The 259,519-nt window shown below is 38.3% G+C and overlaps 5 protein-coding genes across 11 annotated transcripts; 2 read left to right on the top strand and 3 right to left on the bottom strand.

Moving 5' to 3' along the window:
* Positions 1-29,882: 29,882 nt before the first annotated feature.
* Positions 29,883-93,319, top strand: R3HDM1 (R3H domain containing 1). Of its 4 annotated transcripts, XM_070947664.1 has the most exons (26): positions 29,883-29,970; positions 31,757-31,967; positions 43,204-43,245; positions 43,733-43,822; positions 51,649-51,760; positions 52,708-52,786; positions 55,984-56,043; positions 56,125-56,265; positions 60,151-60,259; positions 60,343-60,438; positions 61,302-61,339; positions 61,445-61,495; positions 61,615-61,841; positions 65,267-65,521; positions 66,214-66,368; positions 66,759-66,860; positions 67,872-68,153; positions 70,336-70,459; positions 76,825-76,979; positions 77,279-77,427; positions 82,569-82,672; positions 85,413-85,582; positions 86,292-86,442; positions 87,463-87,542; positions 90,480-90,564; positions 91,919-93,319. In XM_070947664.1, the coding sequence occupies exons 2-26, from the start codon at positions 31,797-31,799 to the stop codon at positions 92,287-92,289; spliced, it is 3,399 nt and encodes a 1,132-aa protein (XP_070803765.1). In that variant the 5' UTR covers positions 29,883-29,970; positions 31,757-31,796; the 3' UTR covers positions 92,290-93,319. The 4 variants fall into 4 exon arrangements, with proteins under 4 accessions (XP_070803765.1, XP_070803988.1, XP_070803928.1 ...); XM_070947887.1 differs by lacking the exon at positions 65,267-65,521; XM_070947827.1 differs by lacking the exon at positions 66,759-66,860 and having other exon boundaries at positions 67,920-68,153.
* A 7,426-nt stretch (positions 93,320-100,745) lies between these two features.
* Positions 100,746-123,074, top strand: UBXN4 (UBX domain protein 4). 3 transcript variants are annotated; one of them, XM_070946692.1, is made up of 13 exons: positions 100,746-100,999; positions 105,797-105,899; positions 107,274-107,302; positions 108,586-108,704; positions 110,428-110,566; positions 110,978-111,062; positions 111,560-111,614; positions 115,303-115,467; positions 115,765-115,892; positions 116,360-116,462; positions 117,613-117,744; positions 117,913-118,115; positions 122,515-123,074. In XM_070946692.1, the coding sequence occupies exons 1-13, from the start codon at positions 100,918-100,920 to the stop codon at positions 122,651-122,653; spliced, it is 1,482 nt and encodes a 493-aa protein (XP_070802793.1). In that variant the 5' UTR covers positions 100,746-100,917; the 3' UTR covers positions 122,654-123,074. The 3 variants fall into 3 exon arrangements, with proteins under 3 accessions (XP_070802793.1, XP_070802712.1, XP_070802876.1); XM_070946611.1 differs by having other exon boundaries at positions 110,975-111,062; XM_070946775.1 differs by lacking the exons at positions 100,746-100,999; positions 105,797-105,899 and adding an exon at positions 106,657-106,743 and having other exon boundaries at positions 110,975-111,062.
* A 1,641-nt stretch (positions 123,075-124,715) lies between these two features.
* On the bottom strand, positions 124,716-156,869 carry LCT (lactase). Its single transcript, XM_070934371.1, has 18 exons — positions 156,780-156,869; positions 155,872-156,571; positions 155,281-155,357; positions 152,434-152,517; positions 151,144-151,246; positions 150,681-150,747; positions 147,666-148,371; positions 146,059-146,704; positions 142,470-144,032; positions 140,691-140,959; positions 138,593-138,883; positions 136,396-136,594; positions 134,855-135,057; positions 133,115-133,212; positions 129,369-129,503; positions 127,606-127,829; positions 125,670-125,906; positions 124,716-124,981 (listed from the first exon to the last, which is right to left on the bottom strand). Exons 1-18 carry the CDS (start codon positions 156,867-156,869, stop codon positions 124,716-124,718), a joined length of 5,958 nt encoding a protein of 1,985 aa, XP_070790472.1.
* Positions 156,870-158,035: 1,166 nt separating this feature from the next.
* Positions 158,036-182,667, bottom strand: MCM6 (minichromosome maintenance complex component 6). The gene is made up of 17 exons (XM_070957026.1): positions 182,446-182,667; positions 180,826-180,972; positions 179,908-180,018; positions 177,999-178,248; positions 174,942-175,107; positions 173,289-173,434; positions 172,523-172,673; positions 169,968-170,109; positions 168,604-168,745; positions 168,381-168,488; positions 166,667-166,822; positions 165,522-165,650; positions 165,126-165,287; positions 163,069-163,204; positions 160,667-160,831; positions 159,729-159,868; positions 158,036-158,317 (listed from the first exon to the last, which is right to left on the bottom strand). Exons 1-17 carry the CDS (start codon positions 182,550-182,552, stop codon positions 158,204-158,206), a joined length of 2,472 nt encoding a protein of 823 aa, XP_070813127.1. The 5' UTR covers positions 182,553-182,667; the 3' UTR covers positions 158,036-158,203.
* An 8,900-nt stretch (positions 182,668-191,567) lies between these two features.
* Positions 191,568-250,714, bottom strand: DARS1 (aspartyl-tRNA synthetase 1). Of its 2 annotated transcripts, none has more exons than XM_070957025.1 (16): positions 250,134-250,365; positions 247,632-247,689; positions 247,384-247,476; positions 237,099-237,201; positions 223,304-223,406; positions 221,525-221,605; positions 219,586-219,645; positions 203,677-203,788; positions 202,468-202,602; positions 201,228-201,375; positions 199,344-199,490; positions 198,502-198,544; positions 198,204-198,284; positions 194,120-194,231; positions 192,758-192,829; positions 191,568-192,079 (listed from the first exon to the last, which is right to left on the bottom strand). In XM_070957025.1, the coding sequence occupies exons 1-16, from the start codon at positions 250,356-250,358 to the stop codon at positions 191,988-191,990; spliced, it is 1,665 nt and encodes a 554-aa protein (XP_070813126.1). In that variant the 5' UTR covers positions 250,359-250,365; the 3' UTR covers positions 191,568-191,987. The 2 variants fall into 2 exon arrangements, with proteins under 2 accessions (XP_070813126.1, XP_070813125.1); XM_070957024.1 differs by lacking the exon at positions 250,134-250,365 and adding an exon at positions 250,466-250,714 and having other exon boundaries at positions 191,570-192,079.
* Positions 250,715-259,519: the final 8,805 nt, after the last annotated feature.

Here is a 259,519-nt window from a genome sequence, read left to right as displayed (position 1 = left end):
AAAATTGCAAATGAAGTGGGTGAGATTATGGTTTGGTTTGGATGGCCATAATTGGTGATTAACTTTAAATCTGTCATGGCCTGATTTCATTCTAGAAGCCTTTAAGATATCCCTAGATTCTTTATAGTTATACAGTGGAGACATTTAGAAAAAAAATCTAGCTAGGGCCATGATGGCGAACTCATGGCACCCATGCCACAGGTGACATGCAGAGCCATATCGGTGGCCACACGAGCGTTGCCCTAGTTCAGCCGCAGAGCACATGCACATGCCGGCCAGCTGATTTTTCAGGCCTTCCGGGCCCACTGGAAGTCGGGAAACTGGCTGTTTCGGGCCTTCAGAGGGCCTCCGGGTGTGTGTAGGGAAGGCCCGTTTTTCACTCTTCCAGCTCCAGAGGATTTATAGGAGCTTGGGGAGGGCGAAAATGGCCTTCCCCACCCCCCTAGAGGCCCTCCAGAGGCCAGAAATGGCCCATTTGCTGACTTACAGAAGTCTCTGGAGCCTGGGGAGAGCGAAAAACGGGCCTTCCGGTCCCACCGAAAGTCGGCAAACAGTCCATTTCCAGCCTCCGGGGGGATGGGGAAGACCGTTTTCGCCCTCCCCAGGCTCCTAGAAAGCCTCTGGAGCCTGGGGAGGGTGAAAAATGGGCCTATAGGGCCCACCGTGCCATCACGTGTCAAAAGTGGGGGGAGCGGGGGGGTCACGCACACATGCACGGGGGAGCGGGGTGCATTGAATTATGGGTGTGGGCACGCATGACCCCCTACGTCCCCTTTTGGCACGCGATGGCAAAAAGGTTAGCCATCACTGAGCTAGGGTAGAACAAGATGCTTCATAATGAATAAATCTAGCTTTAAAGTGCAAAATATATTAACATCTTTTAAAAATTAAAATTAAATTCTTCAGGCTTTAAGCTTTTACAGACTACTTGTAGTAATTCTAGCAAACATTAAAATGCTAAGAAGTTATATAAGAATCATTAAGATGTTTATCGAAGTCTTTGAGTTCTAGATAGTATGAGTAGTATGAAACGCTGCTTAGAAAGATTAATATGTAATACACTGAAAAGCAAACATGGATTATGTTATTTGAACTGTAATTTTTTAAAACAAAAACGTTACTTGCATTATACAACACAAGCAACTCCTGTTGCTCATGTTTGGAGGAAACCACAGAAACTCTTCCATAAGGATTCATTGCAGTGACTGGAGGAGCAACCTCCTAACCATGCAAACAATATAATTAAATGCACACCTTTAATTATGGAATTAATCTATATTCAAACAATACTGAACTGTGAACATTAATTGAGCCAGATAATTGTCATATGTAACACTAAGCAACAAAACTAACCAGGTTAACATATATAAATATCTCCTTGGGCAGGGGTAGTGACTAGAAATATGCAAGTATTCAGATCTTAGCAGGAGAAAGTGCTTCAGCTCCAACATCTGTCACCATGGGTACATTCACTGAATCTGTCAGCAGCACCTTTAGCAAACTGCATCTTTTTCTAGTTTCTTATACTAATCCTGTATTTCCATGCAGCTGCCATGTAAGGTCAGGAAAAGTGGTTTCTTTAAGGTATCCCTTCCAAGTACAATGAGGGTCCCCAAGGCAGATTCAAAACATTTTTTTCCTGCTTTAGATTCACATGTGGCACAACTGTAGCTATAAAAACCATAGTTGTAATTCACCTGAAGCTATTTAGAGGACAGGTCACATTTAAAAAATAATAATAATCAAGCTTCAGCAGAGTTTCAGTGCTGTGAAACTCCTTTTGGGCTTTGGTCCCTGCTTTTACAGTTTAAATATTAAACACGGCATATGGCAAACCCTAGCCCTATTCATGGAGTATTGCAAAGGCTTATTTGACTTGGTTAAAGAATCTTGCGAAAAAGCCAGCCTACAACATATTGAGCATCTGGAAGAATTTCAGGACTCAACGGACTCAAATGACCCCTTTGCGGTGGTCTATGGCAAGCTTGAACGCGATACTACAAATCCCATCATGCTTTGCTCCAATTCCCTCCCTCCCCCACGCAGGGAATTTTAGGACGACTCTGACCCATTTCTCTCGCTTGTTACATTATATCACGGCGCATATTCCTCCAAGCAACCCTCATATCTACAGCCAAAGAGGATCCCATCCCAACTCAGAACAAATCCGAGCACCCACTTAGGTTAGCGCTTCGAAACCGATCGTGCCGGTCGCAATGACGTCATTAGGTGGGGCGGGGGAATAGCGTATGCCGGGTCTTTTAAATTCCAATTGGCCCTTTAAGAGCCGTCGCTTAGGCAAGCTGCGGCTCGTGATTGGCTTTTCGGCTCCTGACGGGCGTTTTCATTCGTGGGCCGCATTTTAGACCATTCAGCGGATAGCTCCAAGGGAGAGATGAGTCGATGATAAGAGGGCCGCGGGTTGCCGAGTGGCCGCGCCGGGTGCCAGTCACGGGGAGGGACGCTTGCGATTGGTCAGCGGGACCCGTAGAGGGCGGTCCTCGGTGGCACCCGCGGCAGGAGCCGGAGCCGCTGTAGGGGGCTGGTGATGGGGTTAATTCCCCCGCGTGTGTGAAGCTCCCTTCGCAAGCCGGCCTTGCCGACGTCTTCTGCTCCTCCCCTCCCCCTCTCTTTCCTCCCTCCCTCCCCCCCCACGGACTGCCCGTTCGTCATCCTCGCGGCACTGCGGTAAGTTACCCCCGCGTTCCCAGTCCTTTTACCAATCGCCCGGTTGTGTCTCACCCCCCCCCCCACCCCGCCACCACCCCCCGCGTGTTTTTTTTTTCCCCCCCTCGCGGGTTGCACAAGGTTTGGAAGTCCCCGGCTGTTCGCCGCGGGCGATTGTCCCGTTGCAAGCGAAGGGAGCGCGGCTGCTCTGGGGCTTTGCAGCAGCGGCGGCGCTACCCCAAGCCAGCCAGCCAGCCAGCCAGTCTCCTCCCCCCCCCCCCAGGGCCTGCATTTGGACGGGAGAGTGCGCCTGCCTCGTGGATGCAGTTGGTGCAGTTATAACCCCCCCCACACACACACACGGGCCTTGCGGTGATGGGGGGGGGAAAGCGTTGCCCCCTTGGGGGCAAAGGGATGCCGGAGTTGATTCGCTCCCGGCTTGCCATGTATGGGTTGCCTATCTATCCCAGACGCACATGTATGTCTGCACACACACGCGCACACACACACACACACAGACAGAGAGTCTGCGTATTTCGGATAGGCGCGCACACACACACACACACAAGTGACAAGTCGCTGCTTGTACTCATGGCAAGCACTTCTCATATCCGGAAGGCTGGGATTGTCACCTCGGGGCCTGCAAAAAAGAAAAAGAAAAAAAAAAGGACATCTCCCTCTCCCTTCCGTCCCCCTTTACCTTTTACTCTTCCAACATTTTTATTTATGTGTATAAATACATAACCCAAGAAGCTATAAATCTTGATGGAAACTGGTCGAACCCAAAAACTCTCCAAAATATAAAAGTATGGCAAGGGTTCCAAATAATACCTGCAAAAATCTGTGGTGATCTGTCAGCCTCGCTTACCCAGAAGAGTTATATTTTTATGAAATAAGTAAATTAAATTTCTCTCTCTCTCTAATTTAAATCAATCTCTCTCTCTCTCTCTCTCTCTCTCTCTCTCTCTCACACACACACACACACACACACACACACTTTCAATCCCAGTCTTCATGACCATGGCAGTGATCTTGGTATGTTGATGAGTTGATTGCACAGATTTTTTGTTTGTTTTCTCTGTTCAGATGAAGTGAAGTCCTAGTGGAAATGGCCAGAACATTCAAATGGAGTATCAGAGATTGGGGGGTGGGGGGTGGAATTTTTAGCCTTCTACTGTGTTAGAAATAGTACGTGGGACCTAAAATATGTAATAAGGGGCAGCTTATTTGTGAGTCTGCTTGTCTTTTTTTAGCCGTCTGTATAAGAAGTTATGATGGATTATGGGGACAAGGAGATTCTGTCTGCTTTAAACAGGTGTTAAGGGTTGGTTTATTAGTGCCCAGACAGTGTGACTTTCCCTTATCCAAGATATGCTCTTCCCATACTGCCCCTAGAAGTTGAAATAATGCAAAATGACTATTTCACACAGAGCTGTAGGCTTGTTTGTTCAATGTATATCATTATATAAATGCTTCCTTTATCTGTGGGTACTTAGCGACTTGTTCACTCCCAAGAACTTGTGATATGCTGTTGTCTCTAAAGAACAATGCAAATACGTGAAAGGTTGTGCCAGTCTACTGTGGCACATCGATTTAACCCAAATCTATTTGTCTTATTTCCTTTCCATCCACTTAACTTTTTAACTCCCTTTCTAAATAAAAAACCAAACTAAACTTGAGTCTTGTCAATACTGGGTGGAGATATTGTCCTCTATGTTTGTTTCTAAGATATGTTCAGCATTTCCAACTGATAAATCCTTGTCGTATTATGGGGAAGGAAAGTTGCCTTTTTCTCAAGAAGTTAACTTAAGGCCAGTAAGTAGAAAATGCTGAATTGGCCAATGCTGTGATGCAGGTAAAAAGAAATTCTATCAATAAGAGTAACAACTACTCTTATTTCTAAAATTGATGTTTCATTTTTGTAAAATTTATGGTGCAATCTTAGATATATTTCCAACCAAGTGAACACTTTTGAAATTGAGACCAAAAACTGATTGAATTTCTGTTTGTGAACTACCTTGGTTATTTTGTTTTTAAAAAATACAATGAATATCATTTCTTAAAATATTCTGATAAAATAACTTCTAAATAATGCTTTTGATTGAAGATAATATTTAAATCATACTAAATGTGCTTTCTTTAATTCATGTCCTTATCACTTAGTTTTGTTCAGCTGACTTATGTTCAATATAATTTGGAATACAGTACATAAATTTCACAGACTGATCATTTTGCTTAAAAATTAACTTGAAGCATTCTAGAATCTAGTGCCATTTTATTTTAGATTTCCAACTCAAAATTTTCCAGAAAAAAATAACTGTTTATATGATCCTACAATTGCTATAAAGCAGTAGTTAAACATCCATATGTAGTTCAGAGATCATTTGAAAAATGCTTTAAATCTCAGTAGACCATTTAATAAAATCATTTTGTTATACAAATCAAAGCATACCCATAAGTCCTAGCAGTACATGTGTCTGATTTTTCAGCAAGGTTCTGTGAAGTTAGTCATAGTGTTGGCCAATTTTAGCCTCTGGTCAAGCTACATATTCATCCTGCTTCAGTACCTGGAATCATATTGTCTGTTCAGCTCTCCACAAAGCATTTTAACAGACCTTGCTTCAGTGATCTCCCTCAATCTTGTTGAAAGCCTGTATGGTGTTTTGTATGGAGATTTAAATATTTATATATTTTAACATTGGGATTTACAAATAGGAAAACATTTGGTGATGCTGTCTGTCCTTCGAACCCTTGCTCAAAAGCCCAAGAATAGGATGTCTGACCAATATTCATACAGTCCTATATTATTTTCCTAGATATTATAGCTACAGGATATTTTGAAAATAAAAATACACCTTTTTAACTATTTATTATAGCCTGCCCTATATATGTTCCAAGTTTCTTGCTTGGTGCAATAATTCTATATTTACATTATGTTCTTATCTTAAGTTCTCTTGTACCCATCTTGACACTTGTCTGAACTGACTTTGTAACATTGAAAAATGGATTGTATTTTACTAAATTAGATACCTTTTAGCATTTTACCAACTCAGGCAGTTTTCCAGTATAGGAGTGATAATTATACAGTCAAATTAGTCTTTTAAAAAAAATCTTTCTCTGTAGGAAGATAATCCTTTGAAGCACTATTTTGGAACTGCCTCAGTGAATCTATTCAGAAAGAATTTGAATTAGATTTATGTATTTCACAACTAAAATGTAATGCTTGGGTTTTATGTATCCTTTGATCAAATACTCGTTTTTAAAAACAACCTCTATCTTTTGGAGCTTAACTGAAAAGCAGAAAGCCAGCTTTTTTTTTTTTTTTTTTGCCTTTATTGAAATTATATTCCTTCTGTTCATCATTGTATTTGGCACTATGTAAGTTGAAGGCCAGATAGAAGAGATAAGCTACACCACTGTCGACTAAGCAGCCTCTTCTGGTGACATGCAACTTAAAATGGAGCTAAATGTAATGACTATTACAGAAGGACAGTTTAATTTTGTGTGTGAAAATGTTCTAGCAAATACTATAATTTTATAGTTCTGAGGAAGGATATGAGAAGTGGATTTTTTAAAAAGGAAGAATATTTGATTTCATTATGGTGAATACAGTGGTGCTAGTCAGTATTTTTTTTTTTTTTTTTTTTTAGTTTTTCTTGTCCATGATTCTGGTTGTACATCATTACCTGGCAAGCACATTGGTATAATGTATTCACTCTGTTTCGGGTATTTTAAGAAGTAATGATCACGGAGGAGTGCGTACTGTTGTGTGTAGTTCATTTTTTTCATGCAGAGGTGGAATCTTAAAAGGAGAATCTATGACATTTATCTACCCAGATCAAAATGGTAAAATGCTAAAGTTCAAATGAGCCGTCTGACTTGCTGTGCGCCTTCTGTTGGAGAGCACCAAGCTATTTAAACAGAAAGGGAGGAAGCAATGCATGGATGAGAGGAGATTTCTTCTTTATGTCCTCCCCAGCCATGTTTGAGAAACTGAAAGTACAGCAGCTGGACCCATCATAGGACCCAAAGCAGAGAGAAATGACATGGAATTTTGCCAAATGGAATTTGCGTTGTATATGTGGCTATGCTGAAGATGTGTGTCACTTGCCCTTAGGGATTTTTTTTTTAATTCTATGTTTAGAGTAAAGGTGTATTTATGCCGTAGAGAAATCTTGTCTGGGCACTGTTAGAAATGGTGTTCGGTTCAGTTATTTCATTCAATTAGGTGGATAGAAAAGAACCAGCTGCCACAGAGCACCCATATTGGTAACTTTTGACTTAAGACTTAGGAAAATGTCTAGCAGGGGACTTCTAGGTTTATCTCTTTTACGTGCAAAGAGAAGGTTTAAAATAACTTAAGACCAAATGAAATGCTTAGTTGCACCAGTTTCTTCAAAATGAGCTTCCTCCCTCCACTGACTCATTAGTGAGATAGGATAAACTTAGCACTTTTCCCTTCAGCAGTATTCACCTAGATTCAAACTGCTTTTGCATTTAGACCCTTGTTCATAACCTTACATGAACTCAAGTCAAACAATCATTTCTATCTTATAGTATTGTGCAGATGACAGTCAGATCTTTCTATGCTTTCCCCCTCTTCTTATTTTCTTTCTCCCCATTGCCAATCTTCTTTGGAGCTTCTATTTGTCTTAAGTAAAATTAAATGTTAGATGGAAATCATGAAAATAAAATGGGTCATTGCAACCAATCTTCATTCGTAGTTTTATAATACTGGAATAATAATCTAAACTGGATCCATCTTGTTTTTTGAGCTTCTTGACTAATGTTCATCTCAAGCAGTGAGAGAACCTATGTAAAAGTTAAGATATTCCAATTGCTAATAGACTGGCTGGGTTTATCTTCATATAGATAGCCTTTGACTGATGACCACAATTGAGCCCAAAATTTCTGTTGCTAGACGAGACCATTGTTAAATGAATTTGCCCCATTTTACCACCTTTCTTGCCACAGTTGTTAAATGAATAACTGGTTAACAACATGGCTGTTAAGTAAATCTGGCTTCCCATTGACTTTGCTCATTAGAAGGTCTCAAAAGGTGATCACATGACTCCGGGACACTGCAATTGTCATAAATATGAGCCAATCGCCAAGCATCCAAGCAAATGTTTGAATTTTGAACATGTGACCATGGGATGCTGCAATAATCGTAAGTGTAAAAAAATTGGTCATCAGTCACTTTTTTCAGTACTGTTGTAACTTTGAATGATCTATAACCCAGTGGATGTAAGTCGAGGACTACTTGTACTATGTCTTAATGTGGCTTGTTCAGGTTTGGCTTGGTGTGTGAACGTGACTACTGTGGCTCTTTCTTGGTCTTTGTGGGATTCTGTTTAATGACATTATACTACAACTTTAGAATTCTACGTGGAGTTTGAAGCAATAGTTATCATGCCTATAAATCTTACTGTTTATTTTTGGAAATCAATGTAAGGAAGTATGTTTCCCCATTAACCACAGGGAAATATATTTGATGTTATACTGTATCTGGACTAACAATTATGTTTTTACTCCTAATTACATTAGCAAATTATTTTTCGCATTGAGTTTGCTTTAGGTATGGGCCAAGCAAAGCACAGTTTGTATCTGTGAAATAAAGACAGTGATGAAGTTTTGCTGATGCATTCCTGCAAGGTAGATCTTGGGTCAGTTTTCTAAGCCATGTTTCTCTGTATGAGACTGTTCAGACAGAAACTGTATTTGTACAGCCATAGTTCCCAGAACTAACCCAGTTGCCTTGTTTCACATGAAACGTACTGCAGCCTAAACTAAATATAGTAACTGGATTTATATAATATCAAGAGGCACAAACTAGAAAACCATCTTTTGATGCAATGAATTGTGCAAAGCCAATCATAATCAGTCAGAACTTCATGATCCTATGTTACAGGATTGAAAAATACATTTTGACCAAAGCTTGTACTCCTATTTTGTTTGTACAAATGATGGTTTTTGCAATGCTAATTAAATTACAAACTATGTTGTAACATATCTCACTATTTCTTGTACCACCTGTGGCTGCAAGTATTGTAGTTCAATGACAGTTTTCCTGTCCCTGCTGTATGGGGTGGAGATATTCACTTGAAGCAAGAGCAGAAATGAGTGCAAGCAATTATTTGAATTAAGGGAGGTTAATTGAATTCTTCATGGGTAAGGTCCTCTCCTTATCAAATCATCTCATAAGGTGTAATATATAAGTTACGTTATCTCTAACATTTGCTAGAGTGTGTGTGTGTGCTCACTTTAAAACATTGTTTAATGTTTAAAAGGCTACATGGCTTGGGATCCATGTTTCTGTGATTCAAAATACTTAATATTCATCTTGAATTCCCTCTATAGTGGCACTCTGCAAATGAATATTTCTGCTACTGTTGCGCCATTTTTATTGCCAATGTCCTTTTCTATAAAGTTACCGGGTTGCTATGAACTGGATTGTTCCAAATGAACAAATGTTCATTCTGTATGCTGAAGGTAGGGCCCAGGGACAACAATTCAGTATTTATTGACCAGTAAAGGCCATTGCAAACAGGTATGAAGTTTATGTATTGCACAAAAGTGCCATGGCATGAGGGAAAATAAATGATGGGAAAGATAGTAGGCCAGTACAGATAGTCCTCGACTTACAATCACAGTTGAGCCCAATATTTCTGCTGCTAAGCGAGACAGCTGTTGAGTTTTGCCCCCTTTTACAACCTTTCTTGCCACAGTTGTTAAGTGAATCACTGCAGTTATTAAGCTAGTAACACAGTTCTGAAGTGAATGTGGCTTCCCTGTTGACTTGGCTTGTTGGAAGATCGCAAAAGGGGATCACATGACCCTGGAACACTGCTAGCATCATAAATATGAGTCAGTTGCCAAGCATCCAATTTTTGATCACGTGACCATGGAGATGCTGCAACGGACATCAGTGTGAAAGAAGTCATAAGGCACTTTTTTCACTGCCGTTGCAACTTCAAATGGTCACTAAATGAACTGATGTAAGTCAGTACTGTATTGTAAAGCAACAGTTTGGGAGAAGAAGCCCATCCAGTTGTCAGTCTGCATGTTTGGGCATGCTCTGTAGAAGAAAAGGAAGAATAGGGGCATTGGGATCTGGCAGCTGCCACATGCCATGATTTGACACTCTGGATGCAGAACCTTTTTTAAGCAAAGACACCTGACAAGTCATTGGTGGTCATGGGACAGAATAGACCTCAGTTCTTTCTGGATTCATATCTGGTGCTCTATGAGACTTAAAACTCTTCAAAGTGCCAGTAGAGCAGGATGCCCCTTCAGGGAGGTCAAAACGACTGGCTGCAGATCTTAAATCTCATTCGATGCAATCAAGTATTTTAGATCAGACATTTATTTATTCCACCGATAACACTATATATTCAAATTTCTGAAGTATGTATCATTTATTTCTATATTGGTTTAAAAATGATACAGTATAATAATAGTGAAGTTTACAAGTAATAAACGTTACAGTAATAAACAGCCAGTTTGATGTAGTCGTGATTAAGGTCCCAGGCTAGAACTAGAATAGAATGAGTTCTAGTCCCATGTTAGGCATGAAAACCAATAGGGTGACTTTGGGCCAATCCCTCCCTCTGTCAGCCCAATTCAGTTCACAGGGTTGTTGTATTGAAAATAAGGGGAGAAATGGGTATTTTGCATGGTAGCTGCCTTGAGTTACTTAGAAAAACGAGGTTTTAAAAATCAAATAATAAATAAGATATAAAACAAATAGAATAATGTGATAGTTTCAAAATGTTAAAACATACCCAAGACGTACCCAAGTAAAATATAGAAAAATACAAGAAAAGAAAAAATTAATCACAAGAAACCTAGCTGAAAAAACTCAGTAATTATGTTAAAATAGAAAGAATCCCCCAAGGAGACTGTTCCCACAACTTAAACTAGAAAGTCTTTGATGCTCTTCAAGCCGATTTTCTGTATTGGTAGACTAGATTGCCTCAAGATTTAATATTAAGTTCTGGCAGGCCAACAGAAACTGGTTTTTTTAGCTATATTGTGTTCAAAGATTTACCCACAGGATACCACCTTGCATATGGAAATAATGTGGTAAGAAATGAATTAATTATATAAATGGTACTTTGAGAAGTAAAAAGAGTTTTGTCATAATATGCATATTTTTGGATATTTTTTTGGTTTCAGTTTCAAATGTTTCATGCACATCCTATTTGAAACTGTTATGTTAGATTGCCTGTTGGTATAGGAATTTTGCGAAAGTGATTGGGACTCTGAAAAACATTTTCATGCTATAGGATTTGTGCATTTTTAAAGAAACTACCCTAACGATTTGGGCATCTACTGACAAAAAGACCGACTGACTTGTGCCAACACCTGCATATTATCCAAAAAATTTCTTTATGGACACAGGAAACAAGAAGATTAATCTTGGGTCTAATTAAACTAATGTTTTGCACCAAAAGCCAAATGCATTCAAATGCTCTCTCAGGCCACAAAAGTGCATTCTGTTTTCAGTCTCTTATCAGATTCTCTGAAATGTCTGAAGCTTGACTTTGACAATATAATGTATTAATGTTCAAGCATATGTTCAGTCTAAACAAGTATTTGTGTAGATACCCTGTTTCCCCTAAAATAAGACATCCCCTGATAATAAGACCAATTGGGCTTTTGAGTGCATGTGCTAAAATAAGCCACCCATCCAGAAAATAAGCCCTCCCCAAAAATATTTAAATGCATGCGCAGCTGGTCCCCACCATTTCCACTGGTTAGGGTTAGGGAGACAGAGCTGGAAATCAGGTAAGATGGCAAGAGGAGCCCCATCTTGCTCCACGTGCCCCAAAATAATAAGACATCCCTGAAAATAAGGCCAAACACTTATTTCGGGGTTCAAAAAAATATAAGACAGGGTCTTATTTTCGGGAAAACACGATAGATAGATAGATAGATAGATAGATAGATAGATAGATAGATAGATAGATAGATAGATTGCTATGAGCATGATTTGTGTGTATTTTATAGAAGTTGATACATTTCCCTTAGTTTTATTTTTCCAAATTTGATATTTTACAGCTAGATCACATGCACTTGAATACTACCCAGGAACTAGGCATCATTTCTGAGTTTATCATTCCTTTACAAAAAATGTTGACACATCAGTTTGCCATTTTGAGCATAATAAACAATACAGATAGACATCGACTTGCGACTGGTCACTTAGCGACCAAAGTTACGAGGGACCTTTCCAGGGCTACTTACAACCTGGATTCAAAACTCCAGTGCCCACCCACCCCCAGTCACATGATTGCATCTTGGGCACTCGGCAACAGTCCAACATTTACTGCTTTTTGCAGTGTCCCACAGTCATGTGACAACAATTTATGGGGTTTTTTTGTTGAACACTGACATTTTCTTCTGGTTTCCAGCAAAAAGAAAAGAAAAGAAAAAAGAAAAATGCCCAGTGTGGACAGTGCTCAGAGTCTGGCCACTTTCCTGCTAGAATCCAACAGAAATATTTGGTGGTGATGATCATATGATCACAAGGGTTTGGGTAAACTCCACCTAGTAGCATATGCTTCTTTAATCCCAACCTTATTCTTTGGTGAGGAACTTGTTTGGATATCTTTGAGAGAGGTGACGGCAATTCTTTGGTTGCCCAGGTGATCATCTAAAAAAAGCAACATTTTTCTTTCCAAATATGGTGTGGGTAGCTGATATTTTCAAATGCAGAAAGTTTCTCTTCAAAAGAATGATCAGATCTGCTCTTAAAACTTTGACCGCAATACATGCAGGTATATCACCTGTGTCTTACAATTGACGTTCACAAATTACTAATAAGAAAACTAATTAGGTGAAAAAAGCTACCAGATTGGTGGGTTACTGAACTGAAAGGAATTTGTTCCCACTCTCTGTCTCTCCATCCTGTGAACTGATCTGGGTTCATAAAACTGGAGTAAAAACCCTCTGCACCTGAAGGGCAAGTGGGCAAAAAAGCATTAGAAGAAAACTTAGTCGGAAGAATCGGTTATTAATATGCACATTGCATTATACTCTAAAAATAACATCTTAATTAGCTAACTTTATCTCTTATTCTTATGTCATATTAAAAAGACTATTCTGGAAAAAGTTCAGGACTCGACTCTTTATATATGTTTTTTTCAAGAGCCATCCATTTTGTGTGTGAAGATCCTACAAGTTCATCAAATGTATCATAAGCTGGTTGAACCACTGAAATCAGATTTTGGTTTGTTAATAAATTTTAAGATTATTATATCCCATAGACTTGCAAGCATTTAATTGGTTAATATCTAATTTTAATTCTGTGATTTGTCTGAGCTGTAGCTAAACTACAAGCATATAACAATGTGGGAGAGAAGTTAAAATCTCATCTTAAGGGAAATTTGAACCTGGCATGTGGATTTTGTTTTAGAAATTTGAATCCTCTTAATTTTTTTTTTTTTTACAGTGCTAAAAGGAAAACAAACAATTGGCTGAAAATGTTTTATTTTGGAGACATTGCATAAGATTAATTTCAGTCTTTAACATTTACTGGCCTAGACTAGACTGGCCTAGTTTAGAAATAGCAAAGCTAGAATGTGGTTGGTTCTTTTCCTTTTGGCTTAGTGAACCCACCCATTAAAAGTTAGTGTTGTATGTTAACCAGAAAAGATCTTTTTTTAAAAAAAAAAATTATTTAAGAAAATGTAATATGGTTGCCCAACTCACTCTCAGTGACTCCTGGCAACTTACAAAGATAAAAACCCAATATAAAAAAATACAAAAAATCAATAATGATTGATACAAAATACAAAAAATCAATAATGAGCCGAAGTGGTGCAGTGGTTAGGGAGCCGAAGTGGTGCAGTGGTTAAGGTGCAGTACTGCAGCTACTTCAGCTGACTGCTAGTTCAGCAGATCAGCGGATCAAATCTCACCGGCTCAAGGTTGACTCAGCCTTCCATTCTTCCGAGATAGGTAAAATGACCCAGATTGTTAGGGGGCAATACGCTATTTAGTATACTGTCTTTGGCGTAAGCCACCCAGAGTCCTTGGAGAGTGGGCGGCATAGAAATATGACTAATAAAAAAATAATAAAATAAATAACCCACCCCATCCCACCTCCAGCAACAATGATCAAACAAGCCATTTGATGGGCTCCAAACCACTCTAGAATTAGAGCAAAACCAGGTCTTCAGGGTCTTGGGAAAGAGTGTCAAAGTGGGGGCCAATCAAGGGGATGATGATAGGGAGAGAACTAGCATGGTGAAGGCCCTTCTTCTGGGTTCCACTTGATGCATCTCCTTAGCAGAGTGAATCCATAGCATTCCCTGCCATCCCAATCTGGTGGATCAGGTAGATGTGGAAGGAAAATGCAAACCTTCTAATAACCTGGTTCCAAGCCATATAGGGCTTTGTGGGGGACAACCACTACCTTGAACTGGATCCAGAAGCAAATCAGCAATCAATGCAGCTCCTGCAGGATAGATGACACATGTGCACAAAAGGCCTGCACAAAACCATAAGGGCAATTTTGAACCAATTGAAGCTCCTAGATACTTTTCAAGGGCAGCCCCATGTATGAACCTCATAAAATATAAACAATAAATGAACCAAAAAATTTGACTGAACATTTATGGCTTAACATTATATGAATAAATCACCACTATTCTGCTTTTTTTAAAAAGAGTCTAATAGAATTACTGGAACTTGTTTTATTATTTTGTTTTGTTTAAAAGATGAATATGCCTTTTATGCTGGATAAGTAAGATAGTTTTTAAAAATTCACTGAAAGTAGCTGTATGTTACAAATCATGACCATTAATACCTTTAATATGGATTTCACATTAACTGATTCTAAATTTAATTGGAACTTTCATGTATATGTTCCCTGGGGAATATTTTGTTTGGTCATTTTTAAATCTTGGATTATAATAACTAATAAATTGGTAGTGTTTCTTTTTTATTTGTGTTTTGCCATCGACCAAAAAAAGAGAGAATGAGCCAAGAACAAAGTCAAGCAGGGAACCTTAGATCTAGATGGGCAGAGGTAGAGGTGAGAGCTCACAACTTTGCTACATTGAGTTGATGTATCAACCTCCAAATATTTTTATCCCAGAAGACCCCTTTAACAGGATATCTAGACATCCTGCCTTTGATGATGTGGTTGGGCAGATTCAGTAACATTCCCAACAACTTTTTATGTATTGACCATTGCTGAGAATTCTGGGAATTTTAAGTCCACTCCCCCTGGATTTGCTAAGGCTGGGAAACACTGCTATAGATTACTCTGTAGAGGTATGGCTGGAATCTAGTCCATTAATAATGTCCATTTCACTGATGAATGGGAAAAGCTGTAAAAAACCAATAAGCAAGAACAAAGAAATATATTCCACTTACATATTTCTCATTTAAGGCCTCTTTAGTTATCTCCTTGCCTTCCATCTCTTAAGTATTTTATTTCTGTCTGCTTCAGAACTTCTACATGGGGCAAGATAAAAGGTGGAGAATCTTTTATTTGCAGGTCAGGTGTGTGCTCATTAGCAAGTGTGTGTGTGTATAGTGGATAAAAGTGGGATAAAAATCTAAAATATATATATTTACAGTTCAACTTTTTGACGCACCAAAGACACAATATAGTAAAAAAAATGTATGTGTGTGTGTATATGTATATACACACACTTTTATTTTTACTATATTGTGTTTTTCATCAGTCAAAAGGTAGAACTGTATTTTTTTTTTAATCCCACTTTTTTCTCAGGATGACAAATATACTAATACTCCTTCCTCCTCCAATTTTCCCCACAACAGCCATCCAGTGAGGTGGATTGGACTGAGAGAGTATGACTGGCCCAAGTCACCCAGCAGGCTTGGATGCCTAAGGAGAGACTAGAATAACATGGAATAACAGATTTGGAAGGACCTTGGAGGTCTTCTAGTCCAACCCCCCTGCTTGAGCAGTAGATCCTATACCATTTCAGACAAGTTCGACTTGGATCGACTACTGCAATGCTGTCTACATGGGCTGCCCGTGAAGACCACTCGGAGGCTTCAGCTGGTGCAGAATGCGACCGCGTGGGTAGTAATGGGAGTGTCCTGACACTCAGGTTACACCTCTCCTGCGGGACCTGCATTGGCTACCGGTTGCCCTCCGGGTGAGATTCAAGGTGCTGGTAATTACCTATAAAGCCCTACATGGCTTAGGCCCGGGGTATTTGGCGGACCATCTGCGGCCAGCGACAGCTCCCCATCGCCAGGTGCGTTCCCACAGGAAGGGCCTCCTTGGGGTGCCGTCGGCCAGAAAATGTCGGCTGGCGACCCCTAGGGAGCGGGCCTTCTCTGTGGGCGCACCTATCTCGTGGAATCAGCTCCCTCTGGAGCTCCGGGTGGCCCCTAACCTTTGCTCTTTCCACCGTGACCTTAAAACATGGTTATTTCGCCTGGCTGGTTTGGACTGAAGGGGTTTTAAAGGGGATTTTAATGGTCTTTTATAATTTTATTGAGTATTTTAAATATTGTTTTTGCTTGTTTTTATTGTTGTGAGCCGCCCTGAGTCCTTTCGGAGATAGGGCGGCATACAAGTTTAAATAATAAATAAATAATAAATAAATAAGTGACTGTCCAGTCTCTTCTTAAAGAAGATGTCTTGAAAGAGATCCTACTTACCTGAGAATGGGGTGTCTTAACCCTATGTATTTTTGCATATTCTTATAAAAATTTTGCTTTTACATGTTCATTGATAGTTCCTGTAAAGGCTTGTACACATTGGACCAAAAGTCATTTTAGTGCATTAAAACTATCGATGTTTTGAGTAAATCTGAGATTATGTATTTTAAGAAAATGCTCTTGTTTTTTTCCCAAGACATGCATCTAGTACATTTTTAACTTCTGACAGACAGTAAATAGTATGCATGACTACTGCAACCACCACACAGTATGCATGACTACCGCAACCATCATATAAAATCTTTCCCCAGCCATTTCCCTGCAGCAGCCATTAGCTGATTACTTATGCCGAATTATTTGAGTCTTTAAGACCGGCTGCAATATTTTTCAAGGCTTTTCCTTTGACAAATTTATAAAGTTCAGTTGACAGCATGCCACAAAAGATTGCTGTCTTTGTTAGTGGGTTCCGATGAACAGTAAGTGCTAAAAATCCACAAGTTTTTAAGGCAGGGAGAAAGAAATGTGAGGAGAGGAGGGAAGGGGTAGAACGGGAAGAAGAGAGAAGAAGAATGTTATAGTATTGGAACATTCTAAATTTCTAGTCATCAAGTTTCAGAAGCCTATGTCCTATTATAGTAACAAAGTCTTAGGGAAAAGCCGACAAGTCCTAGCAGAAGAAATTCCTTCCCTTTTTCATATTTGAAATAGTCAAAATGCAAAACAAGGCACCGATCTCTGGCATCATTAAGCCAGTCTCTAGCCTCAGAAGAGTTTTAAAAGTCGTTCTTTTTACACTATTATAACATGGAGGAAGGATTTTATACAAGGAGGATGGATTCAGATAAGGAAAAAAAAGTTGGTGGCATTTTAATTAGATGTAAAAAAAAAAGTGCTTTTGTAGCAACGTCAGTCCTTTTGGATACCATCTGTGGGAATATTTCAAGATAATCAGTTTTATTTTCACTTGTCTTCACAAAGTGTCGCTCCCCTCGCTTAAAAAAAAAAAAAAAGAAAAAAAGAAACCTTAACAACCATTTTTCCAGCATCTTCTGCCTATTGCCAGCCCTTCAGTGCTTGCTGCTGAATTGTTAAGAAAGAGCTCAAGATAGCTTCCAAGACAGTTCCCCTTGTTCCTCTACAGAGACGGGTGAAGGCGTTGCTGACATCACAACATAACAGTTGTGATTTTCGATCATGGCTGAAGCTTCAGCCAGTGCCTTAGCCAAATCCTTCAGCAGCTACCTGCCGAATATCTAAACATCTAAACCTCGAACAGTGTAAGGTTTTAGCAGCAGCTGAGCTCTTTCCCTAAGGGGCTCTGCACAGTTTCAAGAGAAGGCAAAGGATGGAAACTGTATCCTCAGCAACTTTACCACACTATATGCCAGTATGATGAAGGTATGCGATTTCTGAAATAATCTGGTTTAAAGAAAAAATGGAGCAAACTTGGCTCTATCTATAGAATTCTTTGTGTTTTAGCAAATTTCTTCTTTAAACCTTGCTAGAAAAAAAATCTGTATGTTTATCTGCATGCTTTATTTATTTCTGCAAATAGATATTTAGTTGCACTGAGATGTAAGGATAGTTACGTTGCTAGGAAATATATAGGTTTTATATATTTGTAATATATAATTATATAAGTGGGTAGATTGTTAGGAATATGCTGTTCCTCAATAGAAGCAGAGGCTTTTAAAGGTTCTTTTTGAAAATAGAAAACTGGGACAAAAATGTCTTAGTTTTACAAAAAAAAGCATTTTCCCAAAATCTTATATGTTGTTTGAAAAAAAAATGCATTTAAGTAAATTTCATCTTAATGTGCTTTGTAGCTATAAAGCAATTAACAGTTGATTGCTTTATATGTCTGTTCAGAAATAATAATTACTGAGAACAATAGGAACTGTTTCCAGAAAAAAAGCATGAAAAGAATAGACAAATAATACATTTTGTGATAGTGCTGAAAAAGCAGCCCATGGGGTGGGGTTTGAGGGGGGAGATGGGAAATAAATCGTGATTTTTGCAAAAAAATATTTTTTGGTTTTCAGTTTTTACCTAATAAAAATACTATCCTAGAAAACACAGTAATATAAATAAGATGCATGGGGGAAAGAAATATGTTTTATTTGTTAATGCTTGAGATATTTTACCAGATAAAATTATGCAGTGGTCCATTTGTAATAGGTCCAGTGCTATCTAATACAGTTGGTGCTAATAAAATAAATCACATTTTTGTAATTTATTAACGTATTATTTTTAAACTTCAGAGAAATAGAACTTGATGTCTTGTTCCAAATGTTCCTATCCATTTCAGTGCAACCAGTGAGCACACTTCATCTTGTGTTTTACATAGTCCAAACTCATTAGTATTGTAATATGCTTAAATGGTTTAAGATATAAATATTTCCTTTTTCGTTTTTAACCGCTGCTATAGATTTATTAGCTAATGATCCAGAGCAGTTAATAGGATTTTTAATTAAAACCAGACTTTAAAATGTGTTGAAAAATTTATCTTGTATTTTTTAACCTCTATTTGAGATGGGGATCAATTCTGAGAGCTTGGTAACCCAGAACTAAACAGAGAAAACCTCTTTAAATAGTATTGGTTTGTGGAAGTTCATAAAAAGTATCAATTTTTCTCATTGAAAATGATGTTTTGTTGGTCATAAATAATTAAATGTTGATGTAGCAGTTAAAGTAATGCGGGCAGCATTGTGTTATGTGCTAGAAAAATGAATTACATTGTTCCCTGTTTGATAGCCTATGTTTTCTCTGCCTTAACATTTTATAGTTTGATTTTGGATTTTGATAATACTTGATTTAAATGCACACTAGTTTGTGGAAGGGACATATTTTGTATCAAAATTGATAATGGAAGACAGTACAGGAGGAGATCCCAATAAATATCAAGAATAGATCATGTACATCATATACAATATTAATACTTTTATTCAAAAAGTATGAATTCATGTACAGTGTTATAATATATTGTCATAGTGATATACAAATAAAAAGCAGCATTGATAAGAAAGTCAGCTGCTAAAGCTACATGCTTTTTCTCTTCCCTTTATATCTGAACATTAGCATTAGTGATTACTGTCATCTTTCTTTACTGGTTGATGAAGTTAGCTACCATGATATTATAGAAAATGATAATTTATTTGGTGTTTTGATATATGCAAATGGGCGTCTGCTTGTAGAACAGGAATTTCCCTTCCTCTCATCTCCCCTCTTGTCCCTGCACCTGCTGCTAATATCTACTCCTGTAGATCTTCCATCCCCCACCAAGTAGATTTATGAAGGCTGCAGGGGAGGGAGAGGAGAAATTTGATCAATCAATATTGCTCTGGTGTCTGAATTACACCGGGATTTGGAGACCCTCAGTTTTATCCTTTATTGTTGGTTGTTACTCATATAGTTAGTAAGAGCAACATGAAATCAAGATTTTTTTTTTTTAATTTTGCTTGGGATTCTAGTCCAATCTGATAAATAATTCAAGGCAAATCTATTTGTTCTAATTTGAGAAGGCAAATTTAGGTAGGAAAGGACAGAATCCAGCAATTATCCCCTGATAAATTGAGCTCTCTTCCTCTTAAACCATTTTTCTCAAATAATTGAAATATAATATAATTGACTAGCACTGATGGTGTTGCCTAGTTTGGGTAATGAAGCATCTGCAATAAAACAACCAAGCTCGGAGAGCACCAAGGACCCATCATAATTGAAATATCTCCTACCTTTTGAAGTTTCCTAGAGATTGGCATCCTAGTGAAGGACAAATTGTTACCCTCTATTTCTTTTTGCAGAGGCATCAAGCCATAGAGAAACACTACATACTAGGTACCAATTACACTTTTAAGCAGTTTTCGATTTTCTCATTTAAATCAGTAGGATCAGAAGGTGTTCGATGAAATTGCTTTGCAAGAATTAAGTTCCTTTAGTCCCCTCTCTTGTTGAGCTCCATTAGACAGTTTATAAAGCTGAATAAGCATGTTGCTTTACAAATAGGACTGCGGGAATTGCAAAGGGATGTACCACTACAAATGGATATTAAATATAGGAATATAATTTAATTACTAACTGGAGTACTGTCAGTACATGAACAAAAGTTCGTAATCCTCTTTTAGAAAAGCAAGATTAAAAAGAGGCTGCTAGAAATGTGAAGTGCTGTGATAAATATAAATAGAGTGTGACCTGACAAGGTTCCTATCCTTGCTCATCAGTAAACTTAAGCATTTGGGAAACATTTGGGAATATGGAAGTGGCAATTACGGTGGTGATAGAGGAAAAAAAAATCAGGGACATTAAACGGACTTTGTGATATTTTGACTTTGATATTAAAATTAACACACTTCATCCATTAAAGGGTAAAAGACTCCTTAGTCCCAATATTCAATGATGGATTGACTGACCTCAGTTCAGAGAATGTTCATATTTCTAGAAGCTTATGACAGATGGATACCAATACATGTTTGTAGTCAAGCTCAGTTCCAAATGACTTCATGGATTTCTTCATGAACTTTTATTTTTGGAACCACAGGGTAGTGAACGGCCATTGTGTTATTCCAGGATTATTATTTTTTTCTGCAGTACTTCTCAGTCTGTTCCCCAGTCCTGCGTCTCCTGTCTTTCTGGTGTCTCCTATCCAAGTATCAGTCGTGACCTGTGATATTTAGAAGTACAATATAACTGATATTTAAATGTTACAGTAAATGCTGTTTATGTTACATTCTGAAAAAAATATTTACAGTAGCCAGTTCAGAAACGCATGGTATTTTGCTTAGAACATATTAAAACTGCAGGTACAATGCTGTAAAATAGCAAGATCAACATGGCTTAGAATAAAATAAGATGGAGAAGCTATGCATGATTACCTCTTTGTGATTACCTCTTCTTTTCTTCTCCGTATTGTAAAGTGTATGTCCTAGTTAGAATCTTAAGATATTTGGTGTAGCTATTGTTGTTCCAGGAAATCTCTTTACTTGGAGGACTGTGGTTAAATGACATTTAGCTTTTTTTGTTCCCTTTGTAATTTTAATATTTTGAGTGGCTTTCAGCTAACTATTTTAAAGTGTGTTACGGATCTGCTGTATGTTCTGCTGGATCTGTGCTTTTAAAGAGGGCATCACTTGGCAAAAGTAGCCCTTGCTCCATTTTCCTCAAAACAGACACAGTACCTTCCTGGTCTATGAAGTCACATTTTTGTTTCAACATTTCAATCAGCTGCAAACCAGAACCTTATAGATGTATTTAGTCTTTACATGGATGGAGGGCTGACGGGAAACATACTTCCCCTCTTCCTTGCATTCCTGGGCTCTAATGGAAGCTTAGAACTGAGTGGGAAATCAGATGTTACTCAGCTCTAGTTCCAGTATAGCCATCTGGATTTACTGGGAACAGCACTTCAATACCAATTGGAGGAGTTTTGATTTCCCAGCCTAGGAAAGCATTCTCTGCTCTTTCCTTCCTGCTAGAAGGTTTTTGATCAATATAGATTAGGAGTGAGACAATTCAAGAGTGGTTAAAAGGGAAAACCATCTCGTGAAGCATCTTGATGTAGAGCATGGGTAGAAGAATTTTATTGCTTAATTTTTTGGCTTGCATCCTCCCAATTTTAAATCCCAGAATCAGCTGTTAAATATTTCACCGTCTAATTCTCCCTTGCCTGCTTTCCAGCTTCCTTCATGTTTTCCTGCTCAGCATCAATATTCTATGCAATTAAGAAGCACATAGGTCGACTTAAATAGCCTATAAATGGTGTGGGGGGTTTAAAAAATATATCAGCTACTATAGTTATGTTTGTTAATAATAAATACTAACTAATAACTTGTTTGCTTAGCTCTGTTTCTCTTCCAAACTAACAGTAAACTCTATAGCTTGAAGGTTTGTTACAGAGAATAATTGCAAGTTGAGTATATGAAAGGAGGGAAAAAGTGCTAAAGTACAAATGTTCCTTTCTGCTTTTTCTAGAAAATGTTATTTATAGTGCAATGAATAATTCGATTTTAGCATTTTCCTGTTCTAGTTTCCATGGTTACAGCTTTGGAGTGTGGTAAGGCATATGAGAGAATGGCAAACAAACTCTTACCTAAGCTTTTCAGCTAATTAGGGAATAGGTGGGCTTTAATGGCATTAACATCCTACCAATCAAATTGTAAGGAACATTAGAGCATTGTTTTTACTAAAGGACAAGACATTGCTTTATAAATTAGTTAAACTGGGTGCTAAAACTTGCCTAAATATGATTGCAGGGGTTTTTTTTTAAAAGATTCTTTTAAACCTGCCTCTGTTATTTTTATAAATAACTCAAGGTGGTGAACATACCTAATACTCTTATCTTCTCCTATTTATCTCTCAGAATAATAGAATAACAGAGTTGGAAGGGATCTTGGAGGTCTTCTAGTCCAACCCCCTGCTCAGACAGGAAAACCTATACCATTTCAGACAAATGGTTGTCTAATCCCTTCTTAAAAACCTCCAGTGTTGGGGCACAGCTTCTAGAGGCAAGTCGTTCCACTGATTAATTATTTCCTGCAATCACTGTTCTTATGTTTTAGACTCCGGTCCCCTAATCATCTTCGTTGCTCTTTTCTGTTCTCTGCACTCTTTTTAGAGTCTCAACATCTTTTTTATATTGTGGCGACCAAACTGGATGCAGTATCCCAAGTATCTTACCGAGGCATTATACCAGGGGTGGGTTCTACATACCTTTACTACCGGCTCGCAGCGGGGCTGCGCGCTCTTCTGCGCATGCGCAGAAGCGTTTTGATGATGTCAGGGTTGGTGGACGGAGCCTCCTGCTGATTTTACTACTGGTTCTATAGAACCGGTGCGAACCAGGGGCAACCCACCACTGCATTATACCTAATGCTGCACATGATATTCTCATGAAACAATAAAATAAAACAGAAACGATGATACTGTAAACTGTAAAATTGTATTGACTAGGTTTTGAACTGTACACCTATGTAATTAAAACTGCCTATGCAAGGAAATGAGAACTGAATTGGACATCACATATTATAGGGTGTGTCTCAGTCTTTTTACTTTTGAAGAAAAGTGACATAATTTATTCCAGTCCTCATTTATCTGTTTATTCATCGTGCTAAATTGCAGTTTGCTTTAGCCATTATTTTTTGAATAAGTCATTGCGTCTTGATTCTGACAACAATGGCTAAGCTATCATTCTTTTTTCTTTTTGCCATCCATCATGATTATACCTTTATTTATATTAGATATAATTTAGATATCTATTATATCTAAATTTAAAAAAATTAAATCCAGCCAACATTCTCCTAAACAAGCTGATGCTACATTTGATAACATACTGTCACATTTTCTTTTGCTGTCATGTTTTTCCAGATTAGAAATAGAAATGAAGCAGTGGAGAATATAACAAATGCCAATTGAGCTGATCAGAGCTAAAGGACCCAAAGCCCCAATTGAGTGCTACTCTAGAATAGAATAGAATAGAATAGAATAGAATAGAATAGAATAGAATAGAATAGAATAGAATAGAATAGAACAGAATAGAAAATGGAGTATGTAATATGTAATGTAATATGTAATATGTAATATAAAAGAAAATAGAATTAGTCCTCAATTTACAACAGTTCATTTAGTGACTGTTGAAAGTTACAATGCCACTGTAAAAAGTGATTTATGATCTTTTTCAGTTATGACTTTTGCAGCATCTCCATGATCACATGATCAAAATTCAGATGCTTGGCAACTGGTTCACATTTATTGCTGTATCTCAAGGTTATGTGATCACCTTTTGCGACCTCCTGACAAGCAAAGTCAATGGGGTAGCTAGATGCCCTTAACAACCGGGTTACCAACTTAACAACTGTGGCAAGAAAGGTCATAAAATGGATCAAAACTCACTTAAAAAAATGTCTCACTTAACAGAAATTTGGGGCTCAATTGTGGTCATAAATCGAGGACTACCTATAGAGTAGAGCGAAGTGAAATAAAAATATAGAAATAGAATTTCTATGTTTCTAAACATTCCATCAAGCCTAACTTTCTCCACTTCCAGAGAGAGGATAATATTAGGATCCAGAAAAGAAGAAAACCTTCCAAATACTTTCTTGCACTCTCTGTGCCCTGTGCACCATTTTACTTAATCCGAGGGGCATATTGAAAGAAGCTGGTGTGCTTTTTGGCTAATGCGTCTAGACGGTCTAATGTTCCCAATGTAATGTATTCAGCTTCTGCTGCATTTTAGAACAGGGATAACAATAGTGCAGTATGTTTCTTTGCATTATGACTCACACACAGTTCCTTATGGTGCTGTGAAATACAATTTCTCAAACTCCAATTATCAAATTGAAAATAGTACTGCACTTAAAGCAACAGTTATTCGCCCTCCTAAGCAATATCTGGGATCTGGTTTCTTCTTCTTCTTTTTTTTAAATGCACCTAAGGAATGGGTCATTAATTATTGGAAAGACTGCTTTCTCCATCAAAATCAGATTTTAAGGTGCTCAGGAGAGGTTTTGTCTTCTGTCCAATAGTTATGAGCAGCCTAAATGTCAGACAAGCGAGAAATAGCCATCTGAATAGCTCCTCACGGGCTCAGACTCTCATTGCGAGGGACGTTCCTTCCATAGGCTAAAATCTGCATTCAAAATTAAGATGCTGGTTTTGTTGAGTATGCAGAGCTGTTTGCCAGGATTGGTTTTTAATGTGGCAGGTGCTCATATTTCTCAGTGGTGCTTTTCTTTTTATACATTTAAAACACGTGAATCCCATTCCTTTTAGTCCATGAAAGTGTCTTCTGTGTGTAAAGATGAGTTGGGATGGGGGAAAGCATGCTGGGCAACCATAGGGAAAGGCAGGCTACAACATCATTGCTTTTCTTTCTTACAAGTGGATGTCTGACGATTGGCCATGCCAGAAATACAGGTAGTCCTTGATTTACAACAGCTCATGTAATGAACGTTCAATGTTACAACGGCACTAGAAAAAATGACTTAAGACCCTTTTTCACACTTACGACCTTTGCAGTATCACCGCAGTCAGATGATCAAAATTCAGATGCCTGGCAGTTGACTCATATTTATGATGGTTGCTGTGTCCCAGGATCATGTGATCATCTTTTGTGACCTTCTGACAAGCAAGAGTCAATGCGGAAACCAGATTCTCTTAACAACCGTGTTATTAACTTAACAACTGCAGTGATTCACTTAACAACTGTGGCAAGAAAGGTTGTAAATTGGGGCAAAATCCAGTTAACAAATGTCTCACTTAACAACAAATTTGGGGCTCAATTGTCATAATTCGAAGACTATCTGTAATTTAACACTACAGTGATTCACTTAACAACTGTGACAAGAAAGGTCATAAAATGGGGCAAATTAACTTAACTACTGTCTCGCTTAGCAACAGAAATGTGCTCAATTGTGGTAAGTCGAGGACTACGTGTGTAAACCATTTTGTGAATTGGCAAGTTGTCACATTGCAACCATTTTCTGACAGCATTCACAGCATGGCCTTCAAAATCCAGGTATGTTGTGGTGCCTCAAATGTTGCCTCCCTGATTAGAAGCAAATTTTGGAATCCCTCACCAGCTTACTTGCATCCTTTGGGAAAAGTAATAATTAGGCATTGAGTAGCAGCCCAAGGCTTCCCGAGACCTTCTGTTCATTATTCTTGAATTTTGAAGCAGCTAAAATGTATGTGCTAAAATGTATGTGTAGCAGCTAAAATGTAATAGGCCTTGGCCTATTTTTGCTAAAGTAATAGCTTAAAAAAAAAGCATATAAACCTATGACTTAAATTGTAAAATCGGACACAAAGACAGGTGTTTGAATACCGAGTTGCCTGCTATACTGAAGATGCTATCTGCTAAACTAAAAAAATGGTCATTATGACTTTCTTAGCCATAATGCTAAAAATTAAAAGGAAATTTCTGGAAGTAGTTACGTAACAGAAAGCATTTTGTTTCTGTTATGAAATAGATTAGCGAAGGAAAAATCTGTGAAAAATAATATTGCAGAATTCTTTAACCATTGAAAAATGAATGCTTCTTTTATATTAGAGAGATAACTGAAAAGAGAAAAGCAGAAGAATGTCATCTTTTGTTGATTCTATTATAAATGTCACAAAATGTTATGCCAACAAAATATTGGCTAAGCTTTTATAGCTTTTCACATGAGCATACCTTCCTTATAAGAGGACGCGGACAATAGTTCTAATTTTATAGAATTTCAGCTACTTCCTTTTCCTTCATTGTGATATGTCATTGTTTATAGTACTGTAACATTTTAAAAAATGAAGTTTGTTCAGTTATATATGGCCAAAGCCTTCCATCTTTCACATTTATTTAAAAATAAATTGTTCTCTGTTAAAAGAAATGCATTTTATTCTTGCAATTTTAATTCTGTCTTTGTATACAGTTATATATAATATAATAAGCAACTCTAACCTGATAGGAAGAAATAGCAACTGAAAAATATTTTGATGGTTTATGTAATGATTTATAGTTTGGGGGTTTATAATTATTTGAGTTTTTTTTACTGTTTGAACCTTCTGATTAGCAAGTTTCAACCTGAACGATTTGAGATGTTGAAGAGTTTTACTGCCCTCTGCTGTAAGGAACACTTCTAATCTTTTATTTGTTGTTCAGCAGCTGAAACTGTTTTCCTTTCCTTATATTGAGTATTCTTTGCATTGTGCTATAGTACTGCAACTGAAAACTAGCATGTTATTGACCAAATGGAAGCTATCATCTACATGCCATAATATTTTTATAGGATACAATACTTTTAATTGCTGGGTAAGTTTGAAATCCAAATGTACAAAGAAACTGCAATCCAACTGCCTTGATTTATATATACAAAGCACTGCTTTTTTTCCTGTGCATGAATGCATTGACAGAAATCTAAACAAGCAATGAAGGCAGTCTTTGGGTTACGATAGCAGTTGGGATTAGAAACTACATTGATAAGCAAGTGATCCAGTCATAAAGCATTAAGTCACATGACCCTGATGCTTAGCAACAATTCCCACAGACCTGTTCCCATTGTTAAGTGAGGACCTCATGCAATCACGACTTCTGACCTCCTGCTGGTTTCCCCATTGACTTTGCTTGTGGGAAGTCAGCAGCATCAGAAATTGTTATCATTTGACTGTGTTTCACTGTGACATCACAATTGAAAGCCGAGCCCCTGACTCACAATCCCATGATTTCAAGGATGCTGTTATGTATGGAACTTCAAGGACCCATCCTAAGTCGTCATCGTCCGTCTGTCCCCATTTAACTTTGAATAGATGCTGAACAAATGGTTGTAACCCAAGGAATACCTGCAGTTTAAAAAATGTAATTATATTTTTAAGGAAAAATATGATATGGGCCTGTTATTTAGAACAAAACTACGCACTGATAGCACAATAGAAAACATCCTAGTTTTAGTCAGCCTAAGCGTAATATTTGATCCAAATTAGATAAATTCCCCAGCATCAATTCACTGTTAGAAGTAGTCTTCATGATTACCCATGAAATGTGATCTAATAGAATCAATTGAATTTTTAATCCAATTCACTTGAATTCTTAATAAGATGGACAAACCAATGGACAGTTCTGCTCTGTGATAGCACCGGTAGCACATAACACCTTTTTGTGAGAGGTAGTTTGATACAGAAATTATACTCTATAGAGATTTCCCATGTTGAAAAAAAATAAGTTGCCATATATCTATCTATACACACACACACACACACACACACATATGTGTGTGTGCGTGTGTCTGTTGTGTATATATTTGTGTGTGTGTATGAGAAAGAGATGGACTATATATAAAGTAATGTAATTTGGTAGGTTTGAATATAGGAAATTAGCTTTTGAGCAGTTAGAGATCTCATTGTTTTTCTCAAGATAAATGATGGCTTCTGGATTTCAGTTGCATTTACATCAAATTGGAAGAAATCGATGTGATATTTTAAAAGAGAGAAGAAATAAAATTGCACAGTTTTGAGACATTAAAGAGTTGTTTTCCTGTAGACAATTTCATCTATAAATAATTGAGGTCCTCATGTTGTCAAGTAGATATTTTCTTTATTTTTGTCATGTTTTTTATTCAGTATGTTTTAAATCTGTTTAGGAGTATTCATAGAATCCATAAACTTAAAATTTACTATCATGTGCGGGAAGTCAGGAGTCAAGGCGGTTTAAATTAATATACAGGTTTATTGTATGCTAACTCTCTTTACAAGAATCTGAACTGCTAACGGTCAAAGCAAATTGACAGTAGAAGAGTCCACGGAATTCAAGGAGGGATGGACTTAGATCTCTTGTGTGCACAAAGGGACTCCAAACTGATGACATGCTTGACCCCTCCCTCAGTCTCTCCTGATCATCTCGTACATCTTCTTTAATCAGCAAATTGTATTTGTTACTTGTAATCATTTTCTTTTTATTATCTGCTCAGCAGTTGAATTTATCAGACTTTAAGTCATCTGTTTATGCCCAATTAATTAATTATAAAAAATTATCATGCATAGTTGAATTCTTTTCTGTTAAAGGAATATGTACATGTTTTTCCTAACATAGATGGTATATCATGAGATTATTCTTATCTTTCTTATTAATCCCCACAAAATAAATTAGGTTTTATGATTTCTGATAGGTATGTTGAAAGGGAAGAGAGAGTAAGTGATCTTTTCATGGATCATAAGAAAATATTAGATTTCACTTGACTACCTGCATGGATCAAATGGAACTGATCTATTGAATTTGAATCTAAACGTTAATCATCACCCTGAAAAAAATATTACAAGACTTCCATAAGACCACATTCTGGAAATTGGCCAAAATCCTGAACTTTTAAAATTATACAGGGGGAAAAAAACCACAACAGAAAAGGAAAGGAAAGAAAAGGAAAAGGAAAAGGAAAAGGAAAAGAAAATGCTACTGTGGAATTCTCTCTGATTTGCATTTAGGTTAGAGCTGCTTTTTTACCTTGATTTTTAAAGAAAAGGTCTCAAATCATTTTCAAACCTTGATGTCTTATTAACTCAGCCTTTTGGTTTACACTTAATATGTGAAAATGAAGAATGAAAGAAGTAGCATTTGTAAGCCCTTTCTGAAAGTATCTTATTTAAATTGAAACATATAATGCATGTCTTTACTTAAAAGTTTTGAAGAATGCCATTATCATTGGGTTATATCACAGAGTCTGAATCTCAACAATAAGAACAATATTTGAAATTTAATTCACTAACTCCTTCCAGCCCAATTTTCTGTAATGCATTGCTGTACTAATGTAATAATGATATTTAAAATTAACTGCAAGTTATATATTAAGGATTGCTGTAGAAAAGTTGTGAAAATCATACAACTTTAAGTGGAAATTTTTGAATAGGTATGGAAAAAATTAAATACAGTTAAAATGTTTATTTTTTTTAAAAAAAAATTTTTTTTGTTAATTTTTAAACATTTTTTTAGGTGTCTAAAAGGAATGGTATTGCTGATGCCAAACAGTATAATACAGCCCAGGGGTCTCCAATAGTAAAAAGGACATGGGACACCTTTCAGATTCCAGATGGATCATTACAACTGACATCTTGGTTGACGACTGTGAAAAAGATCCTTGGATTATTTTATTTTATTTTCGTGGGGGACCACAATCACAGATCTACAGGATACACCAGGCAAGTAGTATGGAGCTTTAAATTGCTTATGTGGCCTTTCTAATATAGAAGGAGGGAGGCTGTTTACAATGCAGATCTGAAACCCTCTTTCCAAAGGTTTCAGTGCATTTGTGAACTCTTTATTTTCTAGTAATTATGTTTAAAACTGCAGACTGCAGGGCTTAAAAATGTAAATGTATAACCAACAAATAGTTTGATGTTTTAGAAATAAATAATGATTTATCTTTGTGAAATGTGTAGTACCATTTGTCAAAGTATAATTAAAACAGAGATGCTATTTGGTCCAAAGATTACAATTTAGCAGGACAGCCACATCCCAAAGTTTATAATTTTTGCCGTGGAAACAGTGATGATTCCTCTTTGCTTTGGTACTTTAGACATTTGTATCGTCACTATTTTCTCCTCAAAATTATTTTTAACAAGAACAATTATCGCTGATCTACTTTAATTGGCAAATCCATAGTTAAGGGCAAGAGATCCATAAATCACACTCTACTTACTGAATTATTGAGTTAACGTATGTGTAGGGTTGCTGCATTGGATGGAACCAATAATACTTGTTGGTTTGTTCAACTACAACTATTCCTTCAAATGAGGATTTGGAAAGCTTTTAAAGCCTTCTGACAAGACTTGAATACAAGTAATTCTCCGCTTATGATCACAATCATGACTGGAATCTCAGTCGTTGAGCAAAGTGGTCATTAAGTGAGACACCATGTGACTGCTTCGCTCAACAAACACAATCCCAGTCTCCTATCCCATCCCAGGAAATCAGATCCCCAGGTAAGTCTTTTATTTATCTTTTCTAAAATATTTTCAAACAGAACTCTTAACAGCAAAAGGTTTGAAGGAGTTGAGAAACATGATGGTAAGGTGAACAGAGAGTTGCTGCCAATGGATTTGTGAAGCACGCTGCTCCCCTTATATAGGGGCAGTGTGACCCAAATTTAGTCCTTTGAGGGGACAGAGTTCTTTCTAGTGAATAGTCTTGCTGAGAGCCTTTATTCAGTGACTGAAATTCCTTCCTGGTAGGCAGCCCTTTCACTCTCAAGGAGCTGCCTGGCAAGTGGGGGCAAAATCACAGCTCCAGGCAGAGCTGAGATTCCCTCCCAGCAAAGAGCTTTCTGCTGGGAGGGAATCTCAGCTCCGCTGCTTTCGTGCTGGCTTCCCTATTGACTTTCTGGGGATGCAGACAGAAAAGATGGCAAATGGTGATCACATGATCGCGGGGTGTACAACAGCAGGTTGTAAACATGAACAGGTTGCCAATCACCCAGAGGTGATCATGGGACCACACAAGGGTAGCACTATGTTTTACAAAGACAGGAAGTGCTTTATGGGTTGTATTCCGAGACCATCGTAATTTCAAACAGTCATTAAACAACCAGTTGCGAGTCAAGGATTACAAGTAAAAAGGAGTTTGAATAGAAGAAATACTGGCTTTCCATATGCAGACGTACAAGTCTGGACGTAATTCTCTATTTTAATTTACATAATATATAGGTGGTATTTAATCAAATGATACTTTCTAAGTCTAATTCAAAATGTCAAGTTGAAATGTCAGTTAAGTTTAATATTGCCTGGGTTTGAATGTCACTTTTGATTCTTGCAAATATTTTGTTTGTGATTGCTAATAAAGTGAACAATTTTTAGTTCATACCTAAATCTTTTTAAACAGCCTTTTGAAATTGATCTTTTCATGTATTATTGAAATGAGCTAATGCAGGTACTAATGATGGTACCCCTGTTCTTCCTTTTCCTCTTCCTTTTCCTTCTCTTTTTCCAGGCTCCATATTTCCTTTAGATTTTTAAAATAACCCTTTCTAATGAGGATGACTGATACGATTAGAGTAAAGGAGGAAGGTGATACAATGAAATGTTCAGAAGCCGAAATAAAAGACAATACTGCAGTGGAACACTTCGTAAGATCGGAAAGTCAAGAGCAAATTCAAGCAGAAAAAGTTGAAAAATGTACCGATAATAAAAATGATGTACAGGTAAGATAAATGTCTCCCATCCTATTTTTTCATCCTGGTGTGGTGTATATTGAATGGAAGGAGGGAAAACAATGTAGGCCATTGTGAACAAAGGCAGGATAAAAATAGTTACAAATAAATAACATAGAATAAAACATGGTGTCTCTTAATTATACTTGAGTCAGTTTTGTTGGTGTTAAAATGCACGAACTGTGATTCTCTTTTGTTTGCACCTTTGCTTTAATCTACCTTTTTCTTGTTATTGTGCTTTTTAATTTTTTTAAGTAGGTCTGAAAATATGGGTGTACATTTTTCAGAAGGGAAAAAAGGGTGTATTGGTAGCAATATATATTTTGTATTGGTGAGTCGTCATATTAATATAATATCAGAAGTCCAAAACATGCTGAATTGATCAACATTCATTTCAAATATGAAATACATGCTTTTTAAAACCAAAAAACCGGGTTGGTTAATTTCATTTAAATTTAAGCTTTCTACTTCATAGTTGCAATTCCTAACCAAAGCAGTTTAATTTCATTAAGCATTTCTTTAAAAGAATTTTAAGTGAGTGAGTAATCTAAAGAGAATTGTTCCTAAAACCCTGAATGGCTAGTTTTGATTGCGGCCTTTTTTACTTTCTGCTTTTCTATATAATAGTATTTTATTATGCAGCTTTGGCATGTTTGCTTAGTCAAACATCTATTTTTTTCCTTAACTTCCTTACGTTTTCTGGAATTCTGCATTGGTTTTAGAAAAATATCGGCCATGTAGAAGGTAAGGTTGATTAGGAGCCTCTCCTTATGATTTTTTCTTTTCCATACTCCCACGCAATTAAGAAAAGACTTCACCTTCTTTCCAAACAGTCCTGTACAAACAAGAAGGTTGGTGAATACTACACTCCCCTCTTTTTTTTTTTTAAAGAGTTGTCATTGCCCAAAAGTCTGGGGCAGCAACAACTAGTACGTATTCTGGAATCCATCTTGTCAATACTTTTATCAACTTCCTTTTCTCTCCTCCCCCGTGCTTCTTCCCAATATATTGTTAGTGACGCAAGACTCTATGAATGAGTATATTTTTCTTTTATTTAATTCCTGAAGAGCCTTTTACATTATCTGCCATTTCAATAACCATAATATTTATCTTTGGAAATAACTTTTTATTTTATGATGAAGAATTGCCACCTGCCTTTCTCTGAAGAGTGAGATTCTCAAAATGTTAATAGCAAAACTCAAATTCTGCAGTTCTATTGCTCAATAGCAGCTAAACCAAAAACTGTCCTCTGTTAATAAGAAATCATTTTCCAGTCATGATAGTGAATTAGAAATGCAAAAAGCAGAGCAAATTGCTTATTTCTGAAAGCATAGTATCGATGTAGATAAGACAGAGCGAGACAAAATACAGATAGTCCTTGGGTTATTTTATTTATTTATTTATTTATTGTTCAAATTTATATACCGCCCTTCTGAAGGCCTCAGGGCGGTGAACAGCCGAAGATAAAATACATAGAATACAAAATTTAAAAATAGTTTAAAACAAATTAAATAGTATTGGCCCACGACAATTAAAACACCCACAATTTAAATTCAAATTAAGAATTAAATTACTCAGTTAAAAGAGTTAGGCCAGCCCGGCTTGTTGGAATAGAAAGGTCTTGAGGACGCAGCGGAAGGTGCGTAGATCTGGAATCCTCCTTATCTCCGGGGGCAATTCGTTCCATAGGGCAGGTGCCCCCACAGAGAAGGTTCTCACCCTGGGGGCCGCCAGCCGACATTGTTTGACTGACAGCACCCCGAGGAGCCCCTCTGTGGGAGCGTACTGGCCGGCAGGAGGCTCTTGGTGGCAGAAGGCGGTCTCGAAGATACCCGGGTCCTAAGCCATGGAGCCTCTAAAGGTGGTAACCAGCACCTTGAATCGCACCCGGAAGACCACTGGAAGCCAGTGCAGCTCGCGCAGGAGAGTTGTTACATGGGAGCGCCATGTCGCTCCCACAATCACCCACGCGGCTACATTCTGGACCAGTTGGAGCCTCCGGGTGCTCTTCAAGGGGAGCCCCATGTAGAGAGCATTGCAGTAGTCCAGACGGGAGGTGACGTGGGCGTGAGTGACCGTGCGTAAGGAGTTCCGATCCAGAAACGGCCGCAACTGGCGGATCAGGCGAACCTGATAAAACGCCTCCCTGGCCACGGCCGCCACATGTTCTTCCAAGGACAGCCGTGCGTCCAGGAGGACACCCAAGTTGCGAACCCTGTCCATGGGGGCCAACGACTCACCCCCAATAGTCAGCGATGGCACCAGCTGACTATATCGGGACGCCGGAAGCCACAGCCACTCGGTCTTGGCAGGGTTGAGCCTGAGCCTGTTTCTCCCCATCCAGGTCCTCACGGCTTCCAGGCACCAGGACATCATGGCAAGGGCATCATTGGGGTGGTTCGGGGTGGAAATATACAGCTGAGTGTCATCAGCGTACTGATGGAACTGCAACCCGAAACCACGGATGATCTCACTCAGCGGCTTCACATAAATGTTGAACAGGAGGGGCGAGAGGACCGACCCTTGTGGCACCCCGCACATAAGGTGCCTCAAGGTCGACCTCTGTCCCCCTGCCAACACAAACTGTGACCGGTCAGAAAGAAAGGAGAACCGCCGCAGCACGGTGCCCCCCAACCCCTCTAACCGGCGCAGCATGATACCATGGTCGATGGTATCAAAAGCTGTTGAGAGATAAAAGGATCAGGACAGAGGAACAACCCCTGTCCCGAGCCCTCCAGAGATCATCAACCAATGCAACCAATGCCGTTTCCGTGCTGTACCCAGGCCTGAAACCCGACTGGGGTGGATCTAGATAGATCGCATCATCCAGGTACTGGGGAAGTTGTCGCGCCACCACACTCTCAACAACCTTCACCACAAAGCGAAGGTTGGAGACTGGATGATAATTTGCTAAAACGGCCAGGTCCAGGGAGGGCTTCTTGAGGAGGGGGCTCACCACCATCTCTTTCAAGGCGGTGGGAAAATAACCCTCACTCAAAGAAGCATTGATAATCCTCTGGAGCCAGCCACATGTAACCTCCCGGGAAGTCAGCACCAATCAGGAGGGACACGGGTCCAATAAACATGTGGCCGCGCTAAGCCTACCCAGAATCCTGTCCACGTCCTCAGGAGCCACATGGTCAAACTCCTCCCAGATAACACTCTCAAGACCATTCGCCCTCATCTCCCCCCCCCATCTCCCCAGTCGGAGTCCAGTCCTTCCCGAATTTGAGCAACTTTATCGTGCAGATACTGCACAAAATCCTCAGCTTTACTCTGCAAGGGTTCTTCCCGCGCTCCTGGATGGCGCAGGGAGCTGGTCACTCTAAACAGGGTGGCTGGGCGGTTATCTGCAGACGCGATAAGAGCGGAAAAATAATTAAATTTTACCACTTTTATCGCCACTAGGTAGGTCTTAATATGAGACCTCACCAGTGTTCGGTCAGTTTCGGAAAGGCTAGCCCTCCAACCGCTCTCCAGGTGTCTTTTCTGGCGCTTCATCTCCCTCAGCTCCTCGGAAAATCAGGGAGCCAAGTGAGATCAGCGCCGGGTCAGAGGCCGCAAAGGCACAACATGGTCCAAAGCTCCAACAGCCGCCCTATCACAGGTGGCCACCAGGTCTTCAGTCGGATCGTGAGCCAGAACCTCAGGAAATGGCCCAAGCTCCATCCGGAACCTATCAGGGTCCATCAGGCGCCTGGGGTGGAACCATCTGGTTGGTTCTGCCTCCCTGCAGCGGGTTGTAGTGGTCTGAAGATCGACGGAGAGAATGATCTGACCATGACAAGGGCTCAATCACTACATCCCCTATATCCAGGCCATTCAGCCACTGACCAGAGACAAAAATCAAGTCCAGCGTGTGTCCTCCCGTGTGAGTGGGGCCATGAACTAACTGGGTCAGGTCCATAGCCTTCATGGAAGCCATGAACTCCCGAGCTGCCTCAGACGTTTCACCGATGGATGGCAGGTTGAAATCCCCCATGACCGTAAGCCTGGGGGTATCAACTGCCACCCCGGCTGTTATGTTGAGCAGCTCAGGCAGGGCCGCCACCACGTGGCAGGGAGCCAGGTACGCGACCAGCAAACCCATCTGTACCCTATGACCCCACTTCACAAGGAGGGACTCACATCCGTCTATCTGAGGTACAGTTATGACGACTCATTGAACGACTATTCAAAGACAAATTTACAAATGGACCTGAGGTCACACAATCGCAAAAGGCAAATTTACAAATGGACCTGAGGTCACACAATCGCAATTTGAACAACAGCCTTGGAGTTAAAGTAGTTATGGTTTACTACTATTACATGATCACCATTTGCAACCTTCCCCACAAGCAAGTCATTGGGGAAGCTGGCAGGAGGTCACAAGTTACCCTGGTAAATTGCTCTCATTCTCACCACTTTTTCTCCCAAGGACCCCTTAGACAACAGGACAAGTGCAGCTCCAGGTGGGCATCTGCTCACTAGCTTGCACTCATGCTGTAGCATGTCCCCCCCATACATCTGCAATCATGCCACAACACCCACCCGCTTTATAGACTGCATTGTTTAGCAATGGAAATTCTTGTCCCAATTACCATTAATAAGCAAGGATATTGTTCAATAGGTAAATATATATATATAGCATTGTTTTCTGTGTCTCTATAAATTGTTCACTGAAATATTTAAAAATGTGTTTTTTTGCAAATAGATCTTAAGTTACAAGTGCCGTGGGTAATTTATGCCCTAAAATATAATATTACAAAATATTCACTAGGTCACTCTATTATTTGTCTAAATGTTTGGACAATGTTAATTGTAGTCAAAGAAAGTTTTTCAGAGTATTGTGTTGGAATCCAGGTGTTTGGCTATATTGGACTACTGATCTTAGAGATCAGCTATAACGCAGTGTCAACCTTCCTTGATAATAACTCTGGTGCAAAGCAAGACTCATGTATCTGGTATAGCAGGAGTCCCCAACCCCGAGGCTGCCGCCCACTACTAGACCGTGGCCTATTTGCAACCGGGCCACATGAGCAACGGGTAGGAGCACATGTGCACGCACAGCTCGACTCCCATGAACAGTGGCCCAATGTGCATGTACATCTCAACTGCAGTTGAGCTATGTATGCTTGTGCATGCATGCCAGCCTGCTACTTGTGCAAGTCGAGCTGCAAATGCACGTTGACCCGTTGCTCGTGCAGCCCAATTCTCTCCTCCCCCCCCAGCTGGGCCGCCAAGCTGCAAAGGTTGGGGACCGCTGTGGTATAGTCTTGTTTCTGATTTATTACTCAGTTTAAAATTGCTTCCAGTGTTTCTTTAGTGCAGCTATATTCAAATTTTGTCCCATTCTCTTCCTATAAAATTTAATAAAAGTTCAAAGCTTCTGCTTCAGAGGTTTTGATTATCTCTGCAGCTCAGCATGAGAACAAAATAGAGATGTTTGGTCACCAAGGCAACATCATTTTTGATGCCTTCATCTATCAATAGTCCATAATACCTTTCATAAATCAATTCAGCTGTTTTTTCCAGAAGTTAAATTTGTTGGCTTAAACTGTTTTACTGGTGCTTTAGATTCACAATGGTACATAATCAGGTCATTTTTTAAAAAGTTTCTTACTATGCGCGCCATGCCTGAAATAGTTATTAAAAAGAAAATCCCATCTAAAGCTGTGAGATGACTTCTGAATAAATAGAATTATGCTGTATTTCTCTCTGACATTAAACACACAAGAAAATAGTAAAAATGTACACCCGGTATCTTCTTATTTAATGATATAAAGTCAACATTGGCAGTCTTCTTTGATCCCTGTTGATACGCTTCTAAAGTTATGAGTTTGAATTCTACATTATTTCATGATTTTCAATATTTCTTTTTTTTACTTGAGATAATAATAGAGGTACCTATATTGTACTATATAATTTGGCATATAAGACAGTTGAATATAGCTTAATTATTTATGAATCATTTAGGGTGGGCTATAACACAATTTCCCCAAGCATTCCTAAACAAACAAACAAACAAACAAACAAACAACATAAATGTTCAGAGAAGACTGCCTATATTTGAGAAGCTTCAGTGTTGGAATCAGAAAGGCCTTGTGGTACTGGAGCATCTGTTATCAATAAATACCATTAAATTATAAATTTGCCTTGTAATGATTATGCTGAAACCACTGCCATAAAGAAATAAATATGCCTTGCCCGAGGTATTTTTAATGTGAAAAGTGGGAGCATGGTAGCTCACGTTGTTAGGATTTTGAGATGGAGGTTAGCAAGCCCAAGTTCAAGACCTGAGTGCTGCTATGGGACAGGGTTAAGCTCCCATCCTTCGCTCCAGCTCCTGCTGGGGACATGAAAAAAGCCCCACAACTGGATGTCCCCAGGGCAACAGTGATGTCACCAGCTAATCCTTTCAACCTGAAAGTACCTCAGTGCCTCTGACACAAGTGCAAGAAAGCAATGTGAAAAGTGGTTATCTTATTTGGTCCTTTCACCTCTATTACTGTGGCGCTTGGATATTTATTTTGCCCTATCCTATTTTTAACTAATGTGACAATAGAGCATTCTTGTTAGGGAAAACTGTATTTCAGAGGTAACTTTCACTTGAGATATGAAATGCTCTGAAAGAAGCAATTGTTCTTGCTTTTCAGTTTTCTGTTGATAGAAAATTCCCTATTTGATAGGGAAAATAATTTACAAAATGAAAATTTTAATTCCTCTTTCAAAAGGTTCCTTATATAAATTATACAGTTACTGTAATGTGTTCCCTTTGTTAGTTACTTTGGGCATAGAGGCAGGTACATTATGTGTAAGATTCTTAGGAATAGAGTTATTTTTCTCCTTAATGATGTCAACACTGAATGTTTTTTTAACACAACTATAGGCAAAAGGGACCACTTAAGTTTGTGATAACTGATGGGCGCTGCGGCGTCAGGCAAGATGCATTTTCATTGATTCCATTTATTTTTTGACAGTGGTTATTGCTTTGAGCCATTATCTTTGGAGCTGCATTATTTGCTGTCTTGATGAGTAAAAACTGTCTTTCCCCAGGAAACAAGTACATAGAGCAAAAGCAAGATTTAGGATTGATTCTGAAACCTTGATTCTGATTCTTGCAGTAATTGTAAGCTAGATATGCATTGTTGTGTTCAATTGATTGACTATATCATTCTGGTGAGGCAACCCCATGATTTAATGGCTACTTTGATGGTGTTTTGTTGACATCCATTCCTGGTGAGGACTTCTGAAATCCAAATGGACACTTCTGAGAACTCTGGGCACTGAAATCTGCATATCTGAAAGCAGCTAAGAGGGAAACCACTGCCTTATAAAAGCAAGGGTGAAACCTGACATTGGCTTTTTCTTAATAAGAAGCTGTGAGATTAGTTCTGGAAAACTATGGAAACCTCATTTCTGTGAGTCGAATGGGCTCCAGCAGAAGTGTTTCAGCCTGCAGTCTTAACTTTTCTTTCATTCAAAAAATAATAAATTATAAATAATCCTAAAAGTCTATTGAACTCATAACACTGTCTGCTACTTCTGGGCACAGAGCTTCTTTCTAAATGCATTAATGAAGTTTTAAAAAAATTTCTAATACTCATCAATGATGTCTGGTGTTGCAGCAGAATTTTTCCTTTTGTATCCAAGGTGATGTTTTTGTGTGATATCGATGCCTGCATGAATTCCTGAAGAGAGTTTGGTTCCCTGAGCTAATGAATCTTTCTCTTTTTTTCAGAATTTACTAGATTGATACTGATGCTTTTACATGTTTTTTTTTAAACTCGCATTGATTTGGAAGTAGCATCGTATTATCTTCTGCAGTCCCTCTCTAAAGCGAAGGATATCAAATAACCATTTTTGTATTTTCAGCTTTTTATCTAATAACTAATTGATATGATCTACCCCAGAGAGTAAATGATTTTTTGTAGTCTCTCCAGGCTACGTAAATGATTTCCCTTTGCTCGTTTGAATGCTGAAAAGAGTATTGAAAATGGAACCAGTACTATGAGACTGTTAAATTCTTCTGCTTGTAATGGGAGAGATTCAGTCAGTAGGAACACAATTATTGTAGCAGATCACTGGCCTGATTTATGCATTCAACGTAAGCCACACTATGACTATGATTTAAAATGTTTGTAAACTATGTTTACATTCTTTAAATTGTGGGGACCCAGGGAATAAGCTACATTAAAAAGAAAAAAAAAACAATGTTGGGAAAAGCTGCCCATTAAAGCAGCAGTAGACCAGGCTTGGAAACCAGATGTGCACAACATGGTTAGTGCAGTCTGAATTCAATCATTCACCTTCTCCTGCCTAGAGAGAGACTGGGGCTTTTGTTTGCTCCAATAATCATAGATCGAGAACATATTTGGCTTGATTTCCTATTATAATTTTCATGTCTTCTGTAAAAAAAAAAAAAAAAAGTTTTGTTTTCAGCTGAGTTTTTTGACGTAGGTGTTTCATAGCATAAGCATACTGAAAAAGTCAGCTTCTGTTTTCAGACTAAGCCTACTAACAATGCATTAGATCAAATCAACTGTTAAAAGTGTGAGAAATAGAGTTGGGGTTGCTTTTTGTTTTCTTCTATGGTTGTGAGAGATAACATGAGAAAATTAAAAGGGAGAAAGAGCGTAAAATCAGAAGAAAGATCATTGTGAGAAATGTCACTATTTTGTAACTTACCTCATTCTTTTACTTGCCCTATGGCAAAAAGCAAAAATGTATTGGATCAAGACAAGTAAAACAGTGACTGACAGGCTTAAGCTACTGCACAGTAGAGGTAGTCCTTAACTTACAACAGTTCATTTAATGACCATTCAAAGTTACAACAGCATTGTAACAGCATTGGAAAAAAGTGACTTATGACCAGTTTTCACACTTATGACCGTTGCAGCATCCCCCATGGTCACATGATTTATTCAGATGCTTGACAACTGTCACATTTGTGACAGTTGCAGTATCCCGGGATCATGTGATTCCCCTTTTGCGAACTTCTGACAAGCATAGTCAGTGGGGAAATCAGATTCATTTAACAACTGTGTTATTAATTTAAGAATTGTAGTGATTCGCTTAACAAATGTGATGAGAAAAGTCATAAAATGGGGCAAAACTCACTTAATAAATTTCTCACTTAGCAACATACACTTTGGGCTCAATTGTGGTTGTAAGTTGAGGACTACCTGTAGTACAAAGAAATTCTCCAGGTATGAGTCCGGGGTATGGTGAAGGAATATTTAGAACTCCGTTGAGCCCTTGTGCGCTGTCAATTTGAAGGCACCTGAAGGCTTGTTGTCCACATCTCAAGCAACGGCACAGGCTGCTGACGGGCCACAACAGCCTGCTTGCTTGTTTCCCATAGCTGGTGTGATTGGATTAAAACAGGCTTCCTTCTACCATGCTTCTACTTCCTTAGTTTTTTGGAGAATATGTCTGTCTGAAATGAGAGGAAGAGAAGGATGGTACAGCAACTATAAGCCATGCATCTGTTTTCAGTTCAATCTTTAAAACAGAATAAAATTTAATTATTAGAGACAGGGTCTTTGAGAGATGCCAAGAAGCATATCCAATATTTATGGGCATTTGTTGCTGACTCCAGTATTAAGCCATCAGTGTTCATCCTATATAATGCAGATGTGAATGATGTGACACAATATAAGTATAGTCCACCCAAGTATGAAGCCGTTTTTTTTTATCTAGCATAATAAGAGTCACAAACAATTTTGTAGTGGTTTTAATTATTCTAGTGTCTTCAGATATCCTTGATCTCATTGCCTGCATGCTTGTGTGTGTGAGAGGGTTTTTTTTAAAGCTATAACCATGTATGTTATGCTTAGGTAAGCATTTGGTATTTTTTTTCTCTTTATTGTATATTGTAAAATTGCATGCCCACTCAGGAAAAAATGTTCTGTACTTCTTAGTTCTTCTTTCAGTGATCTTTGTGCGAACTAAAATGGAGGTTAATACCGAGGATTACTCAGCAAGCTTTCTGGCAACTTGGAGTTTTGGTTAGCATTTCTTATTAACCAGCCTGCTTTAGTATTACCACTAACTCTTATGTGCGAGTGGATCAATAAGCGCGGAAGGAGAATTAATAGATATTTATGGATTATCCATCAGAATACATAGATGGAGAAACTCATGCCTAATTTTTGTACTATGGAAATGTGGCTGAAGCTATTTCTCATTCTGGATCTAACACTTCCTTGAATAACTGAGTGGGTTTCCACATTTTTATTAAGCATCTGCTAGGAACAGTGCTATTTCATATTGTTTCTGTGGAATTCAAGAGCATATATATATATATATATATATGTTTTTCTTTCTTTTTCGTAGGTTTTATGTGTATTTCTCTCTAGCCAGGTTCCACCTACGCACCTAGGTTTATATATATATAAAAGTTCCCATATGATTTTCCTTGCAAGCACTCTGAGTAAGAAGGGCAACTATTATAAAGTGCTTACAAATATTACAGTCAGTGCATCAGTCTCTTCCCCTAGGAGCAGAGGAAAAGTTATAATTGAATGGCGGACGGGAATTTTATGGTTCACAAAACGGTAGTTTTGATGTGACACTTAAGGACATTTTTCATATTGTGGTAGAACACTTCTAAATCTCTAATTGTACCTAATGGTCTAGCCTTAGCAGTTAATTTAACCTATCCAAAGATAGATTAGTTCAACACCTTTAAGCATAACAACACTCCCTAAAGATGAAGGTATCATTGACTAATATATTGAAAGGAGATAAGAATAGTGTCTATTTTCCAGAAAATTGTAAAAGGTAAAAAAGACAAGTAGCAGCCTTGTCATTTAGAAACTAGACATTACCAGTGGTGGTTGGCACAGATGAGCAAATGTTTTAAAATTTCAATTTCATATTATTTCATCAGCCTCCTTACCTGTCAAAACTGAATAGATAAAGAAGCCTTTTCTCTGTGGCTGGAGTGTGTTCCGTCTCACAAACCATAATGGTTTCTGAAGTCTGCTAATTTTTCAGTGTCCAGGCAAAACTTGCCAAGGATTTGGCAACGTGGGACACACACACACACACACACACACACACACAGCAAGTCCAATCCCAGTAGCGAGGTCTTGGATGTTCTTGCATTTCCTCATGGGATGGATCATCCTGTAACTAACGGTCACCATGAAATTGCTTTCGTTCTACTGTGCGCACCAAATCCCTTACACAGCCAGTATATGACGTTTAATGCAAATTCTCTTCTATTGTGCTCACCATTCAGCGGCCAGTGCAATCTTTTGGACAGACAGGAAAAAGGTCAAAGGTACAGTAGACATGTGTGCTGTGCTGGCATGCTAAGGTAGTCTTCATGCTTGATGGAAGCCTGGCTGTTTATTGAAAATTAGTTTTGTTCTTTCTTTCATTGGCAACCAAAGTGTATTTTTCTGTTTTTTGGATTTATGATTTGCCTAACTGTTTGCTTTTGCTTGGCCTTTATATTTTTGGTGGCTTGATGTTGCTAGACAGAGAAAATAGTGCTGCTTTTTGCTTCAACCCTCTTTTTTTCATTAACTGTAGTTTGCTTTTTGCTGATATTGTGATGACTTCAAAACTTAAATGGACATCAGAGTTTTATTTTTATTTTATTTTTTTGCGTTTTGGGGGGTGCTTTTGCCCCCAAATAATACATTACTGTGTGTTGAAAGTCATTGACATCCTTAAGTAAGCAGTTTTGTTTTGTAGCTGACCGCAAGATAACTAAAAAAAATATCTGTGAACTGTAGTTTTTAATTATAAATACTTTTCTTTAGTCAAGTACAAAATTAAAGCTAGTTCGGAGCCTGGCTGTGTGTGAAGAATCTCCTCCACCTCCCACAGCTGAAATTTCGCAGGACATCCAGGTAAAAATAAAATAGTTCTGAGATTTCTTACTTTCAGTTTTGTTCTGTAAAAATGTTTGGGAATGATTTGAAAGGTGGGGGTGGGGAATGCAAGAAGATGTATTATTTGGAGCATGCTAGTGAATCTGTATGAGTGTCAACAAACTGATGATTGAACTTTAAATATTTGACTTAACCATTGTAAAATATTTAGCTGAGTACACATCTGCATTCATGTGCTGTCCCATGTGACTACCCCAAGATAATGAAAAAAATATCTTCTCATTTGGCTTCCTGATTGTCTTTTACATTCAGTTGTCTGGTTTAAAAGATAATATACTTTGGAATATTTATTTCTGGAATTGGTATCAAAATGTAGCACTACAACTTAAAAAAAAAATTGCATTATATAGTCCAGCAGCTTTAGAATTAAAGCAATGGTATCAATCAGATTGAATCTCACTTATGTTGTAGTGAAACTTCCCTTGGCACTAGTATCTACGGCATAACATTATGAACCTATACAATATTTCACAAAAAGCAAACTATAGTTTGCATGATATCTATAGAAGAGTCCTACATATAAATGTGTTAAGATTGTGGATGTATTGAGCAAATACATTTGTATCATAGACCTTTGTAGTAGTTTTATTAAATACAATTTGCATATGTTCATCTTTTTCTTGTACCAAGTTGTATTAAGCCACTGGCTATAAACTGATTATTTTAACACAGGCTTCCAAAACTTGAAAGTGTTAAGTCTTGTGTATATTCTTTTTATTCTGATAGCTTCACTATCAAAATTAATTTATTTTTTCTATTCAGTATTAAATTAGAATACCGATAGTTGGCAGAGTAATATGGAAAACTGGATGTATGCTTTTACAATGTGTATTTGTTTATTTTAATATGTTTATGAAGAATATGTAGGATTCATTTAAAAGAACAGTTTTGGTATTTAAGTGCTGGGTCAAATAAATAATTACAGATGTTAGAAAATTATTTTAAATGAAGTATAATAGAAAATATTAGAGTCAACGTTGTTAAGCTTGTTGAGATTCATCTGATTATTTAAGAAATATTAATTTTGACAGAGTAAGATGTTCTCAGAATCCATCTGAATAATAGGACTTTTGAAACCACATTTTATTTAGCAGAATAATAATTTTGGTTTCCAGGATTCATTTTTCATATACCTATTAGAAATAATTTTAAGATTAAATTTTGAGTGACGTACCATCCAATCCAGTGCCCTGAATGATCAACAGATAGGGCTTTTATTTTCCTTAACAATAAAATGAAATATACCAGTAGCTATATTGGAATGCAGTTTTACTTTATTTATTTTAATCAGTATGCTTCAGGGTAATTATGCAGAAAATGTATACTCATATATTATTTGAATGACATCCTTAAGGGGTTTGTTTTTTTTACTTCAGTAAAGCAATAGTACTTATATGGAACTACCTTTTCTTATTCTATTCATTTATATCAGCCTTCCACAACTAGGTCTCCTGAAATTGAGGTGGATTTCAAGTTCCAGAATTGTCAGCAAAGGCCCACTTGGCCAAAAATTCTGGAAGTTAGTTTTCATCATGGGAAGTTTCCATATTTGATGCAACTGATAAACAGTCTTATAGATGATTTGATTTCTAAACGGTTTCTCATGTTTTCATATGTCTCTATATTGGTTTTTAACTTTTTTTTTTATTGGATCGTTTTAGCTATTAGAAGCTGCCAGGGTCATTTAGGCAAATTTATCTAGTTCCTTCTAGTGGCAAAGATCTTATTACATTTCCTCTTAAAAATGATGTGGCCTCTCCAAATGTGCTTCCCTAATAGATGGGACCTGTAATGTACCTTGCCTTCCTGTTCTGCTGGGACAAGTAGATCTAATAGGGGAGAGGCTGTCTTTCAAATAGCCTGGTCCCAAGCCATGTAGGTGTTTAAAGGTGATAACCAGCATCTTCAATTGTATCTGGAAGCAGATTAGTAACCAGAGTAGCTCCTGCAATATAGTTCTCTCCACTTTGGACTGATAGACAGTATATAGATTTGCTCTGTGGACATCCAATTAGATGGATCTGCCCCAGGCGCCTGATGGATCCCGAGAGGTTCCAGACGGAGCTTGGGCCATTTCCTGAGGTTCTAGCACATGACTCGGCTGAGGAGCTGGTAGCCGCCTGGGACCGGGCAGCTGGTGGGGCCTTGGACCAAGTCGTGCCTTTGCGGCCTCTGACCCGGTGCCGATCCCGTGCGGCTCCTTGGTTCACTGAGGAGCTGAGGGAAATGAAGCGCCGGAAAAGACGCCTGGAGAGCGGTTGGAGGGCCAGTCTCTCTGAATCTGACCGAACACGGGTAAGGTTGGATATTAAGGCCTACCTAGTGGCGATAAAGACGGCAAAGTTTAATTTTCCGCCTCTATTGCGTCATCAGGGAATCGTCCGGCCGCCCTGTTCAGGGTAACCCGCTCCCTGCTCCATCCGGGAGTGCGGGAGGATCCCTTGGAAGGCAGGGCGGAGGATTTCGGACAATACCTGTATGACAAAATCGCTCAGATCCGAGGGGATTTGGACTCTGACTGGGTAGATCAGGGCAGGGTGACGAGGAATAGTCTTGAGAATGTTATCTGGGAGGAGTTTGATGCTGTGACTCCCGATGATGTGGACAGGATTTTGGGGAGACTTAGTGCGGCCACATGTTTACTGGACCCGTGTCCCTCCTGGTTGGTACTGGCTTCCCGGGAGGTTACACGAGGCTGGCTTCAGGGTGTTATTAACGCTTCATTGAGTGAGGGTTACTTCCCCACCGCCTTGAAAGAGGCGGTGGTGAGGCCTCTCCTCAAGAAGCCGTCCCTGGATCTGGCAATATTGGCCAACTATCGTCCTGTCTCCAACCTTCGCTTTATGGCGAAGGTTGTTGAGAGTGTGGTTGCACGACAGTTTCCGCAATTCCTGGAGGAAACATCTTATCTAGATCCGTTCCAGTCGGGTTTCAGGTCTGGGCACAGCACGGAAACGGCATTGGTCGCGTTGGTTGATGATCTCTGGAGGGCTCGGGACAGGGGTTGCTCCTCTGTTCTGGTCCTGTTAGACCTCTCAGCGGCTTTTGATACCGTCGACCATGGTATCATGCTGCACCGGCTGGAAGAGTTGGGGGTGGGAGGCACCGTGTTATGGTGGTTCTCCTCCTTTCTCTCCGACCGGTCGCAGTTTGTGTTGGCAGGGGGGCAGAGGTCGACCTCGAGGCCTCTCATTTGTGGAGTGCCGCAGGGATCGGTCCTCTCGCCCCTTCTGTTCAACATTTATGTGAAGCCGCTGGGTGAGATCATCCGTGGCTTTGGGGTGAGATACCACCAGTACGCTGATGACACCCAGCTGTACATCTCCACCCCAGGCCACCCCAACGATGCCCTTGAAGTGATGTCCCAGTGCCTGGAGGCTGTGCGGGTCTGGATGGGGAGGAACAGGCTCAAGCTCAACCCTTCCAAGACTGAGTGGCTGTGGCTCCCGGCATCCCGATATAGTCAGTTGACTCCATCACTGACTATTGGGGGCGAGTCATTGGCCCCCACAGAGAGGGCTCGCAATCTGGGAGTCCTCCTGGATATGCAGCTGTCCTTGGAGGAACATCTGACAGCTGTAACCAGGAGGACCTTTTGTCAGGTTCGCCTGATTCGCCAGTTGCGGCCCTTTCTTGATCGGGATTCCCTGTGCACAGTCACTCATGCCCTCGTCACCTCTCGCCTTGACTACTGCAACGCTCTCTACATGGGGCTCCCCTTGAGGAGCACCCGGAGGCTCCAGCTGGTCCAGAACGCAGCAGTGCGGGTAGTGATGGGAGCAGCATGGCGCTCCCATGTAACACTGCTCCTGCGCGAGCTGCACTGGCTCCCGGTGGTCTTCCGGGTGCGCTTCAAGGTGTTAGTTATCACCTTCAAAGTGCTCCATGGCATAGGGCCTAGCTATCTCCGAGACCGCCTGCTGCTACCGACGACCTCCCATCGACCCGTGCGCTCCCACAGAGAGGGCCTCCTCAGGGTGCAATCAGCCAGACAGTGTAGGCTGGTGACCCCCAGGGGGAGGGCCTTCTCTGTGGGGGCACCTACCCTCTGGAATCAGCTCCCCCCAGAGATAAGGAGAATCCAGGACCTCAGTGCCTTCCGTCGTGCCTTTAAAACCCATTTTTTCAAGCAAACCGGGCTGGCTTAAGATGAAATTTTTAATTGTTTTTAAATGTTTTAAATGTTTTAATTGGTAATGAGTTTTAATTGGGCCAAATTTATATATCTTTTAATTGTTTTTTAATATTTGTCCTGCATGTTTTTTAATTTTGGCTGTACACCGCCCTGAGTCCTCAGGGAGAAGGGCGGTATAGAAATTCAATAATAAAATAAAATAAAATAAATTAGTCTTTTTAGCATAACTATGATTGACCACATGTTAAATGAAATAAGCTTCCTCCTTAGATTCTTGATATCATTCTGGTGTCTATCCTTTTGCCAATTAGAAGTCCTAAAATCACTTATTCGATAGCGAGGATATGCATTCATCCATTTCCTTACAAATAAGATATTCTACCTTAAAATATTTATTAAACTCAGGTTCTGATCAGCAAAATTTAGCATTTATTTTTTCTAGAGCAATCCAGACTATGAAAAATTTGGACGATCATTTTAAGTTCCCATTTCTGCTCTTCTAGAAAAACCAAGTACAGAGAATCCTTTTGCTGTTTGTATGCAGCCATGATGCCTTCTTGTAAAAATATTTTGACAACTGATACAATAGACTATAAGTTTTAGATCATAAAATTCCCAATTAATCTTAATTTTTGTGTAAATTTAAGTGTTTCCTAAAAAATTAGGAAGTAATATATTGAAAATTGTTCTCTGATAAATCTTTTCTCCTGTATTTATATTGGAACAGCCAGTATGTGAGTGGAAAACAAACACATCAGCCTCAATCCATAATCCAATGCATTATTTTGCAGTTTTTTAAACACTAAGAAGAAACTTTACACTGGCTGTGCAATTTCTTCTCATTCTGGATTTTAGTTTCCAAATTTTAAAGTGATACTACAGCACAAAATCTTAGGAAGTGCATCATTGAAAAGGCAATTATGGCAATTTGGATATGGAAATGTGGACAAAATGAAATGCTTTGACATCACATGGAAGAAATTTAGGGGGGGAGCTTGATCAAAATTGAGATATTTGTCCATTATCTTTTTACAAAATTTTGGAAAATCACTTAGTGTGATGGATTTATGGCAGTCTCTTAATAGATTGCTAAATTTCAGGAAGTATAATAATTGAAGAGACTAATGTATAAAGTCTTCTGACTTGCTGGGTATTTGACTGTAAATTTAAAGGAACAAAAAAGGCTACTAAGTAGAAAGTTGTGAGAAAGCAAAACTGTTCACCATATAATCTTTAAGCATAGTATTGTCTTCAGTCACTCAACTGACTCTTGGTTGGTTTATAATCATGGTTTATCTCTTGTTATTTCTTGTTCACACGTGATAACCATCATTTGAACAAAGCAAAACTACCTAAATCTCCTCCCATCTAAATGCAAGGAGGAGGGAAAAATGTGGGGGCCTGTACATTCAAAACATCAAGTATGGTTCTTAAGGTTTACCTGCCTTTGCTAGGTATCAAAGCACTAATTTAATAAATAATGAGTGATTGTACCTCATTCTTTATTAACTGATTAATATTTTTGTAGATATTTTTAGATATCAATATTTTGTAGAAATAGTTCCACAATAAATGTGTGATGCTTACATGGAGAATTCCTGGCTTATGGACTGAATTACTTCCATAAACCTGACTGGGAGCTAAATAAGTTCTAAAACGTACTAATTATTGCTTTCCCAAATGCATCATAACATTTGTAATTTTGTTATGATCAGTCTTAAAATGCTCTTCAGTGTTGGTTTTGGTGTAACTCAATTTCATGCTTGTGTGTAAGATTCAAAAAACTTCATTGGGTTTTCAACTTGAATGCATTATCTCTGGTGGTAGCACTGAATCTTAATCGAATGACACTGGAAACTGAAGATACTTTATTGTTCTGTTAACATATACATTAACAGGTTTCATTTGTTACAATTGAGGTTGTAATAACTTTTTCTTAAACCTGATATCAACTGGAACAAAAATCAAAGTTGGCTCTTTGGTGGCAAAGATCTACCTGGAAAAGCTCTAGGATAAATAAAACAATTAAAATATAAGTAAAGGATGTAACCAATTATTGCAAGATAAAAATATGTTTAATCATACAATGAAGTACTTTTTCAATCTGATATAGCATTTTGCTTAAACTACTTCTATTTCCTTTTTACGTAAAAGCAAAGAAGCAAGCGAGTCCTTGTTTTTATAGCATGTACTGACTACTCCGAATTAAGAGATTACAGGGTCATGAAAAGGGAGGTTACCTTAGTTATTGTATTTATTTTCTCAATGGCAGAATCATTTTCAGTTCTAGAAAGTGTGGATCTTTGCCATTCGTGCAACTCCTCCACTTCTTTAACTTAACTGAAATGTTATGCACGTTTGCATTAAAGGAGACTGATTTTGCAAAAATTATATCTTGTACAAGATTGCTAACAATATCAAAACCTCAGATAATTGTAAGAAGTTGACTAGCAAAAAAAAAATATAAAAATAATTGTTAGCAAAGAAAAAAAATCACTGCCTTGGAAACTTAAATTACTTTTCTTACGTGTGGAGACTTCAGTCCTATAAATCACATATTCCCATTGAGTTACATTTTATAAGATTTGAAGACAAGCTAGGCAGGGTATCTCTTCAGAGCATACAAATCTAACTCAATGGAACTGTACTTCTTGTGTTAGAGTTAAATTATTAACATTGATTTTGTTTTGTGAGATACTGCAACCTAAACAACATAGCATAGATGTTTCAAAGTGATTTGCATCTTACTACTAAGCCTTGTTTAGTGTTGGAATTGGAATACACTCTGGAGTTGGACCATACCCAAGGAAACCATCTGGTTCCTAGACATCTTCTTTGCCAGAGATAAAGGCTTCTGTGGAATTTAGATTTACTTTTCATGAAAGCTGGTTTATTGTTTATGAACGAAGATTAAAAACAAGTTCTGGTTATTAGATATGCCTAGTTCAAATTAACTGGCCCTTTTGTGTGTGTGTGCCTTTGAGTTGGTTTTGATGGTCAATACCGGGTTTAGTCCCTGCAGTTTTCTTGGCAAGGTTTTTCAGAAGTAATTGCCATTGCCTTCTTCCAAGGTCAGAGAGAGAGAGTGACTGGCCCAAGGTCACCCAGCTGGCTTTGTGGCTCCTGGTTTCTAGCCTGATGCCTTAACCACTATACCAAACTGGCTGTCAGTTGGCTTATAATCATGCCTTATTTCTTGTTCACGCATGATAACTATCATTTTAAATAAAATAAAATAAAACTAATCTTACCTAAATCTCCTTCCAGCTAAATGCAAAGAAGTGTGGGAGCCTTTACATTCAAGACATCAATTGTGGTTCTTAAGGTTCACCTGCCTCCCATTAAGCTGTTGTTTAATATTGCATGGAAGCTGTCTTTCTTTGAAAATTTAGCTTGGGGGTAATCTTATAGGAAATAGTAGCAATATTGTTTCTTGAATCATTTGCCCTTTTCCCAGGCATACGAACTTAAGGGAGTTGCATTTTAAGAGGCTCAAAATCAGTTATTTCAGATTGGCCTTTTGGTTTGTACCCAAATGTTAGTGTTTTCGTTGTCGTTATGCCTGTAGACTTATTTAAGCAGACACTGGTTTTTTTTTACAGGATACCTTTCTTAGGGGAAAAAAATTGTAAATTTTACTTTTCAACAGGAAAAAAATCAGATCCAGCTAACACAGTTATTTGAAAAGGAAGAGAAACCCTCGAAAGATGAAGCTGAAAAGGAGAAGCCTGATAAATTACCCAGGAAAATGTTATCAAGAGGTTTGCTATACATTATTCTCTTCTTAAATTACATGATTTGGGCTGTAGGTTTTAAAAAACCCTGCAGGTTGCTAGTATTTACCATAATGCCTCTTCTTTATACATTGGTAAGTTTATTCTCGGAAGAATCTCCCAGAGATGCCTAATTAGCGCTGAAAGTATATAATCCCCTTATCCTCCTGGCAAATAAAGAGTTGGTTTTGCTGAGCAGTTAGGCTCTCTTAGACCCAGTTTTCTCTGGGAATTGCATGCTCAAAAGTAATTGGAGTGTGCTGCAATTTAAAAAGAAAGACGTAGGAAATCCAAAACACTGGCATATCATGTATATGAGATTTCTAATGTGAGACATGAGACATCTTTGAAATATGATCTTTTGGGAGATAGAAATGTCAACATTAATGAATTTTACACATTGGCTTAAGTGATTCTTTTCTTTCCGTAAATAGATTAGCATTCATATGTTTCACTTCAAACTTCCTTCCAGAGTGGAGTGAGCAGCTCAGGACAACATACAGCTCGTACTCCATCTTTGCAACCTTGGGAATGTTGTTGAAAACCAACAGACCTCTTTTCCCCTACTCTGAAATGCAAAGCACATGAATATTGCAGAATAAATCCTACAATGGGCCTGGCATGAATGAAAAAAAATAGACCCATTCTCCTGGTCTGCCCACTTGTTTTACAATCCTTCACCATCTGAAGGGTTATTGAGAGATCTGTGGGATAGGGAGGCAAAGTAAGAGAGAGTTTCTCTCTCCCCTCACTCCCCCCTCACATTTTCTGTTAATAGAGAAGCAATCAACTATCCATGCCAGTGTACCATTAAACTTTCAGACTGTGTCATCCTAGCTGCTATTCCGTAAACAGGAGTCTTAAAATATTAATGGCTTGGTTTTATTGAAAGGATAAATGTGTTCTCTGTAACTGTGGATGTATTTTTATTTTAGATTCTAGTCAAGAATACACAGATTCAACTGGTATAGATCTACACGAGTTTTTAGTTAACACATTGAAAAACAATCCCAGGTAAACAAGTGGCTATGATGTTCATGTTGAAGTGAATGTATATATTACATAATTTCTCATTCATTTTCCTTTGGTCTGTAAATTTTGCTCTATTATTGGATAGTTTATTGAAAACATTTGAAGTCATATTGTTCTGCACATTATTTTTCAAACTGTAATGGAGCTCCTAATATTATTTTTATTCTGTCTTTTGATGCATTCACAAAGCTCTCTTGGCTGTTCCTGTATAGGAACAACACTGTCAAATGCAGGAACGTTTTCAAAAATCTATTTAATTGAGGTCTAACTTTATGTCAGCATGACCTACAGTAGCCATATTTAGAAATCACACTGAATTATGGTTTAGCACAACAAGAACAAAGTCACAAGAATAGGTACTGATTTTTTCCTTCTTGTGTGGTTGTCTGGGAGCTTTTGATTCAATTTTACATCAACTGCAGCTTGCACCAGAAATTATGGTCAATACCGTGTTGTTGATTGTGGCAAATAGCTTTAAACAGAAGTGTATGATATTAGTTTGTTTTTTTCTAACCTCTTAGGTAAAATCAGTTGCCATGACTGCATTCAAAGGCAGCATTGTGGTTGGCTGCAACCTTGCTTGGAGGCATATAATTTTTTTTGCTTTGAAGCAGTGCAGCTACAAATCATTGCCTGCCTGTGGTTTGTTGATATGGTAACATGGTAGATTGATGACTCATCCAAAGACGGCAGTATACTTCTTGCAAAAAATAGAAAGCTAGAGGTGGAATTCAGAACAAACTAAAGCTGCAGATTCAGTTTCTTGCTTGTCTAGGAAGAAACCACTATGCTGTATTCAGATAAGATAGCAACCACACAAAATAAGCCACAGTACATGGGGACAAACCACTGTACATATCTGAATTTAAGCAATTCTCTGGTATCCTGTCCATTTAAAAGCATGCAATTTATCAGGGAGTAAGTCTCAAATTACTGCAGCTTGTTCTTCTCAAACTAATCTTGAGTTCAGGAAGAGACACTACCCACAACTTCCCAAGTATCTTGGATTCTTCCACCTAATCTGTCCTTTATTTTCACCAAGAAGACCAGTGGTGGGAGATGTTCTCTAGTATAGGGGACACCAACCTTTCGGACCTCAGGGACCACTAAATTCATAATTTGAAATCCTGCGGACCACTAATATGATCTGCTTAATGACCGGCTGGGTAGACGTGACTAGGTAGTCATGTGACTGGGTGGGCATGGCCAACTCAATGTCACTCACATGGAGGGGCGCCTCACCAGCCTCTACTCGCCCCTCCCCTTCCAGCCACTCCTCGCCTCTCCTTAGGGCCCCAACAGGAATCAGTTGTTGGAGCTAAGCAGCCACCACGAGAAAGAGTTGGCAAAACAGCTGGCTCAGTTCAAATTGGATCTGACCAAGAAGGAGGCTCAGCAGAAGCACCTCACTGAGGACTACAAGCATAGGCTTTCCAAACAGAGGAAAAACCTGCGGGAGTGCAAGGGCATGTACCAGCATCTGGAAGCTCAGCGGGCTGAGACGGTCAGCCAGTTCCAGGCCATGAGGCAGTCCCACTGGAACAAGGCCCTCTGGCTCTTCGCCACCAGCGGCATTTCCTTTTAGCCTTTGCCCAAAGCCCCACACTAGGAGCCTGAAGCAGACCCCAAGTCAGAATTTCTGTCCCCCTCCGACCCACACAAAAAGACCCCAAACGGGGAGACTCTCTTCAGCAACACAACCATTCATTGTATGTATCCGGCCCAGGGACTGTAGTTTGAGGACCCCTGATTTAGTGCAATATAAAAAATGCAAATATAATTTTCTTTATATTTTTTTGAACCCTGAAATAAGTGCTTGGCCTTATTGCCATGTGCTCAAAAGCCCAATTGGGCTTATTATCAGGGGATGTCTTATTTTGGGGAAAACAGTATGTGCATGTGACGTGTGTGCGTCTATTTTTGTATGTATGCATATCATTCAGAATCTATATGCCAAAAAGCCTAGGGCCAAGACACACACACATTAAATGATTTAATAATGGCTAATTAAAATTATTTACCTGTAAAATAATTGCACAGCAACCAAACAGGACAAGTACAGACTTCAATAGATAGTTAGGACTTGTGAAAAAGCAATTGCAACCTATTCTATTCTATTCTATATTCTTTTGCAAAATTACACTCCATCTGCTTATAGCAAATTTTCTGTTTCTCACACACAACTATCCTTACCCATTCAGATATTCATACTTTGTTATCAGCGCTACTACCATTTGATTTGATTGATTTGTAGCCTACCTTTATTATTTTTACAAATAAGATGGGGAATATATCCAGTACACCTTCGTTCTCCTATTTTGCACCTTTACTCATTACTTGAAGAAAAAAGACCCATCTCTTCCCAAATAATTTTTGCCTATTGCCTTTATGTGCCATAAAACAAAAGTTCTTGTGGTCAAAATTTATGTTTCAGATCTATTGCATAGATTTCTTATTCTACTGCCAGGGTTTAATTAACCTTTAATTAATCAGAACGGAAAATGAATTATATTAATTTTTCCTGCTGGAGATCTCTCTCTCTCTCTCTCTCTCTCTCTCTGTCTCTCTCTCTCTCTCTCTCTCCCCCCCCCTCTCCCTCCCTCCCTCCCTCCCTTCCTCCTTCCCTCCCTCTCCCTCTCTCCCTCCCTTTCTCCCCCTCCCCCTCTAATATCTAGTACGTAAATATAAAATGGCGATCATGTAATATAGCAACAGTAATTGTTAGAAGAGTCAGTGAAATCTATCTATCTGTATAAGTTTTGTTTAATAAGCATTCCTTTATACAAAATTATGGTTACAGTTGACAGATTTGGGTTAATCAAGGGAGCCTTATTTTATCCCCACAATATTCTGGTGAATTTAGAGTATTTGTATGACTGGCCCAAAGTGGCAAAAATATTCAGAACTGAGCAGTCATTAAAGTTCTTAGGGGAAAAAATGTGATAATTTATTTGAACTTTCTCAAGACAAAACAACGCAGATTATTCCTGCCAGCATCTAAGCTATCTGAAATCAAAGGAGGTGCTAAACCATTAAAAGCATCCTTAATATTGTTACCTTGACACTTGGTATAATTATTTTATTATGGAGAATATACTTGTTTAATATGTTTCCAGACTCTGAAAGTATGTCCTACTTGACTCTTTCCCTGCTAACGAATGTTATATTTTGCCTTCCAGGGACAGAATGATGCTGCTGAAATTAGAACAGGAAATCTTAGATTTCATTGGGAATAATGAGTAAGTGTCATTGGACGATGGGTAATTATAGGAGATGAGCTGAGGCTTATGTCAGCCTAAAACTTACTTGCTTCTTTTCAGAATCCCACGAAAAAAATTCCCCCCAATGACCTCGTACCATAGAATGTTATTGCACAGAGTAGCTGCTTATTTTGGACTGGAGCACAATGTGGACCAGAGTGGGAAGTCGGTGATCGTGAATAAAACCAGCAGTACCAGAATGTAAGTTGCTATTCTTTTTTTTTTAAATCATTATTATTATTATTATTCATTATTCAAAGAGTTGAATTGAATTCCATCAGTGATGGAAGTTTGAACTTATGACCAAAGCAGGACAATTACAGTATCTCTGCGTGAAAATTTATCCTTAAATCAATAAGAATCACAATGATTACAGAATTTTCTTCTGGATTTGGAGAAGGGGGGAAAAAAGCCTATCCATTATATCTCTAAAAATATATCCTGTTTTCATTGTGTAAAAAAAAAATTGTTTTTGAATTACAGTAATTTGCTTCTAGAAAATGACACGTATTTCTTTGAGGAAAAACTTCGGCAGATGAACTGGATGTCATAATAAAGGCACAAGTTTTGCCTCTGTCCTTTTTTTTTTTTTTAATTAGCTAAATTGGACTTTGCAGAAAAGCAGAATCTGGTAATTACTGACTACTTGGAGTGATTCCATTTCAGTACTCCATTAATTGTGTTGTATTTCAATATCCAGCCCATCCTTCCCCCGCTGCTTAGTTGGAGAAATGAACTAGGAGACCAAAAGTTCTATTTAAAATTTAATGTAACAAGATGCAACGGATAACTGCATCTATTTGTTATAACCCTCTGCATGAGGCGGTTTGGAAACAGCATTGTGGCAGCTGTTGATGAAGTTTTTGGAGAGCAAACTATATTTAGAATACTGTCACGGCAAAGACAATCTCAGCTGGAATCTGGAAGGCCCAAGTATAATTAGCAGGCATTTCCTTGAACCAATAGACAATGTAAATTATTTAAAGGTTTTCAGTGTTCTTATTTTATATCTCAGGGGATTTAAAATAAGAATTTAGCTAGAAAACCTTGGCAATCTAAAACCCAACTTACCTTTTCCTCATAGGGAGATTCCCCGCTCCAGTGCCGGTCTGTGCTGTTAATGACATCATCAACCCAGTGCACACTGGGACGACTCAGTGGAGTGGAGTGGTGATGGCAGGGCAGTAAATTCAGGGACCTTTAAGAAAAAAATGAGGTAAGACAGTCTAAAGGTTTTCCGAAGTGCCTGCTAATTACATTTTGGCATCCAATAATTCTTAGGTAGTGTTTGAGAATTATTTCATCCTTTTATAATGTACTCCAGGAATTAAGAAGAAACTCGATCCTGCTTTTTTGCAAATCTCTCAAGTAACAAATGTGTGAGGACATATAATTTTGTATGTTTTTATGGACCACAATCATAATTACTTTTAACACCTTAAAAAAGGATTTACAAAAGTTTCTTGGTATCCTGGAAGTTGGATGCTTAAAAGCTAAAAGTATCTCATGATTCCATTAAAAGTAGGGCTCTACAACTGTAGGCATGTACATGAAATCTTTCTTTCCCCTAAAACATTCATTTCTCCGCTTCCGTGTCTTTCAATAATAGCCAAAAGTTAAAGAATCCACCAGGGGAAAAATTAAATGTGGTAAAAAGTAGTATATCAAAAGTAAGGCATTGAAAACAGAATCAGCCCATATTTATCACCTTTCATCTCATTATGAAACATTCATTTTCATGAAGATGAAAATACAAATAAATTGTTTAGATCACAAGATTTGATTATCAGTGAGACAAAAATGGCATCCTTGAGAAGCTCCTCAAAAGATCAAACCCACCTTAGCAATTCCAATATCTTCAAATAAGCAGTATTGTTCTAATGAAATCTCAGAAACGAGATTTAGAAATTAGTCTTAAAAATTTGTCTAAATTTGGGAAGTTTATAACAAAACGTTCAGAGCACTTTTGGGCTTTAAGTTGCTGGTGAAGTACGACACAAGTTATAAATTGCATGATTAAATGGATACAGAATTTATACAGGTAGTCCTCAGTTAATGACTATTGTTGAGAAACCGTTCAAAGTTATGATGATGCTGAATGTAGAGACTTAAACCGGTCCTCATTGTTGCAGCCCTCACAGCGTCCCCATGGTCACGTGATAGCAATTCAAGCTTTTGGAAACCAGCTTGCAATTACAACATGATTGTCATTTGCAACCTTCACTGCCAGCTCCTATAAACAAATTCAGCAGCAGGTTGTGATTATGTGACATCGCACCTAATGACTGTGGGTGGCTCATTTAACAACCGCAGCTGTAATCTGCTATTGCAAGTCAGCATGATATCCTGTTTTATGACTGTTTGCTTTGCAACAAAGTTACCAATCCTAGTTAAATGTTGTTAAGTGAGAACCACATGAAAAGAACAACTAATGCATAGCAAGGGGAAATTCAGTGGAAGAAAAATGTTACATTTATAGTGAATACCATGTCTAGAGAAACTAGCAAAAGAAGTTTTACTAATGAAGTATCCCCTCAAGTTTACTAATTAATAATTTTCTAAAGAATAGTTGGAAATGTAACAATCAAGTTGGCTTATTATTTTGTGTTTAGTGATATTATAAAGTCTGGCAATTTTGGAAAATGATTTAAAATGAAAGGAATTCTAAAATTTGAATTCCCTTTCCATTCTGCCATCTTTTTATTAAATATCATTAAACCTTATATTTCTTCAACGTATTTTGTACATACTAACTACTGGTAGGTTAACTCTATGCCTTGCATCGGAACTCGTATACAATTCCTTCAACAGAAGAATGACAAATTAAGTTTCTATTTATATTTGAAAGAGACATTTGGATCAAAATTTAATTTGACGTAAAAACTATTTTTGGACTATAATTCAACTCACAGACATTTACCACATCCAAATTTTGATTTCTCTTCAACACTAAGTTTTAAAACATGAAATTGGGTGATTTGTTAATTGGAAATAGACAATTTTTTAATTTAAATTAAAGTAATTTACATTAACTTGATTTTAATATTGATCTGTATAAAATTACATAAGATATTTGCTTTTTTTCCCCCTTATAAAATGAACAATATATAATAGTAAAACAAAAAGAATGAAGGAATCCATTTGGCAAACATTTGAATTGCACATAGCTACAAAGCATTCCAGCTACTCAAAGGGTCACAGTGGGGCTTTGATTTATTCTAGTTAGATTATTATAACCATATTTTTGATTATTTGTTTTATATCCTACTTTTATTTTTTGCCACTGAAGGTGGCTTGGGATATAAAATACCATTTTTAACATCGTAAAATGGTATTTATTTTGTCATTATCCTCAAGATAAAGATTTTTCTCTCTCTCTCGCAATAACCATGACTCAAAATCTTAAATAACATATACATATAGATCTTGACTTATGATCAGTTGCTTAGCAACCATTTAAAGTTATGACCGATCCAAAAGCTACTTATGACCCATTTCTAAGGTCCATCCCACTGCCACATGACCACATTTTGGATGCTTGGTACCTGGTCTGAATTTCCAGCTGTTTGAAGCACCCCATAGTTATGTGACTGATTTATGATAGTTTTGCCAAAGACTGTTGTTTACTTACGATTTTGGATAAAAACTGGCCCATAGCAAACATTGGGTTTGCTTAACAACCACCACATTTGCTTATTGACCACAGTGTTCACTTAACAACCTCAGCGTTTCACTTAATGACCATTGCAAAAGTGAAATCGGGTTGGTCATGTGATGACTTTTTCTATGACCATCATAACTTATAATCATAATTGCCAGGCTCAATTATGGTCATAAATCGAGGACTACCTGTATGAATGGAGAGATATAGCAGCTCCAAAGTCTACATCAGATTCTCCTCATAGATTTCCAACATAGAAAAGTAAATTAAAACTTACAAGATATTCTGATAACCTTTATACTACGAAATGGCCTGTTGTCCACATGTATTTTACCATTTTATTTTCCTCAAACCCAAGGACCACAAAAAACGTCCTTCATATTTATAATTATTTATTTTATTTTAATCTTTTTTTTTCCCAAAAGACCTGACCAGAAGTTTTGCGAACATATAAAAGATGAAAAAAGTGAAGATTTTCAAAAACGGTACATCCTTAAACGAGAGAATTCTAGTCTAGACAAAGATGATAATCAGGTAAATATGGAACATTACAGTTTCTTGACTGCATGCTTATATTGCGCAATGGAAATCGGCAATTAACAACTTATTTAATTTAGATGCGAATACGATTAAAAGATGACAGAAGAAGCAAATCTATAGAAGAGCGAGAAGAAGAGTACCAGAGAGCTAGAGAACGAATATTTGCACAAGATGTAGGTATTAAGGAATGTCCACAGTATCTTTGACTATGTGTAACAACAATAAAGTTAAAGTGCATAATTAAAGCTCTCAAAATATTTGGAAAAAAAATGTGTCTGCATTCTCATTCATGATCGCATTAAGAGAACGTTTTTAAAGTAGTGGGTAGAGCAACAGATTTGTTCTCAGTCCTTAGGCTTGGAGTGATGATGATGATGATGATGATGATATAGAGATATAGATATAGTAGCCTCTTATCTCCTCCTACAAGGTGCTGTTTAATTAAACCATTTCCCGTTCTTATGGAGAGATTGTTCATAACAATTACGTCTAGTCATGGATGTTGAAAAGTCTGGGCATCTGTTTATACAGGTGATAGTCATATACTTGTTTTAATCATTCATATTGTGGTAATTTGGCATCCTCTAAGAACAGTAGCCAAGGCTCAGTGATGGTATGTTGACAGGTTTTAAATTAGCTTTTTGAAACCTGGGTTGGAGAGTACATCCAAAAATGCATAGACTTCTTTGTCCAGCTTCTTTTTATCCGAGGTTGCAAATAAAAGATAGTGAAACAAAGAGTAATAAATTCTGCTGTGGTTTCCTCTGTTCCCCCTCTGTAATAGAGAACAGTGATACCCATATGCACATTATGCTGACTAGAAGTTACATTTTGTTTCTCTGCTCCCCGTTTGTTGTATTTAAAACCTATCTGAATGATCACATTTGCCTGGCTGAAGGATTTGGTAAGCATTCTTTAATGCAACCGGTTACCAGTTATTGTTTCCACATAGGTGTTTATACATTTATTTCAATATAGATTGATGATAGAATCATTTAATGGTGGTGATTTTTATTCTGCACTGTTTCTTCCCCAGTCGCTGTGTTCCCAAGAGAATTATATTATTGACAAAAGGTAAGCATACTCAGTATCTTAAAAAAAAAAAAAAAAGCTTGTTTTTTTTTCTAAATGCAAACGGGAAAAAGTACTAAGTTGCAATTCTATTGAACACACCAACAGAATTCAAGAGGATGAAGCCAACAGTACCCAGCAAAGGCGACAGATATTTAGGTATTGAATGAATTAGTTTTTATATCCCAAAGCATTCTGCATGTATTTCCTTTTCTTTCTTTCCTTGATGTTTTGGCAAAGAGTCTTCCAGCTTTAAAAACTAAGCTTGTGGATTACAGAATCAACAAGGATGCTTCAGGGAGGTCGGCAAACAGTCTCCAGAGCAGTACAGACAACGAGCTAAAGTACTCGGAACCCCGTCCATGGAGCAGCACGGACTCGGACAGCTCCCTTCGCAGTTTGAAGCCCCCTGTGACCAAAGCCAGCAGCTTCAGTGGCATCTCTGTTCTGACAAGAGGCGATAGCACAGGAAGCAGCAAAAGCACTGGCAGGCTATCTAAAACAGGTACCACTGGAAAACCCAAGTCTAGGGATAGCTAGGTAGTCTGCCAAAAGCATCCCCCGCCCACCGACCATTGTTACTGTTTTTGGAAAGTGCTTCTTTGGCCCAGGGTTATAATCATTAAGTGTTAAACACACCTTTGGTAGCATTTTGAATAGATCAGAAAGGGCTGTGGCTATTCTTGATCCTACCAATGTTTTGAATTGTTTATAACTAAAACACCTTTTAATGGGTTGCATGCCTTGTTGGAGGTTGTTGATCTTCTGCATTTGGACCACTGTTAACCTAGCTAGCTTCATAGGCTAGTAGACCAGAATCAGAAGTTGAAACAGCTGCAAGTAGTAGACAGATGGGTAGCGGTGTAGGAAATGCAGTGTGTCCCTCATGCTTGCTGTTTCAAGGAATTAAAATTTTTGTTACAGTAACTGAGCCTATAACATTGCAAGAGGGTTTCTGGTATGTTTTAGGAAGATGCTTTATTAATTAATATTGAGAGCTTCTCCTAGGGTTAATCTCCTAAAATGATTTTGAGATAGCCACTGAAATCAGATTCTTAAAATTCTCTAAAGATTCCGTGATCTGAATAGCATTGGAGGAGCCATGCTTTCAGGAGAGGCATAAAACAATAAGTTCTATAGTATATTTTAGATTTGATTTATGGAGATTTATAGCTCCATACCTGTGAGTCAGTTTAAAGTAAGGCAATTATGCCCTTCCTGTTGTAGCCCCATATGTTTCGTGGTTGATCAGAGATTACTTCGAAATTCAATACCATTCTCTGCCTATTGACAATATGTCTGAAGCCTAAGTAGGCACTATTGGAGTAGATAAATCTATGGTCCAACTCAATAAAAGCAAATCCTTATTTCTTATGTCTATTTTTAGGCTGCCTCAGCTTCAACAAAACTCCAAATCTCTTTTGGAGCTTTATCAAGTTTGCTTTGCTAAGAAAAATTGTTTGTTCTTAGGCATGATTTTTAAGGGTTAATTTTGCTGGCAAAGGTGTGCATTATGAGATTTTCAATCATATTAATACAAGCAAATTAACGTTTTTATGGATACCAAAAGTGTCCTTGTGATGGTGATCCAGATGACAGCTGGAACCTGACCTTTTCTGCTTTGTAAAATGACCTTTAGCCACTTTTTGATGGATTAAAGTTATCAGTCATTTTCTTGTAATGATATAAATCAGGGGTGTCCAAACTTGGTAACTTTAAGACTTGTGAACTTCAATTCCATAATTCCCCATGCTGACTGGGAAATTCTGGGAGTTGAAATCTACAAATCTTAATGTTGCCAAATTTGGAGAACCCTGGTATAAATGTCCTGAAATCCTTTTAAAAACATTAAGATTTGAGGTTACGTTACTAATCCCCCCACCCCCAATTTCATTTCAATTCCTGATTTCATCAAACATTGTACTTTAATAGGATTTTTAAACATTCCTTACTGTTTTTGGTCTCCTGAACTTGGGAGAACCCAAACATGGCAATAAAATTCCACTTGGGACCTCACTTGACAATGCAGACAGATTGCCAAATACTTTTTTATTTGGCTTGTCAGTTGGGCACTTGTAAGACTGCCTAGCTTTTTCAGGTTCATACTTGGCCTTAATTACTGACAAGAAATTAATTAAGAATGGTCTAATTGACCCTGAATTTGGACATAATGAGGTGTCGTAAGCGTTAAGTCTGTGTCCTTTCTTTTTGACATGTACTGCTACAGTCGACTTTCAAAGTTTGTTTCAGGGTATTTCAATCGCCAACCAAGTTGTACAACACAGCTTAAATAGGGAGAATATTTATGGTGGCTTAAAGAAAGAAGTATATTAAGGATATAGAACAAAGAAAAAAATAAGGAAACGTGTGAATTTATTTTTAGATATCTGCTTCATTTTACAATGCAATAGGTCCAATTTGGCATTTTTTTTTTATAATGATTGAAAATAAGGGGGGAAAACAGCAGGTGAGACACAGCAGGGGTTTTAAAGAAGCTCAACAGCTTCACAGCAATTTTGGGCTCTTGGCAGAAAATCTCTTCTTCTCTTCTGAATTATGAATATCCCCTCCATTGCTTTGGGAGAAGACAGGAAGAATACTGGACTTCACTTATGCCTAGCATTCAAAGTGCTTAAGAAATTTCTGGGAGCAAATACTGTACTCTAAATTTGCTCCTGAAGGAATTTGTAGCAGGATTCTTCTAGATCCTTATCCTTAAAATAGAGATCTCTTTTTTGTGTGCCCAAGTGATACGATAAGGATATCTTGTGAACATATACATTGGATATTAATGAAGAAGAGCTTTGATAGTGGAAGGTTTTTTAAAAAGAATATAAAGAAAATTGTGCTATAATGTGAGTACAATCAGTACAGCAAACTTACCTATTTCATTTTGGTTTGAAGCCATTTATTAATATTTAATCTTTCAGATATAAGGCGATACTTGTAACAGACCTTGGCAGTGTTATAGTCTGGTTCACAGACACAGTTTCATGAAAAGCTGGGCTGTAATTCTTTTCAGATTTAACAGATAAATTTTAAATATTGTAGTAATTTTACACTTTGACAATGCTAAAAAACAGCGCAGCTGGAATCACTTCTCCTCATGAACTTTAGAAATAAGAACTCCAAAATATTTTCATCGTATTGGCTGGATTAGAATACTATTGAAAGTAAAATTGCACAGATACTCCCAACAACTTAATCAATCCTGCCTTATATTTCAAGACAGACTTGCTTTTTATTGGTTTGAATATCAATGAAAAAATAGAAATAAGGTGTTTTATTTGTTATGTGAAGACAGAAAGTAAAATGCAATCCAAATCTATTTCTCAGTACATTTTTTAAAAAAACCAACACCTTGCTGTTTCATCAGAAAACAATAATTTTGGTATCCTATGAACTATTACATTTAAAGTCCATTTTGGAATAAACTTGTGCATATTCTTAATGTATTTAAACCACTAAAATTTAACTCCAGCGTTGGAATCATTAAGATTATTATTTTTTTTTTTACAACACTAGCAAGTTAAAATTCTGTAGACCCAAATTTTCATCAGCTTTATAGATGGGTCCTTTGAATAACACTTTACACTTTAGTTGCCGCCAACATCTCAACCTGATACTTCATTGAATAGATATTTGTTGTAATTATTGATAATAATAAAGACTGTGGCCATCCTGCTTTATTCCCATTTGCATGGCTCGAAGGCAAAGTTCAGGCAGTGGTCATTAGTTCCCCCCTCATTGTGTGGCATTGGGAGTAAATGGGAATCTAACCTGGAGAAGCTGCAATGGGGTTTGGGGAAGTCAGTTGTAGTTCAGGCTGGGAGTTACATGGGTAACTTTAGATAGCAACCTGCCTATTTAAATGTGAATGCTATTACTCTGTCTCTAGGTAAAATCCATTTCTCATTACTCCTTTCCTAGGTTCAGAGTCTTCTAGTAGTGTAGGGTCATCCACGGGTTCTCTTTCTCACACCCAGCAACCTCTTCCAGTCACAGCTCTCAGCCAGCCTTCTCATGGCACATCTGCCGTCTATCCAACTATCAGCACTAGTAGTTCTCTTTCCTTTGATGGTGGCATAAGTGGGCAAGTGGCGTCTTCTAGCGGTAGCTTCTTTTTGCTTCCCTTGGAAGCGGCAGGCATACCACCTGGAAGTATTCTGATCAACCCTCAAACAGGTTGGTATCCAGTTGTGGGTGTCAGTTTGTCTGTCTTTCTCTCTCCCTTTGTGTCTCTGTCTTGAATAACTAATTTGTCAATAATGTTTTAGAAATGTGTGGTGTTTCCATGAACCGTTTGCCCTTCCCTCTGCTTCCCAATATTCTTCCTCTTTTTCTTTTGGAAGATGTATGCATTTTAATCCTCCCCAGAGTAGATATGCAATGATTTTTTTGGGGAAGGGTGGGGTGTCTATAAACTGTGTTTTCAGTGGAATTTTTTGTTTTAATTTCTTTTGCATCCAATGTTGAAAATTGCACATTAGTAGAATTAGAAAGTATTATATTTGGCTTACAATTTATATGGCTTTCTTTTTTCTTTTCTTTCTCTTTTCTCTTTTCTTCTTGTACTTTTCTCTTTTCTTGTACTTTTTTCTTCTTGTTGTTTACATTATACTGCAGATTCAGCCACTAAAAGAAGCAATGTGTGAATAAGACAGTTTATAGTATAATTGTGCTGCAGATAAATAAATCATCAAACAAACAAACAAATAAGCAAGCCAGATAAGACTTAGACTTGTTGGATATTCTCATAACATATAACTTGTAATATAGTAAAATAAATAAAATAAAAAGCTAATTTATATTCTGCTAGCAAGCTGCCTTTTGCTATATTACCTTTCCCTTTTTTTTTTTCTTCAATTGTCCTGTAGGTCAGCCATTCATTAATCCAGATGGCACTCCAGTTGTGTATAATCCTCCAATGCCTCAACAACCAATTAGAAACCAAGTGCCTGGACCTCCTCAGCCGCCACCACCTCCCATACCACCTCAGCAACAGCCAGCAACCAATCACATCCTCTCACAGGTGCTAAGATTAAATACTAATGTTCAGTCAATAACTGATTAAACAAATAGCTGCTTGTTTTTTTTTTATCATGTACGGGTTAAGCGTGGTGAAGGAAGATACATTTTCTTAAAGCCATTGAGTATTTGATTTGCATATGTTTAGGTTATTGTAAGCTTGCCATTTTACATTGTTGTCAACTTCTCCCACTGATACCTGAACCAGTGTTTGATTGATTGATTCACTGTAATCTGAGCCTTGTGTTAAAACTTATTTGTACAATTTGTATTGAAGACCTCTTGTGTGTGTTTTTTTAAAAAAATACTTTTATTTTACACAAAAGAAATATTCCTACTTTCATTTCCTCTTACTCAGTTGTTAACACTGTATGTTCAACTATTGCTCCTTCAGCCTATCCGACCTCTTCAGCCTTCTTCACAGCCTGTTCAGTTCTCCACAGTCACTTATCCACCCCCGCTCCTGCCAGTCTCATCTACCCAGCAATATACTGTGGTATATTATCTTCTACTCATCTTTTCTCTGCATGACAGATTCTCTGCTAGGCTAGAAGAATATATGAAGTCTGCATGTGAAATGTAAATATTGACTGGCTGTAGCCTCAAAAGGTAATCCCATTATTGGCAGGAGCACCGAGAGAGAGTTGAGAGGAAAGAATAAGACTGGTCTGCCTACTAGTTTACCTGAAAGATATTTTTTTAAAAACCAATTCTGGTTTCCTGATATAAAAAATGTGCTTGCTGATATTACCCTTTGCAGCCTGTCAGTATTCAGTACACCTTTGAATTTGTTTCATATAAATACCCTTCTTTCTTTTCCCTTCTATATCTTTCTCTTCTAAGGTATCTCATTTTCCATGACAGTGAAAGCTTTCTGTCAGGGCTTTAATGTTTGATGAGTGCCAGAAATTGTTTTTTTGAGGTTTGCAGCCTAGCTGCGTTCCTCAGATTTGTAGACATCTAATCCATGTCTCAAGGTAGGTTCTCCATACATCAATATCCTTGGTTGCCATTTTTGCTGTTTGCTTGATATTTTAACAGAAGCTAGGTAGGCAAATACAGCTTTTAATTTAAATTGATTTTAATGGCTCATTAGACATATTCCTAGTAATAAAGCTACTATTCAAGGCAAGTATTCTGTTAGCCTTACAGGGCTATGCTTTTCCATACCAGTCACTGAGAAATAGAACAGAGTTCTAAACTCTGTATCATGATTACAGTTGTCCCAATAAGACATGGATTGACCTTTGGGGCAAACATAATTCTGTACTGCCATCTTAAGTCTTTGTTCAGATGCAGTATGGCTATTTTTAGATTCTTAGCTCTGTAATTCTCTCCTGTGTTCAATAGCAGGGTTGTGTGTTTACTTCCAACGTAGTTTTTTGGCAGGATAGCTTAATAGTGCTCCATAATTAAATTCTGTGATTCCTTGCTTTGCCTTGGTGTTAAACAACTTCTACATTCATTATCTTAAGGATGCCTTTGGTTACTGTTTTACTTATTTCAGCAAGACAACCTAGGATCCCAACTTAGCCATATGAGTCTCTCCCGACAGCCATCTGGAGAAGCTGCTGATCCTCATGCCAACATGTTCCAGTCTACAGTGGTCCTCCCACCACCACAGCAATCTGGTTTTATCATAACAACGGCCCCACCCGCACCGCCACCACCACCACCACCACCGCCACCACCACCTGGCCAACCTACTCCTAACTACAGTGGATCCAGTCACCCTGTTAACCAGCAAGTTCTTCAGCAACAGGGATATATGCAGCAACCAATGCCACAGGTAGCAAGATTTTTCAAATATTGTCAGCATGTTCTATTACATGCTTGTAGAATTCAGGGTAGAACTGGTGTTCCTGCAATTTTGTTTGCTCCTGGCACATGTAGGGTTTGGGGTTTCTTTGTTTTGTTTTTTGTTTATTGCAACACTCGGGCCAGTTTACAATGATTTAAAAAATATGTGAAATAAAGGATGATTGGATTCAATTGAAATCAAAACCAAATTAAAACCAGTTATGTTTTTTCCCCTATGTTACTTAGTATTAAGTAAGTAATTCTTAAGGAGCCTATCTTTAGCTTGAAAGATATGAAGGGGAAGACTCTTTCCTAAGTATCCAGCACTTGAGTGCCTGGCAAAGTGGGTATCTTCAGAAGACCATATCCTACTGATCTGAGTAGCTGGCCAGATTTATAATGTGAGAGGCAGCCTGGCAGAAAATCAGGCCTAAGCCCTTTAGAGTTCTAAGGTCAGGACAGACATCTTAACCTGTGCCCAGTAGCAATTATTAGCCAGGATATGTATTTTAGTATCAACATCAGGAGTGAAATGCTCCCGGTTCGGATCCAGTAGCGATGGAGGTGGGTGGTTCGGAGAACTGGTAGCAAAAATCCCTGCCTCCACCCCCCATGCCCAGCTGAGCCACACAATCATCAGAGACTTTTTTTTTACTTTTAAAAGCATTTTTTCTACAACCTCTTCAGCTGAAAAAATGCTTTAAAAAAAAAAGCCTCTGATGATCACGCGGCTCAGCTGGGATCGTCAAAAGCTTTTAAAAGCATGTTTTTAAAAGCCTCTGATGATCCCAGCTGAGTTGCCTGATTGGTCAGAGGCTTTTTTTCTTTTAAATGCCCTGACGATCCAAGCTGAGTTGCCTGATTGGCAGAGGCTTTTTTAAAAAAAGCTCCTGCTGATCAGGCAACTCAATTTGGATCGTCAGAGGCATTTAAAAGAAAAAAAGCCTCTGCCGATCAGGCAACTCAGCTGGGATCGTCAGAGCCTTTTGAAAGAGGTTGTAGAAAAAATGGTTTTAAAAGTTAAAAAAAAAAAATTGGCTATGCCCACCCAGTCACATTCCCCACCACCACCACCAAGCTATGCCCACAGAATCGGTAGTAACAAATTTTAGATTTCACCACTGATCAACATCATATGATTCCTGTACCTTGCACTGGTCTGCCCTACTGTATAGAAATCTATAGAAACGGTCACAGAATAAATTACTGTAGACAGGCTCTATGACTTTGCTGTCAATACATATTGCTTCTTCATTTAATTATAGAAATTTAAAACTAACAAATTAGAACTTGACACATTTCGAACTGTACTCGCTGTTCTACTCTTAAAAGAACTACTGTATTTTATGGAGTATAAGATGCACTGGAGTATAAGACACACCTTAGTTTTTGGGGAGGAAAACGGGGGGAAAACATTCTGCCTACCAGGTATTCATCTGGCTAGCGTCCTTAGTCTGGTCAGCTTCAGCACATTAGTTTGCTGGTTTTGAGCGCACGCAGGCACTTTTTATCCCTTGGTTGGGGATAAAAAACAACTTCTAAAGCACAGCTGATTGTCGGAGGGAGCAGCAATGAGAAAAGCAGGCAAATCTCGCTAGCACCTCGTTAGGGCTGAAAAAAAGTTTCAAAAAAGCTACATTCGGAGTATAAGACACATCTAAATTTTCAGCTTCTTTTAGGGGGGAAAAGTGCGTCTTATACTCTGGAAAATATGGTACATGTTTGTGACAATAATTAAATGATGATTTCATGGCAGATCCACTGTTGGTTTTATGTATTTGCAGTATTTTTTTTTTTGAGAAAGAAGTACCTTGTTATTAGAAATTATGAGATTTATTTAAGAATTTTTTTGTGGCTAATAATATTTTTAATATCTCACTGACAAATTGTGATGCTTTTATCTTTTGTACTATAATGCATATGAAGCCAGTTTAATATTTTGGGGCGGTGGCTTTTTTTAGCATTTAAAGAGAATCCTTGCATTATCTTTTGCTAAACTTGGGTTTATTCTTTTCCAAGGTGTTTGTGGTTCTTTTGACCTGCCTATAGGCAGTCTTTTGATTCAGCACCATAGGAGCTGATTTAGAAACATAGTGATTCAGCACTATAGGAGCTGATTTAGAAATGGGTCTCCTGTAGAGAAACCCTACATTTCTTTTTTTTTTTTTCAGATGCCAGCCTGTTACTGTGCTCCAGGCCAGTATCCACACTCCAGTCAACAATATCGGCCAGTTACTTCAGTTCATTACAACACACAGCAAAACCAGCCACTGCCACAGCCTGCTCAACAGACAGGTTTGTGATGCTTTCTCCCCTTACTTCTTGTACTTTTGGAGCTTTCAGGTGACTAGGTGAGACAGAAAGAAATAATATGAAGTATTTTACAGAGAGGAAAAAAACATTTTTGTGTTTGAAGTGACCAAAATTCTTCCTACTGGTAGGAATGCATATTTTAAATTGGCCAAGTTCAGTAAATCCTAAGAGGCAGAATTCAAAAGAATAATTACTTGCTTAGAAAATCAAACGAACAAACAAAAATCAGAATATTCTTTGATCACCCTTATTTGTAAATCATTTCCAAAAGGCCAGAGTAAAATAAATGTTTTTTCTTATCAAAGGACTAACACCGTAATTTAGCATTTTGTTCTCTTCATCAGTTTTATAAACAAAATTTACCTGATCTTCTTGAATGAATATCTTACGTTCTTGATGGTGTGATTTTTGGAGGGTTTTTTTTTTTTTGTAATCGTTTGTTAGGAGGTTGGTGCCTGGACTTTGCCTTCTATCTAAATCATACAAAGCTAAAAATTTTGCTTATTGCCTCTCTTGTATATTTTCTGCTTTTATTTGAATCATTAATGCTGTTACGGATTAACTTTTATAGTTTAGAAGGTTTGTATTCCAGCATGATTTAGTTTTTGTATGCCCGAAATATTAGAACAATCTATACTGAGCGGTACATAATAAATTGGGAAAAAAATCTGAGTTAATGAAACTCGTGCTTTCTGGTATAATATTTCTGAAGCAAAATGTTTTGCCTTGCCTCAGAAGCTAAGCTTTTTAGAGGTTGGGTGAGTGATATCCCTCCAGATGTTTGAGTTGCAGTTTCTGTTCTTTCCTTGTCTTGGATGATGTCAGTTGCAATCCAGAACATCTGGCATCAGTTTGCCTTTCCCTTTTATAAATATTCTTCTGAAGACATTATTAATGTCTTTATGTTTTCCTAGACAGATAAATTAGAATATATACTTTAGATGCTTTTGTTCAAAGATATGGGTTAAAGAATAAAACTATTATCCAAAAAAAAATGGTTGCCTTGATTTATCTCTTTAGATCTGATCAGGTCTTGTACCGGCATTCACCAACATGGACATTTGTTTTTCATTATGGTTAACCAGCAGGATGAATGTTGGAAAACATACCGTATTTGGTTCTTTTACAATTCCACACTAAAACTGAAGAAGGATCCCTTGCTCTTTGCTGAGGCTGTTAAATCATTGCAGCAATTGATTTATCTGGACTTGAGACCTGGAAAGCACTGTATAAATTTCAATACAAATGAATTTTATTAATTTTGCTTTCTCAGGAGAAATGAATCTGAAATAATTCAGCTTGTGTGTTTTAAAAGAAATCCATTTATAGAGCATTTCCATGGTGATAAGATGTTTTAATACATTTATGAAATTATAAAATTAAAACTAAAGTAAAATCATGCCTTTGAAATCTGTCATACATTTCGGCAGTAACCCTGACACTAATATCAAGGTAACTTAATTCAGTTGCAGTTTTAAATTAACAACAAATGACATAAATTATTTGATTGTCTATATTGTTTGCTTTTGTTTGGTATTGTTGCAGAATTTATCTTCAGAAATGTTTAGAGTGATTACCTCTTTTGTGTGTGTGAAAGTGTCTTGTCGTTTCAGGTGCTTTTTGTTTAATTTGAACAAATCAGGTTTGATCTAGACTTGGGTCTATAGTTTGTATTCTAATTTTTATTTATTTCTATAGATACTTCTCCCTTTCCCCATCAGTCATGAAATACTTGTAGCTAACAAGAATGTATATAGAGAGAGATATTAAAATTCCTGTGTGTTTTCTGATACAATTTTTCATGCAGCCCTGGATGTTGCTCTTGATGAAACACAAATATATAGTAGGTTACCGGACTTAAATATTTACCACTTGGTTCAATATTCTGTATTGCCTGTTACATGAATCATGCAGATATTACTAATCTGTACCTGCTGTGGGGGAAGTGTTTTAACCAAAAAGTTGGAATGAGGTTATTTTCAAGGAGCAAATGCTGAAATAACGGCAACATTTGGTGAAAAGTTCATCCTTGTATCCTGCGCCTTAAGCACAAATCAGGAACTTTTGGGAATTTTATTTATTTTATTATTTGTTTGTTTGTTTTTCATATTTCTTAACCACCCATTTCTCTCAGATGGGTGCTCAGTTTTCTCAGTTTTCATCAATCTTAATTATGAATTCAGAGAATTCATCATTAAAGATAAATGGAAACTGAGCAAAGGAGATCTGGTTTGAATTGGGTTAAGCATTAAATTTCAGGGCAGTGGGAAGGGCAATTCTGAGTATGAAATATGCAGAACCAGTTGGAAAAGATGCTGATTGAAATATGTGGGTCTATTAAAAATTTTGTTTAAAAAAATCACATTTGAACTGTTGGTATTGAACATTTGTTGTAAGAACGATAAACAGGAGTTATATCACAAGACTGAAAAATGGCATTATAATCAGTCCAGTCAGTTGATTAGAAAAACACCTGTATTCCAAGCATAATTTCTACGTGTGTCTGCAACAAACAGCCCTTGTAGAATAAATTTATCGTGAGCTGTTGGATTCGGGGCCGTAACACTGTCTGAGAGGGTTACATATCTCACAGTGAACCGGTCTCTTTTTCAGCTGCTTCCCGGCTTCCTTCGTAAAGGGGTTGCAGGTGTATCCATCTGCAGTTGTGACTTTCTTATCAAGGATTGCATTCTGTTCTTTCCCCCCTTTGAAAAAATAGACTGATCGGCATCCTCGGCCCTCGGATACTCCAAGAAAGTATCAGGAAAGTAATGTTCAGGGCTGGAATATTTTAGACAAGAGTTTGTCTTTATGTGGTATGTTTTATTTATCCTGCATTCTTTTGTTTTTTAGACCCCTGCCACGATTGAGATTTTAATTGCTTTAACGGAGGCCATGCCTCTTTCTAACTGATATATGTATAATATATGGGTTTGGATGATGGAAACAGTTTCATTACTTGAGGAAACTCACGATCCAGAACTACTGTTCATTCTTTATAATCTCTGAGCATCAGTTTTTAACCACTCTTTAATAGCCTGGCTGCAAAATATAACCATCTGTCTTAGCAGATGCTCTTTCTCTTTCTTTTCTTGCTGAATGCTGTGTTTCTTTCTTGCCACTTGGTATGCTGAGGAGGAAGAGTGCAGCTAAAAATAGCAAGGTGCTTTGGAACCCAGGGCGAAATATGTTAGCAGTCAATTTATATTGTCTTAGTTCTTCTCTCGGCATGGAAAATTGATTTTTACTTCACCAGTGCGAAAGTGCCAGAAGACTCAAAATAGCTTTTGCAGCTACACTGCAGTCCCTGAGAAACAGAAATAGCACAACTAGCAGAACTCTGCAACTTCGGTGTATGCATCCATTTACATGTTATTTGCAATTTGTGCCCAAGAATAATCTTATATTTTATTTTGCATAATCTATTGCAGAAGTCCCCAACCCCCAGTCTGTGGACCGGCAGTGGTCCACAGCATGCCAGCAACTGGTCCGTACAAACAAGTGAAACCCCATCCACAGAATGCAGGCAGCACACAAAACCACACCCCTTCTGATCTACGGAAAAACCTTTCTCCACGGAACCGGTCCCTGGTGTCCAAAAAGTTGGGGGCCACTGGTGTATTCGATTGCCACATGCATTTCAGCATGTAGTTTATTTAAAAAGGAGGACAGGAAAAACTTGATTTTAAGAAGTGGATGACCCTTATTGATTACAAAAATCTTATGCAAGATCAGACTGGCTTTAATAACTGGAATAGGAGACCATCGGGAAGAACCACAGCTGCAGGCTATATTGGGAAGTGAAAAAGTTGCTTGTAAAACAAGATACAACATTGATGATGATTGTTATCCGTTCAGTTGTGTCCGACTCTTGGCATAGCATTTGACTTTTTTTAACTTATTTATGTTTTTAGTACATTTACTATATTTATATTTATACTCATGATTGTAAGCCACCCAGAGTTAATCTTGTAATAAGATGAGCAACCAATAAATTGAATAAACAAACAGATAAATAAATTTTGTGGGATACAACATTTACTGAATCCATTTGTTCATAGCAAATATTCTTCTCACATAAAAAGTGCCCTTTTATTCATAGAAACGGAAGGAAGGAAGGAAGGAAGGAAGGAAGGAAGGAAGGAAGGAAGGAAGGAAGGAAGGAAGGAGAGGTGTGAGAAGAAGAAATAATTTCATTCGATTACCTCTTTGTTCCTTTTGGCAAAATGAAAGTAAATGTTGGGTAGTAGGGTTTTTTTTTTTAAAAAAAAATAATAAATTGGAAAACATTCCCTTCAACAGCTTAAGTTTAACCCAATGTTAAATTGTCCTTATTCTCCCTCTCCTTGGCTTTTGCACCCTTTCTAATCCCTTTATTACAATTAGGATTGTTATAAACTTTGACTGACTGCCAGAAAATTCAGAGAAGGTTGTCTATTGGGAAGGAATCCTCCTCTTCTTCACAAGAGAGCTTTGTGGCTTTCAACCTATACTCGGCTTAATCTTCGTAATAAATTATGTTTTGTTCCTTTACATGAACTGTAATAGGTTGGTTGGTTGACTGACAATTGACCTGTGAATAATTTTCTAGTTGTGTGGAAGTTGTATTTTTCTAAAACCTGTTCCACTCCATAATAAAACAATGGTCTTCCATCTTGGTAGCTATATATTTTTTTTCTTTGACTTGGATGAAGAACTCATTCTCCAGCTAGAGGAAAACGTCAGTCAGAGACGGTCCGTCTAGCGATTGACCGAGTCTGGCATCTTAAAGCTCCGCCCTCCCGGGCCGCCCCAGTTCTTCGACTCGGTCTTCGCGTGAAGACAAACACATAAATGCACATATGCACAAGCACTGTTATATTGTGCCATGAGTCAGAACTAAAAAGTATAGTTTAATGAAGCTAAAATTGATAGTTATTTCTATTTATCAGGCATAATTAGAATATAAAGTTGCATGTTGACTGCTGTTCAGCAAATAAGTTTAGTTTTGATCAAGTTGTCTGTATGAAAATAAAATACAAATGCATTTAGCTGAAAAATGTTGTGGTTATTATTTGTTGGCTGTCTTGGCAGCCCTTTACACTCTGGTTTGACCACCTGCTTTGTGTTAATGGCTTAGCAGTTGCTGCCACAATCTGTCTTCTAGAGACCTTCACATGGCATCCTCCCCCTGGCTCTAGTGTGTGAGATAGGACTGTCACAACCAGTGCTACCTTTCTGTCAGTTAAGAGATGCACATTTCTAAAAAGGAAATAAGCTTTATAATTTGATCTCATATCTATGTACTTTATAGATATATAACTAGTGAGTACAGGTCATCCTTACTAGAGACAATCTCACCTGAGAGAAGCAAAATGAAAGTTTTTGGTTTTTTTTAAATTTGATTTATATGCCGCCCTTCTCTGGAGACTCAGGGCAGCTTACAATGCGTTAAGCAATAGCCTTCATACTTTTGTATATTTATACAAATCAGCTTATTGCCCCCACAAACTGGGTCCTCAATTTACCTACCTTAGAAAGGATAGAAGGCTGAGTCAACCTTGAGCCTGGTGAGATTCGAACTTAACAGTAATTGCAGACAGCTGGTGTTAATCACAATGCTATCAGTCTGCTGAGCCACCAGGCCCATATATATATATACATATATATATATATACATTTAAAAACTTTAAATATTAAGATGCAAACCTTCTCAGGTAAATAGGGTGGGTAGATAGATAGATAGATAGATAGATAGATAGATAGATAGATAGATAGATAGATAGATAGATAATAGAGTGAGTTACCTTGAACAGGATCACCAACCTAACAGAAAGTCCACAAGACAGTACCAATGAGTAGACTAAAAAATGAAATATAGAAAGAGACATTCCAAGCAAACTCCAAGATGGCACTAGTTATCTTAAATGGGGAAAAGGAACTTTAATAAATAGAGTTAAATTCAATTTATTTCTTCACAAAGCAGGATTCTACAGATGAAACGTAACACAATGTTCCTAACTAAATGTTATCTGTTTTCTAGAAATAACTGTGGCTACATGATGTATAGCACCTCTCTATTATGAAATGTTGTTTATATGTCTACATCAGACTGGTAGGCAGATTAGCTGGTTATGAATGTGAGCTTGTAGATGTCATTCACAATAAACCACAGCTAAGATTTTGATCATTATCACACAAATATTATTGAATCATAAATTATCTCTGTTGTTGTATATGGCTTTTTTTGAAGTACCATGGAATCCATGGAAAAACTGGTGTAGTCATTATATTTAAAGAATACTTGGGTATATAATTTTTTTCATTTACCCTGTCAATCCTTGTCTTAAATATTTGTATACTTGCAGGTTACCAAGTTATGCCTAACCAGCAGCAAAACTACCAGGGTTTAGTTGGTGTCCAGCAGTCGCAAAACCAAAATCTAGTTGGAGGCCAACCCAACAACATTGGAAATCAGATTCAAGGAGTACTTGTTCCATATCCTCCCCTGCCATCTTATCAAGTAAGCCGTGATATCGTTAAAATATAAGTAGTTATGCCGAATACAGTTCTCAGAACCTTTTTATCTTTTTTTCTAGTTCTGAAATTGAAAGAGATTATTCTATCCAGATGAAAATTCACATTTGTGACTATCCACGTGCAATCTGTAGTGGGTTGTCATAGCTGCTGGATTCTTATACTTTTGTGAATACTAGACCTCAGTACTCTTCGGTTGCCTTGTATACTTGTTTTGCATGAATAATCTGCAATTGTGTACATTTCTGCTTACTATTGGTGATCCTAGCATACTCTAATTCTTAGGTCTCCATGGCTCCAGTTTCCCAAGGACTGTCCCAACAAACATATCAGCAGCCAGTGGTTATTCCCAATCAGACAAACCAAGGACTCCCCACATCAGGAATGCCTGTTTACTATAGTGTCATTCCATCTGGACAGCAGAACAATTTAAGGTGAGTGTAATTTAAGATTTTAGATTAGATCTTAGTGGGAGGTTGCTTTTTAGTAAAAGATTGTGGTCATGAGGAAAAACAGAATCAATAATTTACAAACCCATTTGACTTGAATTTGAATAATGTGGTATGATTTAATCCTGGGTTTTTTAATGCCTGTGTAGACTAAATCATCATTTCATGTCAATGTTTCTTCAGAAAGGATATCTTTAGAGAGCAGGAAAATGAGCAGAAGTTTTAATTGTGCCTGCTTAATTTTTAGAAATGATAGAATGGGATGGAGTGGCTTTTTAGTTTTCAGAAACATTTTCTCCCTATATAAATGTTTAAACATACGTAGAGGAAGCTCCTTTTTATGCTTTGAGGTTAAGTTCTATATTTTGCACTATAGCATCTGATTGGGGTTCTCCATGTTTCATGTAATACTATGGGTCCATGTCCAGCAATTTGTGTTGTGCTTCTTCCTTCCCTTCTAGGATGAGAAACTTATGAACCTGTTCTTCCCTTCCCTCTATGAGGCATGTGTTGAAGCTGAAAGCAATATCACCCAAAGAAACAAAAGCATTTTGAGATTTTTGTAAAAATTATCAGCAGAACAAGGGCATTAAGCCACCTCTATTGGCTGAAATGCATCTATTTTGTTTCGTAAAATCGTTGGACTCCTTCCTGTGATATCGCTATCAGCTCCCAATGCTCTCCTCAGTGGATGCATACATTTATTTATTTTTAAAAGTTCACCTTCTCCACAGTATAAAGACCTTGACTGCTGCTCTTCTTTATATATAATACATGAGATTCTGCCCTATTTCTCAGTGGATGCCCAAAATAACCTCAGGTAATGCCTTAAGTATCTCTACTGTTGAGAAAAAATGAACTGGTGAACTACACTGCCAAGCAGGTGAATGCGCTCTTTCCCCCCAAAAAAAATTGGGGGTGGGGGTGCTACGGAAGAATCACAGAATAGTTAAATCAGCTAATGTCAGGGAAGGAGTGAGTCACAGCTGTCTTTGATATTTTGGATATTGCTGTGAGATAGTGCTTCTCTAAAACCAAAGAAAACTACATTGGGAATTTTTAAAGTATATAAAAGGAAGAAACTTGGAATATCAGGAGCCTGAGTTGCGTAGGAAGTTAATGCCTCCTAAGGCAGCATTTAACATCCAGCTGCCTGCAATTACTGGGAGTTCAATTCTCACCAGGCTCAAGGTCGACTCAGCCTTCCATCCTTTCTAAGGTGGGTAAATTGAGGACCCAGTTTGTGGGGGCAATAAATATACAAAAGTATGAAGGCTATTGCTTAACGCATTGTAAGCCGCCCTGAGTCTCCGGAGACGTATAAATCAAATTAAAATAAAAAATAAATAAAATAAATAAAAATAAAATAAATATGGTGAAAATAATGAGCTAGGGCTTGAGAAGAAAAAAATTACTGTGCAGGATATGGGAATAATGCCTTGTTCCTCCTCCTCCTCCTCCTCCTCATTGCATTAACTTAATTTGCAAGCCATTTACCAAGAGCAAGCAAAGGTGCTGGTGTTCCTCCCATTTGCTTCCACTTTACTTTCCATGTTAGTGGAATGACTAAATAAAACAAGAAATCTGTCTAGGTTTATATTATATGGCATCTCAGCTGGGATCTCTGTCTTGTTCCCAACTCAGTACAAATGCATATTAAGGCAGAGTTTGTTCTTGGGCTAAGATTCTGATTTATTTCAAGAGCCATAGTTCAGATATAATGCCAAACAATGTATGGACAGAAAGTCACTTCTAAAGCAAGCATTGAGAAGAATTCTAGGTTACTGTTGCACGTTTTATAACCCCTGTTATATGAATATGTGTGAGGGTGTATTTTTTTTCTTAAACATATTTCTGGAATCTGCAGAAGGTTCCTATTTCTGTTCTATATTTTTTTTTTTTTAATTTGATTTATATGCCGCCCTTCTCCGGAGACTCAGGACGGCTTACAATGCTTTAAGCAATATATGACTGAGACATCAGGAATGTGAATAAACACTTCTGCCATCTTTAAAAAGATTTGTTATTTTAAAGGAGGGAGGGGATTCTGATGCAGAACAGTCAATGCACTCAGCATCTATATATCAACTTTTCAATATTATTGGCCCCCTGCTCTGAAAGCATGCTCTCAAACTCCAGATACACGTACAAGCCTAAAAGAGTCGTCTTGTCAGGCCTGTCCCAGCTTGGTCATCTAATAATGAAAGACCCTCAACTCCATCCATAGTGAAAGGTATACCTTTATTGATGCCAAGTGGCTACAGCTTAGCGAAGTTAGATCCGAGAATTCCCATGCAGTGTATCCCTAAGTTATTCCTCTCCCCTGGTCAGTTCCAATAAAATTTAAAGTAGGTGTTTTGGTAGCCGTTATGAGGTTTGGTGCCTCTTTGATGTGCGGCCGCATTCCGTTCCCAGGCCAGGTAGCCTTCGTCCACTCTTAAGATGTCTCTAGCCTGCACATAGGAGGGGTTTTATTTCCTGTCTTCCCCCCTTCTGACAGCTTCCCCCCTCTCCCCCGTGATTCATAGCAGACTAGCATCAATGCAAAGCCAGGGCTGAAGCAACAAGATGGCAGCTCTGACAAGAACATATTCCTGCATAAATATTTAGAGCTCATTGACTTCATTCCTGTTTCTTAATATAAGTGTGTTCACTAATTTGTAATAATGAAGTAAATATGGGAAATTTACTTCTGTGGTTGAGCTTAATTATAAAATACTGATGAATGTGCTTGTCAGGGTTCCAAGTAACACCCCCAAGTTTCCTCAAAGTTCCATTTTATTAGAGATGTCATATTGGCACATCTGGGAAAACCTGAACCTGAAAGCTTCCAGGTTTTCCCCACCCAAAGGAAAGTTTAAGTCCCTGCCCAACACCCACATGTCCATCACATAATCCAATCCAAGCACCATCCCAACTGGAGATTCTCATAGTCTGTAATGACGAGTGTTATAGAACAGTGTTAGTTGGGGGTGGATTATGAGGAAATAGGCTTCATTATCTATCTATCTATCTATCCATCCATCCATCCATCCATCCATCCATCCATCCTGAGAAATTCCTAATCAATGTGCTTGGTTTGTGCAACAGAGAGTTCTAGTGGTTACGGTCTAGTGATTAAGGTATCAGGAAAGCAAGAGATTGTGAGTTCTAGTCCTGCTTTAAATGTGAAAGCCATTTGGGTGACTTCAAGCCAGTCGCACTTTCTCAGACCAGGATGACTTTGGGTCCAGGCACTCTGTCAGCCCAGGATGTCAGGCTTGGGCAGCAAGCTGATTGGTCAGTTCTTGTCATAGCCAATGGATCAATTCTTGGTTAATCAGAAAAAAAAGCGGACCCTGCACTTGTAGGAAAATACTAGGAAGAAAAATTGTGCTTGGTTTGTATAGCATATAGCAAATATAGATCTAGAGTGTGATTAAGTGCAGCTATTCAATATCTTTGACAAAATCAAATTTTATTATTGACTGCATTGTTTCCTTTGTGCCATCATGTAGAAGGTTGTAATTTGCACAGCTAGGATTGCAGCTTTATCAGGAGAAAATGAGAAGACAGATGTTTTCATGAAATCACTTCCTTACCCTATTCTGTAGATAATCCCTTGGTTTTCTGATTTAAAATATATTGATTTCACTGACACTAATGAAAGACTCTCTAACAACAAAATGATATATTGGATCATGCGTTATTTGGACATCGAGGCTAGGATGGCAATTTTCATTTATTAAACTTTCTTGGGGCAAAGCTGGCCCCTAGAAAAGGTCATCAGATACATTTCTGAACCAGCATGCAAGGTAATACTGAAACCATGAGGTGGTAATTGTTTCTTGTACAGAAATGTAGAGAAAATGTTGATGGAAGGAATTGCAGGATCCATTGGCAGAACCATTATGAAATGATACAAAGGACAACTCAGTTGCAGGAAAGGAAGAAGCATGAAAAAGAAATTAAAAATAAGCCTGCTTTGATTCTGTGTGATTTAAGAGGGGGCAGGGGGGAACTTTTAATGTTTTATAATGATCTCCTATCATACTAGAGTTCTAGTAGTCCTTATGGTATCTACTGTATTCCCTGACCTGGCTGATACTCTGAGGTCCTCTTCCCTTATTGACATGGAAGTAACTCTTCCATATAAAAATGGAGATTCTGAATGTCCGGATGTATTTAAATAAATTTAAATAAATTTACATTTCAGATGGCTGGATTTATTAGAATATTTTAAGGAGCAATGTTCTGTGGTACTATGCAAATGGAGATATGGCAATAGGTGTTGAAAAACAAATTGAATAGAAGAGTTCAGAAAGAAAGGAAAGCAACAATACAAAGGAGGGTTTGGGTGGGGGGAATGCAGTGCTAACTCTTTGGCCCATCTTGGTTTTTCTGTAGGAGAAGAATAAAACAGTCTGAAGTCATTGTGATCCAAACATAAACTTTCAGTGGGGTTATAATCATTCTTGCCTACTGGATATTTCTGTGTTGTTTGTTTTTCTACATTTAGGATTATCTTGATGTTTGTATGCCTTACATCGGTTATTATTATTATCATTTAACAACTCATTATGATATAGTGAATTAACTTCAGTCTTTAAAGCCTTGTCACCTTTACAAAAGTCACTCTTTGAATAATGCACAGAAAAGTTAGAAAAGGGAAAATAGCAGTTCTGTCTGTCTGTCTATCTGTCTAGTTAACTAGCTGTTAAGTCTAATGTTTTCATTTAAGATACAAAGTAAAGATAATTTATTCTTTCTACAACCTATTTAATTATAAAATAATCAAATACCTGTTAATTTAGGAAAGAGAAATAACTTAAAACATATTCTCAGCCTTCAGTTGAAAGCAAATTTAACTTGTTCATCTGTTTCCCAAGAAACCGAAAGATAATTAAGCTAGACAATCTATTATTGACATTTACTATTTTATAGGAAAAGAAGGTCATGAGAAACAATACAACCATTAATTCTAATTTCTGGAGTGCATGAAGACTGCTTTTGTGTAAATTCCGATTAAGCTTGCAACTTTCATCAATTTAAAGCATTATGGATGAAATGAATGTTGGGATTTAATATGCTCCTATTGTTCTTTTTTCTTTCTTTCTCCGCCCCCCTCCCCTTCCAATCTGCTGCAGCTCTTCAGTGGCATATCTTCAACCTCCAGGGTCAGAGCAGATACAGTTTCCTAGAACAACATCACCTTGTAATTCCCAACAGCTCCAAGGACAACAGTGTGCAGGTGTGAAAATAGAACACTAACAAATTAGTCCATTCTTCTTCACTTAATTAGATTTTTTTTTTTAAAAAAAGATCATTTTTGTACCAGTGCATTATGGCAAAGAATTAGAAGAGAGTCATTTTGATGCAGGGATTCAAGTGCTGCATTAGAAACTGAATTCTAATCCTCCCTTAGGTATGAAAGGAGGCTTGTTACTCCATCTCAGTCCAGCCTATCTCGCTGGGTTCCTGGGATAAAATTGGAAACATTATGTATATTAAGTTGAGGTATATTAAATAAACACAGGATATAAATCTAATGATAAATGAGGAAATGAGAGGCTTTAAATACTGTACAAATGGGCTTAAAATTCGCTTAATTTTAAATACATGATACAAAAGTATTTCATCTATTCCTCCATACTAAAACAGTCAGTATAATTGATAACTGAGTGTAGACAGTTTTTGGAATAAAAGGCTTTTTGGAGAGGGCAGAGAGAAGAGGGCTTGAAAACATTTTTTTTTCCAGAGCAAAAGGTGGTGAAATGGCCATCTACTGATAGTAGATGAAAAAAAGCAAGATGATTCAATATTAGATGAGGTAAAACCTGATTACAGACTGAAGACACTAACCGTGAAACTAAAGCTTAAATACTTAAAGGTAAAGGTTACCCCGCACATGCGTGCTAGTCGTTTCCGGCTCTAAGGGCAGTGATCATCTCTGTTTCTAAGCCGAAGAGCCAGCACTGTCCAACGACGTCTCTGTGGTCATGTGGCTAGCATGATTAAACACTAAAGGCGCCCGGAGCACTGTTACATTCCCTCCAAAGTGGTCCCTATTTTTCTACTTGCATTTTTTACATGTTTTCGAACTGCTAGGTTGGCAGAAGCTGGGACAAGTAACAGGAGCTCACTCCATTACACGGCTCTAGGAATTCGAACCGCTGAACTGCCAACCTTCTGATCGACAAGATCAGCATCTTAGTCACCGAGCCACGATGCCCATTTCTTAAATACTTAGGACAATGCAAAAGCAAGAGCAAGACCTCAGAGAGCGATTTAGATCTAGGTGTGTGGTAATACCACAGTTCAACAACAAAGAGCAAATCAGACTAAATGCCTAAAGTTTCAATAAAGACAGATTTCTCCCAGATACTTCCTAACAATAACAGAATAACAGAGTTGGAAGGACCTTGGAGGTCTTTTAGCCCAATCCACTGCTCAAGCAGGAAACACTATACCAGTCCAGACAAGTGCTGTAGTCATTTGTAGCTGTTCTGGTGCACCTGATTCTAATTTTAGCGATTCGAGGTATGTAGCTGTATGCTTACTTTTCCCACATGCATAATTTGCATTGATATTTCCCAATGGACTACTAAAGGTAAATAGTACAATACATGATATTTGTTATATTTCCCCCTCTCATTAACTATATTATTGAAATGAAGATTAAATATCTCTGTGATAAAAAGTTAAACATTTCAAGGGGGTATATATTTTTGTATGACTATATTTAATAATTAGAATATTTTAATTATCCACTGTGGAAAAGTTGAATAAACTTACCTATCATTTGGAGTCTATGATAATTGAATTCTTGCGTAATTTACTTAAGTACTTTTTTTTAATTTGGTGCTGTATGAGAATCCCAAGAACAGATTTTTAAATTAACTTTTAATTTAATTAAATAAAGAGTCTTAAAAACAAAAGGCCTCCCATTTGGTAGAAGTGTTTGAGCTCCAGCAGTGGTAATTCTTTTGAGCCAAAGCAACTTTTCAAGAAGTGTGTGTGTGTGTGTGTGTGTGTGTGTGTGTGTGTGTGTGTGAGAGAGAGAGAGAGAGAGAGAGAGAGAATGAATTGGGGGGGGGGAACGTGTCAATTAAAAGTTGCCTAGTCTTCCTCCACCTATGATTAACAAAGTCATGATAAAGTGGAGTCCTACAAGTCTCCCATGGCAGAAGGTTCAAAGTATTGGGCTATATTCAGTGTTACTTGCATTAACGAGTTCAAATTTTTAAAAAGTATGCAAGTAAATTGGGCAAGAATTCAATTATCATAGACTCCAAATGATGGGTAAATTTATTCAAGTTTTCTACAGTGGATAATTAAAACATATTAATCATTAAATATAGTCCTACAAAAACACATACACCCTTGAAATGTTTTGACTTTTTTATCACACAGATATTTGATCTTCATTTCAACAATATGGTTACTAAAGGGGGAAGAATGTAACAAATACTATGTATTGTACTATTTACATTTAATAGTCCATTAAGTAAACATCAATGCAAATTATGAATGTGAAAACAAGTAAGCATACCCCTATGTTTATCACTACCTCAAATCCCTAAAATTAGAATCAGATGCACCAGATCAGTTACAAATGATTATAGCATTCGTCTGGACTTGTATAGGGTCTCCTGCTTGAGCAGGGGGTTAGAGTAGAAGACCTCCAAGGTCCTTCCAACTCCTATTTATTCAAGAACTATCTTTCCCCCTGCCCTCCCATTGCTCCCAACTCTGCTTCAAAGTCCTCTGCTCCAATCCTCCAAAGCAAACTGTGTTTGTCTGCAGGCAAATACAGTTAGACAGAACCACAGGAGTTAGAATCAAAACGTTCTTAACTGCAAGTCTGACATTGACAGAGCATTCAGCAGGCCCTTGATTGATAACATCAACCTAAAGGCAGATTTGTTTAGATTTTTCAGAACGGCAAAGGAGAAATATTAACACCTCTTCTTTCCAATCTTGTTTTGCAGCAGTAGCACCACCACCCAGTGGAGGAATGGTAATGATGCAGCTCAATATTCCCAATAATCCTCAGCCTCGGCCCCATTCCCCTCCTCAGTGGAAGCAGAATAAATATTATTGTGATCATCAAAGAGGGCAGAAATCAACAGAGTTTGGTTCATTGGAGAGTTGCCCACAGGTATAACTTATCCTGTGTTTGGAAAACCTAGATATTTTCGGGAAGGGAAACCTCTCTTTTACAAGGTTGTTGTGGAATGTTTGTTATCCAAATTGAATTTTTAGACATGGAAGGAAGGATGAAAGCATTATTCAGACAGGAAATTCATTCTGGTTTTGGATCCGGGAAGGGCTGAGTTTTCCATAATTCAAATGCCAGCCCCCACCCCAAGATATATTAAGGAAGTGATCCAAGTCTAAGTCCAGTACCGTAGGAAAATTAACAGAAGATTACATTGACTGAGATTAGAAATTAATAAGAGTTCTTAGAGTATTGATCCTTCTACATAGTATCCAAGAATGTGTAGAAATAGAGCGTTTTTCTCTTCATTTGTTTGTCACGTTGATGTTATGCCTCATAACTATAGGAAAGGAGAATCATGCTTTCAAGAAATTGCTAAGTGTTTATGCTTTCATTAGAAAAAATATGTATATATATGATCAATCATGGATAAGAGAATGTACATTTACAATATGTGTATAAGAAATAAAAATAAAAAAAACTTTTTTCAAAAAAAATTGCTAAGTGTGAGAGTTCAACAGGGTTGCACATCACAGAATGATTTTTACTGAGCGAAGATGATTTAAACTAGACACTCGAGTGTATTAAAGGCATATTTTTTCCCATGCTCTGACAAAATTGTACATTTTCTGTCTCATTAAATTAACAGCTACAACATAGTCCACAAATAGGTAGCCCTGCCACATCTCCAGCTCAGTCACCGGCACCAACTCAACTTTCAAACATGAAGAACATCCGTCCCACTTTAACACCTCTTCCTCTTGTGCCCCCATTCTCACGACATTTCGTTCCTGGACAAGGTAAGGATTCCCGTTTGCTAAATAACTGATTATGCTCTATTACTACTTTTAAAATCTAACTAGGAAGTTACATTTTGTTTCTTTCAAAAAAAAAGGGAAGTTTTGCTTTCCCATTGTTATTCCTATTCAACTGCCTGCTAAGTAAGGACACAGCTTGTGTCAATTTATTTGCTAGCAGTGTGGGATTTATGAATTTTGGATAGTGAAGTTGTGTCACAGAGATTTTTAATTCTGTTATTAGAAGGGTCAAATTGATGTGTGTAACCTTCGCCTCCACACTTTTGGGGCGCTTTGCATCCTCGCTGACCATTTGTCAAGCTTCAGTGGGTTATTGTAGTTTTCTTGAAGTCTTTAGTGTCAGGCACAAGTAACCAGACCTGCCCATATAATGTTCAAGTTTACCACTTTATTACATTCTGCGTATTATACAGGAAAGTCCCCCGACTGACAGCCTTTGGCTGAGAACAGATAGGTGAGGTTCTATGGACTTTAAGGGGACTCAGTTCCAGACCCCTTGCGAGTGCGCAAGGACTTCAGCCTCATTCCTTCCTGGAGGCCTCTCCCCCTGCCTGGCTGGGTCTCTCCCAACATCATTTCATCAGCTGTTCATTAGTATACTCTGCTAACTTTAAAGGGTTTACAATGTTTGGGGCTGGCAATCCTGATTACAAGGTTTTGCATTTCTATCACATTCTTTTGGGTCATTTCTTTTTTTGCATGTGAAGGTTGTACCCTTTGTACCCTCCAGTTTACAACGTAATCACTGTACATACATTTTATTTTACTTAGCCCATTCTTCCCTGTGATCCCAGACCATCATATGTGGTACTTCTTTGTGCTGCCATGAAGAGTTGGGGATTTTTTTTTTTTAAATGGAAAGTTCCCCAAATTAAAATTTTCTCCAACATTTTGCTAAAAATAGATCTTAAAGAGTAAAAAATACTCTTTAATTTTTCAGTTACCTATTCTTAACATAAAATAGCATTGGTATTTGAAGTTGACATTATCTTGTTTCTTCAGGAGATGCCAGATATCCCCTACTTGGCCAGCCTTTGCAGTACAATCCTTCTCTGCCACATGGGCACATAGCAGGTCCACAGGTACGAAAAAAGAGCTTTCTGTACAGCAGGTTACCAAACAGAATAACACCAAATGTTATCATTGTTCAGTCTCTAAGTCATGTCCGACTCCAATGAACCATAGCACACCAGGTTCCCCAGCCCTCCTCTTTATCCCGGAGTTTGCCCAAATTCATGTTCATTGTGTTGTTGACACTATCTAACCATCTCATCCTCTGCTGTCCCCTTCTCCTTTTGCCTTCAGTCTTTCCCACCATCAGGGCCTTTTCCCACAAGTCCTCTCTTCTCATAAGGTAGCCAAAGTATTTGAGCTTCTCCATAGTGTAGAAATGGGAGGTGCCAGTCTGGGATATTGTAAGCTCTAGCTCTATGTCCTGAGTTGAAACTTCTGAAGATCCGCCTCCCTGGTGACGTCTCTTCAGTTTGTTTCAACTCAGCCTAGCTCATGGTTGCAATCCTTTTAGCTCCTGAGCTGTGAGTTGAGCATATTAATATTTCCCTGGACTTTCCTCCTTTTATTATTTTTCCTTCTTTGTTTTCCTTCCCTTTGAGACTGAAGTTGAGAGCTACTCATTTCTAAGGTATTGGCTGGGGAGGGCTGATGAAAACTCTTAATCCCACAACACATGGACAGACACAACCACAATTTCAACCAATAGATTTTTAGCATTTGAAACCAAGCCAAATCCAAAAATACTAGGGAATTCTTGGAATCTTGGCATTCAGACAAATCAGCTGTCAAAAGACATAGAGATAAACCACATTTACAAACCATTCAGAAGAGACAATAAAGAGAAAGGAAACAAAAAAGACCAGAACCCCTCCTTTCCAGCAGCCAACATTCAGATAAACAGAGATCAACAATAGATAAACAGAGATCAGCACTAGACAAACAATCAGGTAGAAAACAATATTCTAATCAAGGAACCACCAAGGAGGAAACTATTCTGTCATCAAAACTAGCAAGTCAAGTTACTACAGGTAGTCCTCAATTTAACAATAATTCATTTAGTGACCGATTGAAGTTACTGAGCACTGAGAAAAGTGACTTATGACCGTGTTTCACATTTACAACTGTTGAAGCATCCCATGGTCACATGATCAAAATTCAGATGCTTAGCAACTGACGCATATTTTTGACAATTACAGTGTCCTAGGGTCATGTGATCACCTTTTGCAACCTTCTGACAAGCAAAGTCAATGGGAAAGCCAGATTCCCCCTACCAACCAGGTTACTAACTTAACTGCAGTGATTCACTTAACAGTTGTGGCAAGAAAGGTCGTAAAATGGGGCAAAAACGTATTTAACAAATGTCTCACTTAACAGCAGAAATGTTGGACTCAATTGTGGTTGTAAGTTGAGATCTACCAGTATATACAAACATGGAGCAAACCCTATAATCACATTTATGATGTTACTTAGTTAGGTAATAAAACATCTGCAGGCAAACAACTAAGCTCAGAGAGCACCAAGGTCTTCACAGGTTAGCACGTATTTGTAAATAAAAATGTATGTGCCTAAAAAAAAAACCTTCCATCAAATATTAGCTGCTTCCCTGAGTCAGAAATTGCTTATTACATTGAGAAAAGTGTTTCCTTTAGAAAGTGATCCTTTTGGACATGTGCACACGGGAATACCATATGTATTTAGCAAGATGTAGTTATGTTCATTATCAAAATTTGGGATTATTTGAGGTGTAAACATGTGATGGTGTTCTATATCAATCACTTTGACTGAGAAAAGTGTTTTCTTTAGAAAGTGATTTTTAGATACGCTGTGCATATCAGTTTCTCTTTAAAGTAAATCTTGGATAATTGTTCCTTAAGTCTATTGAATGTGACTTAAATGGATAGTTAATGCTGCAGACATAGCTTATATTTGCCTCTTTAAACAGCATAACACTTAGAGCTACTAGTGTGTGATCAGAGATGTCCAGTTAAACCTAGATTTGGAGATAAACAATCACAAAGGCTTTACTTGGATCAAAGATACTTACTGTATTTTTCAGACTATAAGACGTACCGGACTATAAGATTCACCTACCTTTTTTAGTGAGGAAAAGAAGAAAAAGAAATCCGCCTCTGCCTCTGAGCAATTTTGCCTCGTTGCAGCAAACAGCCTGCTTTACTTTCATTTTCGTTTTCAGCATAGCTTGATTAGCACAAGAGAAAAAAAAATCTTCTCCAGCAATTTACCTCCTTGTAGCAAGCAGCAGAGGCCCCCGAAAAACAGCTGAGAGTAAAACAGCTAAGAGTCAGGAGGCCGATCCAATCAACTTGTGCTAATTAGACTGTGCTGAAGCTGAAATGAGCTGTTTTTTCTTGCTGTTTGCTGCAAGGAGGTAACTGCTAGGAGGCAGAGGCCAAAGAGTGGGGGCCAGTGGGTGGGCGGGGCTACATTCGGTGTATAAGACTTACCTAAATTTTCACCCCCTTTTAGGGGGGGAAAAGGTGCTTCTTATACTCCAAAAAATACGGTAATTGCCCATATTGAATTACCTACAACAAATCAGGAGCTTTGGTGTTTTGCTATTCGGATATCATTAAAAACTTTCCAGTGCAATGAATAAATGATTTGTTATTTATATTCCACCTTTCTGTCAATAGGACTTTGAAGGCAGGTAACAATAACAAATAAAACAAAAGACCTTAAAATAGTTAACAGTTAAAATATGAAACAGTTAAAAGCATAGCTCTGTTTCATGAATTCAAGTTACAGGGTGCTAGATCTCTTTCCAAGAAGAAGCTGTAATATATCATTCAAATGACTCCATTAACATTTGATCATGTGGCAATCTTCATTCTTTGTGGTTGGAAAATATGTATGTGGGAAGTAGAAGAAATACCATTCCTGATCAATTTTTTTGTGTATATGCATCTGATCTCACTCTTTTTCTCTCTCTCTCTGTTTCCCTCCTCCCTCCCTCCCTCATCTCTATCACACCACTTCTATTTTAGTGTCAGCCAGGAAACAGACATGGAAATAGAGGAAGAAAACCAGCTAAAAAGGCTGCTTCAGCTGATCTTGGTGCGGGAGAACCAGGCATGTACCTCATTGTCTGGTATAATTTTGTGATGCAACTGTAGTACTGTTGGAAGTATATTAATATATTTTTCAGACTATAGGACGCCCCAAAGTATAAGACGCACCTAGCTTTTGGGGAGGAAAACAAGAAAAAAAAATCTGCCTCTGCCTCCCAGCAATTTGCCTCCTTGCAGCAAATAGCATGATCAGCTTCAGCACAGCCTGATTTAGCACGAGCAGCTGATTGGCGGTTGGATCTGCCTCCCGGAATACCTATCAGTTGTTCCAAGCTATGGGGATTGCTGCCGCCCATTGGTGCTGGCACCTCCCATCACTGCTACCACCTCTCGCCGCCTCCGCCTGCCCCATTTTTGGCATGCGCATCCCTTTTTCATCTTCTGTGCATCCTATTTTTGGCCTCCGCGCATCCTTTTTGGTCCGTTCCAGGCAGTGGGGATTGCCACCGCTGCCTATCCCCACCGCCTGGAACAGGCCAAAAATGGGATGTGCGGAGGCTGAAAATGGGATCTGTGGAGGCTGAAAATGGGGCACGCAGAGGCAGTGATAGCTGGCAGCGGCAATCCCCGCAGCCTGGAACAGCTGATAGGAGGTATTCTGTGAGGCAGATCCAACTGCTAATTATCTGCTTGTGCTAAATCAGGCTGTGCTGAAGCTGACTACACTGTTGCTGTTTGCTGCAAGGAGGCAAATTGCTGGGAAGCAAAGGCCGAAGGGTGGGGGCCAGTGGGTGGGTGGCGCTTCGACAACATTTGCTGTATAAAACACACAGACATTTCCACCCACTTTTTTTTTGGGGGGGGGGGGGGAGTGTGTCTTATACTCTGAAAAATGTGGTATATCTCTTTCTATTCCATGCTGCTCTGTAGGCATAACTATGATCTGGAGATGAATACAACTTACCTTAGTAATTCTTAACCTGTAGGCTGGTGGCCCAAAATGAATTGACATGCATGGGGTGTGGGGTGGGGCACCATAGTAATACTAAGAACTTGAAATTTTATTTGGCACAAGCATGATCCCCAGATGTGTGATTGATTGGATTTAGTTGATTTGACAATCTTGAGGGCAAGTTTGGCCTTATATGAATAGGTATGTTTTCTCATACCTTTGAGAGTCATCCACTTCTCTCACCAGCTTCTATTTTTCAGTGTCTATACCTTCCTTTTCCTGCTATTATAAAGTGGCTATCCCTTGATTATGGAACCCATTTGCCCTTTTCAGATCCCAAAATTGGAATAGGTTGAGGAACAAATCTAATATATTCACACAGTTTTGTACTTGGGCCACTCTTTACTAAAAGCACCAGTATATTACATCCCCTAACAGCCATTTTAAATCCTGTGTTCTTCAGTTATAGGAAAAGTTTTGGAAATTACTGAACTGCCAGAGGGAATAACTCGTGCAGAAGCTGAAAAATTGTTTGTGGAACTTCTTAAAGTTGGTGCCAAGATTCGGTGGCTACGAGACCCTCCATCAGTGCAGGTGCATCAGCCACACCAACACCACCATCGCTACTGTGGGAGTGGAGATAGCAACGTAAACACGGAACCCTCCAAACTTAGTGACTTGGCATCCACGTATACAGTCCTGGCAACGTTTCCCACCATGTCTGCAGCCCAAAATGCATTGAAGAAACAAAGTAACTCACTGAACAAGTTTAGGTTGAGAACAAGCAAAAAGCATTACGACTTTCACATCCTGGAAAGAGCTAGTTCTCAGTAACAGTTACGGCACTGAACATTCAGCCTTTATTACTTCCATGTCCTTATCTCTCTTCTACTTGATTGGCTTGATGTTTATGGTTTTTTTTTTGTTTTTTGTTTTTTTGTTACTGTCTTCATAAAACCCCTTGGATGTCAGACACCAGTAAAGTCTTTTAAGAATTAAACCCAGTGATCCCGGAGAAGATGCAGGGGAAAAAAATTAAGTTCAATCATCAACTTACAAAACACGGCTGTGATAGGATAAAACGGACAGTCAGCCTTCTGTAATGAATGCTATTAAAAATCCCTTTTTGTAATACTTTTATTTTATATTTCCAAATTCTTGTACCAGATCCAAAGCTTTGTTGTACAGCAAACTTTTATTCACAAGGAATAACCATATTCTTACCTGCATTTTGTAATCCCTTTGTATAAAGCCAGCACGCGTCTCTCAGTTTAAGAGCAGGGAACTGGGGTCAGAAAAGAAAGAGAAGAGCTTCAAGGGAATTACAGTCTTTCTTGCCCAATATGCAAAAGGCAAAGAAATTAGCTGATTTTTTTCCCTCCCTTTTCTTCCTCTCCAAGATAACAGAGTCCTACAGTAACTACTGAAGACCTTCTCCACCCCTTCCCTTTCTAGATTTCTTTAGGAAATGTGAATGGTAACTGCCAATAAATTCTACTTTTGAGCATTTTGTTTCTATTCCAACAGAATAAATATTAAAAAGGAAAAAAAATGACCATCACCAATGATTTTAACTGGAACCCATTAGTTTTCAGTTAACGGTTAAAAGGTGACTCTCCAAATGGTAAAAAGTTTGCACTTTAATTGTGTTCCCATCAATATGTTTATTTCTTTACTTTTTTTTTACTGTAAGTGATCACATTTGATAAGTGCTGGAAACTTCTTAAGTGGTTTAGATATGTTTTTTTTTTTCATCATTTGTAGAGGATCACTGGACATCAAATGATTCATTGCACATATAAAGGAGACACCTTTTTCAATTTCTGTATAATTTGCAAGGCTGTACAATGTGTGCTGATGCAAGTTTGGGAAAAATAAATGTTTACAAATATACATTTTCTGGAGTGCTGTTTTAAAGAAGACGAGTTCAGAACTGAACTATGTTGGGAGATGGATCCTCACTGCAAAGGGTCATATATCTAATGATAGTTTGGTTATAAATGTGAAAGATTTTAATGATTTATTAATATTTTTAACTATTGAATTTGTATTGTTCAGGTCTTCATGGGAGAACTTGAGTCTATTCACAAATTCAGAAACAAAGATGGGTTTAATAAAAATGTGATATTTTAGATACTGATTGGAATATATGCTGTAGATACAACAGAATATAGTAGAAACTCAGCTGTGGGTCATTGATTAATCATGGGAAGTCTGGTACAATCCAAATGCTTGCCTGAAATTCCCATAAATTCCGGTCATTAACAATCCTAGTTGTGATTCTGAGAATTTGTGATCTAAAATAACTGGAGATGTATGATTATTTGCTCTATACTAGGCCCTAGAAACTACTTGAAGGATGATTTATAGGCAATCAGGCCTTTTTTGCAGTCTAAGCTAGTTTGGCCAATTACAAGGAATTGATAAATTTGTATTCCCCCAAAAAAAGAAACCTGGGAAGACTGGATGCCATTTATCATGCAGTACAACATGATAGTTAACGTGTCAGTGGTCTGGGTAAAGCCACGTATGGTGTCTGGAGCAGAAAGTTATATGCAGTTCTTTCATGTGACTGCTAGAACTCTCGAAACCAAGATTTGAAAAGCAATTTCAAAAGGAAAATGAAGGGTCCTTGATGCTATCATGAGCTTGGTTGTTTTCTTGCAGACATTCCATTATCCAAACATCAGTGATGATGTTACCTAGTTTGGGAAATGAAAACATCTGCAAGAAAATAATCAAGTTTGGAGAGCACCAAGGACCCATCATGTCAACCCTGAGCCACAAATATTCTCCTTTATTGAAAATGTAAATGTAAAGTACAATATAATAAAAATCTGTTTATGTGAAAAAATAACAAAGTAGATAAGAGCAGTTCTCTTTTCTTTACATATCACACTATTAATTAGTGTATGATGAGAACATGACAAAAGATTTATATAACATACATTACACTATGCCACAGCTTAAACTATATTGTGCAGGATTCACAGCATAAACTTGTTTACAAACTGCAATGGCTAGTTCACTTATGGATTTGGCTTAAAGTGTTCCATGAACCTAGCTATAGTAAAAATCACTGTATTGCTCTGGATTTCACAGAGGGCTTGTGGGGTCTCATACAGAATCTCTGCAAGCAGAGTTGGGTGGCACATAAATTAACAACCGGTTCGCCCAGCACCGAAAATTTGAGAGTGTGTACACGCTCACTTTGCTCATGTGCGAGCCTTCCGCACATGCACTTCACTCACCTGCGTGGCTTGCACACATGCACGCGGCTTTAAAAACACAACTAAATAGGACTGCATAGTGCCGGGGCAGCAGGTCGCAATTATTGGTTCGCCTGAACCAGTCCGAACTGGCAGCAGCCTACCGTCTCCAAGTGAATATCAAATAGTAAAAACAAAATGTAGTGAACTCAGGACTTTCAGTTAAATGGTCAGGAAAAAAAAGTATGTTCCAGTCATGAAAAAACAGTAAAACTAGATATTGGTAATTGTGTCTTTGAACAATTGGTTTTGGAGAGAGGAAATCTTGAGTTAACTGCCCAAAAGTGTAAAGATGACTAAGGTGGGTGGATTTGAAAAGAAAATTCATAAAAGGTTAAGATACTAATTGTGATAATTGTTAATATGGCAAAGAATATTTAGAAGCAAATCTAAAAAGCCATCTCATCTAGTGCCCTGCTCAGTACCGAATCCACTAAAGCAACACCATTAGTCTTTGTTTAAAAGACCCCCATGTTGGGCAGCCAGCACCAAGCACAAAAGAACAGCTCCAAGACTTAATCAAGTTTATTGAATCACCAGTTTACAAGAATCTCTCTAGACTTGCCTGCTTTTCCCTGGGAAAGCCTAATCTAGAGTTGTTTTTGATCTTGTACACTTCCTCCCACCAATAGCATCCAAGCTGGAATATCTCATTGATTCCATCATTCCACCACAGCCATTACTCTGGTTATGATTATGAATTAATAATGGTTTTCTCAATTTTTCATAGTATGCTAAATGTTAATTTTAGGAGCTTGGATTTGCACAGCACAGTAGACTAAAATGTTGGCTAGTCTGTAGTTTGTTGCGTAATCTAATGCAAAAAAGAGTATCAGAACAAGTGTCTCTCTAGACAACAGCTTTTGAGGAAAATGAGGATACAATTACAGTAGCCTTCCATTAGTAGTAGTCATTTTCATAAAATCATGGACCTGTAAGGGGCCATATAGGCCATCAAACCCAATTATGTTCCATACAGCAATAAAAATTAAAATATGACCAACAATAGCCATCTCACTTCTGAACCTGATTGTAAGGCCTGCCACATTACTGGACATTATTGCAATCTTTCAATCTAACTCTTTATTATCTTTGTTAGTAAATGTATTTGTTTCATTAGAAAAAGAGGCATACTCTTCCCTAGGCACAAATTCCAAACCTTTTCAGCAAATTAGCTCATTTTTTTACAACTTGTATAGTGATCAGTAAAAGTTTACGTTAGATCAGGGAGGAGAGGTGCAATAACATTTATCAGTCATTGAGGACCACAGTGATTAGAACTGACTGCCCTGTGAATAAGGTCCATGAGCTCACTTTTATCTTGATTTGGCATGACAGTCTTTAGTTTTTAAAATCTGAAGGAAATTTTAGCATTTGACCTATTTGGGTGTTTGTCAATTGAATGGAAACTACCATACATTTCGGAGTATATGACGCACTTTCCCCCCCCCTAAAAGACGGTGGAAATGTCGGTGTGTCTAATACACCGAATATGGCCATTTTTGGCCTCCTGAAACCCCGCCTCACGCATTGTTTTTGCCAAACATGGGCCCGTTTTTTGCAAAAACAGGATGTGCAGACGGTTTGGGAGGCCTGCAGAGTGCTCCTGGAGGCTGGGGAGCGCAAAAAAGGAATGCATGGGAGGTTTGGGAGCCCAAAAACAGGCCCGTTATTTTGCAAAAACAAGCCTGTTTTTCACAAAAATGGGATGTGCAGAGGGTTTGGGATGCCTGCAAAGTGCTCCTGGGGGCCAGGGAGGGCAAAAACCAGATGCACGGATGCCAAAAACTATTTTTTCTCTTCGAAATCTTGGTGTGTCTTATACTCCGGTGTGTCTTATAGTCCGAAAAATACAGTATTTTAGAAATACCAGAGGCTTCAAAAAAATTCCCGAGTTAACTCACTTCTGAATTAGACTGGGGGAAAAAATTAAATAGAGATTTAAAAAAAGTGGCAACACATTTATACAATTTTAACAAGCTTTTAGATGCTGGAAAGTGTATATTTGTTGGTCTTGGTTACTGTAATTCACAGCTAATAATTCTGAGGCAGAAGTATTGCATTGTGCTTTGCATGGGCCAGCCTTGGAAGACCGATCAAAAATTGCAATTGTTATAGATGGCAGCAGTCTGACTGTCAGCCGGTGAAATTCTGTAGAAATAGGACAGCAATATACAGGTACTGCATTAGGTACCAATAGGTTTCCGGATACAATTCAAAATGTTGGTTTTGACTTTAAAAAGCCTAATGTGGTATAGTTCTAGATATCTCCAGGACTACTTCTTTCAAACAGAATGTCCAACCTGTTTGCCCAATGCAGGTGAAAATGCTGCAACTCTCCCTCTCACAAGAATTGGGGGGGGGGCAAAAGTAAAGTGCTTATTATGATACCTAGCCTCTGGAATGATCACATTCCAGAGACCCCAATGGCTCCAAACTTGGTGGCACTCATAAAAATAGCAATGAGAGGGCCTTTAGATTCTGGTAGATTGTTCATTGGCGGGGGCTCTGGTTAGTTGCTCCTGTTGATCTGTAATTTTGCAAACTTTCTGTCTTTGATTGGCACCTTGTCTTTGATTGTTTCATGGTATAATTGGAGGGTCTTGTGATCTTAAGCTTTTAAATAAACCGCCTTGAAACTGAGTGCCAAAGAATTGAGGCCTTTGAATTATCGTGCGACTCCCTTGGACTGCAAGGCGATCAAACTGGTCAGTCCTAGAGGAGATCAACCCTGACTGCTCTTTAGAAGACCAGATCCTGATGATAAAACTCAAATATTTTGGCCACCTAATGAGAAGGAAGGGCTCATTGGAGAAGAGTCTAATGCTAGGAATGGTTGAGGGCAAAAGAAGAAAGGGACGACAGAGAATGAGGTGGCTGGAAGGAGTCACCGAAGCAGTCGGCGTGAGCTTAAATGGACTCCAGGGGATGGTAGAGCACAGGAAGGCCTGGAGGAACGTTGTCCATGGGGTCGCTATGGGTCGGACACGACTTCGCTACTAACAACAACAAACTGGCTTGAGTTATTTTGGAACATAGCGATATATAAATTTGTAATAAATTAATAAATAAGCTCTTAACCATACCATAAAATTGTATAAAAGTTCATCAAAATGAGTGCTTTACACACTGATAATATATTAAATTAGGGGAGCTCAAATGCTGCAATTCTTTGACCCCCAGAATGATGAGATTATGCAATCCCCTAAACAAAATTAATAGTTTAATTAGAGTCAGGATTCAACAAAAAGTAAATATGCCACTTACATTTAATAATTTAATTTTAATCTATATAGCAAAATAAGGGTAAACTGCAACAATGTTTTTATCATCTGTTTTCATATGATGTTTTATTTTTGTTTGGCTGTGTTGCTTTCAGTGAGCAGTTTTTCTGATTAATAATAACTGAGTTCATTCTACTCCAGTGGCAAACAGACTTGTGTTGTCCAAAGATACTTAACTTTCATCATACTTTCTTGAAGCATTAATGATAGATTGCTCACCTCCAACTCTTCTATCATTTTGAAATGCTAGAAAATTAAAATAGTGGATAAAAATATTTAATTTCACTGCTATGTACACTTCTGATAAACTATTCCATACCACACCACCAGAGATAACAAAAACACCCAAATATTTCTGTGATAATCCAAGGCCAAGTATTAGTGATTTTAATAGTCTGATCTGACTCTTTTAACTATATATCAACAGTCACAACTCAAAATTTGAGAACCCCTGACATAATTATTGAAATGTTCCAAAGACACAAAATTGCTTCAGTCATATTGTGGTAATATCTTTTTCCTTTAGTGTGAAAAGAAGATAAATGAATTAAATATGTATTTCACTCTGATATGTGTTTATTCAGAAATAAATCCTTTTAAGCTTTGCAAGCACAAAAGGATAACCTAGCTGACTTGATTAATATTCAGACTGGAGACCGCTTTATATTAAAATGCAGGATGACTCATTCCATAATCCCCAAAGAATTATAGTTTTGATACCATAATTTAAAAAAAACTGGTTGGCAACTTGAACTTATTTCCTAAAATCAAGTTTATTATTACCCTCATAAAATACTTAGGGATCTTTATAATAAAAAAATATAACTGAAAGCCCAATCCCTACCAATGTGAAAAAAAAGTGCACATATAGATCTAACAGTGCAAACATATGTATGTACATAAGTCCAACTGAACTCAAGGGACTTAGTCACAGTGAAGTATATCTGAAATTTCAGCTTGAAATATTAACCCAGACAGCTACTGATGCTGGTAGAAACATGCTGTCTGGTAACCATGTGCAATCTAATGGAGTTTCCTAAAAGGGTGTAATAGTGGTAACATTTATCTTGGCTTAAAATCAATAAAGTTATTTTAACTAAAGTTGATCCATTATGAATCCTGGCATAATTATAATGCTATTCAAATTTCAATTATGTTTCTTTAGAACCGTTCTTATTGTGTTCTTTGCTATCAATGGTCACAAGGATGGCACACATATTCTGCTATAATCAAGAGCCTACTGTCATCTTTGCTAGAAAGGCTTTCTTCAGGCCTAACAATAGAGAAAATTTCACCTGTTAAGTATTTGCCTGCCTATCGCATTCAGGGGAGTGGGTAGGATGCATTAAATCCATGAGCTACAATGAAACAAAGCCAATGGTGGCAATCAAACTTCATGAGCATTATGTTTACATTTCTAAGATGCCTGTAATTTAGAATATAGAAATAACCTATTGAGGGTCAGCCACAATAGCCAATATCAATTTCTGCCCCAGAGGTTTAAATTTCTGAACAATGTTTTACAAATTTCACAAAGTGGTTTAAATCTCAACAAAACAGTAAGAACCCAATTTTAAAACAGAAGGTATTTAACATGAAACAATACAATAATGCACGATTATGATTATCAAAAGACATAGCACAATAAAGCAAAATATATCATCACTACAGAGTTCATTTCTTCTAAATATAAAGTTTATACACCCATAGTTTATGGGTGAAATTCCCATAAACCCCCACAACCACTTAAGGTGCAAGATCTCTTCTGCAAGTTCATCGAGACACAGAAAATCTAGAGCTGATCCGCAATATTTATTTGAATTAATCCTAGCTGCATTACTTGGTATAAGTAATAACTGGCGGAGGGAGGGTGGGGAAGGGACATAGTCATACTTATACCAGCCTTTCCTCCTATTTTCCCCACAACAACCCTTTTGGGGTGAGCTGGGCTGAGAGAGAGTGTGACTAACCCAAAGTCACCCAGCCGGCTTTCATGCCTGAGGCTGGAGCAGAATTCACTGGTCTCCTGGTTTCAACTTTGGTGCCTCAACCACTATTGTGCAATATTGCACAACTTTACATGGTACTCCAATTCTGAATACGTGGGAAACGATGTATCTGTGAAATCTGCTAATCAAACAACTTTCCCAAAAAATGGTCAGAGTGTATCAAGGACTAGATCATACTAGAACTGCAATATTCTATGCCAGGGGTCTCCAACCTTGGCAATTTTAAGCTTAGCGGACTTCAACTCCCAGAATTCCCTAGGCAGCAAAGCTGGCTGGGGAATTCTGGGAGTTGAAGTCCTCCAGGCTTAAAGTTGCCAAGGTTGGAGACCCCTGTTCTATGCAGTTTGCTCATGCCATCCTTTTAATTCAATTAATTTAATTTAATTTTTGTTTTGTTTTAATTCCACGCAACACCCCAGATTCATCCAGCACCTGCTCCGCCTCCAATCACCGGGGCTCTCCTTACTCGCCGCTGCTAAACCTCAGCAAGGCGCTCCTCCTAGGCGTCCAATCGGAGCGCGACGGGACCTTCCTTCCTTCCCGTTCGCCTCCCTAACTCGTTGCACCCACAGCGCTTTATTAAAAGGCGTGCCTGCGTCCTCGGCGCCGACCTCCTCTTTTGAGGTGGGGGGGGGAAAGGGGGGAAGTGAAGCGGAAAGTCACCGCCTCCGGAGTGAGGGTGACGTTTGTGACGTGTGTGTGTGTGCGCGCGCGCGCACCGACGCGTACGAGGCAAACGGACTGCGGGAGGGTCAAGAGGCCGGAGCGAGGAGGGGCTCACGCGCGCAACGTCTCACTCTCTCTCTCTCACGCACGCACACATACACTCGCTTGCTCTCGCTCTCTTGCCCCTCCCCCCACCGTTCGTCTTCCGCGCGCGGAGTCGACGCCGCCGCCATTATGCTGTGGTTCCCTGGCACCATCCCGGCCGCCATTGCCGCCGCCAAGCAGCGCAGCGCCGTTTTCGTGGTGTTTGTGCAAGGTACGGGCCCGTCCGCGGTTGGTTAGCGCCGCGTCAGCTCTCTTGTGTCGTCCCCCCACGCCCCGGGAAACTGAGGACAGCCCCGACGCGGAGCCGCTGGAGTCGTCCGAGGGACGCTTGGGCCTCTTCTTCCTCCTCTCTGAGGGATGGGAAAGGCCTTCTGCGGGGGGTGAGGGGGGTGACAAGACCCCTGTGCAGCCCCTGACCCGAGTCTTAGCCTGGAAGCCGAGCGGAGGGTTGCGTTGAAATACGCTTTAGAGAAACGAGGAGGGAGGGTGTGTGTGGAAGAGAGAAGCTTCCGAGCTGCCTCCTGTGGTTCTCCTCACGGCCTCGGCCAACCCCTCCGGACGGTGGGGTGGCCTGTAAAAACTATCCAGCCTGTTTTGTGTCAGCCTTGACTCTTGTTAACTGCACAGCCGTAGCCTCTTGGCAAATTACTCGGTTTGCTGTTGCCTTCTTCAAGGGACTTTTGGTCAACTTTTCAGCCTGCCCTCCCGCCCGTGAGCAAGAGTGGCTCGTTCAACCCTTCCTTTAATTCGGTTTTGCCTTTTGGGAATCAGGCAAGATAAGCGTTAGGTGGGGCATTATTATCCCCTGTAACTATAAACTGGCTATGATGGTTGAATGGGAGATACGCCGGTCGAAGCAACAGCCCAACCTCTTGCAAAACTGAATATTTATTTCTCTAAGGTACAGACGTAAGCAAAAAGCATGGTACAGATAGTCCTCGAATACAACCTTTCGTTTAGAGATCATTTGAAGTTAGGGCACTGAAAAAGTGACTTACGGCCATTTTTCACACTTATGATGGTTGCAGCATCCCTGTGGTCACGTGATCGAAATTCAGACTCTTGGCAACTGGCATGTATTTACTACTGACTGTTGCTGTGTCTCGGGGTCACGTGATCAGCTTTTGCAGCCTTCTGACAAGCAAAGTCAATGGGGAAGGCAGAATCACTTAATAACGTTTGCAGTCATTCACTTAATTGTGGCAAGAAAGGTGGTAAAATGGGGTAAAACTCACTTAATTGCCTCGCTTAGCAGCAGAAATTTTGGCCTCAACTGTGGTCATAATTTGAGGACAACCTCTAAGTAGAAATTACCACTGCTGTCATGCATTGGTTTCAAATTATTATTTTTTCAGCCCAAGAATTTCATCCAAAGAATTATTTCTGCCTGCTTTCTTCTCTGCATGTTTCCTCTTCAGGTTTTCTCCATGGCGAGACTTCTAGATTTGGCATTTGAGCTTCCTGCTGTTCCCCATTTCTTTCTAGTATTCTAGATCAGGTGTCTTTTATTAATCCTTGTATTCCTAGTAATTGTATGCTTATTTGAATGCTGGTGTGAATCTTTTTTCCCTATTTTTCTGACCTTTCTGTGAGAGGGCTTGCAATATCAGCATAAGCAGCAAACAAAATGCCTTTGATGTTTCACTGACATTGGATAGATTAAGAATTGACAGTGGTCCACATTATAGTAAATCAGATTATTTTTGGTGGGAGAGAGAATGCATTGGGCGCACCTGGGTTTAAAATCTTACCTTGTCCAATTTACCACTTTCCAAAGCTGGAATGTGGTATTCCAGACCATCTCTTCACATTTGCCCTTCTTGGGCTTCAGTAAATAAGAATGGAATTTTCTACTGTTTTCAAAATCACTCTCAACTTTAACTAGCCAGTTTATCAAGTATAATAAATCTAGCAATTCTGCTCTAGTGGATTCAACTGAAGTGACCATCTAGCTAAGTTTTCCAGAATTTTATCCAAGCACATAGTGATCTGGTTGATATTTCCCAAACTACTTCAAATCTAGCGGGTCCACACTGAAGAAAAAAAAGCCTTGTTCAATCAATTGTACATGCACCTCCTGTCTTTATTAATTATCTGTCTTCTTAATTTCTTTGCTTCTCAACTTCTCTAATCATACTTTTTGAAAATTCTTTCACTGCAACTGAAAAGAATATCAGGAATTTCTATGAAGTGGCTTAAAATGTGTAATATTCTTTGGCCTCTTATTTGCTTATGGTAAGTAAAGATAAGGAGCCAAGAAGAAGGCCTTTGGACTAAACAAAATGTGCTTTGTGCTACAAGCTAAATCTGTCCAGGAAAACAATAATTGTGCGACAGTACTTCACTGATAAGATGATAGAATTGTTGTGTGCTAAACTATCCTAGTCACTGTATTTTCAACTATTAGAAGTGAATGTGAATTCAATTTCTAAATATTAAACTGAACATTGATAATGATATCTCTTATAGTATAGTTGACAGACAGAACCAGTGGTGGGATTCAGCCAGTTCGCACCACTTCGGGAGAAGTGGTTGTTAACTTTCTGAGCAATTTGGTGAACTGGTTGTTGGAAGAAATCATTAGGGCAGAGAACCGGTTGTTAAATTATTTGAATCCCACCACTGCATAGAATTTAAGGATATTCTCACTAACTCGATTATTTCACTGCTTGTTTATCTTACAGCTTATTATATAGCTGGTTGTTTTATTCAAAAGTGAAACCATTTTATGGTCTATTCAGTGGTAGAATATAAAATATTTTAACTCTTAGTACAAAAGGCTGTTTTCATTTGAAGATGGATTTTTTTAAGTTTTCAGAAATTCTTTATATAAAACATTTAGATATTAATCTGATTGTCATATGATTCCTGCATGTGTTCTGCATGTTACATCACATAGGAATATCCTCTAGGGGACAAGGATACTCTTTATTTTTCTGTCTGGTTTTCTCTAGGGTAGTAATTCTGAGGTCACAGCTTGTATCTCTTTTAGCAATAGGCAGACTTGCCTTTTTCGCTACAGATCTTCCTGTTCCTATCAGTAAGGTAAATGTTTTAAGCAATGATGCTAGTTAAAACATCATCTTGTCATTTTTTAAAATTAAATAGCAACAAATATTTATATATGGTGCTATGGATTTTTCCCCCTTTGTATATTTCTATACTGTACTGTAATCAATAAACTAATGGCATAATTCTAGCACATAACTCAATGTCAACTAGAAAGTTAATGGCTAAACCATTGGATTAAATGATATACCTAGGTTTTCCCATTCTGGTTAGCTAAACCAGAACATGCTGTATGTGAAACACCATTATTATTTATGTGGTCCAGAGGTCTAGATTTTACCCCCAGTAAAATCTAATCTCAGTATTCTTTCCTGAAAATCTGATATGGGAATTTATTGCTCTCTATTTTGAGAGAGTGCTATTATAGTCATATTAAAATATAATTCTAGAATAATATATTCAGATTAAATTGGTAATAAATAACATGGTGCCTTCAGTTTTCATTCACCTCAGTCAGTCAGTCAGTACAAGCTGTCCCAGATCTAAAGTGTCAAAAATCCCATGCTTTTGTTGTTTAGAACTTGTTTTAGATGCAGAAAAGAAAAATATCAAATTATATTAGAGGAGATAAAACTGTACCTACCATCTCACATGAAAATAAAAAAAGAACTTATAATAAATATTTTCATTCTTCTTCCTTTTTAGTGTAAGAACTGTCATTCCTTCCAATTGGTTGATTCCTAGTGACTTGATGGATAAGAGCTGTCCAGGTTATACTGTCTGTCACAACATTATGCCAAGTACATTTCTACCTTCCCCAGTATGAAAGTATTTACCATAGTTGGATCTGCCCTCACAATGTGGCCAAAGTATAATAGTTTTTATTTCATGATCTTTGTTTCTAGTGAACATTCAAGCCTAGCTTTGATTTCCTCCGATATTAAGTTGGTCCTCTTGACTGTACAAGGAATGTGAAGCAGTTTCTTCTAGTATCATAATTCAAAGAATAATTCTCATTCATGTGCAGCATCTATCTATTGACCCCCTCAATTTTTTTGGGATGAAATCTCAGGGTCTTTCATGAGTTTTCATAGTATCCCCCAATATCTTTTGCCTATTATTATCTGGACATTTTGTATACCCATAATCAATTTTAGAGCCTTGAAAACTGAAACAGTCAACTACTTTTAATGTTTCACCATTTATCCTAAATCCTCTACTTTTACATAAGTATAACTTTTATTTTCTTGATGTTCATAGAAAGCCTAGCCTTTTCACTCTCTTTTTACAATTATTGTTCTTAGGTCTTCTTCAGTTCCTGCAGCTAAATAAGCCTATTGACATTCCTTCCAATACTCTTGGAAATCCCCAGAAGTCTTACTCCTTTTCATTTGATTTATATATCTCATAGTAAAACAAGTGATAAATATATTACCCAAATAAAATCATTATTTTATCCATATTTCAAATAAGACAGTTGTTAAAGTGGAATGGAATGTGTACATAATTCTTTGCAAACAACCACACTGGATTCATTCTTAACCTATCTTATTTGAGCACTGATATGAGTGTAATGTTTTTGCATTAAAATAAGAGGAAGTTTTTGATTCAATAAAGAACCTCTATAGATCAAAGAGATCCTCCTGCTTCAGAGATTCATTGTAAAATTGAGACTATGATTACTGAGATGGAAATATGAAATCAGCATGCTCATTCTTATTTTCCCTTCTTGATGAAGGATTCTCTTGATTTGGTTTATCTGGAGCTATTTGTCTGTGTATTACATCTATTGCCCATACATGTCTGGTCTGGATTTCTTAAAATTGATCTATGAGAACCTGATTTGTAGGTTCCCTGTTTTTTTTTTTATCAAATCTGACTTTGGAATTATGTGAGCATTTCTGTTTTAAAAGTAATAATTTTTGTGATTGTATTTGAAGTATGTTGCAATTTGTAATTGCGCTATAATTGTATCCCTAAAACTAAATGTTTTTTATAGGACAAGATGAACAGTCCACAGAAATGGCTGCCAGCTGGGAGAATGCAAAAGTGTCTGAGGCAGCAACAGATGACTTTGTGGCTATTAAAATTGATACCCAAAGGTTTGGCAATATCTTTTGTATTTCTCAATAAATGTTGTATTTTCGGATACTTTCTAATCAGCTATTTTGGAAAAAAATGTTAATTTAGGGGGAAGAAACACTTCATTTTGTACAAGTAGACATCAGGAATATAGTTTACATAATACTTCACTTCATATTTTTCCTACTGTTTGGCCTTCAGCCAAAATAAGATCTGGCTGATACTTTTCACTCTAAAAATTAAAATTCCTAATGCTTATTTGTAGAACTTTTCTTCTAGCCTCACTGTTCAGAACAGTGATGGTGTGCCCTTAAGCTTTTTCTTACATTCCCCCCCCCCACTTTTCCAGGATCTTTCTCGTCCTAGAATCTAAATACATTTTTCTCTCTAAAAGGCAATTTAAAATGGAGAAATGTTAAACTATGTATGTTTATAGGTATATGTACACCAATTCATTTTTCATGATAACTCAACAGTCCTTCCCTGCACAGGAATAGTTAGTTGTATAAGATATAGTTTCTTGCTCAAACAATAAATGTTTCCTGCTTCTATCTACTTTTACAATAATGTTTGTAACTGATAACATTTTTAAAACAATGTTTAACTTCTTAGGTTAGTATAGTTTTTTTTTTCTTCTGTTCAGTTGTGTCTAGTTCTCAGAGACTGCCTGGACAAGTCCCTGTAGTCGTTTCTTTTCCTTTCTTCTCCCCTCCCCTCTTGTGTTTTGCCAGTGCCTCCTCTCTAAGGCTGAGAGAAATTGACCAGCCCAAGGTCACCCAGCTGTCTTTCTAAGACAAGACTGGAACTCAAAGACTCTTGGTTTCTAGCCCATCGCCTTAATCACCACACCACACCACATGCTCTGTAATGTAGTTTATTTTTTATTCTCTTAAGTAGGTGTATCTAATTTTTTTTTAGTCAAAGGTATGATTTGCATAAAATGAGTAATGGAGAAAGGAAATATGATGGAATAAAGAGGAGGAAAAGCAGTAAGGTTAACCAATGTGTGAAGCTAACTTTGAAGACAGACACTGGGAACTGGAAGTACCAAACAAAGGAAAATATGAACTGATCCATTCTTACCTTTCATTTCACTGAAATCAAATGAAAGAACTTAGCTGTGTAAAAAATCATAAAGCCCTTTCAGCAAAGAAGCTTTTACTTATGTTTATAATAGATAATAAATGAAAACTTTAGGATGAACAATGTTATATAACTTGTGTAGCATTATATTTATCAGTTTCAGTATGGTATCCTAAAGAATAAGAAACTTATTCGGTGCAATCTCAAAAATAATTTGCAGTAATATGGATAAATTAGGTATACTTAATTTGTTTTGTGACATTTTTTGTATTTATGGTTATAATAGTAAACTAATGCTTTCTCTTCCACAGTGAAGCCTGTTTGCAGTTCTCACAGATCTGTATCCTTTGAACACCATAGAATTATACAACTTCATAGTACACAATTGCAAAACTAAAATAAATGGTCTAGTGAATCTCTGTTTCTTTGCTATATTTTTAAGATCTCCTGCTTCCTCAAAAATATTTTGCACTTGCTGTTATATAGCTTTGGAACTGACCTTTCATTTATGTGAAACCATCAGATCGCTCCATTAAAATCATGCTTTGAAGCCTGTCTGTATCATTTGCATAGTGTACTGTTCCATACCCTTTAACAAATTGCCTGCATGTTTTATTGAGATAGCTTCATATGCTTCTCTGTTCACCATTATATCTACTTTCCTCAAGTTCTTTGCGCTCCCTCCAGTTTAGGTAGAGCTTTTAGCTATACAATCCTCTAGGACACCACTGTTGTTTTAATATTACAGTTGATGCTACTATAAAAGCAGGATATGTATGCATGCATACATACATACATACACACCTCTTTATACTTTTCAGTCAAGGAACACAATAAAAGCATTTTAGTCTCATAGATATTTTTCCTTATATTTTTTTTTAACTTCATGCTAGGTTTCATAGAACCATAGTTTGCTGAAAACGGATTCTGACAGTTACATACTACATGGGAAACTGATTCTGAAACAGCATCTAAATGATTGTAGATTGGTTTATTGCTCTCAATGGTTCTAGATCTAGTTTTCATATGAACTGTTTGGTGTCGATTTATTTGACTGAAACATTTGAGTACTATCGGTTATAACTCACGAGATTTCACTCAAAAGGATATGGTTATGGTCACTAATTTAAAAGACGCTATTAATATAGAATGTTACACTAACATCTTTATTTAATATCAGTAAAAATAAACTAGTGCACAGAGGCAACTGACATTTTGGTACCAGATTCTTAGGAAACTTCCTTCTTTCCTACTTCTGAACACCTCAAATATCTATTCACTTGTGGTTGGAAATGGACTGCTTGACTAAAAGTTAGGATTAGTAATTAATTCTAAAGCATGCATAAGAATTTTGATAATGCAATAATAATCTCAAATGTGGAAGACTGAAAGCCTTTAAAACAGTAAGGTTCAAGTACTGCTTCTTGTTTAGACTGTCTATTTGGTTTCAGGAGACAGCAGAAAATGGTATTTTGGAGTACCTTTAAAGTTTGGCAGATCTACTGTATGCAGAATGTAAATTGCGCATTTCCTTTTAGTAATCCCATTTCTTTTAAACTCATTTTCTTTGCTTTTCTATTTTACTCTTAAGATAATATATTATCCTTCACTATTATTGCAAAGATCCGGTAGTATGTATTCCATCTAGTTTCTTTATAGGAGATAATGGAATCCCTCTTGAAGTAATTGCTGGCAGTGTTTCTGCAGAAGAACTGATTGCAAGAATTCATAAAGTCAAGCAGGTAAAACAACTTTGGATCTGATTTTTTTTTCCCAGTAAAGTGAAGGATTGTTGAAAAAAAATTATGCCAAACTTGTAAAAGATGAAAAGTACATTATCAGTAACAAGTCTATACTTCACTGGCCCACTCCTTACATGATGGTTCATTTATCCCTATTATTTATTTTGTTTTGTTTTTAATCCTACATTAGCTGTCAAGAATTACATTTTGTGAATTGGTGGCCATACAAACTATATACATAACTACATAAATATATGCACACAACTCTTCATTTTGAAGTTGCCTTCAATTAAACAAATTCATTATTATATTCAAAGCTTGGAAGGTAATGAGTAATGAGAACTTTCATCAGAGGATTAAAATATTTATTGTAATAAATTGTTACTTTCTGATATATATTGGATTGGATAGCCAGTTTGGTTCATGGGGCTGGCCTATAAACCAGGAGGCAATTTGTTCTAAGTTTGCATTAAAAATGAATGCCACCTGTGTGATGTCAGGCCAGTCACTGTTTCTCAGCCAAAATACTTCACAGTTATTGTGGGGAAAATAGGAGGAAGGAGTATTAGATGTTTGTCTCCTTGAGTTTTTATATAGATAGGATTAAAATTTAATAATAATTTCAGCTTTTGTACAATAAGAAAACTTCACTGTAAATGAGTTTTTTTCCCCTTTAAAAGTCCTGTGGAATTAATTTATTCTTTGCACAGAATTCAAATCCTCTTAATTTTTAACATATTGTTCACAATCCATGCTAGCTGCAGCAACATTGTCTTTCAATTACTCCACGTTTGGCTTTTGTTGTCAGAAAAGAGTCTTATTTACTTATCATTTAGTATTGCAGATGGCTCTTGGTTAACCATTTGTTCAATGACTGTTCAAACTTACAATGATGCTGAACAAGTTGTACTTACGATTGGTTCTTGAAATTTTGGCTGTCACAGTGCCTCCATGGGCCTATGGTCATGATCTGGTGCATTTCCGTGCGTTGCATGATTGTGTTTTTGCAGCAAAGTCAATAGGGAAGTCAGCTGGAAGTTGGAAATCATGGTCACATGAGCTCCTCACTTAATGACCTGTAGTGATTCATTTAGGGTAACTAGGGACTCCTGGAACTATCAAGTGGCATTATTGCACTTTATGCCCATGTCACTTAGTAACAGAAATTCCGGTCTCAATTATTGTCATTAAACAAGGACTACCTGCAGTTACATCTTGAATGCATAGTGAGTTGATATTAAAGTATTTATTATATTTTTCTATACATCTTTCTGAAATGTTACTTACCAGGGTCAGAAGGCCCACATCTCCTAAAATAATCCCCTTTTTTATATAATTGCATCATATATGTGGCCCGGTCTTTCTTGGAAAAGTGGACTAATAACCTGTTGATATAAATGCCACCTGGTCTAGTAAATAAAGTAGTCCATGGGCAAGCAACCTGGTGCCTCCAATTATTTTGGATATCAATTCCTGTCTGCTCCAGGCCTCATGTTCATACCAAGCATTATAGAAGTTGTAGTTGAGACATTTAGCAGCGATTGTGTTGCGTAGTCTAGAAATATTTTTTGAAATATAGCCTGACATAGTATGTGCATACTTGGTGAAAAATAATTGTGTTTTGTTCTTTAAAATATAACAAGAGTGCACATTTTTAAATGTAAAAAATGGAATCTAAAATAAGTGCAACATTTATGTATGACAACACTTCCTTCTTTCCTAGATGCACTTAATAAAAACTGAAGGGTTAGAAAGTTCTGCTTCATGTTCCTCCTCTTTATGTAGCAACCCAGAAGATTCTCAATCACAAACAGTTGAAACCTCTGAAACAGAGCTAGAAAGATTGCGTTTAACTCCAGATGGTAAGTATTACTAGCTCATTCTTTATAGATTACTTTTCCTCTGAGATATTACTATTCAACTCTCCCAAGTTTAATGTTTAGTCTAGTAATAACTAATCACCCACTGGATCTGCCTCCTTGTGTTAGTAACCTTTAATTGCTTTGTGTGTCCCTCCAACCTTCTATATGTCTCACTCACATCTTTCCTAGTTTGCAAATGATAGTAAAGAACTATTTCTCTTTTTACTATATCTTATAACGTAATAAAACAATTTTTTTAAAAAACACAGACAAAAGTGGTGTGTTATTTTTATTACCAGAAATAATTGATATATACAACGCCCGTATTAACTAATACAATTATATAATTGTTATAACAGAAGTGTCAATTTTTGTCTTTTTTTTAATATGGGACTTCTCATTTATGAGAAGGTGAAGTAAATTTGGTCCAGACAAATGAGAAAGATGATAGACCGGTAGAACAGACTACAGATGATCTTGCTGCTAAAGTAGAAAGGTATGGTTTTATAAATACTGTTTAATGCAACTATTTAGTGAAACTTTGGTAAGTGTTAGCCTCACTGAGGTTTAATTAGGCCATTTTGTATTTGTACAAAAATATTTTTAAAAAAAATTAAATGAAATCAGAAGGAAAATGAAACTTGTATCAATGCTTTTTCCAGAATTGTCATCCTTAAGAAGGAAGCCAAATTTGGAAAAGTAAATTTTATAAGGAAAAACAAGGATGTGTGAATGGACAAAGCTTGGAGGACAAAATAGAAATATGTATAGCATAAAATACCACTTGGAATATCTTCTGTTCATAGGAACAAATTTTTTTGCATTTTCTGAACATACATTTTTTGTCAGTATGTTATATCCTAAATACATGGAATTAAGTTATTGTAGCATAATTATCACTGGTGAATTGTGAAATTTGGATGTGACTGATATGAGATTTCATTATGCAGAAATTGTTTCAGTTTGAACTTATTATTTTCTTTCAAAATACAGAGTGACACAAAAACTTGAAGAGAGAAGAGAAGAAAAGAAGAAAGAAGAAGAACAGGTAGAATATAATTTGATTTTTTTAGCATTGCCAGCCTCTTCGGAATGTTCTAGTTGGAAGAACACAGATTTATTTTAATACTTCAGAAACGTGTGGAGGGGTGGAGAAATGATGCCTGCTGCATGTTTATTTGACCCTTGCCTTTGTGGATGGTTCATTCAGCCAGGCTGGGACTGGGCCTTTGATTCTGAAAGATACTTAAGTGTCTCTTTGAGCACCAGATTTTATTCTAGTATATGAAAGGATATAGTTATAATTTTTATATTTATATTTTTTAAAAAACCCATCCCTTTGTTGGGTATTGTTTCTGATTTCTAATTATAGACAAGATTTAGATATTTTATTCCCAGGCAAAGTGGTTCAAAAATTGTTGCTTGCAATTCTAGGTACACCTGGATAAAATGAATTTTTTGGACTTGGGTTAATTTGGAATTAGTTTAGAATAGAGTATTAGGGCCATTTGCTTTTGATGGGCCACATAAATAGGGGAAATGCAATTTTGCTAGTTCTTTGGGGCCTTACAGTGGCTTTCAATATTTTCAACCCACAAACCTTTTGATAAGATTGAGCTTTGGGGGCACTGTTTTGCAGTAGTTCCCTTCTTTCCTGTTAGGACATGCCAAGAAAGTAGTGAAATTACACCCTAGTAAGATGGCTGAAACTACTTAGTGTACCCATCCCATTATTCTACAAATGACTGCTCCTGCATTGTGTTACTTGGCAGGAGAGTATGCCAGCCCCATTTGGGGCCAGTCCATGCACTATACACAGGTGGATAGGGTGCTTAGTGATACATGTTGCATTGTTACTGGATATCTGTACCACATCCCACATTATATATATCTTGACGGGAATAGCTCCACAAGGCGTTAGAAGGAGTATAGCACAAGATGTGGAATATGGAAAGGTATTACATGATCCAGCAGACCCCTTATTTGGCCGAGTACCTCCTACAAAAAGATTGAAATAAAGAGCTTTTTAGATTGTGCCAAGGAGATTGTTACTATCCTTCAAAAAGAACAATTAAAAAGATGGAAATTTCAAATCAACATTTTCATAATTGGGTAGAACTGCTTGAGTTGTGTGGAGGTTCAGAGGTGGAATGGATGGTTTGGAGATTTTTAAATAGACTGTGCACTGGTTTTAGTTAGAACTAAAGACCACAGGGAAAAATGGGGGTTTCTCCCAGAGGACAAGGATATTTATTGTAAATGTGGCACTATTCAAACAACTATCCATCTTTTACAGTTTCTCCTGGGACCAACATGTACAGTTGCACACAGAACGACTTGCTGGTCGGAAATATCCTGCCATCAGTGTGGTCCAGCATTGGACTAGAACTATAGAAATCTGTTTTTATTAAAGTTTTTATCTTTTTAAATTTAAATTAATAATTTCTAGTGCCTATATTTCTGACATGAGATGAGACACTCTAATCATTGATCTGTGGTGTGTCCCTAGGTCACATATTTATATTTATATTTATATTTATATTTATATTTATATTTATATTTATATTTATATTTATATTTATATTTATATTATTTATATTTATATTTTATTGAATTTCTATACCGCCCTTCTCCCGAAGGACTCAGGGCAGTGTATAGCTAGAGATAAAACCATAACAATATAAAAGTTAAAAGCAATTAAAACAAATAAATTGGCCAAAAACTCTAATAAAACAACCCATTAAAATAGTTAGGCCAGCCCTGCTTGTTGGAATAATAATGTTTCTGGGCGCGACAAAAGGTACGAAGGTCGGGAATCCTACGAATCTCCGGGGGCAGCTCATTCCAGAGGGTAGGGGCCCCCACAGAGAATGCTCTCCCCCTGGGGGTCGTCAGCCGACATTGCCTAGCTGACGGCACCTGGAGGAGCCCCTCTCTGTGGGAGCATACTGGTCAATGGGAGGCTATCGGTGGCAGAAGGCGGTCTCGTAAATACCCAGGTCCCAAGCCATGGAGCGCTTTAAAGGTAGCAACCAGCACCTTGAATCGCACCCGGAAGACCATTGGGAGCCAGTGCAACTCACGCAGGAGCGCTGTTACATGGGAGTGTCGAGTCGCTCCCGTAATTACCCGCGCGGCCGCATTCTGGACCATTTGGAGCCTCCGGGTGCTCTTCAAGGGGAGCCCCATGTGGAGAGCGTTACAATAGTCCAGACAGGAAGGGATGAGGGCATGAGTGACTGTGCGTAAAGAGTCCCGGTCCAGAAAGGGACGCAACTGGTAAATCAGGCGAACCTGATAAAAAGCCCCCCTGGCCACAGCCGTCAGGTGGTCTTCTAAGGACAGCTGCGAGTCCAGAAGGACACCCAAGTTGCGAGCCCTCTCTGAGGAGGTCAAGGTCTCACCCCCAATAGTCAGTGATGGAGTCAACTGAATATGACGGGACACCGGAAACCACACGGTCTTGGAAGGGTTGAGTCTGAGCTTGTTCCTCCCCATCCAGATCCGTACAGCTTCCAGGCACCGGGTCATCACTTCAAGGGCATCATTGGGGTGGCCCGGGGTGGATATGTACAGCTGAGTATCATCAGCGTACTGATGGAAATCCACCCGAAGCCACGGATGATCTCGCCCAGCGGCTTCACATAAATGTTGAACAGGAGGGGCGAGAGGACCGACCCCTGTGGCACCTCACAAACTAGGCGCCTTGGGGTCAACCTCTGTACTACCTACAAATCTCTGGAAAAGGTTATCTAAAGCTTTCTAATTGAATGTTCTTCATGAATATGCAGATGACACCCAGATATGTTTTCTATTCCAAGAAAGCAATCGCCACTATTTACATTGCTTCATAATTGGCTGATGATTTATATTGAAACTAAATTCAAATAAAATGGAGGTGAGTTGGTAAGGAAAATGCTAACTTCATGGATTGTGGTTGAAACTTGGCCTAGCTGGGATTAAAAATGTCTAGAAATTGCAATTACTACAAAATATAAGCAGATTCGTGTACTGAAAGATCTGTACTGTCTATTAGTTGTTTACTAGCCACAGCTGACAGTATTGGTAATCTTTAAAAGTCCAAATGATAACCTATACTGTTGTAAACTGTCCAGTTACCATAAGAATGGGCCTGGTGGCTCAGCAGACTAAAAGCATTGTGATTAACACCAGCTGTCTGCAATTACTGTAAGTTCGAATCTCACCAGGCTCAAGGTTGACTCAACCTTCCATCCTTTCTAAGGTAGGTAAATTGAGGACCCAGTTTGTGGGGGCAATAAGCTGACTTTGTATAAATATACAAAAGTATGAAGGCTATTGCTTAACGCATTGTAAGCCGCCCTGAGTCTTCGGAGAAGGGCGGCATATAAATCAAATTAAAAAAGAAAAGAAAAGAAAGAAATAAATACTCAGATTAATAAAAAATGCTCTTTTGAAGACACTCCCATTACCAGAGGTTCATCTTGTAACATTGTCTTTTGTGTAGTTCTGAGGCTATGGAATATGCTTCCTAGGGAGATGCACTTGTATCCTAATTTCCCTTCCCCTGGAGGTTGGTTACATCACCTCCACCATGCTTTTAATTGCGAAATACATTTTTACATGTTAATGTTTGATTTTTAGCTATTTTAGCTGTGCTATTCGTTTGTATTTTGCATTCTTATTGCTGTCTTGGTTATTAAACATATAGAACGGTGATTTAAAGTCCAGTAAATAAAATACATCTTTTTATTTAGAAAGAAATAAAAAAAGAAATAGATAGAAGAAAAACTGGGAAAGAAATGTTGGAATATAAAAGGAAACAGGAAGAAGATCTTACAAAACGAATATTGGAAGAAAGGAACCGAGAAAAAGCTGAAGATAAAGCTGCTAGGGAACGCATCAGGCAGCAAATTGCACTGGTAAGTATTCAAGTGTATGGTTTACTAGTACAAGGAAAACTTCAGCCCATGGGTCTTAAATATAGGTCCTTGATAATTGGCACGGATTATGGTACCTTGAGTACAGTTATATTTAATCGGTTTAAGAATAATATTCAGTTGCTCATTATTGATTTCAGTGAATCTATCCAAATATAGTTTGATCTGGATCTAACTCAAATACAACAATTCCTTTTACATCAAAATCACTACGATGTCTGATTTTTGCAGCTAATATTAAAAAGTTGTGTTAATACGCTACTTTTTTGTCTTGTGAAGGATCGTGCTGAAAGAGCAGCTCGTTTTGCAAGGTCAAAAGAAGAGGCAGAAGCTGCAAAAGCTGCTGCTCTTCAGGCTAAGCAAGCTGAAATGGAAGCTAGGAAGGAAACATCCCAAAAGGAAAAAAGGTAATTGGTTTTTTCAGTCCCTTGTTATTCTCAACCTGCATTAAACCACCCTTGCATTTTGCAAGAGCCTTTGGATGATATTCTAGCCTCATCCCAGTTCTAGTTTCAGTGCTTATTTTTTCCTCTTCCTATTCTAGGGCTATAAAGCTTCTTGGCAGATAATTTGGTTATTCTGAATTCACAGATATGTTTGTCCATTGTTGTAAGAGAAGGTGTGGCAGAACCTGTGGGTGGGATCCAAAGCGGAATCCGCCTAGAGTCACTTCTTAGCCACAAATTACCCCGTTTGTGGCTGCATAGCGATTCTAGGTTGATTCCTCTTTTGACTCTACCCCAGATTCTACTACTCTTCTCCCACAATTGTTGATGTAAATAATGAGCTCTTTTTTTCTGTAGAACCACCTTTTTCTATAATTTAAGGTGTTCTTTGTAAAATCAAATGTTTTAATGTAAAATATCTTCCCTAGTGCTATAGCAAGAATCCAATTTCGCCTTCCAGATGGATCTTCTTTCACTAATAGTTTCCCTTCGGATGCCCCCTTGGAAGAAGCTCATCGGTTTGCTGCACAGGTGAACAAAATATCTGTTCTTCTTCAAAAAGTTAATTAAATGGAAGCTGCATTAATAGTTGAACTAAATTATTGTATTGTATTTAAAATTTTTAAGGAAATAGGTTTAATAAGGAGGCTTTTTAAAAATTGAATTACCATATTTTTCAGAGTATAAAACACTCTGGACTATAAGATGCACCTGCCTTTTTTGGTGAGGAAAACAAGAAAAAGAAATCTTCCTCTGCCTCTCAGCAATTTTGCCTTGTTGCAGCAAACAGCAAATAGCCTGCTTTACTTTCATTTTCGTTTTCAGCATAGCTTGATTAGCACAAGAAAAAAAAATCTGCTCCCAGCAATTTATCTCCTTGCAGCAAGCAGCAGAGGCCCACGCAAAACAGCTGAGAGTCGGGAAGCCGATCCAATCAATTTGTGCTAATTAGGCTGTGCTGAAGCTGAAACCAGCTGTTTCTTCTTGCTGCTTGCTGCAAGGAGGTAAACTGCTGGGAGGCAGAGGCCAAAGGGTGGGGGCCAGGGGGTGGACGGGGCTACATTTCGTGTATAAGACGCACCTAAATTTTCACCCCCTTTTGGAGGGGGGGGGGAAGGTGCATTTTATACTCCGAAAAATATGGTACATACTACAAACATAGAAGTGAGCAACCCATAAGCATCCTGGTCAGTGTTTATGCTATTATAGCCTGTCTGTCTATCTACCCACGCATTGATTGCTCCAATAGTGCAATTGAAATTTGGTGTCTCTCTCTTTCCTTGTTGTGGGAAAAGGATTGTTCTATAACAAGAAAAACGTTGTTGCCCTACATAAAAACTGGGTAAACAAATGAGAGTAAGCACATTTCTTTTAAAGTACATTCAGGATCTAATAACCTTTTTAATACTCCTACTTAATTTCTGCTTTGAAGGATCATTTAAGTTATTGGACATAAGTAAGGCACGTTATCTGCTACCGAACATATCAGTAATCATATCAGTAGTTGAGCAATCGCTGAAAGTGAACATCCAAATATTCATACTGTCAATGAAGAATTTTTCAATTCCTCATGAAAACAGTTTTGGGATGAAAGTTTATTTGTCTTGGAAATGGCATGTCATTTATATTTCCTCCTGTTTGTAAAGAATAGAAATGAATTTGACTTGTTCTGTTGTTACAGATTGTTGGCAACACATATGGCAACTTCTCACTGGCAACAATGTTCCCCAGAAGAGAATTTACCAAAGATGATTATGAGAAAAAATTATCAGACCTGGGACTTGCTCCAAGTGCTTCAATAGTATTGCTGCCTGTAAGTGTGTAAAAAAGGGAAACGAAAGAAATGTGCAGGATTCAAATAAATAATTATAAATTTACTACAAGTTATATGTGTTACATAATACTGTACGAGGTTTTTTTAAATAAATAAATAAATAAATTCTAGTTTCTAAACAGTACTTGCTTGTTTTCCCATAAATAGGCAGGAAGGCCGGCTACGGCAGTCGTACAGTCTTCCAATGGAGATTTATGGAAGTTCCTTGGCACAATCCTTTATCCACTGATAGCTGTTTGGCGATTTATTAGCAATTTCTTGTTTACCAGCCCTCCTTCGTCCCAGCCTCCTGCAAGACATCAACAGCAGCACTCAAATCCTTCAGCACCTAACACTGCAGAACCAAACAGGTACAAACACTTCCTACTAAAGCCATCAAGGATCAGATTTCAAGATTTTTATCAGTTGAAGAAACGATTTTTTTTTAAATTTTAAAATACAAACTTTATTGAATTTAAAAATATTGACAAGAAAAAAAGAGAAAATATACAAATTTTCTCACTCATAAAATTTACATTTTCAATCCACAATTACAAACTAAATATATGTGATTATATAAACACATATATACAAATATACAAACTGTGACTTATTTACCTATTCTATCCATCTGATGGTGCATTTTTTTGTTACATTTCCCCTAATTCTTATCTTTACCTTTTTTTCCTTTGGTTTATCCACTTATACCATCTATTCCATACTATAAAATATTTTGAGTCTTCCTTGTCTTTTAATTCTAGAGTTAATTTATCCATTTCTGCGCATGTATAGATTTTTTGAATTACTTCCTGATCTGTTGGCATACGATCTGTCTTCCACAATTGTGCTATAGCCAATCTGGCCGCCATGATTATATGTAGTGTCAAATATTTTATGTCTTTTCTGATATTCCTTTTTATCATGCCTAATAAGAAAACTTCTGGTTCTAATTCTATTTCTTGATCTGTTATTTCTAATATCCATGTTTTTATTTTTTTCCAATATTTCTTTATTTCTGGGCAAAGCCACCAAACATGGAAAAAAGTATCCTGAGCTTTTTTACATTTCCAACAAACAGGATTTATATTCGGGTACATTTTCGCTAGTCTCGAGGGAGCTAGATACCATCTGTACCACATCTTATAATGGTTCTCCTTGTATGCTGCCGATTTTGTCATACTATATTTTCCCATACCCTCTTCCAATCTTCTAACTGTATATTATGCCCGATGTTCTTTGCCCAAGCTATCTGTCCTTTTACCAGTTCTTCTGCCAGGTCAAATTCTAATAAGTATTTGTAAAATTTTGAAACTAATTTTCCTTCCTTGGATTCTAATAATTTATCTAATCTGTTTGGTTTTGGATCTATTCCTCCCTCTTCCTGATCTTTTCTATATCTTATTTTTATTTGTGAATAGGGCCACCAGTCTATTAGTATTCCTTGTTCTTTAAATTCTTCCCTAGTTTTCAAAACTCCTTGTGGATCTAATATTTCTCTATATCTTAACAATTTTTATTTTACTAATAAATTGGGATGAGTTATTGCTTCTATTGTTGATAACCAACCGGGGGCTTTCATGTTTTCTTTTTATCTCTTGCCATATGTCAAGTTAATGATTTCCTAATAATATGGTTGTTAAAATGCTTGAATATTTTATTTCTAGGACTCCATAAAAAGGCATGCCATCCCTTCATTAAATCATGGCCCTCTAAATTTAATAATCTTTGATTTTCCAGGGTTACCCATTCTTTGATCCATGTTAAACTTGAGGCTTTATAATATTTTTCCCATACCGGGAGTCCATATCTGCCTCTAATTTTGTCATCTTGTAATATACTTAATTTAATTCTTGATTTTTTTCCCTTCCCACACAAATTTTGTAGTTATTTTGTCCAAATTGCTAAAAAATTTCTTGTCTAATTTTATTGGGATTGTTTGGAATAAATAAAGAAGCCTTGGTAGTATATTTGATTTTATTGCTGCAATTCTCCCCAACAATGACAATTTTAATTTTCCCCATTTTTCCAAATCTTCTTTTATTTTTGGACCAAAGGTCCATAGTTATTCTCTTTTATCGTTATACTTCTGGCTGTCATGTTTATCACTAAGTATTTCACTTTCTTAACTGCCTGCAATCCTGAATCTTTTGCTAATTTCTCTACCTGTTTTGCTGTTATATTTTTTGCTATCATTTTAGTCTTCTCCTTGTTAATTTTTAGACCGGCTACATTTCCAGATTCTTCAATTTCTTTTATTAATTTGGGTGTTATTTTTATTGGATCTTCTATGAAGAAGACAAGGTCGTCCGCAAAGGCTTGGACCTTGTATTCTTCTTTTTTTTACTTTTAATCCTTTTATTTCTTTATTCAACCTAATTCTAATTAACTAATTTTCCAGTGTCATAATAAAAAGTAAAGGCGACAATGGGCAGCCCTGCCTTACTCCTTTACTTATTCCAAAAAATTTTGTTGGGTCCCCGTTTACTAATACACTAGTCTTTTGGTTCTTATATATTGACGATATCATCCTTGTAAATTTCTCCCCTAATTTCATATTTTTAATTTGGTGTATCATAAACTGCCAATTAACTTGGTCAAACGCCTTTTGTACATCCAGAAAGATCAGTGCTACCTGTCTTTCTGGATGCATCTCATAATATTCTAAAACATTTATTATCATTCTTATATTGTTTTTTTATTTGTCTTGTAGGCAAGAAACCATTTTGATCCTGATGTATTCTATTATTCAGTATTTTTTTCATCCTATTTGCAGTTATGTCCATAAAAATTTTATAATCGGTATTTAATAAGGAAATTGGTCTATAATTTTTTATTAATGTGGTATCTGCTCCCTCTTTTGGTATCAGGGAAATATATGCTTCCCTCCATGTATTTGGTAACTTTGCCTCCGTCAATGCCTCATTATATAGTTCTAATAATATCTCATTTAGTGAGTCCCCTAAACTTTTATAAAACTCCATTGGGTTATGATCCGCCCATTTATTAGACAATATTTCTACGGGTTCTATTTCTGGCATCAACGTATTAGTAACCCATGCCATGTCTAACCTGGACCAGGACCTATGTGGGTTCGAATAGTATGTAAATTTTTTAACTTCCAGGTTATAAAATCTCCAGCTGTCTACCATATTTAACTCTTCTACTAAGTGTTTAAATGTTCTAGGCAATACATTTTTCTTGTTTTTATTTCTCTGACCACTTTTATAATCTTTTCTTACATCCATAATCGCATTAAAGTCACCGATCAAACACACATTTTCTATTTTTTGTTCTATTATTTTCTCATGTACGTTTTTATATTAAGTGAATCTGGGTTCCCCATTGACTTTACTTATCAGAAGGTGTTCATATGATCTGGGGACACTGCAACTGTCATAAATATAAACCAGTTGTCAAGCATCCAAATCTTGGTCACGTGATCATGAGGATGGTCATAAGTCATTTTTTACAGTGATGTCATAACTTTGAATGGTCACTAAATGAACTGTTGTAAGTCGAGGGCTACCTGTACTAAAAAGCTCATTCCTGTAGCCATTAATTGGGCAAACATAGGCCAACAATTTTGGAACTAAGCTACTTAAGTTGGTCTAACTTACAGAATGCATTCAAAATCCAGGACCCATGACTCCCATGGAATTGAAATACAGCAATTTTTAAGAAATATTTTATGACACAAAACAGTTTAATACAAAATGTCATAAAACATTTCCTGTGCTGATATTTGTGCTGTACAGTTCAACTTGGCCTATTCTCAAGGGAGATCCATCTCTGAATGTACCCCAATCTTTCCAGTGTAGGCAGTACGTTAGCTCTGCCATTGTTAAAGGCATTGAGGAATCTGGTAAGGAAATACCTCTGAAACAATGACTCAAAAGTTCATGGGTTGTCTAGTTGTTTTATGTAAAGCCCTGAATTATTTTTGTTCTGTCTGATCTCATGGGATGGACTGAAAACTTCAAGTTTTGTCCTAGTTTGTTGCATCTTCACTGATGAAGTTAAGCCATTCTCAGGAAATGGGATGGGATGACACCATTTGCAAATAGCTATTATATAACTTCCATGTTTTAGATGCTCATTTATGCTTTGAAAATAAGTCAGCAGTCCACCTTACGGTTAGTCCTTGATTTATGATCACAAATTGGGACTGGAATTTCCAGAGCTAAGTGATGCGGTCATAAAGTGAGACATTACATGACAGCATCACGTAGCGACTGCAATCCCTGCATCCTGGTTGCTATCATTAACTGAGAATTGAATGGCAAAGGATGGCCCAACAGGACCTGTGGAGCACAGGGCAGTGGTAGCAACTGGGACTTGTCCCCTCTATTTTAGCCCCAGCCCCACTGCTGGGTGCCACTGTGCAGTGTAAGCCAAAAAAGCATGGATGGGTGGGGAGGAATTGTAGCACCCCTGGAGTTGTAAGTGTGGGTGGGGCTCCAAGCACCCAAATGTTGATCACATGACTTCAGGGTAGCTGCAACAGCCATAATGTGGGGCATGGGTTGTAAGTCCATTTTTTTAAGCATCATTATAATTTTGAATAATCGCTGAACAAATGGTCATAAGTGCTGGTCTGTGTATACATTGTGACATGAATCCATGCTTTATGATCAAATTAAATCTTCTCGTCTCATAGAAATTTCCTTAAATTTAGAATGAAAAAGACAAAAATTTGATCAAGAATTAATATTGGCCTGAATTCTGCCACTATTGGAATTTGTATTCAATCTCTCTTTCTTTCTTCTTCAGACAAGCAGTTAGGAAACGAGTATTGGAAAAACGGAATGAAGAGTTTAAGAAAGAAGGCAAGATCTACCGATTGAGAACTCAGGATGATGGAGAGGATGATAATAATACTTGGAATGGAAATTCGACCCAACAAATGTAACCTGACTAAACTGTACATAGAAATCACTGATTATTTTTTTCCTATTTGATTTAGCTTCAGTTAAAACATTCTGCTGCATAGTGGGCTTGGTTGGGTATTCTGTCTGGAATAAACGCTAACCCACTTGTGCAGCTAGATTCTGCAAATGTAACTACTGCCAAAAACAATATAAAAATCCTCCATGTCTCATCAGCATTTAGAATTTCATATTTACTACTTATACAGTCCTCTAAAGACACTTTTTATCTATATAAATCTTTGAACAAATAGGCATCTCCAAATACCAAACAAATCATTCGGCCTAGAAGAGTGTAATCCTAATGACTTGGATAAGGGTTTTTTTTCCCCTGTAATGCTTCTGTAACAGCCCAATATTCATAGTTTTTATCTCACAGCATTCAATAAAGTTTTTTTCCCCAAATACTTGGTACATAACATGATCGTTCTTTGTGGTGTCATACTTTTTATAAAGAGCGCTATGGAATGATCCCCATGCTGTAAGAAAGAGATTCGGTTCTTACAATTTCTTGTCTTCCTGACTTGTATACATGGGGATTTGGAAGAGACAGATCCTATTTGGGGCCTAGGCCTGGTGATTCAACATGGCTGCTGTGGTTACCATTAATTATACTGTATCACGTGTTTGGTTCAACTATTTATTTGCACATAGCAACAGAAATACAGGAGGGGTCAGATTAATTTTTAATGTTTCTTGCCTCAAGACCTTTTAAAAATCAAAGGGAAAAGTAGAGTACAACAGAAAAATGAAAAACACAATTACTCAGATTTACAGTTCAATCTAGTTCACAGTCTTTTTACATATATAAAGTATGTTAAAATACAAAAATAGATGTCCTGTTTTTCTTACACCTTTTTGGGTACAGGATCAATATCAACATCCTTCTTTGTTGCCTCTTATTTGACTTGAGATGATCCAGGGGTGTTCAGAAGAGATTTTAAAGTCCTTAAATGCTTGACATTATGGCTAGCAAGTTCAGTCCAAGCCAAATGTCTTAATAACTTGTGCTGCTGCTTGAAAAGTAATAAATTATAGTTCTTTTTTCAACCCCACATTTGTGCTAATGTGCTTCAGAGTCATGTTTGTTCTATATTTATTTCATGCAGTATAGTGCAGTAGAACAATCGAAAGAAAAGACATTTGTAGAACTGGCTACAGCAGGCAAACTACCCATAGGAAAAAAAAGGGTTCTTTTTAGGCCTTCACTGAAAATGCAGAGCTATCATAGGCAAAGATTGGATTAACACTGGCCATTAGCCCCAAAAATATCGTTTTGTATAATCTGTTGACTACAATTTCTCCAGGCATGCTTTTTTTTTTTTTGGGGGGGGGGGGGGGGAGTCTGATTGGATTGAGGTTGGTTGTTTTATGAATGGACAGATTTCACAGAAAAACAATTCAATTCTGCCCCTTTTTCACATCGAAGTGTAAGCAAAGTTCACTAACCACCTATCTGGCTGAAATTCAGTATCTTTATCATAGCAAACACTGATATTGTGAATGTGTTAACTTTAAGCTATGCTTTCTGTGGAATTGAGAAAGTTGCCTTAATGTCACAGTAAATGAAGCCCAAAGGTCTCCAGCTAGTACCTGTTACAATTATTTGGTTCTCAGAAATAATTGCGAAACTTGGCAAATGTAGTGAAGCCATTAACTATTTTTCTTCTTTATTACATTTGCATAATAAGAACCAATTTTCAGTGATTAGTTGTGAAATTCTGAACAAATGGCCCTCTTTTTCTGAAACACACTTAAATACTTTTTACGCACAGGTGCATGTGTGTTTCCCACTACATTAAGAGTGTGTTAGTTTTAACTTCATAGTCACAGCAAAACAATGTCCCAAAATTGTATAATTCTTAAGGAATTATATCTTGGGTGCAAAAAAAAATCAAAATGATATCCCTAATTGATGCACATTGTTATATACTTGTACAAATAATGTACTTTTAAAGTTCATAGATGAAAGGGAGCTTCCAATATGCATGGCTCAAAGTCTTCAGATGAGAAAGCAAAACATGTTCCTGATTACTAAAATGCTGATTATCTCCTCATATTTTTGGCCTTTATAAATGCACATAGGGAACCTGCGAAACCTAGTATAGCCAGCAAGCATAGGACAAATAGAACATAAAGAGCTATTTCAGCCTCAGATGAAGTCAAGTCCAGTCCCAAAAATGGCACTTTCTTGATATCTTCCAGTCCTGTTGGGCTTGTAAGTGGCAGAGTAGTGTTTGTAATTGGTGGTTTAGTAGCTGTTGAGCTTGTAAGTGGCAGAGTAGTGTTTGTAATTGGTGGTTTAGTAGTACCTACAAAGGTAAAGTAATTATGTAAGATTTGTAAACTGGTACATCCAAATATGCTGCCTAAAATATTGCCCTGGTAACTTTCAAACACTTCAAATCAGGGGTGGGTTCTACTTACCTTTACTACCGGTTCGCGTGCACTCTTCTGCGCATGTGCAGAAGCTTTTTGGTGACGTTGGGATCGGTGGGCGGGGCCTCCCGCCGGTTTTACTACCGGTTCTATAGAACCAGTGCGAATTGGGGGCAACCCACCACTGCCTCAAACCAACCTCAAGTAGAGAAGATCATTACTGTCAGTGGCATGTATAGGGAACAAGACCCATTGGGTTTGCTTCATAGTTGTAAAATTCCTGTATTCTAGCTTCAATCTCGGAGGCTATTCTCTTGAGTCTTGGGGATGCTCCAAAATCAAAGACAAATAGATGCGGACTAATTTGTTTTGGCATTTTTAGAAAGATCCTCATTAAGCTGTTCCTTTCAGCACCAGATATGACAGTATTTCGTATCAATACTAGCTGACTATTGCATTGCAACTTCCTTCTGAGAATCTCAACCTCTTGGGGGTTTTTCCTACCATATAGAATTGTGTCCAGACTGGTACAATTATTACAGTTAAAAGAATAGTAATACTTTTAAAATTCTCTTAACATACCCTTTAAAGCTGGTCCTTTTCTGCTTCTAATATACCTACCTTCAGGCTGTGGTTCCAAACACAAATGAGGTCCATTAGCTGGATCTGGAAAGCCGTTACAGCGGATAATAGATGAGTAATATTTTGAAGACTCTTTTGGAATTCTAGTTAGATTGGGGTCTGTGTAGTTGGTGTAATACAGGCCAAATTTTTCAGAGAAGCCCACTGCCCATTCAAAATTGTCCATCAAAGTCCAAACTGTGTAACCTCGGAGATCAACACCATCAAATACAACTCCTGTTATATATATAAAACAGGGAAGGGGAGAGATTCTTACAGTGTGGTTTTATACAAGTTTAATTACAAATTCATACACAATGCAGACTCCTAAATAATTTGGGTTGCAGCCTCTCTGTAAGCATCTGGACTGCTTTCAAAACTTCATCTTGAAGGAGTATGCACAGAAGGAAATCCTACAGCCAGGCATATAGAGTGAGTAAACTTAAGTTTAATGTAAAGTGTGTTGAAAAAATAGCTTTTAAGATAGCCTACTATACATTAATTTTACAAGACCGCCTGCTGCTACCAATAACCTCCCACCGGCCAATTCGCTCCCACAGAGAGGGGCTCCTCCGGGTGCTGTCGGCCAAGCAATGTCGGCTGGCGACCCCCAGGGGGAGAGCCTTCTCTGTGGGGGCTCTCTGGAACAAATTGCCCCCCGAGATGCGGAGGATTCCCGACTTACGCACCTTCCGCCGGGCCCTCAAGACGCTTTTATTTCAACAAGCCGGGCTGGCCTAATTTTTAAATTTTTTTAATTGTCAATTCTTAATTTTTTAAACATTTAAATTGGGTAGTTTTATTTTAATTAGATATGGGCCAAACTATTTAATATTTTTAAATTGTTTTTAAATTTTATATTTGTGTGTTTTATGCTGGCTGTACACTGCCCTGAGTCCCTTTGGGAGAAGGGGGGTATATAAATTAATTAATTAATTAATTAATTAATTAATTAATTAAATTGAACACTATGCACTTTTTATTTTTGATTTTTATTACTGCACACACACACACACACACACACACACACACACACACACACACGATTATGAACATGCCATGTTCCTTTTCCCTCCTATTTTCCCCATAACAACAACCCTGTGAGGCGAGTTAAGCTCTGAGAGAATGACTGGTCCAAAGTCAATCAGTTGGTTCTCATTCCTAAAATGAGACTAGAACTCAGTCTCCTGGTTTCTTGGCCTGCACCATAACCATCTTAACTACACCAAACTGGCTTTCAATATTTCCAGTAAGGATTGCTGAATATAGGCAGTGAATAGATGGTTGCCATTTTGCTGCTTTCACGTTTTTTTCAGGGAGAGATTGATTATATATTAGAGGTAGTTGATCATTAGCCTCTTCCTTCCTTTAGTAAAACATCAAGCCATCAAGTTGGAAGTAACCTCAAATGGTCAACTAGTTTCGATTAGCTCCCTTTTCAGGAAAATCTCCATTCTAGTAGTCCTGATAAAGACTTAGCATCCTTATGTAATATATTTTAACTAATTTTTAATAATGTTAACGTTACAAATGCTAACCTATTCTTGCTAATATTTTTAGAGTTCATTTTTTCTCTACACACCATACACAGCATTTAACACACTCACAAAGGTTTAAAAAATAATAAATAGCAATTACTAAGCTAGCTTGTTCCAATGCTACACAGTTAGCAGAATAACTAAATCTGCAATAGGGATTAAATTTTCAAAAACTCTGGAAATTCTGCACCATATCATTCACTATAGTCATTCACAGGGTTAGAATTTATTTTCTCACTTCTGTACTCAAAACCCATCTCCATGCCAGCAAAGGTTCTTTCTCCATTACATGCATTCATTGGAAAATTAGCTAAATGCTCACTCTTTCAGGGAAAATAGAGATAAAGTAGAAGGATTAACTGGATTTGGAGACAATTTGTGGAAGGAAAACCACATACCTTTTAATGCTTCGTTGATGTAACTCTTTAAATAATACATGCGCCAGGTATCATTCAAGCCTCTATCTATACGTTCAGAAACTCCATTCTCAGTCACATAAATAGGTGGATTATTGTATTCTTCTTTGATCCATTTTAAGAGCCTTCTGAAGCCAAATGGAGTCACTTTCAACCAAAACGAGCCAGAACCCAGCCAACTGTGGTCTACTATGGAAGCAACACCTCTGTCAAAGCAAACATAAATATATGGGCTCTTTGGTGCTATTGAAGACTTCTCATTACCCGCCAAGGTAACATCATCAATGCTAGAAGGGTATGGGTTTACTCTCTTTTTATATGCAAGTGGCTTGCTCTGTCAGTGTTGGTGGAAGTGGTCTTGTTGGTTCCTCAATTAGGCTGTTTACTGTTAGCTTACTTGACTGACTTGGTTAATTCTTTGATTGGGGTATTGTTTCCTTTTTGATTGTTGGTCTAATGTTAATCTTGGTGTTAATCTTTGCTCATCTGGGTTTTGATTGCTAGTGAGGTGTTTTATTTCTTTTTAGGCTTTTTGATTGTCTCTTTTGAATAGCATGTAGATGTTGTTTATCACTATGGGATAAACAATGTAGAGATAAACAACAAGTTGTTATTTGGTTTTGAACCCAGGCTTTATGCTTACCAAAAGGATTTACAATTTAGAGTTATATATAAGATTATTTTCAAGAAATTATTGTTGAAATAATCCGTAGTTTTCAAAGCATTGGCTTTCAATTTTATGCTCCAATTATTTACTGGTGGCTTGCAAGGATACCATAAATGGCCCATAGAGCAAGGCTAAGTAAAAATGAAAGTAACAAAAAATTAATTGGCCAACATCTTATGCGATGTCATGAGATGTTGACATTCTCTTAAAATCTCATGAGATTTTGGCATTCACTGTGATCTGCAAAACTACTGGTGTCCCTGTAATAAAATAAACGTTTGGAATTGTTGCCTTAGTTTGAACGTACATAATGTTAAGAACATTTTATGTATTTACATTTCTTTTTAAAGTTAACATTCCAGTGATTCCCAAAGTAACAGCATCTGAATATTGATCACTTAGGCAATGAGATGCATAGAGCAAAAGTGAGGACACAGACAACTGTAACTATAAGGAGTTGGGCCACTTATGCACTAGGATTTCATTTAAGGACCTATTCGATAGAAATGATATCCATTTACAGACATGCTGGAAGTAGTAGAGGTATCCACAAAATTTATTTTATACTGGACAAACAATACATATGTATACCAAAAATCAATACATAACAGTTTCTGGCTCTTTGGGAACCAGCCATCTACATAAGTCTTATGGAAATTTATGCCTGTAACATGTGATGTATAAGTTGCTTCAAAATTGGCTTATACACCACTCCACACTGCTTTACAGACCTCCCTAAGTGGTTTACAGAGTCAGCATATTGCCCCCAACAATCTGGGTCCTCATTTTACTGACCTTGGAAGGATGCAAGGCTAAGTCGATTTTGAGCCCCAGCAGGATCGAACTCCTAGCTGTGGGCAGAGTTTGCCTGCAATACTGCATTCTAACCGCTGCACCAGCAGAGCTCTCAAAACATGGGAAGATTCTCATTTTATCAAATAACAACATAATGGTAAAATGCTGTGCAATCACAAAATCCAGTAATTTCACCCTCAACAATGGCTAACTTTGTATTTTATTTTTATTAGGATTACTTGGTGCAAAATTAATGCAATACAAAATTATGCTGGCAGCTTACCTATCCGCATCATAGGATGTTATAATAGCAGGAAAATTTAAATTGGATGCCAGGATTGTGGTGTAATGATTCAAGCCAAAATAGTCATATGTGCCTTTAATTCTTCGCTTTTCACTTTCAGTAAATTCAGGGAGCCTGCATCACACATAACACAAACATATATGGAAATAGAAAAATAGATTTTTACATGATACATTTATTACAAAGGAATGGCAAGGTTACATATTACTATATCAGCTGGGCTCTGTGATTTATAATGTAGCATAAATGCCGATGTAGGCACTTAGTCATCGCAAAAAGGCAAAAGCAGGGCACTGAAAACTGACCTTTTATCAAGAGCATAAGAACAGTGGACGTTCTTCAGTAATTCAGAATCCGGTCTGAACATGCCCAGTTTCATTCATTCATTCATTCATTCATTCATTCATTCATTCATTCATTCATTCATTCATTCATTCATGCGATTTATATGCCGCCATTCTCCCGAAGAACTCAGGGCGACATACAACAACAATCAATAATACAAATCACAAAATAACAAAATAAGTTAAAAACCCCTTAAAAACCATATTTAAAATTATTACAGTTTGTGCAACCCCTAGCAGATCAAGTTATTTGACGGAAGAGCCATGTCTTCAGTTTGCGGCGAAAGGAGAGGAGGTCCGGGGCTATCCTGAGCTCGGTGGGCAAATCATTCCAGAGGGTCGGCGCTCCGACAGAGAATGCTCTCCCCCTGGGGGCCGCCAGTTGACATTGTTTGGCTGACAGCACCCTGAGGAGGCCTGCTCTGTGGGAGCGCACGGGGCGGTGGGAGGAAGGCAGAAGATGGTCCTGCAAGTACCCTGGGCCTAAGCCATGTAGGGCTTTATAGGTAAGCATCAGCACCTTGAAACAGACCCGGAGAGCAACTGGCAGCCAGTGCAGCTCGCGCAGGAGAGGTGTTGCATGGGAATAACGAGGAACTCCCGTAACTACCTGCGCAGCCGCATTCTGGACCAGCTGGAGCCTCCGGATGCATCCCAAGGGCAGCCCCATGTAGAGGGTGTTGCAGTAATCCAACCGAGAAGTAACAAGGGCGTGGGTGACTGTGGCGAGGGCATCTCGGTCTAGGAAAGGGCGCAACTGGCGCACAAGATGTACTTGTGCGAAGGCCCCCCTGGTTACAGCCGTCAGATGGTCATCCATGGACAGCCGAGAATCCAGGAGGACACCCAGATTGCGAACCCTAGCGGAGGGGGAAAGAGTCTCCCCCCATCACTAAAGATGGTACCTCTAGATCCCGAGATGCTGGCATCCACAGCCACTCAGTCTTGGATGGGTTGAGTCTGAGTCTGTTCCTACCGATCCAAGCCCACACCGCCTCCAGACAACGGGACATCACGGAAAGGGCATCCCTAGGGTGATCCGGGGTGGAGATATAAAGCTGGGTATCATCCGCATATTGGTGATACCTCACCCCAAAACCACGAATGATCTCACCCAGCGGCTTCATATAGATATTAAAGAGCAGGGGGGAGAGAACCGATCCCTGAGGCACCCCACAAGTGAGGGGCCTCTGGGAGGATCTCTGACCCCCCCGCCAATACAAACTGCAAGCGGCCCGAGAGATAGGAGGAGAACCACTGCAGAACAGTGCCGCCTATCCCCAACCTCCCGAGTCGCTGCAGTAGGATACCATGGTCGATGGTATCAAAAGCCGCTGAGAGGTCAAGAAGGACCAGGATGGAGGAACAACCCCCATCATGGGCCCGCCAGAGATCATTCACTAGGGCAACCAATGCCGTTTCTGTGCTGTGACCGCGCCTGAAACCAGATTGGTAAGGATCCAGGTAGTCAGTTTCCTCCAGGAATTGAGGGAATTGCTGTGCCACCACGGACTCGACAACCTTCGCTAAAAAGCGGAGGTTGGAGCCTGGACTGTAGTTATTAAGGGAGTCAGGGTCCAGGTTGGGCTTCTTGAGGAGGGGGCGAACCACCGCCTCTTTGAGTGCAGCGGGGAAGACCCCTTCCCTCAGCGAAGTGTTGACAACAACCTGGATCCAGTCTCCGGTCACCTCCCTGGCTGCCGAAACAAGCCAGGAGGGACATGGGTCCAATAAACACGTGGAGGTCCCCAGCCGACCCATAATCCTGTCCACTTCATCCAACGAAACAGGCTCAAACTCAACTGAGATGTCCCCGCCAAGACAAGCCCCAATCTCCTCAGTGGATTCTGCCCAGTCAGAGTCCAGCCCAGTCCGGATCTGAGTGATTTTATCTTGCAGAAACTGTGCAAAATCCTCAGCTTGGCCTGCAAGGTGTCCTCCCTCGCTCCAAGATTAAGGAGGGAGCGGGTCACCCTAAACAGGGCAGCTGGGCGGTTTTCTGCAGATGCAATGAGAGCAGCAAAGTACTGCTGTTTCGCTGCTTCCATTGCCACAAGTTTAAGACCTAATATGGGTTCTTAGCTGTGTCTGATCAGATTCCGATCAGGAGGACCTCCAACCACCCTCCAGGTGTCTTTTCCGATGCTTCATTTCCCTGAGCTCCGCAGTAAATCATGGAGCCGCCCGGGATCTGGAACCAGGAATTAAGTTGTTTTACTGCTGGTTTTGTTGTACCACAGGGGTGTCAAACTCAAGGCCCACAGGGCCAGCAGGGAAATAGCAAAGGACTGGCCTGCTGTGCCTCTGGCAGCCAAAATCGGGTGTGGGGGGCTGAGCACAGCCTCCCCGTGCCCTGTTTTCAGCCTGGATGGCCTCCTGCAGCACTCTGCCAGCCAAAATGTGGCCCCAGGGCCCCTCCACACCCCATTTTGGCCAGCAGAGTGCTGTAGGAGGCCATCCAGACTAAAAATGGGATGCAGGGGGGCTGCGAGTGCCCCCCATGCCCCATTTTGGCCAGGAGAGTGCTGCAGGAGGCATGCGTTCCATCTCCCCCTGGCCTGGCACATGGAGGAGAATGAGAGTGCTGATCTGGCCCTCAAAGAAATCCAGTTTGACACCCCTGTTGTAGTAGAAATGAACACTAGCCTTCTCTTGAACTTCTGCAGTTTCACAAATTTCATAAACATTTAGTATCTATGGAGATTTTCAGTCATCCAAGTCATGGTTGTCTCAAGGTGCTTTTTCAAAAGGCAACTAGACTATGTTTTCTCTCTTTTCCTTTCTTTCTTTCTTTCTTTCTTCCTTTCTTCCTTCCTTTCTTTCTTTCTTTCTTTTTCTTTCTTTCTTTTTCTTTCTTTCTCTTTTTCTTCCTCAATGAAAAAAAACATAGTCCAGTTGCCATTTGAAAAAGCACCATTGAGATGAGTATTTAAGTGTTTCCACTAGTAAGAATCCTCTGCTCCCATGATTTCATTTCATCTCACCTTATCCCACCTCCCAGCATCTTTCTCCTCTTGTCCTTCATAGCTTTTTGAAGTCACCAGAAAAGAAGATATCCTGACAGTGGGTTGAGGAAGCTGACCAGATTGTTCCAAGGAGTTTGCCAACAGACTCCTCACCACCATTTAGAAACATTCAAAAAGCTCTGAAGAAACACCAACCATCAGGGCCCCCCAATTCCCATACGGTTGCTGAGATAATTGGTCATCCCCATAAGATTATTTCATTTTTAACAGCTGGCACTTGGATTCCCTTTTCCTTCTGTCTCCCATTCCTTTTCCTTTTGTGACATAAGGCAGTGGAGAGCGATGGCTTATTCAATGATTTTTTTTTAATATAGTTTATCCCGAGAACTATCCCGAGCATTAGTGAATCACTTACCGTGATTTGCCAGAACTTCTTTCCTGTATCCTCTTTTTCATCAGATCACTATAATCGCCGGTTTTGAAAATGGGATGAGCAAACCAACCAGCAAAAAACTGTGGCGGGACATCACAAGAAATCAAGAATTATACACACATTAACCAACTTATTTTTGAAAGAGCAGCTCCTCAAACCTCTTCCCCAAGACACCAGTTGAGTCTCCACATTGTAATCTTGATGTAGCTGCTTGGTAGTTACAGCTGCAGTCACTTGTCTTCCGAGGACATCTTGTTGGTGTCCTACTAGCCCTAATCTCTGAGAGTGTCTGAGCTACCACAACCTATACTCTCCATCTGCTGAATACAATGCAAAAATAGTACTAGTATTTATAGCTACAGCTAGAACACCAGCTCCTATCCACATAGCATTGGCAGTGTGTGATTAAAAGCATCAGCCCTTCCCTCCTTAGAAATAAAACAACATCTGCAAGTTTTTTAAAGTATTCCCAAATATTGCACATTTATTTCATACTACCTTTCATTTAGGAGCTCAAGGCAGTGTGTATAGGGGTCCCCTTTTTTCCCCTTCTTCAACAACCTATGAGGTAGGTTGGGCTACAAGAGAAGGACTGCCTCAAATTTATCCTGTGAATCTCTGTAGCTGAGGGCAATTTGTACCTGAACCTCCCCATTCCTAATCCAACAATTTAACCATTACAGCACAAGTAATAATAGAAGCATGAAGCTCTTAAAGTTCACTATTCCCCTTCTGAAAATGCTTTCTTAAAAAGGCGTGAATTAAAAAAGACAAAAAGTAGATATGAATGTCTACTCATTAGACTATATTTTCCTTCCCAAGGAATTCACTAGGTTCCACTTCTAAGTGTGACACTGAAAGGCATGTATATGAACAGATGTACCCTAAAACATAGCCGCTTTGAATTATTTACAAAGATAATAAAAGTGGGCTATACCATAAATAAATCTTGCACATTTCAGCTACTCATAATCTTAACCAGCCTATTCCAAATAAACTACCTTCCAGATTTCTGAACATAAACTTACAGTATTTCTAAAGTAGCACGATTATTCTGAACCAAGTTGGAAAAATCTGAGCTGGTCTTACTTCCTAGCATCTTAGGTGTGCATGCTGCCATGCTACTCTTGTTTTAAAATTGGAGTAAGCAACGATTAACATATAGAAGGCATGTTCTAGAAGGACACAAGACCTGATCAATTGTTGTTCTCTCCTCATACTTGAAGACTGAAGCTGATTGTGCACTATTTTATATGTTAGGGATATTAACATTTTTCATAATCCAAGTACAGATTAGATACTGATACCTACTGAATATCCAAACTGTTTCTGTTGATTTTATTTAATAGAACAATACATACTCTTTGGCTTTAAAACCAAGCAAAACTATAGACCTTATTGGGATTACATGATAGAGTTTACATCGTAGTGTCCAATCTGGGCAACTTTAAGATCTGTGGACTTCAACTCCCAGAATTTTGAGTGTTGAACTGCACAAGTTTTAAAGTTGCCAAAACTGGACACCCCTGGTTTATATCATTATTTAATTTATGAAATGGTGGACCTTCTCAACATTGTGTCCTGATTACCGATAGCTTGTATCTCAACTGCTCCTTAGGTAATACTGTATAATTTGTGATGAAACCAGATGGAAGGTGTGGTCCAGCAACAACTAAGAGTCCAAGTGGGGGGGAGTCCTCATTGTTACAGATATTGTATTACCTGAACGTATCTCTCAGCAGCCTCATAATCCTCCTGTTTGTGAGGGTTCTTTGGTTCGGCCCACTCGATACTGATGGAAAGTGAGATCAATCCTTTTTGTCTGGGACGGTAGGTTTCATTGTAGAGATGCCACACTTCTGCATGTGCCCTGATCAAATTGTGTCCCACAATGTAAGGGGCACGACCAGGTCTTCCAGATATGCCTGAGAAAACAGTGACAAGGCAATGGTTAACTCTGCAGCTACAGGAGTACCAATGGTTATATTTTAATCATAGATTTTAATCTATTTGCTTTTCTGCAAGGAGATAACCTCTTAAAATGTGCATTTTCTTCTTCTTTCAGAATATTATACTAAAGTGGTGGCAGAGATCCATTTTACTGCTTTGATGATCGGAGCACCGACATAAAGATACTAAATTTAAAGGCGATCCTAAAGAAATAATTCCCTTGTTCAAAAAAATAAATTATAATTAAACATTATACATATTATATTTCTGAAATGTATATCAGTTTCTGGCCTGTGTGAATCCCCACTCTGTGGTTAACTAAAAACTCTAAGCTGAAGCTTTTCCGCAACTCATTTACACAGTTACACGTCTGTCTTAAAGCCATACTTCCCTATGCCCCAATATCAGTTATATAAATTGCTGAGAATAACTTGTGTTGCTTAAAGAACAGCAGACTTCCAAATACATGCAACTGAAGTTTATCACGGCCCATTGGCTTAAGAGGAAGAACTAGAAAAATTTGAATAGGTTTGGCAGCATAGCCACAGCAGATCTGGCCTAAGATAACAAAGGAGTAAAGGGCTTACACATGGCTTATAACGATTTCTTGCACGCTCTGCTGTTCCTGTAGAAATCTATTGGATGTTTCCTGTGACTTCCTCAGACATTCTACCAAGATTGATTAACAGACCCAAGAGACAATTCAGAACTTGTTCATCTAAGAAGAGATTTGCTATTCGGTTTTTCCAAAGCTCTTAGCTCCATTAATGTCTTTCATTAATTACTTCTGTTCCTGATGCTCTGTTTAGAAGAGTTAGGAATACTGGGTTAAGGGTAAGGAACCCGTGAATCCCTCACAATTGGTCCTGATTGGTCCTTGAAGTGGCCGAAATGTATAATTCAGTAACACTTGAAAGCAGGGGTAAAATCCACTTACCTTTGCTACCGGTTCGCAAATGGGAGCATGTGCATGCTCACTTCGCTCGCGCACAACACCTCTACGCATGCGCAGGACCTTCTGTGCATGCACAGAGCGTCAAAAAGGGGACGTGATGACGTCCGGGCGGATGGGCAGAGCATCCTGCTGCCAGTGCTACCAGTTTGCCAGAGTCGGATAGAATCAGCTGCATTTCACCACTGCTTGAAAGGCTAAAGGCTACTTTTATATTAGATTAAACCTGGAATTTTAAGTTCTCTGTTAATTCCAAAACTATCCTTTCCTGGGTCAACACAGATTTTAATAATCAACAATATCCTCCCATTTTTCTAAAGTATTCTTCCTACAAACAAGAAGAATTAGCAAAAGACCTTACCTGGTGCAGACACTCCATAACCATGACCAAGGTTGGAAATGACATAAGGCTCATTTAAAGTTATCCAAAATTTCACCTTGTCTCCCAATCTTCGAAAAACGAGGTCTGCGTAATCTTTAAATTTTGGAATGATGGTCTCGTTTTCCCACCCTCCAATATTCTGGAGGGCCTGAGGGAGATCCCAGTGGTACAGGGTTATCTAGAATTTAAGACATGCATTTACAATAGTCTTATCATTTTTTTTGTTCAATTAACTAGTTATCTGTGTAGTGGCAAGATAACAAGATGTAAAATATTACTTTGGGAGAAATGGTTTATTAAACTCGTCTACAAAACCACAGTCAAGTCATGGGGTGCAACTATATAATGCTCGAGTCAACAAACGTGAAATGCTTCCACGTTGAAACCTTTATGCTATCAATTAAGAGACGTACATGCAATTATACTGTATTCGGCTTCTTTGCAGATATTTGGGTGGAAATAAAGAAAGAGTAGTGCAAATCTCACAAACATGCATATTCTTGCGACATTTTGTTTATTTTAATGTTTTGGAGTATTGGAAATCAGTGGACAGTATAGGTAGTGCTTGACTTACAATAGCTCATTCAGTGACCGTTCAAAGTGCCAACGGCACTGGAAAAAGCAATTTATGACCATTTTTCACACTTACAATCTTTGTATCAACCCCATGATCATGTGATCAAAATTCATATGCTTTGCAACTGGTTCATACTTATGACCATTGCTGTGTCCTGGGGTTATTTGATCTCCTTTTGCAACCTTCTGACAAGCAAAGTCAATGGGGAAGCCAGATTCACTTAACAACTGTGGCAAGAAAGGTCATAAAAGGGGGGGAAATTCATTTAACAAATGTGTCGTTTAACCACAGAAATTTTGCGCTCAACTGTGGTAATTTATTTATTTATTTATTGGTTCGATTTATATGCCGCCCTTTTCCGGAGACTCAGGGCGGCTTACAATGTGTAAAGCAATAGCCTTCATACTTTTGTATATACCTGCTTAGTAGGGCTTTCGCCCCCCCCCCCAAAGCGGTGTTCTTTTTTATACAAAGTCAGCTTATTGCCCCCACAAACCGGGTCCTCATTTTACCTACCTCGAAAGGATGGAAGACTGAGTCAACCCTGAGCCTGGTGAGATTTGAACTTGCAGTAATTGCAGGCAGGTGGTGTTACTTAACAGTGCTTTAGTCTGCTGCACTACCAAGGCTCTTGGTAGAGGAGTTCCTGCACCTACCTGTTTCCCTGAAAACAAGACCTACCCTGAAAATAAGACCTAGTATGATTTTTATGTATGTGCCTAATATGAGTCCTACCCCCAAAATAAGCCCTACTTAAGAGCCTGCACAGCCAGCCTCCTGCCCCACCATGAGCAAGCAGAAGAACTGGGCCTCCTGTACATGGGGAAAAAAATAAGATACTCCCTGAAAATAAGCCCTAGTGCCTATTTTGGGACCCAAAAGAAAATAAGACCCAGTCATATTTTCAGGGAAACACAGTAGTTCTTCTGAGTATTGTATACCCAACCTTGACTATAGGTAGTCTTAGACTTACTACCATATGTTTCGTGACAGACGTTATAGTGACACTGAAAAAAATGACCTACAACTGGTTCCCATACTTATAATTGTCACAGCATCTCCATGGTCACAGGATCAAAATTCAGGTGCCTTGGTAACTGGCATATATTTACAATGATTGCAGCATCCTAGAATCATGTGATGACCATTTTTGACCTTCCCAACCGGCTTCCAAAAATCGAAGTCAATGGGGGAAACAAGATTCACTTAACAGCCATGCCATTCACGTAACAACTGCAGTGGTTCCCTGACAACTCTGGCAAAAAAAGGGCATAACACTGGGCACAATTTACTTAACAACTACCTTCCTTAGCAATGGAGATTCTGTCCCCAATTGTGGTCATAAGTTAAGGACTACCTGTATATAACAAATCATCTCATTCTAAACCTGAATGATGACATCTTATTCCCCCTTACAAACATATGCTGCAGTACAGAGGTCTCCAACCTTGGCAACTTTAAGCCTGGCGGACTTCAACTCCCAGAATTTCCCAGCCGGCTGGGAAATTCTGGGAGTTGAAGTCCGCTAGGCTTAAAGTTGCCAAGGTTGGAGATCCCTGCTGTAGTAGATTGTAAGGAATCTCACGCTGTTTATTTTACCTGAGGTTGGATATTTGCTGCAAGAAGTGCATCCACAAGTCTTTCATAGTACTTCAGGCCAGCTTCATTGATATGCTTGGTGGTCCCATCTGGGAGAATGCGAGGCCAGGAGATTGAAAAACGATAGTGGGTCACCTTGATATCGTTTAGAGCAGCCACATCTGCCTCTATTTTGTGGTAGCTGTCACAAGCTACATCTCCATTATCATCGCTGTCGATTTTCAAAGGCGTGTGAGCAAACTGGTCCCAAATACTGAGGCCTTTCCCATCCTCTCTCCAAGCTCCTTCGATCTTTAATGAAAGGAAAGTTATTTATCTTATTTATTACATTTTCCCTGCTAGTAAATAATCGCACATATGCACCCTATTTAGATGTCCCAAAGGTATTTTTTCAGGAGGCAACTAGATTTTTCTTGTTTTTTCTTTGAAGACATTTTGCTTCTCATCCAAGAAGCTTCTTTAGTTCTGACTGGATGGTGGGGAATCGAAGGATTTATATTCCTTGCAGACAGCTGGACATTTGCATCATTTTAGAGAGTCGTTAAGCCATCTGCAGGTTTATCTGTGTTCTCAGGGTCACCTGAATAGAGCAAATGGTTCCTATAGTCTGCTATTTTTTTTCCTCTGAAAATCTGTTCATCCAGCATCCAATCAGAGCTGAAGAAGCTTTTTGGATGAGAAGCAAAATGTCTTCAATGAAAAAACAAGAAAAGTCCAGTTGCCTCCTGAAAAAGCACCTTTGGGACAACCATAACCTGGATAACTGAGAATTTCTATAGACTTTTAACCCCATTTTAATCCTTACCAAAAGACTGTAAATTTAGATGGAGAGAATGCGAATGACAGAGGCCCTTTATGGTTGAACAGGAATTTGAACCCAGCTCTGCTGCCCAACCCTAGACTAAGACGTTGGCTCTCACTTCAATGACTCACTGCTAAGTACAAATTAGCAGCATGATTATACTGACTATAAGAAAAAGAGAGACAGTTTAAGAACTGGCAATGTTGCATGTTTCCTCCCACTTTTTTTCTGGAGTTTGAATAAATTTGCCAAGGGAAGAATTCCTGTTAATCTTATAAACTTCATCTGGTCTAATAAGCATGTTTCTTTATTATGTGATTTGAATTATCGTTAAAGTGGTAGCTCACCATCATCAAGATAAAGACTAATTTAGAAAAAAGAGTAGTCCAGGCATCCTAGAACCAGCATACAGTTACACCAATTACCACTTGGGAGAAGCCAATCTCTACCACGTAGTCCATGAATTTCTCAACCAGTCCCACTCTCACAGTGAATGGATTCTGAAGTTCCCCAGCACGACCAGATGGGGAATCCAATCCCTGTCAAATTATCAAATCCAGCAGCTCAGATAAGGACACTGCTGGCCAGCATGTTGGGTGATAAACAAGCAGTACCGCTAGCAAAGCAGAGCATCTGATCATAGCCAAGGGGATCATTGCTCTACTCTGGCCCTTCCTTAGACTTATAGCTTTTGAAATATGAATATCTCCAAATTAGGATACAGTTATACATACAGGCCTACATACAGACTTCCTTTCCATATAGCAGAGGATTAAGGCCTTATTATAACAAGATTTGGCATTTAGTAATAGCACCCTGAGTCCAAGTCTCCCAGCTACCTGGCATCCAAAAATGCAAGTAAATCTTGAAACTTATTATTTCAAGGGGTATCAAACTCGCAGTGTCACATTGTCGTCACGTGACATATAGCGACTTTTTCCCCCTTCACTAAACTGGGGATGGGCGTGGCTAGTGTGTAACGCATCCGGCCCGCAGGCCCCGAGTTTGATACCCCTGGTCTATATTGCTCTCTGCCAATCTCATTCCTTTGCCATACTGTCCAGTTCCTCTTCACCCTTCTAACCCCAGTCTGTAATCTCACAAGCTTTTCCGCCACACAAGCCTCTTCCATGGTAGTCTAGTTGGTGAATCCCCTAATTTTCCACTACCACCACTTCATACAAGCATTCTAACAGTCTATCCAGTGGCTATTCAGGCCAGATCTAACAAATCTGTCAACAATTTCCACAATTTTCTTCATAAAGTTCTACATCAAGGCATGTTTCTTTTTATAACCTGATATGCTGCTGTGGCCACACTCCAATAGAAGTTCTTGGGAAATTCTCCATAAAGGAACTCATCGTCTTTTGACAGCGGGAATCCGTTGTTACGTATGATTTCTGAATAATATATAGCAGACTCCTTAGGGGTTCTAGGCCTGTTTGGATTTTCAAAATCAACCTGATGCAGGCCAAATCTTGGCTCGTAACCATGCAGCCATTCAAAATTATCCATAAGTGACCAAGCAAAAAACCCTCGAAGATTTACTCCATCCAGTTTGTAGGCTAAAAAAACAACAACAACAACAGAAAAATCAAGACTGTTTTTGTATTGGATACGTTTACTGTAATGCTAAAAAAGAAAATAAAGTTAAGAAACAAGGAAAAGACTTGATGATTTGCTCATGTTGACTTATGTGTAAGTGTAGGTAGCAATCTTAGGAATAGCTGGAAGTACTGTAAATTGTCCTTCAACCTACAGTCTTATGTACATTTAATGGATTTATTCCCAGATTTCAAGATCCATGACACTAAGAATACAAATGCAGCCTTTCTGAACTTGGTTCTTCAGACATGCTGGATCTATAACACTACGAACTACTGGCCAGAAGTTCTGTTGGACAAGGCTACAATCTTACATGTTTTTTTCTGGGAGGAAATCCCTTTGAACTCTGAAGAAATAACTTCATTTGCAGGAGACAAAATCTTACAGGCTAGGTGAGAAATTTCCTCTAAGAAAGCATTACTAAAACTCAGTGGCCATTCCAGAAAACAATGATTTTTCAGATGTAAAAGTAATTGAAAAGTTCATTAAGACTTATTGTATTTAAAATGATGACTGATACAACTCTGCATACTTTTATCCTGAATTCCTACATGGTCAATAGCATTTACTGTCAGGAATATATGCTTAGGTTCGCATGCTTGATTTAATTAACTTTAAATGTAGTCATTCTTATATTTTTATCTAAGAGTGCAATCCTAAAGATATTTTGCCAGTGCTAAATTCCACTGAGTCCTAAGTACTTTGCTTCCTTTCAACTTTATTTAAAGCTTGGATTAGTTTAGTTGAGTAATAAGATGACTATAGGCAATGTGTCAAATTTGGCTTTGCTCTTTTTTTGTTTAGGTTTTTCTAATAAAGCAAAATTAAATGGATACCTAGCTTAAAGCAAAGCAAAACGAAAGAGCCTGATAGTACAGTGGATAGTACAGATGTTATTGACATCTGCTGCTTGCAATTACTGCAAGTTCAAATCTCACCAGGCTCAGGTTGATTCAGCCTTCCAGTCTTTCAAAGGTAGGTGAAATGAGGACCCAGATTGTGGGGGCAATAAGCTGACTTTGTATAAATATACAAAAGTATGAAGGCTATTGCTTAACGCATTATAAGCCGCCCTGAGTCTCTGGAGAAGGGCAGCATATAAATTAAAGCAAAAAAAAAAAAAAAACAGCCTCTAGTCTAGATTATTTACAGGAATGCTTCTGGGCTTGCATTCATTGCTTGGAAGAGGCCAAAGGTGAGCTGAATTAGTGCACAGTATTCAAGGTTCCCTCTTGGAACGTAGATGTTCCATGACCAGTCATCTTGGCCACCAGATGATCAGGATGCCCATGATAAGTCTAAACTTTCCAAGGAGGTCCAGTAACCACTGAACCCAAAAATGTATCCATGCTTCCTATCTGGTACCTACAAGCAGATGTTAAATTGCTATTCTTAAAGCATCATCAAGAGCCATTGGAAGTTGGGCAGCATATAAATTTAATAAATTATTATTATTATTATTTTCATTACCTTTCAAAGCTTCATCAATGTGGGTTTTATAATAAAATATCCTTTTGGTATCATCAACATCTGACTTAGCTTTTATTCCGATTCCATTTTCGGTAATGTAAATAGGTAGATTGCCGTATTCCTCTTTGATCCAGTTGAGGAGCCTCCGGAGCCCCCATGGCACGGCTGGCGTATTTGCCAGGGCTGTGGTTGGCCACGAAAAATCTCTCTCCAGGGCTCGTTCTTGGTCAGTTTCATAAGAAAATGGTTTCAACTTGGTGGTTTTGTGCTGTATAAAGCTGGCGGTATAATAGTTTAAGCAGAAGACATCTGCTGTGCCCCGGATAAATTGTTTCTCTTCTTCAGTGAAAACTGGAAGGCGGGTGACGGGCAGTTTCTGTAAATCAGTCCTGTTTCCTACTGTCCATTTCATGGCACTTGGATAATCACCGTTTTTAAAAATTGGATGTGCAAACCATCCTGCAGTGAACTGGAGGAACCGATCTGCTGCTTCTACATTGCGGGAATTTCTCCGTGTCTTCGGTTCAACCCAATCAATGTTGAGACTTATGGAAATTACACCTTCCTGGCTTTTCCTATACTTCTGGTCATATGTATGATATACCCTGGCATGAGCCTTCAGTATTGTATGACCAACCTCATAGAGGGCATCACCTGGATTGTTTTCTACATTTGGAGGATGGACTCCTGTGTCATAGCCAAACCATGAAATTATGACAGGTTCGTTGAAAGTAATCCAGAATTTAACCCTATCTCCAAAAGTCTGAAAACAGAAGTCGGCATAACTATTAAACAGTTCAATCAGATCAGGGTTTTCCCACCCACCAATATCTTGGAGAGCTTGAGGCAGATCCCAATGGTATAAAGTGACCATTGGTGTAATATTTGCAGCCAGTAAACCATTGATCAATCGGTTGTAATAATCAACCCCATGACTATTTATAGATTGGTTTCTGCCATCTGGAAAAATTCGAGACCATGAGAAGGAGAAGCGGTAACTGTTCACCTTTAAGGCTTTCAATAAATAAAGATCTTCATCTACTTTATTGTAGCTGTCACAAGCTATATCTCCAGTGTGATTGTTCTTAATTTTTCCCGACGTATGAGTAAAGTTATCCCATATGCTAGGCCCTTTCCCATCTGCATTCCAGCCTCCTTCAATCTGATAGGCCGAAGTGGAAACACCCCACAGAAAATCTTCTGGGAAAGTGTCATAAAAATACATGTCTCTTTCAAAATCAGTCTGACCAGAAAACTTTTCCCAAACTATCTTTGCCTTTGATGGGACTTCAGATGCTGACAAATTAGGCAACCTCGAGAACATGGAAAAATGCTTTCTGAATGGCTGGGTATGTTTTATCATGCTTGCATTAGGAAATCCATTATTTTCAATCACAGAAGAGAAGAAATATGCAGATTTTCTTGGCGTCCTTTGTCTATTGGCATCTTCAAAATTCACATTATGGAAGCCAAATTTTTGACTATAACCTGACATGCCTTCGAAGCCATCAATCAATGATCGGGCAATATATGCCCGAACATCCACACCATCTTCCTTTACAGCTGTTGAGCAAAGAACAAACAATTTATTTAGTTTTTCATTCAGTCCTGTAAAATACACAGAATAACCAAAAATTTATCCTTCTTTCATCTACACAAAAGTGATGTGAATATGTGCAGGCCATAAGTGGTCTCTCAGTAGGATCACAACCTCTCAGGCATGAAAGATCAGGTCCACATATAAAGATCCAATTCAACTGATTTATTGCTAAATATGCACAGAAATCTTTTCAAGTAAGAGCACCAGCTTGGAGTTAGATAAGGGTCCATGGAATTCAAAGATGGTTGATCTTAATTCACTTGTGGCTACGTAGACATTCTAGACCAGTGATGGCTAACCTTTTTGCCATTGCATGCTAGGAGGGAGGGGAGGGGGGAGTCACGCGCACGTGTGCCCACACCCATAATTCTATGCGGCCCGCCCCCATGTATGCACGCATGACCCCCACGCTTGTGCATGTGATGGCACAATGGGCCCAGTAGGCCTGTTTTTCTCTCTCCCCAGGCTCCAGAGCCTTTCTAAGAGCTTGGGGAGGGTGAAAACGGCCTTCCCCACCCCCCCGGAGGCCCTCCGGAGGCCGGAAATGGCCCATTTGCCATCTTCCGGTGGGACGGAGCTGAGCACGCGTGCCATAGGTTCGCCATCATGGTTCTAGACAATCAAAGGCCTTTTATCTCTGCCCCCTTTTATCTCCGCCCCCAGGTTCTGCCATTCCTTCCCCTATAGAACCAAAACTATATTCAATTTTATTTAGCTTGAAATACAACTACTCCTCTGTTAAAAGTTATACTTTGGTATCGGGTTTTGGAAAAGTTCTGGGATTATACCCAAGACTTTGAGGAACTGCAGCCTACCCTTTTTGTTGTACCTTTTTGACATACAAAAGGCATAAAAAGGGGTGATATCTTAACAAACCTCTTAATTCAGGGTAAAAAGCTAAAAACATTATAATTGATTGTAATCATACATAACTCACAGCTGGACAAGTGAACTAACATTTTAAAAAGTAAGTAAAGCCTTTTGACAGTTACGTCGGCAGTCTCTGATTCATCGGGATGTGTAAGTCTCCACTTATGCTGTAGTGACTAGATGACAGAGATGCTTCTTTGATCAAGGATTTCATTGCAAGGGGCCAGGTATTCCAGCATTACCCATCAAGCTTCCCTGAGCCTTTCTGTCCAACCCATAAGACTATGCATGAGAAATGGCCTTTGATTCTATCAATTGATTGGCTTTACCAGTGATGGCTGCCAATCCTTTGTGCTACCTGAAGCTCAGTAGTAGACCCCAAGCCAGTGCCATCCATCTTTCATGGTCTGGTATGAGAAGGCAAACAATAGATTTGTATATTTTAAGCCAGGATAAATAACAGGCCAATATGAAGCCTTGAAGGAATGCTTCTCTCTGGCACAGCTCTAGGAAATGAAGTAGCTCTCCGTTTCTGGGCAATGTCATCAAACTGATTATTTCACTAGACTGGGGCAATCTTCTGAGCAGAAGACATTTCCACCAAAGTATAAAAGTCAAATAAGGTGCCCAGTCTTGATGTTTTCAGTTGGAGGCAAAGAGGCACTCTCTTGAAGAAGGCCACAGCAGTGATTGAAATCAAGTCACTCTAGAAAGTGAAGTAATACCCCTTGGAAGTTTTATAGGAAAAACCTTTGCAACTGGAGCCACACTCTGCATGTATTTTAATGATTTGGCTCCTGAAAGCATGGGAGAAATGAAGTGACATTCAATCATTTTTATCCGTGTTTTGAGGGTATGTGAAGTTGATTGAGATGGAATAGGTGTGTTAAACCTAGCACCTAAAATGGTTACATTGCCAATGGGTTTCAGCAGGATGATCTTTGAGGCTGTAAGGACTGCAGGTCTTCCCTGATCTTTGGATTGCTCAGGAAGACATGCAAATTTTACCTATCAGGCCAATATAGATAAACAATACATGGGACACTAACAACTAGCATCTGGTGAAAAAGCCAAATATTCACCAAGCTTTCAAACACTCGACATGAAAACCTTCTGTACCTTTTAAGGCCTCATTGATATAGAGACGATAGTAATCCACTCTTGTGGTATCATTAATCAAATCGGCTCCATCATCAATAGGTGCACCGTTTGCCGCGATGTATATGGGGATATTGCTCTTTGTATATTCTTCAGACACAAAATGCAGCAATCTCCTCAACCCCCAGGGAACAACATGCAACCAAGGTGCAGCTGTCGTCGGCCAAGAAGGATCCACATGCCGGGTAAAGCCCCCAATGGTCTCATAATCTGAATTACAGGTTTGATTATCCAAAACACCAACAAGTCTAGAAGTATAATGAGAAAGGCCAAAGAAGTCAGCTGTTCCTTGCACCATCTTCTTCTCCTCGCTGTTGAATGTGGGGAGCTTGGCAATGTCGACAGAGCACTGCTTAATTGTCTCCGCAATCTGGGTTTTCAGGATCTCTGGATAATCACCATTAATAAATATTGGGTGAGCAAACCAACCCAACATGAATTGCAAGTAGCGCTCGGCTGCTTTCAAATCCTGGGGAGATCCGGGATTTCGGGGTTCAGCCCAATCAGAGTTCAACACTATGCCAACCTTCCCTTGCTGTCGGGGACGGTACTGCGTGTTGTAAACATGCCAAGTTCGAGCATGTGCCTTGAGGATGATATGAGCCACCTGTTGGAAAACAGAAACATACAATAAAATCAGTAAGACGTTACTCCACTGAATATTTTATTCAAAGTTACAAATTCAGATGCTACAGTAGTATCTCTGACAAGAAGGAATACGAAAAAGTGCTAATCCAAGTGATATTATATCAGCAGGTGCTAATGTTCATCTATTGAGGCTCCTGATTTAGGCTTGACTAACCATACTCTGAAGTATGAAGGGACACAGTAGCTCAGTGGCTAAGACACTGAGCTTGTCGATCGAAAGGTCGACAGTTCAGTAGTTCGAATCCCTAGTGCTGTGTAATGGGGTGAGCTCCCATTACTTGTCCCAGCTTCTGCCAAAATAGCAGTTCGAAAGCACGTAAAAAATGCAAGTAGAAAAATAGGGACCACCTTTGGTGGGAAGGTAATCGTGTTCCGTGCGCCTTTGGCGTTTAGTCATGCCAGCCACATGACCATGGAGATGTCTTCGGACAGTGTTGGCTCTTTGGCTTTGAAATGCAGATAAGCACCGCCCCCTTGGGAATGACTAGCACATATGTGCGAAGGGAATCTTTATCTTTACCTTTAACCATACTCTGAGAAGAAAAATCTAAGGATTTTTCTCAGCCCATTTTTGGCACAGATAGCAAGCAGATGGGTTACAATAGGCCAAGCAGATGGGTTACAATAGGCCAAGCCGGGTTTAAGAATTTGGCCCTTTCCATTCCAGATATATGTGAAGGGTTCTGAGTGTTTTGGGGACCATGAAGGAGAAGTTGGTACCATGTGCAACCTATCGGTCACTGGTTGCCCACTTTTCTCTTAAATGCTTGGCAGTTCTTAGTCTTCAGGACTTGGATTTCTCATTCTTCTTTTCAAACTGTTAAATACGTGATTTATATTAATTCAGATTAAGTAGCAATTAACAATGACCTCTTGTCCTTCAACCTTTAAGTAAGGGCAAGTTTTATTGCTTCTGGTACCTGATAGGATGCCATGCCTGGACTGACGATTCCTGGAGGATGCTGCCCTGTACCATAGCCAGCATAGCTAATGACCCAGGGTTCATGGAAGGTAATCCAGAGCTTGACGCGATCTCCAAAAGTGGCAAAGCAGAAAGCTGCGTAGTTGACAAAAGCATCAATGATACTTTCATTCTGCCAACCACCAAAGTCCTGCAGCACTTGAGGAAGGTCCCAGTGGAACAAGGTCACCATGGGTTCAATGCCAGAATCCAGCAAGTTGTCAATGAGTTTGTTGTAGTAATTCACTCCTTGAGGGTTCAGGCTGCTGTTGTCCCCATTGGCAAAAATCCTAGACCATGATATAGAAAATTTGTAGATCTTGGGCTGAAGGCCTCTAAGCAGATAAATATCATATTCGGCCTTGCGGTAACTATCACAGGCAACGTCAGCGGTTTGATTCTTATGGATTTGGCCTTGATGTCCATATCGATCCCAGATACTCTCTCCTTTCCCATCTTCTGCCCAGGCTCCTTCAACATTAAAGGATGCTGTTGATGTACCCCAGAGAAAACCACTGGGAAACGTATCTGCCAAAAAAGAATCTCTTTCCAGCTCAGTTTGGTTAGCAAATTTTCCCCAAGTCTTTTGATAGTTTGAAAGCGGAGTCCCAGCTCGTGTAGAGTCTTCCTTCTGCTTTGGTTGAACAGCTGGATCCTTGTGGGAGCTTTAAAAAAATGTGACTATATCAATAACTGCACTTTTTATCATGACTCGTTCAAATGAATTCATTCAAATCATTCAAATGAAATTTTGGCAAGTAATTTCAAAATACAGATTATGTTATGCAAACTTGATGTGAAAACCATTATATTTGTTGGGCGAATCATCCAGGGTTTTACACAATCTTTAGTGTATAGATTTTCATAAAACCCACCACGAATATAGAAATTCAAAGCAAATGTTGAATTGGCGGTTGTGATACCTGCCTTTTTGTACATGCGTCATGACATTACACCCATGTACGCCAAGGGTGGAATTTGTGCCCAACAATATGATGCATGTTGGTTATTCTGATGACTAGTCTAGTTTTGCCTCCGTAAATCAGACTAAAATGTAGAAAGTCTGTTGGCTGGCCCAATGAGTCATCTCTTCATTGGTAAGAGAGATATTATAAAGTTCAAGCCATATTGGCTAATATTTTGTCTGCACGTGGGAATGTGTTCATGTATATGTGTATATGTATGTATATGTACGCATACACACATACATGATAAAAAAAAACCTGCATCTGAATCTGAATCCCTCCAAAGATTTTGATATTCAGCTCCAGGGCATCAAGAGAGCTGATCCAGCCCATCTGAAAATCAACTATGTTGGTGATGTACGCACCAGATTGGGAAGGAGAGTGTACAGGAAGTTCTTGATTTACAATCACAATTGAGCCCAAAATTTATGTTGCTAAGTGAGAAATTTGTCAAGTGAGTTTTGCCCCATTTTACGACTTTTCTCGCCAACTTCATTAAGTGAGGCAACTGTGGTTCTTTAAATGAGTAACACGGTTAAGTGAATTTGGTTTCCCCCTTCACTTTGCTTATCAGCAACCGTCATAAATGTGAGTCAATTGCAAAGCATCTGAATGTAGATCAGGTGACCATGGGGATACTGCAACGGTCACTAAGTGTGAAAAATGGTTACAAGTCACTTTTTTCAGTGCCGTTGCAACTTTGAACGGTCACTAAATGAACTGTTGTAAGTCGAGGACTACTTGTATACACCACCAACACGCCGTTGATGAAAGGAACTATTTCAGAACTGGGCAAAATGTCAGCAATCTCTTCTCTTGATCTAGTTAATATCTCTTGATCTAATTAATATACTAGGTGAAGCCATTTTATGAGAGCAGCATGAATAAGAGTTCCGCTTGATGTGGAAAAGAATGAAAATCTGACTTTGGGTTTTACTGATTAGACTGATAGATCTTTATAGAAATGGCTTGTTCATATGATTATGAAATAGCAAAAAGTTGCAATTTGATGTTAATCCCTTATTTTACTGTAACAGAGAGAGTCGGAAGTCAATGCTTCTTTTTCTTAAAAAAAAAAAAAGAAAGGGGGAAAAGGGGGAAGAGAAGTGAGGAAAGATAAGAAAAGAAATTCTTATCTTTCTTCACTTCTCCTCCCCCTTTCCCCCTCCCTGCTTTTCTATTTATTTTTGTATTTTGTCTTTTATAATACTTTATAACTCAATAAAAATGTTAATCTGAAGAGCTTGAGAGCAAACAGTGTTTATCAGACAGTCAGTTATCAAGGTAGTCAAACAATGCACAGCAGCCAGTTGTAGGACTGACTTCTCATGATCTGATGATCCAGGGGTACTTTAGGAGGAAAGCAGAGGGCAGTAGTCAAAACTTTGGGGAAAGAGCTATGGCTTAAAGCAAAGTTTCCCCAAAACTTTGGGGAAAGAGCTATGCCAGGGCTTTAAGAATTCCTGGCTGGATCCCAGGGTTCCTTATTTTCAAAGCAACCAAACCATCGTCGGAATATTTTGCATGAAGTTAAGAATAGCGGTAATGCGTTTAGGCAATACAGTGTTTGCCCTCTCTTGAACTGCCAGATTGCTCTCCCAAAACATTTGAAGTTTAGAACAGTTGGGCTAAAACTATATGGCCACATATACAGCACCCCTGAAGTCAAAAACACAGTTTTGGTCAAGCACGGGATTTCTGAAGCTAACACGAAATATATTTTTGATTTACTGCAATGGCATTACCCTGTTTCCCCCAAAATAAGACATCCCCTGATAATAAGCCGAATCAGGCTTTTTGAGCACATGGCAATAAGGCCAAGCGCTTATTTCAGGGTTCAAAAAAATATAAGACAGGGTCTTATTTTCGGGGAAACACGGTATTTAAGTGCTGACCAAAATGCTTGCACTTACCAAATATTTATTATAAAAGAGGCATATAAGGACTGTCAAAAAAAACCATGCACTTTATTTATTTAATCACACATAAGAAAAAAAAATATTTCATACCTTGCTTTTGGAACGGCTAAGTTCTCTAAGAAGGAGTTCACATCGTAGCCTTTCACCTGTGCTTCGGCTTCATGTATGGTTGGAAAATAGAGAACAGATTCAATGCAATGAATAGAAAAACAAGAATAAGTAAGAACTTTCGGTTTGACTACTGGCCCTTCTTAGGCATATCAGCTCTTTAGCAAGACAGGTCTAAAACATTCTGCCAAGTGCAATATCCTCCATCACACTCAAGAGAAACTGCTTAATTTGCAGCTTATATAACAAGGTTATCCTCTAATGTGAAGTTATTGCTCTCAACCTCTAGTATCCATTTGATTTCCCCCTTCCCATGGAAATAAATAGCATTCCCACAGGCAGTAGTGCAGGAGGAAAATTGCTGTATTTTTCTTGCTTCCTAATCCATATGCGTCTAAGCTACACAAAAGCACCGCTTGTCCTAGTTCCCACACAAGAAACATACCACTGAAAATGGAAGCCATTGTTGTAGGTAGGTTTTCTTCAACAGAAGAACATCCAGAGAAGTTTAGAGTAAAGAGTAGAACATCCTTATCATGTATGAGATGCTGAAACCAAAATATATTAAGTTATGACATGTGCTAGTCTTAAGTGAGAGTCAAGATCATCTTGGAGAAAATCTGTGTGTTTGTTAGGAATTGAATGACTTGACAATCGATCAGTCAAATCTTACTTAAGGGAGAATTACTCCAGTGGTGGGATTCAATTTTTTTTACTACTGATTCTGTGGGCATGGCTTGGTGGGTGTGGCATGGCTTGGTGGGTGGGTGTGGCATGGCTTGGTGGGCATGGCAGGGGAAGATTACTGCAAAATCCCCATTTTCTCCGATCAGCTGGGACTCGGGAGGCAGAGAATGAGTCTTTAATGTTGCACTTAGTCTAAATGGGAAGGCATTTTCAATTAAGGGCCATTCTGATGTGCTGTCTGAGGATTTTGACCAAACATAGCAGGAAAACTCAGGGTGAGGAAAGATGTTGTGGGAGAGTTTTATTCATACATCATTAATCACCAGCATTTACCAAACCTTTCTACAGCTCTTAGGAAAAGCAATGTTGCCTTTTTTATAGGGAGTAATTCAGAGGTGGTATTCAGCAGGTTCTGACCAGTTCTGGAGAACCGGTAGCAGAAATTTTGAGTAGTTCGGGGAACCAGTAAATACCACCTCTGACTGGCCCCGCCTCCATCTATTCTCATGCATGCTTAAAAAAAATAGGTAGTCTGAACCAAAATGGATATTGATCAAAAGGAAAGATTTGGAGGATAGAATATCAGAACACACATACTGGATTTATTACCCAGTTAGATGAAGGCTATAGCCTTCTATTTTTCTATTCAGTTGAACAAACCCAATAAACACAGGTCTTATTTGCAAATAAATACATAGAGAATTGAGCGGTGTGCAAGGTTCAGGCAAATTCTGTGGCTTGTTTCTAAGTGAACATTCTGTAAAATTAATTGCAGCATATCTGCTTTGGAAATGAACAGCCAGCTTAGCACCAAATTGCATTCACATTAATTTAGGGAAATTTAGTTAAGGTTTCCCTAGATAGGCAACGTATCCCACCCAGATGTGTTTGATTACAGAACCTTTGGAGAAAGGTCGATAGTTCAAGACATCGGAAAAACACTGAATTGAGGAAGACTGCAAAAAGTTTGCATTAATATCAGCAAGGCCATTCAAGAAACAGTTTGCAGAATACCACAAAGTAAATTGGTGCAATTGATCTGAATTACCTTGATTTCACTGAGCATCTTTTCAATACTCGCTTCGGTCTTACAGTTGTACCGTAGGCTGAGGGACAGAAAATCTATAGAGCCCTAAAATGAAATAGAACCTTGTTATGGAGAGGCCATAAATATCTGCAACCATTTCTGCAGTTATACTTCTGAAAGAACATTCATCAGGATAATCAGGGATATCTGCCAAGGGAGGTGCCTACAGGATCAAAATGGGAGGCATGGCTAGCCCCGTTTTGGTGCATGTGACACACATAGATTCTGACGCTGCTGACTGTTAATCCACACCTCCTCCCTCAATGCTCCTTTTATATTATATTTTGGAACGAGGTTTATTTTTAAAACACCCATTTATACTTTGATGGCTGGCTGGTCTGAAGGAACATAACAGCATTATACAAAGAGAACGAATTATGAAGCAGAATTATTTTAGCACGGTGATGCCCGATTTTCAGATTTTAAAAATGGATTAGCTTCTCTTGCATTTTAATGCAAATCTGAGAAAAATCCATAATGTGAAATTATACAAAACACAAAATCTCAAAGATCTATTCCCACTATACATCCTCCAAATGTAAAGGTGGAAAAAAAATTACTGCAAAAGCAGAGAAATCACCATTTGCAAATCTTGAATAAAATATATCAAAGTTATGTCTGCATACAGCAAAGTACATCAGCAAACAGGTACATTTTCTAAAGCATAGGACAGTAATGGCTAACCTTTTTGCCGTTGTGTGCCAAATGCGGGGGGAGTGCAGCGGCGTCACACGCGCACATGCCCACACCCATAATTCAATGTGCCCCGCCCTCAGTGCATGCACATGCGACCCCACCGTGAGACCCCTGCTTTTGGCACACGATGGCACGGTGGGCCTGGTAAGCCCATTTTTTGCCCTCCCCAGGCTCCAGAGGCTTTCTTGGAGCCTGGAAAGGGCGAAAACGGCCTTCCTCATCCCCCCCGGAGGCCCTCTGGAGGCCGGAAATGGCCCGTTTCCTGACTTCCGGTGGACCCGGAAGGCCCGAAAATCAGCTGGCCGGTGCACACATGCGTGCTGGAGCTGACCTAGGGCAATACTCGCAGGTCCACAGATATGGCTCGGTGTGCCACCTGTGGCACGTGTGACATAGGTTCACCATCACGGGCATAGGATATTAACTTTATTTTATTTATTAACTTGAAGACCTTTGCCTTTTTTTCAAAAAAAGCAGAAGCGTTATTATTTAAATGCTTAAATTATTCAATGCAATTGAGTGACAAGAACACAAAGATTTGCCGCCAGGACAGGAGTGTCAAACTCGTGTTGTCACGGCGACGTCATGTGACATTTCATGACTTTACACTCTTCGCTAAACCGGGTTTGGGCGTGGCCGGTGCATGACGTATCTGGCCCATGGGCTGCAAGTTTGACACACCTGTGCTAGGAAGTAGAGAAGACATTCCAGAACAAGTGACGGAAGAGAACTATATGGACACAAACACAACCCACCAGCAGTCAAGTTCCTTTTTAAGGGGGGCTTTTCTTTACTAGGAAGGTATACAGAGGTTGCACTATGGTGTGGCTATGCTGAATCTAGCTATAGGCCTAGCCACCACCTAACATAGCCACCTTTAGAGCGCTCCATGGCATCAGACCGGGGTATCTACGAGACCGCCTTCTGCTACCAATAGCCTCTCACCGACCAGTACGCTCCCATAGAGAGGGGCTCCTCAGGGTGCCGTCGGCCAGTGTCGACTGGCGGCCCCCAGGGGGAGAGCCTTCTCTGTGGGGGCACCTACCATCTGGAACGAGCTCCCCCCAGAGATACGGAAGATCCCGGACCTGCGCACGTTTCGCCGTGCTCTCAAAACTTTTCTATTTCAGCAAGCTGGCCTGGCCTAACTCCCCTCTTTTAAATTCTTAAATTTTAAATTTTTGAATTCGTGATTTTATAAATTGGGTGTTTTAATCTGTGTTTCGGCCGAAATATTTAATAATTTTAAGGGATTTTTAATATTTGTATTGTCTGTATTTTATCTTGGCTGTTCACCGCCCTGAGTCCTTCGGGAGTAGGGCGGTATAGAAATTTGATTAATAAATAAATAAATAAATAAACATATGGGTGTCAAACTCGCGGTCTCATGACATTTTGCAACATTTCCCTTTGTGTAGCTGGGGTGGGCGTGGCCTATGCATGACGCATCTGGCCCTTGGGCCACCAGTTTGACACCACCGATTCTAGCATTATTTCTATGGGATATAATTTTCAGCTTTGAAGACAGTGATCAATTGCAGTTCCCCATGGAGACCAAAAAAGGCACATGCATTCAGTTGGATAAAAAAATAAATCAGATCACTTCTGAAGATATTCTGAGAATATTAAAGTCTTGTTAGATTCATCTGATCCACATCTTGCTTCCTAAAATAGCTCACTTGCAGATTTAGGAAGATTTCTCAGTTAACCTCAATGGAAAAGTCCTCTTCTACTCCCCAATGGCCAGGCTTCAAAGGTTGGTATTCCCATGGTGTCATTATAACTAACAGCCATTTCATGGGCTTATTTCTATGTGTCATATTCCCTTTTGAGATTAGCTAGGCTACTGGCCATGGTAACTAATTGCTGTGAATTCCATAAAGACAACAGGTACAGTACAAAATGTTTTGTGCTATATTCTTTTCCAACAGGATCTTCAGCTTGCCAGATGTTGGACAATCTCAAACAGGCTACAAGAACTGCTTCATTAAACTGCTAATGGGCTGCATTTGCTTTAGGAAATTCTGTATCATGTTTTGCAAGGTAGAATTCTTTTTTTTTCCAGCTACAAGTTGGAGACTAATCTGATTCCAAGAAAATTAAACACATTACCCAAACTGAAGATATGAATGATTCTGGAAAAACCAGCTGATTATCACTAAAGTCCAAGGAAATAGATACTTTTCCATCTGAAAATTAGGGAAAAAATACATTGTTAAAAGAATCCAAGGAGAAAAATGAATGGAAAGAAAGAACCAGTATTTAAGTAGTTAGGAGTCTTCAGGTAAGCCTTGAGGATTTGGCAGTACTAGAGAATGAATGAATGAATGAATGAATGAATGACTAATGAACTATTCAAAAAGAAGCAGGATGCATGCTTGTGTCTGTGCCTGTGGATAGGAAATGGGAAGATGCATTTGGCTTTGATGGATTTGAGATAATAGAAGAAAACAAGCAGCTTATATTTAAGAAAGGCACAATAAGAAGTCAGGAATTCAACTGAATTAAGACTGATAAAATTCTCTTTGAAAAAATGTTCACCCTTAAGATTACTCTGCTAGTCTTAAAACACCTTGTGATACTTCCTAGAATATGTGGTATTAGCTCATTAAGCATTGCACTCACTTACTCTATGTTCCAATCTCTAAAATTCACGTTGTCCAAAACTGCAATTCATTCATCGATTCATTCATTCCAACTTACCTTTAAATGAGTGCTTTTCATGGTAGATTTTATAAGCTTTTTGATGTGCTGAAACTAGCATTTCTAGAGGAAAGTCTTTTGGATCCTCAAGAGGTAATTCCTTGATATTTTCAGGCAAATGGCTGAAAGTGATCCAGGTGCCCACTGATTCACCAAAAGTCCTAAATGAAAAGTCTGCATATTCAGCAAAAAGATTGGCAAAAGTGGTAGATCCAAGCCGGGCGCCTAAAGATTTCGGCAAACCATGTTGATGCAGAATCAAAACTGGCTTAAGATCAGCAGATTTGAGAGTTGTGAGAAGTTGTTGGTAGCATTCCACGTTTCTCTTGTTGGGCTTTTGAGCCTTCATTTCTGGCAGGATACGAGACCATGGCAAGGCCACCTTAAAATGCGTCACACCTTTTGCCCGGAGCTTGGCAAAGTGTGATGACAAAGAAGTGAGTGACTGTTGATGGCAAAGACAATCTAGCCGAGCTTCTACAGAATAAAGCATAGGTTCTCCCATACATCTACTCTTGAAATTTATTGAATTCATTAACTCAACAGAAAGAGGACCTGCGATGAAAATACGCCCTTGACCAGGGCCAAATTTCCAGCCTTCTCCAAAGCAAAAAAAAGGAAAGAGAAAAACTAAACATATTTTATAAACTAGCTCCATGTCTGTGGATGCTACAGCACAAGGACTTATGTCGCATTTATACTAGATCAGAGATAATAAAACTTAACATTTAACTTTTATAACTGCTGAGATACAAAGGTGCCTAATGGTGGTGTACTACAATAACACCATGAGATATTTAATTCTCTGAATATCTTTTATTAAAGGTAGGGAGCAAGCATTAAAAATGCAACTTAAGTGGCAGAACTTATTACTTATTAATGTATTGCCAAGTCCATAGGTCACTAACTATCCAAATGGAGTCTAGGCAGATGTTGAAAAGATAACAGTCAACGATGCCAGTGTAACTCTTGTGGGATACTTGGTATACAGTATTCATAGTCACGTCCTGAAGATTTTTTTTAATCCAAATTGTGCTTCAAAGGATCAGAAGGGGGTTAGAACCAATACAGAGGGTACCTCTACATCTGGCTAGCTCACCTGGATTCTAAAACACACAGAAACTATGAGTTTCTCCCCAACATGGTATTCTCAATACTAAAAATTCACCTTGACTAATAGGTAGCAATGAGATTTTCTGGATTTAAAAAAAAAGTGCCATGTATGAGAATTAAAACGATCCTTGTAGCATGAGCCAACCTGAATTATCAGGACCATATACCTTTTTTTTTTTTTTTAATTTGATTTATATGCCGCCCTTCTCCGGAGACTCAGGGCGGCTTACAATGCGTTAAGCAATAGCCTTCATACTTTTGTATATTTATACAAAGTCAGCTTATTGCCCCCACAAACTGGGTCCTCATTTAACCTACCTTAGAAAGGATGGAAGGCTGAGTCAACCTTGAGCCTGGTAAGATTCGAACCTGCAGAAATTGCAGGCAGCTGTGTTAATAACAGGGTGCATTAAACCACTGTACTACTAAGGCTCTAATTTTCTTTAAATTAGATTCCATTTACATCTTAATCAGTGTGTACGTGAATTTCTTTCCATTTGATCAAGGCTAAATAACAAAATTAGCTTATTCCCAAATTATCGTAATAATATTTTAGCATCACAACTGTAAAATTCAATTTTGATGTTTGGACTAATGATCTTTATCCAGCAAGATCAACATATAAGGATGTGTAAAAGACTATAGAAATTGAATAAATACATAAACAATGAATAAAAGGCTTTGACCATGAAACCCCTGAACTTGTGGCATTCTGAGATCAGACAAACACCACACATGCTTTGAAAACTTTTGTCCCAAACATAAAACAAAACTTGGCTGTTTTTAGTTTAACAATGTGTTTTATCTTAGTAATTCCAACCTGAAAGTGGTATTCCAAAAGTATGAAGCAACGTATTTTCTGTGCCATGCATAAACAATTCATTCTGAAACTGAATGCATTTATAGTGAACTTTTTTTAATTTATTGGACACAAATAAGAAGAGATTTACAGAGTAAGATGGCACTACTGAACTACTGCATACAATTTTTAAAATGTAAAATACAGAAGCAGCAGATGTCAGCTCTGAAAAAATGGTTTCTTTTACCAGGTTTTACAACTCCTCCTTTTATCACTACAAAAGATTACTTAAAAAGGCAAGGTAGGCGAATTCCGAGATAAATCTCGGATTAGTCAGCTATCTACAACTAATGCGTATCAGCTAGTGAGCTATTATCTCACTGGTACGAAATGGATTTTGTAGCACTGCTTGCTCAGTCTCTAATCTTCCAGCAAGTAGTTAGGATTAACTACAAGGTAGGGGTCTTCGTCAAAGCTCTGTACCTCCACGGAATCTTTTAATCCCGAATGTGTGAGTTCAATTAGAATGTGATCCTGAAAGAGAGAATTTTTTGGTCAGATCATGTTTATAAAAGACCTGAAGTGCAATCAAACTAAGTGCAATCAGTTTCACCTTATGCCAATTTCCAAGTAGCAATTAATATTTTGCTATCTTAGTCTTGCTTGCTATATTATGATGAATACATCCATTTTTACAACGTTGCAATTTTAAAAGTCAGGAGGAGAAAGGTGTAATTTGCATAAATGCTAACAAAGCTTAACGTTGCATTTTTATATATTTCTGTTCTGAAACTAAAGACTTTCCATTTTTTAAGAATTCTAATGTTTATCTAGGAGTAAACACCAGCCTTTACACTAGGGGTGTCAAAACTCGATTTCATTGAGGGCCGCATTAGGGTTGTGTTTGACCTTGGGGGCAGGGGCGGGACCAACTTGACATCAGTTGTTTCAGGGGTGCCTGTGGTGGCCTGCCTGTGAAAATGGGTTCCCAATTTCCATTTTCGGCTGGGACAGCCTCCTGCAACCCTCTGCCAGCAAAAATGGAGTTCGGGAGGGCTGCACTCCATTTTCGCTGGCAGAGGGTTGCAGGAGGTCGTCCCAGCCAAAAAACGGAGATTGGGAGCCTGTTTTCATTGGCAGAGGCACTACAGGCCGGTCCTTCATTGTTTCCAGGGTGGCCTCACGGACCAGATCTAAGCACCCCATGGACCTTGAGTTTTACACCCCTGCTTTACACCATAACTCACAAATTTGATCCTGTTAACTCAGTGGCACACGTCAGTATAAAATGCTTTATGTGGTCCTTTACATATTTAAATACAAACCCACTTAACTCACAATTGCCTTGCTTAGGAACAGAAATTTTGGTCCCTGTTATGACTCTAAGTCAAGGACTGTCTGTAATAACGAATAAACTTCATTTATATCAATGAAGTTTATTGATTATTACAAGTAATCCTTGACTTAAGAGTCACAATTGGGACCAAAGTTTATGTTGCTAAGCAAGGCAATTGTTAACTGAGTCATGCCCTATTTTACAACCTTTTTTTCCACGGTCGTTAAGCGAACCACTGCCATCATATTCATCATCAAATCTTTATTTGGTTAGGCCAGCACGGTGAACAACTGCAGTTGTTAAATGAATCACATTAACAAAAGTTGTTAAACAAATCTGGTTGCTTGTAGGAAACCAGCTGGGAAGGTTGTAAATGGGGATCACATGACCCCAGGATGCTGCAACGTCAGATACATGCTGGTTGCTAAGCACCCAAATTTCGATCATGTGACCATGGGGATGTTGCCATAGTCATAAGTGCAAGGACCATCATAAATCACTTTTTTCCAATGCTGTTAGAATTTTGTATGGTCAGACTATATATAAGGAGCCTTGCATAATATCTGCGTTCAAACAGAACCCCAGGCCCTGGAGTCTATGTATACGTACATAGTGTGTAAGACGATGAATCACCCTTTCAATTATTTTCTTTTTATTGATGAGTTCTTCTTCAGAATCTATTTCAGATTCAATCTCCTTTAAATACCAGTTGATGAGCTCACTCTTTTTAAAGGCAGCATCATCATTTTCTGCAATCAGGAAAAAATATTTTTATAAATGTTACGTTAATAATACATTTGACAGGTATGTAATTTTAGCATACTTTAGCATATTCACATCTCAATTATCTTTATATCCTTGTAAAGTCTGATAAAAATGCTGTGTCTCCATGGCTAAGCAAGTTTATGGCTGACATGAAAACCACAGCATTTCGTACAAGGTCCCTGCCTGCACGAGAACTGAACAGATACATATCACAAAAGGAAAACACTCAAAAAAAGCAGTGCATTGGAAATAAAGCTTTTGCATAGCGATCTTGAAACTTATAAGTCATCTGCACTCTGAATATTATTCATATAGAATTCAATTCTTTTTCTTCTACCTTCGTAGCAACAGGATCCAGAGGTAGGATGTAGAGGTGAATTCTCTTAAATAATGGGACTGGGATGTATGCAGTTACTCAAACATACAAAAATAGGTGACTATGCCTATATCTATAGTATCATGGAGTTTTTCCTATAAAGATGGCAATTTTAGAGTAATTGGAACTCCCAGCTTTCAGCAGCGTTGTTGATCTATCTCTAGCTCGTGAATTGTCTTGTTCTGACTATCTAGAACTATCCAATTTCATTGTTCCGGATCAATAACCATACACATCTGAAAAAAGATTATAATATATCTGTTCTGTTTTATCAGGATTTATATTTAAAAATCTTCATTCCTATCAGAGGTGAAGGAAATCTGCATATGTTCTAACATCATTTGTCCAATGAAGGGCAGATCTTAGAAGTGGAGGATCCTTGCTTCCCCTGAGGGAAGGTCCTTACCTTCTTCAGATCTCCTTAGATGCATTACAATGAGGTTAGAGATTCTTTGATATTCAAGAAAACTAAGTCTCAGAGAAGCCTTTGGTGCCACATCTTTATTTGAATCATCTACAGGGTCACTGGTACCATTTACTAAGCCATTAGTAAGTATGTTGTCTTCCTCTCCTTGAAAACATAAAACAATTTTCATGCATTAGGCTGGAATTGATAAACCACGATGAAACTTTATCAAGAAATGAATGGGATTAATGAGTTTCTTGCTTCATTCATTCAAAATAAATACTCACAAGCCTAATGATTTCTATTTGTCAACTCATTTTCTCCAAAGCTTCTCTTATCATTCCTTGCAATAGGAAGGAATAAAGCCTATGCTGGTTTGGGAAACTTATTTTGAGAGGTTGAGGATTTCAAACTTGCTTTGGTTCAACCCTCCCACCAACACCCCTTTTTTTGAAGCTTTTAAATGGCTGTAAAAGAATGTAAACCTGGTCCCAGAAATGGAAAAGGGATGAACTGCAAAAGGAGCAGTAATAAAAAACAATAATAAAAAACAACTTATTTCTGGGAAAGAAGAAAGGGGTGAGAAAGAATCTCAAACTAACCCAAGTTTGATTTTGTTTTAAGATCTGAACAAAACTCTGATAGGTTTTCAAGATTCTGTTATTATACCCTATCACAATGAAAGCATTCCTGAAATCCTTGCTGTTCCTGTTCTTTGACTTTGCCTACCTCAAAGGGCTGACCCTGGCAAGGCAATGAGTTATATCCTCCTAGATTTAAAAAAAAAAATTTTTTTTTTTGCCCTTCAGGATGATTTATCTCATAATGTGTAACCATGTGGTTTATGGGTCTTTTTTTGTGATCTTGGAATCCCTTCTAACCATGATTGTTGAAAATTGATGGCAGTTTCTTTTTTCCTGAGGTGTAAAAAGGATAAAATTTGTGGTTGAAATCCTAAATAGCTAAAAAAAAATAAAATAAAGACCTCCCCTTCCCCAATGATTACAAATATGTGATGTGACTCTATTTATTTTGTGTGCTTCAGTTTCCTCAATATTGTGTTATATTTTTGTCTATTCAATATATGTATTTTTTTGCCCCTTGGGCACAAAAAACGGGGATCTTTACCAGAACTGTTTGAAAACATTCAGTAGGAACATTATTTCCCTTCATGTAACAAATTTTTTCCAACAAAAATATTCACTGACTCCTTTCTGCAACTATACAGGTTTGGAGACATTGTCTTAATTCCAAACTAAAAATTATGCTAGCTAGCTTTGTTTTTGGCACAATTTTCTCATACTACCATATTTTTTGGACTATAAGACGCACCAAGATTTTGAAGAGGTAAACAAGAAAAAAATAAGCTTTTACCCTCCCCGGCCCCCAGGAACACTCTGCAGGCCTCCCAAACCCACTGCGCTTCCTGTTTTTGCGAAAAACAGGACATGCACAGGCTTTGAGAGGCCTGAGTGCCCCTGGGGGCTGGGGAGGTCAAAACGTGACGTGTAGGAGGCCATTTTTCACAAAAACGGGGGCATTTTTGCCCTCTCCAGCCCCCAGGAGCACTCTGCAGGCCTCCCAAACCCTCTGTGCGCCCCATTTTTGTGAAAAACAGGCCTGTTTTTGGCCCCCCCAACCCACCCAATCATGTTTTTGCCCTCCCCAGCCCCCAGGAACACTCTGCAGGCCTTCCAAACCCTCTGTGCGCCCCATTTTTGTGAAAAACAGGCCTGTTTTTGGCCCCCCCAACCCCCCAAGTCATGTTTTTGCCTTCCCCAGCCCCCAGGAGCACTCTGCAGGCCTCCCAAACCCTCTGGGCATCCAGTTTTTGCCAAAAAGGGACGTGCAGGGTTTCGGGAGGCCAAAAATGGCTGTATTTGGTGTATAAGACACACCAACATTTCCACCCTCTTTTAGGGGGGAAAAAGTGCATCTTATACTCTGAAAAGTACGGTAACTCAGAAATTAGCCCAACATTCAATGAGTCTTACTCCCAAGTAAATGAGTAAAAAGCTCATACAAAGCTCTGCAATAAATCTCTCTTGGCATTTCACAATAGGTATGATGAAATAATGAAGATGTATAGAAAAAAGTTGAACCAAGTGCATTCAACTAAAAGCCTTCTGAAAATAAAAGCCTTCCTAAATTATCACTTAAAGTTAGTTAAAATGGTACCAAGCATATCTATGGTCAAGGCATTATTAAACTTAACAGTAGCAATAATTAAGTAAGATAGACTTAAAGAGGCCCAACATCACTCAAACTGGATTGGAAACAAGCAGACCCTAAGAAGTAACACTCAGGTGGCCCTGCTACTTTGCCTTTTTGCCTTTGGTGGGTATCTCCTCACTTGAAACCGACGTACACCCTGGGCTAAGACTTATCTGGAAATCACTCACTCGCAACTCCATCCTGATCCTCAGGCTCTTCAATTGATTGTTCTTCATCTTGGTCTAAATTGATATCTGGAGTTTCAACTCGGATGATAGATTTGTTCAATAATCTGAAAGCTTCCTTCACGTGTTTTGGATGAACCTTGTAAGAACATTTAGGGAGATTCAAAGGAAAGGATTTTGCTTCGTGTGTGTAGTATAGTATCACACAACACTCCTGCACAAATTTTACACATAAAGCATGGAAGAACACAACTGCTACCACAGATGGGAGTCTATGGTTCACCAGGTGCTGATGGACAACTTCCAGCAGCCTCCCCTATTAGCTGGGCTGGCCAAGGCTGCTGGGAACTGGAGTCAAGCAACAGCAGAAGAGACACAGATTGTTCTTCTCTGAGGCTTATTATTCCCTCTTTTTGGCAAGGAATAGAAAGAATAAATGACACTAGATTTATTGGAAAAGCCAAAGCTTTTTATATACATGAAGGAAGGCACATAAAATTACTCAATATGATACTTTTAATGAAGTTGGTACAGCACTGCACAACCTTGAATTACGAAATTGTTCAAGAATATATACTAAAGGCTTCCTTGATATACACATACCCTTTCAGGTAGTCCTCGACTTACGACCACAACTGGAACCAGAATTTCCATTGCTAAGCAAGGTGGTTAAGTAAGTCATGCTCAACATTACGACCTTTTTGCCACAGTTGTTAAGTGAATCATTTGGCCATTAGGCAAATCCTACTTCCTGCAAATAGCAATAGCACTTAGACTTACATACCACTTCACAGTGCTTTACAGCCCTCTCTAAGCGATTTACAGAGTCATCATATTGCTCCCAACAGTTTGGATCCTTCATTTTACCAACCTCGAAAGGATGGAAGACTGAGTCAACCCTGAGCCAATCAGGGTCGAACTCTGGAGTGAGCAGTGAGTTAGCCTGCAGTACTGCATTCTAACCACTGTGCCACCACGGCTCCTGTAAATACATGCTGGTTGACACGCGCCCAATGGTGTGACCATGGAGATGCTGTGCGTGTGAGAATCGATTGTAAATCACATTTTTCAATGCTGTTGTAACCACTAAAAGTGGTTGTAAATTCAAAGCAACCTGTAATCCAATTACTGAATTAATCTATTTTCTGAGCTTGCACAATAAACTAGCTAATCACACTAAGCTGCATATGCTAACCCACACAACGCAAACTCAAGATAAAGCTAACCATGGTTAGCATACTGAACAAATGCAGCTGTTCGATTTGCAGCTTACCTAATTAAGGGTCGGCATGAACACAAACTTGCAGATTGTTGTTTAAGTTGTACTTTTTGAATAATTACGCTGTCTCTTAAAACTATTCTTACCAAAATTAGAAATGGATAAGAAAGCACCAGGCCACTTAAAATTGAAAACTTTATAGATTTTTCAACTTGAATTCTTGCAATCCTACAATACCTATGCAAATATTAGATAGAGCGTATGAATAATTGGTGAACATTTGGAGTTTAAACAAGAGGCAACATATAATTTGGGATCCAAAGAAAAGCAGGGAAGGGACAGTTGACAGTCCTACTGATAGGAAGCCATGATGGAAATGCAGGGCTGTAGGGTCAGATTGCAAAGTTGAAAAATGAATCCAAAGAATGAATCGGCAAATCACCTCCATTCTACTATCCAAAAACCTGTGCAGATGCATCCAGGTACTCATTGCAGTTTAACTCAAGAGTATCTTACTAACCATAAAAATTTCCAGCAAACACTTTATTGGCAAGTATGGTATACGCCAGCGATTCCCAATCTTTCTGGCTCTGCACAGCGGTGGAGTTGGCAGCAAGGAGATGGTTTCATGTATGCACGCCACTTTCAGAAATGCAGCTTTGTGCATGCGCACTCACCCACCACTTCTGTGGCTCAGTTCCTAACAGGCTGTGGCCGGCACCTGGCCACAGACCATGGGTTGGGGACCCCGGTATGTGACATAAACAGGAACAAACAAATGGACCTAAACAAGGCAAGGAATGATCTCGATTCCCCTTTAAACTCCATCAAGTGTAGCTACCTCATCACTGCAATGCATCCGTGCCATGGCTTCTGACAATCGTATCATGCTTTCCAATTGTCGTACTGTGATTCTCCACGATGATTTTGTGACACCAGAACCATCCCTTTGGCGTAAGCGCTTATAGTGCTCGACAATAAAATCCTCCGACTCTTTAGAAATCTATTGGAAGTGGGGAAAATGATGAAAGTAACAGTCCGCTCTGCTATGGTGGAATTCAGTAAAATTTCCATTTAAACTTATTGCAGAATTACATCATGGATCAAGCAATAGAAGCCCTAACCTTTATAGAGAAATTCAGCGAGTCATTTCAGCAAATTGTACGTAAGTGCTAAAGAGCCTATATTAAAAATATACTATTTTTAAATAATAAGGAAGTTTAAAGATTCTCGTTACCTTTGGTTTAAATTGCCTGGCAAAGAGTAGGTATCTTCGGATGTCATCAAGTGTATACATACGATCAATCGATTCATCTATCCTAGAATGAAGATCCACAATGCGCCTTGCAATAGCATAATCTGTAACCTAGGGAAATATTAGGCACCATTACTAAAGGCATAAGGAGCAACATAATAGAAAAACCTTGGTATGTCTAGATCTCAATTACAAATATATTACTGTTATCTTACTCTGCTAAATAATTTTAACAGAAACTCCAAAAAGGGATCATCAATGACATGACTGAGTAACATCTTTATTTGGACAATGAGTTAGTTCATTTGGATTTTGTGACATTCTGTTTTAAAATTATTATGTGATTATATTAGGTTTATACTCTGCCTTTATTTTACATCATTCAATGATACACGTAATGCTTCTGCCTCTTAATAGCCCAACAATGATTGCATGACACGGGCTGGGTGGAGAGAGAGAGAATGAAAAGCCAGCTTTCTAACTACTAAACCAAAGTGCCACTCAAAATAAATACCACGATCACAACCAAGCTACTGCATCTTTAATAACTTTTACATAATGCTAACTCTACAACCAGCGGTTTCATAAATGTTTTTATTTCTCCCATTCTGCAGACTATTCTTATCACTGGCAGTAGCATCCCTCAAGAGTCCTTGCGTGGTTTATAAAGGGAGAAAAGAAAGGTGAATGTAATAAAGAGAGAGAGAGAGAATTTAATTCATCACTTCCGTCTTTTAACTTAGGTAAAAGGTTAAAAACATTGTCAAGTCAAACTTGGCTTCTGATGGATCCAAGCCATTTCATATGTCCCATGATCAGCACTTAACCAAGTATCACTCTGACAAGGTTATTCTTACCACTCCTGGTATATTAAATAATATGCTACTTCTAACTTTGTAACATTTGTATATCCTTAAGAGCTACTAATATGTTCAGAATGTTAGCATAGTGTAGGAAAATATATTAAAATATAATGCAGCTAATAAGTACAAAATCCCCTTTAAAATCCCCCTTAAAGGTAAAAAATATATATGAAAGAACAGATTAAAAAACACAGAATTGTAATTAATAAATTGCATATAATTTAATCTACCACGCATTACATATACTTGTAAATTCTGTGTTACCTCATTGCATTCATCCACAAGAATAAAGAAGAGATCAAATCTAGACATGATAGGGGCTGATAAGTTTATATTCTGTTTCAAAGACTTGGCTCTATCATAACGTCCACCGACTGGATTTGCTGCTGCCAAAATTGATGTCCTAGCATTTAAAGTGGCCTGTTAAAAAACAAAGAAAGTAAATAAAAAATATAACCCCCCCCAAAAAAAAACCTTCCTGAGAAAAATAGCTAATATGTACACATTTATTTCATAAAGCTGATCAAACTGGGAACAAATAGTAGAAAGCAGGAAGAACAGATTATATTCTTTCCCTCTCTTATCTTTAAAGACAGATATTACTAGGTCAAGCAGACATTTTTTGATGTATTTTGTTGGTAGATAGCAGAGGCTTCTGTTTAAGCCTTGAATCTAGGCTCAGTTACCATAAACCTACATAGCTAGCTCCATCCAGACTATGCATATCTGTCGGAAACAAAAACTGTAGCCTAAATAAAGAAGATGTTTTTAGTTCAGAGCAATCAAGGTACGATTGTTGCCTAAACGTCATGGAGCAGAGCAAAATGTTATTTTCAAACAGTTTGGAGCACCAAACTCCTCATTTTGCATTTTTCAAGCTGTTTTCCCAGCCAAAATCAGCCTGAAAAAGCAGACTGCGAGAGGAAGAGAAGCCAAGTGAGACGCTTCCCGGGTTTCCTCGTCTCAGAAGCAGCAAACTTGCACTCTTTCCCTCTCTGCTAGCCCCCTTCTTTGCACAGGATCGCCCAGCAACAGAGAGGGAGAAGGGGGCAGTGTTTCTGTGTGACACCCCTCAATGCTAGCAGCCACCACTTCCCTCTTCTCCCTCTCCGCTGCTGGGCGATCCTGTGCGAAGAAGGGAGCTAGCAGAGAGGGGAGAGTGCGAGGTTGCTGCTTCTGGGATGAGGGGACCCGGGAAGCGTCTGGGTCCAGCTTACCCAGCTTCTCTTCCTCTCGTAGCCAGCTTTCTCAGTCTAGTTTGACGCAGTCTCTCACTCTCACACACACACACAAACAGGTTGGATCTTTCTTTCCTCCTGCAACCCCCTCACCGGAAACCACTGGATTCCCTCCCCAACCCTGCCTATCCCATACAGGTACCACCCACATAAGTGACGTAGAGTTGGCCATGCCCACTCAGTCACATGGAAACACACACACCCCCGCCAGTCATTAGGGCAGAAAACCAGTTGTTAAAAAAAATTGGAGCCCTTGTGTGCTCCAGATTCCTTGGATTAAACAAGGTTATCTATTGGGATTCCATAAACATGATTCCTCTGTAGCAGCTCCTGGAATCTGGAATGAGGTTCCCCTGAAATCTGGATGGCCCCCGTCCTACTGATGTTTCGAAGGGGCTGGAAGATATGGCTTTTCTCCCTTAATGATTTTGTGTGCAATCTCTGCTATTGTTTATTCTTTTTCCTGCTTCTTATTGCATTTTTAAAAAAGTGATTTTACTTGGGACTGGAGCAACATATTAATTAATGTAGCCTGACTCCAAGTGACTGATGGCTTATACTTATGTAAAGACTGATTCTTTTATAGAGCATAACCTCTCTAAATAAACAATTTAGTCACAGAATAACATTCCGAAAAGAAATGACCAGAGTGGATCCTACTACATAAACCTGCCAAATAATCCATACTAATCCTAAAGACTAATAATATCAATTGGTAATTCTGGCAATGAATTGTTTACCTTAACTCCAGCCTTGGTAATGGATATAGTTTGCTGCTCCATTGCTTCATGGATGGCAACTTGGTCTCTCATATCCATTTTGTCAAATTCATCAATGCAACACACTCCCTGGGGAAGAATTGCAACGGGAGGCTTGTCAATTCCCACTTCCATTACTGGGATAAATAAAATGAATGGTTATTCCTTACTTGAAGCGGAAAGAATCACAATTTGGAGAACGTACATTATCTGCCAACATTAGTGCCCCAGCTTCGATAACGAATTCATAGGACTCTTCATCTTTCACCACAGCGGCAGTTAAGCCAGCCGCGCTCGAGGCCTTTCCACTGGTGTAGACGGCTCGGGGACTGAATTCTTCCACATGTCTGTTGGATCACAAATTGGCGACTCAATGAGCAGCAACTTTACAAAAGATAGCAACAGCAGCAGCATTTAGACGTATACAGATAGGCCTCAACATGACCGCAACTGAGCCCAGAATTTATGCTGCTAAGTGAGAAATTTGTTACACGAGTTATGCCTCAATTTACGACTTTTCCCACCACATTTGTTAAGTGAATCATCGCAGTTCTTAGTAACACGCTTAAGTGAATCTGCTTTCCCGATTGACTTTGCTAGTCAGAAGGTCACAAAAGGGGATCGTGTGTCCTTAGGACACTGCAACCGTCATAAATGTGAGTCAGTTTTCAAGTATCCGAATGTAAATCACATGACCATGGGGATGCTGCAATGGTCATAAGTGTGAAAAATGGTCATGTCATTTTTTTCAGTGTGGTTGTAACTCCGAATGGTCACTAAATGAACTGTTGTACGTCAAGGACTACCTGTTCACTGCCCCATAGTGCTTTATAACTGTCTTGATTCTCCTTTTACCAACCTTGGAAGGATGGAAGGCTGAGTCAACCTTGAGCCAGTCAGGATCGAACTCCAGACTGTGGGCTGAGTTTGCCTGCACTACTGCACTTTAACCACTGTGCCACCAATGCTAGGGTGACATAAGTGCAAAGCATAAGACTAGATTCTGAATAAACACTCATCAGCAGCAAATAATAATAATAATCTGTGATAAGACTTGTCTCCTGCTTTGGATTCAAATAATAAATAGCACTCTGAAGCTTGCATGAAGTAGTCCTCGATTTACAACAGCAATTAGGACCAGACTTTCCATTATTAAGCGATGTGGTCGTAAGCATGACCGCATCGCTTAGTGATGACAATCCCTAGAGTTCTGGTTGTGAATTTCATAGTCTTTAGATAAGGCAACTTCCTGATAAAATTTTATTTTTGAGTTTAATCATCTCTTCAAAACTTTGCACAGCTGTACTAATTCTATGTCAGGCAGATGTTTCCTAAAAAGACCAAAGTAGATCATATTTGGGTCAAACATTTGCAAGATTTCATTATATCTTTTCATTTGTTGTAAAAGAATGTTGCAACAATTGTACTCCACTGAATATTTGTTTAAAAAGCTAGCAATACAGCATAATCTTTTCAACTTTTATCAAAAAATTATTTCACATATATGCAGAGATCTGTAAGCCATGTTGATCGTACAGCTAACCTTGCCATAGTGTTAGAAAAACTTACTTTAAAAACTGGCTTTTGGCAGTACTTGGATCACCAACTACGCAAACATTGATGTCACCACGTAATGAAGTGCCCTCTGCTGTTGTCTTAGGAACTCCACCAAATAGCATGAGTAAAATCCCTCGCTTTACTTCATCATTACCTAGATCACAGCAAGTGAATGTTAGACGTATTAAAGATTTTAGAAATGCACACATTCAAAATAAATTCCTTGGGTAAATGTATATAAATTAAAAGGCAATTTACTTTCCAGCTATTGTGATGTTGGCCTTAAAAAATGCTCAAAACTCATTGCTTATAACTGAGCAGCATCAAACAGGTCAAAGAATCATAGGAAATTCTCCACATTCATTATTTCATCCCATCTTTTCAAGATGTACAGAACATGAGCAAAAAGCATTACACTGGAACATTATGTCATAAGGCCTCCTTATAGCCTGTAATCTAATCTTAGCTTGACTTTAGACTGCTTATTGTATGTTTTGTGTGCTTTGAGTTTGTTTTTGATTCCTGGTAACAGGCTGGTTAAGCCACTGAAGTTTTCATGGCAAGATTTTCAGAAATGGTTTGCCTTTGCTTCCTTCCTAGGGCTGAGACAATGTGACTGGCCCAAGATCATCTAAGTGGCTTTATGCCTAATCTGGGTCTAGAACTCAGTCTCCCAATATATAGCCTGGTCCCTTAAATGCTAGACCAAACTAGCTATCTACTGCATGACATACATATATACACCTTGGCTCTACCCACAGTGCTTGGAATCTACTAAGACCTCAAAAATTGTGGATGTTTTGTGCATGATAAATAGCTACAATAATCGTTTAAAATATTTGGAGAAAAAATCTACACCCGATTTCCAAAAAGAACACTAGCCTGTGTCATTTATAAACATTTGGTATTTTTTAACAAGGGATAAGGAAGAAACTTTTTGAGCAATTTGACCACTTTAGAAACTATGTGAATGATGTAGTTTTTAATGCCTTTTCCCCTTCCTTTAATATTATTCACATTATTAGTGTAGTCATATATATGTAAACATATTTAACTTTATTTTTCTATTATTTCATTTGTTATAATAAAGTATACTGTAGATATTCGTTATTTTATATCTTTCTATGGCACTGAATATAACTATTCGTAAAGAGAAGTCCTTTCTGGGGAAAAGGTTAAGAACCAACAAAACCTTTCAGAGAAAGATTGGAGGAGACAAAATTATTTTCACCAATGAACAATTTGTTATGAATCATCTCTCACTATGTTTTGGAGGGCCCCAATCTCCAGAAGGAACTTTCCAAAGGACTTTGGGGGGTGGGGGGAATAATAAAATTTGTCTCCTCCATTCATGGCAACTCTAGATTCAGCCCATTATCTCTAAAATATGCCTAAGTCAGAGAATAATCATGGTTCAAAAACAGTCTATATTGGACTGCTGACACAAGATAGTTTAGCAGGCCAATGTTGCCTTCAGTTAAAATAAGCAATTTAAAATAATCTGTGAAACATAGTCCAAGTTTATCATTTTGTTATTAAAGTGCAACGGTTACTTGATAAGCAGAGACAATAAGGTATACTGATTAAAAGATTATGGCAAACTTCTGAGTCCTTTCTCCCTTCAATATCTATGGAGATTCTCGGTCATCCAAGTCATGGTTGTCCCAAAGGTGCTTTTTTTCAAGAGGCAACTGGACTTTCTGGTTTTTCTTTGAAGATGTTTCGCTTCTCATCCAAGAAGCTTCTTCAGTTCTGACTGGAAGGTGGGGAATGGAAGTGTTTATACTCCCTGCAGACAGCTGGACATTTGCATTCTTTTAGCGGGTCATTAAGATCACCTGGAGGTTTATCTGTGTCATCAGTACCATCTGAGTGGTGCAAATTGGTGCGGAGCCTTCTTGGAACTGTTGAAAGGACTGTGTTGTAGATTGGACATAGATGATGTCATATCCCCCCCCCCCCCCGTTGAGAGATGGCTGTTCAATTTTGGGATTAAAGAGGCCATCTATGTCAGAATTGAACAGCCCTCTCTTAACAGAGGAGGAGGGATATGACATCATCTATGTCCAATCTACAACACAGTCCTTTCAACAGTTCCAAGAAGGCTCCACACCCATTTGCACCACTCAGGTGACCCTGAGGATAGAAATAAACCTCCACTAAAAGAAGCAAATGTCCAGCTGTCTGCAAGGAGTATACATCTTTCCATTCCCCACCATCCAGTCAGAGCTGAAGAAGCTTCTTGGATGAGAAGCAAAACGTCTTCAAAGAAAAACCAGAAAGTCCAGTTGCCTCTTGAAAAAAAAAAACACCTTTGGGTTCTCCCTTTGATGGATTGCCAGCCACTTCAAGTCAAATACAGGCATGTGCATGTGTCTGAAGCCTATATTATTTTCTGGATCACAAACACATACTACACACACACACACACACACATACACACACACAGACTCCTAACAATTAATTGTTCTGATCTCTTCAGAAGAGATAATATTTATGGAGAGAGTTCGAGATTAGAGTTTATATAATTCTTTTGAAAGATTTCCAAATAATTTTTAAGATCTTACCATGTATGGTGGGAAAGAGGCTTGTACAAAGGTTATGGTACAGGTTTTTATCTTGGCTCATTTCAAATACTTTTTCCCATTCCATTACAGACATCTGATTTTTAATGCTTTCTGCAGTTTGTTCCTCGTCTCGAAGTTCTTTTCCTCCGAACTAAGATTAAGACAAAATAACAACAAATTCAAAATACTGCAGCAAGTAATTCAAGAAAATTTAAATCCAGAGTCATCAAATCAAGAGAAAAAAAAATTATGGATTGTGTTATTCCCCCATGAATAATTTTTAAAGTGAAATGACAGTGAAGAATGTGTGATCTCAGAACACAGGTGGCAGAACAATCCCAAAATTAAAATAACTTCCATGTGCAGAAAGCAAATGTATCAGGGGAAGAAATCTTCTAGGGAAAAGTTATTGTTGATTTTGCAGTCAGTACCTATAGAAGAAGCTGCAGCAGCCCAACAATTCTACCCCCTCATTCTTATGCTGGACAACCTGGTGAAGGCTTGTCAGAGCTCAGAGATCTATTTTAAATTGGAGCTCTATTTTAAATTGGGCAAATTTGAATGCAATGCATTTAAAAATAAATATTGCATGATTTATTTATTTATTTTTTTGCTAATTATTTAACCACATACTATTATCAACACATAAAAATGTTTAGGCAAAAACTTCCAACATTCAGTAAGAGGGAGTAGAACAACAATAAAATCCCACAACTGGTTTATTTAAAATGATCCTTGCCGTTATTTTTCCCTTATCAAGACTCACCCTTGGGTTTGTTGGGGCCACGTAACAGGCCAGAAAGACCAATTTATAGGACAACTCTCTGACTCCAAGTGCCCGAAGACCTCGGATGCCTTCACTTTCATAGCCTTCTTTTCCAGTCACACGAGAACCAGTTTCTGCTCGTACGCCTATAAAATTAGGACTTTGAAAGTTGTGTTTTGAATATACTGGGGAAAATAAACCCAGCTACCCACAAATATCCTTCTAAAGAACTGAAGAGGACATTGGGCAGGCTACCATCAGGGTCCCAATTCATGCCTCATATTAAGTCGTGGATAGCTTTAACCATAGGTCATTGAACTAGCCACAGGGACCAGGATTCATACATAGCGCTAAGCTAAACTCCATGAAAGTTTAATATATCTAACCCTCAAAAGAGAATAGTTCTACGATTTTAGAGCAGTAGAATAATAGCAAAACAGCCATCTGATACAGCCATTTTAAAAATCAGGCAGTGCAGATACTTGGTGATTGTTCAAACTTCCGCCAGATCTCTGCAGGAGGTACTTACAAACTGGGCCCAAAGGTTGACACCCCGTGGTCACATGGTATCTCAGATGCTTAGCAACCAGCCTACACTTACAACTGTTTGCAGCATCTCAGTCATGTGACCATGTTTCTGCTTTTGCTGAAAAAGTCTCCATTTACTTAGGTTTTCAGCATTAATTGGCCCATAGCGAACCATTGGTTTACTTAACAACTGCGGTGTTCACTTTATGATCACTATGTTGGCTTAACTGCCAAAAAAAAAAAAAAGTCACGTGATTTATGACTGTCATGACTTATGACCAGAGGTGGGTTTCAGCAGGTTCTGACCAGTTCTGGAGAACCAGTAGTAAAAATTCTGACTGGCCCCGCCCCCATCTATTCTCTGCCTCCCAAGTCCCAGCTGATTGGAAGAAAATGGGGATTTTGCAGTAACCTTCCCCTGGAGTGAGGTGGGAATGGAGATTTTACAGTATCCTTCCCCTGGAGTGGGGTGGGAATGGAGATTTTACAGTATCATTCCCCTGCCACGCCCACCAAGCCACACCCACAGAACCGGTAGTATAAAATTTTGAAACCCACCACTGCTTATGACTAATGACGGGCAGGCTCCATTAAGGTCGTAAGTCAAGGACTACATGTAATTATGTGATTCCTAACCTGCAATTTAAAGCAACATATTTTAAGACTACAGGTAGTCCTCGATTTACAAGTTCATTTAGTGACTGTTTGAAGTTACAATGGCACTGAAAAAAGTGACTTATGACAGTTTTTCACAATTACCAGCGTTGCAGCATCCCCATGGTCACGTGACCAAAATCCAGACAATTGGCAAATGACTCGTATTTATGACGGTTGCGGTGTCCCGAGGTCGTTATCACCTTTTGTGACCATCTGATAAACAAAGTCAATGGGGAAGCCAAATTCACTTAACAACTGGGTTACTGACTTATAACCTCCAGCAATTCACTTAGCAACTGTGGCACAAAAGATCGTAAAATGGGGCAAAACTCATATAACCAATGTTTCACTTAGCAACAGAAATTTTGGGCTCAATTGTGGTCATAAGTTGAGGAGTACCTGTATACCATATACTAGGAATATATGAAACATCTTCAATACTGAAGACTCTAGATAGGAGTCACCAACCTGGGGTAGACAGTTGAGATACATCTGGCACAACAATGAGAGACCCTGTGAAGTCACACTTGTCACCAGCCTGCGCAGACTCTACAGCTTCAGCACGCAAGATGACTTCGACGCTGCGAGGAATGCTCCCCCGAGGCAATTCAGCCTGGGTTTCTTGAATGCGAACCTGGGAATGCAGGAAAGAGACCTTCAAATGCCTGACCTTAGCATGATTAAAAATTAAACCTCAATATTTCTAGCACACAGACTTGGAAAAACAAAAAACAGATGTTTGTGTTTTATTCCAAATTGACATGTAGCTAAAGAAGTTCTAAAAGAAAGCAAAAGGAAGATCTTTAAACTGATTCCCTTTAACTTCTGAACTAGGAAAACAACAAATCTTAGGAGACATAACACCAGAAAAGCAAGCTTATTTTTATCCTTGGTTATGGCAAAAAGCAGAAATAAGATATTTGGGGGATGGGGGTGGGGTTGTTATTAAAACAACAACAAAGAAAATAGAAATTTCACAAATAAGCATTAAAATAGATACATGAATTGATTAAGTTGGTGTTAACGCACTTTTTTTGGTAACCACAATCTCATAATTTGTGAAAAACAAAAACTTGCATACGATAGCTAAAAGAATAATATGAAGATAAATGTATATACGTAAAATCAGAATGTATTATATTATTATAATATAATTATATCATTACTAGAATTGTTAAAATCTATGAGAAGGCAAATATTGAATTGTGAATTACAAAAGCAGAATATACATGCTGATACGGAAACCTGTAAAATTATATTACACACAGTTGTGCTGCTTGTGTTTATTTCTTTGTATTTGTATTTGTATTTGTATTTGTATTTATATTTTCTTTTTCTTTTTTTACTTGTGTTTTTTAAAGTTGGAAAATGTTCAATGAAAACTATTTAAAAACAAAAAACGATAGCTAAAAGTATCTTGTCAACAGCTCTACTTTTCTAATAAGTTATAAAATACACCAAATTCCACTAGAGATCCAGTATTAATTCAGATATAGTATAACTGGTGAGCTGTTAAGACAGGCTTGTGAAGATTATACTGTGACTCCTTTGAACCAGGAGTCTCATGCCTCACTGCACCAGCAATGAGAACATCAGAGGGGAAATAAGATATGGCAAAAGGCAGGAAGAGGCACTAATATCTGGTTCACATTGTACCCAAAATTCACATATTTAAGTACAGGTAGTCCTCGATTTATAAATCGTCAAAGTTATGATGGAACACAAAAATGGGACTTACCACCCGAATGAGAAATTCTAACATTGGCTCCCCACTGCAGTTATGTTACTGCATCTTGGGCATTTGGCAACCAACTCGCATTTATGGCTATTTGAGTAACAGAATAACAGAGTTGTAAGGGACCTTGGAGGTCTTCTGTTCAACTCCCTGCTCAAACAGGAGACCCTATGCCATTTCAGACAAATGGTTGTCCAATCTCTTCTTAAAAACTTCCAGTGATGGAGCACCCACAACTTTTGAATGCAAGCCGTTCCACTGTTTAATTGGAAATTCCTCACTGTTAGGAAATTTCTCCTTAATTCCAAGTTGCTTCTCTCCTTGATTAGTTTCCATCCATTGTTTTTTATCTTGCCTTCTGGTGCTTTGGAAAATTTATTTATTTATTTATTTGTTTCCATTTATATACCACCCTTCTCCAATAGGACTCAGGGTGGTGAACAGCCGAAATAAAAACAGAACATACAAAATTTAAAAGCAGTTTAAAATAATTAAATATTTTTTTTGGCCGTAATTTAAAATCAATTAAAATTTAACTCAAAACTGTGGGATCAAGCCAGCCCAGCTAGTTGAAATAAATAAGTTTTCAGGGCCCGACGAAAAATCTGGAGGTCTGTTATTGTACGTATCTCTGGGGGGAGGTTGTTCCAGAGGGTGGGCGCCGCCACAGAGAAGGCTCTCCCCCTGGGGGTCGCCAGCCGACACTGTCTGGTGGACGGCACCCTGAGGAGGCCCACTCTGTGCGAGCGTACTGGCCGGTGGGAGGCTATTGGTGGCAGAAGGCGGTCTCGTAAATACCCCAGCCCTAAGCCAGGGGTAGGCTGACTCCCTCTTTGTGGCAGCCCCTTCAAGATTGGAACACTGCTATCATGTCACCCCTATACCTTCTTTTCATTAGACTCAACATACCCAATTCCTGCATGTTTACTCTCCAGGCCCTTAATCATCTTAGTTGCTCTTCTCTGCACTCTGCTCTAGTCTCAGCAACTTTTTTTTATGTGACCAAAACTGGATGCAGTATTCCAAGTGTGGTCTTACTAGAGCTTTATAAAGTGATACTAAGACTTCCAAATGATCTTGATTCTATCCCTGTTTATGCAACCTAGGATTGCATTAGCTTTTTTGGCAGCTACAGCACACTGCTGGCTATATTTAACTGACTGTCCATTAGAACGCCAAGATCCCTGTCACAGTTTCTGCTATTAAGCCTCGTTTCACCCAGTCTATATGTGTACTCTTGGTTTTCCTTGCGTTAAGTGAAAAACATTACTTTTCTCTACACTGAATTTCATTTTGTTAAATAGGGCCCACTGTTCAAATTTGTCAAGATCCATCTGGATCTTGAGCCTACCATCTGGGGTGTTGGAAGACGTATTGAGCCTTTGGAGCATCTTGCTCGTCAGAAAAGCTATCACAAAGCAAATAATGGATTCACTTAAGTGCTCACTTACAATAGCTGAATCTGTTTAATCATCATCATCTTTTCTTGGCCCCATAATCCCTTGCGGGGTGGAGTCTGGGCAACTGAATGGAGTTGAGTGTTTACTGGCCGGATGCCCTTCCTGTCGCCAATGCAGAGTTATAGCTGAATGTGTTTAATGACCTTAGCAAAAAAGGTCATAGAATAGGTCGTGTCGTGACACACTTTATTACCATCATGATTTATGATTAAAATTGTGGACTCTATTACAGTTGTAAGTTGAGGACTTCTTGCAGCCTGCCTGAGAAATTGAACTGAGAATAGCACACTGTTGTTTAAAAACCAAAGGCAGCAATTCCAACGACAATACCTTTTGGAAGTCAACAAACCGGGATCTGTTTGTATCCAGAAGAAATCGCTTCCTATTGGCACAGACTGGGTTTCTACAGATGTTGGGCTGTGTGTACTTGAACTGCTGCTCCACGTCTTTTATCACCGTCTGGCAATCCAGACAGAGAAAGGTTCCACTGACAAGCTCTGGGTGAACAGGGTGGGTGCGAACTACCTGTCCACTTATACGCATGAGGGATCCGATGCGAGCTGACGTCATTTCTCGAATTCTTTTCAGAAAATAAAAAGTCAAATTTAAAACCTTTTCATCTTTAACACACAATTCAGAAAATCAGATTACAATTACCCAGCTGACTGTAGCCTATTGTTTTCTATGGAATGGTAGCCTTGGCCAAGTACAAGGCTTTCTGTAACTAAGGAAAGAATGTTCCTGCTGTGCTATCGGTTAAGACAATGCATATGGCTGTGCTGACGTCTGTGACATTAGGAGCAGAATGTAATCAACCCCTTATAGCAGTGATTGCTAACCTTTTTGCCGTTGCATGCCAAAAATGGGGGGGAACGTGGGAGGGCACACACACGTGCCCACACCCATAATTCAGTGCCCGGCCCCCGTGCATGCACACGTGACCCCACCGCGCTCCCCCTGCTTTTGGCATGCGACAGCAAAAAGGTTACTGTGAGGCTTTCTTGGAGCCTGGAGAGGGCAAAAACAGCCTTCCCCATCCCCCGGAGGCTGGAAGCGGCCCATTTCCCAACTTCTGGTGGGACAGCAAGGCCCGAAAATCAGCTGGCTGGCACGCATATGCATACTGGAGCTGAGCTAGGGCAATGCTCGCGTGCCCACAGATATGGCTCCACGTGCCACCTGTGGCATGCGTGCCATAGGTTCGCCATCACGGCCTTATAGCATTATAATCCAGGAACATCAGTTGCAGAATTTCCACTATGCTCCACTTAGCTTTTAAAATGGCTTGGGTAAGATACCTTTATTAAATCCTATACAAATTTCAGATGAAAAATTGCACAAGTGCAAGACTACATTAGACAAGCTGTATGAAACTTTGAGACTATCTTTTATATACCCGATAGAAAACAAATATTGCAAAAGTATTTTTATTTATTTGTTTATGGGGTGCTCAGCAATATAACCATACATAGGCAAGGAATAAAAACAATCCAGATGAAACTAAGCCAATTCACCATTCAGGCAAATAGTTACACCAACACTGTCCCTGAGGCTTAATGAAACAACCAAGTCATTGCAAGCTTTCTGAAAGTCAAATATATGCAAACATCTGAGAGGAAAATATCTCAGAAGAGTAGTGATTGAACAGGTATGCTTCCATGGTCCATATATACGACAGCCTGTAAATGAAGGGGCGTGTAGCAAGCTCATATTTTTGTGTCTTAGCAGGTGGACATAATGACACACAGGCTAACAAAATGCTCCTTCCGCTTATTTAGAGACAAATTGCATAGATTTGCCAGTAGCCTTTGCTTATCTATTCAGGGCAATGCCAGAATGGATTCTCCTGAATTGTGGATAATCACATGCAGAAATGCCTTCAGTACCAAATTACTACCCTGTTTCCCCGAAAATAAGACTTCCCCGGATAAGCCCAATCAGGCTTTTGAGTGCATCCGCTAAAATAACACCCCCCCCTTGAAAATATTTAAATGCACGCGCAGCCGGTCCCCATTTCCTCTGGTTAGGGAGTCAGCGCTGGAAAAATCAGGTAAAATGGCAAGAGGAGCCCCGTCTTGCTCCACGCGTCCCAAAATAATAAGATCTCCTCGAAAATAAGGCCAAGCGCTTATTTCGGTGTTCAAAAGTATATAAGACAGGGTCTTATTTTTGGGGAAACACGGTATTTCCTTGTTACATAACACTGTAAAAGTGACAATTTAAGCATTAAGATTCTTACTTGTGCCTGGTAGGTAAATCTTGGAAGGCCACATAAAAATCTTTGTTAGGAGGAACATTTCCATGATCTTTGGCAAATGTTTTTACAGCCCGACACAAGAAAGGGTACACTCTAAAATAAAAGACAGATTTGTAAGAGAAAGAATTACGTAAGCTTTTGCATCACCCTGACTCTCTGGGTATGTTATAAATTTCTGTTGGCTTAGAAGTTTAATGAAACAGACAATGTTTAATGCAAGTTAAGTTTACAAGTATAAATACTGAATTATTTCCCACAAGTCATAGGATTTTGTAAACCCTGAGTTTCTGTTTCTATTTTAATTTAAAAGGCTGGACATTATAGGAAGCAACTGCCAAACTATCTTGAGATGCGAATGATAAATCATAATTTTTCTTTAATTTTTCTTAAAGTAAGCTTTATAAGTTTTTTTTATCCACAAAGTTAATATAGGTAGATCTCAACTACAACCAAAATTGAGTCCAAAATTTCTGCTGTTAAGTGAAATATTTGTTAAGTGAATTTTGCCCTATTTTACGATCTTCCTTGTCACAGTTAAATTAGCAACATGGTTGTTAAGTGAATCTGGCTTCTCCATTGAGTCTCATTAGTCACAAAAGGTGATCATGTGACCCCAGGACACTGCAGCCATCACAAATACAAACCAGTTGCCAACCACCTGAATTTTGATTATGTGATCGTACAACAGTCATATGAAAAACAGTAATGTCACTTTTTTCAATGCTGTTGTAACTTTGAATGGTCACTAAACAAATGGTTGTAAGTCGAGGACTACCTACCTTAAGTAATTCCCTGATACGCTTGAAAAATTTTCCATTAAAACCAAGAATATTCAGACTAGTGATCTTGAAACTACCACTTTTATGATGATTATTGTATGAACATTTTGGATATTCTTACCTATAGAACTCTTCTTGGATTGTGGTAGCAAGTTGTTGATTGAATTGCTCCAGATCTTCAAAACTTACAGTTAAGGTGTTTCTCTCTGGACGAATTAGCTCTTCTGCATCTTGCAAGTATTTAACTTCTCCATCACAATTCTGGAATCTTTTAGGGAACAATTTTGTAGAATTATTTCCTACACAGCCAGTTTAATTATGCATTACCATTATGTAGTTAATATGAAAGGATTATACTGAGACCCCCCCTCCCATTACTTAAATATTTCTGTGAATGGAAATTATTCTCTATGTAACCTTTCAAATTACAAAGTTTGACACAATTATCTCTGAAAATTAACAGATGTTTTTTCTACAAAAGTAATAAAACATTAACAAATCAGTTCTGAACTGGGTAAATTAAAAAAAGAAAACATTCGTTTAGGTTAAATTTTTTCCATCTGATGAATTAAAATCAGTTCAAGGAAAAGTAGCTTGTTTTGATGCAACATTGTAAAATAATTTCAAGCAAATGTAAACAACCTTACCCGATTTAGTATATCAATAATATCAACTAAGGTTTTATTCTTTAATAGATAAATATACAAGCCTTGGTGCAGTTTACTTTTCATTCTCTTACTCAGAAAAGAAATGAATAAACAACTGAATTTATGTGGGGGTAAATAAACCAGGATAGCATTGCTAAAAAAATAATAATCATGTAGCACATAAATGTTCAGCTGCTTAAGAAGCAGATTGAGTTATTTCTGCTATTCATTTATTAAAGGGATATATTCCACTATTGCTTTAACGTTGCTGTTTATTAGAATGTCATCCTGCTTTATCCTCCAGACAAATAAATACAAGGTACCCAGAGTACTTTTATTATTTGATACATGAGATAATAAACAAGAAACTCAACATCCAGAATGTACAGTTCCTGTATTTCCTAGAACAGGATCTAAGCGCATTCATATATCTAACCTCAAAAATTTCGGAGAAATACAGTCAAATCCATTGAAGGGCTGTAGAAAGATACCAGGACCAGAACTGCAACCTTAGGATGTGTGGAATACAAAGTTTTCCCCTCCACTTCATCACAAAAGATTGCATGTGTATAAAACCACAAATGTCATCTCGATGAGCCAAGCTTGATCTGGGCTAAAAAGCAAGAAACTGTTGAGTTCCAGTCCTGCCTTAACCATGAAAGCCAGCTGGGTGGACTTCAGCCAATCATTCTCTTGTCAGCTCATCCCACCTCACAGGGTTGTTGTTGCAGGGACAGCAGGAGGGGGAGGCTGTGTGGGATGTTTGCCACCTTGGGTTTTTTTGTAAAATAAAAGCGGGATAAAGACAAATAAAGAAAGTAATAAAAAAAAATAAATGGTATTTCTTCAGGGCTACCTATGTTGGAAAGCTGCAGCTTTTATAAGGAATTATTTGCATTCTGCATTATTGCATTCTGCAAACAGCGCCCGCGGAATTGGAACGGCTTTACTCCAGGTGTAGTTTTTAACCCAGTGAATGCAGGAGAAATGGAGGCAAAACACACGCCCCCCTCCCCCCCCCCCAAAAAAGATGCTGTTGTGTACAGTGGAGCCCACCATCCACCACCCTGTCTAGAACCAGGGCTGTCACTCACTGTTCGAGAAAGTCCTGAAACAACTTTTGGCATTTCTCGGCCACCTCATCGCGGAGCTGTTTCTGAGCAGCGGCCAACCCAGCCTCCCCGGCGGCTACCAGATCCATGCCAGTTCCTCTCCCCTCCGACAGCCACCCGGGCAATGCTGAGAATTCGCGCCACTGCTGAACCCCGCGTGGCCCAGCCTAGCCAATCGGAAGCTTCACGGTGGAACGCCCGCCCCCTTCGAATGTTCCCCGGGGAGAACTTTTCGCGCCAAATGCGAGTCAAAGGAAGAGGAAGCAGAAAGTAGGGGGAGGAGAGGAAGTGGGGAGCCACGCACGGCGTTGCAAGGGCAGTCTGGGAGTCGGGAAACCGAAAGGCGGGAGGGGTTAAACCTTGGTTGAAAACCACCGCCAAGTACGATCGTTGCGTACTTGATTGCGGAAGCGTTAAGTCAGTTTTGGAGGAAAGGGAGGGGAATGCACCACACAATGCAAGTCTTACAAGTGACTTTGCAGAAGTAAGCGACGTTGCTCTTGCAGGAACGAGCAAGAGATAGTGGGAGAGAAAAGTGGCTTGCTTGCAGAATGCCGATCTCCCCTGTAGAAACAGAAAAGGGGAAGGATGTCATTCAATGCTCTTTTTTTTCCTCGTAAGTGTTCGATTAAACTCGATTAAACCCAACATGCCTTTTATTTTAGATAATCAAATCTCAACTTAGATTCATATAATTATAGAGCCACAGGTTGCAAAATACCAATGACTTAGTTGACAGCAAATAAGGAATGTTTTCTGCGCGTCTTGTCGTCCGGGGTTTGCGGGTAGTTAACTGCAGTCCTAATGTTTTACGTTACCACGGACTTCAGCGGATAATTAGAACTGCAGAAAAAACAATTGCTACCAACCTACCTTCCATTGAGGACCTGTCAAAAAGAGGGCTGTGAAAATATTTACAGACCCCTCGCATCCTGGACATAAATTGTTTCAACTCCTACCCTCAAAATGACGCTATAGAGCACTGCACACAGAACAACTAGACGCAAGAACAGTTTTTTCCCTGAACGCCATCACACTGCTAAACAAATAATTCCCTCAACAGTCAAACTATTCACATTAGGCTGCATTACTATTACTATTACTATTAGTCTTATCATTCATATCACCAATCTCCTACTTATGACTGTATGACTGTAATTTGTTGCTGTATCCTTACAATTTATATTGATTGTTTCCTAGTATGATTTGATTGCTTATTTGTACCCTGTGACTATCATTACCTATTGTATCTTATGATTCTTAACGAATGTATCTTTTCTTTTTATGTACACAGAGCATGTGCACCAAAGACAAATTCTTTGTGTGCCTAATCACACTTGGCCAATAAAGAATTCTGTTGTTCTGTTCTGTTCTGTTCTGTTCTGTTCTGTTCTGTTCTATTCTATTCTATTCTATTCTATTCTATTCTATTCTATTCTATTCGGAATTTGGGGGTTTCATTTTGATCTTTTGTAAACCCTCAGCATTTCTTTTAAAAAAGAGATGATTAAAAAAGCAAAGCAAAATACATTGCAGATGGATTCAGATCTACTGTCGATCTCGGACACATGACAACCTAACACAGGTAGTCCTCGACTTCTTATCAAATTGAGCCGAAAATGTATGTTGTTAAGTGAGATGTTTGTTAAGTGACTTTTGCCCCATTTTATGACCTTCGTAGTCGTCACAGTTGTTAAGTGAATCCGGCTTCCCCATTGACTTTGCTTGTCAGAAGGTTGGAAAAGCTGTTCACATGATCTTGGGACACAGCAACTATCACAAATTTGCACTAGTTGCCAAGCATCCAAATTTTGATCATGTGACCACAGCAATAGTGCAATGGTCATAACTCTGAAAAATGGCCATGTCACTTTTTCCAATGCTGTTTTAACTTTGAACAGTCACTAAGCAAACTTGTAAGTCAAGGTCTACCTGTATAAAATTCATAATTGGAACAAGTAGAAAGCAAATAGATTTCACAGTAAACAAACATCCTTTAAAAATGTCTGAGTAAATTTTCATCTGGTTTTAAAATGATAGCAAGATAGCAGTGTTGGTGGCAGCTATCACTGAGTTACAGCTGAGTTACTAGAAATGATGTAGTGTAGTCCTGTCTTTGCCATAGTTAAATCCTGATTTTCTAGGTATGGTTTTCTGCATTTGTACAAGACTCCATAAGTAAACCATAAATCATAAGAGCTGAGTTTACACAACATGGTAGCCTGCAGTAACACATAACAGAGCCTCAGTGGTGCAGTGGTTAGACTGTAGTACTGCAGGCCACTTCTGCTGACTACCGGCTGCCTACAATTGGCAGTTCAAATCCCACCAGGCTCAAGGTTGACTCAGCCTTCCATCCTTCTGAGGTGGGTAAAATGAGGACCCAGATTGTTGGGGGCAATAGGCTAACTCTGTAAAACTGTTTAAAGAGGGCTGTAAAGCACTACAAAGCGATATATAAGTCTAAGTGCTATTGCTATTACATTTGAATGTTTCTGAGCAAAGAACCCAAATAGAATTTTTTTTCTGACACCAATTATAAGTTTTGTCTCCTGAATTTGTTCATCTTCTGATTAAAGAGTTACGGTATCTATATTACCCCGAATATTTGGACTTGATCAAAATATCCTCTGAAAAGTTGGCAATAATCAATTAAATTTATATGCTTTTCATCTCACCGATAAAGTGACTCTAGGCCTTTTGCCAGACTTCCTTTATCAGTTTAAATTGGATTTTCCTATTAAGCTTTTGAATGTCAACTTTTATATTTCTTGGCCATTTTGTTTTATTGGATATTTATTAGTGCGAGTTAAATATATTCTTTTGAACTGGAGAATTGGTAAAAGAGAAAAGTCAAAAAAAGCAAGACAGAATAACCGACAGCAATTTTCTGTTGAAGCTGGATTAAAAGCTATAGGTTAGCTGCCCAACTAATGAGTTTATCCTTGAAGATTAGGATGGATGTATAGCAAGGGACATCCCCTCAGAAAGGAAATATGCTGAGGCTGCAATGGGAGCAATAAATTGGTGGCTAAATGGAGCAAAGTATTATTTAAAGCTATAAGTAAGGGGTAAATGAGCAGAAAAAGGCCTTGATACTGCAATTATTTAAAAGAAATATGTACTTTGCTGCCACTATCTTTCACTCTTGTTATCTCTCCTTTGCTGCAAAATGAAGATAAAGTAGTTTAAGGCTTGTAAATCAGCTGTACTTTGATATGTTACTTCTTTGATATGGAAGTATCATCTCCTTTAGGAGACTGAAATCATCACAGGAGTCGTCATCAGCAAAATTAAAAAATGATAACTACCGTAGATACTTCTCACATTGCTCTGGAGTCAGTGACTTATGCACAGTCCATTTGTTTATGTAAGAGCTGCCCATGGGTTCAAGGGGACAACTGAAAAACATTAAAATGTCTTCCAGTGAAGAGCTGGCACCATGTTTTCCAGAAAATACAGTTTTGTTAGTTTCCATGTAAGACTAAAGTCTTTCCCTTTACTAAATGTCTATGGAGATTCTCACTCATCTAGGTCATAGTTGTCCTAAAGGTGCTTTTTCAAGAGACAACTGGACTTTCTTGGGTTTTTTTGAAGATGTTTCGCTTCTTATTCAAGAAGCTTCATCAGCTCTGGATGGAGGGGAATGGAAGGACCTCCAGTTTGAAAGAGGGGTCAAAGAGACTGTCTATGTCAAAATTGAACAGCCCTCTCAACAGAGGTGGAGGGATACAACATCTATTTCCAATCTACAACCTTTCAGCAATTCCAAGGCTTCACACACATTTGCAGTATTCAGGTGACCCTGAGGACACAGATAGACCTCCAGGTGACCTTAATGACCTGCTAAAAGAATGTAAATGTCCAACTGTCTGCAAGGAGTGTAAATCCTTCCCTTCCCCTCCATCCAATCAGAGCTGAAGAAGCTTCTTGGATGAGAAGTGAAACATCTTCAAAGAAAACCAGAAAGTCCAGTTGCCTCTTGAAAAAGTACCTTTGGGTTTCCCTTTATTAAATTCTAATACAGATATCATGTGGGAAAACTAATGCCATTAAATAGGTTTTTGAAATAGCAAATTCAGCAACCTCTGCATTGCTTTGTGCTTTGCATTGTCTTTAGATACCTTAATTACAACTTTGAATTATGCTCATGGACAGAATGGGGGCCAATTAAGCTGCTGCATTTAGCAAACAATTAGCACACTCAGATTAACAGGCCCTGCTTTGGCTCCAGCATTCTGGAACTGTTTAAGCTGTCTAAACCTTTTAAAAAGGCACCTCTGTGGAAAAAAACCATCCACAATAGATGAAATGGTGTGTAAACAAGGAGCATGGCCTCTCCAGGAACTGCTACAGTCATTACATTGCTTTTTACTGAATCTGGAGTATTCCCAAATTGCAGACCTGGGTGTTTTGTGGGTAGAAAGTCCTGAGTTTAACCCCGGCATCTCCAGGGATGGCAGATAAAGTTGTGATCAATTGTAACCAGTATTGACCGTGATAGTCTAAATGGGCCTTTTTCAAACTGGCTTCCAGGAATCATAGCTTTAAAGACATGAATGGATTCCACAAGAGATTAAGGGGGGAGGCGGAGAAGAGGAGGGGAAAGCCAATTTTTCTTGGGAAGGGAGTATGGGGGAAAAAGCCACCTTCAAACGCACTGAGCCATCTGTTCTTACCTCAGTGTTATAGTTCCTTTCATTGGCTGAAGATCACCAGCATTTGCAACTATGCTGCACGCATGGGGTAGCTAACTACTGTTCCCTCACAACGCACACCCAGACAAAATCTGATTCCCTGCCTACCCCCAAATTCTGGCAAACTGCTAATTCTGCAAGAGTGATTGCAGTGAGTTCCTCCTCCTTCACTTCCCTATAGTAGAATATGCATTTGTCTGTCCCCCAAAGTTCCAGCCAAAGGCAGCATCATATGCATAGCAATAGCACTTAGACTTATATACCACTTCACAGTGCTTTACAGCCCTCTCTAAGCAGTTTACAGAGTCAGCCTATTACCTCCAACAATCTGGGTCCTCATTTTACCCACCTCAAAAGGATGAAAGGCTGAGTCAACCTTGAGCCAGTGAAATTTGAACTGCCAAACTGCAACTAGCAGTCAGCTGAAGTAGCCTGCAGTGCTGCACTCCTGTGCACTGTGCCATCTCTGCTCTTATGCATAGCTACTTAGGAGTACATACAATTGAGCTGCGTGGCAATTAATCAAGAAAAACAGTTGCACCATTCATCTGGTCAGTTGGCCACCCTAGTTGCATTCCTTCTATCCTCCTTTTGTACTGTCAACCAGAGTTGCCTTATTGGGGAAATGGGTGCCATATAAATGTAATTAATAAATAAATACAATTTGTTTCTTTTTGTACCGTGACAGTGTCACCTAGAAACTCTGGAGATGATGGCAATTGAAGTTCCAAAGGTATAGAACAGGATTTTTCAAATTGTTTGATGGGGTGTTGTGAGGAATTAGAAAATAATTCATTTTAACACAGCCAATTTGCTATTATTGTGCTGTCTTTTGATTAGAGGTTCTGAATTTTTATTTTAATTAATAGGTTACTTAGACTGAACATTTTGAAAACCTCAGGTCTGGATGGTCTTAGCTGCCTACGTTCCTAATATCAAACCTGCCCCATATTCTTAGTTGCAAATATTCAGGAAATTCCGAGAACTTCATTTGGAAAATCACTTTTCAAAATCTCATTTAGGCGCTGTTTTAGAATTATGTTGTCGGCATCACAGATGAGTCAATAACTTTGCTATACAGACTTGCTATATTTACGATAAACCTTTAAAAATATTTTTCTATTGGGATTAGTGCCTGTAACATTATTTTTTTACTTATTTTGAGAAAATGTTGCAGAATGATTAGGTATGTACAGCATGTAATATAGGGTGTGTTTGTGTGACATGCTTAGGTGAGCCTGCCACAGTCCATGGGTAAGTGATTTCCCAAGTGACCAAGCCCTAAACAGATGCTCAAAGGACTGCTTACTTGAGTACAGCTATCTTGGCTAGTGTCCAAGCCATCTTTGCAGGGTTAAGCAGTTTTGCAGTAAAAATGGTAAAACCCAGAGTGTTCTAATCAGTGTTAGTGCTAGTTTTATCATCCCTTCCCCCAAACTGTGTACCTGTTTCACCTTCTCAGCACTTGCAAAGGAATGGAAGAAAAAGCCAAGCATGGCTAAAACAGCCCCATTAAGTAGTTGTTCTAGCTTCCCATTTTTCTGTTTAGAAGTTGAAAGACAGTAATCCCAAATTTGTCTTCTGAATTTGAAACTGTACCCAGGATGACAAATTACCAATAACAAACCTCAGATACTAACTGGGATCAAGATATTCTGCCTTTGGCAATTTCTTCTCAGGTTTCAGGGCCACCCAGTGAACTTGGTCTTATGTATTACAGAAGCACTCCATAAAATAGAAACTATGTTTTTGAGATTTCAATCTCGGGTAGATATAGATCTACACATACTATTATCTAACATTTATTTGAACATATCCTGTGGAGTTGATCTCTCTGGGTAATTGGATCCACTGTTGAATTGTTCTGTTGGGAATTTTTATTCTAATGTTCAGTTGAAATCTGGCTTTTTGTAACTTAAATCCATTATTCTATCGTACAATCTAGAATGAGGAAGGTCTTGATTTACTTCTTCAGTTTTCTTGGCAAGATTTCAGAAATGGCTTGCCATTACCTCCTTCCCAGGACTAAGAAAGAGTGTTTGGCCCAAAGTCACCAAGGCAGCACTAGAATGCAGTTTCCTAATTCCTAGCTGTATGCCTTAACCACTAGACCAAACTGGCTCTCATAATTTACTTCCATTTAGAATAGAATAGAATAACAGAGTTGGAAGGGACCTTGGAGGTCTTCTAGTCCAACCCCCTGCCCAGGCAGGAAACCCTACACCACTTCAGACAAATGGTTATCCAACATCTTCTTAAAAATTTCCAGTGTTGGAGCATTTACAACTTCTGCAGGCAAGTTGTTCCACTGATTAATTGTTCTGTCAGGAAATTTCGCCTTAGTTCTAAGTTGCTTCTCTTCTTGATTAGTTTCCACCCATTGCTTCTTGTCCTACCCTCAGGTGCTTTGGAGAATAGTTTGACAGCTTCTGAGATAATGTGAAGATTCATGTGCTTCAGCCTTTGTTGGAGCTCATTTCTAATCCCAATTTTTTTTTGTTGCTCTTCTCTCAATCCTTCTTAATGCATTGTTCCCAGAATTGGGACCTAACCAAGGCCACAAGGAACACACGAACTAGTTCCAAGATTTAAAAAGTACATTTACATTGATGAAACCTAAAATTACATTTGTTCTTGTTATAGTCGTGTTGTGTTGCTGGCTCATATTCAATTTGTAATTTACACTAACAATCCATGCATGCACCAAAAATACTAAAATGGAGCCCTACCCAAATAACACAAGTTCCAATCACAGCACCCATGAAAGAAACAAAAACTATTACTAGCCCCTTCTCCCTTCATAATTATTAATCCACAACCTACTTTGAAGATCTTCCCTCCCCTCTTGCCATGTTATAACTGATTTTTTTTTTTAATGGAAAACATTACAATTGTCTTTTGGTTACTTTCAGACCATTTCTGTAACTTGCTGAAATCTTCTGAAGTATATCTATCCCATCCAATTTAATTGAAATTTTGATAAGCACTCCCTAAACCTTTTCATCCACTGATAAAAGTACTAGAATAGAGGATGTAGGGTTGATTTTTTTTTTTAAAGTACCCTACCTGATACCTCTTTTTGATTTAGCGAATTAGTCAAAAAGTAAGATTGAGAAAAGAGTTTTATCCAGAAATATTAGATCTAATTGGGGAAAAGTAATTGTATTTGATTCCAGTTGGATTAACTGAATGTAAGATTACTAGGAATAAATCTGAGATAAATTATTATTTTTATATTCCACTTCGTAACATAAAAACACGGATAGGGAAGCAAGCAGCCATTACAGGTAGTCCTCATTTAGTGACTGCCTTATTTATTGACCATTTTTAGTGGACAAAAAATAACTTTGTGATCAAGCTTGGTATATACAATACAACCCTGGCATATATGACATTTTTGGAAAGAAGTCAGAGAAGAAAGATGATTAGGGGTCTTAGAAGCTATAACATACAAAGAATAATTTGTTGTACTAGGTATGCCCCGCAGGAACGAGGCATACCTATTCTAGTAGGACCAGGGGTGACCTGATAGGAATACTTGAAGGGCTGCCACAAGGAAGAGGGGCCCCACTTATTTACCAAAGCACCTGAAGGCAAGACAAGAAACAATGGATGGAAACTAATCAAGGAGAGAAGCAACCTAGAATTAATGAGAAAATTCCTAACAGTGAAAACAATAAACCAGTGGAACAAATTGCCCCATCACTGGAGGCTTTTAAGAAGAGCAGCTATTTCTCAGAAATAGTACAGGTCTCCTGTGTGAGCAGGAACTAGAATCTGTTGTCTGTCTTACTGACATTTCAGGTTTGTAAAGCAAAGGAAAGCTGAAGTAAGATTGTAAACACAGTCACAAGTTCACTTGGCAACCACTTCACTTAATGACCATGTTGCTGGTCCCATCTGTGGTTGCTAAATGAGGACTATCTGTATATGTTGCTGTGTATGTATATAACTGGTTTACTAACATAATTACGTTGCTTGGTTAACTTCACAGGTCTTAATATTTGAAGATATGTATTTTTTTAAACTTTCATTTCATCATAGCTTTAATACAATTTCTTTAACTCAGTATCAGTAGTGAGTTGCTCCCACCTGCACCATCAAATCTACTCCAGGATCCTTTGGAAAAATCTATGGATGCACAGAATAGTTGGGGAAGCAAGTGGAAGTTCTAATGTACAAGAATAAATCTGATTGTGTATTGCTAGATCTAGCTTTAAATGTACATTTTATATGTATATTTTTGCAATGTACCTTAATTCGTGGTAATGCCCTGTGTAAATAAAGCTGGCATAATTTTAGCATCAGGTAAGCATCAGGTACTATTTCAAAATAATATATTTCTCCTACAAAATGAAAAAACTGACACACAGAATTGTTAGAAGTTTTATTGCAATCTTTTTCATTTTGGTAAGATCAAACTGCTCACTATTTCCAGTTGCTTCTCAAGAAAATTCTTGCTCAATTTACTTTTCACACTGCATTGTTATTGACAAAAATGTAATCTGAGATTTTATTACCTTGCTGTCACATGTTGAAATAAACTATGCAAAACTATGAATTTTATTAAAATTTGAGGTTTTTTAAGAAATTTGCTTACTTACAAGGCAATACTGTAGTACTTTGATTTATTATTTTCTTAAAAAGTTATGACATTTTCTGTAGCACTCCAGATCAGTTAAAGTAGCTGAATTTAAACATTAGTAATGAGTTGAATGATTGTTATTGTGGCACTTGAGTAGATGAGATATCCTCCCACTGCATATTGATTTATGCTGGATTGTTGGAAGCAACATTAAATCTTTGAAACCTGACGTTGTAGTCTTCTTAAGGTGTGAGACGCTTTGGATCACGGGGAAACATGGATGTCTGCCGGACATTGCTCAACCCAAGATACAACATGGTGACTCTTTCTAAGCCTGTCAAAATTAAATCCAATCTAATTAATCTGAAGATGGAGTTATACGTACAACATATATTCACAAAAGAGAACAAACTTGCTGGATTATTTGTGATAAACCAAAGTCAGTACCAAATATTTTTCTCCAGCTGCCTCTGCCAAGTGCAATCTGGCAAAGGTCTGAGACAAATATCAGCAAAGTGGAATTGAAAGAGAACATTGGCAGGGTGGTGCAGTGCTATCTCTGACCTATCTAGATATCCTATAGTCTTCCACATAATTTGCATTTAAAGGAAAAACTGGATTACATTTTTTATAATATCTAAATTGGATTTTGTAGTAAAAAGGCGGTGGGTGGGATAATAGCAATTATTTTTATCACATTAGTAATATGAACCATAGAAACAGATCCCCATCAAACAGCAATTGTTTCTTTTCCTCATTATTCTATGCCCTGCTAGATGAAATAGAAAGAGGAACATGGCAAATAAATGTTATGATTTCTTTTGTGATTAAGGATCTTTCACTATCATTTCATTACTTCTTTGATAACTGGTTCATAAGAAAAGAAGAACACAAGGTTTATAACAAAATTAAAAAAAAACAACCTACCCTCAGAGATAAATGGTCGGGAATTAAAATCATGTGAATACAGACCAAAGTGAAAACATAATATAATGAATGTAAGCTACATTACCTATGCCGCCACCTGCATGGGGAGGTGCACCAAAACGAAACGAATCGATATAAGACTTAATTTTCTCTAAATCTGAAAAGAAAAATTGTATTTCAGATCAGGCCAAATTCTAATTAGCATCATGGAAAAAGCATTCAACATAGAAGAGAGCACCAATAGTAACCAATGTTTCAGCTCTTCACAACATTCCAATACATGTTTTTGCATTAATTCAACATGACTATCCAATGTTAGACATCTAGGTTGGTTTAGAGGTTAAGGCATCAGACTAGAAAGCTCTTAAGTTGTTAATGGACTTTTGCTGCTTAGAATTAAATGAAGTTTTATCTGTTTATAAGTAAGAGATGAGACATGGGAAGAAAAGTGCTTTGTTGTAGTATTAGAGAAGATGAAAAGCTATTGAAATTGTACTGATGAAGGGGGAACTTGTTTATCATTTTTTCTTTTAACATATTTTCCTTTTTGCACTTTTTAATTTTTTCTCATTTTACTCATAATTTTCTTAGCTTGTATTAGTTTCTTATCTTTGTACACTTTTAAAAATTTATTATTTTGTTGCCGAAAGGCAAGGCAGTTTGGCCAATGTAGTAGTTTTTGTTAGGTCAACTCACACATAGCTAGTAAATACACTATGAACAATGGCCTTTTTCCTAGCCTTAAAATACACTGATTTTCAGATGTCTAAAAGTACACAGAAGGCCTTGTAAAAGTCCAAAATATGGAGTACCCTCTCTCAGATTTTATATTTTCCCTTTTCTCAACTAGTTTTAATAATGATTTTGTTATTACTTTTAATTATTTTCTGTAGGTATATTTACTATGTTAGTGATCCAGATGGCCTGCCTAGGGTGGGATAGTATGGAGTAAATAGGTAAGAAATTTATAAACCCATTTTAAGAAAAATTCCATAGAACAGCTTTTATTATTTGAATGATATGTACTTTTTACTTTCCGTTAGACAAATATTTGACTTTCTTTACAAGGGAAAGGATATTCTAGGAGGCAACAATCATCTGTAAAAATTCCAAACTCCAATCCTATTAGTCCTATTTTGAGTTCTGACTCTGTTCTATTTGCTATCCAACAAGCTACTCAAATCATGATGTGGCCCAAGGCCCAACTTTTAAAATACGGATAATATAAAAGTATAATTTCTAGTTGTGCCAAATGAAGTATAGCCAACATTGAAGTCCACACATGTTCAAGTTGCTAAAGCTGAGAAATCCTGAACTAGGGAAAAAATACAGAATTATCTTTTTGCAGTCACAAGGATCATATGAAAATAAGCAATACCAGGCTCCTCTAATAAAGAGGTACCTTTGTTAGAAATGATATATTTAACTAATAGACCTTAGGAATTACCAATGCCATGATGTAAGGCTCTCTCAGTCAACAGCTCTGGATCATGAATTCTCTGTGCCCCAGACAGAATCTCTTCTCCTCTCATGAACATATCGTAGGAGTTGGAGGTTATCTGGGGGGGGGAGGGAGGGGGAAATGTGATTTAGTAACCAATGCTTAAGTATGCTTCAAAACTGGAATCTATAGATAATAAATGACATAGGATAAAGGCACTGACTACCATAAGCAATGTAACAGGAATATCTGCATAGGAGAAAAATGCTGCTTGAGGCAGCATCTGCCTGCTCCAACAATGATTGTATCCTTCCATCATGGTCTCCATGAGAAAAAGCACTTTTCTCTTTCCCTTGTGTACAGTTTTCAGAACTGCTGCTGTATACTAAATGGTGATTATTTGTTTTGTTTCACTTTGTCTTTCTTTTCTGGTTATAAGATTTATGTTTAGCCTGTAGGATTCTGACTATTGATAAAAAACTTGCATTCTTTAATTTTATTTCTTTCAGTTTTGAAAGCACAACATATGAAAGAAAAAAGAAAAACTCAATAAACTGCTTTATTCTGTAAAGATTATCCGGAAAGCAATCTTTATAACAGAGGCAGAGACAATACCCTCTTCTTGTATTGAATTATTTCAAGTTCACAGAGAACATTCTAGGGTCCCTGTTTAAGGAAAAAGCCTTTTCTAAACCTCTTTTCCAATTAAGATGATGTAATTTTTAGTGTTTAGAAGGTTCTGCCTCCTTAAATCAATTTACTCAGAAGCTATTGAGTAAAACACATGGTATTTGTGTTTTAGCAATACCTAGCACGGTATTTCTTACTAATATTACCACCCAGTTTTCCAGGTGTCAAACTCACGACGACACATCGTCATGTGATGTATCACAACTTTCCCCCCCTTTGCTAAACTGGGGGTGGGCGTGGCCAGCGCATGACACTTCTGGTCCGTGGGCTGCGAGTTTGACACCCAATATACCATGAGATACAGAAATTACCTCTAATTTGCATAGCTGTAAAAATAACTGGAGGAGAAAAACAGATCATTCCAAATAGGTAAGATGATAGGGAAAATTTACCCTTCTTTGGCAAGTGGCTAATGTAAAACAAGGCTTTGTGGTTTCACCACTGCTTAAAATAAGAGTATTTCAGCAGGTGGTACTACCTAGAAGACTTTAGCTCATCTTGGAAGCTAGTGCCTTGGTTACTATTCCTGTATAGGCAAGATTAGGCAGTTGAAAAAACATCCTGGAAAAAATCCAATGGAAAACCAGTTCTATAGAGCTATCATGAAAACAGCATAGGTTTATATAATCACCAAGAATAGGAAATTAGAAAGAACCAAGACACTAAGAAACATTTGATGAAAGTTCAGCTTCGTATTGGGAGAGATAGATGTTTTCTAACTTTGATAAGCAAGCAAGCAAGCAAACAAACCCTTTATAAAATTATAAAATAGGCATTTCTGGCTGCAAACTATAAACTGCATTCTAGTCAAATCACACTTTTTTTACAATGTCCATTTACTAAGTTAGAACTAAATACTATCGAATAAACTTTTCCTCCAGAAATCTATGCAAATTAATTTTTTAAAGTGTTTGTCATTTCCCCATTCTTTCAATTTTTTGGCATTCATTTTTTGTGTGTGGATAATTGTCTATACATAATTGTCATGACATTCTCCCCAAAATAGGAAGGATAGCTGTAGAAATATCTATAAGATATAAGGGTTCTTTGGCATAATAGTTTTTTCTTGCATCAGATATTTTTCACAGCTATTAGAAAGACAATGCTTAACTAGAAGGATTTTGCTTTGGACACTGAAAATCACCTAAGAATTTAAAATTTCAAAATTTCAGGATCAAAAGACTATTAAATGATGGTATCCATATCTCTTATACACTGCTTAAAAAAATAAAGGGAACACAAAAATAAGACATCCTAGATCTGAATGAAATATTCTTAGTAAATACTTTGTTCATTACATAGTTGAATGTGCTGACAACAAAATCACACAAAAATTATCAATGGAAATCAAATTTATCAACCCATGGAGGTCTGGATGTGGAGTTACACTCAAAATTAAAGTGGAAAAAACACTACAGGCTGATCCAACTTTGATGTAATGTCCTTAAAACAAGTCAAAATGAGTCTCAGTAATGTGTGTGGCCTCCACGTGCCTGTATCTCCCTACAACGCCTGGGCATGCTCCTGATGAGGTGGCGGATGGTCTCCTGAGGGATCTCCTCCCACAGGGGATGCTGGACTAAAGCATCCCCCAACTCCTGGACAGTCTGTGGTGCAATGTGGCGTTGGTGGATGGAGTGAGACATGATGTCCCAGATATGCTCAATTGGATTCAGGTCTGGGGAACGGGCGAGCCAGTCCATAGCATCAATGCCTTCGACTTGCAGGAACTGCTGACACACTCCAGCCACATGAGGTCTAGCATTTGTGTGCATTAGGAACCCATGGTCAACCGCACCAGCATATGGTCTCACAAGGGGTCTGAGGATCTCATCTCGGTACCTAATGGCAGTCAGGCTACCTCTGGCGAGCACATGGAGGGCTATGCGACTCCCCAAAGAAATGCCACCCCACACCATTACTGACCCACTGCCAAACCGGTCATGCTGGAAGATGTTGCAGGCAGCAGAACGTTCTCCACGGCGTCTCCAGACCCTGTCATGTCTGTCACTTGTGCTCAGTGTGAACCTGCTTTCATCTGTGAAGAGCACAGGGCGCCAGTGGCGAAGTTGCCAATCTTGGTGTTCTCTAGCAAAAGCCAAACGTCCTACACGGTGTTGGGCTGTAAGCACAACCCCCACCTGCGGATGTCGGGCCCTCATACCACCCTCATGGAGTCGGTTTCTGACCGTTTGAGCAGCCACATGCACATTTGTGGCCCGCTGGAGGTCATTTTGCAGGGCTCTGGCAGTGCTCCTCCTGTCCCTCCTTGCACAAAGGCGGAGGTAGCGGTCCTGATGCTGGGTTGTTGCCCTCCTACGGTCTCCTCCACGTCTCCTGATAGCGCCTCCATGCTCTGGACACTACGCTGACAGACACAGCAAACCTTGCCACAGTTCGCATTGATGTGCCATCTTGGATGAGCTGCACTACCTGAGCCACTTGTGTGGGTTGTAGACTCCGTCTCATGCTACACTAGAGTGACAGCACCGCCAGCATTCAAAAGTGACCAAACCATCAGCCAGAAAGCATAGGAACTGAGAAGTGGTCTGTGGTCACCACCTGCAGAACCATTCCTTTATTGGGGATGTCTTGCTAATTGCCTATGCTTTCCACCTGTTGTCTATTCCATTTGCACATCAGCATGTGAAATTGATTGTCAATCAGTGTTGCTACCTAAGTGGACAGTTTGATTTCACAGAAGTGTGATTGACTTGGATTTACATTGTGTTGTTTAAGTGTTCCCTTTATTTTTTTGAGCAGTGTAATTATTAGGAGGAATTGAAGAATCTGGTTGGGCTCTTATATTATTCTTTTAGACATGTTTCAAAAACTATTTATTTTAAAATTTAATAAAGCAGCTGTAACAATTAATTCCAAAGAATATTACCATCAATCTAAAGCTACTAATAGTTTATATTATACTAATTAAAACAGAACTTTTACTTGGCAAACAAGATAGAGATCGCATAATCTTTTCTACTCCTTTCAAACAGTATTTCTTTTGCACTGAACAAATGGTAGAGTTAATATTCTCAATCCTTTCCTACAATTATATTATCTCAACAATATCACACACTACAACGATTCTGTCATGGAGAAAATCTATCTATGTGACTGCTTGGAGTTGAAAAATGACTTGACGACACATAATCAATCGTTCGATCAATCAATTCTGTAAGCAGGCACAATGCACTGGGAAGCAAAGGAAAGAAACACAAGACAACTAATGACTGTGTAATACGAAAATAGATGTTTTCATTTTGGGAATGACCTATATCAGGCTGTGAACTTGCAATATGTTTATGGCACATTTGTGGCACAAATCCCACATCAGATTTGCAATGTATTCATATTTGTCATTTCACAGTATTTTTTCAATACTGAGAGACATACTTACAGGATTTGCTGGGTCAGGCATTGTGTAGAAAGGTCTTACAGCCAGTGGATATTTGTCAAGAATATAAAAGTCGGTGTCATACTGCAGATATTAAAAAAAAAAAATTAAAAAAGAAAAAGAAATGGTAGAAATTAATTAAAACCCTACAGTGATATGAGAGCTATTACAGAAGAATATGCACCAATACTGTGATATACAAATCACAAGTAATTTTATGTGACAAGGTATGGTTATTTAAGCTTATATCAGAAAGAAACTCCAGTGCTTTTTAAAGAGATTTTTTTTTTAAAAAAATTACCTTTTCCTTCACCAGACGGCCCAAGAGCTTTTCACTTGGTGTACTGAAAATAAACAATCAGATGTAAACAATGTTAGCTTTTAGCATGAATGTCTCTGAGGTATTACTGGGTTTGTGTTGTGTGCCTTCCAAAAAAATGTGAGATAAAACGTTTATGGTTAAAAAATGCCATTTAATGCTATTTACTAGCTCAACTATAGCAAACTGGGAATTAAATCTTGGATTCAGTTTTTGTTGAAATAGGGCGTAGGGAACCTGACCATTATACTCAGAGGTGTATTTCTTATAGCACACTAGATTCCTTGCTTCCTGATTTTTTAAAAATCCTTCCTACAGCACTGTTTTTTCCTATCAAGCTCCAATCCAAGTATTAGACATGTCAGGTCCTCCTGAACTCTTGAGCTGAGGCAAGATCAACTGGTGCTGCTACCTGCTCAGAACATGTTTATACTTTTGAGTCAGAAAGAACTACCAGAGCTCCTCATAATTTGCAGAAGATAAAACAGTAAAATGAATTGATTGTTTCTGAAAAGTTCAGTTTAGGACTGTTTATGTATGTTTTCTATAATTCATGGTTTGATTGATTCAGAAAGCCCTTAGGTAATTCTATTTGTTTTAATCTTATTCTCTGAAGATCTATCCATGTCTTGGGATGTGGAGGTTTTACTGTTACGGGGGGATGATGTGTTATTTTATAGAGAGATTTAAATGTTTTTCTATTCTCTGCATAGATGAACAGCAGTAGCCGATTCCTAAATCCAGAAATAGCATCAGAGGATCCCAGGAATGGGTATACTCTTGCCAATAGATGGCGCTCTTCCTTCTCCCTGGAAAAATCATACCTGAGGTCATCTTCATCACCCATCTCCACTCCAGCTTCCCGAAGCATAGCCAGGGCCTCCCGGTACTCCAGCCTCAGTGTTGGCTCCAAGAACTTGAATGGCTCACATGGAAACTGTTTGCACACTGTCTGGATTTCAGTCTGAAACCTGTATGTAAAGACAAAAGACTTTTTAACATAGCCAAGCAGAAAACAAAGAGGTATTGCCTTTCATTACCACAAGAGTTCACTCTATCACTGTAATATTTAAGATTCAGTTTATTGCTTTCCTGCAAGGAAAAGTAATGTCTTGAGATAAGGTGACCGACATTTACACCGTATATGTCAAAGCATTTACTGGGCTGTCTGATGTGCTAAATGACTAAGCAAGTTAAATTTTACAAAAATTATTCTCTATAAATTGAGCTTCAGGCAGTAATCTCTGAATAAAAGCTGCATAAACAAAAAATAAATGAAGTAAGCTACACCTCTTAATTCTATTTTAATCCACACACTAGAGACTATGGCTTTATATGTCATGGTTCTTTTATTTTAAAAATTAAAATGAGATTTTCCAAGATGTGCTATAAAAATATAATGCTGAAGTAAAAGTCCAATAATTTCAATGAATAAGAAGAAATATATATAGGCTCTTAAATATTTTTTACTTAACCTTAGCTTGGAAACAGAGCGAAAACCATAGGACCTATAAATCTTAGATTCTGGGCCCTCAACAGCTAATGCCAGAAACATTTTGACTGTTCACCCATTACCATTTTTAATTGGTCTTCATATGGAGATAGTAATGAGCTATTTATTGGTAGAAATCAGAATAGAATACCTGTCATATAAGCTGAAGCTTATATGCTCTTGGTTACCATTTCAAATAGGTTTCAATGGGGAATCCTAGTGCAGGAACTTCTATATTCTCCTAATCATTATTTGTGATATTATGAATTTGCTACATAGGAAATTTAAGGACCAATGCTAAATTATGATTGATTTTCTTGCAGAAAGACTAACAGCCATCCAAAAAAAAGGTACGTGAGCATGTAAGATATTAACTTGTCAGCTTCTAAAATCTAGTGATGATGTTTTACCAGACATTTCCCCCGTTTTTCTTTAAACTGGCTAAAGTTGTTTTGGTCAGAATTATAAAATTATTAAAACACATGCCAATAAACCTTCTGACTTAAATTTTTAAATAATTTAAAGTAATTAAATTATTCTTATTCAATAAATAATTGAAACCTAAGAAAAAGACAATGGGTTTCCAGGTGAACTCAAATACTAATTACTGGACACATCTGTTAGATTTCTTTGCAGCAACATGGAAGTGGTTTTCTATTGCAGCCTTCTAGGCATCTTTGATTTCTTAGTCTAATTTTCTGTTTATTTAACCTTCCATTCATCTGTTTCACTGGATAAGTAGTCTCCAGCATTCTTTGATAAAGAGTAATCACTATGTGACTCCAAGATTTGGCAGCTGAGGCTCACATTCTTGTTGACTAAACAAATCAGATACTGTTAAATCTTTCTAATTGCATCGTTGCTGCAGCTATGAACCGGAACAATAGTTTAGAATTCCTCCAAATAGGTAAAATAAAAAGTAGCCAGAATATTTGTTTGAATATATAAAAACTGTTATTGCTACTACTTTTTTTACTATTCAGGCGCAGTGGTTAGAATGCAGTACTGCAGGCCACTTCTGCTGAGTGCCGGCTACGGACAGTTTGGCAGTTCAAATCTCACCATCCTTCCGAAGTTGGTAAAATAAGAACCCAGATTGTTGGGGGCAATATGCAGACTCTGTAAAACTGCTTAGAGATGGCTGAAAAACACTTTTGAAACTCTCAGGTTTACTCTTATTTCCTAAAGTAGTATAAAAAAACTTTTCTTTTTTTACCTTTCTTGGAGTCCCTTGAAAATTTGCACCAGGGTATCTGCAATCTCATCCACCACTTCATGATAATGGTAATTAAAAGCCATTTCAATATCCAGACCAACAAATTCCGTCAAGTGTCTATGAGTGTTAGAATCTTCTGCTCTAAATACTGCATGAGAAATATACTTTTAAAATTATATTAAATGGTTCTATCGATGTAATTAAAAGAAGCCCTGGAGATATTATAAATCCATTGCTACTGTCAATTGCTCTAATATGAAATAAAGTTCTATTTCCCTGAGAGGAACTCAAATCCCCAAAGGGAGAACAGGCTACTAATATTTATGCTAGTCTTGCATTCATGTCAGGAAAAAAATAAGAATGGGCAAAAGCAATATTTAAAAGCATTAATTTTTTTAAAAGGCTCCATCCAATATTCTACAAGAAAACCTGCAACTTAAGTCACATGTATTTTCCTTCCTTTTCTAACAGTTCTGAGGGGCTTGGTTCTGAGGAACCTCCATCCAAAATATTTATCTGCGTAAGAATTCACTATCCCAGCAGTAAGATAACAAAATATAAGTGAAAATCTTCTATAGTCATGTTTAAGGATTAATCTGTTAGGAGATAGTCATTCAGTAATAGCACATGCTTTTAGTTTATCATTTGGGTACCAAGCCAAAAATGGCATAACAGTTACTGCATCTGTATTGGTGATGAGCATGTATGGTTTCATTGTACAGCTGCCAATTTAGCTCAAGTTACATATTGAAAGTGTCAGGATCAATAGGATGGGTGAGGGATAATATTGGTTTGGCTTACTAATATGGGTTTACTTACAAAATTGAGAACATAAATATTTTGCACACATTTTGTAGGGCTGTATTGATTTCCAGTGAGCTGCTTATAATAACAAACCCTTGGCCCTGCTAAGCTTGCATGTGTGCAATAAATTCAATAATGGTTGAACCATGCCAAGTACAATCACATTTTTAAAAATGGAATGTTGTGTGATATTCTAATAGCCACTAGAGAACACCATTGCTCTGTTCATAAGCCAAATTTCTGCTCAACATGTTATTTGTTCTGCCTGCAAACACTGAAACTGTCATATTGATTAGTTATTTTCATGAAACTTTTGTCTTGTTATAAATCAGATGGGAAAAGGTGTTGGAAAGTTAGTGTTTACATAATCTGAACATTCATGATATTCTTGCTCCAGAGACATGACAACTGCCTTTCAGACAAAACACTTCCTTACCTGGCCCAATGCAGAAAACCTTATCAAAGTCAGCACAAATACACATCTGCTTGTAAAGCTGAGGGGACTGTGCAAGGTAGGCACTGCTTTTGAAGTAGGACACAGTAAATACATTGGCACCACCTTCACTGGCAGCTGGAAAGCAAAGCAAGAGCCAATTTGGTGACACATCTTGAACAAGGTACCTCATGATAAAAATGTTTCTCCCTCTCCCTCAGTTTAGTTACATTTTCTTTCATGGTAAAATAGGTAGCTGGTATGTATTTGGTTTCAGACTCCTCCCCCACTTTCAAGATACAAAAAGTACAAGCTAGAGACTATATGTGGCCTGCCAACATACCTTCTGTGGTCCCCAGAGGCCCTTATAAGTGAACAGGCAAAAAAAAAATGGCTATTTTTTTTGGCATTTTTGGAATTGGGGGCAACTAAAAGGAAAGGCTAATCTTTCTTGATCTATTTCACCCCTTAATCTCCCTCCCACAAACCTTTGATCTGTCCCTGCCTACTTTGGGAATGCTGCCTTCAACATTTCACCCCAAACCGTGGTACAACCCTCAAGCCAACCCAAGTTAAGCCCTCCTACCCTACTCCAAAGTTCTGGGTCAACAGGTCAAGTTTTCCCCAATGCCTACAACAAAGGAACTTTCCAACTCAATCCTCAATTGGTATCTTTCACTTTAGCATAGCATCAAAGAGCATCAAAGCTTGTTTCAGAAGAGAAGGAAGAGGCAACAGAAACTCAGAGGTGATTTGGAGGAAAAGGAGGAATCACAAGCATGAAGGTCTTGCAATCTCTAAGACTAGAGAACTCTTTGCTTCGTGTGACTGGCAGTATTGAGACTAACAGGTAAATTCTTTAATCCAGTTTCAGCATATAAATTCTTCAGTGCCACCCATTGCTCTAATCCCACAGGACTTTTTTTTTATATACTCTTGATATAAGTGTCAGTTTCAAAGATGAAAATGACAGCACAAGAAACTAAACAAGGAGAATTTTTTTTCCATACCATACTTGAGAATGGAAAGTGCTTCAGCTTTTTAAATCAGCTACTGTTTCAAAGGAGGCAGTAGCAACTTAAAGAGAAGTGCTAATGAGCAACCAAGTATTTAAAATAAATTCATGTTGGCTACCGCAGAAATGAGATTTTCCCAAATTCATGTGTTCAATGTGTGAATTCTTCTGAATCCATTAAAATAGCGAATGCATACCAGAAATAATCTTTGGAGTCTGAATTTCCACAAATCCCTTATGAATGAGAGTTTCTCGAAAAAGTTGACAAACACCAGACTGGACACGGAAGACAGCTTGACTAGTGGAGGTCTGGAAAATAAAGATACTATATTAATATTCATAACTTAACTTTACTTGCTAGACCAATTGTTTGCCTTGATCAGGACTATGGAAGTCATTAAAATATTATTTCAAGGCCTGAATATTATTTCAAAATATTATTTTAAGGCCTGCATGTTTACCCAAAAGCAGTAATATCAAGCAGTAATACCAAGAGTAACAGCTGAAAACACTTACTAACAGTATGTAGTACTATAGGCAAACGGTAGATAAAGGAGATTATTTATTTAACCATTTACCAAAACTATTTTTGTTTTTCTTTTCTTGGAATATCAGGGTAGTACTCAAGTAGAATACAAATCAAAACATACTACAGTGCAACATAATGAAATCCCAAAATATCACAACAACAACAAAAACAAAGCATGAAAACATCAAGCTAAATAGATTAGTGGAATATTTTAACATGCTGGCAAGTAAGAATATGTTAGCCTAATGATAATATAATATAATAGCAGTGTTAGTCAAGCATTAGTGAAGATTACATTTTAGCTATACAAGTTGATATAGAGAAGGTAGTTTCCGAACAATGAGCTTCTCCCGTCAAAGGAACTTGGGAAAAGTGCTTTTGGAAGCTCTTAAAATGCTGTATAGTATACACACTTCTTCGACAATATGGATCTCAAATTGTTTAGAGCTTCAAAGGTAAGAACTGACTCTGTGAGCTTGAAAACAAATATAACTAGTGTAATTCATTAAGAACATGTATAACTGCTTCTGTTACAATTCTGACAAGATTATCTGTAACTATTTGATTTTTTTTATTATCTTCAATATTAACCCAACATTAACCCTATCAAAAGGGTGCACAGTATAGACAATCTATTTCTAACAGGAACAGTTGAAGCTATCAAATCAATTAAAAGTTATTAAAGGCCTTGTTTAAACATACTGATCCTCATCCAGCCCATTATTGATTCCAGGATAAGAGATTAATTAGTGTTTGATACTTTACTACAAATCGTAGATAACATGTATGTATGTATGTATGTATGTATGTATGTATGTATGTATGTATGTATGAATGCAGAAGATCAAATTCCAAGGGACCTTGGAGCAAAAAATATGCATTTCAGTATATACCCAACTTTACAAAACCTGACTTGGATTACAGAAGCAGAACTATCTTATTACTCCGTTCCTACACTTATACCATAGTTATACCAAAATACAATAAATAATAGAAAAACTGAAAGATCAGAGAGAATGAGTGAGTTTATAATCCTCCACTTCTTTTCTGACAGAAGTTGCTCATCGAAATGACCAAGGCTATTCTATATCAACCCTAGCTCTGGAGTATATTAAAATGGACGTTGCTTACCTGAACGTCCCTTCTGAGCGTGCTGCTGGAGAATCCAAGAGCGTGGGCTATTCCCTCAGTTAGGATGATATACTGAGTGCCTGTATCTTTAAAAGTTTTTTGACTCCGCCCTCATGGCCTGGCTGAGGCTCAGTTTCTTTCACGAAGAAGGTAGAGAGTCCAAGTTCATAAAGAAATAATGTCCACAGGAAGCTCAGAGTAGGAAGCAGCCAGGGAGGGTTGGATTCTCCAGCAGCGCGCTCAGAAGGGACGTTCAGGTAAGCAATGTCCATTCTCTAGCGCGCTGCTTGGAGAATCCAAGAGCGTGGGACATATCCAAGCAAGTGTCAAGTAGGGCGGGAGGCTGATTGCTCCTCGATGGCCGGATCAGAGATGACAGATTGTAAAGCGTGCTGTCCAAAGGACGCCTCAGCGAAGGAGTCAACCTTGTAATGGCGTATGAAAGGTGTAAGGGATGTCCAGTTGCCGCCTGGCAAATGTCAAGGACCAACGATTGTGTGGCCCAGGCGGCCGTCGTGGATGCGCTTCGTGTCAAATGCGGAAGGATACGGCCCGGCGGAGATCTGTTCTGGAGCGCATACGCCTTGGCAATACAAGCCTTGAGTTAGCGGCCGATCGTGGACGAAGACACCTTACATCTCAATGACGCTGGCAAGGAGGAGACAACTACTGCAACACTGCCAGGAGATTCCACTGGAGTCATCCTGCTTCAACAACCACCTGAGTCGTGCCATCAATCTTTACCGTCGGTCCCGCCGCAAGCACCTACTCTGCTTCCGGTGCATCAGTCGGTTCCACCTCATCCGATTCCCGAGGCTACCTTCACCCCCCACTGCGGCGGGGCTTCGTTTATCAGAGGGCCAACAGCCCCTTTACTACGACTTGCAGGCCATGATTTCAGCGACTCTCTCCAGGATGTTGGTGTCTGGTTTCCCGGCGCCGATGACAAACCCGGCCATCCCACCTCTAAGGGATCAACCATGCTCCATGTCAGCGGCTCCGATCACCTATCGGGCCGACACTGAGCCCACTGATTATTCCATTCTGGAGTCAATTCACAGCGATGACTCACAATTGGATTACGATGAGGACAGAGACACCTTCTCAGAGGACGAGGACACCTTACCTGAGACACCATCATTCTCGGGATTGTTCCGGCTCTCCCTCTTCAAAGCGTTACTCCACAAGGCCATTATTACCACATAGTTGGCTGCCGCTCAGGCTCAACCAGTGCAGCAGGGCGATCCATCCTTGCACGAGGCCCTCTTTGCGGTACCCAAGGCGGATCAGGAATTCATTCCCTGTCTGCAGCTTTTCTCAGAGGTGGTCCAACGACCCTGGTCCCAGCCTGGGTCTCTGGCGGCACCCAACGGTCTCGATAAAAAGCTCTTTTGCTTGGCGCCCACTCTCCAAGATTTGCTGGCTCTACCCACCGTGGATGCCCCAGTCGCCACGTTGACGTCGACCGCTGTTCTCTCAGCCGACACAGCGGATGGTCTACGTTCGGAGGATAAGAGGGCTGAGCTCATTTTCCGCAAGTCCTATCAGGTGGCCACCTGGGCCATTCGCGCAGCCAGGTCGTCCTCTTTCTTCAATCGAGCTTCGCTGATCTGGCTGCGCCAGCTTCAAAAACATCTTCCTCCCAATTATAGACGACTCCATCAGGACGTAAACAAGTTAGTGGCCACAACAGAATACTCGGCCAACACAGCCCTGGCTGCGGCCTGCTTCGCGTCCCATGCCCTAGTTTCTACGGTGACGTCCCGCCACCTCCTGTGGCTGCAACCTTGGAAGGCGGACACAAAAGCTAAATGGCGACTGGCCTCCGCTCCATACAAGGGTTCCAATCTTTTTGGGGAGGCGCTGGACCCTATCCTCGTACAGGATAAAGACAAGAGAAAGGTCATGCTGTCCTCATATCGCAGGACCGATCGCCGATATTCTCCTTATGGCCAGCATCAGCCCTTTCAGCCTGCGCCCAGACCCAGCGGTTCCACATCCTACTGCCCTTGTGCTTTCTCATCCGATCGCTCCTTTGACCGGTCTGCCTTTCGTGATCGCAGCAGGTGCCAGCAGTCCACCAAGCGCCCCTTCCGAGGTGCGGGATCGCGCTCCTTCAGACGTGGCAAATGACTGCGTCGCCTCTCATCCCATCGGCGGCCGGCTCGCCCATTTCCTTCCCCAATGGGAGATATCAACATCAGATGAATGGGTCCTACAAACAATCAGGCTGGGCCTGACCTTGCAGTTCTCCTCCTGCCGTCCCAACCATTTCCTTTCTTGTCCAATCTCCCCCAACCACGAGAAACGACGGAGGATGTCCAACGAGATACAGTACCTTCTGGACATCTGCGCTATAGAGCCGGTTCCCACAGAACATCGTGGAACCAGTTTCAGAAGCAGAACTATCTTATTATTCCATTCCTACACTTATACCATAGTTATACCAAAATACAATAAATAATAGAAAAACTGAAAGATCAGAGAGAATGAGTGAGTTTATAATCCTCCACTTCTTTTCTGACAGAAGTTGCCCATTGAAATGACCAAGGCTATTTTATATCAACCCTAGCTCTGGGGTATATTAAAATGGACATATTTTAACATATCTATGTTTAGATAAGAGAATTCTCTGCCATGCCATTATAGCCACTAATGATAGACGCTGTTCCAAAGTGATACTACTCTTATCCTAATTAGATCTATGGTTGTTGTTGTTAGTTGTGAAGTCATGACCAACCCATCGCGACCCCATGGACAATGTTCCTCTAAGCCTTCCTGTCCTCTACCATCCTCTAGAGTCCATTTAAGATCACACTGACTGCTTCAGTGACTCCATCCAGCCACCTCATTCTCTGTCGTCCCCTTCTTCTTTTGCCCTCAATCTTTCCCAGCATTAGGCTCTTCTCCAGTGAGTCCTTCCTTCTGATTAGGTGGCCAAAACATTTGAGTTTCATCTTCAGGATCTGGCCTTCTAAAAAGCAGTCAAGGTTGATCTCCTCTAGGACTGACCTGTTTGATCGCCTTGCAGTCTATGCAGATCCATGGTATGGGCATGCAAAACATTAAGAATGAAAACTGTTTCAGATTCAAAATGCTCTGTTTTAAATGTGAAGTGGGTTTGGAAATGTTTCAAGCGCCAATGTTCCAAAATACTTTCAAGATGAGAAAACAGTCCATTTCATACTCCAAATAGGACATTTTAAGTCTGAAATGGTTCAAATTTAAAATATTTTCCACATGTCCAAATGCGGATATAATAATAGATATAACAATAATAGATGGGATGGAAAAGCTGAATTGTTGAAAGAAAAGGAAAACAACGACAAATCAATTTGTTAAAATAAGAAGTGCTTCAATATTACAGCATTCAAAAAGGTACAGCCAACAGGTGGCTGTACAAAAAAGATAGTTCAACAATAATAAAACAACAAACATTGTTTTGTATGAAGGTGAAAGGATCATTCCTTCTATTAACTTCTCCAAAACAATATAGATAAGCTAGCTAGTTTTAAAAAAGGTCACAGGGACCGTTTACAAACTGGCTAACCCACATATTTATAATCAGACTAACAAGCTTTGTGGCTCAGTGAGAAGGAAAAACAATATGATTCAGACATCCATAGTAAGTGCTAAACCCACAACTGATGCATTTTAATGTTGGTGAAGTACTAGGAACATGCAGCTGCCAAGCTTAAAGTAGTTACAGTTTTTTAAGGGTTTTTTGCTAAAAGGGATATGCGTCATAGAACTCTGTTTACTATTAACTTTTTTTAGGATGCCTATCTTTTTTGTTAGGTGAGAACATGTGGTTTTTCACATGATATATCAGCAAGCCACACACATGCAAAAAAATAAAGGAACTGTAACATAACTGTCACTGTTATGTGGGTGTAGAAATTTTAAACGCAGCAGATTGTATTCTTCAAAATAAATCAAGCTTCATCTTCTTTGCATAGATGGAAGGCTAGCCAATCGAGTTAAGAGAGAAAGGGACCGATACAATCTTGCTATGTTGTTGTAGTAACTAAGTTATTTACAAGTTAAGTTAGTTACAAGTTAAGAGCTTGTAACTAAGCTCTTAACTACAATTATGCTCGAATTTCTGATTAGCCTGATTTAGCCAGTCTTGTTCTTGGTTATTTAGCAGAATTTACTCATGGTGGGCACAGCTAATTATAAAATATTCATTTACCGCAAAGGGTAGGCATCTTATCTCTTGTTGGAAGTTGTATCTTATTTTTATTTTTGGTCTCTGAACATTGCAAGAGGTATGGATAGAGGTCTCAGATGTTCAGGTTCTTGTTTCTGAGATTGATGGTTTGCTCAAAATATCTATAGTTTAAATAGTTACTCTTGAGCTTAAACATGTCTGTGTTTTAAAGAAAAATTGTCACCAAAGATTGTCAAGTATTTGGAAATGGGGTCTAGAGAGCGAGGAGTTCTCCCTTTAGATTTATTTGAAGAAAATGATTAATGTAATATTCTCTAGCATGCACCTCTCAAATAATTTCTATTACACCTTTGCCTTTTCTTTCTGAGCAGGTGAGCATTCTGCCAAAGGAAATACTGAACGTTTTTATTTTCTAAGGATGTAGGTTCAAGTCTATGTAGGAGACAGAAGTCTTCTTATAAATAAAAATGTTAGGTAAAGTTGGTGTTTTGCACTGTAGCAGTTTTCCCCCTTTTCATCCAATCTTAAACAATCTTAAAATAAAATAGAATACAATAAAATCAGAGAGCTTGCCAAGTACAAGAAAGGAGACTGAAGGTACACTAATGACCACAGGCACCACATTATTTACCAACAGAGAAAAGCATATGAGAGATCTACTGCAAGCTGTAAAATACCTGGATGGTGTTGAATTAATTTCTTTGTTAGTATAAAGGCTTCTGTCAGGAAGAGAGGAAGGGGGGCATTTTTCTTGACACTGAAGCCCCATTTTTTTTACAAATTTAGAAGTGGGAGAATTGATAGGAAGAGAATCAGAAAAGTCTCACAACCTATAACGCAAGGTTTCAACGTATGAACCAAATGATTTATTGATACCAATCTTTCTTTAAACCTTTTAGGATTTGACTAGTGCATTTATTTACTTATTTAACATGTTTAGACACCTCCCCAATGAAAGACTCTTATGACTCACTAATAAAAAAGACAAGTAATTACCAATGCCTTTAAAAACAAATATAATAAGTAAATATCAGTAACAGAAATCTGGAAACCTACTGGCAACTGTATGGCTCTTACCCACTACCAAATGGGCTGCTATATTCTCTACCTACCATTGTTTCTGAGTAGTCTTCAAAAGTAGCTCCAATTAAAGCACATTACAGCAATCTGAAGAGGCGATAAGGGAGAAGGGCTCCAAAAAGTTGCCACTGCTCTACCAATCACAGCTCTCTTGGTCACTACATCAACTGGCCTGTCAAACAGGAGCTAGGAATCCAAGAGAGGCCCCTGATCATGAAGCTGCCTTATTGGGGGCTTTGGACTTCATCCAGAGTAATTCAGAGCTAATATAGAGCAAATAATAGTTTCTGGGCAGTCATTAACTCTCTTTTTCTAGGATTCATCATCCTATGTCTGTTCCACTCCATCCAGTCCCTCTTGGTCTTTAGAGGGTGAGTTAGGCCCTTCACTGTTTGGACTGGAGTTCAACTGTATAACCTGGTGCCTTCTGCGTAATGATAATATTCATCCAACTAATAGATTTAAGCCAATTCTTGAGCCATTCCACCCAGGAGTGACCAGGATCTCAACTTTTCATTTCCCACCAATATCGACTGGAACAGTGCATTCAAGGATCGAATCATTATAATCTAGTGGAATCAATTACCAACCCTTGCAAGTGGCTCAATAGGATATTCAGTGGTATCATATAGGGTCATAATTTCAAAAAAGATGTTGACACCCTAGAAAGAGTACAGAGAAGAGCAACAGAAATGATAAGGGGTCTGGGGGCCAAACCATATGATGAATGATTGAGGGAACTAGGTATGTCTAGTCTAATGAAGAGAAGACTAGGGGTGATATGATAGAAGTCTTCCAGTAACTGAAGGGCTTTCACAAAGAAGAGGGAGTCAACTAATTCTCCAATGCAAAACAAGAAGCAATGAGTCATTAAAGAGAGATCCAACCTAGAACTAAGGAGAAATTTCCTGACAGTGAGAACAGTTAAACAGTGGAATGATTTGCCTTCAGAAGTTGTGGGTGCTCCATCACTGATGTTAAAGATTGGACAGCTATTTGTCTGGAATAGCATAGGATCTCCTGCCATGGGCAGGGGTTGGACTAGAAGACCTCCAAGGCCTCTTCTAACCCTATTATTCTATGTTCTATATTCTGAGATGTAGCAAAGCCAGAATTGTGGTAGTCTATTCAAAACTTGCTAAATTCAATTTCTCTTTCATGCCCAGGTCCAAACCCCCCCAAAAGGGATCCAGATAATTCATTTCATCCAGGATTTTCTGCAGCTGTCCCTTTACCTTCCCCAAAAGAGAGAAATTTGAGTTTTGCCATCTCTCAAATCGAGTCACATGTCCTTTCCTTAGTTGTTCAAATGAACTAGGAAAATCAGGTGCTGGTCTACTAGTGACTGAATTTATACTGTAGGACAGGGATGTCAAACTCAAGGCCCGTGGGCTGGATCCAGCCAGCAGGTGCTTAAATCTGGCCTGTGGGGCTGGCCTGGAAATATCAAAGGACCAGCCCATTTTCGGGCTCCTCGGCCTCCAGTAGCATTCTGCCAGCCAAAAATGGGCCACGCAGAGGCCCTGCGTGGCCCATTTTCAGACGGCAGAGTGCTGCTGGAGGACTGAATTACAATTATGTGGCCTCAAGTAAGTGCCTGATCTGAATATAAAACAAGCAACATCCTATGTTAATACTACAGTTTTATGGCAGATTTTACATACTGTAGGTCCATATTTAATCTACAATGAGTAATCTCTAACTGACAGCCATTTCTATTTACTATCCTGGAAATTTACGTATCCTGTAAGATCTTGTATTATAGTAATAGCAATTAGACTTATATACCACTTCGTAGTGCTTTTACAGCCCTCTTTAACAGAGTCAGCATATTGCCCCCAACAATCTGGGTCCTCATTTTACCCACCTCAGAAGCATGGAAGGCTGAGTCAACCTTGAGCCGATGAGATTTGAACTGCTGAACTGCAGCTAGCAGTCAGCTGAAGTAGCCTGCAGTACTGCACTCTGTATTTTTATTATTAGTTGAATAATGAAAATACAATAGTATATAGCTTTTCTGCCTGGAAAACCAACTTACTATTGAACAATGGGGTATAAATTTAGAAATAAAAAGTTTACTGGAGTATGAAGAATAAGTAATAAATGTTTGCCAGTAATATCTGGTAGAAGAAACAGGAAAAAGGTTATAGTAAAGAACTGTGGAAAGAAAGAAGGGAAAATAATGCATCTTGAGCCTGTGTCAAACGCCTACCATAGCCATGCCCACCCCCGGACACACACCCACATACACCGGCCCTCTGAGGTCAAACACAACCCTGATGTGGTCCTCAATGAAATCGCGTTTCACACCCCTGCTGTAGGATATCTTTCATGTCCATTCCTTTAAGACTCCAGAAAATGTTGTCAGTCATTTCATTTGATTTACACATGTGGCATCTAACTCTGAATGAATGTGAGCAATCACAATGGCATTACACTATTACATGGAAAATATAAATAGTCGATAGAGAATTATCAATGTTAGACTGTAAACATTAAAATGAATTGCTTGGGTTATTTTATTGTTTTGAAATAAATTGGTATTAAAGTACTTATTGTAATGTATTGAAAAGTATTATTGTTGCATTACTGTTGCACTGTTCAGATGCTATGAACAGAGTTCTTGAAAAGAAATGACATAGAAAATGGTAAAATAATAATAATAATAATAATAATAATAATAATAATAATAATAATAATAATAATAATAATTTTATTTCTATACCGCCCTTCTCCCGAAGGACTCAGGGCGGTGTACAGCCTATTTAAAAACACAGACAAAACAACAATATAAAATTTAAAATAATTAAATAAAGTGGCTCAAATTTAAAACCCCAATAAATTTAAATACCCCAATTTAAAACTATTGTGTTGATAGTCCGGCCTGGCGGAACAACAGGGTCTTCAATGCGCAGCGAAACACCCGGAGGTCGGAGATCTTACGAATTTCCGGGGACAGTTCGTTCCACAGGGCTGGGGCTCCCACAGAGAAGGCCCTCCCCCTGGGCGTCGCCAGCCGACATAACTTGGCTGATGGCACCCTGAGGAGACCCTGTCTGTGGGAACGGACTGGTCGGTGGGAGGCTATTGGTGGCAGAAGACGGTCTCGGAGGTACCCGGGTCCTATGCCATGGAGCGCTTTAAAGGTGGTAACCAACACCTTGAATCGCACCCGGAAGACCACTGGGAGCCAGTGCAGCTCGCGCAGGAGGGGTGTCACATGGGCACAACGGGTTGCACCCATAACCACCCACGCGGCCGCATTCTGGACCAGTTGGAGCCTCCGAGTGCTCTTCAAGAGGAGCTCCATGTAGAGAGCATTACAATAGTCCAACCGGGAGGTGACAAGGGCATGAGTGACCGTGCGCAAGGCGTCCCGGTCCAGAAAGGGCTGCAACTGGCGAATCAGGCGGACCTGATAAAAGGCCCCCCTGGCCACGGCCGTCATGTGCTCTTCTAAAGACAGCCGTGCGTCCAGGAGGACACCCAGATTGCGAGCCCTCTCCGTGGGGGGCAAAGATTCACCCCCAATAGTCAGCGATGGCACCTGCTGACTATATCGGGGCGCCGGAAGCCACAGCCACTCGGTCTTGGAGGGGTTGAGTCTGAGCCTGTTCCTCCCCATCCAGACCCGCACGGCCTCCAGGCAGCGAGACATCACATCAAGGGCATCGTTGGGGTGGTCTGGGGTGGAGATGTACAGCTGAGTATCATCAGCGTACAGATGGCACTTCACCCCAAAACCACGGATGATCTCACCCAGCGGCTTCACATAAATGTTGAACAGGAGGGGCGAGAGAACCGACCCTTGCGGCACTCCCCATGCGAGACGCCTCGAGGTCGACCTCTGTCCCCCTGCCAACACGAACTGCGAGCGGTCGGAGAGGAAGGAGGAGAACCACCGCAAAACGGTGCCCCCTATTCCTAACCCCCTCAACCGCTGCAGCATGATACCATGGTCGATGGTATCAAAAGCCGCTGAGAGATCTAATAGGACCAGGACAGAGGAGCAACCCCTGTCCCGAGCCCTCCAGAGATCATCCAGAGAGTTGATTGTCTGTGGCTCAATAGTTTCTCTCAAACAGCCTCATTATATTTGTTCTAAATATAGAAACAGGTATAATGAGCAGAATGTATTGCTTGGATTTTGAGGTCATCTTAATATATTGAATAATTTGATAAATCAATTATGATAAACTTATGATTGGCATACCAAGATACCACAAGATTAAACTGCACATTAGTTTTGTAGTAAAAATAAACCCCCCAAAACGTATTATTTATTCCTTTCCAAAACCTAAAATTAAATATTTCTCAAGCATTTAAGACAGTGAGTTTTATGAAGTGGGGAAAATCCTACCCAAGATATATAGACATAAACAAAGAATATGAGGTTTCTTCTCTGAAACATAGCAACCCTAGGAGCAGACAGACTACTCCACAGTTATTTTATATAGATTGCCTCTCTCTAAACAAAATAAAAAAAAATCAGTAGAATAAAAAAATCCCTGGAATAATCTTCCCTATTATAGAGCATTGACAGCATATCAGACTGAAGCACAGTAGTTCTCATATCTCAGTGACAGTGATAGTGCTTGTAATGGGTGATGATCTGAATAGTTCATAGGACTATTTGATGCAGGTCCAATGCAGATTAACTGGAAGTCTTTCCATGTAGCTTGGTCCAATATAGGAATAAGGAAAGAATGCTTGAATCCTCTGGTCATATTAAGCTGCATTTAAGCCATGGTTTGTTGAACATTTTAACAGTATATTTATATCAAATTATATTTAAAAAGCTGGAATCTATTACTCTAAAACGCAAAATTAATATTTCTAATTTGGCAAGAGGACTATATGTAAATTCCTACTCTAACACTCCGCTCTCATCTCTAAACTTGTCTTACTCTCTTGTACAATTAACTAATGCTTAATTGGAAAAGTGTTAAAAGTGTTAAATTGATGGAATGCAGTGTGAAAGAGAAAACTTTTATTGTTGGATCTTCCATTCTTTTGCAATATATAGTAAGATACTGAACTGAAGAGTGCTAAAGAACATGTGAAATATATTCCTGAAGCTTCAGTTTCAAAAACAAGCCTTAGATAATTGTGAAATTCCTTGCTTCACTACCTCTCATAAAACGTGAGTACTGCTTTTCGAAAGTTAGAGGCAATATTTTATATTTCAAGTACATTTCCAGTGTTCACATATGCATAATTCTATGTTGGTACAATACTTTGCTACAATTTAAGGAAAACGTTGCAGCCTCCTTGTACAATTTGAAAGCTGGCATATTCACAAGGGCCCAATTAGTAAAATGCTAATTTCTTTTGGGAAACAAACAAAGCGTCTCCATATAGAAAAATCAATGTAAAACCTTTAGCTCATGGAAATGCTGCCTCCAATATATGTATGTGTTCTGATACTTCTCTCCCTCCTCCCCTCTCCCCTGCTTTGCTACATGCTATTTAATTTGGTGGCCCTTCTCCCAATATCTGAGCCAAAGTCACCGCTTCCAGTGGCATAGATCTAGATGCAAAATTGTAGGCAGTTCACAAAGATGTCTGTTGTAATTGCTGTTACTCTAAATAGGTCTCCTGATGCCCTCTCTTAAGTACTTGGCTTTTACTAGTAGTTTTAGAATGAGAATACCTGTCAATATACTAAGATGACGACAATGATGATGATGAAGAGACCTGCAGCTATGATTCCTACTGTGAACACTAGTCTTGGAAAGTGGCCGAGATATGTTTACATAGTATCTTTCTCTAGCCTGGGATCCAGTGGTTCCTATCTCACCAGCTTCAGTCTGGTGAGACCTGTCTTTTGTTTAACCCATATGCCATCATGAAAAATTAATTTAAGCAATCAATATGAAAACAGATGAAGCAATAAAATTGAAGAGTTTTCAGTATGTACAGTTTTTTTCCCAAAAGAAGGCCTTCCCTCTCAGTGCTGAGTTATTAATTTAAAACATAACTGGAAAATAGAGAAAGGCAGTTGTTCTAAAACTGAATTAACATTGCTGAAACCAGCAATCCAAACTTAACTCTTGTATCTTGTATCACATATCTATACCACCCTCAGAAAGATAACCATTACTAGGGACTGGGCTCTATCAGGCTAAAAGGTGAACATGTTGCAACAAGAAAATATGGCATAACAACATATAAATGACTCTAGTATCACTTTAATTTCTATTAATTTATTTTCATTTTTTTCTATATGTAGGAAAGAGCATTTAATCCTGCCTGAAATGGGCACTGACCATATATTTTCAGCATATACCATAGTAAAACAGGCTAAAAATATTTTAAAAATAAATTTAATTCTCATGAGGCTGTTTTTATGCAACAAATATATTCCATCCCATAAGTGTGAACAAAACTATCACTGGGGATATTGGAAAAAAAATAAAAGGCACAACAGTATCCACTTCAGTTGTGATGAACATATACCTAATATGTTAATAGTGCTAAACAACTTCATCAATGCCATCTGATCTAACCCAGATGATTCAAATAAGAAATTTTCAATCTTGAATTCACAGAGAGTGATGTGGTCTGTGACAGACAGTCACTTATGTGAGGGAGAGGCAGTTAAAAATAATTTGAGACAATTGTCCAAATCCTATTGTATCTTGAATTTCGTAAGATTTTGGTATTCCCATTCAAATTCTTATGAGGTTATTTGAATTTTCATTTAAAAACTGTTTCTGACCCTTGGTTTATATAATGCTTTGCAAAAACTTTCCATGAAGTTTACATAACAAAAACATAACCCCAAAAGTTCATAACTGCTGAGTTAAGGTTGATGCAATCTGTTCTACAGAGACTAGAGAATGTCAACAAATTACTGAACTTTCCATGAGTGCTCATCTGCCTTATAAGTGAGTAATTCTATGGGTTAAAACAATTTGTAGTCAGGTTTCTTAAGAAATCATTTTTGATCTGCGTAGTTTACCCAGAGTTTAACTAAAATAACAGTTATAATAAAATTCAATCCAGATTTTATGAAACCCGAACTTTGCTAGAAAAAAAGAGGAAATACTTCACATATAACTGAGCAGTTCTTCACCATGTCATACATTTGTGACTAGAATTATTTATATATAACAGTTGAATTGTTTTTATTCACATTTTATTTTAAAACCCACAGAAGATACGGAAATACACCCACACATTAAATAATACTTGTATTTATTTGTGTAAACAAACGTAAAATAGAGTCACTTTGCAGAGTGAGATAGGTGGGTGGGCATATAAATGTAATAAATAAAAATGTTGAGAAATGAAAAAATCTATCCTTTTTCAGACTACAATATAGTTTTAGCCCTATGAAGATTAAATGAGTACGTTTTGTAACTTGGCTTTCCTACTGCTAGTTGGAAAGGTGGTTGTATTACTTCACCAGCAAAACAACTCTGATTTGTCTCTTCCTATATCTGCATGTATAATGATCTGTATGTATTACGATACTGTAAATTGGAATTATAAATTGTGATGTTGTGGTGGAATACATTATAGCCAAACTGCTGAGCAGGAACAAGGATGTTCTGGGTTTTGACTGATGACATCTGAGATTTCTCCTGCTTTCAGCATGAAGATAGTATAGCTAAGGGGTCAGAAACTGTTCCCTAAATTTTATAGATCTTAATGTTTTTGTTCTGAAATCTCACATTCATAGGAATTGTAAACTTTTGCAAAATTTCAGCCATTTTTACCAATCATTTTTATTTAAGGAAGTTCTAAAGATACTATATACAGGAGAAGAAAGCAACGGCAAACTCTATGTCATACTGCAGCTAAGAAAATAACATGGACATCTTAATGAAGATATCATTAAGTTGATGTGAAGACACCTTTATCCTACTTTTTAACCATATACCACAAGCTACCAAAATTATTTTTCTTCAGGAAACTTTTGCTTCTGTTGAGAAAATTTTATACCTTATGATTTTAGTTGTTCTGCCTCCATTCCATTGCATTTTAATGTTGTAATTTTAGAGTTTATTTATTAATTTATATTTCATCCATCTCACTATCCTCTGGGTAATTTACAATAGTATAAAAGCACAAATATAAAAATATTACAATTAAGTTTAATAATAAGTTTAATAGTATGTATTAAATGTATTTTTAATAGTATGTATTTAAATGTAAGTTTAATAGTAAACTACCTCAATTAATCAGTATATTAAGAATGTGATACAAAACCCCACATATAAATAAAGGAATGTCTATCTCTTTGGATGTTTGTTGACCAAAACAAACAAACAAAAAACCTACAATAACTGTCAATGTCTTTTGAGATATATTTCATTCTTAGATGAAGAATGCAATGAGTAGATTATAAAGAATGTTAATTTTTAATTGAAAAGGTAATGTAATATTTGTGAGAGAATATACTTATTTAAATACCTTGTGACTGACATACAACTAAAATATAATTTAATTTAATTTAATTAGAAAACGGGTTTGCATATAGCTGACGAAGTCTGGCAATGAACCATCTTTCCCTTTTATACAATTTACATAATGCAGCTTCCTGCCACCTATTTTCCATGCACATATATTTATGAACGTTTAAGAATACAATTTGCTTTATATATTCAACCTTGAAATTACTCTACATAAATTTTCTATCTCACTGTCACCATTTAGAGCATCAGAAATAGCTAAAATAAAATTGGATATCTCTGATAAGAAAACTAAGTGGTATATGGTATCCGGGATTTTAGCAAGTTATGACAAAGTCACTTATGGCTTGATTATTGAAAATGTTATGCTAATTAATTAATGATTGTCAATTAAGTTAGTTAATGATAGGAATCCCATATAGTTCAACTAAACTTGAAGGGATGATATAATACATTATCTGGTTAGTTTCAACTGTGCAGCTGAGAAACTAACCATTTAGAATAGAAATATTTTAGCAAAATTCTTTTAGGAAAGGAAGATTGGATAAAATTTGTTCAATCTGGTTTTGAATGCCACAAAAAATATAGTTAGGTTAATTAGATAAGCTAATAAAATCTTCTAGTGTTTTTGTGCAATCCACACCTTCCACCATTGCTAAGTAAAATGTCTTTATAACAATGTATTATGCATCCTTTGAAACATACATTTTTATAACACTGTTCTTGCCAGGTTTTGATCAATTTGATCAGTTACAAGTCATTAGGTTCTTACCCTCAAGTCAATAACTCTGTTGTCCAATCTTGTATCCTGGTTCACTGTAGCTCTTGCTTCCTGAATGGTTACAAAGAAACAAATATTGAAAACCACATGTAGGAAAGAAGGAGAAAGCAAAATATTTTATAGAATAAGAAAGGCTGACTTTGTTGCATGTTCAGGACATAAACATGAAAGATGTTTAATGTCCAAAGACACAGAAACAGATAGTCCTTGTTTAGCAACCATAATTGGGGCCAACAACTCGATTATTAAGCACAGCAGTGAAATTACAATTGGGCTTTTGATCTTACTTCAGCTTTACTTTGTTTTAGAGACCCGCAAAGGTTGTAAATGCAAGGATTGATGGTAAAGTTACTTTTTCAACACCATCATAACTGTGAATTGTCACTAAATGAGATAGTCACTAAACAAGGATTAGAAAGTCTCTTAACACAATAAGAGTGCTTGACTTTTCAGTATCGAGAGATGTAACTATGTGGTCTGTATACTGTATACTGCATTAACTGTATAAATATATTTGTGAATGAGGGCTTCTGATACGTATTTCAGTTTTGATATTTAAATGTTAAATCACAAATGCAATGTGAAACACCCCCCCCCCCAAAGTAACAGATGTATGTTAGTTCTATCATCATAACCTCCAGCCTCAAGTGGAGAATAAACTTTGGACAGACTATAGAATTACAACATCCAATTAGTAATCTCCAAGAGACTTTAATCAGTCAGTCAGTTATCAAACTTATAAGGCCACCTGATTATATAGCAATTCTGATGGCGCAGACTATTAAAAATGATTTTTTAAAAAAGAGAAAAATAAACATCAAGAAGAAATAAAAACGAATGCCATCTCTCAAATAGACAGCATTTCCACGAGGGACCACCCAACTTAACCCAAGGCCTAGGAGAACAGGTTTTAAAGGCCCTTTTAAACAGACACCAGAATCAAACTCCAACAACAAAAACGAAAGAAAAGCCAGATGGCAAATCCGTTAGCAAAATATTTCTCCACTAATTAAGATCCATTAATGCTTCCAGCAAGTCTTCTTACTGCTCAAACTGGCTGGGACAAATGCAATACAGTTCAATGGCATCTGATAGGGGACATTTTCCCCACTTTCCTCTTAAAGCATGTGTTGCAAGCTGGTACCTGCAACATCTTCAATTATGAACCAATGTAAACACTGAATGTACAAATTACTAACCGACTACAATCTTATGAGATTTTGCAACATTGCAGGTGAAAAGAGATTGCACTATATTTCAGCATTCCCATAAGGTTTTGGCCATTTGAAATGTTTTAAAACTGAAAAAAACTCACTATGTTTAAGATCCCACAATGACAATGCTTTTGACACTTGCCTCCAACATTGTTTTTTTCTTAGCTTTTAAGAATATTCCAAGCCTAAACCTTTTTTCAACCACTACATTGAGAACATTTCTTAGGGTTAGTTTTTAATCTCTTTAATTTTGAAAGAAACTAGTACTGTCGTTTTTGAGGTTGCTTTATTAACACATATACAAGAAAATTCAGACATACATTTCCCATAGGATTAATCAAGTCCCCTTTGAACTGAGATTTCTGTTTAGAAGGGCCATTCTGGATATCGATATCTATAAAATTTCCCTTATTAATTTAAGTCTTAGAGTGTAGACCGTAATTGTGAGAATATTTCCATATTACTAAGAAATAAATATGGATCATACTCTATGCACAAAATCTTGGCATACTAGATATTGCTTAAGGCCAGGTCACTATGTGTTATCCAGCTGTAAAAATTATTTCCCATATTTATGAACTAGGAAACAGATAATGTTGGATGGCCCAACATTCAGGATTCAACATAACAGTATTATTAACAGCAGCTAAAATTTCAAGCCTTTGTCTAAATATTATTTTTAATACAATGTTACTTATTAGAAAGCACATCGTCACCTCTTCTCCTTCAACCTCTGGCCGAATGGCATCATCCAGTTGCAAGGGCAGTCGCGGTTCAGCCAAACTGATTACATATATCTGAAAGAGACATGATATATACATAGTTAATAAATGCACTGCAAGAACTACAGTGTGATTTAGAGAGGGATGGTTCTGCAAGAAATATGAAGCCAAGCCAATTGCTAAGACTATGGAGGTCAAAAAAAAAAGATACAACATGCATGTTTGGATAGCCCTTGATTTATGACCGATTGTTTAGCAATTGAAATTCCAACAAATTTACCTGGGGAGTACTTGCATCCTATATTCAAAGTTTCTACAGTTGCCCCCCCTCACAGTCACATGACTGCACTTCAGATGCTCAGCATTTACAGCTGTTTGCAGTGTTCCATGATCACATGACCAAGTTTTATGATGTTTTTATAGAAAACCAGATTTACGTAGTGAATCACTGGTTTGGTTAATAACAGAGACAACTTTTTCTTAATGATTGCCACACCAATGGCTGTAAAATCAGGTGACCAACCCATTTTACAACTGTCATAAATTAGAACCATGATGGCAGGCTTCCTTACATCATAACTCGAGGGCCACCTGTATTTGGTTAATTTTCATATTTCTAACAGAATTATTGAATAAAGATAGCATTTTTAAATTAAAATCCAAAAACTGTATTATAAAAGATATTAACCCAACTTAATCACTTAAAAAATAACGGGCCTGAAAGAACTGAACTGTTTTGAAACTACAAAATCAGTTTCAGTTGTAGCAAAAATGAACAGATAAATACTGCTGCAGTTGAATGAATATGAAGGTCTTGAACAGAATTATAGTCTGCCTGTCCTGTCCTGTTAAAATGTAAAGTATAAACATAAACTTATATACTAATAATATGAGAATCTTCTGGGGGAAGTATAAGAACAAAACAGCAAGAAGGAAAAAAATAAAAAAATAAGTTCATAATCTTAAGTGAGTAAATATTTAGAAACCTGCTTCAATAAGTGATTGATAAATAGCTCTTTCTTTTTCTCTTGACATATTCATAAAACTGTCTTTTGTTCCAATGACAGATGATTGAATTTGTCCAGGAAAAAAAAGCAAAGATAAATTACAGTAATATGGAACTTTATTATGAGCTGGTGGAGTTGGCATGAAGCCGCTTCACCATCCCGAATTCAAGTGTTTAGTGCCTGACTATTCCCACCATGTCAGTCATTTTATGAACATGTAAGCCTGAACCTAGGCAGCAAATTTGCAAGTCTGCTCATAATTCACCCCCAATATTGCAAAATTCCTAAAAGGTTCCCTACATCTTTGCCTTCCACTTCCCTTTTAATAGGGAAGGCAATATTTGAAAAATCCTGGAGTCTGGACATCTCCCATTATTTCTACTAGAGGAAAAACTATTACATTGTCTGAATTTGTTTAAAAGACAGCTAGAATTTTAGTGGCTTGTACTGAGGGATGCACATGTTTATTTGGATTACATTATATATCTGTTCTGAACTAGTCATATCTACAGAAAAACAGAGCCTGTATCTTTTGTCATTGTTAGAAACCAATTTAGAATAGGTGAAAACAAATCTTCATTGCCTTATGAAACTAAAATTACTTCTTGATTTCTATTTCAGTTGAATTTGCTACATAAATGAGGAATTTTTTATTTTATTTACAAATGTAAACCAACAGGACTGCAGTTAGGGAAGTTATCCCTCAAAAGGGTAACCAGAAACAATGTTGTCAAGGCACATTTTAATTTGCTGATAAAAATATTACCCTCTGAATGTGGAGTTCAACATCTTGCTGGGTGCAGCTGCCAATTTTATTTGGCACTTTTCTTATTACACCTTCTATGTCAACAATGCTCTCTTTGTTGATGCTGTCAATAAAAATAAAATCAGTAATTAGCTCAAAGATTCATTTCTGTTTGGAACAGTTATTTAATTATGCAGATAGCTATAGGTAATTTCTGTCTTAAACATTTGTTTAACGATAGTTGAAAGTTATGACAACTTTGGGACCAGCAACTCCATCGCTGAGTGACACAGACAAAAAAAAAATGAAACGTGACTGTTTTTATGATTTATGGCATCAGTCCAGTTGTAGTCATTAAGTAAATTACTGTGGTAGTTAAGCATGTCACGTGACTGCAATTTGTGACTTCGCTATTAGTTTTGGTTATCAGAAGCCAACTGTGAAGGCTGAAAATTGAGATCATGTGACCAGATTGCTATGACTGTCGTAAGTGCATGGCGCCTGCCACATGCCTGAATTGTAACATGAAGCATGCGGTTCTTCAATGGCTGCAAGCTTGAGGACATGTTTATAGGCAGGATTTGGAGTATATTGTTCAATAATTCAAATCGCTGGGATCAAATAAATGTCCAAGGATGTTGATAAAGGTAAAGGTTCCCCTTGCACATATGTGCTAGTCATTCCCGACTCTAGGGGGCAGTGCTCATCTCCATTTCAAAGCCGAAGAGCCAGCGCTGTCTGAAGACGTCTCTGTGGTCATGTGGCTGGCATGACTAAACGCCAAAGGTGCACAGAACACTGTTACCTTCCCACCAAAGGTGGTCCCTATTTTTCTACTTGCATTTTTTACGTGCTTTTGAACTGCTAGGTTGGCAGAAGCTGGGACAAGTAATGAGAGCTCATCCCGTTATGTGGCACTAGAGATTCGAACTGCTGAACTTTTGATCGACAAGCTCAGCGTCTTAGCCACTGAGCCACAGAGTCCCTTCTAGAATGTTAATAAGGCATCCCTAAAAATGTGTTCAAGTAGTCCTTGACGTACAACAGTTTGTTTAGTGATGGTTCGAAGTTAAAACGGCACTGAGAAATGTGATTTATGACCGTTTTCACGTTTATGACTGTGGTAGCATCCCCATGGTCACATGATCAAAATTCAGATGCTTGGCAACTGACTCACATTTATGACTGCTGCAGTATCCTGGGGTCATGTGATCCCCTTTTGTGACCTGGCAAGGAAAGTCAATGCGGAAACCAGATTCACTTAAAACTATGTTACTAATTTAACAACCTATGTAACTAATTTAAGAAAGGTCATAAAATGGGACAAATTCACTTAAAAATGTCTCACTTGGCAACAAAAATTTTGGGCTTAATTGTGTTTATAAATTGAGAACTACCTGTAATCTGCTTGGGCACACACACCATTTGCACTTGTAAACTGAATAGATAGAAAAACCGCTTGTTTGTATAGCTCTTAATTAAGCTAGGGTTTTCAAGCTGAAGTGATGTTGAAATGAGGCCGTAACAATGCCCTACATTCAATTGTCAAAGAGTGTTCAATTTCAATTTTCAAATGAAAACTTCAGTTATCCAAATATTAGTCAAGACTTTCTATTTTAACCACAGGACTGCAGCTTGGTAAGATCTGTATAAACATCTTTCAGCAACAACTCTGGATTGCAAGATCAAACCCACTTAGTGGTGAATCACTTTCTATCAGTTTTCTCACAAACAATTCTTTTTAAAGAAAAAAACCCCTTCACGTCTTTAGTTAGGAAACAAATACATTTAAAGTTGTTTTTAATTAACTAAACATAGTGTCACTGGACCAGTGGACTACAGCCTGATTCAATGAAAAACAAATTCGTTTGTTTTTCTCAATATGATTAATTTGGTATCCATTCTGAGAAACATGACACCTTCCTAGCTGTTTTGTGTGTGTGTGTATGTGGATGTGTGGGTGTATTTATATTGCCTTAAGGCTAGTTTTTAACACAAAACACAGTATCCTATTTCCCCCCCTTATCACTTATTGTTTCTGTAGCTTATTTTCTTACATTTTGTATGCAATTAATTATATGGATTATAACTTTGAAATCTAGCATACTAGTGAACAGGTAAACTTGGATTCATTTTAAGTATTATTGGTATTCAAAAAAGAGCCATTCAACGGCATTTCCCACACTTTTATAAGCCCTAATAAACCTGGTTCTCTTGAAACAGTTAAAAGTTTTGAATTTATCTCAGAGTATTTCTTGGCACTTTATTCAATTTCATCGTCTGCAATCTGAAGTCTTTGATTTTGAAAATATTGTCAGTCACGAAGTTCCATGTTATTGTTTTATTTTTATAATAATTGTATTAAACATCACAATTAAAAAGATTAAAAAAACTAATAGAAATTAAAAAAGAAAAGAATAAAAAGAAAAAGTGTGGAAAAGAGTAAAGAAAGAAAAATAATATAGTAAAGGGAAAAAAATTTTTATTAAAGAGTTTTACAGAAAGAAAAAACAAAAACAAATTTTTTTTACAAATATTTCCCCCTTCCCCCTCCCTTCATTATCCCCCCCCCCCCCGAACTTCCCAGAACAAAATACAGGGTATAACAATTAACAATCATATGCTAAACTAAGCTAATAAACTAAGGATTCCTATCCCCCCCTTCACACTTTAACTCCCCTTTTACTAACTAAACATAAATACTCTTAATTTTTCTATTCATTCATAAACTATTTGATACTTTTTAGTCCGATATTTGTTTTGAATATAATCAATCCATCTTCTCCATTCCAATATATATCTTTCTTGTGAATGATCTTTCAAATATGCTGAAATTTTCGCCATTTCTGTCAGATTCGCTACTTTTAATGTCCATTCTTCAATAGTAGGCAAATCTTCCTTCTTCCAATATTGCGCCACCAAAAATCTAGCTGCAGTTATTAAATTTAAAATTTTGTTATGGTTATTATTATTTTTGCTATCATTATTTTTGCTACCATTAAAGCAAAAAAGGGGAATTAATTATAGAATGGGTACTTTATCGCATAAAATGCAGAGGGACTTGGTAACTACTGGTATAGTTTTATATTGTATTTAATATCTGAAACCATATAACTTCAAAGGTAGATAATTTGATGGAATCTTTAGAAATTCTCTTATGATTAAGATCCCGTGCCATTTAACATGCTAACTGGGACTGATAGGATTTGAAATCCAAATGAATTAAAACTTAAAATGAGAATGAGCAATCATTTTTCTATCAAGGATGTAACCTGCTGACATTTGACTGTATAGGACAGGGGTGTCAAACTTGATTTCATTGAGGGCCGCATCGGGAGTGGCCAGGGCCAGCTTGACATCACTCGTGTCAGGGGAGTCTGTGGCGGCCTGAGTGCTCTGCCAGCGAAAACGGACTCCCAAAGTGCACTCCCAGTGAAAACGGAACTCAGGAGGGCTGAGGCACCGTGGGTCAGTCCGCTGTTTCCAGGGCGGCCCCATGGGCCAAATCTAAGCACCCCACAGGCTGAATCCAGCCTGCGGGCCTTGAGTTTGACACCCCGGTATAGGAAGATGTAAAGTAAGCAGCAAGTAGAGCCAGAACAAAAGTGATTAAATATCCATTTCTTCCTCTCCCATCCTTTTTTCTATTTCTTCCTCTCTTCAAAAACAGTGTATACATTAAGGTGAAGATTGCTTTTGATACACATGTGAACAGATCAATTGTAAAGGTGATCATACATTTTGAAACTGTCATCATTATGTTAGAATACAGAATAAATATAAACTCAGATTTTGGTCAAAAATACCTATATTAATAATATATTAATAAGCCCGAATAGTTAACCTACTGAGATGTACTAGATTTTTTCTAGTAAAGAAAAAAGTAAAGGGATTGTAAAATGAAATCCAGATTTAATAATAGAAGGATATTCTTGTCAATGGTTTTCTTATGTACAATTAGCAGAAAGGTTTAAAGTGGATAAAACATTTTATGTTTTTGAACAAAGGACGACTGAGTTTGAAATAGAATTATGTATTAGCGATGAATGTGTAAAATGTATAAACTTTTATTGAAGTATCAGACAGAAGAACAAATGAAAGAATGCATGATAAAAGGAGCTAAAACCTTTTGCTACAATGTACAGAAAAACCAGTTGGAAAATGCATGGTTGAAAGGACTGAAATTTACTTTATGTTCTAGTCTTAAAGATATTTTTATAAGATATGTCATTGGGATTTGTCACCGGAGAAATTGGTATATAATGTATAAAGATACTTTGAATTGTTGCTGGAAATGTGAACAGTATGAAGGGACATTGTGTCATGTTTTATGGTTGTGTAAATATTTTGGATACAAATATGTGCATTGATTCAGAAGATTTTAACGATTAAAGTACAACTGAAACAAGAAACTTTTCTTTCTGGACTAATGGACAAGCAATCAGAAAAAACTAATGAGATTTTGTTTTTATATATGACAACTTTGGGAAAACTATTATATGCCCAAAATTGCAAAAGATCAATATCACCTACAACGGAAGAATGGTTAGTGAAGATGATTGAGATTGTGAAAATGGCTAAACAATATCTATATTTAGAGATTATGGTATGGTTTGTAATCAATATTTGCAATCAATATTTACATAAATTACAGTAATATGAATTTGGAAATTAGGACAATGATGATGATATTATTACTGTTTGTTAAGTTGCCCACTACCTGAAATATATGATACTTATTTTCCATCTAAATAAAAAATGGTTCTTCCAAAATGTTAAATATTTACAACAGCTGAATTAAAAAAAAATCCTCAGGGAAACTCTGCCAAATGAACATATTAACGCCTCTTTTGACCTGAGAACCATTCTTGTTGCATTAAATGTTGAGTTGCAAACAATAATCTTTACTATCATTTCTGAAGAACTGGCTCATTATCTTATAGCAAAGCTAGTTAAGAGAGTAATTGATTGATGTTACCTCTATAAAATGTTCTCCTAAATCTCAACATTTTACCATTAAATCAAATCTGGGCAAGAACGTTTCACAGTTAGTAATGCAAATTTCATCTCATCAACAAGAAAGTTAGGTCTTCCTCTAAAAAAGTTGAATAGCAGATGACAATGGTCTTTTTTCCCTATTTGGTGTCTTCAACTATAGTTTAACAGGCTGAGAATGAGCAGTAGATATATTTATTCTTCAGCCCATTCTTTATTCTTTCCAATCCTATGTAGATTAAATTCAATTCAATATTAGAGTTAAAAGAAAAACCTGTACTATTGTTTAATTCCAGATGCTCGGCAGCATCCTAACAATAGGAAATTATGGTACGATTACAAATGTGATTCAAGATCTTATTAAACCAACATTAAACTATTTTCCATCTTCAGTCAGGGAACTAGAGTAGAACACTAAAGCCAGATAAAGAAAAATATGTGAGAAGATTGAGTGGGCTAGCTAACATTCATTTTCAGATATCCTTTATAATAAATTGGGAATACTGTACGTATTTCAGTCTATTCCAATTTCAAAGCATCTTCTTTTTGGTTTTAGATAAAACTAACAAGTTTTACCATTAATCACTGTGTATTTGTAGGCTTGGAAAGACAAAGGGATCACGAAATTCTCTGTCCAGATTTACAGTGAATTAGCTTCTGACCAGAAACATTATTTTAATTAGGAGTATTATCTAATGCTCTTGAGGTATGAAACAATTAAAATGTCCAACTGAAACAAATTGTACACTAAATTAAGTCTTGTAAAATAAGTATTTTGAAATGTTAAATTCTAGGACAATACAGCAATGAAATGAAAGCAGGGGTGAAATGCTCCCGGTTCGGACTGGATCGCCCGATCCGGTAGCGATGGTGGCGGGTGGTTCAGAGAAGCGGTAGCAAACATCCCTGCCCCCCCCATGCTCAGCTGAGCCACACAATCATCAGAGACTTTTTAAAAAAAATTTAAAAGCTTTTTTTCTACAACCTCTTCAACCGAAAAAATGCTTTTAAAAGTAAAAAAAAAAAAGCCTCTGATGATCGCGTGGCTCAGCTGGGATCGTCAGAGGCTTTTGAAAGCATTTTTTTACAACCTCTTCGGCCGAAGAGGTTGTAGAAAAAATGGTTTTAAAAGTAAAAAAAGTTGGCCATGGCCACCCAGTCACATTACCCCCCCCCACCAAGCCACGCCCACAGAACCGGTAGTAACAAATTTTACATTTCACCACTGAAACAAAGTGATAGTTTTCAGTTGTATACAACAGTGAGAAATCATCTGGCCTATAATAAGGGGAATAAAAAAGTAATTCTCCAATAGGTGAGGTGAGTAAAATAAAGACAACATGTTGACCTTGACCTTGGAGTCCCAGTGGACGATCAGTTAAATAGGAGCTAGAAGTGTGTGGCAGCAGTAAAAAAAAAAAAAAAAAAAAAAGCTAATACAATCCTTGGTTGTATAAACAGGCATAGAATCAAAATCACGTGAAGTATTAGTACTGCTTTATAAAGCCTTAGTAAGGCCACACTTTGAATACTGCATCCATTTTGGTCACCCATTACAAAAAAGACGTTGAGACTTTGTAAAAAGTGCAAAGAGCAACTACGATGATTAAAGGCCTGGAGACTAAAACATATTAAGAATGGTTGCAGGATTTGGGTTTGGCTAGTCTAGAGAAAAGAAGGACTAGGGATAACATGATAGCAGTATTCCAGTATTTGAGACGTTGCCATAAAGACGAGGTGGTCAACCTATTTACCAAAGTACCTGTAGGCAGGACAGGAAACAATGGATGGAAACTAATCAAGATGAGAAGCAACCTGGAATTAAGGAAAAACTTCCTAACAGTGAGGATAATTAATCAGTGGAGCAGCTTGCCATCAGAAGTTGTAGGATGTTTTTAAGAAAAGACTGGACAGTCACTTGTCTGAAATGGTACTATAGGGTATCCTGCTCGAGCAAGGGGTTGGACTATAAGACCTCCAAAATCCCTTCCAGCTCTATTCTGATTGATTGACCATCTCATACATGATTTACATATGAGATAGTAAGAACGGCAATCTTAATCTGGTCTCCCTATTACATAGCCCCCTCCCCCAAAAAAAGGTTAAAGCTGTATCTCCTGCAAACAATGAGTTCTTGCATTAAAAAAAGCAAGATGAACATTGATACAGAAAGAAATATATACAACTTAAACAACTCCATACCCCTTTTCTTTGAACTTCAGACATAACAGCTTCACTCTATTGATTTTTTTACTGCTATTAAATCTGCAAAATGCTTTCCGTTTAAGAAACCGTTTCTTATAACGAGTATGCAGTAGAAACCAATTATCCAGAATTTGCATAGTGTGTGAAAGCCAAAATAACATCAGCTCAGTGCAACTGTGCCTACAGTTACCCCCACAGTTATGAAAGTTCTCGGTTATGTGCTAATACTAAGAAAGAGGAACTATTATTTAGTTGGCTAAGGAAACATTGTAGAAAAATGGACAAAGCGGCATAACCTCCAAAACTCTTCTTTCCTTATTATAGGAACCTCTCTCTTATAAGCTGTTCAAAGCAGGTTTCTTGAAAAGGCTTGAAAAGCCAGACTCGTTAATTCAACACCAGGTTGTTCATTTGTGTGTTTGTGTATTGAGTCTTCAAAAAGAAGCTAACAACATGTTAACATTTTTAAAAATTTTCTTCTCTACCAGTTTATGGAAAACTAATCAAAAATAAAATTAAGAAGCAGCCATAACTTCTATAAAACATCACAGAACAGAACTTCTTTGTGGCTCTCACAATACAGATTTATTTTGGCGCGTATGACTGGGTTGCTTCTTTTGAATTTTTTTCCTGCTTAAGCAATAAAGCAGCAGGGGCCAGTGTTTAAAAACAGAAGGAGAATTAAAAAACGATCTTAATCACCAGACATGCTACTATGTTAAAGAATGGAAGAATTTCTTTTATCCATAGCTATGTGTCCTGTACTTTAAATTTTTTATCCTTAACACTGATCATCCAGGGCAGTGATGGGTTCTACTTACTTCCACTACTGGTTCGCAATGGGAGCGCATGCTTGCTTTGCTCACTTCTGCGCATGCGCAGATTGTTCATGATAACGTCCGGGTGGGTGGGCGGAGCCTCCCGCCACCGTTACTACCGGTTCACAAGAACCAGACCGAACCGGGAGCAACCGACCACTAATCCAGGAGTTACTTGTGTTTTTTCCCCTTCAAAATACTGGCATGCAGGTAAACTCTGCACATGCTCTGAGAGATGCTGATGTGGGATTTCAATGTGTATTTGATACTGAAAAGATTCTATATTAATCTGGGTACATTTGTTGAGCCTTGAAATGTGTGTGCATTTTTCATATGTTCTTATCTTACTGTTTTAAAATTATTAGTGTAATTAAAAAGCACATGGGCTGTGAATGAGTGCCTTTGAGTCACTCCTGACCCTTAGCAACTTCCTGGAGAAGTGCATGAACTGCCCCTCTCAAGCTAGCAATCATCTCTGTGAGTAAAGTAAAACATTATAACTAAACAATGTTGTTGTTCAAGCTGGGCTTATGATTGGCAAATAGGTTGCAATACAAAGTTCATCAAATCTGTTGTTTAGACTTCCTAACTAAGTGAGGTATTAGCAGCTTCACCAAAGAGTCCCATACATATATATATATATACATATATATATATACATATATACATATATACATATATACATACACACACACACACACACACACATATATATATATATATATAAAATATCAAAACATTAGGAAAATGTCATAAGGGAGATGTGTTCATTGAAAGGAATCTAAAAGGGGCGAGCTGTTCTCTTTGTTTTATAACCTGTGAGCTGCACAACCTAGATTTACTTAATCTAAAAACTTCTGTTTTTTCCTCCCTTTTGGGGCGGGGGGAATAGAGAAATGTTTTGAAAGCAGATTCTTACTTAAGAAAATTTCAGTGGGTGAGAACAGAATAGGGTTTTTTTTGTTTCCAATTGAAAATTATTCTCTGAGTTTCAAGAATATTTTAAAAACCACCCCCGAGACAAATTTTCTGTAGTCTGACTGGTAGGTAGACTCTCAGCACACTACTTTTTCTTGAAGATGTGGAGTGAAAAGCAAGGGAGTTACAGCTAGTGTCTAATTCCTTCTGTTTTCTATGACCAGGACACTTAAAACAGTTCAGATTTTACACCAGCAGAATACAGAATGCTCAAGTTGAATTTTATTCTGTTACAACTAAAAAAAAAAACAGGATTTTATGCAGCTACATTGGCTCCAACATGTATTCTGTTGTCTCAGACAGCTAACTTGAACAAACCAGAGTAAAGCATGATAGAAGACATGTTCTTGCTTAGTTACTAAATCTGGCAAAACTACTAACTTACTTCTTACTTTCTTACTCATCCAGAGGGTACTCTCCAGGAAAAACGACACGTTAATTCACTGTTCAAACCTGGTTGTTAACGCATAACCTTCAATAAGAATCTCTCCCTCATTTTTCTGACTTCTGATATCTGATATTTGAAGTTAGTACCTTTACTAACCTTCCAGATTACCAGTAGCTAGCTGCCCACAGCTCAGGTATGTATGATCAGAGGTGAAGAAAAAACGGTGCTCCTCAAACACCAATTTATGATTATCACATTTTAGAGTAAATCACTGGTTACATTATTTGGCTGATATACAGTGTAGGACTTGTCTAGTTGAGTGATGCATTCTGCATGAAGACCTGATAGTGATCACTCAGATAGATCTGAGTGATCCATACTGAAATGTTCCAGTCATGCTACTACCTAAAGAATGCACCCCAGAGCCTCTGTAGTCATAATACCACTTGACCTAATATAGGATTCAGACACTACTGCCTTTGATAATTGGCTCTATCATGACTATCGCCATTCTAGAGGAGTGATGCAGCCGTTAAAGAGCAGCACTGCAGGCAAACTTTGCCCACAGCCTGGAGTTCGATCTTTCAAGGTTGACACAACCTCTCATCCTTCTGAGGTTGGTAAAATGAGGACCCAGATTGCTGGGGACAATATGCAAATAATGCTTTTACATTGTAAACTGTCCAATGAATGCTGTAAAGCACTATGGGGCGGTATATAAGCCTAAAACATTACTGCTATTGATATACTTCAAGCAAGGTTTTGATGGGCATCAATCATGGATCAGTTAGAGTATGTTTATCCTGAGCCTATCCATCAGCACTCCCCAAACTTTTTTCCTTCATTACCCAAAACTGCTTATCAGAAATCTCTTATTTAAATGTCCCTGTTGTGATTGAGTAATGGGTTTGTGTATCATTATCCAAAGAAAAACCACTTTACTTAAATTTTGGGTAATTTACCCAGGTTTGGAAGAAGTACTGCTATTATAAACACTACACAGAGCACATACTGCATTTGTGGATAAATCCAGGAGCATTAGGCTTGTCCCAAATTCAACAGACTGAGCACAGCTCTGCTCTTTGAGGAGCCAATGGGGCTGAATTAGGAGCTAGTGAATGGATTGGCTCTTTGGAATTCCTCTCCAAATTAAGGAGAGAACAAGGATCACCCATGTTTGGCTCTATACAGAAACTCCCTACAAAGAGATTGTGAAACAGCCTTCATGAAACAGTCTTCATCAGCAGATTTGAGAGGTCTGGAGGCTGGGGGAACTGTGCCTAAGCCACAGTTTGTCACTTTTCAGAGAGATAGTGGGTTCGCCTATTTTCTCTCTTAACTACTTTAGGAAGTTGCATGTTATACGTTTCTTTGGAGTTAAGAACCTTCAGAAAGGCAAGTATATTGCATCCCTGGGAAAAAACTCCTTCTATCCTGGATGAAAGAAACTCCAATGCAAAAAGAGGAATAGAATGTGGATCTTGAAAAGTTAAAGGGCCAGATGTACTTGAAAGAATATTTCCTGCAGTGTTTAAACATTTATAAATAATATATGTAGTACAATAAATGATATAGGAGAATAATTGAGACAGATTTGAATGTGGATTTGGAGTTGTTGTTTTTTTAAAGAATGCTGCTTACAAAAGTTGTATGGTGAAATATGCTGTGGATCTGAAAATGGATTTTAGAATGTTTGTGTATAAGAGTGATATGGAAAACAACGCCAAAATCGATTTACAAATGAAACAGTTGGATGTCTTAATAATTAAAGGGCGCATACAAATAATAAATCAGAAGAATGAGCTGGAAAGCTTTTTTATCGCTATTTACAAAAGGACTGTATGAAACCAAGGAGAGGAAACAAAGAGAAATGTCTGCAGCTGTCCTTGAAAGAAGACAAAGAGAAAATGTTAAGGAATCAATGTGGGCCACTATTTGATGGGACAAGAACATTTTTTAAAATAGAAAAGTTATAAAATGAATCTGCTCAATCAAGATTTATATATATATATATATATATATATATATATATATATATATATATATATATATATATATATATATGCTATTATTTCTGATTATTTATTTATAATGGGATTTCAGTTTGACCAGGACTGAATCATAAGAAAGCTATTTTTTTAAACTGAAGTACAAGAAAAGATGTTAAGTTATCTTGCCTGGAGGAAGGGGGAAGTCATCTTGTATTTATTTGTTTTTCTTTTTTCATATCTCTTTTCACTTTTAGTTTTTATCTTTTCTTTAATTCAGTTTAGATTTTGATCTTTGTATTTGTAAACCTTAATAAAATTATTGTAAAAAAACAAACTCTCAATGTTTCCCAAAGCAGTATGAATTACTTCTCATACTGGGCTAATAAAACAGGGAACTGATGCAACCTATTATGTCTTCATAAAGAAGACATAGAGCTTTTAGCTTTAGACAAAAAAAAGTGGGAACAAAGCAGATAGGAGTAAATTTGTAAACAGGGTACTAGTTGCAATTATGTTGTAACTGTAACCTTTCTTCTACTAAAAATTATTAAGCAAGATTCTTGTTCTATGAATTAACTGTTGCCTGTTTAGACTTCAAGGAAAGAAATCTGACAAGCTGGTAAACGCTTGGGATCATTCAGCTTTTGTTACATTAATATATGGAATACTTGACATCCCACACGTTATTCCATAGGAGCTCTATGGGGAGCTTTTATTTTGTGCACAACCGTGTACAATAGTTGGAGAAACCCTGCCTGGCACTATACTTTCAAAATTGTGGGAACAGTGTCTAAATAATGTGGAGGACATCAGATTGGGGAATACTTCAATAGAGATTGGTTCTAGTGAAGCTTTATGTCAGAACAGTTCAGAAAGGAGAAGTAATAATCTCCATCTTGCTAGATCTGTTGGAATTTCTCTTTTTCAGAAAGTACAAATCTCATCACCTCCTTTTCTTGACCATCAGAAGTATTTACACTTGTGATATTTCTATAGGTTAGAGCACAGATAGACACCCACCTCTGGTGGCTATAAATGGCCAACTGGGTCTCTACTGGCTTTTGGGGGAAAGCCAACATTTGCAATAGTAGATTTAATATTTCTGCTTACTTCAGTTCAGAAGGGGCTTTTTAAAACATATTAAGTCAAGTTTAGGCTTACATTGTAATTTTTAATAGTATAAAAAATTGAGGCAGGGCTAGAAAAAAAGGGAGGGATCCTGTTCTGATATTTCAATTGACTAAAACCTGGATTATCACGAGAGTTCATTCTTTACTGACAAAAGGAAGGAAAACAGCAGCATTTCGAATATCTTGTACTAGTATGTTTTTAATCACTGAAGTACCAATAATCCTTACATCTGGATACAACATATTAATTAAAAAGTGAATAATTGTAAGTATGTACATTTTGTTATTCATCTTAAGAACAAAAAGACTCCTTAATCCTCAACTCCCTTTCTCATTCTCACGTTTAATGTAAATATCAGGAAACAGACTCAGATTTAAACAGTTCTAAAAGCAAGCCTAGAAGTACTCTGGTCCATTGTTTAGTTTGTTTCCAGGAAATCTTGCTTTCTGTCCTTGTTTCCAGATTTTATTTATTTATTTGATTTGTATCCTGCCTTTATTATTGTCTATAAATAACTCAAGGCGGCAAACATATCCAGCTCACCTTCTTCCTCCTATTTTCCCCACAACAACAATCCTGTGAGGTAGTTTGGACTAAGAGTTTGTGTGACTGGCCCAAAGTCATCCAGCCAGATTACTTTGGTAACCCAAGGAACTGTCACATCATCAGGCCAAAATTTTAAAGACATCTACAAAAAGGAGGAACCCATTGATTGCAGTCCTTTTTGGTAAAACAGAAACAGAGTCAATTACTATTAGGAAAATGTTTGACGAGGGGAAAAAAATCCTACGCAGAACAAGATTAAGCACCAGTGAGACCAATTAATGGAATGTAAATTAGGTTCTTAATGCTTTCCCTTTTAAGAAAAAAAATTGCAGTGCTGAACTTCTAAACACCTTTTAATTTGCCCTTGCTCTTTAGACACGATGAAATACATCGCATAGCTAGGAACTGATACTTAAAAGGAAAAAAAAAGTTGAGACTGAGTTCACAGGGACACAGAGACATCCAAGAAAATAACGTCTCAGAGCTGAACTTGCCAATTGTTTTGTTAGCTGAAATAAATGGGAACTGTCTGTGCAAAGAATGTCCCTTTAGCAGTTCAGAATGAACTTCAGGCCTGGGTTCCATTTTGTCTTTTGTAAGTGTTAAGACGTTCAATGTTATAGTGAACTGACAAATTTTAAATACCTACATTAAAAAAAAACAAGTACAGCATTGATGTTAATGTGTGAAAAGGGTCCCAATCCCCGGGAGCCAGAATTCCCACAATTGTCCACTGTGGTAACAGGATATAATTGCTTACTTACTTGGCAGCAAACTTTACCATCTGCTTACTTGCATGGTCTCCCACAGCCACTAAAGCCTGGATGTTAAACTGCTGCTGACGTATGACTAAGAAACACTGTTTTCCTGAAAAGAAAGACGAAGAAATAATGCAAGTGTTTCCAGGACAAATTACATGGGAAGTTTCTGAATGAATTTTTTTTAAAAAATGGTATATTCCTTTAATATCAGGCTAGGCTTTAGACGTATAAAGCAAAGTACAATCACAGACATGTACTGCATAGTCTTTGCTTTGGCTTTTCCACAATAATCTTGAATTTATTTTTCTTATTTTTGTTAAAGGAAAGTGTCCTTCAGGAAAAAAAATATCAGGAGATAGTATATACAACATTTCAGAAAAAAGCTCAGACTTACCTTTGCTAAACGATTAAAATAATATGATGTAAAGAATAATGTAGTTACTTATTTGTAAAGATATGCAAACATTTTAGATGAAGATACACAAAGCAAGGCAATACCTCTAGATCTAAGGTAACTAAGGTTCAAAGCAGAATAGACTGATTCTGAGGTTCTAATCCGCCTCTGGTTTTACCTTTCTGACTTAATTTGGCACATTCAAAGCACTTAATAAATATCATTGAACAGAAGGGAGAAGACAGACACTGAACAAACACAGATGCTTTTTCAGTTACTTCTTTAATCCAGAGTTAAGCAACCCGATGCTTTGCAGATATTTTAAACCACAATTAGAACTGAAGGCTACAGGTTGCAGATTCATGCCCCATTCTTTGCTAGACTATAATTTACTTCAGGTAGAGCGATAGCAATAGCAATATCAAGCAAAGCCTCCAGAGCTGGCTTTCTATAGGTTTTCTCCAGTACCCTATGTTGGATGAGCATTTATCATTTTAATTTGGCTATTCCAAGATGTCAAAAATGACATTCAGCATCCATAGTTCTGCCTTCTCCAACTCATCTACCATTTCTTCCCGGTTGCCCAGTACAAAAATGGCATCATAATTGTGAATCAAGCTCTATAAACAGGTAGCTTAATCTGGATTGGTTATCGGGTTAAAAATACTCTAATCTTTCTCTTACCTATGTCTCTTTTGACAGATTTGGTTTCAAAAAGGAATCTTGGCCTATGGTATACTTGTTTCAAGTAATGGTAATAAATAAAAATCACGAACAAAGAAGATGAACTCAAATATTTAACACGTGTATCAACTATAGCAAATAAATACTTTATGAAGAAAAAAAATGAAACCGAAGATCATATAATTAATGGATGTAGCAACACTGCTCAAACAACATCTTGACAGAATAGTCACTATGATTCTTGAGCATCTGTACAAAAAAAATAAAGTTACACATTTCCAGAAGGTAATATGACCACAAAATTGAGCAAGCAGTTGAAAATTATGCTAAAATTTTGTGGGATTTTCACTTACAAACTGATTGCCTTCTACAACACAATACACCTGATGTAACAATAATTAAAAAGAGTAATTAAGAGATATAGCTAAACCTGGGAACAAAAGAATCAAGGAAAAAAGAACTGGGAAAAGATGAAATATAGATTTAACATTCAAAACACATAGATTATGGATAAAATTTGCAGAGTCATTCCTACAGTTATTGGCAGTGGGTGAAATTAAAACAGATTAAATATATTTAACAAGAATTAAATATTTGTACTATATCAGCTACATATTTGCAAAAAAAAATAAATGATGGGGACATGTTATATCTTATAATATTACTTGGATAATTCCTAGGTTCCTGGCTAGAACTCAAATTTTCAAAGAATACCAGTGAAAGATGTGATTTTGTGTCTTTCATTGTGCTTTGTTATTTCTAATAATAACACTTAGTAGAATAATAACAATATAAATAATATTTTGGGAATTTTCTGTTAATGCCTTATTGTAGGTTAGTTAGCAAGTTATGCCATATAACAGAACAGATATTGTACTAAAAGGAGTTTCTAAAATTCATTTTCAATTAATTTTTAAATATGAACCTGCAATTAACCCTACTCCATAATATACTTTTATATATAATTTTTTATTCAAAAGATTAAAATACAAACTGCAAAAAAAATACAAAAACAAAGCAAAATTAGCTAAAACAAAAAATGTGCATAAAAAGAAAAAAAAATCAAGCATGCACATTGTCTCTCCTAGTTGAATACTGATAAATGTATTTTAAGAATAATGGTTTCCCCCCCTTGTGAAACAAGCCCAGTTTATGAACTTCCAAGACTCTCTTTGACCTGGCATCTATCTACTATATAGAAATAATATAGAAACATATGAAAAGAGACATTTATTCAGATACTATAAACTCAACATCATGAAGAAATCTGTAAATCAATACAAGAGCTTTGAATTGGGCCTCAAAAATACTGGGAACCAAGGAACAACATTACTATCATAATCATAAATATTAATTCCAGTTATTGTATTTAATACCAATTGAAGTTTCCAAACTATGTTTATGGAAAACTCACAAAAAGCAAAGTACAATAATCTAACTGAAAGTATATGAGGGTATGGATAGTGCACTAAAGTCTTTTGTATCAGACAGAATTATATCTAGGATTTCACCCCAAGACATTTTGTGCCACAGAGGTCACTTCTATGGCAGCTTGTGCAAACATCCACCATGGTCCCTTCCTGAAACAACTCCATTCAATGGAACATGGTGGTACAGAGTAGAATATTTTTTCAGAATAGTGAACTAGACTACCTTCAACCCTACAGCATTTAAATTGCATTATTATTATTTTTATTTATTTATTTTATTTATTTGTCAAGTACGTATTAGATAATATATATATAAGCATGAATTGAATACATAAAATGAATACAAATAAAAGGAACTTTAGGACAGGGACGGTAGGCACGCTGGTGCTCTTATGCACGCCCCTTATATATTATATTATATAAGTCTCCCTTGTCTCCAATAGTAATGTCTCCTGAGAGATGCTGTGAGGGAGCAATTGGGAAGAAAATAAAAAAAATCAGGACAATAAAAATGCTTATGATGTCTATTTTATACTTTGAATAGGACAGAACAGGACTTTATTGACCTGTTAACAGTTCCCCTAAAGAAGTAATTATGATTTTAATAGGGGGTCACCTTGGGGAAACCAACTGGAAGCTGTTAAGACAGTAACAGGTGCAGAAGTATGCACTGAGACTAGGGAGGCATGGAAGACTGGCTCCTCTGGACTCCCTGGGGTATAAGAGAAAGGGAAGGAGAAACCCAGGCAGACTTGCAAGATTTTATTACTACAGTATTGTATGTCTCAGTAATATACAATTCTAGTCTTCCTATGGAGTCAGTTTCCAAATCTGGTCTACCTAGTAGGGATGAGAATTAAGATGTATTCCTTGATCAAGCTTTGATATTCTAGGTCCATGTGAGCAAAGTGGCAATTTTTAAATCTTGATGATTTGTTAGTTGAAACTCCTCTTGCATTAGAGCAACCCACATTTTAGTGAACTATGCTATAAGGCTTTTAACATTAACATTTTGTCAAGACTTCCCTATTTCAACTTGGAACTGAATGTGACTGTCCAGTTATTAAGTTGTAGTACAAGTCAATATGCTTTATAATCTGCATTGGCTTTCTTTTTATTTGTAGCACCTTAAAACCTCATTCTTTTTGAAGAATGCCACGTTATTAGATCATCTTCACTGATTGTTTAATTGTATTGTTTTAACAGCTTCTGCTTTATACTTTAATCTACTTGATGATAAACCTTTGTAATATCACTTAAACAATTTTCCAATCTATAAATACATAATAAAACTGAGAAATACATAAGCCTGATGAGCCTTCTGTTGATAAATCAACTTTTTAGTCTGTAAATCAGAATATTGTTATATGCGTTCTAAACTTTCACTTCACTATTACAGTACTTAATTGCACAATGTGAGGCTCATGAAATTAACTCAAAATAAAATCTTACTAAAAGCAAAAATAAAAAAATCTTAAACTTTTATTTTAACAATTAACTTGACTATGGATTATTATTCTACTACACTTAAGGAAGGACAACCAAATCTTCCAAAGAATTTCATGTTATTTTTAAAAGTATTCCATTCCATGAATTGCAGTAATCGACATAGCTTCTAAAACATTTATTTTTTTATGTATAAGTGACATTTTTATCTCTTTAAAGGTGAAGGAAAATCACCATCTTCCTCACTACAACGATGCTGCCCAATTTTTATAAGTCACAAAAGTTGAAAAGTTGCCATAGTGGTTAAACGAATCTCTGCAGTTGTTAACTTAGTAGTACAGTTCTTAAGTGAATCTGGCTTCCCCATTGACTTTGCTTGTCAGAAGGTTGCAAATGTGATCACATGATCCTGGATCACTTTATAAATACATGCCAGTTGCCAAGCATAGAAATTTTGATCTTGTGACCATGGGGAACCTGCATCACTTATGAGTGCAAAAATGGTCACAAATCACTTTTTGGAATGTTGTTCTTCGAAAGGTCACTAAAAGAATGGTTGTAAATCGAGGACTTCCTATACTGAATTGATATGCTTATTCATCAACAGAATTTTAACAGAAAATAATTAGCAGCGGGATGAAATCAAAGACAATATTGAAGAACAAACCTATTTACAGTTGCAAGAAAAAGTATGTGTACCCCTTGGGATTACGTGGAGTTTTGCATGAATTGATCATAAAATGTGCTCTGAACTTCATCTAAGTCACAACAATAGAAAAACACAGTCTGCTTAAAATAATACTACACAAACATTAGATGTTGCCATGGTTTAATTGAACATAACATGTAAACATTCACAGTGCAGGGAGGAAAAAGTATGTGAACCTTTGGACTTAATAACTGGTTGACCCTCCTTTGGCAGCAATAACCTCAACCAAACGTTTCCTGTAGTTGCAGATCAGACCTGCACAACGATGTGGAGTAATTTTGGACCACTCCTCTTCACAAAACTGTTTCAGTGTAGCAATATTCTTGGGATGTCTGGTGTGAATCGCTCTCTTAAGGTCATGCCACAGCATTTCAATCGGGTTGAGGTCAGGACTCTGACTGGGCCACTCCAGAAGGCGTATTCTGTGCTGTTGAAGCCATTTTTTTGTTGAATTACTTGTATGCTTTGGGTCATTGTCCTGTTGCATCACCCATCCTCTGTGGAGCTTCAGTTGGCGGACAGATGGTCGTACATTTTCCTGCAAAATGTCTTGATAAACTCTGGAATTCATTTTCCCATCAACGACAACAATCCGTCCAGGCCCTGAGGCAGCAAAGCAGCCCCAAACCATGATGCTCCCTCCGCCATGTTTTACAGTGGGGATGAGGTTTTGATGTTGGTGTGCTGTGCCTTTTTTTCTCCACACATAGTGTTATGTGTTCTTCCCAAACAACTCAATTTTGGTTTCATCTGTCCACAGTATATTTTGCCAATAGTGCTGTGGAACATCCAGGTGGTCTTTTGCAAACTTCAAACATGCTGCAATATTTTTTTTGGACAGCAATGGCTTCCTCCGTGGTGTCCTCCCATGTCCTCCATTCTTGTTTAATGTTTTTCTTATTGTAGATGTGTCAACAAAAATGTTAGCATGTGCCAGAGATTTCTGTAGGTCTTTAGTTGACACTCTAGGATTCTTCTTTACCTCATGAAGCATTCTGCGCTGTGCTCTTGCAGTCATTTTTACAGGACGACCACGCCTAGGGAGAGTAGCAACAGTGCTAAACTTTCTCCATTTGTAGACAGTCTGTCTTACCATGGACACATGAACATCAAGGCTTTTGGAGATACTTTTGTAACCCTTTCCAGCTTCATGCAAGTCAACAATTCTTGATCATAGGTCTTCTGAGAGCTCTTTTCTGCGAGGCATGCTTCTTGAAACCAGTAAACCGAAAACAGGTGTGTTTGTTTAAAGGGCAGGACAGCTGTCAGCAACACATCCAATATCATCACACTGATTGGAGTCAAGGTTGGCTCACTCCTGGCTCCAATTAGCTCTTAGAGAAGTCATTAGGCTAGGGGCTCACATACTTTTTCCTCCCTGCACTGTGAATGTTTACATGTTATGTTCAATTAAATCATGGCAACATCTAATGTTTGTGTAGTATTATTTTAAGCAGACTGTGTTTTTCTATTGTTGTGACTTAGATGAAGTTCAGAGCACATTTTATGACCAATTCATGCAAAACTCCACGTAATCCCAAGGGGTTCACATACTTTTTCTTGCAACTGTACATATAAATATACAACACCTCTATAATTCTAGGAATTACTCAACTTCCTTGACCTGTTTTAAGAAGTTTTGTTAAAGAAATACATTTCCTAAAATTGTGAATCAGCTTCTGCAGAAATTGATACTAGCTCTAAAACTAAGGGAGTCTAAGGGAACCCAAAGGAGATTCAATCTGAAAGTTTTGAGTTATTATCAGTCCAACAGTTCAGGATACAGTATTATAGCTTACACCAAGAAAATAGGGGAATTCCTTTTTTCCCCAACTGCTTACCAGGATCTACCTATTGGAAATCTCATATAGTAAAAGCTTAGACTTGGAATATTTTTTTTTTTAATTTGATTTATATGCCGCCCTTCTCCGGAGACTCAGGGCGTCTTACAATGTGTTAAGCAATAGCCTTCATACTTTTGTATATTTATACAAAGTCAGCTTATTGCCCCCACAAACTGGGTCCTCAATTTACCTACCTTAGAAAGGATGGAAGGTTGAGTCAACCTTGAGCCTGGTGAGATTCGAACTTACAGTAATTGCAGACAGCTGGTGTTAATCACAATGCTATCAGTCTGCTGAGCCACCAGGCCCTATAATGAACATGGCTCTAACCAATCCAATTACTAAGAGCAAAATTAGTGTCACAATACAAGAATGTGAACTGACAGTGGCTGGCTCTGTTCACAGACTTGATGAGCCGCAGCATGAATGCTCTTAACATTTGTTTGTATCCTACTTTTCAGAGGGGAGATTAACAATATGATTTTCACAGAATTAGTGGCACAAAATAATACGTCATTTAATCTACTTTACTATAGAACTATAATGAACAACCCTGTTTGTTGTTTCCAGCATCAATAAAATGTTTTTTTTAAAAAAAGCAACAGGCCTTTGTCCTAACTACTGTGATCTTATATAACATGGTTTTTGTCTATAGAAATAAATTTTGATCAACACAACTGTTAGTTTCAGATGTCACCTAAAGATGTCAAAACATATTTAAAGTTTGTGTGCTAGAAGCAGATGTCCAAGAAAACTTGTTTCCATAGTGAAGAAAAATGACAGGCAGGTGGGTCTGCATAAGACATAGTATGGAGCTCAGATTGAGAACTTCCTCTGAGGTCGCTGTTAAGAGCAGATTTCTTTTCTTTTTTCTTTAAAGAACTGAACTGAAGCATTTACATTTGTACAACATGAAAGCTCAATTTGTTCCAGAGTTTCCCATTTCTTTAAACTGTATGATAGTACATAAAAAGCCATGATTTTAGCTTGAAAAAAAGAAATTCTAGCATGACTAATTAATTCAGGAATGCTTTGAGACTTTAAATCTAAATGAATTCTAAATATTTTTATGACCTTAATGACGTTTAAAAGGGTACTTAGCTGTATTCTCATCACAAAAAAGTTTACCAGTTGTAAAATCCAACATAACAATTAAAGTAAATATACATGTTTATTGTAGAAGTGTTCACAAAACTTCAGTAATTAAGAGAATGTTTTTTCTTATTTAAAAAAATCCATAAAAATCCATGAGGAGGAGAGTAGAAAAAAGGAGGCAGAAATCTAGAGCATCTACTATCAGAATTATAATCTAGAAGCCAACACTTTGTCATGTTGTACCTGTCTAGAACATGGCATTCCCATACTCTCATCCAAAATGTCATGCTGACACATATATCTCCTGTATTGTTCCCATGAGCAAACTTCCCAGGCTGCTATTTCAAACAGAAGATGGGAACACTTTACTATCTTAGTCCTTTTATCAATTGTAACTAGCAGCTACAATTATTACAAAAATATTTGTATTTGCTTAACTCAAGTTGTTCTTGACATAACCTGGAATTCTGATTTGCAAACTTCCTGTGCTATTACTAATTTTCCTGGGTATTTAGCCTTTAACAAATTGCTCTAGAAATGACTAAAGTCACTCACATCCAAATTATTTCTCATCTGGATTATTGTAAGGTGCTCCATATGGGGTTGCCATTGAAGCTATCACTGGTCCAGAAATTATTTATTCTTAAAATGTATATAAAACAATTTATATGTTATGTTTATATGCTATATGCATTTATATAGCTGCCCATCTCTCAAACCAAATGACTCAGGATAGAGTACAACAAAGTTAAAAAAACTATAATTCACAAATAACAATTATTAAAATTATTAAAAACTATAAAACACAGCTAAAAAAATAATGGGCAAAGAGATGTTAATAATAATGGCTCCACCCATTAGTCTGGGAGTCTGGGAATTCCAGGCCTGATGGTACAACCAGGTCTTGAGAAACTTTTGGAAAGTCAGGAGCAATGGTGCTAGAATAGCCTCAGTGGGAAAGATATCCCACAACATGGGCACCACAGCTGAGAAGACCACTGCCTAGGGTCCACCAAATGTAGGTCCCTAAATGATGAAAGCTGCAGCATACCCTCTCTACTACCTCTGGTGTGATGGGAAGATGTAATTGAGGAGAAGCAGTCCCTCAAATAACCTGGGACTATGCCACATGGGGCTTTAAAGGTAAAACCAGCATTATGAATTTAGATGATAAAAATGAAAAAAGAAGAGGGGATCAACTTATTTTCCAAAGCAGCAGAAGGCAGAAGAAGAAACAATGTATGGAAACTAATAAAGGAGACAAGCAACCTGGAATTAATGAGAAACTTCCTAACACTGAGGACAATTAACCGGTGGAATAGCTTGTCTTCAGAAGTTGTAGATGCTTCATCACTGCAGGTTTTTAAGAAAAGACTGGACAGCCACCTGACTGCAATGGTATAGGATCTCCGCTTGAGCAGCAGGTGGTTGGACAAGATCTTCAAGATCCCGTTCAGCTCTACTCTGATTTGATTTGATTTGATTTGAATTGGATCTGAAAACAAACTGGTAACCAATGCAGTCACAGGGTAGAGGTGTAATATGTGTTCTATGAGGAATACAGAACTGCCTGTGCCATTGCATTTTGCACCAGCTGAAGTTTCCAGATACTCTTCAAGGGCAGTGTCATGCAGCACATATTACAACAGTACAACTGAGAGATAACAAGGATATGAGTGAAGATAAGAAGACCCTCTTGATCTATCAATGGGTGCACAACATAAAGTTGTGCAAAATCCCTGAGCCATGACTGCCACCTGCTCCTCAAGCAGGAGCTGTGAATCCAGGACGACCCCTAGATTGCTCATAAGATCTGTTTGGAGCAATGTAGTCCCACCTAGCATCAAAGATGCCATAGCACCAGAACTAGAGGGTCCCTAGAGCCACTCAGTCGTTCCAGAGTTCAGTTGAAGCTAGCTCTTCTTTAGACCCTCACAGCCTCTAAACACCAGAATAAGATGTCCACATCATTGCTTAATTCACTAGGAGCAAAGAAGAACAATTGAGTATCATCAGCATATTGATGATACCTCAGCCCATGGCAATGAAATGAAGCATGCAAACAATTTCTGTGCATCTACATGACTTTTCTCTTCTATGAGGTGCATAATTTATCAGTGTGCTTCTGGTACAATTTGTTAATTGTCATCTATAAGTCATATAAAGTTGTATATGACTTTTAAAAGAGTTATTTGTGGCATTGTCCTTCTCCAATTGTCTTTGCCTGCCCTGTAAGATCTCACAGAGTGGGCATATTCTGGGTTCTATCAACTAAATAGTACATCCTGTCATACCTCCTTCTGTTACTGTCACCACTATCTGGAATACCATCCTCCCAGAGGCCAGAGAAATTTGTGATCCTAACTGGTGGATGATGGGTAGCTAGTATTTTTACCTGTATTTTTTTCACCCCAATTTTCTGTTTCAGTGGATTCCAATTTATTTTATGATTTTTAACATTCACACCATCTTGAGTTTTTGAATTTGGTGATGTTTAAAAGCAAAATAAATGTTATGCGCAGATCACAAGTATATGAATACGTGAAAAAGAACATATAGCAGCAATGGAAGTAGAAGTGGAAAAAGATAGGATGCATGGGATGTAAATACCTATAAAAAACACACCAGGGCAAGGAGATAATGCTTTAGCTTTTCTGACTCGTGACAGTATCAAAAGAAACCTTACCTTTTGCTCTACTAGTATGAATCCTGCCACGAACCCAAACAGTTTCATCAGCTTTCTCTCCTGTCAAATCCTTTATTCGTACCAACACACGATCTGCATATAAAAGACATAGTGACATATATTGAGAACACTTTATTCATATTTACATGAAAAACTAGAAACAAAAACTAATTTGAGGCCACAACCAGCACTATATTACTTATTGTATCACTACTTCTCTGTATGTTTTACAGAATTTTGAAACTGACCTGGTTTTTCCTGTGACTGTATCATTGGCAATATTCCATACCTTTCTTTTGCATAATCCTGAAAAGAGAAGAGCAACAAATTATAATAAAGTGCCATAATCAAACAGTCATGCTTTGATATATTTCACTATAATTCCTGATGGGTGAACAACATATTCTACATATGAATCTTAGAATTAACTAATCTGCACACTAGTCTGAGATTCTGAAATATACAACAGTAATGGAGTTAAAAATAAATTCACCTCTGAGCACAAGATACATGAATCACTTACCATGTTACACATATATGTAATCACTTAGTAACATTCAGTCCTGTGTACTAAATTACTTTCATCATTTATTATTAGTGATAAGCACAGGAAAATGTGCACCATGTATGACTTCATTCTCTTTCAATTTTTGAAGCATGGTATAATTTGAACCCTCAGAACTGTATAATAACTATACTTCTCTACTATAATTATAAAAGGATGGAAAATAAGAGTTACTAATAGTAACAGATGTAATTCGTGTATTCAGACATAATTTGTGAGAATGCACTACTTTCTGAAGAGAAACTGGACTATGGCATTCAATATCCCAGTTAATCTGAAGAACGTCAAACCAGTGGTGGGTTGCCCCTGGTTCGTACCGGTTCTATAGAACCGGTAGTAAAACCGGCAGAAGGCTCCACCTACTGACCCTGACATCATCAAAACGCTTTTGCGCATGCGCAAAAAAGCGTGCCACCCCGCTGCGAACCGGTAGTAAAGGTAAGTAGAACCCACCCTGCTTCAAACCCTGAAACAGAGTTTATTGGTTATTTAGACTTGCACTTGACAGGTGTGCAAATGAAAATAAAATAAAGTATTCCCAGAAATAGGGCTATGCAAAATATGTCATGCACTAACTAAGGCATAAAAATAGAAAGGCAATCATAAAATGAATTGAAATTAAGATATTAACACTACAGTAAAATGTATGTCCTGAACAATGCAAACATGATGTGCAGCAAGTTTTGAACACATCATGCTCATGTTGGGGATTTTGGAAAGGAATATGTTTTTAGGGATGCAATAAAGTTAGTTTGCAACTCAGGATATATGGCTAAAGAAAGGCCTGTCTGATGCCTGACAGCTACACCAGGCAGAGGAAAAGGCATTTTTGGTTTTCCAAATGCATCCATAAATAGAACTGAAATGAACAATCAATCTGAAACAGTAGATACATTCCTTTATTGAACTATGTTCAACTCCCATTTAGACGAACAATTTGATCCTTGCAGACCACTCATTACCAAGAACACTTTAAAAAGCAGTACATGTATCCAATTCTATAAAACAACTGTGTAAGAATTAAAATCGGGATTTTAATAAATTCTGCTATAAAATAAAATTTGTGATAGCAAAAGAAACCTGAAAACAGCTTGAACAAACTTCTTGAGTAAGTACTATATGAGCTTGAAGAAGTTCATACCATTTACACTTTGTAAACAAAAATGGTTCTGAACAGAATGTGACAAAAATACTTTTAGTACAGCAAGCTGTCATAAAGATATGCATTTGGACAAAATATTTTAATTTTACTAATGGGTACCCAGAACCTTTATTCATGGGTCCCAAATCCTTGATATAAACAGAGTATTTTCCAGGTCTATGTAAATTTCCTGTAGCAAATCTGTAGGAAGTTTCAAATAAGGGGAATAAAAGTCTACTGCTGTAAAACTTTCCCACATTTAAAGAACAGAACATCAAATCAGGGAAAACTTGCAGTTTTACAGAAACACAATTTCCAGAGACAATGAAGCAGTGCAAACAGTGAACCCTAAATCAATTTTCTTTAAATATTACATAATTGTAAACACCAGGGTAACTTCGGTTTGCCTACTTTTAAGCCCATTCCTATTGCTTGCAAAAAAAAAAAAAAAAGTTGTATCTGGCTTTCATTTTGCTTTTTTACCATGACAGATTTTGAACAGAGATGTCCACTTCTCGGTGTTGCACATAACAGTGTTATACACCTGCTTGGCTCTATTTTTAATTAATCTTGTCTCCTCAAAACCTATGTTTTCTCCCAAACTTAGTCTGAAAAAGGCTTCCTTTGTAATGTGCATACCTATTTTGCCTTGGTCTGTCTTTCCTTCCTTCCTTCCTTCCTTCCTTCCTTCCTTTCTTTCTTCCTTTCTTCCTTCCTTCCTTTTTTCTTCCTTCTTCCTTCCTTCCTTCCTTCCTTTTTTCTTTCTTTCTTTCTTCCTTTCTTTCTTTCCTTCCTTCCTTTCTTCTTTCTTCCTTCCTTCCTTCCTTCTTCCTTTCTCTCTCTTTCTTCCTTCCTTCCTTCCCCTTTCTTCTCCTCTCCTCTCCTTTCCTTTCTCTCTCTCTCTCTCTTTCACACACACACACAATACATGGCTTATCCAGATGAAACGTGACAATTTAAAAAGATGTTGAAGCCACCCCCCATGGGGGTATTCACCCTCATTCATTTGACCTATTTTGCCCCCAAACCTCTCTCAACGCCTACTTTCGCTTCCAGCCAATTCCCATGCCTTCTAAACGCAACCAGGAGCGGATAAAAGTGAAAAATGAGGTGAATGGAGAGTCTCGTCCAAAGGACAGCGAGGCGGCCTTGGAAAAGGCCCCAAGAGGAGGAAGGGAAGCCGTCAGGACCCCTCCACGGCTCAAGTTTTGTCCCAGGAGCGAGGTGACGGTTGGGGGCTTTTGGTCCACACGCTGGGCCTTTTGACATTTGCAACTCATCCTCCGCCTCCCCCTCCCCCCCGCAATACTCCTCGCCCACCGACCCTCCCTACCCACCCACCCACCCAGACCGCTTCCATCCCTTAGGAAACCCACATCGGCCGGCGGCGGTTCCATTGGGCGGTCGCTATTCCGTTCTTGATTCTTACGAACGCCGGGCATTTTTACCACATGCAGCGAAAAGCGAAAGAGGCGGGGGCGGCGGAGTGGGCACGCGCACACTTTTTTTTTTTTTTGTCCCCTCAAGCTTCCCGTACCACCTGACAAAAGCCTTCCAGCGCCTGTCACTGGATTCCCGGGGCTACGTTTTTTTTTTTTTTTTAAACGCTCTCTCCGCGTGTCCTCCCGTACCACTTCCGGGCACGTAAAGCACGCCAGGGAGAGGCGAGCACGCTGTAAGCATTACGTCACGGGGGAATGAGTCTCTTCGCCTTTTAGGACCATGCTGCCTCTCCTCCCTCCCCCCTCCCATCCAGGGAACGTTTTATCGCGAGCTTTGGAGAGTTCGCAACTCCACGTGTTGGTGGTGGTTGGTGGGTCATCGGTCTGTCTCTGTAGGGTTTGAGAACGGGTATTCTGCACAGATTTGTGGAGGAAACCTGCCTATCCCGTTCAAGATACAATAAAACGATCATATTTCATTCTACTTAAAAAGTGTGAAAAATTGTCCTCTTATGCCTTATTTGCCCTCTTATGCAAGATTTCTGAGTGCACTGTTGTGTGATTGCGAATGAGTGACCCAGTGTACCTTCAGATACATTGTTTACCATACTTATTTTCCCATGCTGTTGAGCCCCAAAATTACCATCCATAAAACTAAACAAACCACGCACAAATGTACAATTTAAAACTTAAGTCACATCCCCCTATGTGTGACATTGCACGCACACACAAAAACAGTGTTGATAATGGATAGCTATCCACTTGATAGCTGGATGAGTGAGAAAATGGTGAAATTTCCTTCTGGAAAGTTGAGACTTGGTATAGAGAAAGAGAGACTTTGGGGTTGAGATTGTTGGAAGAAATACCCAGGTCCAGATCCAACCGGGGAGAAAGGCACTGGAGACAAAATGGAGGCTGGAGGCTGATTGGAAAAAAGTTTTAATGAAGAAACAGAACCACATGGATGGTCCTGGGGAGTTGACCACATGGAGCTGAGAGTGGGGGGTATTTTATACCTTCTCTTGGGCTTTGCACTTGAACTGTTCAAGAACATGTATTCTATTGGCTGTTGTCAGACTCCAATGGGGCCATGTACAAATCCTAGGAGTTTGTCTGAGCTAAGTTTGATTGAAGTTTGGGTTGATGCAATGAAGGGGCTTGTTGGGCAATTCCTATTGTGGCTGAAGGCCAGTGGTGGGTTGCCCCCAGAGGGAGGCTCCGCCCAACAACCCCGACATCATCAGAAAGCTTCTGTGCATGCGCAGAAGAGCGTGCACGTGAGCGAAGCTAATGTGCGCGGCCCCGTTGCAAACCGGTAGTAAAGGGTAAATAGAACCCACCCCTGCTGAGCGCTAATCCTACCTTTGTTCAGACCGTGGTGCAGGGAATTTTTGCCTATGAATAGAGCTACCTAGATCTCAATAAGCTCTTTATCTCTTACGTGCTGACATCTGCTGAGGGATATTAAGAAAGATGGGAGCTGCTTTCTGTCTCCAAGAGCATGTTTCTCAATTTCTCATCCAGGGAAATATAATATTCTGCCTTTTTAAATATTTCTCAAAATATTTCATTCTTCTAAGAAAATGGTGGGTGCTAACGTTCTACAAGATAAGGTTTATTTTGGATGGGGTTATCCCTACAACAAAGAGTTTCTCAGTTCGGATTTATCAAAATTTTGTTAGAGCCTTTTGGACTCTTATCTCTTGTCCTGCTAATTTCAAAATGAAGACAACTTGGTATTTTTGTAGATCATGGCTTCATATTGCTTTTTATCTCTATTGTAGTCTGCTAGAGAGGTAGCACACATTAACATTTAGTACTGTACAGATAGTCCTCATTCAGTAACCACAGCTGGGACCAGTCATTAAGTGAATTGGTTGCTAAGAGAAAGTATGGCTGTCCTTAAGATCTTACTTCAGCTTTCCTTTGCTTTACAGATCCATGAAAGTCGTAAATGTGAGGATTGGTCATAAAGTTACTTTTTCATTACCTTCAAAACTGCTAACAAGTCACTAACAAGAACTACCTGCAATTCTTGTTCAGTAAAGGTGTTTCCCCTCTTCTTCCAATCATATTGAAGGGAACCAATAATAAGGATATAATAAATAATACTAGAATATGATATACTGGTATACTAGATTCTGTAACCATTAGGTTCCTGTAATACATATATACCTTTGTATTTGTATCACATATATTATGCCTTTATATTTGTATCTCCTGTAACAAACATATTCTGTTATTAGGTCTCTACTGTATCTGGTATTTGTCAGACATATGTTCCTGCCATTTGATCTGAACCCATATCAATCTTCTTCCTGTTTTTCTTGTGCCATCTAAGAGCTTGGTACGTATCTCAGTTGGAACTGCAGACATCATCGAGGGATAATTTACACTTCAGCTCTAACTTACACCTTTGATCTGTATAAACTTGTTCCTTGCAGAACCAGGGGGCCAAATGAGCAATTGGGAGAACAAAGGAATGCTCAAGGAAAAGATAACGCTAATTGGGAGGCTTCTATTCCTTTGCAGGGCAACAAGGAATACTCAAACCTAAACTAGGAGGCCAGAATTGGGCACTAAGCTGATGTCTCTGAGGGTATAAAAAGACGCCAAACCTTCCCCAAGGTGTGGCTATCTCCTCGCATGCATTGTATCTGTATGTTCTGGATATAGTCCCACCCAGTATTTTGTTTTTGGCCATAAATAAAATCTGCTTTTTTTGCAAGCCTCGTCTTGAGTCTCTCTCTTTGGCATTCTGGTGACTCAAGTATATTTTGGGACCTTACAATACAAACATGGATAATGTCTCCACAATGAGGCTGAAGTTTGTGATCAATAACTGATTCTGCCTAGCTCCTATTGGCTATCTATTGTGGACATGCTTGTAGGAAGTTAGCACCCACCCCTTTCCTGGAAGAGTGAAATATTTTAGGAAATATGAAAAAGGCAGAATATTATATTTCCCTGGGAGAAGCACATTTTACAGACAAAGCAGCTCCCACCTTCCTGCCCCCACCTTTTGTCAATGGGCCATTAAGGCTTGGGCCAGTCTATTCTACATAACAAAGATCTACCTCCTTCAGGCAGAGCCATAGTAGGAATTGCCAAAGATGGGATTAGCCCTCTACACAATAGCAGCAGAAACTCACCACATGTGACCTGGGAAGCACATGTGACCATCAGCCAGCAAGGCCCCCACCCCCTGGGAGTCTGACAACCAATCAGGATACTCTTTTGGGGCCCCAAGAAATGCAGAGCCAGAGAGAGCATAAAAACCCGAGGATTTAGTGTATCTGCCCCTTTTCTGTTCAGGAACTCAAGCCATGTGATCCTGTCCACCATTAAACCATCTTTCCAAGCAGTCTCCATGTTTCCAGTGTCTGTTTTCCCCACTTGGAGCAGAACCTAGAGGGATGTTTCTTCCAACATGCTCATTCCCCAAAACTCTGGCCATTGCTTGCTTTATTGGGCAGCATCCCACTTCCTTCTTGTCGAGCACTTCACTGACTGAACCACCTCCTTTCTGCAGCTCAGGTGTTAGATCACTTGATTTGAGTCTGGGGCATTCTATTCTGTAAAACAGTATCGGCAGTAAGAAATGGATTCTGCGCAGTAAAATGAGAGAACAGTTTCTGTTTTATAAAAACAAAAAAGCAAAAATCACACATCCTAGATAACAGCCTGCTTGGAACCAGGTATTGACAGATGGCTTAGCCACCTGTCAACACGTGCTTTTTCTCCTAAGAAAGTGCCACCAATTGCCTTGTTTCAATTGTCACACATTACATTTGTGAGAGCAGCATCGTCGATCCCATTGCTGACATATTTTAAAAATATGTGCTCAAATGGACATAAAACGGTAAAATTTCAGTATATGTTTTTAAAACAGATAAAAATCTTCCTTAGGTAGATATTAATTCTCAAGCCAGTCTGAGGAACTAAAGCTCAACCTCAAGATATTTTGGTTACGTCTTTTAAGTGGCACTGATATTATTTTGTACTGATAGAATAAAGCAGGGCAGGATGACATGTTCTAGTTTTATGCCTTGGGTCATCAATATGGAACACAGTGTGACATTTAGCCTGGCAACGCGTTCCTTGGCAACTGCCATCTTTTTCCCCCACCTTGTTTATTTTGTAAAATCTTTTAATTAACAATAATGAATGGGAAATGGCATGTTGCACAACAAAGCATCAGCCTCAAACTTAACCTACATTGGCAGCAATGCCGCTGGGATCCATTTAGATTTTAGCAGCATCAGATTTTTTTTTGAAAAAAATTAATAATAGTGGGCTGCTTCAGCCTACTGTTTTATGATTGGTGGGATTTTTCATGATTGCCTGCATCCATCTTGGGAACTATTTCATGAGAATGCGTGTAACACTCTCAAAGTTCAAAATGTGTCCATAGGCTGAAACTCCTGTTATATACTGTCAACGGCACTTTTGCAAAGAGATCATTTATGAATGCCGATGAGTCAAAAAAAAATACATATACATCTATATTACTATCAATAGAAGATAATATTTGTAGTTCAGAGTTCAAATGTGGGGTCCTGACTGCGCTTAGTTGTTTTCTTGCAGACATCTCATTACCCAATTGGTAACATCAACAGTGCTAGAAGGGAATGTTCTCTTTTTATATACTAATGACTTGTCTTGTCACTGTTAATGAGGGTGTCTTGGTGGTTCCTTGATTAGGCTCTTGTATATTAAAAGAAAGCAAACCCCACTCTCTTATGACACTGATGATGTTACCTAGTTGGCTAATGAAACATCTGCAAGAAAACAACCAAGCTCAAAGAGCACCAGAGACCCCACTATATATTACTGCCAGGATATATAACAATATCAGAATCATCATATGTGTGCTCAAGATACTATTTGATTAACATGGAATATGAAGAATTTCTGCCTCCTGATTAAGGAATTTTGCAATAGAAAAAACCAGTGACACTTAGAATTTTCTTTTTGCAACTGCAAACATTTTAGAATTAACTTACTGTGTTGAATAAGAGGGCAAACGTAAATTGTGGTATATGAAATGATGGGAAGAGGGCAAATATAAATTGTGGAAAAATTAAACTTACTGTTCTTGCATTTTCCCCCTGTATGGATAGAATCTCAATTCTCACAAAAAATAATGTAGTATTAATAAAATTGTACAAAAATAAATATTATTCATTGTACTGGGCATTGAAACTGAACAAACAAATAATCCAAAAATACTTAATTAAAAACATATATCTGAATCAAATTAAAGGTGGTTATAGTTAATAAAAATCTAAGAGGAAATATACAATGCAAGTTGTGAAACTGCTAAGATTGTTATCTCAAAATGTGTATAGTGTGAAAGTATGCTGTAAGCTTACAAGGCGTTATGCAAAACAAAGAGCCATTATCTCTATATAAAATAACATCCTAATAGATGTTTTTGTCTTGCTTGCAAAGAGGAAGCTATTATTTTTTTTATATCTTCTCTTTGGAAAGAACTGTCAGTAGGTTAGTGCAATAATTAGAAAAAAAAATAACTGGAACCGGTTTCCCTTGCACATGGTAGTTTCTAGCTTTATAATAAAGAAGCACTATTCAATAGGTTATCAGAAATATGAAAAAGTAGCAGATGAGATTGCTTTATAGTGAGTTGAATTATTGGTCCATTTGGTGCAATATTGTCTACACCGATTGACAGTGACTGTTCTGTGTTTCAGAGCTGATTTTTTTCAACTCTACCTGGATGTGCTAGTAACTATATTAGAGGCCCTCTGAATACGAGACATGTAATAAATATGTTCAACAACACTTAGATAATAAACATTAGGAGAAACTAGACATTGACAGATGTTGAGTATTTTGCATCTGCTCCAAATATGATGCCACAATTATTGCAGAATCTGTTGAATTTGCGGGAGCATTAGTTCGACAGATTATGGGAACAGTTTTACATATTGCAGCATAAGGAAACAGACAAGATGCTTGAGTATTAGGCTGTCCAATAAATTTGTTTCCAGGGTTCTCGCTGAAGCGGCTCATTGGCTTAGGAATTCGAAGTACAGAATGAATGGTAATCCATTCCTGGCACAAGTGTGTCAGCTGGAGGTTTCCGTTTGGATAGTCCTTGTGTAATGGAGCTCCTCTGTAAGATTCTACTCTTTCACTCCTGCTGTTAAATATTTACATGTATATATTGCTGATGGTCATCTGGAGATTTGGAACATCTGCCTCTCCTTTCTACCTGAATCAGAAGGAGTGTGAAAACCTAGGTAAGGGCCAAGATAATGAATTTGAAATCAGGTAAGACTAATAAGAGATTCTCAGGTTTTGAAGAATATTGGGTATTCTGGATGAGGTAGTTCTTTTCTGAAGAAACAGGTGCATAGCCAGGCTTCTCCTCAATTTCTATCTGTCACTTGTTGGAAGAAATATCCTTTGGGTTCAATTCCAAATGGGGAAAAAGATACTGGATTCATGGAAGTTGCTTGGAAAGGTTTATTGATGAACAGGATGACATGGCTTGAGATCCTGGGTAGAAAAAAAAAAGGCAGAGATGCTAAGATGCTGGGTTTTATGCCCTCTGTTGGGTTTTGAATTTGAGCTTGTGTTCTGATTGATTGTCAGACTCCCATGGGGCCATGCAGGGGTAACTTTGTTGGTTGTCTTTTGAGTCCCAGGCTTGGTTGACTCTTGCTGGGTGATTATATAAAATCATCTATAAAATCATAATCATCTACTAATGATTCACAAAATCTTCAATAACAGAATGCTGTTATCTTGTGTTTGAGGGAATAATCAGGTTTAATTGCTTTACTGAAAACCCAAAGGAAAGACCAGATCTCTTTGGGGAAAGAACTTATCCTTTGTGGTTTTTCAATCAGGGTTTATAGTTGTGAGGTATACAAACCCAGTCAATTGTAGTTTGTTCAATAAAACATGGTTTATCAAGATGTATGATCTGTCCTGGCTGTAGCAAAACATTATTGCTGAGATTTATACACTGCAAACTATAAGGATGTTAAATATTTGTAGATTATTTTTGTTTCATAGCTGAAATAATATTTAATTAACTGAACAAAGCTATTTAAGAAAGTAAGTCCACTTTACATTTAGACTAAGTATCAATTAAATAGATGGATTGTAGCCATCTGTTTAGGAACAATGCTAATAAAAAAGCAAGAGGCAGGGTTTAGGAATTATATTTGATTAACATTAAAAAAAAAAGGACTGAAGAAATCTGCCTCTTTTTCTGACGGAGAATTTTCTTAACAGCTGCACTTAGCAATAATGCAGCTTGATGCACCTGTTCAATTTCAGTCATATAACTATTAAAGGCACAGTGTGTGTTTTTCAAAGAAAATGTAACTATTTCTAGATAAGCCAAATTGCCCAGCTTGCTATGTCTGGAGTGCCTTTTTCATAGCTTCTAAAAGCTCCCTTACCCTGCACGCTTGACTGATACACTCCATTGTTCTCCTTCTTAACTGCTAAAATTAACCAGCCTAGATTTTGACTGCTTTGTTATGCAAGTCAGTCTGTCTAACCCATATCCTGTAATGATGGCTGACAATTTTTGTCCAGTTTTAGACACGTAGCACCCAAATCTAGAGCCAGTTTGTTGTAATGATTTGGTATAATGGTTTGGTATAATGGTTAAGGCATCAGGATAGAAATTGGGAACGTCTCACATTTAACCCTGCTTTGGGCAAGAAGCTAGCTGGGTAACCTTGGGCCAGTCACTATCACTTTGCCCTAGGAAAGAGACAATGCAAAACTACTTCTGAAATCTTGCTAAGAAAACTGCAGTTGTCCAGGCAGTCACTGGGAGTCAAAAACTGACTCAAAGCCACCCACTTCATCCCCAAGCTAGGAAGAGATGGCGAGAGTTGAACATGCGGTTTTTTGCATGCAGAACATGTGGTCTAGATTTTCTGAATGTGTAAGCATTTCTTCTCGTTGAGGAATTGCATATAAAATCATAATGTAGCTGTATTTAACAGACTGTTTCCTCTGTGCAGGGCCTTAGAGCAGGTATGGGGAACCTTTGGTCCAAGAACCTAATCCAGCCTTGGAGGACTTGTCTAATGGAATGGGACAACCTGCCACAGCCAACTCTCTGCGGCCAACTTGTCATGGTCAACTCACTGCAGCCAACTTGCCATGGCCAATTCACCACAGCCAACTCGCCATAGCCAACTCGCCATGGGACAACTTGCTGCAGGACAATTTAACAATTCTGTTTAATTATTTAAAATAAATAAAAAAATATTTTAATTTTTGCAATTCACATTTAATTTTGTCCCTCCTTTTGCATCCTTTTTTTTCATCAAAGATTCTATTTCTTTGCTATTAGTGTAACTCTTGTCCTGCAGCGAGTTGGCTGTGGCGAGTTGTCCTTCAGTGAAATGGCCATGGCAAGTTGGCTGTGGCAAGTTGGCAGTGCTGAGTTGGCTGTGGCAAGTTGGCCATGGCAATTTGGCCATGGCAAAATGTCATAGACCCATGATGGCAAACCTATGGTATGCCTGCCACAGGTGGCATACAGAACCCTCTCTGCGGGCATGCGAGCTGTAGCCCCAGCTAAGCTCAACCACGCATGCGTGCCTCCTCCTGCTGGCCAGCTGGTTTTCGGTCTCTGCCATGCATGCGTGGGGGGTGGGGCACATGCGGGAGATGCAGCCGCATGCGTGGGGGTGAGGTTCATGTGCGGGGGTTGTGCATGCATGTGTGGGAGGCAGGGCACATGTGGGGGGTCGCACATGCATGTACGGGATCACACACGCATGCATGGGTGTCACATGTGCATGCGTGGCGGCAGGGCGCACACCGGGGTCATGCAAGCATGTGCAGGGGGCGGGGTGGGTGGGAGGGTTGAATGTGCATTGCATTATGAGTGTGCGCGCTTTCGGTACTTGGCGACGAAAAGATTAGCCATCACTGTCATAGACCCTTGTCATTCTAAACCTCCAAGCTTCTTCCTGATAAAAAGAA

The sequence above is a fragment of the Pituophis catenifer genome, unplaced genomic scaffold (assembly GCF_029215685.1).
Source record: "Pituophis catenifer annectens isolate HBS135680 unplaced genomic scaffold, rPitCat1.0.hap2 SCAF_1, whole genome shotgun sequence".
Taxonomy (NCBI): Eukaryota; Metazoa; Chordata; class Lepidosauria; order Squamata; family Colubridae; genus Pituophis; species Pituophis catenifer.
Note: the sequence above shows the minus strand (reverse complement) of the source record. Positions and strands in the feature narration are given on the sequence as shown.

What these genes read in the sequence shown, in the direction of transcription:
- R3HDM1 (XM_070947664.1), top strand. Translation starts at nt 31,797, where the DNA reads ATGAGGATGACTGATACGATTAGAGTAAAGGAGGAAGGTGATACAATG. An exon ending in ATAATAAAAATGATGTACAG is followed by an intron (nt 31,968 to 43,203) that starts GTAAGATAAATG and finishes CTCACCATTCAG; the next exon opens with CGGCCAGTGCAATCTTTTGG. An exon ending in TAGACAAAGATGATAATCAG is followed by an intron (nt 60,260 to 60,342) that starts GTAAATATGGAA and finishes TATTTAATTTAG; the next exon opens with ATGCGAATACGATTAAAAGA.
- DARS1 (XM_070957025.1), bottom strand. Translation starts at nt 250,358, where the DNA reads ATGTCAAAAGGCCCAGCGTGTGGACCAAAAGCCCCCAACCGTCACCTC. An exon ending in CAGAGGTTGAAGGAGAAGAG is followed by an intron (nt 219,646 to 221,524) that starts GTGACGATGTGC and finishes GTAACCATTCAG; the next exon opens with GAAGCAAGAGCTACAGTGAA. An exon ending in TGCCTGACCCAGCAAATCCT is followed by an intron (nt 194,232 to 198,203) that starts GTAAGTATGTCT and finishes TCCCCCCCCCAG; the next exon opens with ATAACCTCCAACTCCTACGA.
- LCT (XM_070934371.1), bottom strand. Translation starts at nt 156,869, where the DNA reads ATGAATACTGTATACCAAGTATCCCACAAGAGTTACACTGGCATCGTT. An exon ending in AGATGCTCAGTGAAATCAAG is followed by an intron (nt 151,247 to 152,433) that starts GTAATTCAGATC and finishes TTTTGGTTTCAG; the next exon opens with CATCTCATACATGATAAGGA. An exon ending in TTAGCCGTTCCAAAAGCAAG is followed by an intron (nt 148,372 to 150,680) that starts GTATGAAATATT and finishes ATTTTTTTAAAG; the next exon opens with CTCCCACAAGGATCCAGCTG.
- UBXN4 (XM_070946611.1), top strand. Translation starts at nt 100,918, where the DNA reads ATGCTGTGGTTCCCTGGCACCATCCCGGCCGCCATTGCCGCCGCCAAG. An exon ending in GAATTCATAAAGTCAAGCAG is followed by an intron (nt 108,705 to 110,427) that starts GTAAAACAACTT and finishes CTTCTTTCCTAG; the next exon opens with ATGCACTTAATAAAAACTGA. An exon ending in AACACTGCAGAACCAAACAG is followed by an intron (nt 118,116 to 122,514) that starts GTACAAACACTT and finishes TTTCTTCTTCAG; the next exon opens with ACAAGCAGTTAGGAAACGAG.
- MCM6 (XM_070957026.1), bottom strand. Translation starts at nt 182,552, where the DNA reads ATGGATCTGGTAGCCGCCGGGGAGGCTGGGTTGGCCGCTGCTCAGAAA. An exon ending in ATCCAAGAAGAGTTCTATAG is followed by an intron (nt 180,019 to 180,825) that starts GTAAGAATATCC and finishes CTTTTATTTTAG; the next exon opens with AGTGTACCCTTTCTTGTGTC. An exon ending in GATTTACCTACCAGGCACAA is followed by an intron (nt 178,249 to 179,907) that starts GTAAGAATCTTA and finishes TTTTCTGAAAAG; the next exon opens with AATTCGAGAAATGACGTCAG.